The 288,358-nt window shown below is 35.8% G+C and overlaps 9 protein-coding genes and 4 long non-coding RNA genes across 32 annotated transcripts in view; 3 read left to right on the top strand and 10 right to left on the bottom strand.

The window, feature by feature from the left end:
- The window catches only part of LOC127841334 (sushi, von Willebrand factor type A, EGF and pentraxin domain-containing protein 1-like), a 78,920-nt gene extending 76,145 nt beyond the window's left edge, over positions 1 to 2,775 (bottom strand). For both annotated transcript variants that reach the window (XR_008030920.1, XM_052370064.1), the window contains exons 1-2: positions 2,699 to 2,775; positions 2,478 to 2,567 (exon numbers count right to left, since the gene is read on the bottom strand). Coding sequence is in view for 1 of the 2 variants with exons in the window: in XM_052370064.1 (XP_052226024.1) it covers positions 2,478 to 2,567; positions 2,699 to 2,704 (96 nt within the window). In the remaining variant the exon portion in view is untranslated. The remainder of the gene's footprint in view (positions 1 to 2,477; positions 2,568 to 2,698) is intronic.
- Positions 2,776 to 3,267: 492 nt separating this feature from the next.
- LOC127840626 (sushi, von Willebrand factor type A, EGF and pentraxin domain-containing protein 1-like) lies at positions 3,268 to 52,539 on the bottom strand. Its single transcript, XM_052369038.1, has 31 exons — positions 52,373 to 52,539; positions 51,873 to 52,041; positions 51,516 to 51,614; positions 51,024 to 51,150; positions 50,699 to 50,823; positions 50,320 to 50,502; positions 49,694 to 49,885; positions 49,117 to 49,371; positions 48,767 to 48,967; positions 48,304 to 48,495; positions 47,825 to 48,009; positions 47,292 to 47,586; positions 46,800 to 46,973; positions 46,369 to 46,530; positions 45,764 to 45,776; positions 45,274 to 45,443; positions 44,199 to 44,369; positions 43,772 to 44,002; positions 43,478 to 43,648; positions 42,911 to 43,114; positions 41,313 to 41,412; positions 40,766 to 40,985; positions 37,033 to 37,251; positions 36,217 to 36,327; positions 35,554 to 35,612; positions 24,079 to 24,215; positions 21,132 to 21,293; positions 11,995 to 12,162; positions 11,499 to 11,702; positions 11,117 to 11,272; positions 3,268 to 3,281 (listed from the first exon to the last, which is right to left on the bottom strand). The coding sequence occupies exons 1-31, from the start codon at positions 52,430 to 52,432 to the stop codon at positions 3,268 to 3,270; spliced, it is 4,929 nt and encodes a 1,642-aa protein (XP_052224998.1). The 5' UTR covers positions 52,433 to 52,539.
- On the bottom strand, positions 17,479 to 24,886 carry LOC127841345 (uncharacterized). 2 transcript variants are annotated; one of them, XR_008030930.1, is made up of 6 exons: positions 24,872 to 24,886; positions 24,504 to 24,716; positions 19,013 to 19,201; positions 18,197 to 18,688; positions 17,850 to 18,011; positions 17,479 to 17,616 (listed from the first exon to the last, which is right to left on the bottom strand). It is a non-coding gene; the product is annotated as an uncharacterized LOC127841345 (long non-coding RNA). The 2 variants fall into 2 exon arrangements; XR_008030929.1 differs by lacking the exons at positions 24,504 to 24,716; positions 24,872 to 24,886 and having other exon boundaries at positions 19,013 to 19,334.
- Positions 22,227 to 23,442, bottom strand: LOC127841349 (uncharacterized). Its single transcript, XR_008030935.1, has 3 exons — positions 23,155 to 23,442; positions 22,786 to 22,965; positions 22,227 to 22,377 (listed from the first exon to the last, which is right to left on the bottom strand). It is a non-coding gene; the product is annotated as an uncharacterized LOC127841349 (long non-coding RNA).
- A 1,705-nt stretch (positions 52,540 to 54,244) lies between the features above and the next one.
- On the bottom strand, positions 54,245 to 58,796 carry LOC127841339 (sushi, von Willebrand factor type A, EGF and pentraxin domain-containing protein 1-like). Its single transcript, XM_052370072.1, has 8 exons — positions 58,587 to 58,796; positions 58,231 to 58,353; positions 57,058 to 57,357; positions 56,649 to 56,828; positions 56,306 to 56,416; positions 55,547 to 55,792; positions 55,228 to 55,431; positions 54,245 to 55,096 (listed from the first exon to the last, which is right to left on the bottom strand). Exons 1-8 carry the CDS (start codon positions 58,645 to 58,647, stop codon positions 54,924 to 54,926), a joined length of 1,398 nt encoding a protein of 465 aa, XP_052226032.1. The 5' UTR covers positions 58,648 to 58,796; the 3' UTR covers positions 54,245 to 54,923.
- A 1,850-nt stretch (positions 58,797 to 60,646) lies between these two features.
- On the bottom strand, positions 60,647 to 63,974 carry LOC127841330 (uncharacterized). The gene is made up of 2 exons (XR_008030918.1): positions 63,829 to 63,974; positions 60,647 to 62,028 (listed from the first exon to the last, which is right to left on the bottom strand). It is a non-coding gene; the product is annotated as an uncharacterized LOC127841330 (long non-coding RNA).
- A 13,887-nt stretch (positions 63,975 to 77,861) lies between these two features.
- LOC127842539 (uncharacterized) lies at positions 77,862 to 95,512 on the bottom strand. Its single transcript, XM_052372075.1, has 9 exons — positions 95,467 to 95,512; positions 90,525 to 90,576; positions 83,921 to 84,090; positions 82,930 to 83,073; positions 82,091 to 82,182; positions 81,054 to 81,100; positions 80,374 to 80,637; positions 79,758 to 79,924; positions 77,862 to 79,120 (listed from the first exon to the last, which is right to left on the bottom strand). Exons 2-9 carry the CDS (start codon positions 90,574 to 90,576, stop codon positions 78,947 to 78,949), a joined length of 1,110 nt encoding a protein of 369 aa, XP_052228035.1. The 5' UTR covers positions 95,467 to 95,512; the 3' UTR covers positions 77,862 to 78,946.
- Positions 95,513 to 111,529: 16,017 nt separating this feature from the next.
- LOC127840625 (serine/arginine repetitive matrix protein 2-like) lies at positions 111,530 to 113,155 on the bottom strand. Its single transcript, XM_052369037.1, has one exon. The coding sequence runs from the start codon at positions 113,153 to 113,155 to the stop codon at positions 111,530 to 111,532; it is 1,626 nt and encodes a 541-aa protein (XP_052224997.1).
- A 5,278-nt stretch (positions 113,156 to 118,433) lies between these two features.
- Positions 118,434 to 154,573, top strand: LOC127842172 (pseudouridylate synthase 1 homolog). 4 transcript variants are annotated; one of them, XM_052371527.1, is made up of 17 exons: positions 118,434 to 118,561; positions 125,583 to 125,661; positions 127,828 to 127,884; positions 129,653 to 129,732; positions 130,542 to 130,635; positions 133,302 to 133,372; positions 135,557 to 135,624; positions 137,508 to 137,608; positions 139,699 to 139,805; positions 140,923 to 140,968; positions 141,364 to 141,457; positions 143,155 to 143,225; positions 143,479 to 143,523; positions 143,780 to 143,854; positions 146,557 to 146,627; positions 152,596 to 152,698; positions 154,156 to 154,573. In XM_052371527.1, exons 2-17 carry the CDS (start codon positions 125,599 to 125,601, stop codon positions 154,486 to 154,488), a joined length of 1,479 nt encoding a protein of 492 aa, XP_052227487.1. In that variant the 5' UTR covers positions 118,434 to 118,561; positions 125,583 to 125,598; the 3' UTR covers positions 154,489 to 154,573. The 4 variants fall into 4 exon arrangements, with proteins under 4 accessions (XP_052227487.1, XP_052227486.1, XP_052227490.1 ...); XM_052371526.1 differs by having other exon boundaries at positions 118,437 to 118,548; XM_052371530.1 differs by having other exon boundaries at positions 118,479 to 118,548; positions 130,490 to 130,635.
- Positions 154,574 to 157,945: 3,372 nt separating this feature from the next.
- LOC127841058 (cilia- and flagella-associated protein 43-like) lies at positions 157,946 to 254,118 on the top strand. Of its 15 annotated transcripts, none has more exons than XM_052369582.1 (43): positions 157,962 to 158,093; positions 162,049 to 162,081; positions 164,537 to 164,787; positions 167,544 to 167,637; positions 168,471 to 168,641; positions 169,471 to 169,509; positions 170,319 to 170,577; positions 172,326 to 172,449; positions 174,448 to 174,533; positions 175,081 to 175,212; positions 175,405 to 175,518; positions 175,925 to 176,005; positions 182,640 to 182,788; positions 183,665 to 183,768; positions 187,891 to 188,037; positions 190,356 to 190,549; positions 194,316 to 194,462; positions 196,055 to 196,182; positions 199,460 to 199,643; positions 199,992 to 200,096; positions 202,552 to 202,629; positions 203,328 to 203,453; positions 210,922 to 211,026; positions 213,197 to 213,313; positions 219,897 to 219,947; positions 220,297 to 220,347; positions 221,351 to 221,417; positions 233,946 to 233,993; positions 235,846 to 235,937; positions 236,729 to 236,935; positions 237,465 to 237,635; positions 239,686 to 239,814; positions 240,844 to 240,963; positions 242,455 to 242,562; positions 243,428 to 243,603; positions 247,390 to 247,609; positions 249,179 to 249,291; positions 249,777 to 249,936; positions 250,631 to 250,704; positions 251,340 to 251,430; positions 251,935 to 252,015; positions 253,152 to 253,305; positions 253,821 to 254,118. In XM_052369582.1, exons 1-43 carry the CDS (start codon positions 158,065 to 158,067, stop codon positions 253,988 to 253,990), a joined length of 5,280 nt encoding a protein of 1,759 aa, XP_052225542.1. In that variant the 5' UTR covers positions 157,962 to 158,064; the 3' UTR covers positions 253,991 to 254,118. The 15 variants fall into 15 exon arrangements, with proteins under 15 accessions (XP_052225544.1, XP_052225542.1, XP_052225543.1 ...); XM_052369583.1 differs by lacking the exon at positions 233,946 to 233,993 and adding an exon at positions 223,810 to 223,839; XM_052369586.1 differs by lacking the exon at positions 233,946 to 233,993 and adding an exon at positions 222,541 to 222,555.
- Positions 204,989 to 207,154, bottom strand: LOC127841059 (uncharacterized). Its single transcript, XR_008030693.1, has 3 exons — positions 206,562 to 207,154; positions 205,904 to 206,014; positions 204,989 to 205,284 (listed from the first exon to the last, which is right to left on the bottom strand). It is a non-coding gene; the product is annotated as an uncharacterized LOC127841059 (long non-coding RNA).
- A 19,939-nt stretch (positions 254,119 to 274,057) lies between the features above and the next one.
- Positions 274,058 to 279,659, bottom strand: LOC127842517 (uncharacterized). Its single transcript, XM_052372063.1, has 8 exons — positions 279,511 to 279,659; positions 279,172 to 279,195; positions 278,893 to 279,000; positions 277,673 to 277,770; positions 277,168 to 277,282; positions 276,355 to 276,528; positions 275,828 to 275,991; positions 274,058 to 274,354 (listed from the first exon to the last, which is right to left on the bottom strand). The coding sequence occupies exons 1-8, from the start codon at positions 279,578 to 279,580 to the stop codon at positions 274,256 to 274,258; spliced, it is 852 nt and encodes a 283-aa protein (XP_052228023.1). The 5' UTR covers positions 279,581 to 279,659; the 3' UTR covers positions 274,058 to 274,255.
- A 1,499-nt stretch (positions 279,660 to 281,158) lies between these two features.
- LOC127842516 (uncharacterized) lies at positions 281,159 to 287,399 on the top strand. The gene is made up of 8 exons (XM_052372062.1): positions 281,159 to 281,302; positions 282,312 to 282,335; positions 283,091 to 283,198; positions 283,324 to 283,421; positions 284,350 to 284,464; positions 285,157 to 285,330; positions 285,918 to 286,081; positions 287,090 to 287,399. Exons 1-8 carry the CDS (start codon positions 281,233 to 281,235, stop codon positions 287,186 to 287,188), a joined length of 852 nt encoding a protein of 283 aa, XP_052228022.1. The 5' UTR covers positions 281,159 to 281,232; the 3' UTR covers positions 287,189 to 287,399.
- Positions 287,400 to 288,358: the final 959 nt, after the last annotated feature.

Here is a 288,358-nt window from a genome sequence, read left to right as displayed (position 1 = left end):
TCGATGCGCTCATGTTACGGCAGTAGTTCGCTTTTGTATATACAAGTGTTTTCAAACATCAATTCAAACACATATGAAAATTTAACGCTACTATTTTAGAGTTTTGTTGACACAATTCATCTTAAAGAAAGTAGTCAGGAACGTTGAATCAATAACTTGTATAACTTAATATGATAGTTATCGTTATATCTTAAATAACACGGTGGTTAATTGCTAATATTGCCTTTCTTTTTTATTCTTTGCTTAAAATTCCCACGGACGAAAAAAGTGCTGTATCCCTACCATCGGTGCATTTTTTTGCAAGAATAAAGTACAAATTTGCGTATAAATTTTTAATAAAATAGGAAACTGCAATCGCAAGGTCATGATATTATGTAATTTTGAAAAAAATGACAATACCATTTTAAAATAAACGTAGTCATACAGCCAAAACATTATATGCTGTAGCAGTTAACGATAATTATTCAGTAATGTTTGCCCAAAATTGCATGCAAAATGTAAGAGTTACAAACAAAAGCGTTTAATGTCATATTATAAAAATAGCAAAATCTACTGTAGAGAAATGACGCTATTCCGATACAAAGATAATATAATTATCATGTAGCAATAAGAGATATTTATTCTGTAAAACGTTTGATGAAAATCGCATAGAAAATATGGGAGGACTTGCTTATAGTAGCTATATGAACTTTGAGAAAAGGGCATTAACTCCTCCAAAATAACATATAAAGCAACTATGACAATATATGATAAAGAACTCGAAGATAATGAAATCTGTAGAAGTTTGAAAATCTCACACAATATGTTGGGTGACATGCGGTAAAAAAAGTTCAGATAATATAATTTTAGACAAAAAAGTAAACAACTTAAAAAAATTAGGTCCTTTACACTCTTGGTTGTTGCAATTCTAACTAATTATTGTGTAAAACTTTGGAAATATTGCAGTAGGAGTTGCGCAAAAAGCGTTTTTACATATGATATTTAAAAAAATGTAAAAAATAGATAATTATTCTGAAAAGTGTGAAGAAAATCGTAAAAGGTAAAATAACTTAAACGAATGATTTTTAAAATGTAATTTTATACAAGAGGTCAACAAATAACAATGATAAAACCAATGCATTTCAAATAAAATTTGTTGATAACATGTGAAGATTACAAAGTTTTCTTTATAAAGTAACATTATCCGTATAGAGTGTTGGCTGATAAAAACGTACAGCTAAGATTATTGTTAACCTCTTAATTAAGGAGTATGATTTTACCTGACCCAGCATGAAAATCGAATTGGCAATTATGGCATTTCTAATAAAGAGGGATACTTTGACATTAAGCATAATTTTAGCTAGTTTACCAGCTGTAAGTATCAGATTTACAGGGTGCAGGATCACGTGACTTTGTTGGTTCACGATTGAACTTTCATGGATGTAAACAAACCGGCAAGTGGTGCTTTTTTAAATAACTTTAAAAAAATCTAAAGAATTTCGATAAATGCATACAATAAAGTTTCTTAATGCTGCGTATGGCAATGTGAAATACATCAGAATTACTTTATTTTATAAACCTGTGTTCTTTTCAAACATTTCTATGTGTACAGCATACATGTAACGGTTATGCAACGTGAAATTTGTGCACCGATTTCAGACGTATTAAAAGATTTATAATTAATTCTTATGATATCGCAAAAAAACTGTCTTTTATGAACTTAAGATTTTTTCAAATGTATTTCCATAACTTGAGACATTTGCAAAACATAAAGTTCTTCCCTGAAAACCCCGTTGATCCAGCACCCTGATTTAAGAACTGTGTAATTTAATTTAATTTTGAACGAATCCAAAAACAAACTGCCGCAGGTAAAGCAAAGGAATGTGTATTTCGACCTTGTATTTAAAATTTGAACATGAGCGTTCCAAACTCTGAAAGCCATTTTAGCAACAAACTTAAAGGAGGTCCGAACGTTTGAATTTATTGGACTAGTTCAATGATGTAACTCCAATTTGCTCAGTTGATAGCAACCATGTCGTGAATTACGCAGCAAAGCATACGGTGTGCTCGCATTAACAGAACAGGTGCCAGTTGACGTTTAATATCCACAAAATGGTCGGGAAACTGGTGATATTAAAACCTTAACTTTTCAAAAAATATATGTTACACATAAACTGTGTGCATACTTATCTTTTCCTACATGTTTGCATATTACTAGCCATTACAATTGTTAAAATGTTTTTGGTTTGTTTTCAGGTGTTGATATCATCTGTGTGCGCAAGCCGACTCGCATCCAGACCCACAAAGCCGAAGTCCGAGAAACCGCAGAGCACCCCCCCCCCCACCATTAACCTATTTATAGACGCAGCTTCCATATGTCACATTATATTTATTAGAATCCTTATGCAATTTTATATAAAATCCTCAACTTTTAAAACTACAAATCATTATGAGAAACATTTTTGTACCGCCTGCTAATCTTTGATTTGTAGGCTTACCTCTCGATCGTTGGTGGCACCGGCGTTAATTTGACTTTTTCCATCTGATAACAAAACGGAAGCGGCGATGAAGCATACGATCCAATGTTCCTATGTGTAAAAATTAAAGTACTACGCAGGGTTAAATCAACAAGTGTGTATTCCATATGCAAGGCAATCAAAATTTCAAATAACGAAAAACAAACACGGAAACAAACAAATCAAGAGAATCCTTAATTTACCATCATTCTTGTTTGCTTGGATGCTTAACGACTTAAATCTGAACAAATGATTGTGTTAGTAAATATTTATACCTTAACATAGATATAACGATCAATCGACCAATCGAAGGTTGGGTCTTATCAGTTATGAACTGTTCGTTTTATCCGTCTTTATATCTTTTTGTTATTCATGTGTGAGTATCATGTGAACAATGTTTCATATTACCGGTTTTACCGATCAACCAATATTTTTGGCAACTCTTGTTACCCTTGCACATTGCGTAACGACAGAAACAACAGTGGTAACACACAGCAATGCTGGCCCGGTAAATTTATTTCAAATTTTAAGTAGGTTTAATCAAATGCTTAGCAGCAAACGATTTAACAGTTTAACAAATGAACCTACAATCAATGTTCAGTATAATTAAATGTACAATTTGCACTACGTAAAAAATGGAAATAAAGTACTCAGTCATAGATAAAGTTTGTTTTGTAAACTATTTGAATATACAGTGAACATGTGATTCAACGAATAGTCGAGCGGGATACAGAATGTTCGTAATATCGCATCATTCGTATGATCGCATCTTTCATCTTTTAGATTCTGAAATATAGTTAACCACACGAGTAACCAGTCAGGTGTAACGGTAGAAAAACATCGTTGCATATTTCTTTTTAATTATTAAGTTTAAATGCATAGACCATGCATTCAATGAATATTTAATATAAACTTGTACTTCTTATTTCAATCAGTTTAAAACTACATGAATGCAATTTAAGTATGCATGTAAATAAGTAGGATTGTTTGTTTGCCACTGCTAGAACAATGAACTGTTATTGTTAAACAAATCCATGCTTTTAACAGGTGTGAAAATGTACTTGATAAAGTGCGGAAAAGTCATATTTTCGGCCTTTGGCCTTATTTCCAATAATGCCCCCATCCATCACACAAGTCCATTTTATGATTTGATAATCTTAACCCGGACATGGCTGCACGGTATTTGAAATGAATGTCTAATGACAAGTATTTCTCAATATTTAAAAGACTTTTAAAGTGCCCTTAGTGATATCATCTACTCGAATTTTCAACAGAGGAATACCATTCTAGCGTTCAGCAATTGATAACACGCTGTCTTAACATTCTAATTAAGTTATTTGTGTTTACGACATCTTGACTTATCCATATGAACCCAAAGCCGTATTTGTATAAGAGAGTTTTAACCTTGGTTACCCAACATTTTCTGCCTACATCGTCAAGCGATTTTAACATATCGTTACATTGTTTTGGGTATCCGTGTGACGGCATGGTTAATAAACTACACCAGTATCGAATACAATTGATAAAGTATGTCGTTCATTACGGTAATCTACCACAGTCCCCTAGAACCATACACGTGTTTGTGGTTTTTGCAATATGCAGTATATTTGTGCAATATTTGTTTTGAACAGCTTCAATAGAATCAACGTATTCATAGCCCCAAATTTGGGACGCATAACAAAGAAATGGCTTCAACATAGAGTCAATATTTTGAATGAGTCTGGAGTTGAAAACTTGCCAAAAGGTTTTTGAAATGTTTTGATCGAAAAAAGAGCTCTTTGAGCTTCTGATATTAATTTTGAGTGGACAGACGACCATGAGAGACTTGATGTTAGCAATATACCCAAATATTTATAAACGGAAGATACTTAGATTTCATTTCCGCGTATTTGCGAAGAGGACCGCCATTTCGAAAAACGGTTATTTCAGTTGTGTCCAAATTAATTTCCATACCGGATCATAACAAAATTGCTCAATAATATTGATTTGTTGCTGAAGTTTTGCATCAGTTTCAGCACATCCGGCTACATCGTCTGCATACATCAAACAAAGAATGTCTGGGATATCGTCAGTAATAAATATACCTGTGCTACACATGTTGCGTAAAAGGGCAGATAATTCATCAATGAAGAGATTGAAGATGGTCGAACTTGATTTGTCACCTTGACGCGTTCCGATGTTACACGGGAAAAAATCAGTGATATGATTTTGAACCTTGATACATGACTTAAGATTTGCATATAGAGCTCTAAGGATTCGAAGAAAAATACCATGCACGCCTATCTTCTCTAAAGAGATAAATAACTTGCTATGATTGATTTTATCAAATGCCTTACGAAAATCTACGTAGATGCAGTAGAAAGGACCACCTTTCTTAGAAAAGATATTTTTGTACCATTGCTTGAAAACAGAAAATATTATCGACAGTTGAATAGCCCTTTCGAAAACCAGATTGTGATTCGTCTATCTTGTTGTTATCTTCAGCCCAATTGTACAATCGATTATTTATAATGCCAGAAAATATTTTGTATAATGTGGTAGAAATAGATATACCTCTGTAATTGCCAGGAATGTTTGTCGGACCAGATTTGTAAATAGGAGTTATAACACTAGAACCCCAAGACAAAGGGATACTATCGGTTTCTAATATCTGATTAAATAGAAGTATCAAGATGGGAGATATGTCATCCTTGGTATATTTGTAAAATTCGTCTGGTATACCATCAATACCGCTAATTTTTCCAAAAGATAAGTTAGAAATAGACCTTTGAACCTCCTCAATTGTGATTGGTTCGTTTAAGACATTGGCTGTAGGATCAGCGATATTATGTGAATTACCAGTATATGGGTCTACATTATTAACATTTGCATCATACAAAAGTCTGGAAAAGTACTGATACCATTCAGACGGTAAAATACTATCATCTAAAGTCGCAATCATTTTACCTTTGTTTAAGAACTTTCCAAAAAGAGCAGGGATCGTTTCTACTGTCAAACAATAATTTTCTTTTGGCTTCCTGAAATTTATTAACAGAGGATTGGTAATACTTTTTGAAATCATTTCGCTTATCTGTATATGTCCGTAGGTCAAACGGGGAATTTGTTTCTCGAAATTTTTAATGCTTTATATTTTATCTGCTTAAGGGTATTACATATCGAACTCCACCACGTGGGCCAGGAAAAGGTGTGTTTACTAAAATGTTTGTCCAGCACACACTGAGCTGCGTTATAGTACAAAGAAGTTATATTTCAACTGCTGAATTTACATCCTGAGGAATGCTTTCTCGCAGTGAGTCATATATGGTTGGTAGCAAGTGTTTAAAAAATAAGTAAATTGTGTAATTTTATCCTGTTTCAAATTAAATCTTTGAATAGGTAAAAGATTCCCTGTCATTATATTATCAGGTGTTAGGTTAGGTAGTTGGTTAAGCTTAAGCAAACATGATATTGGGAAATGGTCTGATTCATCTCGATCGATCACACAATCCTTTATGTAATAAAATAAACCGGAAGACGCTAACATGGCGCCATCATTTGAGGTACAAGTAGAATTACCATCAATATCACTAGCAAATCGCCCATTTAGGAAGTGAACATCAAAAATACAAAATAGGTTGACTAAAGACTTGCCAAAATCATTTGCACGGAGGTTATATCTGCTATATTGAAACACTACACAAGATGTTCAATCGGGGATTGAATTGTGCAACAGCAAAGACCAAGAGGCACACGGGCGAGGATAAAAAGGTTAGTGTGTAGCAATTATTTTTTTCGGCATAGGTACTTAGATAAACAATAATGACTTAAGCTTAAGTTAAAAAAAAACGTTTCTCGAATCGATCATTTCTAGAATTTGTGCAACTCAGTGGATCAAACCTATTTGGGGTTGGAAAACCCGCGCTCTATATGTGCACCTGTGATAGTATATATGAAGATCAATGCTTGTTTAAAATAAATATCCTCCGGTTACCGATAATCGATAAGTTAATAAAACGAGTGACACTCGTTTATTCAGTAGCCACGTACATGATAATAATTTCAACTAGACAACACTTGTTTATTCAGAAGTAAAGCACATCATAATGTTTTCAACTCTAGTACACTTGTGTAATCAGTAGTAACGCACATGATACTGTTTTCACCTCGAGTACACATGATTATTCAGTAGTTACACACGTGATATGTTTTCAACTCGAGTACACTTGTTTGTTCAGTAGTGACTCACATGATAATGTTTTCAATTCAAATACACTTGTGTGTGGTTTTTCATTAGTAACGCACATGATATTTTTTTCAACTCGAGTACACTTATTTTTTGTTCAGTAGTAAGACGCATGATAATGTTTTCAACTCGACTACACCTCTTAAATCAGTAGTAACGCATAGCATAATGTATTCAACTCGACTAAACGTGGTTTTTTCAGTAGTAACGCACCTGATAATGTTTTTTTTAACTCGAGTACATTTGTTTGTTCAGAAGTAACGCATAGGATACTGTTTTCAACTCGAGTGCGCTTGTTTATTCAGTAGTAACGCACATGATGTTTTCAAATCGAGTACATTTGTTTGTTCAGAAGTAACGCATAGGATACTGTTTTCAACTCGAGTGCGCTTGTTTATTCAGTAGTAACGCACATGATGTTTTCAAATCGAGTAAACGTGTTTATTCAGTAGTAACGTACATGATAATGTTTCTCTCCTCGACTACAGTTGCTATGCAATGGTTTCGAACATCAAAATGTTTTCAACACAAGTACACTTATTTATTAAGTAGAAACGCACATCATACTGTTTACAACTCGAGTACACGTGTTTATTCAGTAGTAACGGGCATGAAGATGTTTTCAAATCGAGTACACTTGTTTATTCAGAAGCAACGGACATGATAATGTTTTCAACTCGAGTACACTTGTTTATTCAGTAGTAACGGACATAATGTTTTCAACTCGAGTATTGTTTATTCAGTAGTAACGCACATCACAATGTTTTTAATTCGAGTACACGTGTGTTTTCAACTCGACTGCACTTGTTTATTCAGTAGTTACGCACATGATACTGTTTTCAACTCGAGTACACTCGTTTATTCAGTAGTAACACACATGATAATGTTTTCAACTCGAGCACACGTGTTTAATCAATAATAATGTACATGATGATTTTTTTAAACTCGACAACACATGTTTATTCAGAGAAACGTACATGATAATGTTTCCAACAATATATAGTTTTAATAGACAGTACTTTGATCGAAATTATATAGTGTCTGTCTTGTTTAAAGATATTGTTTTATTTCATTATAAGGTAAATGATAATATATTTATTATATAAATATTTTATGTAATTTAAGGATTATTTAGTTTACCTGTTTCTTTGATTTGTTATTTTACCAGTCCCATTTTTTATCCACATTTCTAGCCTAAACATTCAATTCCTGTCAACATATCCCATCTTAATTTTGTGTGCTCATTATTTGATTTTGAATTTGTTAACGTAAGAGTTCATTTATTGCAACAAGGCATTAAATTTTCTTCAGTTGCTGTTTTTCTTTTAGTTTCAACGTGATATTGATGCCGTGATGCTTCAATCTTCAGTGGTCAAAACAAATTTCCTCATGACATCTTGGCTCAGTTCGTAACTGGGTCACGTAATTAAAAAAAAAACAAGGTTACTAGATCAACTTAGAGAAAAAAGTCAACTGTCTCGAAGTCGAATTGAAAGTCAAATCGTCATGAAACTTGGTCAGATCAATTGTTCTAACGATATCGGCTCGAAAGTGGTTCTTATTCGTTGAAAAAATATTATAAAAGGGGGCCGGGCAGTTTTTCTCAAATGGCTATAATGAAATATCATTAATACATAGGAAAAAACTGTACTGTAAGAGTTGTAACCAAACACGCAGTGTGATCTCCACTTTTATGCTTAGATGTGTGAATGGATGAAATCATTTTAAAATAAATATCGCATTCATAAGGCGACCAGTTCTCATAAGAAGCACTTACGATATCATAATTATGATATAATTAAATACAAAAATAATAGAACCTCGTCGCATAACAGTGCCTTTAATCGTTCTTTGCGACTTCATACAGAGTAGTGGTGTGTGTGAGTCAGACAATACTTTCTATTGCCTTACTAAAAGACATCGAAATATTCATCACAGTTGTAAAATCACCTCTCATTACAGTTAGTGAGTATTTTTGTTAGGGCCCAATTTTGGATTAAACTTGGATTAGACAGCCATGTCTTTGTTATCATCATGCTTAACTATTATGTAAAACTGCGTTTGTTTAAGCCTTGACGTTCTTGGTAGTTATTTGAATAAAGTACATTACATACCGTACGCAAAATAACCTGTAAAAGTTTAATTCATATCCGACTCAGTAATGTAATTAAATATTAAATTCCAATCTTTATCTTTCTATTTCATAAACGAAAAACAACAACTTTAACCGTTTATATTCGATTTATGCCATTCTTTTAACTAAATGTGTAAATAAATTCACGGCAGATAGTTCAACATAACAAAAGTTTGATGATGATAGTGCAATCGTAGGTGACAAATGCTATAAACATCGCACAATCGCATCATTTTTATCGTTCCATCGTCATATGACAAGCCAACAATCGAAGTGGACGTTTGATGGTTCGTTTGTAATTCTATGCGAACACTTGTCCTATCTTTGCTTCTTAAAAGCAACAACGTAAGTTTGAACAATGCATTGATTAATTGGTCAGCTGTTTGTTTTAAGTTGTGTTATGTGTTTCGGTCTGTGTTTATGTAAATGTGTTCCATACACGCAACAAGTTTTCAAATGCGAAGCAAACAGTCATAAAGATTAAAACGTATTAATCAAAGGGTTTGATAATACCTTTTTCAGTTAAAAACACACACACACACATTAAATACCATACAATGCTATGTTATATTTTCAAACCATAACCAAGATTTGACACATATGATCGTCCACAAACAAAATTAAACATTAGAAAATAGCAAGTTGGTATATAATAAAGCACACATTGTTATGTTCATCTTGAACATTGAATTCCATGTATCGAATTAAGGTTGTCGGTTAAAACAACAACACACACATCACATTTAACATTTCCTATACATATGTCATAATATTTCTATTAAACGTCTTGACTTGAATTCAAAACAACAAAGAAACCCCGAAATGATATAACGGATATCGAAATTGTATGTAGTGGATTCGATCCAGCAATTTCTACATTGGTTTTGATGAGCGACCGTTCTGAAATCTGCAAATCAGATGACAGCTGACCTCGCCGAATAGCGGTGTTCTGAAACACGTGTTATATTGGTGATACCTCAGTTCGTTCATATGTTCAAAAGCATTACGCTACATATCGTTTCTAATGGTGATTTAACGTTCTAAAACGCCTCAAAATCTCAATACAAATATTGAAATGTGAAATTGTGAAAAACATTTACAGTCTTATACAAGCGATAGCCTGTGATTCCTATGGGTCAAATCAATAAGTATAGATTTAATGTTATCAATCCGTTTTGTACCAAGCGTATTGTGTATTTCTTAATTTAAATAGAAAATAAACGTCATTTAAATATTTCTTCAAATATGTTATTATTAGTTATTATCCCCACGCTCCAAATTGGAGCGGCGGCATTATGTGGTTATCTCCGCCGTCTGTCCGTCCGTCCGTCCGTCCTGGCCACTATCTCCTTCTACACTATTGGCACTAGAACATTGAAGCTTAAACACATGGTAGCTATGAGCATATGTGCGACAGTGCACTATTTGCAATTTTGATCTGACTCCTGGATCAAAGGTTGCGGCGTGGGGATACGCGTCGGCCGCGCCATTTCTAGTTTTCCGTTGAAAACGGGCTTCACTATCCCTTTACTGACTAATACTTCAATTATGTATGTGAATCTTTCTAACCACATGGCTTTCAACGAATAGACCAAAAATGGCGGACAAAAGTAGCAGCAAAACCGTACCAGAAATACCAAATGCCATCGCCATTTTATTGGAAATTACCTAGATAATAAAAAAATAATGTCTTTATAATTAAATTATGTTGCACTTTTTTGGACCCTGAAATTACCATAAACATCAACACGGTTATCGAATTTTTATATGTCCACACAAATTGAAAATACTAACTGTCTGAAGAAGCAAAATGATGAATTAAAAAAAGCAAAACAGCGACATTACACTTTTTAGTTATAAACTTAATCAATTACATCCAATGAATGTAGAAGCATGAATTGGTAAAAAACAACAACAATACTTATAGTGAATATTTATAGGCGAAGCAAAGTTCTTGGTATCATTTTACATATAAATAAGTATGCGTTTCTACCAACCTTGAGAGTCTGCATGGACAACATATATAGTTGATTCATTCTTTAATGTTTCCTTTTTACCTCCATAGATTGTGTAGTCGTCTGCAAAACAAACGATTGAGTATTAAATATGTATTTACAAATTTTGGCAAGATATTTTATCGATGCACCGACTTTCAAGCAATAATTGATAAAAGGTGTATTGAACAAGTTTGCGAGAAACAAAAAAAAATCCAAAAACATTTTCAACATATGAGGCGAACATTGCCATTTATTAATGGTCGCATACTTTTGCAATCTGCCAATTTCACAGATCCTATTCCAAACGTCGTGTGCCCAGGGGGGCATTTCTTGCATTCTGTCTGTTCGGTTTCGTCCTGATAACCTCCCTCAGGACATAAGATGATTACTCCTCTGTCCGAATATGTTCCAACAGGACATTGAGCTTGCAACAATACATGCAAAAACATTATTGCATTGTGCGGGATAATTTTAAATCACAGCAAGATGTAACAATCGTGAACGGATCAGAGATTCTCTACAAAATAAAACTCCTCCATATAATTATGCTTTTAGAGGGTTTCTTTTTATTAGTGTAAGTGTAAATTACTAGTAATTTGCAATTTACGCTTCAATAAAAATATTATATTTCAATCAAAGATATAACTTACTGCAAACCATATCGAGTCTCACTGATCCTTTTGGGCAATTCATGGACGATATAACGCCTAGGCCCGAGGCACCGGGATTGACGTTGTATTCAATCCCGTCAAGAGTCACTTTGAAGAAATCGTGTGATTGGTTGACGATGTGCTGGGCAATTTTGTCGAGATCAAGGATATGTTCCACAAATGTATTTACGCTGTCGGTTGTTCCTGTTTTCTGATAACACTTATTAACAGTTTTGTTTATTTGGTCGTATGATATGAGTAAAATTTAGATTATTTGTTACATACAAACAAATACACGTTCAACATTTAGCAATATTTTAATATATTCACTTTTGAAGTTACATTAACGCTCACTACTGTAATAAATCCATCAACTTATACTAGTCTATAGGTATGTTTGTGATCAAACATAGGTGCAAGAAATAAAATGACACATAGAGTATGTATAATTTAACAATTTGGGGTGTACAGAATATTTAAGAAAACATTATCTTACTTTTGTATTGTTGAATACCGTCCTCGCTTTTTGGTTTCATTTCGATTTTTATGGTCACGCCATGAGGCGTCGAAGTATTACATTCCTCAGACCTCACATTTATCGTGCATGTATTCTCTCGCACACAACCTAGCTCTTTGATTTTCACCTCTACTTGATTCATCAGTGCATTTTATGTCGTAGTGGGTCACGAAACCGAGATCTGTATGCGAATGTGGTTCTACTTCTAAAAGTATTTAATTTAAAAATAATCACAAATTGTTTAACAGTATATTTCTATATTAGTTTTCGAATGTTTCTTTGTGATCAAAAGTATATTGATGGAGACTTTTTTAACACAATTACAGCTTGTTTCCCCAATATTTCTATTATAAGATTGTTCTAGTTATGTTTAAATAACATATTACTATACATAATATAGTAATAACAAAGGATATTTGTGTTCGATTGTACATTTTTGAAGAAACCCTATATTAATGTAATCGGTCAATACAATAAAATAAATACCGTCAAATATATTAGTTGCGCACTTCAAATAAAATTCTCCACATAACATGTGTCAGTCATCAATTCGCATAATTCAAATACAATTCTTTATAATATTTTGTGCTGGCATCAATACGCACGGGTAAAAGGTGTGTATGCGAAATGAAACAGCGGAAAAAAGGATTTAAAACGCGGCAGCGCTGTGAAATATGGGCGAAATCAATACTTAGTTATTAATCCCACTCAGTTTACATAAACATAACAAGGTTTCGTTGTATTGAAATATTTAAAAGTACCCAATTGCCAAACAAGCAACCAATGTAATGGGCATGACAGAAACACTTAAAAACACCAGTTGATAAAACATCAGTCGATATGTGAAACATTCCGTTTGTATGCTGAATGCAAGAACTGCAAACTGTCGATGTGCGAAGAATTCAAACCGTATTTGTCATAGGGGATAATTTATGGAACATTAGCTGTCATTGGACTAGGCACAATGAAAAATGGGATAATACATTATGTAAAATGTAACAAGTTTTGTAATGTATTGTAAAGTTGCTGCTGCTTACCTTTACAACCCATGTTGGGATGATTGTTTCAATTTTTGTTGTATGTTAAATATGCGTTGATATCAGGGTTGTGTAAAATGTTTCTGTTAAACATATTGTATTTATTGTACTTTGTTCCCTTATCTACCCTTCCGTGTTAGAGTGGTTTGCAGAGTGGTCGATCATTGATAAGAAATCTACGTGTCATTGTCCGGATGAACCGTTAATATACTTGATTTTATCTTTTATCAGCACAGAAAAGCCCCATGTATCGTTAATGTGGTGATTGTCACGTATGCCAACATATTCAATTAAAATGTAAACACTTGAATAATCGACCATTGATTCAAATGGATATTAATCACTAAAACTTCACTAAAAGATTTTCGAGGGGCTTGATTAAACAAAGATTGATTATCACAACTAGGCACTTCTTGCAGTATTTGTTTTTCGTCTTTTGATAACTCGCTGTTAAATGCCCCCGTCTCTATCTGAATGGTCTATGCGAAATGAAGTTCAATGATCAAGTTTTTGACATGATAAAGCATGTGTAGATTATAAGTTCATTTTTCAATAGGTGATTTTAAAATATGTTCACCCTATGGGGTATTTTTTCAGGTGCGTAATGCATTTATCCCGAGCGCAAATTGTCAAAGCCACTACTATTGGTCAATAATTACATTCATTATTTGTTTTCTTGACAACGAGTTCGAAATATTGCCAACTGATGAACTTATCAGAAGCAGTAGTAAAGTCATTTAAAACGTCTCTATTCAGATAGCATTATGGTATTAATCAAAATATACGATTTGCATGTCATCGGTAAATCAGATGTATTTTAGCAATATTTTACAAGAGTTTGTTTACATATTGGGACGGAACAAAAACGGTTAATTACCAGAGCATGACGGAAGGGTTGCCGTTGGATTTTTATCGGATTGATAATTCCAAAGATATCCTGTTGCCAGACCACACTCATATACCGGTAAATGTGGCATTGCAAAATACAGACCTTCAATAAATTGCACAAATGGTGAATGTAAATAGTCATAAATCATCCTTTTGGAACAAAGTAATAAAAAAAACATTTGGAGAATGGTTTTATGAGTACTTAGTGTATAATTAACTTGTGGGTTTCAATCTATGGGTTTCCATTATCACGGTTGTTAATGAGTTATTCCTTAAGTGAATGGTATGTATATAACATATCATATGTTGTGTCCTTTTACTATTATTGTATATGACATAATTGATAAGAATATTATATTTAAATATCAACATTTATCTGTAAAAACAAACCACTTCACAACACAAACGTAAATAAAACATACAGCAGTAATGTAAATATAACTTACCTTGCTCGCACGATATAGTGCAACGAAATATATCAACAGTATCATTGCATTGTACAATGCCTCCATGTGATCGCCGTAGTTGAATGCATTCTGTGCAGAAGTTCGGAGGAATCTGACACTGACGCCCGGTGTATCCATTGCTAAAACAAAGTTCCCTTAGCTTGAAAGATATATGTTATTGTGTGCTACATTTAATAAATGTGTTACCTTTACAATAAAGCCATTTTAACAACTGAACTCTGTATTTTTATTTTAAATAACAACTGACCTGCAACTACAGTGCAAATCTCCGAAGGTATTTACGCAGTCGTACGAACAACACGGATTGCTTATGCATTCGTCAATAGCTGAGGTCATTTATATGAATTAAAATTACAATCATTGCAATAAACGTCATCAAAGTTGAATAGAAACAAAACGATATAAAACCCATTAAAAGCTTTCTCGTATTAAACTATGAAAGATATATAAAATGTGATTAAAAAAAAATCCTTTAAAAAAAATCTCATTACTTAGAAAAAGTAAATGACCGTTCGTCGACAGTTTATTAAAATATGTTTATAAAAAGGATACAACTATGGCACACATACATTTAGAGATTTAATTTTAGGGAACCATGAACACAGCTTGTTAGAGTTGCAGTCCAATCAGGTTTTCACAAATTTTTATTTGCTTTTATTATGTAATGCGTTAAGAAATAAAGTTTTGCTATAGCATATACTACATATTAAGCGACTCACACAAATTGACATTCTCAAATTGTACTGACCGTCACACATCGATGGTATTATAACTCGGGCCCCTGTGGCCTTAACAAGTGCAGCAATGTTATATTCTGTCGTCACATTTGATACGCATGTTGTTGACCATCGCTTGATCTCTTCACGAGTTGAGCTTCGGAGGGCGATTTTCGTGTTGGACAACTAGACATTTTAATAATTATGAAAACAACAAGCAAGTGAATTGTACACACCGTTCGTTTTAAAAGTGTTTGCTTTGAAAGAATACCTTTCAAATCAAGTTAATATTATGTACTAAAAAGATGCAAATAAGAAACAACATACACTTTTTATGTCGGCGACGTAAAGGGAAGGTTACACAGTATTAATTTTGTGAATATAGTTTCAAGTTTCTTTTTTCAGTTTTGCCTTTTGGTCACACTATACTAAATAGTTTCCCTATATAATTAAATGTAAAAGCGACAACTTTAAGCCAAAATCAATGCAACAGTTTGCACATAGAGATCCCCATAAAGGCCAGTCTAAGCCGAATCGATTTATGCCATAAAAAAGATATGTCATGTTCAATGCAAGAAAGAACTTGACACAAATCAAAATCGACTGTTTTTGCAACTTTTTTTCGGCCTTTTCTTAGTGGAATGTAACCTTTTTCAGTGCAATGGTTTACTTTAGTCTTCAAGTTTATCATATTTCAGGGATTAAGTAGTGAACACCTATTCATGCCCTACCATTATCTCCGAAAGATAACACCCGAATAACAGTTAAAAGTGTAAAACATGCCTTCCTGTCAACTATGATATTTTTTAAATAGTACAGCCCTACATGAAACGGTTATGTAGTATATTGTAACCTTTTATGTTTTGCAGGGAGTTTGGAAAACTTTACATATTTATCACGGAATCTGGTTATTTGTTTCAGTTAAGTGACACATGATGTACGATGGACGATGATCGAATTGTAGAATCCTCACATTGAGTCTAATCCTCTTGAATCACATATCGCGTTTGTAAATACTGTCATAAATTTTACCTCCAGTAAAGTGAAATAAGTCCTTTGAAGTCACAATAGTACTTCTGGTAGGTAGGTTCGATGCATTTCTACATGCTTCATTGCCATTTATGAAGACCGCCGCAGTATTGTGATCAATACTCATGGCTAGATGGGTCCACGTCATCATTTTAACAGCGATGTCAGTTTGACAGATATGTCCACTAAAATAAGTGAAACAGAATTGTTCGAAATGCATTATGCGTGCGTAGAAGTATATTGCATTTCTCAATTCATATGTGTCTGCTAACAAACATAAAAACAAATTTGCTCTTGAATGTAACTAACAGTGCAACACAAAACGTGTATAATTTTAATGTGCAGGTATATGCTACCCCGAAAGCTTTTATTTTGTTATTTATGCCATTATCAACATGTTTCAAATAATTTTAAAGCATCAATTATTTTTCAGCGTTGAAACAATTAACGCATTGAAATAGTTATACAAATGTATTCTTTGAACTTGTAAAACAACCTTCTATACGCGTCATTATTCAGTGGATATATTTCACGAAGCCAACACCGTGTATTGATAAATACATATAGCAATACAATTTCTTTTACATCTCTGTAAGGCGTGTATTAATCTTACCCTTAAACGTGCAACGATAATGTTAGTGCAAAATCAAAAACAAGACTATTGGCACCAGACGAGGTGATCACAGAAAAGTGTTGCGACTGATTTATTCTGAGTAAAAGCCATGTTGATAAGCTAAGCTCACTAGCTGCAGCGTTGGTCTCGACCGTCAAAGCACTTGAAACCTGAACATAATAAGCTGAAAAGAAGTTTTAATAAACTTCAATCATTTTTATGTTAATAACTTCTTGCATGTATACTATTGTATTGCATATGCATTTGGTCACTTGCCTTAAATAAAAGCTTTGCGAATGATGACAATATTCTTTCCCTTATAATGTTTATGGGTTTCATTATTACAAGAGTAGCACCAATTTTTATCTGAAACTTATTATTTGTTGAATCTTGTTTACTATACTTTTATTTGAAGCTGTGATTTCGCGCGTAATAAAACTGTACATTTGCTGTATCTTACCATTGCAAGGAATTCACAACAGCAGCTTTAATAATTTGATGTAATATATAGTTATTTCCGAATAGTATAATTTATATCATTTAAGTAGATGAGTATGTTGTCATTTGTAACATACTGGAACAAAAGGTATTTGTATAAAAATAACTTACATTAACGAATGGAGTTATAATAAAGCGCATGTAAGTATTCATTTAAATTACTTTCGATTACCATTTAACGTAAATATTTGTCAATACTCACCGATACAACGTCGCCCCTTCTGCAATTGTACGTGTCCCAGATGGACATGCCAAGCATGTACTGGACATGGCAGAATCTTGGTAGGAGTCGCTAGGACATTGTGTACATGGCGACAATGCGGTAGAAGAATATTCATCGGGAGGACAATAGGCTGTGTTACAATAAAAATAGATAAAAATCAGTTCAAGTGAACACACTGAACACACACTTTAACGTTAAATGAAAATATATTATGTATTACAATAAACGTATTATTTATTATTCTAATACAATATATAAACATTAATTACAGTGATTTGACGTGAAGTTGTTTATATAAACTAGTTCGTTAAAAGATGTTTTTAGGAGCACTAAAATAATTACAAGGATTTTCTTTTCAAATACCTCTACACTGAGTTATGCTTGTAGACGCATTGGCGGTAGTGTTACTCACTGGCGGACATGTTTTACAGACAACGCTGTTCGGGATATTTTGATAAGTGCCAACGGGGCAGACTTCACATCGGTCTGTCATATTGGACATAAACTGACCGACAGGACAACCAACTAAAATATAAGGCCATACGTTAACATGAAAATTAAGACAATGACTTGTTTAATGACCAGATTAGTTTAATTTCTATTTGTATTACACTAACCACCATGCAATTATGAAAACATATAGATACGTACGACCCATGAAAATCGTATTAAAGTAATTAGAAACACATTTGTGCTACAAATCGACTGACCACACGTATTTTCCTTCGTGCGCGGCACCATTCCAGTTGGACATTGTATTGTTGGCAATCCGACTTTAAAAGAAACATCTTCCACCCGCAGCCCGGGAATATCGAATAAGCCATCCATTGGTGCTCTCCTAATATTTATTGAAATTCCAATTAATGTTTCCTCATATCTTTAAATAGCTTCCTGTTTTGTTTCGTCATTTACAATATTCAGGGGCAATATTATATCAATCTCAACAATATACGCTAAACGTTCCGGTCTAGGGTTAACATGGATATCTCGTTCCCTTTTCGACGAAGTTGGCCCACAAGAGACCCTTACATATTTTGCCTGGCAATCTGGGTTATTAAGGCAGTATTCAAAATATTTAGATGTGTTTAGGGCTTGAACGAAGTTTTCTTTTATTTCTAATAAATTTTCGGCTGACGAATTGCATTTGTCCGTATAATAGTAGAAGTCAGATGGAAGATGCATACTATGCGGATAGACTGTCGCTGGAAAGCAAAATAAGTCATTACACTGGCCAGTAGTAATGCAAACTATCAGACAAAATAAACACATAAATCATTCGTATGCGCGGTAATGGTATTTATGAGTTTAGAAAAAAATGAGTTATAAACATGTACATGTATTATTTAATCTAAATTTAAATAAGTCATGAACTATGAAACGTTGTTGTATATTTTGTCTGACATTATTAATGTGGTCTAATAAGAAATCAGTTATGACAACCTGTCAGTGAAGTATGTAAAACCTCGATACAAGACTGACAACAATTATGTTTTTCAACCTAATTTTAACATTGTTTTTTGTTTAACCATAACACTCTGGGATGTGATCATGCGGCCTCCATTTTCCATTTGATGTACCACACACAAATTGTCCATCGATGCTTGCAGGAACGTCATACCCTTTTTGGCACTGCATGATACACATCTGACCATAGGTCCATTGACTGTATGACATTGCACCGTTTCTGGGTTCTTGAAGTTTTGTGCAATTTGTTTCTGAAATCATTCTGAGCTAAATTTATGTGATTAAGAGCTATGGTATAACGTTACACAGATTATTCCAAGTCGTGAATATTAATCTTTATGTAACTTTAACAATAATTATTTTATAAGTTTGGGTTTTTTAATACAAAACAAGAATTTCCGATCATTACATTGTCTTACCGTAACTTTTCTTGGCCACGTGTTGTGACATCTGGAAGTTTGCAACTTATGGCTGAAATATTGGTATGTAACTTAATCGTATGCAAATAATGTGCATAAGTGTGCAAAACAAACAATGCACAAAGGCAACGTTAGAAGTTTGCACGACATACATGTTTGTCGGTATAAACGAGGTTAAATATAGAGTTTCGCATTGTTTATATTTGAAAGAAATGAGATTACATTGAACTTGTACAATAAACGAACAGCTTCCACCAACGTTAGTTGACGCATCAGTTATCGTATACGTCACTCGCGTTACACCGACATTAAAACGCTGCCCTGGTCGATATCCATGCATTACCAGTAAGGTAACATTCTCGTTGGAATTATCATTTCCCCTTGGTAAGTCCCAGAAAACTGCGGCGGTGTTGTTGCGTGAATCGATTGGGACTTGAATATTGGTTGGACACTCGCCCGTAGTAAAATTCGGCGGTTGCGTGTCTTTAAAAATACAGGATAATTAGCCTTAATATTAATCAAACATCTGAGCAAATAAAATGTATTGCATTCGATGCGCACTTGTATATCTTAATATTTTATGGAAGACATATTATTATAAGATTTTAATAATTACATCGATATGGCAAAATAAATCTATGTTGCTTACCTTTTGGCTTTCGGATAAACCACTCGAATAAACAATAACTAAATGATAACATTACTCTTAATATCTATTTTTTAAATATATCTATTTTTCTGAATGTCGGAAAGTAACACTTACCGACGCAAGTTGATGGTTCGCTGCACTGTCCATTACTGTTGCAACTTATGAGGCCTATTCCGCTTGCAGAATACCCAGGTGAACAAACAAGCTGGCAATAACTCTCAAAGACTGAATTTCCAGCAATGCACCGGACTTCACCATGTTTTACCCTGGGTGTTGGTCCACACTGGACAGCTGTATTGAGAGCAAGGAATAACCTTCAACCAATTTACGGCGTTGAGTATAAATGGTGTTGAAAGGTAACGAGCTATATCAAAAAGAACACAGTTATGAGAGAGAGAGAGAGAGAGAGAGAGAGAGAGAGAGAGTGAGAGAGAGAGAGAGAGAGAGAGAGAGAGAGAGAGAGAGAGAGAGAGAGAGAGAGAGAGAGAGAGAGAGAGAGAGAGAGAGAGAGAGAGAGAGAGAGAGAGAGAGAGAGAGAGAGAGAGAGAGAGAGAGAGAGAGAGAGAGAGAGAGAGAGAGAGAGAGAGAGAGCAGAAATACTAAAGACGGTAGGAAATGAAAAGAAGAAAAGAAATAATGTAATCCATTCATGTTTGAGATATTTATACACGCGTTCTTCGAAAATACCTGTTTTAGTGGTTTGCCGGTCATTGTTATTCGATTCGGTTATTTATAGTATCGGTAATCATTGCGCTTATGTTTAATACATGTTTAAACAATTCATGTTCTAAAAATGTGAATTTATTAATTTAACTAAATATCGTGTCTCATAATTGCGAAAACGACAATGACCGTAGTGGACATTTCGATTAAATAGGCATATCAAAACGAAACAACTATAAAGAAAATACATTTCATCAATTTAAGAAAACCATTAACACGTCGGTAATAAGAGTTGTAGTCAAATTAGGTTAATTTATTTGCAATGTTTTGTTTACTATTCCTTACATGTTTATTTGCTTTCATTATTAATGTGTTATGAAATACAATTTAAATATGACATACGCTACATTAGTGACCAATACAAGTTGGGCAATCTTAAATTGTACTGACCGTCACACATCGATGGTTTTAACACTCGGGCCCCTGTTGCCTTCACAAGTGCATCAATGTTGTATTCTGCCGTCACATATGATGCGCATGTTGTTGACCATTGCTTGATCTCTTCACGAGTTGAGCTTCGGAGGGCGATTTTCGTGTTGGACAACTGATCATCTAAGTAAAAACATCAAGAAATTTATTTATGAATTGTATTAATCAGACGTTTAGCAGTTTAAACATTAAAATTTGCAACAACATAAAATCACCAAGTCAACGAAAATGAGGTATGGTTACACACTATTTATTTCTGTGCATGTGCCTTTAATATTGTGCAGGGAATTACATATATTAAACACTGACGCATGATGTCCGAGGATCGAGTTGTAGAAGACATCACAGTGTTTTATTCTATTGAACCAAATATCGCGTTTTCAAATACTGTCATGAAATTTACCTCCAGCAAAGTGAAAGGAGTCCGTTGAAGTCACAATATTACTTCTGGTAGGTAGGTTCGACGCAATTCTACACGCTTCATTGCCGTTTATGAAGATCGCCACAGTGTTGTGGTAAATAACCTGGGCCAGGTGGGTCCACTTCATGGCTTTAACAGCGATGCCAGTTTGACAGATAGGTAGACTGAAATTAGTGAATGCAACTTTAACGAAACGCATTATACGTCCTTTAAATCATTCACTACATATTTGGCTGCTAGCATTCGCATGTCAACATTGGTTCTGAAAAGGAACTAACAAAGATACAAAACTACTTAATACTATTTTTATTTTTTACTGTGCAGGTATATGCAACCGCAACATCTTTTATTCTGTGATTCGTTACAAAATGTTCAAATAATTTTAGCATCAATTATTTGCATATTTATCACAACAAATAACGAATTGGAATATTGTCATTAATATTTATTCTGTGAGTTTGTAAAACAACTTTCCGTAAGAGTCATTTTTTAGTGGTTATATTACGCGTACCCACAAGCATGTATTGATACAGCGATATAATATATATATATATAAACTTCACATACATTTTTCTTTGCAAGTTTTGTATTAATCTTACCCTAAAACGTACAACGATAACGTCGGTGTGAAAACAAATACAAAGCTATGGGTACCAGACAAGGTGATCACGGAAAAGTGTTGCGACTGATTTATTCTGAGTAAAATCCATGTTGTTACGGTAAGCTCACTAGCTGTAGCGTTTGTCTCGACCGTTAAAGCACTTGAAACTTGAACATCATATTAAGCTGAAAATAAGTTTTAACAAGATTCAATTATTGTTTGTTTATGGTCTTTTGCAAATGTTATTTTTGTATTGTTTATGCATCATTCATACTATTTATGGAGTTTTATTCATACAAGACTAATTTTGATCTCAAACTTATATGTTAAATATGATAAACAATATGTAGCTGTGATTTATGACGAAAATAAATATACTTTTTTAATATTTACTGTTTCATAACAATTGAAGGAATTCACAACAACAGCTTAACACATTAAATATAATTGATCTGTATGTCATAATGTTATAATTTATATCATTTTACTTCGTGTGTATGTTTTCGTTTGTTTTAAAAGGGACATTTACATCTACGCATATATTTAAAAAAAAAAACGCATTACTGATTTCCATAGATTTCAAAATAATGTACCTCTGTGTTTATACAAACGTATACAACAAGATTTCGATGTCGCCCCTTCTGCAGGTGTACGTGTCCCAGATGGACATGCCAAGCATCCCCTGGACATTGCAGAATATTGGTAGGAGTTGCTGGGACATTTGGCACAAGGCGACAATCCGTTAGGAGAATATTCACCGGGAGGACAATAAGCTATGTTGAAAAACGTACATCAGAACATGTCCACCTTTGAACACACAATTTCGTATTTTCGCATGTTTACCTTTACATCAATATATAACAATTAAAGTGCGTTAGTTAAATTAAAAAATAAAGTTAATTTTGCAAAAAGATGTTTTTCTGTAACACTGCGATAATGGCAATCGTTTTCTTTCCTTATACCTTTACGTTGTGTGATGCCAGTCGACGCATTTGAAGTGGTATTACTGGCAGGCGGACAGGTTTTACAGACGACGCTGTTAGGAGTATTTTGATAACTGCCAGTGGGACATGAGGCACTTACATACCTTGCCTGGCAGTCTTGGTTATAACGACAGTATTCACAAAATCTTTATGTGTTTAGGGCCATAACGAAGTTTTCTTGTAGTTCTAACAAATCTTCGGCTGAAGAATTGCATTTGTCCGTGTAGTAGTAAAAGTCAGATGGAAGATGCATATGATGAGGATAGACTGTCGCTGAAATGCAAAATAGCTCATCAAATTAATTTGTCTGATACAATTGAACTGCACCGAACAGAACATATTCCGCATTTACCTGATTTATTTAATTTTGATAATGTTTCGGATCAAAACATGTATGTTAAAGAATGCATTGTATGAGTGTTTGCACTGTCAGGTAAATAACCTAAATACCCAGACAATTCAAACACCGATCTTATACAGAAAGAAATGCTATTCAATACCGGTAAATTATCATTCTTCAGGCCTCAACGGATTTTGCATACATTCGCGTATGAATGAAGTTTAAGTTTCAATGTAATTTTCGTTCAACGGCATATCGTTGACGTTCGCGCCGAACTATGGCGTCATTTCGCTATCGACCAGTTACAAGCAACGTTTTGACTACTCGCGTGAAATATTTACGACTTTTGTAAACCACGCTATCCGAGATTAACCCATTCGAGTTGAGCGTAAACTTGGAAATAATAAAATATTGCAAAGGAACATAGAAACATTTTTGTCTGATATGTTTTATGACGCTTAAAAACACATCGGTCATTACAACATTTAATTGGAGTATGGTTTATTAAATGGAAATCAACGTTATAATGTTTCGACCCTATGGTAACATTTATTGCGATTTACCATTACAGTCAGGAACATGATCGTTTGGCCTCCATTTTCCATCTGATTTCCCACATACGAATTCCCCGTAGATGCTTGCAGGAACGTCATACCCTTTCTGGCACTGCATGATACACATCTGTCCGTAGGTCCATGTACTGCAGGACATTGCACCATTTATGGGTTCTCGAAGTTGTGTGCAATTTGTTTGTGCAGTTTAATCATACTGAACTGATTCTATTGGGCTAAGAGCTATGAAATAACGTTTAACATATTTATCCATGCGATGAAGTTCAACACGTATGTAGCTTTAAAAAGAAAACTATTTAAATTTCGGGCTGGTCATAAACGCACTTAAATGATTGGGTCTTCATAACCATTGCCCAGATTTAAGTTTAAGTCAAATAAAGAAAGATAAATTAAGACATTAAAACAGGAAACTCAACCTTTGCAGATCGGATGCATGTCGTCTTGATTCCACAGCCAGTCAAGGTTATCGTTTCTATCTTTCAAACAGCGGATTTGAGTGGCTCCCTCTAGCAGATATCCGCCTATGCAGGACAGAGAGCACTGTGCACCGTACGTATAGAGGTTGGGACAATCGTACCGTAAATTTTCTTGGCCACGTGTTGTTATATATGGAGGTTTGCAACTTACGTCTGAAATGTTGATATGTAACGTTAACGAATGGAGTAATGAACATAAATGTGCAAAACACTTTTTAAAATATGGCTTAAATCTAAACAATGTTCAATATAGAGTTTCATGCTGTTTATATAATTTGAAAGAATTGAGACTTGTACAAGAAACATACAACTTCCACCGACGCTATTTGCCGTATCAGTTATTGTATACGTCAATCGCGTTACACCAACGTTAAAACGCTGTCCTGGCCTATATCCGTGCATTTCCATTATGGTAACATTCTCGTTGGCATTATCTGTTCCCTTTGGTATGTCCCAGAAAACTGCGGCGGTATTGTTGGGAGAATCGATCGGTACTTCGATATTGGCTGGACACTAGCCAGTGAAAAATGCGGCGGTTGCGTGTCTGAAAATATACAGGACAATAAAGGCCTTTATTATATTTGATAATCATAGCGACCAAACATACTATTAAGATTTAAGACGCACATGTGTACATACATGTTTTATGGTAGATAGATTATAATATTCTAATAATTCATTCGGAATGACAAAAAAGCGCTAACCTCCTGTTTTTCAGATATATTATTCATTCGAATAAACAATAAATCCATTATAACCATGATATGAATGATACAGTTTCTCTACTTTGCTCAATTAAGGAAATTACAACCTACCGACGCACGTTGATGGTTCGCTCCACTGCCCATTACTGTTACAACTCACAAGACTGATTCTGCTCGCAGAATATCCAGGTAAACACACGAGTTAGCAATAACTTCCATAGACCGAATTTCCAGCAATGCACCGGACTTCACCGTGTTCTACTCTTGGTGTTGGTCCACACTGAACAGCTGTATTGAAAAATATCGAATTTATTAAGGAACATCAATATATAAGCAAAACGTTCTTAGTTTCCACTAACATATTTAAAAAAAAATAGATTTATAGGGCAAACATATATTTTTGTTTACGTTTTCATACTCCACGACATAATAAATGCCGATTCCCATTCTGACAACAAGGATGTTAAATTACTTAAATCTTCCAAAACTTATTTAATGATTCCTTATTTAAACATTACTGACGCAAATATGATCAAATGTTGCAAAAATAATCGAAATTCAACAATAAAAACAAAGTTCTGTAAAGTTGCTGTAAACAAATAGATTGTTTAACGCCAAATCGACCACAGTACCACTACGAAGACGGGCGTTTAGCTGCCATGGCTTTCAGATACTTAAAAAGTTATGTTGTACATACGGTCACATCGAGGTTTAACTCCTGACCACGATCCTGATTCCGAGCAAACCAGTGACGCAGATTGCGATGCCAAATAGCCAAATTGTTCACAGGGTACTGTACACACGGAGCCAAGTGTGCCTGCTGAACCACAACTCAAATAGCCATTGATTAATGTGGGTGCGAAACCACATCGAATTACTAAAAAGAAAAACCGAAACTAGTAAAAATAGTAAGTCAAATTATTTTAGTTGAAATGATTTTGTAATTGGCTATATAAATATATAATGTTTCACACATTAATAAAATGCCGTTAGGCTGCGAATCAGTGTGTTCAATCACATCTAAACAGTGATGTACATATGATCAGCTGATTGGAAACCGGTTGTAATTTATTACTGAACTTTCACAGAGGTTCACCAACTGCCTATTATATTATGTTAACTACCGGTACATCACCGTGTGAAGTATCAATGCAGTACTTTCAAAACACTAAACTATTTAAAATCTAACTTTTAGACGAATATTGAACAAAAATGCAATTTTTATATAGATTAGATATTGACTTTTTTATTCAATGATCGTTTCTAAAAGCACTGAACTGTTAATTGCATTATTAATATCAAGCATATTGTATGCAACCATAACCCACATGAAAAACATACACGCACGCACGCATGCATGCACGCACACACGCACGCGCGCGCGCGCACGCACGTTAAAACACACACACAGCCCCATCCACTATTGCAGCGAGGATTTCATTTATATCTACCCCAAACTTCAAAATACAAGCTAGTCTGAACGGCGAGTCCTCCACTATCTGATGCAGAGAAGAAAATCGTGTGTCCACCCTCGGAAAATCATCCACCCGAGCGTACGTAGCTGGGTGAAACCGTTATTCTACAATAAAAACAAGATCTCCAAAATGTATTGTAAAATACGCAGATATCAGATTACCAGAAACGATATTCACAAATACAGAGTCATGCGCTTTATGAAATATACATAATTTGATATCGTTTTACGGCAAAAATCTTCTTTCATCGTTGTCATATATGGCTGGCTCCGTCCACGAGACCTCAGCAGATGTTTCCCCACTTTTTGCAACAATAGGAGAACTTTGTTCTAACACCCTGGGTATGCGTACATAAGGAGGATGGTTAGGTGGTGGGTTATCGTCTCCTCCCCCACCTTGGAAATAATTAAGTTTGTCTATGAACAATACATATTTATAGCATTTAAACATGCTTTATATATGCTATGGCTGGGGATAGTTGTAAACGTTCCATTCTTAATATATTGGTAATTTTACATGTTTCTAATCTAGCCATATATTCCTCAAAATATTGTGCGATTTAATATATAAAATCAAATCTTATTTTCACAAAACACTGGCAATCGATGTTATCTTCGAAAATGAACACAGTTGCCGTCATTCATTGTTTTAACTTAGTGAGCTATTATTGGAAATCGTCATTGTGACTACAAGATTTTTAAAAGCTTTAAAATCATGTGTTTGGCATCTAAAGGCTTAGAAATATTTTTCAATCAAGACGCTTTTATCTAGCTAGGTATGTAGCTTAGTAAGGTCAATGCACTTTGATTTTAATTATTGCTAGACATCCACTTAAAATAAATGAAACAATATCCTTTTTAGTTACTTTTGAAGCAATCTTTTATTTGTTTTATTATAATCGTATTGCAGAGTGTTAATCTCTATTTCCATTAAAAAATACCATTTGCAACTTTTATTTTCGTCACGACCATTGGCTCACAGTCTGACTCTATTACATTAACAAATAAAGGCGCTCCGTCCAAATGAACCTCCGTGGAACAGTTCTTGTTGATTATTACGACGTAGTGCCATTTGCCATCAATAATGCCAAGGTTGATAATGTTCTTTTGCTGCAAATACATTTTTATCGTGATAAATATCTAGATAATTAGCGATAGACAGCAAGACTGCAATTTAAAGACATTTAATAATTGAATGTTGTATCATTTATTGATGAGCGCATACTATCAGGAACGGACAACAAAAGTCCCTGTTTCTGTTATTTGGCTTTTAAATATGCTGCAACATGATTGTCATGTAAAACATGGAACATTCAGACGTTTTGAAATTATGTGTACACCGTTTCAAGCAATTCGGTCATCCTTCAACAGGTATAATTTTTTTGCTTTCCTTTGAACATCAATCAATCGCTTCAAATGAATAGTCATATTAAGCTCTTGTCTTATGCCTTGTATACAATGCTTACGGACAAGAATGTTTCTCCTTATAATGCTTTTGAACTTTCATTATTCCAATTTATTTGATAAACAAAAAAGCAACCATGACTCAAATGTAAATAAATATTGTTTATCTGAAATGTATATGCTATTAAGTACAACCACCTTAATATTGAATCGTCTTCTATACCCAACTGCATATCAGTGTCATTGTTGAGTAAAACAGTCTGAAAAGTATCATTGTTGTAATCGGCCAGGTCAGTTAGACGTATCCACATAGTCATAGTAAATTCTTTCAAGATCACTTCTGGGAAACTTTACGTAGCACTGGATGCATTATTACCATCGAACAACAGATCAAATTCTGAAATGTAACCAAATAAGGTTATGGTCAATGTAGTTCTACGTGGTGTTTATTTCTTTTTATAAATATTTTACAACTATTATTTCATATAATCATTCGTCAATAATGTTTGTAACATAAGATACATATGTCATAACTATATTTGATTTTTACCTGTATAAAAAAGCTTAAAAGCACACATAAAATTGTATCAACTTCTAAGTTCTATAACTCAATAAAATATTATATAGATACATATTACTTTTAGAATTCATTTAAGAAGCTTAATTTGACATAAATTTACGAGAGCAAGCTTCAATGCTTCTGGATCCAAAAGTCTGAGTTGTCATACCAGCCGAACATCGTGTGCAGTCGATCTGTCCAGGCTCAGACTGATAGAATCCAACATAACAAGGCGTACAAGGCAAGGTGGTAAGCCGTCTGAGTAAAACATGCCGACAGGACATGCGTCTATAGAAAATCAAAGCAGTCAAACAAAACTATCAAACCGCTTGTGCAAGAGTGTCGTCCCTTGCTATTCCTTAAGCTGCAACTTAGCTGTTAAATTATATATCTTGACGTAAATCCGATGGCCTACTTTAGAATAAACAAATTTTGCTTACTTATTATCAGTATTGCACATACAGAATCTTCGTGTAAATTTAAATCCTATTACATTTACAAAGAAATCTACAAAACAATCACGTTACGCATGATGGGTTATCTTTCACGTATAAAAATGCAAATGCCTTTGCATTGTGAACTGTCTTGAGTCCCACTATGTTCAGTTGTTTTGCCTTCAGGAAAACGTTTGCAATAAGACTGACGAGGATGATCCTGATAAAAACCCTTTTGGCACAACTGGCATTCTGAATTTTCATTAAGCTTAATTTCGTTGATATATGTTCCCGCCGGACATGCAACTAAAAAAGACATTTGAAGTGCACACTCAGCAAGTAATTTACTCTATTGTAGCTTAACGAATTATTAATATTATTGGTGAGTCACCTGATTCAAGTTGTAATGACTGATACAATTTTTTTATCATATATTGAGTTACTGATTATATCAATTTGCAGTGGGAATAACAATATAAAAAAAATTTGCTTTAGTTCCACAATTTACAATCTGATAGATATATAGATGGTGCGTTCCAAAAGAAAAAAAAATAATGCGATTATCAAACAACAAAAAACAAAACATTTATGAGGCTAAAATACGTTACCACATCCAAGCCCATCTTCCGAAACTACTGTTCCGATATCGCAATGGGTTTTAATGCCATCACCATCTATATTTATGGCATGCACCAAAATGTTTCCGAAAATTCTTTCAGCGTCGTTAGATACAAAGCGTTGAACATTCGATAATTTTGTCTGATATTGAAGACGGGCATCTTGGATATTGTCTGTTATTGTCGGTAGGTACAACTTTATTTTTACTGAAACGTGTGTTTTGTTTACATTCAACGGTATGCTATCTGCAGATCTCTTCCGACGGCCAACCTCTCCACAAGATATCTTTGAAACAACGTACAATTTACAATTTAATTTATTTTAATGGTTCACACTATAAAGATGACAACAACATTGTTTATTACGCTACTTTTCATACGTTAAGTAGATGTAAAACGATTTCATTTACAATTAACACCACTAGTTAAAGAAAGGGGCGTCCAAAGGGGCGTCAAATCCTCGCATGACGCGTTTATCCGGTAGAGAACGACAAAACTTGCTCACGATGCACAGATGGTCGATCTGGTTCTCCAATTACCGGTCTGGTGACACCCAAGTTGCTTTGTGTATCCTTTTTGTGATTTAAAACACTTATTTCGAGTTCCATATTATTTTTGGTGCACAGGTAGGTGAATCTCTTTTAAGCATTTCAAAATATAAATATGCTTTATCCCATTCCATGACATGAACGTCTTCCTTTCATCCCATGTGAGCCCACATGTGTTAACAAGTTGTAAAACATGATAATTTGCTTCTGTAAAACTAATGATTTTCGACCAGTCTACATGGCCTCTACCAGAAATGGATTTTGCTTTGTTTGTCAACAGGACTGATCAACGGTTTGAATAATAACATAATGCTTTTAAAATACATCAAAGAGATCAGATTGTTTTCATAAACAAGAAAATACATGGTGCGCATGTATTATCCTCTGTGCAAATGTATCGGGATAGCCTTAAGTCGCCGCATGTTCTGTCCTTCTGATCGGAAATATTCTTTGCAACTACAAGTAGGAATTTAACGAACCTGTACGGAAAAGCTTCATTTCCAAAAAACGAGACATGACATTTAATAGTAAGTTTCGTTTCATTGATTCGTCTGATAGATAAAGGACTGATGATTTTTTGCAATTAATCTATCATGCCGAATTCTTGATGTTTTGTGGAGATGAGGTGGGAGTGGGGGAGGGCCATTTTTTTTTTAAACAATTTTCCAGTTTGGTCTTAATTTTGGTCTTCATAAAGAGATAATCTGGATAATAAACATGGTAATGTAAATGTTTTCTTGATTAAATATTCCCAAAGTGTGCTTAATACAAACACATTATCCGACAGGTAATTTTCGACACACTATCTTTTATATAAGATATAAAAAGCTCAATAATAAACCGACACGTAATCGGTGCAATAGCTTTTGATCATAATAGGTAAACACACTAGGTCATTTACTTGGCATGATAAAAAAACCATATTTGGGTCAACTGACATGTTTCTTTATGCAATTGTAATTGATAATTTTGTATTAAATTTCAAATAAAGTTATCTTTGTCATCAAACGTTATTTCTGCAGAATGCAGAACATGTACTTGACCATTCGCCTCAATATTGGTTACTACACTGTAATTGCATTCAGTTTTAAATGTAACAGCAAGTAATAATTTTGTATCAATTACTTTGAGGTGTGTTATTTGTCTTAATGGGCGGGGTGGGGGTTCAGGTCAGATACAATGTCTGAACTCAGTCAGCCTATAAACGCTCTTTTTTAATAGATTCAGATGTAATACAAAAGGATTGGACATGCTACTTAAACATTTTCCATGATAGACAGTAAGCTTACAATACTAGAAATATTAAGAACACTTGTTTCCACTAAGCTTTTTAATGTATAACATATTATAATCGAACCAAACCCTTATCATCTGCTTTAAGATGTAAACATTTCTTAAAACAAAGGTCGCACATCTAACAGCAACGTACTCAGACGTACATCTGAATCTGCAAATGTCGCACTCGCTGCCTAATCATGTTAACATATGGCAGAATGTCCAATGTCTAGATTTAAGCATTAACGAATTAGAGACTGCAATGACTTGTGCCGTCTGTTTTTCTCTTAAATGCAATGGCTATCAGATTATTTAAATAACAATCATAATCTTTATCAAAATGAATATATTTCCATGACTCGTTAGCGTAATCAAACAATAATGTGCTCGAAATATTGTTGTGGTGACATGTTCGAAAACAATTTCATTACAAACCTAAAGAACATCATTGCAGGATCCCAGCATTATGTCGGTTATCTTGGTAGTACACTACATGTGTTTTCTTGTCATGCAGCGCCTTACGTGAACTTTTGTTTGCACTATAAACTTCGTCCTTCACAGAGAGTAACCTTTATCAGTGCGCTTTAAATTTAACAAGGCTTTAAATTTAAAAAGGCTTTTGATGTCAATGCAATCGAGGTGTTCTACGTTGTTTAAGAATGATTTGCGCACACAGTTAGACCTTGTCAGCAATTACGCAGTATATGATATCGTCGAAGTACAAGGTCGGCAGGTTAAGATAAGTTATCATTTAGAATACCTCTAATTAAAAAAATAGATTACGTCAGTGCTATACATATCAGACCTGGAGGCATGCACGTATATTCTTGTTATCGACTGTTATAATGCTTGAAAAACTAAAATATGTTTAAAGAGATTTGCTGGTATTGGTTGTTTTGTATGATAATTATTTGCTGCCAATTGACTCAAATGATCTCGAATGTTCATTGAAGCCGATCCTTGCTATTGCAAAATACATAATTATAATTAAACGTTATAAACCTATTTATCTGTTACATACGCATTTAATTAAATTCAATATTATATTAATATGGTGAGTAAATATGCATTATTTCGCTTGCATTTAAATAATAATAATGTTCTACATAAAAAGTCTAGCGTATGATACCGACTGAGGTAATGCAAATTAATATTAATATTTGTCTAAGGATATTAAATGGATATTTTCAAATACATCACTTTTAAACGTTTGGATGGAATATATGTATTGAATAGGTTTAGATAAAACACAATTTTCAATCATTCATGTTTTTAACGCGGTGTTCTAAATTCCGCTTTTTTTATGCAAGTCCGAAACACGGAAAAATTAGTATTTAAATAGTAATGCTTTAACCACTAATCATATAATAATCAATTGAATATATAATTCGAACTTTAAAAAAATAAAAGTATGCTTACTGCAAAATCATTATATTATGTATTTAATTACAAATGTATAATACTATTTAGTCAGACAGAGTGTGTTCAACTCAATACAATTTACCATACAGATGCTCTCGACGTAAACATCAAGATAAACAAATACACCAAATGTGATATTGTCACGTGCACGAAATGGTGACATTATTCTTCGTGCATTCATTCTCATTTTTTAAGCAAAGTGAATTAAATTGCGAATGCTTAAGGTCTGTAATGTACTGCAGTCGTACATCGTCATTCGAAAGGCTGCACTCTCTGAATGTTGGCATCTTCTTCGTCACAAAGGTTCCTATGATATAAATAGAGAATACTAGGTTAGCGTTGAATACAGAGAAGTTTATGTTGCGAGGCTTAGAACGCCGGAAGCGCGAGCCTTGGCGAGCGCTTTCGGTGTTCGAGCCGAGCAACATAAACTTCTCTGTATTCAACGCTAATCCTAGTTTTCTATTTATCCCATTTGATTTTTTCAACGTGACATTTAACATAAATAGATCTAAAAACCTTAACAATAATTTTAATTCAGTCATAAAAGCGCTTAAAATCTAACAAATGTAACCATGCGTAGTGATATACATGTATTTGTTCTGGTACGCAAAATAGTCTTTAAAAAATTCACACACAAACTGTAAAACAAGTAAAAATATCACCATATGCCTACATTCAATTTTACGCAGTGTGCGAATTTTAACACATTACGACCGCGAAAAGAAGATTTTACTTTACTATAATTCATTTTATTTTCGAAAGAAAATGATCAAAATCCAATATGGCGGCGATTGCTCCTGACAAAATGCTGTCGATGTCAACATACATGTACACCATCGACGACCTAGTTCTGGCTACCATAACTTTAAATGTCGCTTTTTATGATTTTTGACTGGCGCGACTTTGTACAGGTGTGTCAATACTAAATAAACTGTACGCTGAAGTTTCTTTAGCTATCGAAGACCTTGACAATTTTGACGAGTAAACAGACAATTGCAGCGACTGACACTTTATTTGACAAAATATACAGGGAAATACGTTTTCCGACTTCGGACGACGAATTTAAGGACGCGCAGAACGTGTTTTTTTATATAATATTATGGGTGTGCCGTGTGTGATCTGATGCATCAATGGCGTCCATGTTAAAATCATTTCCCCGAGAACAGGGAACGACAAAAGTACAAACAAAAATCAAAACACGTAAGAACTAGTATCTTACCTTTAATTATCCTTTAAAATCCATCTAATAATCCATTTAACTCAATAATTGACGATTTTGCATCTAGGGTCTTTAATAATTATTTTAGCATAGTTAAATAAAGACCCTTATGCCATTCTATCACTTTATTCAAATGAGTTTATGAACGCGATAAACTTTCTCATTCGTCACACGCTACGTCATGTACTCTACATTACTGCTGTTCAAATGAACCGGAGCAGTTTATCTAATAATAGCCGTTGGTAAACTCGGTTGCATTTGCAGATTTCTGCATACAAACATAATTATGTTTAAACTTGCACAATGTTTTATTTATCTATGGTAGATGCCCTTATTGTACGAGAAAATAATTTAATATATAAATACACAAAGAATGGAAAACATTCCAGTACACGACAGATAAATGAGTAGAAAATACCCGTGTACAAAATGGGACGATCCCAATTCCAGTGTGGTGCTATTTTTACCATCTGATACTTTACACAGCTCTATGCTTAACGTGAATTAAATAGGAAAGCAAACATAGCAGATTATTCATGAACTGTGCGATATGTGTATGGCTTGTTGTACATTTTTAATATTTAAGTTAAATGTCAAAAGTATATGCTTTGGTTATAAACAATGCATATTACACGAAATAAGGAAAATGTGATCAATTGACAATTCAGATGTCGACATACAGTACATGTAGAAAACATGTGAAATAAGTCGCGTTTATAATAAATCGTCAAAAAAATGGGGAAAATGAAGCAATAAGTTTGTCATTTTATGACGCCATCAATCAGCTGATTCATTATACGGATGGCGAAAAATTATGTCATATGACTAGATTTAAAGGTTGAAAGTTATAATTTTGAAGCTTAAGTTTTGTCGACTTTGTTTCTTATGAAAAATCATTCAGTGGTAAAGTAAATATAAATAAAAAAATAACAAAACAAAAATCGTGTAATTTTATATTTTATTTCAACATTTCTTTTGGTGAATATGTCATATATATTTTTTTTCTGCAAAATATGCACATTTTCTTCTAATGGGTGACATAATTCGATCAATGAACCAAACAATATCGACCTTATTTAAGCGCATATCGCATGACGTCATTTCAAAAGTAGTCCGTGCACGCGACAGGTATATTCCACAGTGTTGAATACAAGCAAGTATATTCCACAACGTGTTATACCGTCAATGTCGCGGTGAAAATGGGATAAACAAAGATACGTGCGGAAATGACTGAGGTAGTGATTTTAACCTCTACGAACAGCAAATACGTTAAATAAATAGTTCAACTTAACCCGCGTTTTAAACTTGTTATCTGCATTGTGATTGCTTACCCGCTTGAACACATTCCTGAACCTGTATAGCAGGTCGCCAGGACCCCGAAGATCCACAGCTGAATATCAGATTTGGCTTGTACAACGGAGGCAAGGAATAACCCTCAAGACAATATACCTTGCACACCTTGGCATAGTCTGTCTGCCATCCATTGCAAGCTGTAAGCCCATGACTCGGTACAGGTAGTTTTGGACACGGGCGGGCTTAATGAAAATAAAATACATAAATTTTAAAATTATCGATACTACATGTATGAAAAATAATTTATTAACACGTACCATAATTTATTTTTACTGATTGTCTTGTTGCCAACTTACGATGAATGGTTATTTGAAATGTGCACTCTGCCGACAAACCATTGGATGGCTTTACAGCTGTATACTGAATAGTATACACGCCCCAAGGGAATTCGTATGAACTTACTGGATAGTTCTTCGTCACTATGACGTGATTGCCTCTGGGGTCATGAAAGATGGGCACAGTCCAGCTCTGCATGCTTGTTTTATTTGAAACATGTATAAAACGATTCGCAGGGCATCCGTATACTACTGGAGGTTGTATATCTGTAAAAGCAAAAATATTACGTGTACGGTAAGAACATAGTGTGAGTGCGAACCAACAAGAATTGCTTTACCAAGTCAAAATGTACTTTTGACAATTACCGACTTCACAGTTTTTGCCTGTCCAAAATTGTGAACAAGAGCACGAATAACCTCCGTTTCGTCTAAAACATACTGCGCCGTTTTTGCATGTGCCGCTGCTGCAAACGTCATCTAAAAATATTGAACAACTATATACTAATTGAAAATAAATTTTGCTAAGTAACATTGTAACGTTATAAGCTCTTCAAGTAAAAGGATTTTTTTGTTGTTGTATATTTATTTGAATAAATTACGTAACATCGATATACATATATTTAATATGCGTATTAGAAATACGCTTGTAGATTATGCTCACTTACACTCACAACTGGGTAATTGTCCAGACCAGATCCCAGATTCTGTACATGCACGTATTGATAGCCAAGGATAATTTAGCCTGTAGCCACTGTCGCAAGAATATTCAATTGTGTTGTCATATGTGTAGTGATCCTAAAATCCTCCCGTGACTGATGGCACTTGGCGTTCCACAGGAGATTGCTATTATGAATAATTCAGGTTGTTTATAACCTATTCATTTGACAGATAATTAATCACGTACAAGAAAGTAGATCGAAAAATGTAACTAAAGAAAATCTTTTTATATATGCAGAAATATTGTTAAAATGCCATCGTTTACAGTTTTTTATTATTATTCATTTTAATAAATCAACGTTTCTCAAATTTCACCGACGTCTTTTGTCTAAAAATCGACATTTTAAGCTGTAATGAGATATTTATATCAACCTTAACAGCATTCCCCTATGGTCCCCCGTGGACATGGACACAATAATTGATGGTTGATAATTATACCGTCTGGTTCACCAATAAACACCATACCGGCACAGTTTTCGCATCGAGCATTACAAATCGTAACCTCAACGACATGGTGTGAATCCGGGCAGGCGTGTTCACTGAAGCATTCTGATCGAAGGTCGTGGTACAAGGCTCGTCTCCGCGTGTGAGTCCCTCCGTTGCCGCTAGAACAGGACACGGTACAAGCAGACCATGGCTGCCACTCTCCCCAGGAGCAGTGGCAATAGTTTGTGGTTTCTGCACCTTATATCAAAAGACAAACAAGCTACAACGTAGAATATAATTTATACGGACGTGCACAATAACTCAGTTATAGACAATTTAGTTATTTTATCATTATATAAACTGAACAACAATGCGATAGATATAACTTCTAGATAAAACTTCCGGTATGGTATTAATACATGTATGAGAAGTGAATACCGTATGGTGTGTTGTCGAAGAGAAAACGTTTGGGTCTTCGATGCAATACGGAGTTAATATGATCCTCTCCCGCATTCAACGTGTCTGCTAACAAATATTGCTAACGTCACATTCAGAATTACTATTATTGCAAGGATTTGAACATACTTATGAATACTATGCCAAACGAGTTATGAACAAATAATACAATACACGTGTTTTTAAACATATATTGCTGAAACATACACAAGTAGTAAGGGCATTCTCAATAAGAAAATTATTTTGCCTTAAAAATATACCTGTGAATGCAATCCATTTGTTGTTTTTGCAAGCAAACACTTTCGTGACGTTTTGGTACAAGATAAGACACTCTGTCTGAATCTCTTTGTACAATGTGTAAGTGTTCACCTCTAACTCCGGTTTAAAGTTGACACAACCAATAATTTCCCCCGGCAAACAGTTAAGTGAACAACCCTATAACATAAATAAGCACTTTCTTTACTTATTTGCAACCATATTAACACAACTGTTAACATAACACACATATCGCTTGCTAATAAACGAGTGCAACAGAAGCTTTTATTACAGTAAAATATGCAATTGTAAATTTACTGTGTGAAACTGGATTCAATACGTCTCGCGATGTAAAGACTTAATATGTGTCCACTTTGAAGAGAATCAAACAAAAACGATGGGATATATATGCAATACAGACTCTTATTGCCGATTATAATACAAGCTTAAATAGCCATGATGGCAGGTCATGTATGAAACGTGTTTTCATCAAATTAATGACTGGAACACATAAAATCTATGTGGGCAATATATAATTAATAGCAAAATATCAGTTTTTATATTAAGCTTTATTAGTATGTTATATATAAAAAAACATGTATTCATAGAATTATCAAAACTTTTCAGAGCGGAACAAATAAGTACTGTTAATTAATATTGACTATCAACATTTAGTATTATCATTGTAACCTTGAAAGATTTGTCTGCGGATCATTTAATTAGACGTGATGAAAAGTCCATATAAACTTACCGGGTCAGCATAGTTGTGTGTCACCACTGATGTTTCTGTCGTTATACGATGTGCCAAGTTAGCAAAAGTAGACAAAAGTATCAGTAGATTGGTAAAACCGGTAATATGAAACATTGTTCACTGGATACACAGAAATGGATAACATAAACAAATAACGAACGATTTAAATGAGCTGTCCATAACTGATAAGAACCAGCCAATTGAAGATCGCAATATTTGTCAAGGAAGACGCACGCTCCTTTGTCACGAGTTTAGTCGGTACCCATTTAGGCAAGCAAAAATGAAGGTAATTGAATGATTTACCTGATATGTATGTTTAGATAGAGATATTGCACTGTAAGCGTATGGATTGGTAGTTTGGAAGAACACCTAGCTTGGGACTACATTTTGGACCACTAGGATTACGGTCACTGTTGAAAAATAAATAAAGACTATTGCCTCAATAATATGAGTTTGAATAGAGGTATTGCACTGAAATGGTGTGCGTGTGTAGCTTGCAGGCAGAACTACATTGGGATCGCACCGTTGAGTAAAACAGTGCAAACCAGGTTTCGTGTCATAACCCTGTTTCTTATATGTTGATGACCTCCGTTTTTTCTCCCATTTTCGTTTGAAACCATGATTGCTTCGAATGAGGTTTATTGGCATTGTCCTATTGCTCAGAATATTGGTGCTTCACACATTGAATTTGAAATGTTATTATCGTGATGTTTATTCTTATCCTATGATTTCTGGCCCGTCTAATCCCAAATACACTTATCGTAAAAACAACATTAACGAAAGTTGTAAGAAATGTACTCGTAAGAACATTAAGCCAAATTACCATTTTTGAAAGAATATGTTCGTTAGTTAAAATTACCAATAGATAGAAGAGAAAGAAGATGAAAGAATACAAGGAGGAGTGGATTAAGGAGCAAAATATCAGCACTTACAAGGAGATGACCAAATGCAACCGAAAAAACCTACATCACCCTAAAGACACTCACGAATATTAAGGCCCAAGGCAAGTATTATGGCAGATGTTGACGGGAACCTCGTTTGCAAGTCCTTAAGAGGTGGATGAAATACTGCTGCGACCTATATAATTACCCGCTTCAACCTGGTCCCAGTTTCCTTCAGAACAATTCCAAACCGTATTAAAGGCAGAAGAATGAAGTGCGCAGTTTGAAGGCAGCACAATCTGCTGGAAGGAGATGAAGTTGAAGAAAAGAGTAGACCCAGTCTCTGGTCATCATTTTACCGAAAAAGGGCAACATCAGGCTGTGCGAGATCGATAGCACCGTTAGCCTCATCAGCCACCACAGCATAGTCACGTCACGCATTATCCTCAACCGAGTATAAATATAAGGCCTGATGGACGAGAAGGCTGGATTCAGAGATGGACAGACCACAGTAGAACAAATCTTCTACTGCAGTTATCATTGAGTATCACCTGCAAAACCAACGTAAGCTCTTCCACATCTTTATCGACTTTACGAAAGCGCTTGACTGCTTGATGAAGGGCTGGTGAAAGAGAGGCAGGAACTTTATGGAAACGCCAGCAGCGCAATTGTTTTCAATAGACAGATGGATGACTTCTTCTGAACATCAGAAAGCTTCGGTCGGAGATAACTAATTTTCTACATAGAGTAGGAGACCGACGATTGTATCCGGTAGTTGGCAGCATCAATTGTTGGCTCAAAAGAACCCCTTTTGGCGAGCACAAATCAAGTACAAAGGTCTTAACAGAATGTTAAGCTTAATTTGCATATTCAAACAACTTGGCAGAAGTTCAAAATCATAATTTAAGGCCAATGGTGAATTGAGACCCATTTTCAAATCTTTAATTGTTGGCTCAAAAGAACTCCTTCTGGCGATCACAAATCAAGAACAAAGGTCTTAACAGAATTGTTAGCTTAATTTGTATATTCAAAATACTTAGCAGAAGTTCAAGATCATAATTTAAGGCAAATTGTGAATTTAGACCCATTTTCAAAGTTTCACTTCTTTATACTGAAGAGTTTCGTATTTCATTGACAAGGGAACACTTTTTTGAATTATTATGGTTAAATTTATTTAGTAATACTTAATATAGACATTGTAGGCATAATTAAACATAACAACACATAACAAATTAAAAGATCTTCTTAGCAAATTAGCTTACTCTTGACATAGCCATAGAAAAAACATTACAAATTAACACTGTCACAACAGAATATTATTAATTTCCAAAAAAAATGTATTGTCTAACGCGTAAAATTATTGTAATGCAATAAAGTACAAGTCTATATATACAATTAGTAAAGTGCGTCACGGACTGAATACAATTTAAATTTTTGATTCTGAAAATCTGCATGGTCGTCGATCAACGCGTGGCGTCAAAAAACGGTACGGTGCATATTCTCTGGTTGGTTCAGTGCCCTGTTGTCTGGTAGACGAGTCCGCTTTGCGACCGGCGATTTGTTGTCTGATACCTGACCGGTTTCTTGCTTGCGTTTTGTTGTCTGGTGGACGGGGAAAGCGTCTGGTTGTCTGATTGACGTTAGCGCTCCTGATCCAGCATATTGTTTTTTGGTTGTGATAACAAAACATATGCGTACACTTACATATACATTAACATTTGTACAATTAAGCGAACACATGACTGTTTTCCAGTTGTTTTTTTAATTTGTGACTTCTTAACGAATGTATGAATGTATATTTATAATTGATGTTCTGGTCTGCCAGTGAAACTTTCTTTTTCTCAGTTTAATATCGTATATACTTAAATCGAGTATCGAAGTTAAATTGTTATAAAAATTCAATTGTCAAGTATTAATCGCTTAAAAACTTGCGTCTTATAAAACAATATGTTGAATTGAAATATACTAACGCTTACTCTTGCCTGTATTTCCTTTGTTTGGACTTGTAGCGCACGAAGCAACAAATGGCAACTACGATAAGAGCCAAAAGTCCGCATCCAACTCCGATTCCCGTCCCTGCAACGTCAGCGCGGATTTATATTGTACAGGATCATTTTACTAGTGTGATATATTTTAGAATTCTAGTGTCTGCGATATATATTATTCAGACATACACATTTGACAGAAATGACAAATATCAAATATATGTTAAACATTTTTTATTGAAAGAAAAATGTTTAACATCGCATAATTTAAAGCAGGAGCTATTTCTTATTATTTGTCTGTTACCTTTGCTATTATTTTATGGACAGTTAACTATCAATAGTTTATGCTTTCAAACGTCTTTTTATATACTTGAAACAAACAATATTCTGAAATTTGACTGCGAGGTTGATATTCAGATTTTATATTTAAACATTACAAGTGCTGCTGATGAGCTGTGTGATCTCCTTTTTGTACGTCGTTCGTCGTGCTTCGTCTGTCGTCAGTATTGAAAAGTCTAGGGGATGATTTAATGAATGCTGGTGATAACATTCCTCCGAAGATATCTGGCCCAAGGTACTACATTAAATACAAATCATCAACTAGTGAGCACTATTAATGTCACATTCAATGTAAAATTAACATGACACATGCTCCGATAATGGATCCGGTTAATCGAGAGAACGTGGCCGCGAAGGAACTTGTAAGTCATGCTTTTATGACCATATTTAAGCGGAGAAGGTATTTGTGGACAGTGGAGGTCACATTTTTTAAAGCGAGATTATACGATTTTTTATATGTGTTAAATTGTAATATATTGATAAAATATGTTACAATAACACAAAATATGCAAGACAAAATATACATTGAAGACGAATTTCATTAAATGCAGCAAAGACAAATAAGCGCCACGAGCTGATTGTGACGAAGATATTTCGTACATATTTTTCCTTCAATAACCGAAGCATTCGTCTGTTTAGTTAGTGTTCGTGTGTCGTTTGAATAGATATCGTTGCAGTAATTTAAAATGAACCGTAAAACTAAATTTTGATTAACATCGTACATGCATGATTTACATGCTGGCGATTTTGAGTGTACATACATTTTCGATTTCAGAATGAAATATCTGGCTTATTTTGCATTATTCGACACATGTTCTTCTTAACTTTTATTTTAATTTATATTGAAATATATGTTTAATAAGTTTTTTTACACATTTTATATACATTAAAAAATATTTGACAAAATCGTATAATATCGCTTTAATTATCATCATGAAAATTGCTCTGATCAAATTTTAAAATTCGTCCATATAAATTGTCGAAAGTTGTGTGATAGTTTTCCTTTAAGTTATTAAATAAAGATGCGCTGATTTTTGGAGAACAAGTCAAACATTAATGCACATATGAAATCAAATCTGAAGTTGGTTTTTTCCCTATACGCACAAATATCATGTATTGCAGTTTTAATTATATACATAAAAAAGTTGTTGTCTCTTTAGAGTTTGCTCTGTATAAACAAAAACCATTATATAATAATTAATAATATAATGATCATTTTTCATTTTGCCTGTTTTTATTACACATAATACCTGTGCATTTAGGCAGACTTCTTTGTGGATTTACTGACGTCTGATAATTCCATACATTCCCAGTATTTAGACCACACGTATAGACTTGCATTGGCGCAATATCAAAGTCGAATCCAGCGTCACAGAATATTGTGCAGTTTATGGTATCCGATGTGTTAATACACTCAACTGATCCGTTCAATGGAGCAAAAAACTCAGGACAAACTGAAATAAGTTTTAAACGCAAAACCAACTGACGCTTTTGTAAATAAAATTGTAGTATTTGAATTGAACGAACAGTGAGTGTTTGTTGCCGAACCAGAAGTTTTAGTCATATCCAAGGTAGACTTAAGCGGGGCAAATAGTAAGAAATTGTGACGTTTTTCTGATCATTTAATCCGACGAAATGGTGTTTCAGCGAATTATTGGCGCAAATAAATTTTGAAACACATGTTGTTGTAATCGAGGTCGAATTGCAAGGAAGAGACCGTTACCGCATTGATAATTTGAGTACATCTGCAGATCAACTGATCAATACTGGCTAAACATTTTTATTTGCTCCATACTTATATTTGGTTTCACATTAACCTGGGCATGCAAGTGGAGTGCAAGCAATGAAATCAACATCTGATCCAGGGCAATATTTGCCACCATTGTCAGGAAGAGGATTGTTACAAAGTCGTGTCCGGATCATGTGTCCTTCTCCGCAACTGGTTGAACATTCTGACCAGTTTCCCCATTTGTTCCATTGTCCATCAACTACAATTTATGACAATATTAAAGAACAAAGAACAGAGGACTCCGTCTGTGTTAGAACAAATCAGAAAGCAAAGAAATGCAAATTTTAATATAAAATATACACTTTTATTTTAAGAAAAATACCCATAAATATTTCACAAAATTCTCCTGTGTAGCTGTCCGCGCATCGGCAGGTGTAATTAGAAACACCATCTATGCACGTTGCTCCATTTAAGCAAACGTTTGTTTCGCAATCATCTATGTTGACGTCACACTGCTTGCCATTAAAACCACTATTGCACGTGCATATGAAATCGTGCAGCATGTCCTTACAGACTCCATGTATACAGGGCATTGAAAAGCATTCGTCAAGATCTAAAATAATATTATAATTTTACAACTAACTGCATGCAATTTTTAAATAGAAAATATTGTATTTTATTATATATATACAATTCGGTAATAGATTTGAAAGAGCACACACATGGCAAACAATATTGGATGAACTGATAACTTGATTTAATAAAGTAAATAAATACTGAGTCAAAATTAAACATAATTTCATTCAAACCATCGCATTGGCTGGGGATGGTTGTGAACGTTCCATCTAAAATAGCGGCATCAAACGCCTGCCAGTGAATAATGGTTCCTTCTTCTGAATTTAAACAACTTCGATTCATTTTCACGTTACGGATGCCATACCAAATATTCAACTGCGTTAAGGACACGCTTCGACCACCACCTGATATGTGAAGTTCATTATAGTACCGACATATTTAAAACTCAAATGTATTATGAAGGTATTGAAAAGATATGTTTCATAATGCTTATTCAGTGAGACGTTAAACCGATAGCAAGTCTTTGATTCATAAAAATTCAAATAGAATATGCGTACATATATGAATCACACAATAATGATGTCGTAATAGCATTGCTTTCTTGTTGGTCGTCAAACTGCAAAAGACGCTCTAAATTAAAAAAAAATTGCGTACATTTAAAAAAATAGTATTTACAAAAAATGTTTTAAATACAAAACACGTTATAATAAACGCTATATACAAGTAATTTAAATGTATAAAAATAGGAGGGACAAAAAAAGCCCTGTGTTCATTAAGGATGTAACTTAATAATTCCAAATAAAAGGTAAGTCCATCAAATCACTTGCCCGAAATTAGCATATTAGGTAACACGGAATTTGAGTCATATATCCGCTATTAACCATCGATTAATTACTAAATTCAAGAATAATAGTAAGTGTATGTGTACCAAGCGATATATGTCTTCGAATTATGTGCGATTTCATATTCATGTATATTATTAGATATTTTTCTCGAGAAAACTGTACACGACCGTACGTTAAATTGCCGTCATTCTCCTTTTGGTATAGTGAAACATTATAGGAAACCGCCAAGGTGCCTACATACTCTATACAACATTCAGATTATGTGTCTGGCCTATAAACGACTTAAAAATATCTTTCTTAGAATATGTGTTTATGAAGCTTAATATTTATAAAAATGATAGTTACTTTACTTTTGCTAAAATAAAGATTAATTAACCAATTTTAAGTTAGTTTTGTCGCAATCATTTTTTTGTTTATAGTCTTTGTACCGTCGAGTATTGGTCGTTATTGAAATTCGAATTACCATTTGTAACTCTTATTTTCGACACGGTCAGAGGTTCACAAGGTGACTCTGTTATATTAACAAATAAAGGTGCTCCATCCAGATGAAATTCCATGGAGCAGTTCTTGTTGAAAACAACAACCTGGTGCCATTTGCCATCGACAATGCCAAGTTTTGATATTTTTCTTTTGCTGAAAAAACATTATCATCGCGGTCAATATCTAAATAATTTAAGCATAGACGGTACTAAGATTGCCATTTAAATATAGCTCACATTTGAATGATGGATATTTTATCTGGGATTGCATACTATCGGATACTCCGAGGGAAAAAATGAAAGAACACCTTGTTTCTAGTCGTCAGCTTTTAAGTACGTTGCAAAATTAATGTCATGTAAAACATATTTTACAATTCTAAGTACTCAGTTCAATGGATTGTGATAACCCTTAAAACACATACTATAACTATATTTTCGTGATCATCATTTGTCTTAAATACAAGGCTAGCGTACACGAATTTCTCTCCTGATAATGTCGTTGGAATTTCATTATTTCTATATATTTACTTATAAAATACCTATCCATAATCACAAAGGTAAACAAATATCGTATCATGTTTATTAATATGCTATTACAAAAAAATAACCTGAATATTGAGTTCTCTTGTAGACCTGACTGCATACCAGTGTCATTGCCAAGTAAAACAATCTCAAACGTTTCAGTTTCGTCATCAGTTAGCTCACTTAAACGTATCCACATGGTCATCGTAAATTCGCTTCAGATCGCTTCTTTAAAACTAAGGAATACACTGGATGTATTGTCACCATCGAACATCAAATCAAATACTGAAATATTATTTTAAAAAAGGCTTATTGTAGATGTAGATCTACGTGATGATTATTTTTCATATATATTACATGTACACCAATTATCATACTTGCAATAATAATGGAACCATAATAGACATATTCATTGGATTTTAATCTGTATAGCATCTTCTTATAATAAAAATTTAAATAAAAAAATGAGTGCAGAAACTCAATATATAAATATACAAATAATTATATATTCAATTATCATTCCTATAAAATGGCGTTATATCACACTCATAATATACCAGAGCAATCTGCAATGCTTCCGGATCCAAAAGTCTTCGTTGTCATTCCAGCCGGACATCGAGTGCAATTGACCTGCCCATACTCCGACTGATAGAATCCAACATAACACGGAGAACAGGGTGGTAAGCCGTCTGAGGAAAACATGCCGACAGGACATGCGTCTATAGAAAATCAAAGCAGTCAAACAAAACAGCCAACTGGTTTATCATTCTTTGTTATTTTGTAAGGTGCAACATTATTTAATTATTTATATTGACGTCAATACGATGGCAAACGTTAGAATATAAACACCATTTTCAAAATAATTACCAAAAGTGCGCACATATTCTTTGTGTGAATTTCTATCCTATAACATGAAACAAAGAAAGGTAACAAAAATGCATGTCACGCATTTAAGGTTATCGTTCACGAATTTTACACGTTCACGTGCCTCTGCACTGGGCCCTGTCTTGAGTTCCGATGTGCTTTGTTGTTTTGGCTACAGGACAACGTTTGCAATTAGTTTGACGAGCTTGGTCTTGATAGAAACCCTTTTGGCACAGGTAGCAGTCTGAATTGTCACTATCCATTTTTTCGTAGAAATACGTTCCAGCCGGACATTCAACTGAAATAGAAATTCGAAGTGTACCTCGGCAAGTCGTTCACTATTGTGTAGTATAATTAGTTATTCATATAAGTGTTGCGTTACCTGACTCAAGTTGTGCTGATTTATGTATGTGTTTTATTATATATTTAGTCACTTTATCTTTCAGTTAAACTACATTTGAAATAGCAATAATAAACTATTATAATTAAATTATTGTATTTGCTTTCTTTACAATTTACAATCTGATAGATATATTTTCGTGCCTTGTCAAATAAAAAAATCATGCGAATATCAAATTACACAGAACAAAACATTGAGTAGGATATAAATCGTTACCACATCTTAGTCCATCTTCCGAAACTACTGTTCCGAGGTCGCAATGGGTTATAATTCCTTCACCTTCAACATTTATGTCATGCACCAAAATGTCTCCAAATATTCTCTCAGCGTCGTAAGATACAAAACGTTGAACATTCGACAATACTGTCTGGTATTGAATACGAGCATCTTGGATATCGTCTGTCATTGTCGGTAGGTACAACCTTATTTGTACTGAAACGTGTGTTTTGTTTACATACAACGGCATGCCATATGCGGATCTTCTTCGACGGTCAACCTCTCCACAGGATATCTTAAGAAGCAACATAATAATTTAATTTATTATATCGATCAGCACTAGGAAAGATAACAAGCACTATACTTTGCTTATTTCACTTTCACATTTACTTTTAACACTATTCACTATCTAGGCACACAAAGCTTTCGTATACAATCAACACCGCTAGTAAATAAATCTTTGTACACCATTAAGCAATTAATACTGTTTTCATTTTGCTTTTTAACCAATGAAATCGAAGTATTAAACCTACCTGCACGTTGTCAGGGTTACAGTCCGTATTGTCTGGGCAAACTTCCGGGTGGAAGAAAATACTGTGCTGCAGCTGGTAGATGAAATTCTCGGCTATCTGCCTTTGTGATTCCAAAGTTGAGCAATCACCATCGAAGGTCACAGCGGCGTTCACCACTGTGCTTTGTTGAATAGGTATGTGTATTGCTGAAAGTGGGTAGTTCGCTTCACTTTACACAATCAGTACTGAAATATTAAGCAATGCATGTATTTAAACGTTCCGCTGGAAACAAGCACGTGGTTTATGCTATTACCATACAGCGGAATGATTAAATCATTGGTTACAGATGCTAACATTGAATTAGGACGTTATATGTGCTTTGTTGCAATACAGTGCATGAAAAAATTCCTCGTTCGAAAAGATCTATGTTCATCATTTGGTGTAAAAGTGTTTGCTACCAACAACAGTTTACCATATCTGCCTTCTTCTTGGTACTATACCTTGACAAGCTTTGAACATAGGAGGTGGAATCCAGTTGCCAACATCGTCACAAACGTACAATCCATTTAGGTCAACATTTGGCATTTCCGTTCCGTTCTGACACTGTGCCTGACAGAACTCGCCACCCAGCCAGTTGTCGCACGCTATTGCCCCACTCTTAGGCGGCTCAAGTGGTGTGCATTGTAGTGTGTCTTTATTTCAATTCAGATAAGTATACAATTACAAGTATTATGATCAGACGTTAGTTTTGATACACCCCCAATACCTCATCGGATGCTCAGAATATTTTTAGTTTAAGTTCTTTAATGTAACATACAACGTGTTAATTACAATTGTACAGTTTATTTTAAGTTAAATTATATTACCTTTAGTTTTCATTCCTTGATTATGCATATTGTTTGTAAACAATTAAATGGTATTTTAATTTAAACCATATAAACGTTGTAAGGGATCGAATCATACTTTCGCAAATTGACTGTGTATCGTTTTTCCAGTTCCAAACTCCAAAAAGCCCATCCATGGTTTGTTCACATGAAACGCTGTCAATACCCAACAGTTTCTTTCCAGGCTCACATGATATGGCACACAATGCCCCGGTACGGGTGCCATCTGGGCAGGACACGCGCGTATAGGGAGTGGGGTATATCATGGGACACCGAATATCTGATAAAATTACAAACACATAAACTAAAACTAAATGAAAACGGATATGTTGTGTCTACACATATATAATAGTTATTCCAGCTTTGATTAATTGATATATGTTGGTCATCAAATAACTGTTAAACATTATTGAACATTTATATACTTACCCCGCACAATTACTGAAAATCCACATTCATTTCCGGTGTTGCCTGTCTGGTCACGAACACCATAGATAATGTCGTACTGGCCAGCCGATAACCTTGTGTCGGTCTTATGACCACGAACCAGGTACACGTGGACTGGTTCACCACTGTTGTCGGACGCTGTTGGCTCTATCCAGGTGACGAGAGATTTGTTGGAACTTCTTTCCGTTCCGTAGACTAAAGTACTCGGACATGTTTCGAACACTGGTGGTTCTACATCTGAGTAATGTTAATTATCAGTTAGATATGTTTATACATTTATTTGTGTATTCAAATTTCTCGGAAGTAATTTAATACTTAATATTCAGTGTATATTCAACATATTTGCAAATCCAATGAGCTTTTAATGCTTTTCAATCAACGGCAGCCACATTCAATGCAGATTGAACCATTCGTGTGACCTCAATGATTTTGTTGAAATACTATGTGAACATTATTTGACAATTTTATTATATTCTATAAACTGTCATAACTTGTTAAATACCCGGCTAATGCAGTTTACGTTACCTTTTTCGTAACACACGATAAAACAAAAACTTACCAACACATATGGGAGTTCCAACATGATGCCAGGTTTTATCTTCCGAGCAAATGAGAGTTTTTCCAACCAGTGGCGGCATATCATACCCGGGCTTCTCACATGTGTATTCACATATACTTCTGTAGGACTGACCATCGGTACAGCTTGGAAATCCAGCTCCATTGATGTTCGGCAGATGAGGGCACTGCCACGCTGTCATACGTATTGCAAATCGAGAACTATGAAACTACATAATATTGTTCAGGAGAGAAGATTTCGTTCTTTTTTAATTTTTTCATGACATAACATAAAATATAAACATAAAATTATTCAAATTGGGATCACCGCCTTTGAACGGTCATTGCAAAGCACTGTGGTTCAAACCGGTGTTATGGCTAGCCGAATCTAACACCTACGACAATATTAATTGAAAACGACACACGCTTATGTGGTCAGAAAATGAAAATCATAATCTAAATGCCATGCACCCGTTCCAAAATATATTGGCTATATTATAATAACGTCTTTGATATGTTGACATGTTTCGATAAAGTGATACATTATATAAATTTAAAGCATCAGTTTACTTCAGTTTAATGTCAATATAGTTTTGCATCTAGAAGTAAAATAAGCAAAATAACACGCACGAGAACATGCCGGTGTCGGGGCTGACCAGATTCCTTCACGTGTGCAGGTAAGTTGACTTTTACCAATAAGGTCAAAGCCACCATAGCAGCCATATTCGCAATTCGAACCAAGCAGGAGGACAGACCCAGAATTGCAACGAAAATAACCATTTTTAATGCCTGACGGTGTTTGGCATTTGACAACTAAAGAAACATTAAATCGAAATAAAATAACGGTTGAAAACCATAATTTTTAACTTTACTTTTTTATCATAGAATTTATAGTAAACTGCATATCGGAATATCACATCGACAATACAGCGACTGCTATTATCATGGACACTTTATGAACTTAAAAGTATGAACTGTATTACACAATAATAAATCATGTATATTATACCTTTGACATAAATCGGTATTACACATGTTGCCCAGTTCCCGACTTTATCCTTGGCTATGTATTTCACGGGCCATTCATCTTCGGTAAAATAACTTCCAGATGATTTGCCACTTATTTGGTTAGCTCTGTCTCAAACAAACGAAAAGATTCAAGATGAAATATGTAAAACTTTAACATGAAACCTATGTTTCCAGGCAACTGAATATCAACTTTTCTTTCTATATTATAATATTTAAATAACTGCATATGTGTGAATGAAAGAATACGTATTAACATTTTTTTTACATTTCCTTGTTACTATTAGCCACACATTTCTTCAACTCACATTAACCACCCATCTCTGTCGTCGAGAGCATAAGCAGGTTCCTTCCAAAAGACCCGCGCGTACGATTGCAATGGTTCTGCAAGCAATGGTTGAACTTCAGGGCATTTCAGAGACGGCGGGGAGTTATCTGCCATATTATGATGAATTTCAAACTGTGTTCAGCCCTCATAAGATAACAATAAAATTGTGTTCATTGTGTTTCAATTCTAAATAACTAGGCTTTAAACGTGTTTGGCACATTTAGTCAATAGGTTAGTAGGTAAGAGATGGTTGATAAATATTAAAATATTATATACGTGTATTCTGATGGATGAATGACCGTGTAAGTCATGCATTTCATCAAATTTAAAAGCCGTAGTGTATTGCACTGACAATTGTATATGCTATTGGTGATTTGTATTTACTTAACATCTGAAAATCGTTAAATACTTTATATTTTGTTTCTTTAGGTGGGGTTTCCTATTTCTCATACGTTTTTATTCGAGTACATACCTCTTGATCTGGAGCCGAAGAGAAACTTCCATAGATCACCAAGAAAACGTTTGTGTCTTGGAAGTAACATGGCGATTTTATGATCAGCTTTCAAGTTTCCTGCAAAAATGTACATGTAGTAATATACTTGTTTGTTGCCAGAAGTGCTGGTATTATGCAACATAATAAATTAATATTAAAATACTTGCTTGAAAATAAATTCAATACATTTAAGGGAAACATATCGGTGTTTGAAGGCCATTCGTGTTTTTAATTGAAAATAAGTATATCTATCTTATGTAAACATCGGTTTAATATTTAGTTTTAATCAAATGTGAATTTAAACAATTGTTAAAGAACACGCATAATTCAATCTACCTATTTTTCCAACCCACTGGTTGTTAATGCAAACATACACTTTCGAGATATTTTGGTACCTGACAGCACACTCTGTCTGAATCTGATCGTGTACCGATTGGTCGTTTGCTTCCGGTTCATGATTGAAACATCCAATAATTTGTCCAGGCAAATAGTCAAGCGGACAACTCTACAACATTGATGCGTGAGTTTAATTATTTTTCAACAACTTTAAAACAACAGCCCTTGAAATATAGAGGCGGCTTGCTAATAAATTATCAAAGAGAATGATAAATTAATTGTATATAAAGTAATGATATATAAAATGTTTCTTTACTAAGTTGTCTGCTTACTTCCGCAAGTAAAGATGAATGAATGCAATTTAAACATCGATGCGTACAGAAAAGTAATTATTTTAGTGAATGATAAGCAGTTAAACAAAAATGTTTTATCAAAAATTCGGTTTTACGATGAAAACGATTTAATGCATACATATCTTAGGCTATTAATTGTATACATACCGAACAAAATACCAACGGAAAGAACAAAATAAAATAAGATAATTGCAGACGCATCCCCATTTCAATTTAACTTAAATCCATTCAAAGATGATTAAATGCCGGATCTATAACTGATAACAAAAAAATCTGTTCATGCATTCTCATTCGCATAATCTATCGTACTTTCAATAATTTTTGGGTGAGCAAAGAGTCGTTCTTATCTTATCGACGAACGGTTAAATGGTTTAATCCAAATACACTTAATGGATATCTTTATTTGTTACCGTTGTCACCACGTTCACAAGGTTATAAAAATGATTTGTTTTGGGTTAACTGTTTCTCTCAGGCATTGTCTATCGGCTCACTCAGGAAATGCATTAATGTTTGTATCTTTGCTAAACTTAAAAATTATTAAAACGTTTAAGTACTTAACAGCATACTGTTCATATACGCAACAAAGCAATGATGTGTTTGCATTTATTATGCTCCCCGAAAATATATTTGGACACCAAATTGTCGCTGCTTTGTCTGCCCATCCGTCCGTCGATCTATCAATTCGTCATGTCATGTTCGAGCTATTTCCCAGCAACTAACGGCTATAATAAAAACAATATTACTGGGAAGTTTGGCTTCAATCGATCGTCCCTTAGTTGTATTAGGGGTTTTAAAATAAGGAATTAGAATAGTATTCAATTGTTTTGCTTTTCTCGGGTATGTAGTTAAAAATATAAACCTATAGTATATCTTTGCTTCAGCAAACTGTTTCGTTAACCATGAATCTTTGACATGATCAAACAAATATGCGCTCGATATCTTTTCATGGTCACAAATTGGTAGAAAATCCAGGACAATCAACAGCAAATTTTTGGAATCCCAGCATTATTTAGGTTATCTTGGCGTGCCAATACAGTAAAGTTATCAGTGTGCTCGTGCATTCTTTCGTTGCTTTTGGTGTCACTGCTATCGATGTAGCTATTGTAGATTGCTCGCGCATATAGTTCACCATGTCCTTTCAAGTTCTATCTAAACCTGTAAATTCGCATCCTTATTTTCACACATTGTTTCCTTTTAAGTGATCTGGATTTTTATTTTAGCAACGGAAACATAATGTTATGATAACAATTGATAACTTGTGAAATTTATATATAATGATTAACACACAATGGGCACCGGAATAGAAAATAGATATATACGGCCCACATCACGGCCCACATCAATGTTTACACCGACCACAATCTTCTACATGAATCAGATAGGCTTATTTTCTTCACTTGTATATCAAAGTCGTGAATGATTTGACATACAAATGGTTAAAGATCCATAAATTTAAAAAAAATCTTTTATGCATTGCATTTCGTTCTAATACGGTCTATTGCAGTTGATTTTCACTCTGGTTGCAACAATTTTAGATACATTTGACTTTGCAAGATGCATCAGCTAAAGAAATATATTCAACTTTTGAAAGTAAATCACCTGTTTAGACATGCGGGATTGATATTTTGAATATTTTACCTCTGTTAGGTATCTCCATTAAACCCATTATATTTAAAACTGTTTGATAAATCAAAAACTTTATCAGAGCTATCAATCGCCCGTCGTTTGTCGTTCGTCGTCAGTATTTGGATTGAAAAAACTCAAGAAAATACACGTTTCTCTTCATAAATCTTTATCTGAATATGTGTCTCATTGATATTCGGTTAAGTTCAAAACTACTTAATAATGTGGCTCCAAAATTGGGTATCTAGGTCAATTTTAAAAATAGAAACGGACACTCTTATATACTGCATTTATAATCCAGTCGTCCTGAAACGTGTACAAACATGTGTTATAATTATAAATAGCGTGGATGAATTCAAGGCTGGGTCACATGCGGTAAAAACAACTTACACGATGTAAATTTTAGAGCCTGTGAACAGGTGCTCAAGTCTTTATTGTCAAAATAACTACCATCTGTATCAACATGTCATATCAAATATCAAATATCTGTGAGTAGTGCTTGACACGTTTTGCCTGTCTTCTGTTAAATGTCTTCTATATTAATCATTTGGAATACTTTCTAAACGTTCAGATGGTATATAATTATTTGTATGGTTGGGGTTAACAAAATGTCACATTTGCTAATTGTTGTTTGTTTGTGAAACCTACGCGTGTTCCTTGTAACATAGTTCAGTATAATCGCAAGGTGCGCATATAACATAGTTACACATGTACACAGTTTAAAAAAGCTTGTTGAAACACTTTATGTGTTATTATTACCTGACATTCGTAGTTAAATAATGTATTCTGTTATCGAAGAGTTTTCATCTTAGAAAAATGTATGCAGATGTATGTTCCTAATAAGTGGTAGTGTTCTAACCGCATAACTTATATTGGCATTTTAGTCTATCGTTTGAAAGTCTTAAAACAATATTTTTTTTTTACTTACATCAAAATCATGAAATAATATATTAAATTACAACTGTGCCTTTCAAAATGATAGGTACAACAGTATGTGTTCAACATATAAGAATTTATAATACAAACATTTTTTTGTCGTGAACTTAACATGATATTTTAAAAAGTACCATACAAATTATGGTAACGTGCACGAAATGTTGACATTGTTCATCGTGCATTCTTCTTCATTGTTCACACAAAGTAAATTAAATTGCGAATGTTTAAGGTCTGTAATGTACTGTAGTCGTATATCGTCATTCGAAAGGCTGCACTCTCTAAATGTTGGCATCTTCTTCGTAACAAAGGTTCCTATGGTATAAACAAAGATACGTGCGGAAATCACTGAGGTGTTGAGTGTCTCTTCTACTGATAGCAGATAAGTTTAATAAATAGTTACATAAGCGCGTTTAAAACTTGTTAACTGCACTGTAATTGCTTACCCAATTGTATACATTCCTGAACCTGTGTAGCAGGTCGCCAGGACCCCGAAGATCCACAGCTGAATATCAGATTTGGCTTGTCCAGCGGAGGCAATGAATAACCCTCAAGACAATATACCTTGCACACCTTGGCATAGTCTGTCTGCCATCCGTTGCAAGCTGTAAGTCCATGTCTCGGTACAGGTAGTTTAGGACACGGATGGGATTAATACAAATTAAGCACATCACATTTCAAAATAATCGATATTACATGTATGAAAATTAATTTATTAACATACAAACAGTATGTATTTTACTTTTTTAAATTTTGACAACTTACGATGAATGGTTATTTGAAATGTGCACTCAGCCGACAAACCATTTGATGGCTTCACAGCTGTATACTGAACAGTATAAATGCCCCAAGGGAACTCGTAAGAACTGAATGGATAGTTCTTAGTCACCACGACGTTATTGCCTCGAGGATCGTGAAAGGTTGGTTCATGCCAGGTCTGAACGCTTGTTTTATTTGATACATGTATAAAACGATTTGCAGGGCATCCGGATACCACTGGGGGTTGTATATCTTAAAGAAACAAAATAACGCTCTTGTAAGCATATTGTATAGGGATATTTAAAATCCTGAAATGAAATTCTTGCTACCATCCACAAGTTATAATTTAAGTCAAGTTGCCGAATACAGCACATAATACTACATAAAACACAATATAACAGAGACAAATGATAAGAACTTTCGTCTTAACTTAGGAACGGCCAATGCAAAGAATTTGGCTTTTCATCCGGTTGATACCCATGCCAAACCTCGCATGAGAATAAATCATAAACCACAACGGTATAGATAAATAGGGAACACATATTAAAGCAATACTATAGAAATTAAAATAGCTTTGTTTACTCAAATATGACTAAACGACCAATTATTAAACAGAAACGGTATAAATATCATTTTCTGAAGCACGAAAATGAATTTTCATCATGGGCTTGCTTACAATTACTTCATATGCAACTTTCGCCCACAAGAACTAGCAAGGGTTGCAACTATAACTTTAAGGTACTTTAAGGTACTTTAGGCAATTACCGATTTCACAGTTTGTGCCTGCCCAGAATAGTCCACATGAGCAATAATATCCATCGTTTCGTTTAACACATGCAGCGCCATTTCTACAAGGGTTGATGCTGCAGGCGTAATCTATTAAACAAATTAAACAACTAATTGAACGTTACAAAACAGCATAAAGTGTATTGCTTGCAAACGATAACCTGTGTTAATTTGCCACACGAAAATACCATTAAACGTGATATGCCTTATTTGTAAATTGAAGTGATTGTTTTATGTGAAAGTATTTTATTAACGTGATTTAGTAAAATACCGTTTAAAACTGTAAGTTTTAATTATAATAATCCATGTTTTTATCACTTACACACACACTTTGGTAATCGCCCAGACCAGATTTCATATTCTGTACATATGCGAACTGATAGAGAACGGTCATTTAAGTTGTAGCCTCTGTCACAAGAGTATTGAATACTGTAACCATACGTGAAGAGGGATCCTGAAAAACTTCCGTGACTAATGGCACTTGGTGTTCCACAGGTTATTGCTGTCTCGAAAGATTTCAAGCAACTATTGTATATGGAGCATGGATACAGTCAATCGTTTAAAATCATATATTGGATAAACTGTTCTGGATACAGTCAATCGTTTAAAATCATATATTGGATAAACTGTTCTGGATACAGTGAATCGTTTAAAACCATATATTGGATAAACTGATATACGCGTATTACAAAATCATTTTGATAAATTGCACTGCGCTTATAATTATATACATTGACAGCATGCCCCAGGAGTACCAATAGTTCCCCGAGGACATGAACATGGTAACTGGCGGTAGATTTGTATATTTGGATAATTGCCACCAATCAATATAGTTCCGTCCGGGTAACACATTGAATTGCAGACAATACTCTGATTGTCAAGGTGTGAGTAAGAGCATGCATCTGCTCTAAAGCATTCTGATCGAGAGTCGTGGTACAAGGTTCGTCTCCGCGTTTGAATCCCTCCAATGCCAAGACAGGACGTAGTACAAGACGACCATGACTGCCACTGTCCCCATTTACAATGACACTCTTTAAACAACAATAAACTCCCAGTTAAAATGATAACCTTGCAATATATCAAAAACTCCCAGTTGCAATTATAATCTTGCAATAAACAAAAAAATCCAAATTGCAATGCCAACCTTTCAATTAACAGCAAACTCCCGGTTGCAATTTCAACTTTCTGTAAACAACAACGCCCATTTGCAATTACAGCCTTTAAATAAACAACAAACTCCTATTTGATATGACAACATTTTAATAAACAAAACACTCCCAATTGCAATAGCAATCTTTAAATAAACAGCAAAATCCCAGTTGCAATGACATCTTCTAAATAAACAACAAACTCCCATTTGCAATGACAATTTTTCAATAAGCAACAAACTCCCAATCAAATTACAATATTTAAATAAACAACAAACTCCCAGGTACAATGAAAGTCTTTAAATAAACAATAAACTCCTAATAGCAATTACAACCTCCAAATAAACAACAAACTCCCAGTTGCAGTGAAATTCTTTAATTAAACAACAATCTCCCAATTGCAACGACAACCTTTCAAAAAACAACAAACTCAGTTTCAATAACAAACTTTAAATAAACAACAAACTCCCAATTGCAATGACAACCATTCAATAAACACCAAACTCCCAATTACAATGGTAACTTTTCAATAAACAATACTTTCAATTAACACCAAACTCCCAGTTGCAATGACAATCTATTAATAAACACCAACCAAACTTTAAAACATTAAATGCTATAACACAATGTTTTTTAAATTACAATATGAACTACTCTATTGACATTGAATACAATTATTTTAAATGAACACAGCTAAATAGACAAATGCAAAAAATAATCCTGGTGAGGTATTTATAGTTGATGCGAAATGAATACCGTTTTGATCTAGTATTGGGCCGATGACGGAGATCGATTCGAAACTTCCACCATCGACAACAAAACGTTTGTGTTTTCGATTAAATCTAGAGTTTTCATGACCCATGCCAATATTCGAATTGTCTGCGAAGAAATAAGAATAATAATAAACGTTATTAAATACATATTTGTGCCTTAACAGCTGTGTATGTATTTGTCAATGTTTGCATTGCATAGAACATATTACAGCGAACTGCACCGGAAAATAGTAAAAATGGACGTGTTAAAGCATAACTAACATAAATTAATGGTTATATAGTGGTATACTTAATAAACTGTTCTTTAAGTATAAGTTCACAAGTTTCTTATACAAATACCTGTTCGCACAACCCATCGGTTGTTTTTGCAATAAAACACTTTCGAGATGTTTTGGTGCATGATAGCACACTCTGTCGGAAATCCATTGCGTACTGCTTTTTCGTTTACTTCTAATTTGATTCATGGTTGACACAACCATTTATTTCATCCGGTAAGTAGTCAAGCGAACAACTCTATAACATTCATAATGTTTTCCTTGTTCAGTTGAAGGATATCACATATAAAACAAAGCAGGCTTGCTAATAAACAAATGTTTTTTGCTGCGAAAGCTTTTAAAAATTGTTGTAAAAATGCATTTGTCAAAGTATTTAACTTACCTTTGTATGCAGAAAAATAAAACTGAATCACTAAACAATTGATTAACCTTTCAATAATGTTAGATTCATAAGCACTCCGTTGGTTATAACACTTTCCAAATAGTGACTTCTAAAGAATAAACATCCAAAAGCGCCGTTCTGATCTATAGCAATTGCTAAATAAATATATGTTTCTTGTTTAATGATTCCTAGTAATAATTGTTTTAATCAACGGAATTCGTAAAATTGAGGAATATGAGTACATAAATCATTATTTAATTCCTCCTATAAATTGTATCGATTTGATCTACAACTCGAAGAATAATCATGTAAGTAGCAAATCACTCTAATTTAAAAGCCTCAGTGCTCTGATGACAGGCTAACACATTTATGTTATTGAAAACCAATTATATCTTATAAAAGCCGGTGTAAAGACAATCCATTGTCAATACTTTTCACGGATATTTTTTGCTTTGTTAAACATTAAATAATCATTTTAAAATCAGAGATACTTACCAAATAATGGCGGCCATTATACAAAAATTCATCATTTTTTTATGATTTAACCACTTAACAGGGAGGGGGGGGGGGGGTAATGACGTGATAGTCAAAATGGCGACGTCCATGCCGAGACAGCCATTTTTCGCCGTTTTATACCCTTTATTACTTCTGTTTATTTTTAAATGACGCTCACTTTCCAGCTATATCAGTAAAACGGTGATTAGCGTTTATTTCGTATTTAAGTTCGCTTTATATCTCGACTTTACTAGGTGCAAATTTTCTTTGTGTAGCCCTAATTAGGTCATCCCGCTAAGAAATTTCGCACCGAGTAAAGTCGAGATATAGCGCGAATATTACTATGAAATAAAAGCAACTTCCTTCCTATAATGGCTGGAAAATGAGCGGATTAAGAAAAAATAAAACAAGTAATAAAGGGTATAAAATGACCAAAAATATCTGCCTTGGCATGGACGTCGCCATCTTTTTTGTCACGTGATTACCCCCTCTGACTTAAGAGTAAAAGAAACAAAATCAGCAACAACATCTGTATGATTGATATCACAAGCAAACAACTACAAAAGTCGCCATTGCATAAGCCGCTGTATATGTGTTGCCGAAAGTAAATGCGACAACACCCAATTTGGAATACAATTCCCACCGAGGAAATTTTATGGACACACCAATACCAATGTATACGATACATTCAAAAAGAGACGAACAATACTTTTATATAACGTTATACTAGTATGTAATGTAATTATTAACATATGCAGGCGAGAAACAATACAATCACGGGCTTCTACAAATACGGTTGCCGGTCATGTCCGATTTTAAAACATATTCAGGTAAAAAAAAACGATTGAATGAAAACACGATATAACACAAAAAATACGACCAGTCTACTTCGCTACTTTAAAGTACAAAATGAAATTTTGTGACGTATTCACACGTGACCATAGCTATATAAATACCGCACCTTGCACGAGGAAACTCATAGGTTTTAAAGTCAGAATTTATGTTGTCGTAAACTACTCAAACATTCAATATGGTTTTTAATCTACAAAAGGTGGGCACATAAGAACATAATTCTTCCATTCAAGGGTGGGTGCTTGTATATTTTCGGCCTCCGACCTTATTTCCAATAATGCCCCCCATCCATCACACAAGTGCTTGGATGGGGTGTCCATTATTTTCATAAGGCCTCCAGCCTCCAATATACAAGCATATTTAAAGACGACAACATAAATAGAACAGACAATTACTCAGTTTTATCAATTTTATGTGTCATAATGCATAATTCAATGAATGTCTACATAATTATGTAAACATATATACCGTATGCAACTAATACCACATATATATCAATATTACATCCATATTATCTATATTAATATAGCATATAAGGTTTGATATAAAAACGCAGTTTCAATCCGTTATAACAAACAATAATAATAAAACAAACCTGGCCATGAATAATGTAATACTGATCCAAGTACATTGCATCCACTTAGAAAATTCTGGAGCAATATAAATACCAGTTATAAATTAAGTATCCGAAAATAATAAGATATTACTTAGGTATCCAACCAGAACAGAAAATTAATGTCTGCAAGACAATACAGTTTCACTAAATAATGTACTATTTTGTTGATTAATGTCATCACCCATATCTCGTAAATAGAACTTCTTAGCAGTAACCATTATGCAGTTATCAAAATCTCAGAAGTTTTACATCCAACCATGGCAGCCGCCGAAACTGATGCCCCTCTATAAGAATGGGCTTTAAATGTGTTAACATTAATACCTGCCATAAATAAAACCTGTTTAAGCTATCTTGCTAATGTATTAGAAGAAACTGACTGATAAGTAAAATACAAAATGAAAAATTGAACATCTTTTCAAAGATACTTGGTTATTGACAAGTAAGTTTTCAATGTCCGAGCTGGACATAATTTTAGCTCTTCATAATCTTTTAACTTGAGAAAATAATTTGTCCTTGGTTTAGAAATCTTCAATTGATCGCCACAATTGAATGTTATATCATTATTTACAAACACACACTTATTAACACACAGAGATTTCAATGTCTGCACACGAGATTCCATACACAAAGTAATCACACTAGTAACTTGCAATTAACATTTTTAATGACAAGCCATTTAATGGCATCCATGTTCAAATTAAATATAATACTTTACTAAGATCCCATGTTGTTTGATACCTGGGTTTTGGAGGATTAATATTACACAAAACTTTCATAAATCTGTTAATAAGAATAAAGGACATATTGAATTTATAATCTAATATTTTTAATGTTTTTTAAATTACTGCTGTATGTGTGCAAATAACACTATACGATTTGTTCATGTTCTTTAAATACAAAAAATAAGACACAATCACTTTTCAGTTAGACGAACTGGATTACTTCGTCTAATATTACACCACAAACACCACTTTCTCCATGCACTGGAATACTGTTTTTAGTCCCAGTTCGCCAGCTGTTATAGATATGTTCAGCAACATCCTCTCAGGAAGGCCTTGACTTTTTGAGTTCTGTCCTGATACCTCAATCAGTTGTGATTCTTTCCCATTGGATTGAACGCCCAATTGTGTGGCAGTGTCAACAAGTCTCTGTCTTGGTATCCTGACAGTGAAACAGATTATACAATGTAATAACATTGGAAACCAGGTCTGGTTTGTCCAATATGGGCATGAAATAAGAGCTTTATAAACAGATACTATCTTCATTGATTTTTTTCAATATCGCTCCCATTAATCTAAAAGGAGGAAATATATATGGAATATATGTTGACCAGTGTAAACTTAAAACATCAGCACAAAGTGCATCGGGATCTGGTTTCTAAAAACATCAGCACAAAGTGCATTGGGATCTGGTTTCCATGAAACATAATGTTACAACTGAGAATTTAGTCTAGAAACAAATAAATCAACATTTGGTAAATATTTGTCTTTTAAACATCCATTCAGTAGTGTCTGAAACATTTCTGGACGAGAAATCAGCATGGATGTTTTCAACACCTGGTTAATTAAAGGCAGTTAAGAACAGCTTCCTTGCAATACACCATTCACAAATTTCTTTTGTCAAGGAATCCATTTTTACATTCTGCATTCATCCTAAATTATTTATGTAAGCAATTGCAACCATCGAGTCTGATTGAATATCAATGTAAATTTCGGATTTATCGACAGCTCAAGATTTCAATGCAAAGAAAATTGCAAGCAATTCCAAAACATTAATATGATAATTTGTTTCTTGCAATGACCATCTTGTCCATCTACCACCTGACCGTTTCCTTTCTTGTACACAATATGACCCATATCGTTGATTAGATGTATCTGATTGAATACTGAATACACAAAGAAATAGGTTTTTGCCTATAATCTCCTTTCCATTTTTTGTTTGGACATTATCCAACCACCATTTTATTTCATTGCAAGAATCTGAATTTAACATGATCATTGAATCGTAATATGGATTTGCATTCAAAACTTGTACCTTTTGCCTTTCCAAGTTCCTGTAATGCATTTGGGCTTCCATAATAGCAAAAATGCATTTAACAGCAAACCAATAAAAGATGCCAGTTCCCTAATTGGAACTTTGCTTTTTGCAAGTAACGTATGTGCAGACTGCTTTATTTTCTGTACTTTTTCATAAGGTAAAAATACCATAAATTTCATTTAATCTAGCATAAAACCAAAATATGTAATTCTTTGAACAGGAATTACGATGGATTTTTATTTGTTTATAACAAATTCCTCCGATTCTAATAACTCAATCATGGTTTCACCATCTTTTGCACATAAATGTTTTATCTGTATTCATGCCAATCGAGTCATCAATATAATATTAGCATCTGATACTCCTACTACGAAAAGAAGTGTATACTGGCTTCAATACTTTGGTGAATACAAATGGTGCTGACGAAAGCCGAATAGAAGGCAGACAAATGTACACAATTGGTCTCTCCATTCAAAATTGAGAAACTTTGAATATTCTTATACTTATGGCAATTGTCCAATAAGCAGATTGTAAATCCAGTATGGTAAACCAGTGAGTCATTTGGGTTGAATTAATTCAAGAACAAAATTCAAGGTTTCTTGTTTAAATTTCTTATAACATACAAACTCATTTAATTGTTTTAGATTTATGACTGGCCTAAACTTGCCATTTGGTTTTGGAACCAAAAATAAATTTAAAATGAATTCTCCATCCTCATATTCTGAACATTCAATCGCATGTTCATGTAACATTTTATTAATTTCTTGATCAACAAGACTTAAACCATTTTTTCCAGGTAATTTTGATTGTACTGGATTTGTTTCAAAATTAATATGATACCCTGGAACTGTTTATAACATCCATTTGTCCGATGTTATTTTTGCCCATTTATCAAAATGATATTAATCTTTCAGAATTGCTTACCTTTACATTAAATTTTGCACCTCTACTTTAGGGCTGAAGTTACTGTGCACGACGGAGACTTCTTTGCCGGTGTACTGGCATAATTATGCACGTGTCTGAACTGACCATACTGTTGTCTAGGCATTGTTGCTTGTCTGCCATACATGGGACCACTGCCATATACAATAAAATATAATTTTTATTTTAAGTTTGTGTATACATGACAATATAACATAAGCAATGTATAGCTATTTAGTTTACTGACATATGGAATTGAACCTGTCCAAAGGACAGTCAATGAATCAGATATCAGTTCCTTCATCTGTGGCAACTTTGAGATATAATTAGGCTTAACCAACTTTGCCTGGGACAAAATAGGGATCATGCCTGCAGTTACATAACCATTGTATGGTCTTGCCCTGAATGTGCCTCTGCCACGAGATACTCGCATTGGACCATAGGTACTAGCATGATTGGGTATCTGTTAGGAAAAAATAATTTGCCAACTTTTAACAGTAGTTTCAGTTTTTAACTCCTTTGTTATGTCATCACCGAAAAGGTAAGATGTGATAGGAGTGCTAATCTTGCATATGCTTGGAATATTTTGTTTTCAGAGAAGGCCTTAAGAGGTACCGGCGCCTTATGCTCATGATGTTTGTCATATCCGAATAATTTTCGTCCGAATCAGGTTCGTCTTCGCCACTTACTATGGCTTTCGACTGAACCGTCACACTCGGCTGAGCAGAATTAAACAATCCTAAAACATTTCTTAGTTTAATAACCGAATCCTCATTCAAATTGTCTAAATCTATCAAATTACCGGTTTTATTTTTTTTCTTTACTTTTCTGCTTTTATGTTTTCTTCGCAGATTTTTTCTTACCGGAAGAGGAAACGTTCGGATTACTATTATTAGGCTTTGTAACCTTGGAGGTTAACTTTTGGGGGCCCTAGACGGGGAACAATTGTCCGCCGATTTATGAGTAGGAATGTCCTCGGTTTCAAACCCAGAAAATTCTTCCTCATCAGATTAGAAAATAGATAGGACATCGTCCTTATCTCTTCTATCTTTTCTTGACATCGTTAAGCAATTTGTCAGTGAAAATGGCACGTGGTTACATGTAACAAACAACTAGAAATTTATGGCAACAAGTAGCCCGTGCACGTGCCGTAGTTTATCAAACTAAAATAATAAAATATTTTCCAAACGCTTTCTGTACGAGTTCGCAGTAAGCAGGCACTTTGTATATTTCAATAATGTTATTTACTTGGCACTGTTTTGTACATGCAGAATTTATCAAAGTTGCCAAAGATTCAGTTATTGGGTTGCCCTTATCGGGAGCTTTTAATTTCGGCAAATCCCAAGCACAGCTGTCAACTGAATCATCATCTTCATAATTATCATCAAATAAACAATTGCCAAATGTGTTAAAAGCCTATGAAATAAAACTCATTTCACAAAAATACACGTGGTCACTTACCAAAAAATGGACGACAGCGTCCTCGGATGTGTAGCTAGATAGGTCGCTAAAACGGAAGCGAGACAATTCACCCCCAAGACAATTCACCCCCAAAAGACAATTCACCCCCTAGACAATTCACCCCTGCTCCCTGGACAATTCACCCCCAGATATTTTGTTGTTGTTTTCTTTTGCTGTTTGTTTAGGATTTAGTAATTACGATTATCTGTTTTCTTAGGATAGTTATTTGTATTCTATTTATTTTTTATGAAGTTCTAATAAAAGCATATTAAGATGTTCTCAGAATGTCTTTTTTTCATAAAATTACTTGCAATTGAAACATAACTGTGCTTTTTATCTATTGATGTCTGTTTTTATTATAAACAATATCTTATTATTGTTTTTTTTCCCATTAAATAATCAATTATGTGATTTGTTTTATTTAAGATTGTTTTTATTCATTAAAACAGTTTATATTTGTTAAAAGTGTATACATAAATAATAATTGACCTTTTCGACATTATTTTAAGGGAGACAACTCTGAGTGGATTAAGTGAGGTCGGGGGGGGGGGTACTCGATCATCTACTGCAGTGCGTCTGCATAGAGTTCTGTGTTGATGCAATTATAATTTCCCAATAATTTGCAGATATAACTTATATGGTATGATTTTTTTTGTAATTTGTTATTAGCTTAGTATCTTTGATTTAATTGTAGTTCATGTTTATGCTTTATTTCGATTTTATTGTGTTTAAAGTAGCCAAAAGCGGGTGGGGTATGGAAAAATATATTATTTGTTAAGTTTGGGCAAATTAGAAGTTTGATTACCTTTGGTAAAATACTTTTCTTTGAAAAGAACAATTATTTTAAAACATATAACTATGCTGTCTTTAAATATTATTGAATGGTTTATTGTTATAACTTATAGAAACCTTTTTTTCAGGAACATCACAGTGTCAACAGAAGTCAGAAACTGGAATACTTTATCTCATTCTGCATGAAGCTCAAGAATTATACACCTGGAATGTTATTAACTCTTGCAATTAATATTATACATCACCACAGTTACATAACTATCTTCTTTGAAAAAAATAAAATAAAGATACTTCAGATGTGTGTCTACTTCATACCCTTACATTAAAAAATATCCTACACATTCAGAATTATAATAAAATGGATGGTGGTTTAAGTTGCTACACATCCAATGTTGTCATGTAGTCATTTAACATAACATGTGATGTGTTGACATGACTATTAACACTGCTAAGAAAACATTTACTTCGAATTAAATAAAGTGTCCCTGGTCAAATGTCCATTGGCTAAATATCCATATTGGTGAAACTTTCAGCAGTATCACAGTCATCCTTAACTGGTTGTTTGTTGGGCTATCCCCATTAACTACCCGTCATGGCAGATTTGTTCAAAACAAGACAAGTGTCAATGTTTGAAGAATTGTTATTGCTTTTACAGTCTTGACGCTAACCCCTAGCCCAACAGCCCGGGGCTAGTGAAATGTATTAAATTCGGGCTATTAAAATTTCCTGATTCATATAGTCGGGCTAGTGGGTATTTTAATCTGTTCTATTAGTGCATAAAGATTCAGGCTAGTTGTTCAAAAATGCTTAAGTGAAGACTGCTTGTATATCCTGGTTAGTCTGAGACATTCCAACAAGCAATAACTGTGACAGTCCAAATACTTGCTCATTAAAGTGTGTATAAAATTTACAGGAGCTTGTGTGTGTGTGTTTGGTACAAGCTCATCTCAAAAGCTGATTCACTATTTAGTTTTTAACCTAATAGAAGTAAAACCTTCCTGTAAAATGAATACTATCATTATAAAGATTTTGTTGTTGGGATGAAATATTATAAATTGTAATCCCTATGATTAACACAGAAACATGAACCCAACGCTAATTCCTGTTGATGTAGCAGAGCCAAAAGACCTGGAAGTATAGATGGTTAATGGATGATGTTCCTTATGAAAGTACTAGTAGGTACTAGTTGGTTTGTCTGTTTGATACATCTAATAGTATATTTAATTTTTTTCATTAATAATATGGGGTTAACTTAGTTATCCTGCTCAGTGGTTGAATCTTCAGGAAATGTTAACATAAGCATATACATTGTATTTGATACATGTATGTCGGTGACCCTCGACTGCAATTTGGGTTACAGACAGGGTAGCCTAAGGTGTAATTATTTCTAAGAGATGAACCCGAGTTGAGGCTTAAACTTACCAACCCATGAGCGAGTCAGAGATCAGCACTCTACCGGTTTAGCTGGCCGGGGTAAGCTGTCGGTCAAAAGCTATTCATAGCTTAAGTTATAATGTTTGTATACCATACCGACAATAAATAAATATTGATTTGATTTGATTTGGGGGACTTACTTTTGCTTAATAATGATCTTAAATAATATTATAGTTGTCAACAATATGATTTTTATGTATTTTAAAAACACAACAAGTTAGGCTTGCAACAGAACTAATATAAATATATGGATTATTATACAATTTACAAATCAAACATATTTAACTTAAATTAAGCTTGCAACAGAACTAATCAAAATATATAGATTATTAATTTATTATACAATTTACAAATCAAACATATTTAACAATAAAGTAGTCTTAGGTTTACTGAAATGTGCAAATACAAATTGGTTTTTATTTCTGAAAATTTAGAAAAATGAGCTAATATAAAAAAGGTTTAATTTTAATAAGTGGGTGTGTTTAAATTAACTTGCACTAAAAAATTATAATAGTCTGGAGTTGTTTTAATTTCTGACAGGTTTCTGCACACCGTACAGTAAGGTATGATCATGTTATTTTTGTCAGTAGTTAATTACGGCGCCGTTAATTACAATGGTACTGAACTATTATCGAGCAGATGGTCGTTGAACGTTATAATAAAAATAAAGATTGCTTTTATTAGTTACAAATCGGCAATTTATCGCTTTTATTTTATTTATAAAGTCAATATAGCGGATAGGTAAGGTGTGTATACTGTAGAGCGAATACTGGCAGAACCCCCCCCCCCCCGAACCCTTAATCTCGCGTTATCTCGCCAGTCTCGTTACGCGTGATTTAACAATGTCGAAATCGTGAATGGCATTGGATACATTATTTGGAAATACGCCAATGTTTTTTATTTGATAAGTTATGCAAGATTTCGAAATTTTCATAATATTACTATGTTTAATTTTAAATGGGAAATATAATAATAAAATATTTGTCACATAGTCAGTCAACAAAATAACAACACCTAAAAACAACCTTTTCACACCACTAAAGGTAACAATAAACAGATAATCTGTCAGGCATTCAGAGCTGATGAGGGTACTGATTATCTAGTGGTAGATAAGGCTATTACTGATTGGGGTTGCTTAGAGATAAGGCTGTATATGGAATGAGTTAACAAACTGTATGATTGAAGTGGACTTGAATTGAGTACAATTTGTGTAAAAAATACATTACATTTCAAAACATTTTTAGTAGGACCATACTAGCGGTATTATAGTGGATTTAATAAATCATGAAGTACTCCTGTATAAGTAGCATTTAAAAATTATAACAGAAAATGGTGTGAATTACTGGATTTGAAATGAATACTGATATTTGCAGACTAAAATATGTTTCAATACACAACATTACAAAACACAACTTCTATTACTAATCCTTCAATGAGAGAAAATTGAACAACTTAACGGATAATAAAAATATATTTTTTTTAAGAAACACCTATGTTTATAGGCAGTTAAATAAAAATAATAATCAAAATATCAGGTGAACAAAAATGGAATTTTTTGATACAGGTATTACCAGGTATTATGCCCAGCCCAGTTTAATTATTTGTCAATGTGTGTAACTGAAGTCTTTGTTTATAATAATAATATTTATATGTTTAAAAATAATAGTTTTTTTATAATAATTATTTGTTTAAAAATAATAATCAAAATATCAAGTGAACAAAAATAAAATTATTTAATACAGGTATTACCAGGTGTTATGCCCAGCCCAGCATAATTATTTGTCAATGTGTGTAACTGAAGTCTTTGTTTATCTGTTTTGACACTTTGATTAATCTGTTTTGACACTTTGATAAAGCCTCGCCAGGGGTGTGAATGCGTGATTGTAATACCCATTAATTGCACGCTCACAACCAGATTAAATTTCCTTTCTTTAATTAAGGTTTTCTTATCAATTGAACCATTTTATTTTATCAAATTAATTATCCTATCTAACATAAATAAATAAATAATTGTGATATTACGCGCAAAAGCCCGCGAAGCGGGCGTTGACCGTTCATACATATGGGAATTTAGACATAAAATTACATAAGAATACCACATATGGATACGTCTCAAAAATTTGCCACGCGACATATATTTTCGCGATGCTATTTATGACCTTGAACAAATCAAAAACACTTTGACATATGCTAAATCACATGTAAATACATACCTCAGGAAAAGTTATATCAATGACATCATAATAGTGTAGCGAATCGCACTAAATATTCTCGCATTATTTGTTTTTCTTCGCAACCGTTCCAGAATTAAGTCATTACTCAATTATCTCCCCTGAATGCTCTTCTTCAGTGGGTATAAGCCGAAGACTGGTTCACTACATATAGTGACAGTCTTTACCAAACACAATTTAGGTGAACATAACCCGTCTTTAATCTATTGCCGAATCTCAGATTTCTGTCGAATTTATTTGCTTTGATCTTTTCGATATCTTATTGTTCTTATTATCCTGACAAATCACAAACGCTTGTTAAAAAATTATTTGTTTTAAACATTATAGTTGGCATCTCTATTCTTCCAGTATTCTCGCGGTATTTCAATAACGACACCCTACTGTTTATTTGTCAGAATTTGTGACGCATTTTCCATTCGCTCTCAGAAAGAAGTTTTACGTGTGATCATGAGCAATATTCTGGTAAATTGTCGTTGTTATCCACCAGAAACACATTTATTCACAAAATTTAAAGATATTCCGATCTAACTTTTTAGTCTTTTAGCTTTAATTTTTAACGTATTTACACCTCGTCTGCTCGCACTTTACCGATTCCCGAAAGGTTATCACTATAATTAGTTTAGGCCTAAAACCACAAAATCCGATACCGTTGGATTTTCGTACCACAATCTTACGTAAAAAATCTTCCAGATTCGAAATCAACAAAAAACAAGACATTTATAAATTGTCTGCATTATTGATCAAATTTTAAGATATTTGATGGTTTTCCGTTTTTAGAAGCTGTTCTGCCAAGGCAAGAGCTGGGCATCATACAAGCCATTCTATCCAGCAAAACTGACAGTTTTGGTTTACAGAAATCAACAAACTTAAGGAGGGATTCCTGAACTATCAAAATTTCCAAGCTATACACACAGTTATTATCTTTGGTGATCTTTATTGGTTCTGTTTGTTTACTTGGATGGAACATGTGTGAACTTTTATAGAACTTTGAAAAGTCTATATATGTATATCTATAACAAAAAATCAGCTATGGTATAATAAGATCAGATGTGCAAACAATGTCAAAGGGTTGTTAAATTAACAATTTGAAGGCAATTATGCTGAAAAAAATATGAAAGTTCCAATGCAAATTTTGTCTGTATATATCGACAAGTGTCTGCCGATAATTGTCAAACTAGTTCTAGTAATACAAAACTTACCACAAGTATGTAAAAGCACTAAGTACCTGTGATCATTTTTAGTAAGATAGTGTAATTCTAAACAGTAGCAAATAGCTTGTTTAGTAAATGCATAATGCAATTAATATGATTTCCGTTATATTGTGTAATTAATAAATTGGTTGTTACTTGTTAATCCATGATAAATGTTTGATGGCTAGTACAAAACCAGCAATGTTAATTTTGTAAAAGGTAATACAATAACACCACTTTGTAATTTCATATACGTAAATATTCTTGAAATGTAGGTTGATGACAGTGTGTTAGTTTTACTTATTTTGTAGCTATTATTTAATGTGCAAATAAATGATGTGAAGTGTTTTGTATCTCCACACAATACCACATACCTTTTTATATATGTACTATGTTATGTGTTATTTGAATGTTTAAATAAAAAAATATGGATGATATAACATGATGCATTCTTATATTTGCATTCCAATTGTAACTATAGAGCTAAGTGTATGCAGTTTAGACTGTGATTTTAGAATTGCTACAAAATGGCTAGTTTTTTAGTGGCGACAAAATTTAAACTATTCAACAATAGTTTGCGAAAGAAAATTAGAAACCTGCAAGATATCTGTATTTATTAAATATTTTAATTGCGAAAAAAGTGTGTTGTTATGCTGTTACACATAATAATACATTGATAATAAATAAGAAGATAATTAGTGGCGTTAACGTTTCCCAACAGTAAAAATCGTTCTTCTGATGAAGTCAGTGATATACAGACGAAAGCTCCAGGTATGGCTCTCAATACGTAGTGTGTGTTATTTGACAGTCTTAAACTTATTGGATTAAAAAAAATCCTGTCGAATTTGTCAATCAAAATTGATTTGACACATCACATGATTTTGATTATGTTAAATCAGTGTACTGTATGCTAAATGCAACTGCTTTAGCAAGCTGTCAAGTTGAATTGAGACATTTGATGAAATAAACTGTTTCCTGGGTAGGGCCAATACTTAGTGTCTATATGACGTACCATGACGTCGAAAGTCTACAAGACCTACTAGGTAGAACGAGAAATGTACTTTGACGTACAATTTTCACCGACTCTTGAGTGTTAGCCAATCAGAAGACACCTTACGTCTGTTGCTTTTAGAGATATTTGACATTGAACATTATTATTATTATTATTTATACCGAATTATGCGACCATCGACCGCTTACTCATAGATATTGTGCGCATTTATTAAACATTATTATTATTATAATTTATACCAAATTATGCGACTATCGACCGCTAACTCATAGATATTGTGCGTATTTATTGACCTGGCGTGGCGGAATTAACCTCTGACTAATGCAAGTTATGGTTATCACAAAATACGACCAACGGGGAGGTTATAATACATTATTTATCCCGTTAATGCTTGGTAAATGTTTGGTTACAGTTGGGAATTTCCTACACAGTTATGCGCTGGACGGTCGTGATACTCCGCCCCGCATGATCAATAAATACTCACAATATGCTGAATAATTTTAATTTTAAAAAGGTAACAATTGAATCTTCTTCAAATTTGTATATAATCTATTTTAATGCATTAAATACTTGAAACTTCTATGTGTTGTTTTTTTTGCCATTCTGATATTTTTATTCATTTTGTCCACAATTAAAAAAGAGATTTTAAACATTTATTATGAATAAATCTGAAGGAAAAGCGGCTCAAGAGACTAGTGTTTTGATTGGCTGTTCATAAAATGTATACGTAGAAGTAAAAACATGTATGTCGAAGTACAAATTGTACTTTGACGTAAAAATATATACTTCGAAGTGGTTTTTATTTATGTCGACGTACAATTATTGTACTTCGACGTACATTTATCTTTTTAACTTGTAGGTCTTCTTGACTTACAACCCAAATGGTACGCCATAGTATGTCTTTAGGGTTATCTAAAGAATGCTCCCACTTAAGGGATCAATACAGAGACCTCCCAGTGACTAAGCCAGTAAGCAGACACCCCATCCACTATACCACAGACACCGAACCAGCTATAAATTCCTGTGGCTAGAAAACAAAAAATATATAAGATGCTAGATCTTTAAGCTTGGAACATGTAACTCGTTTAAAGATTGAATTTTTGGATGCATTACTTAATTATTGCAACAATTATAATATTTTGAACACAATCATGTCCATATATTTATTAAAAATACATGGTTATCATAAAAAAAACTTAAAAAGCTTTTGCCCGTAAATTAGGAAGCACCTATAATCATATTAATGTATAATTCTAAGAATTTAATGAAACTAATTAATCAACTTCAATATTTGACAAAGTACTAATAATGAAATATTAAAATAATAATATTATTTAAAACAAATGCACAAATATTATAAATACAAAAAACTTAATTAATTTCAATTTTATATGTTGTAACACATTTTATAGAAAAATACATTGGTTGAATTGCATTTGACAAAAAACACAATGTCATCTTTCATTTACATACTACATTTATTATTTTCACGTCAAAATTGTGTGCAAAGTCAAAATAATAACCCCAGAACATTTGCTCACAACTTATGTTCAAATATGACAAAAGCAAATGACCATAAAATCTCATATACAAATATGGGGGTGAATTGTCTTGGGGGTGAATTGTCTTTGGGGGTGAATTGTCCAAGGAAATCAAATTCTGGGGGTGAATTGTCCAGGGGGTGAATTGTCTTGGGGGTGAATTGTCTGACACCCGCTAAAACGACTATGAGTTTCCTGTTTTTGTTTTTGTTTTTTATCGAGTGCACCGGGATTGTTTCCCATATGGCCATCGCCCCCAGTTGGTTACGGGGGATAGTGCAAGATACAGGAGACACCCCGTTCCAGAGGTGACCCTGGGTCTTTTATTGCACGGTGTATAGCACCTAGTACACTGCACCTCGGTTTAACGTCTCATGCGAAAGACGAGTTAGTAGGTTAGGTGCAGCGGGGGATCGAACCAGCGATCTCTGGATTGTGAAGCCAGTGTGTTACCACTAGACCACGGATCCGCTACTATGAGTTTCCTCGTGCAAGGTGCGGTATGTATATAGCTGTGGTCATGTGTGAATACGTCACAATATTTTACTTTGTACTTTAAAGTAGCGAAATAGACTGGTCACTGGAGTGATATGCTTGTATATTGGAGGCTGGAGGCCTTATGAAAATAATTGAATATTGAACTCGGTAGACATAGTGGTATATTGAAAGAAAACCGTATATGTAGTTATTGTCTGCAAAATTTAAACACATTAGTTATTGATTGTAAATTTCATGCCTTTTTTAAATATCATAAATATGATGATATTAGAAATTCATATTTGTTTGTAGTATACACATGGTACTGATACTCAAGACTTCTATGTACTGATGTCATCTCAGGATGCTGATATTGTTAGGAAAGTCTCTCTTTATGTGTACCATTTAATGTTATTGATATCTCAGGAACATTGAAATTTGACACAACTCAAACTCTTACAGCTGTATTAATGATATGTAAATTTGGCCGGAGGCCTTTATTTGCAAATAAAGAATTCTGTTCTGTTCTAATGAGGATTTTGAAGATAGGTAACGTATAAAGACGCAAATTTCGCCTGGGGGTCTTGGATCAATCAGCCAGGTACTGGGAGAAGCAAACTAAGCCCTATACCACGAAGTGAGCGTGAGCACAAGAAACGCATTCGACGTGCTGAGTTGTGTGAGCGATATTCAACGTGCAAAGCAGTGTGAGCGACATTTACCAATTCGCTTAAAACTATGGAAGGCAATACATGCCAGCATAACATGGGGCCAACAAACATAGACATTATAGCCATTCTTGGCAAAATTGACTTAAACCTAAATGACGTGGACTCGCGATTAAAGACATTCGAAGGGGTAGAGAAGAAAATTGATAATTTGGATAAGGATCTCAAAAAACTATGGGCGCACATGGACACAATCACTAAGGATACCAGGACAAAGTTGACAGGGTGGAAAGTTAAAGTGACTCTGTAGGCGTTGATATTGAGGAAGCTAGAATAAAGATGTCAGACTTGGTTAAAAAGATAAAAACAAATTACGAGAAAACATGAACTACGTGCACTCCCAAAGCATGCGAAATAACTTAATATTCGGAAACATCTCTGAAGAACGAAATGAAACACAGATCAAATGTATACAACTAGTGAGAGACTTCATGTCGGAAAAACTCGAACTTACCAAGGAAGCGGTGGCTACTATGAAATTTGAAACGGCGCATAGGATGGGCCATAAAAGCAAAACCGGAAGAGGAACCACCGGAAACGGTGGCGAGGAGAGGAATCGAAGCATTGTATGCAAAGTTTCATTCTTCGGCGACAGAGAGCATGTTCGCAGAAGTAGACGGAATCTCAGGGGTACGCCATTCTATGTTACGGAACTATTCCCACCGGAAGTCGCGGCAAAAGACGGCGTTTCTTCTGAAGAGGAAAAGAGAAAAAGCAGGCGGGGAAACGGGCTGGGGTGTCGTACGACACTTTGTACACTGACAGCAGGCCAATAAAGGACGCGAAGGAGGGACCTGATGGACTTAAGTGTCTAGTCTGGAAACTGCAACGGATTTAGCGCAGCTTAGCGGGAGGATCCAGATTTCCTTGCAATTGTATCACAGTTTGACCTCATTATTTTTTTAGAATCGTTTTTTTCAATATATACACGCAATAACATAAGAAGTGGCATATATTCATGATACAATAATATTGCTTAAACTAGATAAATCGTTATTTTTATCACTAACGAAGATTATTGGTATATATATAGTGATTCGCCGATGGCCAACTTGATAGATACGGACCTCTTCGAAAGTCTCGGTAACGATATTAACCTTTAACCTTTTTCAATCGTTGTGCACAGTTATGTAAATTGGAGATTTTAACGCTAGAACAGCATGCAAAATTGATTGACTACAAGTTTTATAGCAGATGGGTATGTTTGATACCATATAGCACCTTAATAATGAAACGGATCCTGTTCGATAAATTGACCGCTGCCATTACGGTACTGAAGAATCTGGTAGACTACAGCGTTCAAATATCTATCAATAAACAAAGTTTGTCAGTGAACGGAGTTTCAACTCGACAAGAACATACCGTCATATTCGTATTATGTGGCCATTAAATATCAATAATAGGAAATCACACTTTTAAATGCTAATACCGGTAGTTCCTTTCAGATTTTAAGATTTCGAAATGTATGATATTCATATTACTTTAAATGTGTATTCGTTACTTTTTAGTTTAAAATGCATCAACTATAAATAATATGTTACAACTGACTAGGGTATCCTGGAATATGGTCTATTATTATCTGGTAAAAAGGAATTCTGACCGAGGCAGTAGGCACAGGCTAATCAGGAAAATACTTTCCGCAAAAACTGGGTTTGCGCTAAGTAGAGACTTCCTTAAAACGAAATATATATTGAAAGTGGAAAGTGTCGTCCCTTAGTAGGCTGTGCGGACTGCGCATGCCAATCTGGGGCGACATTTTACACACGTGAATTAAACTCTCGTTTCACACAGCGAGACTCAAAAATAAAATATGCTATTTCTGATACAGCAAATGGAGGCTGAGCTTAACAAGGCCCTGCAGGCCCTAGTAGACGGGGATAGGTTTACCAAGAACGAGTTCAGGACCTTTATACAGGTAAGGACCAGGGCCCCGATTCACTAAGCAATTTACTCAATGCATAAACTTAGGCACACCATTTTCAATACATTGTAAATAATTGATTTGAATCGAACTATGTTAAACTTAACGTTATCTAAAATACACTACCGGTACTTACATTCAAATAACCTATTTACTTTGAGTAAATATATACATTTTATTATTATTTTATTACTTATTAAGCGTGAAATTTACTATAACAATTACGCAATAACGCATGGAGCTTAGTAAAATGTGGCCAAGGTACCTCAATGTGCAAAGGACATGATTCACAAAACTTGTCTTAAATTTGTATGTATAATTTATATTGTAAATAATATATTTGTGTTGGATTACACCTAAATAAAAATATTGAAAATGATTTTTGATACTGCTATTTTAAAGTACCATTCTATACTGTTTGTTAAACGGAGTAGATCTTCTCACTGGGAATAATATGGGTGACCGCTATCAATAGTTCAAAACAGTGCATATTTCCCTTAAAACGTGATGATTACATATTGTCATTCATCCTCGTTTTATTATGAGGTCATTTCTTTCACTACCCATGTTTCAGTCACGTGGCGATGACCCGCTCACGGACGCCGAGGTGGACGAACTGTTCGCGGACATCGATACGGACGGCAACATGGACACGGTATTCAGACAGGAGCTGATTGCTCTATTCACGCAGGCCAACATGTAACATCAATCGTTTCTTGCTATCATCTTTGACATCTATATATGTAATAAATTCTAGAGAAAAGCAAGCTTTTTATCTTTACTGTCTTATGTGTGTGTGTATGATAAACATTAGTTAAAAGCTAATTTGTTATCGCAGTATTAAATAACGCAGACCTTTGAAAACTCCGTCGTGTGTGTTTTTAATATAAAATATTTCTCAATCATTCGACTTTATGTATGATATTTACGATATTTTTATTTATTAAATAATTTACGTGTTTGAACTAACGTAAGTAAGCACTCATTTCCGTATGTTACTTGTGATAATTAAAAATACCGCAATGTTGCCTAGGTATTTTTCTAAGGGAAATTTATGTTAGCGCACTAAGTAAAAACAACAGTTACGATCACTGAATTGCTTTTCCGGTGTTTGTTTCTTAGTGTTCCTAAAAGTCTGAATAGTATTTCAGATGAAGCTTAATTTATCTAATAAATTACACTGAAATGTCCGTGTTGGGTTTTGCTTGTGTTTATTTTGAAAAGACAAAGAAAGCGCCTGTACATCATGAGATCGTAGCTAGGATTCTTTTTGCAAATATTTCTGCAGTAAAAATCATAATTGATTGCACAAATGTGCTGTATGATATTTTAGTAAAATGAACAATAAATAATAATACAATCATTTGAATACATTCCCATCAGTGTACGTGCATATAAAAGCAAGATTTATATGGCAAAGTCTAGAAAAAAAACAGCAGCAACAACTATAACAACAATTTAAGCATTAGTTTTAACAAAGCCTGACAGAAACATGAATGTTTTCACTTGATGTATTGAAGACCACAAACGTACATTCTTCGAAATAATTTTTGTTTACTTTTATATTTGCACGATATGTATTTAAAAAGCGTGTAACATTTTTAAAAAATCCAACGGATAAAGACATTCAACGCAATCTTAACCCGATATAAGATTACATTAACAGTTGTTTCACAATTGACACAAACATGTTAAACAATACACGAAACCAATGCACAATACTTTATAAAGGATTCATAGCCAACCCTCTCTCCGAGGTATTGTTAGGTTTAAGATAAAATAAACACATTTTATTTCTCAAAGCTTTCCCAATTCATGTATCAAACTGAGATACTTTAACAATATTTACACATACTGGAATTGTTTAAAAGCACGGTAGACCACGAGAATAGCGCACACAAGTTTGAAGATATCATGATAAAATGTATACTCGAAAAAAAACTACAAATATATAGAACAATAGATATGTTTTCTTAATTAATATAAACTACTGTCGAACAGGTTGTCAGTGATTCACAGGCGTGTAGCCTATGTTCCAACGTCAAACAAATTCTCGCTGTTTAGACACGTCAAATTCCTGCTGGCATAAACTACTACGCGATGAAATTAAAATGTTAATTTTTATAGGTTAATGTTTTACTAATTAATTCTATTTTCTATATGTCTCAATTTACTGCAAGCAATTTTACGAAAAAAGTGTCCAGTTAGGTAGAAATGTGCACTTCTACAATTAATAAAAAAAAAAAAATTCTCAATCCTCCCTAATGTTACTTCTGACGGCAGTTGTAACCGTTAACCGATAGGGAAGGCAACCGCTCTGAGGAGTTGTGCAAGTCATTGCCGGAACGGCTGGCGGACGTTGTCTAGAAGCGTCCGGAACGCGTCCGCAAAGGTCTTCAGATCGAGGAGGAAGATGCCGCCGAGAATGATGACCAAGAACACCAGACCGACGACGCCGACCGCCTTCGCAGACGGCCGGTGGTTCTCTGCGCTGTTCAGCTTCCGCATCTGTAATATAATCAGCAAAGATTTGGAATAAATCTTTTAAAAAGCGTACCTTTTGGTCAAGCAGTCCCTACTATGCAACTATTAAGATTCTTTTTTGCATGAACTACTGAATTACAAAACATTAAAAATAAATCAAAGCGACAGTCACCGACTGATTTATTGGAAAGTCTGAAAGAAGGACAAATAAAAGAAGCTAAATACCATCTATGATGAAATTCACTAATAAGTGGCTGAAACAATTTATCGAGCGTAGTAAATAATTGCAAAGAGCAAACATTTAAGGTGTGCGTTGCTTTATGGATGTTATGATAATGTGAAGATAAACAGTTGCGCTTGACATTCGTTTTAATTCATATACAACGGTGAGTGTAATGCATCCGGACGTTGACTTACAAAAGATCGCACGACACCATTTGGTTACGAAAGAAGTTGTTATCACAGAAAAAGATTATTAATGATCAAATATTCATAAAATAAAGGGATTATGATAGACTCAATAGAAATTTTAGGACAACTGAAATTTACTTATAATAGAGATTTGTACTTCTCCCAAAATTACACCGTAACTTAAATGTGTCGTATGATGTTTACCCAGACGGGCTCTGGCTGCGTTAGAGATTGCATATACAAAACTTACCGTGGAACTTAACTTCTTCACCTCGACCTTGAGGTTCTCTTGGATCTTCTTAACAATTGCGTTCAGCTCTTCCTTCGTGTAATTTACGGGCTCTGCCACCCAGCTACAAGGACAGTAACAATCAGTGAAGCATGCCTCCTCCTGAGGCGGCTGCTGCTGCGATGTCACTGAAAATCGTTCATGAATCAAAGCTCTATAGGCATTGAAAGTGTGTTGCCGAGAAAAAAAGAACAAGCGACAGCCAAAGGGGTGGGGAGAGGAATCTACAAAAAGGACACATTTTGTAGTCAAAACTGAGCTAACAAGGCGCATGTAAGCCTGGCTTTGGGTAAAGGTGGAACATAATAGAAGGCTGAGTTTGACTTCCAGTTCATAAGGGTGTCACTATGTACATGTGCATTTCCAAGTGATATTTCAGTGTAAATAGATGTATCTGTATTTATCAACATAATATATTTACGATATTGATCAGAATGTGTAAAATAAGTGCTTGAGTATATTTGGTTAGTTGAATGAACATTATACCGTCAGGTCAATTCCAAACAGGACAAATCGAAAAAATACGGGATAAATCGATCAAAGTTAAGTGAAAGCGAATCATTATTTGCTTACTGACCGGTTGTGGTGTCTCCGGGGGAGGGAGTCAATGTGGTTGTCGACTGGGCGTTCGATGTATACGATAAGTTCGGCTTCTTTCCCGTCGGCACAGGTGTTTTTAGTCCCGGATGGGATTCGTCTGAGTCTGTTATCGTCGGTTCATTGGAATCAGTGAAGACATCCTCCGACGGACGTGAGGAATTGAACGTGACAATGCAATCCGGTGGAGCGGCCCAGCATTGTACAGTCGGCGACTCTATTGTGTTGTTATTGCTGTTCGACACTGAAAAATCCCGTTTTAGGTATTTATCACACGTTAAAATAATATTGTGTGGGGGATTTTTATATTGCAACTGCTCCTGGTTGACCCTGTATTCAACTTGATAACTTTTCTTTTTGCTAGTGCACTTTGTTATTTAAGTTAAATCAGATCCATTGAATTATTTTCAAATATTTATTCACAAGTGGTTTATTGAATGAAACATGTTTTTTCTGATATTACAATTTACGTTTTCCCCAACACAATTCTAGTACAAAACACACAATAATTGGCTGAATTTTTAATGTATACTACATTGAATGAATTGTTTGTATGTTTATAGAATATGAACTCTTGAATGGCCTTTAACTGAATATGTTTCCGCTTTAACTGGAAGTCCATGGCATGTCTGCCCAAATAATGCGTCCATACTTACTTACCAGTTTGGTTACAGTCTTCATTTACGGCACCGTCGACGTCTGAGTCTTCAACAAAAAAATTCAAAAGTTCAAACATGCAATGTATGTTTTGAGTTAACAGATCTGAACAGATAATTTATACAGACGTATCGTCTACAACACTTTATCGTTAAAGTTCACCATAAACACGTGCATGGATTTATGTATTACTATATAATAAAAGATGATATGTTTGATGCCTATTGCGAACATCCTACTGAATAAGGACATTTAACGACGATGCTTGTAATTTAAACATAGGCTAGGCGGAACATAACATACAAAAAAAATAAAGAACACTAGTTCATAAAAAGAGCGGCTTTGGCTAATGTTGACATCAAACTATTTTGAAAGAAAATACCCGATATGTATTGATAACTTACGGTTTTGATCGTTTCAAAACCCAATCACACTTAAAATATGCATATATACGTTTTGTAACGTGCATTTGGGCAACACGCTGCATTCACCGGTGCAAAATGATACAAAGACTTGTCAATCTTGTCTTATTTTACTGGCATGCTATTTGTACCAAATTAGTAATTAAAAATTAATCCATATTTTATGAATTTTACGGGGTTGATGTATTGTATTTGATATTGAATCGCGATGTCGGGCGAAGGGATCTGCTTGATGCATGCGTAATTCCGTTTAATCATGCTCATAATTTATATTACGTCTCAAGTATTTGAAAATGCTTATCCGTGCTGGTTAAAAATCGAGGCGAGTACAAAGCAATCAAACAATTTATTTTTGTGTATTTTATTTTTCAAACGGGCATGTAAATTTAGAGAAAATACTACCTGTAGTAAGGTACATTTTAATTATATTTGTGTGTGTGAATTTCTACCGGTATGTCTAACATATTTTTCTCAAGAACAATGAACATATACTCATCAAATATATTCCAATAATAGCAAAAACCATTAACATATTTCATAACTGTAAAAAGTTTTACTAGCCTTAACCTTCACTGCTTTAAAATTTGAAATCTCCTTTCCCCTGCATGCGACTTAACTAACGTGAATTTAGCCCCGCCTGTTGCCGAATACAGGGTCATTTTAGTTGGCTTCTCTGTTATTGTGCTCCAAGAAGAAGCTGTAGAATCTGACTGCAAGCGAAATTGATAAAGAACAAGACAGGCGTGCATTTATACGTTATTGTTTCCGCACGAGTGTGTGCGTGTTTGCAGCCACGGGACTGTTTACTGAAAGCTACTCGTTGTACTCCCGTCGGATTCCGAATGATTCCGGGTCAAAATACACTGCGTTCGTTGTATTGAGGGTTGAAGTAATTCATCGAAAGATTCAAGAAGTAAAATGATATAAATGAAGTAAAGATAAATGCAAACTACTAAATTGTTTTTCATGGCATTCATAATAGTACTCACTATGACCCTCAGTCTCATATAACGGAACACTCCGTGCAGATCAAAACAAACTTCGATATGCATCACACGAGACCCCCCACACACCATACAACGTTACGATTAATCCCCACACTATTTGTTATCAAACACATAAAACGTTACGATTAATCCCCACACTATTTGTTATCAAACACATAAAACGTTACGATTAATCCCCACACTATTTGTTATCAAACACATACAAAATTTAGCCGCACTCTGGGACAACCGGCCTCCATGCGTGTGCGTTAAGTATCGTCCCTTACCGCTTGTATTGATTTTTTAATTTAAAGGAAGTCTCTTGTGCATAAAAATCCAGTCTATACGGCCTGCACATTCTATTCTGAGACGATTCTTAACGCACATTCATTAAGCCCGGTTTCCCCGAGAACGGGTCGAATTTAATATGATTCTATTCGCTCAGTTGATCACCATGCCACATGTACATACCCGTGTAATGTTAATATAGTTCGGCTCGCTCAGCCTCTGTATTTGTATTTTAAGAAGGGGCCCGTTGTCCGATGCTTGTGTTATGTAAGTATCTTTGCACTGATTCATGTTACATGACGATACCATTATTTGCAACGGAGTCACCTGTAAGAACAAATCATAGGGATCCATCGGATTGTTGACTGATTGAAAAAAAGAGAAGCGAACGAGAATTAATTTCATAATAAAACAAAAGCTTTTTCACAGCCAAAGCAGCAGACAAGCATGGGGTAATGTTGGTTGTCGGAGTAAGAACAGGAACTCCTCACACAAATCACCCTGGCTTGGACACTTCTTAGTAATGACATGTTGCAGATCTTAGTTACAATTACTTCAGTAACCATAGTAACCACTGTTTTGGTAAGACGAACAACTTTAATAAAAGGCATATTAACTATATAGCCATCGATCAACAAACAAAGTTTCAACAACCTAACAAACGTACCGTTAATATTTGAATTCATGCAGGATCTACATTTCAGTTTTTATTTAATTCTGTTACTATTGCATCCACAATGTTGTCTCTTGATTTGAATATATTCGTAACACTATGCAGTGGTCAGATAATTTACTTAATAACATGTCTACCTTGTATAAGTGATTCCTGGTGAAGTAAGTTTTTTGCTAATATCACTAATTTTAGTAAATTGATTTGTACAAAAACACGAAAGTCAATTATCGGAATCACTTCTTTTCTCATTTCTTGAGACATTATGCTCAACTTGATGCTCACAAATGTTTGTTTTTAGTTTTGAGATCGACTCAAACCTTAGCTTGAGTGAGAATATGTACGTATACATATAGCTAGATATGTGCTTTCAGGATCGGGCTTTTTTTGCGTCCTTTACGGTGGGGCGTTTTGTTAGTTTTACATCGATACTGTTGATTTCTGTCTATAGGAAACATCAACGAATATCATGCAGAATAAAGATCATTGTTGTTTGAACGTTACCATGATAACAGTGTCCTCTGTGGACGACGCGCCTCTGTGAAGTTTTATGACGGCTACGCTGTGGTTGTTGAGAAGTTCAACGCTTACTGGCATTAAACTGGCACCCTGGATATTGACACATGTAGTACCACTGGAAGTCGCTTCTTTATTTGTTGTGTTCACGACCAGTTCTGAAAGCACAACTAAAACTTTCTTGCTTATTGCTTATTTGCACATTAATAACATTTAAAACATGAACTGTCAAAGAAAAGCGTTGTAACAACCCGTTGTGCAATAAACCCGTTTAGCAATAAATTTATTGCAAAACGGGTTGGAGTGTCTTATTGCAATTTGATTTTTTTTACAACAACCCGTTTTGCAATAAACCCGTTTTGAAATAAGATTATCGCACATTCATTTGCAATAATTTTATTGCAAAACGGGTTGGAGTGTCTTATTGCAATGTGAACATTTTATAACAACCCGTTTTGCAATAAAATCATCACTCTTGTATTAATTAATTCAAATGGATTGGAAGAGTTTAAAGGGAGTTTCAAGTGTTGGATTTAAATAAAATTGTTTTACAAAATAGACACAACTGTGAGTTTAGATTTAACATTAAAATGCATGGAAGGTGATGAATTTCAAGCTTTAATACGATAAAACAACACAGAGTGTGTATCGAAAGTGATTTCATACAATTTAGTATAAAAGTTAAGGCAACGCAAAAATGCAATGATTTATGGAAAAACTTGTTGAAATGTCTTATTGCAATGTGAATTTTGCAAAACGGGTTTATTGCAAAACGGGTTGTTATAAAATTTTCACATTGCAATAAGACATTCCAACCCGTTTTGCAATAAGACTATTGCATATAAATGTGCGATGATTTTATTGCAAAACAGGTTTATTGAAAAACAGGTTTATTTCAAAACGAGTTGTAAAAATTCAAATTGCAATAAGACACTCCAACCCGTTTTGCAATTAATTTATTGCAAAACGGGTTTATTGTACAACGGGTTGTTACAAAGCGTTTATGCTGTTTATGGCTCTAAAAAATAAATGTGGATCAGTGTATTTATGTGGTGATTTTAATAGAAGAGTAGGGCAAAAATGTGATTTTATCATCCATGACAAGTTTAACTGTATTGTTGACGATGTTGATTATAGCCCCGACTGTAGTACTAGACGGGCCTCATTGGATCATACAGTTAACAGTCACGGTGTTAAATTATTAGATTTGTGTAAAGCGACCGGTTTGCCTATTGTGATTGGGCGGCTAGCTAATACAAACCACCATACGTTTTTATCACATAACGGTTGTTCTGTAAGTGACTATTTACTGACATATGATCACGATATGTCACAGTTGAACAATTTTATATTGATGGTTTTAATGAATGGAGCAATCATGCACCATTGCGCTTTACCGTGTGTTGTAATAATGTTACTACTACTATACTTGACCGTGAAGAAATTAAGTTTAAGTGGGATGTCAATTTACGGGAGCATTTTCGCTCTGGTATTTATGATTATTAAGGAACTTTTAATGAAATTATACAAAAAACAGACTGTTCGAATAGAGAATCCGTAAATGCTATGCTTAATAAGTTTACGGATACAGTGAGAAGTATAGCAGATCCTTTGTTTGCCAAAAAATGTTATTTAAACAAGATGTTCGTTTCAGTACGTCACCTGTACATGAAAATAATTGGTTTGATCCAGTTTGTAACACAGCTCGCACTAGTTATTTGCATGCCTTTAGACTGTTCAATTTAGATACGTCGCAAGAAAATCGTATATTTTTATGTGAACGTAAAAAGCATTATAAAGGTATTATTCGGAAAAAGAAACACGCAAGATACAAAAAGAAAATGAATGAGATTGAGGATCTTAGAAGAAAAAAACGAGAGTTTTTGGAAACACTTTAGAACAAAAACTAAAAATAAATCTGAAAATATACCTTTAGATGCTTTTCGATACTTTTGTAAGAACTAAGGAGGAAATGTTTTTAATTGTGAAAATGATGAATCTGAGTTTTTTAATGAACATAATAATTTTGATTTGCCGAATAACGTTCATCCGGAGCTATTGTTAAAGCCGTTTAACTACTGAAGCGGAACAAAGCCCATGGACTTGATTATTTGTTGAATGAATACTTTATAGAATCTATTGACATTTTAGCTTTGCGTTTGAGTGATATGTTCAATAAGATAATAGACTATGGAGTTTTCCCCGAAGCGTGGACAGTCGGTATTAAAGGCTCCGAGTCAGATGTAAACAATTACAGAGGTATTACACTTGTAAGCTGTCTTTCTAAACTGTTTACCTCAGTTATTAATAAGAGAGTTGAAAATGTCTTCAATGAATATAACATTATTTCGGACGCCCAATTCGGATTTCGAAAAGGACGTTTTACTGTAGATGCAATATTTATACTTCAGTCATTAGTTCAGAAATATATGTTTGAAAATAAACGTCTGTATGTTATTTTTGTCGATATGTTGAAATGTTTTGATTCTATTTATAGAAACGGTATTTGGTTGAAAATGTTTAAATCGGGAATTCAGGGTAAAGTTTTACGAGTTGTTAGAGATATGTATAACAATGTTAAATCATGTGTTAAGTCATTTCCTTCATTTTCTGATTATTTCTCATACTCAATAGGCTTGCGTCAAGGGGAGGTAATGTCCCCTTTACTATTTTCTCTCTTTGTTGAGGACTTGGAACTTTATCTTTAAGATGATATTAATGCAGGCATAAATTTAGATGATGTTATGATTTTATTACTTTTGTTTGCTGACGACATGGCTATTATATGTAAAAATCCAACAGAAATTCAAAACCATTTAGACCATTTGCACTCTTACTGCAATAATTGGGGATTGCAAGTAACATTTCGAGTACCATACTTGGTATAATAAACGATGAAAACCCGGTTATTGATACTTCCGTATCAACTGATTTTGTGATTATTTTCATCAAATCTCCAGCATTATTTCTCGGGTTCGATGCAAAGACGAACGTTGTTCCCCATTCGTTTACTGGCGGAATTTGTTCGATCATAAACGAAGACTGGACGTGTTTAGTCCCAACAAACACGGCGATGTTCTTACTAGCGACGATTCGTGTTCCGCTGAGGTCTTGTGTAGATTCGATCCGAAGAACGTCCAGCTCGTTCAACGTCACTGGAACGCCGTCGACGTTTGCTGCTTTGGTATTACTGCACTTGAGCGTTTCGTTTATCCCCTCGGGAAGGTACACGGTAACGACAGTGTCGTTGTAAACGGGGGTGACGGCGAACTGACAGTAGCCTCCCATGCTGCAATACGTGCCGACGTAATACACCGTCCCGAGTTGTGCGTCCTCAATTGCAGCGTATCCTTCCTGCATCTCACCGTATGACTGGAGCACAATCGTCGGGTAGGTGTCAGTGTCGTTATCGACGGCGAATCTCAGGCCGCTCATGCTGATTCCCAGCAGAGGATTCAGGACAGATGCGCAATCTTTTACGTCGTATATGTTTGCTTGGAGGGGGGCATTTGAAACCAATGTACAGGATTGATCAACCAATGTGTAAGGTGTCGAAAGAGTCAGAGAGACATTTGTTGTACTGTCGTATGTCGCATTCAAATACAACAGTGCTGTACAGTACGTCTTCTTTGCGACTATATTCGGAAATAAATGGAGTCATTAAAGTATATTTTGAAAAGACCACAAGAGAAATAATGCAAACATATTGCTTAATAATTAACTAGTTGACCATTCATTTAAATTATTAAACACTGCAAACGTGTCATAAATGTGGCTTCAGTTTCTGTTGAAATGTTTTTACAATAAAAAAGATAATTTGCTCATTTGTCGTTTGTTTAAAGTCCGTAATAATTGACGGAATAGATCATTTACTAAATGAACTCTTAAACTGTGAAAAAGATTGAAATGATTAAAATGTCGAGATATGTATACATCATTGTGTTCTTCTTTGAAACATCGACAAATCAATTAAAAATTACCAGTAATCCCTTATAAAGAAACAAATAAAATCACAAAAATATCAGTGAAACTGATGGAGGCTGCCCGATGATGTGATTCACAAATGTATGGGTTAATTTAAACAAGTGAACATGACATTGAGCCAATTACTCTTTGAAAGATCAACCGACAAGAACATTGACATTGACCTTACATTTCAGCGGATATATGACAATATGTGCATGTCGAGCTTGTGTTAGCGGCTATGTGACAATATGTGCATGTCGAGCTTGTGTTAGCGGCTATGTGACAATATGTGCATGTCGAGCTTGTGTTAGCGGCTATGTGACAATATGTGCATGTCGAGCTTGTGTTGCATATAAGTTTCAAAATTTCCATGAGATTTGCTGTGTAATGGGTATCATGTATAGTGCATTAAATACATTAAATTCGAATGTTAAGCTGGATACAAGGTATTCGATCCAAAATGGATATCGAGCACAGAACAAATGCCCAGAAGTGTATATGGTATTCGAAAGTGAATATCAAGAAAGGAACGAATGACCAGCTCAATATTGGATATTAAAACTTAAGCGAAAATGAAACTATGTGGCAAAGGATGGAGATCAATTTCTTTAAAACTTAAACGAATATCGAGCCAAGGTCAAATACCCATCACCCTATTGGTTGTTCAACTTCAGCGAATATCGAGTCGAATACTTTGATGATTATTGCGTATTCGAACTTCAGCGAATATCGAGTCGAATACCTAGGTGGTTGTTGTGTATTTGAACTTCAGCGAATATCGAGTCGATACCTAGGTGATTATTATAAATTGAACTTCAGCGAATATCTAGTCGAATACCTACGTGACTATTATGTATTCGAACTGTAGCGAATATTGAGTCGAATACCCAGGTGATTATTGTGTATTCGAACTTCATCGAATATCGAGTCGAATACCTACGTGATTATTGTGCATTCGATCTTCAGAGAAATGTTTTGAAATACCCAGCTGGGTGAAGTATTGGGTAATCGAATGTTAGCGAATATCGAGTCAAGGTCGAATACAAAGCTTATTATTATATTGTATTCAAACGATTATGGATATTTAGCAGAGGGTATTTGCGAACTTTAGCGTATTTAGATTAATGAATACCAGCTAGTGTAAGGTATTCGAATTTAAGCGAATATCTAGACAGATTCGAACACAAATCTTGGTATTGGATATTCGATCTATAACACATACCGAGCCAAGGCCGAATACCTGTTTGGTATTGTGTGTTCAAACTAAAGCGAATATATAGCCAGGTGGGTATTGAGAATTCGATCTTAATGTAAATATTGAGCTAAGAAAGAATTCTAAGCTGGTTATTGGGTGTCTGAATTTTAGCGTATACATATCAAGGTCGAACTTATGCGAATATCTAGCCAAAGATGAATAACCTGCGGAGTATTGGGTTTGCGAAATTTTGCACACAAAAAACGATCCTATTAAGATTTTTTTTTAACACTATACCAGCTAAGTATACAACCTTCGCACTACATTTGTAATAGAACGAATATCAATACTATTCAAGAACTCTCTCGAACATCGCTAGTGCGGAATTGTCTGATACTATGCGCACGTCCACCCTATGAGATTATAGTAAAAATGTCATCAAATTCGGATCATTAGTATTAGCGATCATGTGTGGAAACGAATAACATGTATTATTAAAGGTGAAAAAACTCCCCGAAAACTCATTTGCGCGGAACGGAATGACAAAATACGCAAGTCCTCTCTAAAGGTATACTGCATGCAAAGTTTCATCAGAATCCGATCATTAGTTCCTGAGACCTTACACAATGTCAAATTACTACTGAAACCGCAATAACTCATTGTAAAATTATTAACGCGGAAAAAAACCTATACATAAACCCACCAAATAGAGATGCTGCATGTGAAGTGTCATTAAATTCGGATCATTAATATCCGAGATCAAATGCCGACAGAAAATATTATGCACATAACAAAAACTCCTTGAAACATTTACGGAGATAAACGCTCAACTCTATAGGACAAAATATGAAGTTTCATCAAATTCGGATCGTTAGTTGATGAGATCGCGCAAAGACAACAGAAATCCACGAAAAAGATCGGACGGAAGGACGGACACCAAGAAGGACGGAGACGATTATCGGGGAAATTCTTTTCAGACCCGCGCAAATTCTTTCCCATCATAATTAGATTTTGAGAGGACGGGCAAAGCGGTGAATACTAGCTTTTGGTAGCATTAACATAAAATCAATTTGTCGTACCCATTTGTTTAATGTTATATAATACATGACAATACGTTTTAAATTATTATCATTTAATGAATCATTTAGTGAAAACATTTAACGCGCAGTTATAAGAAATATAAACTTCATGACAGAATATAATAAAATATATACGACAATAACATTTCATGTTTAAATTGTTACAGTTTATCAAAAGCTCTAGGCATACTTGGTAGTCTTTGGAAGTTGTAAAGCAATACAAAAAAGATAGAGGGAGTTTTAAATTAAAACTGACCATTATGGATACGACATTAACAGAGCTTACTTTAAGTGTTCAACTGTTCATACCAAAGCGACAATACGAAAATAAATCTTCATAAAATATACATACCAGCACACTGTGTCAGAACGACCAGCACACTAATAAACAGAGGTCGCAACATCTGAAAAATGATGATTCAATATTAGCAAAATTATTAATAATGTTGTTCAGTACTAATCACATTTACAGTATTTTTATACAATTGTGTTCAGTATCGTTGTTATGTATTCACTTCACACGATTTAACAATCTTATTAGACTTGTGCTATTATTTGTGCTATGTCGTTATAATTAATAAAGTATTTTTTCGAAATTCTAATTTGTGCTATGAAAATGGAGTTAAGTATGCAATATACACGGTAAACACCGAATCAACTCAAACTGTCACACTCGTGCCTGACATATCCGCGAATGCTGCTTTGTTCGATGGCAGTGCTAATACTGTTTTACAAACGTGGTTTAACTAATAAAGTTTAAAAGGATAATATGTCAAGCATATCTTGTTGGTGTTAAAACGTGTAAAGTCAAAGACTATGTTAAGTACGAAAAATCACACAGGGCTATGACTGTTATCATTTCTCTTATGTTTACATATATTTAATGTAATTATTATTTTGATTTTATTTGTATGTGTACGGTTGCTGTTTTCGTTTTTGAAATAGTTTGTTTGCTGGATTTTTTTCTAACCAAATACACAAACAAATGTAACATTAAATGTAATTTATTTTAACTGAGAGTTTCTCAAGAGACCGCCGCTTTAGGTGTATATATACAATTGTGCATAAAATATTATTATATGTACTTAAGAGTATGTAAGCAGTAAACAAAAACAACTTTTTAGGTATAAGAGGTATGTCTGTGAATAAAATGTGTCATCTAGCTGGCAATAATCGTTATTGTAAGGCCATGAAACATTTTTTCTTGACATGCTCCTTGGGTTGGTCTTTACGCTCCCAAAGCGCGAAAGCATATAGTTGCTCATTTGTCTGTCCGTCCAAATAATTATTCTGATGGAATTGAGTGTTCAGGTGGTTTTCAAGGGTCTGAATCGAATGCCCCTGTACTCATTTCTGTCCTACACGATGTTGGTCATTCGGACCTTTCCACTTATCGTTTCCGTGACAGGTCTTATATACTAAGGATCCGAATATGATGAAACCTGGTATGAATTATTCCTATGAACATCTGCATCGTTGTTATTTGAATTATAATTTGCTTTCACGTGAGATTTCGGTAACTAAACATCAAAATTTGAAAACTAATATGGAACTTAGTCTTGACATGAACATAACGTTACATCATTCCGCTCCTTTGTCATGTCGATTTCATTGATCCGGTATGTTCATCTTTCAAAGAGTGTTGGGCGTAATTTCTTTCTTACCATGTTTTCCGTTAACCTATACATTGACAAAGCGTATACTCGCTGAGCATCCATCAGTTTCACTGATATTCTTTTGTTTTTTTTCTTCAAAGGTGTTTTTTATATAGTAAACAACGTTATTCAGCTCTAAATTAATTAAACTAAATACGAGCTATCAATGAGATTAACTAAGGTAATATGATTTAGGAATAATTTCCAATCTAAACTTACACAATATGATATTCTAGTATATTTTGTCCAATATTATTTTGTTAAGCTAATATATTTTAAATAAATAGAATAATGACAAACGGTCTAATAACTTTTATATTTAGTCATGCACTTTTAATGCGCGTTGCTTATTCGCGATACGAACTCCGAAGGGGAACATTCTTGATAAAATAAATAAAGTTATAAATGCTTTTGTATAGGATAATTAATCTAACAAAATATGAGTGATACATTCGCTCACAACCCGTGTCAGTCATTCTTTACCATAATATTAAATGTGCTATGGGCGTTTGATAGTCAATATTAATAAAAAAATTAATCTTAACGCGTTAAAAATGTGTTTCTGCAAGCCCGATCTTAATTTTTCGTAAACTATTAACTATTTCGTAAAATAAAGTTAAACAATAAAAAATTAGTGTTCCTTATGGCAATTGCCGAAATTTCAACGCCAGATGTGGTCTGGTAAAATAGATGTTTGTAGATACAAAATGCTCGTTTTTATTTGTTTTTTGCATATTTAAGTCGATTTTAATTTACCGCAACGATATCTATTCATACGACACATGAACACCATTTTAGTGTTCGTGTGTGGTATGAATAAATATATTCGCGGAAAATTAAAATGGAATTAATTGTGTCACAAATAAATAAAAACGAGCATTTTGTATCTACAAAAATCTATGTAATCATACCAAATCTAGAGTTGAAATTGTTGCTATTGCTATAAGGAACACTGATTGTTTAGGGTTAACTTTATTTTGCGAAATACTTTACGAATTTTTCGTTGATTTTGAGCGTTATAGAGGCTTTAATCATGTTTGATACATGATTTCGATCGCATTCGCTTAATTAATGTTTTCCTATAAAAACGACATGCTGCATAGATTCGGAAGTTGTCGGATCACCCTTATTACAGTGGGAAATACTAGTAACTCATGTAACGAAAATAAAAAAAAATCTTCACCAAAAAAACAAATGCCCAATTCACCCTACCTTGTTATTGGCGGTCTCTTTGAAATACATTGTGTTTTGTTTTTTTCAAAACTAGAACATGAAGAACAAATTCGCACAAACATGGGGACTGCTTCACTATTGCATAAGAAAAAAAAAGAATTGTTAAGTGATAAGTTTAAAGGTAGTCACACATCAAATAAGACACGCCAATCCATAGTGAGTAAAGTTCTATGCACGTGTTAATATTATCATAAAAATATTATAAAGCAATCAATAATACATGAAATGCGGGACGGTGAAGTTCTGGTGAAAATTATCGAACTATGTATTATTAATGAATGCGTAAATTATATAAAAATATTATACATCGCGTTATATATTCTTCCAATAAGCTCATTATTGACTTTGTCAAGTTAAATTAAACATTAAACAAAATTCAATTAAAATGGATTTGATGAGAAACAGAACATATTAACTTCAATGTAAACTATTTATGAAATGACATTAGGCAAATGTATATTAAAAGAATATAGAAATGTATGAAAATGTTGACAATTAGATAACTAAATATAGATCGTCAGAGTAAATAAATCTAAATTCTACCTCGGTTCAAAGAATGCAAGGAACAATATTAACATAACAATTCATAAATGCTTTAATATTGTTCATATCACGTTTAAAATATCTCAACAGTTTGAAGAATGACATTAAAATAATATATGTCAAATTAGACTATTTATGGAAGATTGCATGCAACCAAGCAAACGGAATTTACATATCGGTTCCAGAGAGGATAGTCAAATATATTATTATTATTAAATCGATTAATAGGAATTTTTATCATAGTTAATAGTACTGAACACATGATTACTTTATAGCAAATAATAAGACAAGAAAATACACATCGATTTAAGCGATTCATGTTAAGGTATATGTTATCTGACAAACATATTTACAGAAACATACAATACATAGTTCAATTTAAGCGCTCCAATAATCGATGAAATACACCTTATAAGCAAATCAATCTTTAAATTACAGAAAGGAAAAATTATTATTTAGAATTATTGTAATTATTATTTGAATTACTTACAAGGAAAGACGTGAAATTCAGCGGTATTCTAACGATTTATAAAATCTTTTTTGAAACTTTAACAATACAAGACTACGGACTGTTCAACGATTACACGATTTATTACGGATAAAATGACCAGCGAAAATGGGTCCTATTCCATTAATGTCATATGGGTCAAGTTTATGTCCAGAATACCTGCGCGTTTGCGGACACGGAAGTGCAGCCTGTTCTGGAGCTTCGCTTGCCGCATTGACATAAGACATTTTCTCATAATTTTGATAATAATCAAATATAATACATGGAAATGAACTCAAAACGGTGCTGATATTCCCGTGATCCATATAAAAATCTTTAATAACATCAAAACATTTTTTTGGGAGTGCAAACACATCCAGCCTATTTGGAATCAGTTAGCATCCTTTCTTGAACAACAACAACTAAACGTTAAAGTAACATTACCACTCAAAATCAACAAATTTCGTACAATATTTCGTAAAATAAAGCTAAATAATTAAAAATCATTGTTCCTTATGGCAATTGCCGAAATTTCAACGCCAGATGTGGTCTGATAAAATAGATGTTTGTGGATACAAAATGCTCGTTTTTATTATGGTTTTAACATGGTACTGTTTTAGTGTTCGTGTGTCGTATGAATAGATGGATTCGCCGGAAAATAGTATGGAATTTATTGTGTCCACAAATAAACGAGCATTTTGTATCTACAAAAATCTATGTAATCATACCACATCTAGCGTTGAAATTGTGGCTATTGCTATAAGGCACACTGATTGTTAAGGTTTTAATTTTATTTTACGAAATACTTTACGAAATTTTCGTTGACTTTGAGCGTTATAGAGACTTTCCTATATTTCTTAAGTGTAAGTTTCGGAATTTACTCACTAAAATCAATAGACGGTAATAATATCGTGAATTTTATTCTTATATTGATGAAATATTTTATCTTTAACATGAAGTGCAGAAAACAAATACCAAGTTTTAATTGTTTTATCCATAGTCTTAAACTAAAAATCCAGATTGAGAAAGAAATAGTCCTCAATAATGACACATTGCAAATCTTTGAACAGAAATGGAATCGAATTAAATTCTCATAATGCTTGTCCACTTATATACTATTCACTCTTATGTTAGTTTATCTTTTTTTTAGTATTTTTTCAATCTTATAAGATCATTGTTAATATATAACAAAACACATTCTGTTGTCACTGATAGAAATGGCACACACCAAGGTAAAACACTTTATCAGGCATAGTTTCTGTATACTTTGTATTGTTTGCAAATGTATGTATGTCTTCCATGTATGTATACAATATATCCTTAAAAATGAATAAAAACACAAACAAACAAACATCAAAACATGCCAAAGTTAATACCTTGAGGTGACAATTTTCACTACAGCTCCATCATGGACGCTTGACTCCAAAGCACGGATTGCATAGGATTGCATAGGATTGCAGCCTGGTAATCAGCGCCGTGTATTCTCATTAAATTGTAATAAGCATGCTACCGATTAAAAGGCTATAACAACTATGTTTGTTTCAAGTTGACCGATCTAAATCGAAAATATTCGAACACTTAGACCTTTTAAAGACGCAATAATTGTTATTTATTTAGCGCTGCGCTTGTTTTTCCGTGCGTACATTTTAAGGAATCGACTTCACGTTTAAAGCCAGGCAGATTTCGCTTTTACTTTTACAGCTGAATAATCTTATTTGAAAATAGATTGTAAGGACATCAACTTTGCCTGCGATACACCTTGGTAGAATTAAGACCATTTGCCTCTGACATTTAGTTGTATGCTGTGTTATCATGTTCCTTCCTACCCGTGTGTACGATATGTTTGTGCCAATTTACCAGAAACAAACATGCGCAAATTTATCAGAAACAAACATGTGTTTTGCCTAATAAAACGATGTTCTAGAAAATAGAATATTTTAAAATGCAACTTATGAATTATTAAATATAGAGTCTGTTTCCCCGTGGACCATAGCATTTATCAAACGTTATATTTCATCCTCAGGTTACGCATTGTCTGATCACTTGGCAACCTGATCAGTATGCGGGAAGCGTGGCTGACGAGCCTTTCAATAATTTACAATTAAATTGATAAATTATTGTCGGTTTAACAATTCTTAGAATACAAAACTTGTCATCGAAATAAACAATAGCGAATTCCGGAAATAAATGCATTCTGAAGTGTATTATGCATTTTCCATTTTCATTTAATTTAAACATCATTAGCATATCAAAGCGGCGTCTATTGTCGCTGCTGTAATTGCTAATTAACTGATGCAGATTACGATGAGTATGAATATGGAAATAATAATTATAACTTGTTAATGATGATAGCGATTCAAAAGTTATATATGATTGATTTTGTTGCTGCTATTGCTGTTTCTGATTTTACTGTTGCTTTTGTTATTGTTTGTTGTTGTTTGTTGTTTTTTGTTTTTTTGTATTTATTTTTTTGGGGGGGGACTGTTGCTTTTGTTATTGTTTGTTGTTGTTTGTTGTTTTTTGTTTTTTTTTATTTCTTTTTTTTTGGGGGGAGGGGGGTTGTATTAACATTGACACGAGACTTAATTAACATTTGAGCTGAGCATTATTAAAAAATAAACTCCTTTAAATAATGTATTCCTTTATGTGTTGTCATAACAGTTTAATTGTATGTTGTTTTATGAATCGCCTTTCACTTACATAGTGACTTTCACCACCAGGGGTTTAGTACGGCATAAGAAAACCAATCTGAGTGAATAAGACATTTATTTCAAAATGTCGTAAACTTTAACAAAAACAACTAAATATTCCTTCTACCTTGCTGGAAATCCCGCCTTATTACATGTAAACGCAAAAAAAACATACATGAAGGTACATAATAAAAGGCATACATAAAATCATACATGAGAAGGCAAGAAAACATGAAAGGCAAAATAAAGAGTATTCCTTCTACCCTGCTGGGCAAGCAAGAAATCCGCTTTATTACATGTAAACGCAAAAAAAACATACGTGAAGGTACATAATAAAAGGCATACATAAAATCATACATGAGAAGGCAAGAACACATGAAAGGCAAAATAAAGAAAATTATAACTGCATAAATCTGCATGACAATGTTAAAGGCCTAAGTCAAAAGCACACATAAAAGGCAACATGACGAGAAAACAAATTATATGTGTAGTATATATAAATATATAGCGGAGACGGAATGGAGGTATGATATTTTCCAAGCAACTTTCTGCTAACAGCGTTCTCTAAGACTGCGAGAAGAGCGCTTTCCTTTGTCTGCGAAAGGACGCTAGGCGCGGGTGACGCTAACTGTCACGTGACTCAGATCCCAGAGCCCGATTGGCTGACAAGCCCGATTGGCTGACCAGTTATGCAAAATTAGGCAACCTATTGGCACCATTCCCATCCGCCTCGCGTTATTACATAACTTAGAACCAAGTTCGATTCATAACACCTTTTATGTGTGCATAAAATTTCATTTATGAATCGCCTTTCACAAACATAGTGACTTTCACCACCAGGGGTTTAGTACGGAGTGACGAAGAAAACCAATCTGAGTGAAAAGGACATTTATTTCAAAATGTCGTAAACTTTAACAAATGACAAAACATAATTAAGATGCTGTTTTACAAGTTGTTGCAACCATGTGCACAACCAGGTATACACTCGAATGAAAATGAATTCCTTGGTGGAACAAAAGTAGACCCCTGCTTAATCACAGTGGGGTTTTTGTCCAACAAGGGCTTGAACATAAATAGCATAAATGAGATTCCTGCAGGTACAAAAATAGACCACTGCTTAATCACAGTGGGGCTTTTGTACAAGGGCATAAACAAAAACAACATATGAAAACTCCTGTTGGAACAAAAGTAGACCCCTGCTTAATCACAGTGGGGCTTTTGTCCAACAAGGGCTTGAGCATAAACAGCATATATGAAATTCCTGCAGGAACAAAAATAGAACCCTGCTTAATCACCGTGGGGCTTTTATACAACAAGGGCATAAACAAAAACTGCATATGAAAACTCATGTTGGAACAAAAGTAGACCCCTGCTTAATCACAGTGGGGCTTTTGTCCAACAGGGAAATGAACAAAACAGCATATGAATTTACAGTATGCCATCCGCTTCATTACAGTATGGCACTCATGAAACTCTATATACATGTAAAAGGATCGGCACACCATATGTCTTGGGCAGAATTCATGGAATCACAGAGCAATGCCTTAGACGGTCAATGGTTTAACTCTTATGTATTTTTTATACGCGTTGGAGCGCAAACGACCTAGTTGACGAATTTGAGAGTGAGTGACAAGTGTACTTGTTGCAATCCAAGTTTGCTGCCTTAACTGATTCCCTTACAATGGAGCGGAATTATGATGCTGTGATCGGAATACCGTCACGGTGGTGGAATAGAGGACCTTGATGACCTGTTGAATTGCTTAGATACTTTACTAAAGCTCTAACAAGACAAATATTTTGAGGTTGTTGCCTGCACAGGGGAATTTTTGCTGCACGTCCTGCGGAATGTTTAAAGAAACTTGTTTCGATTGTCACAGAAGAACTTTACCCCCGTCATGGTTTAACTGTAAACACTCTTTATGTAAGACGTTGTTGAAACCAGTCTTGGACAGCGAAACTTCTCCTGCACGAAACAGACCGAAAATGAAACTAAAATCATAGCTGAGTAAAGGACTACATAGTAGCGACTTTCGCAAATTCCGGGCAAAGTGGAAATCACCTGCTGAAGTTCATTTAGATGAAACGGACAGCGTTTATCTACACAGCTGCCTTAACGAAGGCCATATAGTAGCTTTTTAATAAGGAAAGAGTCAGCTGGGTTTGGGAGATTGCGAATGTTGTGGACATAGGCTATACCCGACAATAGATGTGATAGATGAAGCTTTAAGATTCCTAAGATTCAACGATGAAATAAATTGGGCCAGCCTTTCGGTTGGGACTGGTAGCAAAATATGGTTGTTATAATGAAGCTGGTGGAATGCCTGATAGTGCCTCTATGCATTCTTGTAGGAATTAAAAGTTGATGGTGCTATGAACCGATTTAGTTATGAGAGCACACTACAATTTAGTGGATTGAAATCAGATCTTCTGGTATGAGTGTGGGCTCTCTGTCCATTTCGGGTGCTAGCTGGAGGAACTTGGCTACCTGTAGACGAAAATGCAAGTCCGGTAAAACATTATTTACCCCTAGGACGTGTTCAGATTTAAACAAAATATTATTTTTCATACAAGAAAGTACCAATCTCCTAACAAGGGACATCACTGTTGGGACACGCGATGTTTGTTTATTGATTACTAGTATATGTTTGACAGCTGAATTGTCTGTATGAAGTATGATGCACTTGTTTCGAAGAATGGGACCCCGTATTTTTAAGGCCAAGACAATTGGAAATAACTCTTTAAAAGTAATTCCCTCTGATTGCAAGTTAGATGGCCATGAGCCGTTAAACCAATGCTGTGCATAAATAGCCCCATAACCAAAGAACCTGCTGCGTCTGTATGGAAGTGTAACGCAGGTGATTCGATCCAGCGTTTTTCCGAAAGTAAAGTTTTACCATTGAAGTAATCAGCAAATAATTTGCATGCTGTAATATCACGCCTATTTTCTTTGGTGAGAGTGATAAAGTGGTTTGGGTTGATAGATTTCTTTGTCAGATCAGTGAGTCTGCGCAGGAAACTACGACCTGGGAGTACGACTTGACAACAGAAGTTAAGGTAACCTATCAAAGATTGAAGTTTTTTCAAAGTTATAGTACGTTTAACCGAATGAAGGATGATTCTAAGCTTGTCTAATTTTTCTTGGGGAAGCCTTGCTTCCATTAAGTCAGTATCCAATTTTAAACCCATGAATATAATAACAGTTCTAGCCGACTCAGTTTTTTCTAATTTGATAGAAATGCCTACTTCAGCACAAAAGGACAGGAATTTAGTTAAGTTTTGTTGGCAAATGGGTGAAACTGGTGGGCCTAGAATGAGGAAACAATCTAATATGTGTTCCATTATGTAAATGCCCAAAAATATGTTACACGCAAAGTGAATGGCCGAGCTAAAACGCTCAAAGATAGCTGGCGCAGATGAACTACCCATAGTTAAACAAGTGGCGTAATAGTATTTGCCCTAAAATCTAAATCCTAACGAATTATAATCTTCTGGATTCACTGGTATTATTCGAAAGGCTGAGTCAATGTCAGTCTTCGCAAGAAATGACACACGACCTAATTGTAAAACCTTTTGTACAGCATCATCGAAAGATGCATATTTAACAGATGCCAAATTTCTGTCAATATATGTGTTGACTGAATTTCCGTCAGGATAACTGAGGTTCTGAATTAGTCTGTACTGACCAGGTTCTTTTTTATGGACGAAACCGATTGGACTCAAACGAAGATTTTGAAAGGGTCGATCTATGAAAGGACCTTTAATTATATTACGATCTAATTCCATTTGTAATTTGGAAGCAACGAGCGATGGGTTGTCACTGCATGATTTTAGATTCGGACATGTGTTCGTTTGAGGACCTGTGTAACCCAATTTGAAACCAGTTGTAAACCCATGTATTATGTATTGTGTCAGTGGATAACCTGTAAGGTACGGGGCTAATGTATCAATTTTAATTGGTGTTACCAGATTTTGTTTGACTGTTGGGTTTAGGGGGGTGGTTAGGGGGGTTTCTGAAAGTGGAGTTCTTGATTGAGAGGCCACAGTTGAAGGCTGTGTGTGGTCCACGACAGTACCCACAGACATGTGGCAACGAGCATTTGTGAGATCTATATCCTGAAAGCTTGTTGAAATGCCAACAGGTGTTTTCAAGGACCCTTTTTGACCGGGTTGCATTTCCAGCCTTTCCTGTGCGTGAGGAACGAAAGGGCTGGGGAGATACATGGTTTGATGGAAAGGTAACTGCCATTAACCAGAACACTGTACGGAGTCTATCCCAAGGCAAAGGAGACATTCCACGTGCCTTACGAAATTGATTTTCGTAAAAAACAAAACAGAAGCCAGGCTTGCGATGAGCTATGTCCCTTACAATTTCCATGTATTTCATAAGCTGCGGAGCTTGCAGAGGGAATTTATGTGTGTATACCGCAGTAAAACGAATGAAAGCAGATGACCACATTTCAATTGAAAGGATTTTCTTAGTTTTTACCGAAAGGTTGGATGGAGATTTGTGAGTCCTTTGATACTTGCAAAGAGAGTCAGAATCAGAACCAAATGGGGAAGGGAGTAGCAAGGACATGTCAACGAACTTATATGCCTATATTGACTTTTTCAAAGGCTCCTTAATCTGATCCAAAATAGGAGTGCTTATTGGTTCGACATATGGTGTGCCAATACCTGTCAGCAAGTTAGTGTGTGCAATGTCTGGGTCAAACGACTCGGGCTCTGTGTCGAATCCTATATCGTCGACCAAGAGTGGCCTCGGTGACTGGGTAGGGTGTATGTCGACTGTTGTAACCCTGGAACATACTTACAAGGAGCTCCTCTCTGAAACAGTGGTGGCATCGTCCGATTCGTCACCAGAACTGTCATGTACCAAGGACACAACGTTCCCACTTGACACTGCGTGTCTATGCAGTCTTTTTAATTTTTACCCAGTGGAACTAGCTTTTGCGCCAGGATCAACTACCGACGAAGCCGGGGAAGCTGTCTTTGTAGCCTGGTTCTTTTGGTGCGCCAACTGTAAGGCGGGAGAAGCCAACGTACGCGGCATTGATGATGGTGCTGCCCGTTTAGCTGGAAAAGACACATCGCAGCAAGAGCAGCTTGAAACAATTGCCGGCTTCCGTTTGCTCCGAGGCACCTGGAAGTTAATTAAAACTGCATGAATATACTGCCGTGATACCAAGTAAGGCATGCCTGTGGTCTGCACCGCTAACAAAAACCGCAGTTCTCATAAATAATAGCCACTGGCAAACAAATGGGGATATCTGCACCGCAGCTCCCCTAACTGATAGCCACAAGCAAACAAATTGGGGTATCTGCACCGCAGTTCCCATAAATAATAGCCGCTGGCAAACAAATGGAGATATCTGCGCCGCAGCTCCCCTAAATGAAAGCCACAAGCAAACAAATTGGGGTATCTGCACCGCAGTTCCCATAAATAATAGCCACTGGAAAACGAGTGGGGATATCTGCACCGCAGATCCCCTAAATGATAGCCACAAGCAAACAAATTGGGGTATCTGCACCGCAGCTCCCATAAATAATAGCCACTGGAAAACGAGTGGGGATATCTGCACCGCAGATCCCTTAAATGATAGCCAAAAGCAAACAAATTGGGGTATCTGCACCGCAGTTCCCATAAATAATAGCCACCGGCAAACAAATGGGGATATCTGCACCGCAGCTCCCCTAAATGATAGCCACAAGCAAACAAATTGGGGTATCTGCACCGCAGCTCCCATAAATAATAGCCACTGGCAAAAAATGGGGATATCTGCACCGCAGCTGCCCTAAATGATAGCCAAAAGCAAACAAATTAGAGTATCTGCACCGCAGTTCCCATAAATAATAGCCACTGGCAAACAAATGGGGATATCTGCACCGCAGATCCCCTAAATGATAGCCACAAGCAAACAAATTGGGGTATCTGCACCGCAGCTCCCAGAAATAATAGCCACTGGCAAACAAATGGGGATATTTGCACCGCAGCTCCCCTAAATGATTGCCACAAGCAAACAAATTGGGAAATCTGCACCGCAGTTCCCATAAATAATAGCCACTAGCCAACAAATGGGACATCTGCACCGCAGCTCCCCTAAATGATAGCTACAAGCAAACAAATTGGGGTATCTGCACCGCAGCTCCCATAAATAATAGCCACATAATAGCCACTGGCAACAAGTGGGGGTATCTGCACCGCAGCTCCCCTAATTGATAGCCGGTAACGCCAAGATTAATAAACAATGGCAAACAACGATAATAAAACAAGGGTCAAACCGTAACCTTATAACGGCAGGCAAAAAGTACTTAGCTTCTATTTGAGAGATTGCCGATGAGCAGCTATAATAGCGGCCCGGATATTCGACAGAAGCTTGAATTGCCCGTCAGCAGAAAGGTGGCAGCTATCTGACGCAAAATTGTTGTTCTTCGCTTCAGGAGACCAGAAACCCTTCATCCTCCATAGAGATGCCTTGTTGTGAAAGCGGGATTTTAGTGTTATGTCCAATGATGAATTTAACTTGTCCACTCTGGCATTGAACCCATGCAAATCCATTGGAAACCTAGTCCTGATTGTAGGTTCGCAACGATGAAGTACTTGGCAAACAATGACCTTTGCTACTTTAATGTTTGATATTGCCTCATTCACAATGCCACAAATATGTTCATCGAATGTTTCCACCGAAACGTCCACGTATAAATCGTTAGTCCCCACGAGCAGGACCAAAATCTCTGGAGAATAATTTGCAACGAATTCCATTTTCCCGATTAGTGACCTAGCTCGAGCTCCAGGAAACCCAGTGAACTGCCCCATTGTCCCGAGTTGTAGGCCCAGACGGTAATAAAGTCCATCTCTTGATCGAATGAAATCTTTCAAACGAGAAACAAACGAATGACCAAACAATTGCGCTTTTATGGACTAAAGTTAACCTAGTGGTAATATTACTACAACACTATAGAAACTGGCCCGGGATTGGGAAACAACCTACTCCTTAGAACACGTCTTGCTCGGTCTACTACTGGATCGTAAGAGAGCGTGAAAAGCAGTTTGTGAACCCCACTTCCGCAAGAGTGAGGGTAAAACCCGAACTTACTATGCCAGCCCGTACCGTACTGGATACGTCACAATACTCCCCCCAACTTTATGAAAAAAGGACCTTACCAAAACTGGGGGTTATATGCATGAGGGTGTCAGCAACTACAAGTCGCTCCACAAAGATGGTCCCTCTACCAGATGCGGGTTTCTCTCAAGTACTGTTCTTCACTACCTTAGTCCGTGGTCAGGATTTTCCCAATAAGAGCTATTAGCCCTACTTCTGGCCGTCTTCTTTGTCGCAAACTGCTTGGATTCTGTTGCTTTTCAGTCATGAGTCACAGACCCAATGACTTCTACTTTACTGGATTAGATTAGTACCCAGCGAGTTATAAAACCCAGCTGGAAACCAATAGATGAAGACCAACTGATGGATGGTTTTCTTGGAGAGGGCTTAATTCCTCACGCAGTAAGTACCCAGCGAGTCATAAACCCAGCGGGGATCCGCTAGATGGAACCAGTGAGCTAAAAGCCCGACTGACCTCTACTGGGACTGGTAAAGATGTTTTCCATTGGCCACGGAGATTTCCAACTCACGTTCCACAGTAGTTCCCCGAGGTGCTGCCACCGCCTCGACCACTGTGGAAATCTGGCTGGGTGACGATACTCTGGATCCAGGTGCTGGAAAATAAGGAGCATCCGTCTCCAGGAGAAGGCGACGATCTTCAACATTTTGTAGTGCCGTGATCTGGTCCGGAGAGAATGTCCTCACCTTGTTGATGAACCCAAGGTATGTCCGTGGAAACCTTTCTAGCCACCAATCCTGGACATACCTGTTGCCAGTGAAACAATGCAGATGTATCTGATGATGCGTTCGCACATACCTCTTCAGGACATGGAGAAGCAAGAGAAACGCTTCTGTACCGCAATCCCCCTCCATTCCACGGCAGTTAATCACTAGCACATGTCTATCTTCCAAGAACGGCAACATCTTCTCCAACATCTCGACTTGATATGCCCAGTATTTCATGGGCTCTGAGTGGTCAAGTCCAACCTCCCCAAAAGCCGCCACGCGAGGATTAGCTAGCATGTTCTGGAACCTTTCCACTGCCTGATTAACCCGAACAACGCTATAACGCGCATGACGTGGATGGATGCCACCCCAAACGGAGATGTATTGCGGCAGATCACGCAGGTGCTGATCCGTCGGGTAGGTTTCTGGGTCACAGTAGATAGAGACGCCCCCTACAAGGGATGTTCGCCTACTCTCCTCTACCGGAACTGCATCCATCATGTCCTTCATTTCCCCTTGTTGAAGCTGTAACCTGTGCAGTGTCCTGTCAAGGTGGAAATGGGCGTCAAACGCTTCAGGATACTTAGGCTGGATTGGTATGGCCTCAGCAACTTGCTGTGCATCCTCGGGGGCCTGGAAGTTTAGTACCCAATAGGCCCTCTCTTCCTCCGATAAACTAGCTGCAAGGAGTAACAATACCTTCCAATGCAGTAGCGCACCCACGGAGTTGCACGGTACCAATGTGACTTTCCGGAATAGGCTCATGAATGAATTTACAAAACTCCTTCATAGCTGCCTCCTGCCGCTCCGAGATTGATGTGTTGTCCAGTGTGCTCAGCATCTTCTGCACCACAACAAATGCCACCAACTCATCCTGCGTAACTGGTTTTCCCAAAAGCCATCTTCCAACCTGACTTAGTGCACTCCTCCTTCCTCTGAGTACTCGCTCATCAATAGGATCACGCGTTTCACTGAATATGGAAGGGATGTGCTAAATAAAGCATGAGCTTTCAAGTACTTCGCCTCTTCCATACAACCCGGCACCCAGCATGTCTTTTCCATCCCGCGATTCCTACGTTTCTTTTCCCCCACCCGGCGCTCTTCAGCCTTCTCTTTGGCGTGGGCAAGGAGATCGCTGGTCTTAACCCTTTTTGGCATAGAAATTACAAAATCTTTTCCTCCCTTTCCCGCCGGAAAATTCCTTTTCAGAATTCCCACTGGGTACTCCGGGTTCTTGATCTGTACCGTACGAGCAGGCTCCACATCACGACGACTACAAGTCTTCGGACGTGCGTCACCCACTGGACCCGATGAGGTCGATCCTCAGAAAAGCTATAAGCCCCTTCTGACCTTGCGCCTTTCTGGACAGCTGACCGTACATAATACTCCGGGTTCTTCATCGGTACACTACGAACGGGCACCCGCCCACTGGATCGAGACCGGTCCTCAAAAGAGCTAGAAGCCCCTTCTGAACTTGCACCTTTCTCTTTCTGGAAAATTGACAACCCTGAAACATCCAGGGTGGAGCTACAAGCCCTCACCGCTGATGTGTCTTGTAATTCAGAAGTGAGGTCCTTGGTTGGACAACCAGTCACAACCGTGCCGTCCACTTCCATGGGCTTGACCTCTGTAGTGAGATCCTTGGTCGGACTACAAGTCACCACCGTTTCCTCTTCCATGGGCTTGGCCTCTGTACTTGTGGGAGCTTTCCTTATTTCAGGAGTATGAGAGGAAGACTTCAGGAGTCGAGGCGACCTACGAGGACTTCCTGTACTGTTACTGTTAACTGGTGAGGCCAACAGCTTTTCCTCATCCACATCCTCGTAGTCCAGGACTTCATCCTCCCCTACTGCCTGCAACAAGTCTGATCCTGTTGGGTATCTGATGTCCCTCTGTCCCCTAGTTGGATCATAATCCTGTTGTTTGGGTGGAGGTGATGTTGGGAGCGTCCATACGTTAGAACTTATCCAATCTCGGTCGACCAGCTGGTACATCTCCAGTGATTATGCAGCTTCCTTCAGCCAAGCGGTGTTAGGCTTTACGTTCCGCCGTCCAGGCTTGTTTGACTGAGATTTCACCAGAGCTACCATCCGGCTGACCACTCCCAACATACACTCCACTTCCTGTCTGCCCCCACAATTAATTGGACACAATGCCAGTTTCTTGATGAACTCTCCTGTCGGCCTATACAACTGACCACGACTAAGGTAGTCTTCAGCTACCAACAGAAAATCTTTTAGTGGTTTTAGCTGATGCCTTATCTGCTGATTGAATCTGAAATAGAAGTTATAAATTAGCATCTTAACATTTTTGTTTACAGGCCCTGCACTTGTATATATCTATTTCAAGCGCCTCTGTCGCCGTTACATTGACACATGATCCATGATACCATTCCTCACAGAAATCACACTGAATCATGAATATACCGCTATACGGCTTCCTGCAAACACAGTACTCTTTATTATCCACTTCACTTTTTTGTTCTGGAGTTACGGATGCCTCTCTCCTTTTAATTTTGGCAATCCATTCTGGGAGACTCCGGTCCCTACATGGCATCATCCTATCGTGGTTTACTATCGATACAGAATTGCGCAACCGTACCTGATACAGGTAAGCCGACAACTTCTTAACGATAACAGCTGGGCCTTTCCAAGGAGAACACAACTTACGAGACTTGCCCTTCAGAGTTGCCGTATCTAAAAGATATATTACATCGCCTTCTGAATATGGGCGCTGTAAGATCCGTAGATCATAATAGTGATTCATGAGCTTCTGAGAAGTCTCCAAGGTGGACCTAGCTGACGCATGAGCTTCCTTCATTGTTTTAACCAAATCTGCCACGTAAGTTTCACAATCCTCATGTTTATCATGCACATTTGGAAACATGAGTTGTGCTGGGGTAGTAACTTCTCGGCCCAACATGAGCATATTTGGGGTAAAACCAGTACTCCGGTTAACCGAGGCTCTAATTGCTCCAGCTATCTGTTGCACATGCAGATCCCATTTCATCTGAGATTTCCCCAAAAAACACCTCACAGCGTTTATCAATGTCCTGTTAAAGCGTTCCACTTGTCCATTTGCAGAAGGCCTATAAGGTGTAGTTCTTGCCTTATGGATACGGAGTGCTTTACACAATGCTTCAAACAGTTTACTTTCGAAATTACGCCCCTGATCAGAGAACAACTGTAAAGGGAACCCGAATCGAGAGAAAAACTCGTCGACTGCTGCCCGTGCAGTTATTTCCGCTTTCTGTGAGGGTAGTGGTATGCATTCACCCATTTCGTGAATTGGTCTACCATCATCAGGCAGTGTTCATTTCCTCGCTCGGTCTTGGGTAATGAGCCAATGAAATCAATGTGCACTTTCTCCATCGGGGCTCCAGCCTGATACATAGTCATTGGAACCCTCCCGAAGTGTTTGTTCTTCTTATTCTTATTGCACACGGGACAAGTTAGCACAAAGGTTTCAGTACCTTTGGACAATCTTACCCAAAAGATCTTTTCCTTCAACTTTGCTTTAGTTCTAGCCACACCTTGATGACCTTTGCCCTTTAACAGCCTCTCGATGATAATGGTCAAATCTTTATCCTTGCTGTGCTCCACCTGTAGTTCTTCCAGGGTAAAACCCCAACATGTAGGTGTTTCTGCAGTACTTTCTTGCATCGCCTTTACATCACACACTTTGACGCACTGATCACTCACGTTGATGATATCAAAATCGGCATCACTCAATCCTAAATCCTCACTATGGACTTAAACATTGTCTTTGACTTGCGCACTGAAACTGGAACTTGCACTTGATACAGTTTCCACCAAAACCTTGTTCACCTGGTTATTTGCGAAATTTGACAAATTAACTGCATCATCCACATCTTCAGTAAAACCACCCCGTTGTTCATCCGCACGTTTGCAGTAATGACAACCCCCACATGGCAAGTGCTCCGGACGAATACCCGCTACGTAAAACGAACAGGGAACCAGATTATCAGGCCTTCGGGATAAACAGTCTGCATTACCGTGTTTCTTACCCGGCCGATGTTTAATAAACATGTGGTATTGGGAACACTCTTCAATCCATCTAGCCAACTGTCCTTGGGGATCCTTGAACTTCAGTAACCACGTCAGACTGGAATGATCTGTTCGCACTGTAAACATTTGCCCCAGCAAATAATACCGGAAATGTCTGGTAAATCTTACAAAGCTAAATAGTTCCTTTTTGGTTGTGTAATACTTTCGCTGTTCTGGGGTCAAAGACAGACTGCTATAAGCAATAACTCTTTCTTCCCCGTTTTGCAACTGGATAAGTTCAGCACCAATTGCCACGTCTGAAGCATCTGTATCCAAAATAAATGGATCTTTACTGTTTGGAAGGCTCAATACTGGTGGATGAGTAAGTGCCTTCTTTAATGCCTCAAAAGCCTCTTGTTCTTCCTCATACCACAGAAATTTATTCCTTCCTGTTAAATTGTATAAAGGCTGAGCCAATTGTGCAAAGTCCTTAACAAATGAACGATGATAACTAGCCAATCCAAGGAACCTTTCTACATCTTTAGATGAAACTGGAACGGGCCACTCAGCAACGATCTGTATATCTTTTAAAGCCATCTTAAGCTGGTTACTGGTAACTATCCGGCCCAAAAACTCCACTTTCCGTTGAAAGAGAATACATTTCCGGGGCTTCAACTCTAAACCGTGTTGTCTGAACCGACGTTAAGTGTCTACCAAGTTCCTCAAATGGCTATCAAAATCTTGACCTAGGACCAGGACATCATCCGTCTTCCATGTCAGCCCACGCAACACCAGGTTGATAACCCGGGAAAACGTGGCAGGAGAATTACTAATTCCAAAACCCATACGCACATGTTCAAACAACCCATATTTGGTCACAAACGCAGTCTTCTTTCGGTCTTCAGGATTGACCAGAACCTGCCAATAAGAGGAATTTGCATCCAATTTTGAAAACCACAGGTTTCCCGCTAGGGTGTCTAGGCAATCCTCAATCAACGGTAATGGAAATATATCTTTAACGTTCACCTCATTCAAGGCTCTGTAGTCGATACACCACCGGACCAAAACATCTCTTTTCCGTATGAGAACTGGCGATGACGCCCAATCAGAAACAGACTCTTGAATAACGCCTGCATCTAGCATTTTCTTAAATGCACTTCTTCCTCATTTACAAAACAAGCCGGTGTTCGTCTCATGCGCTGCTTAATTGGCTTTGCATCTCCGATATCGATTTTGTGGTCGATTCCCGTAAAAGTTTCTAAATCGAAATCATTTTGTGCAAAGACATCTTGATATTCCGATAAGCATGCATACATTTTCTGGCTTTGTTCTTCATTGAGGCATGTAATGGATGACTCATAAAGGCCTTTAAGATGTTCTGGAAGGCTAGTTTTAGATTTCCCATCTGTTTCTGGTGTTGGGAGCTGAGAACAAGATGTCTTCATCTCCCCTAACAGGTTCTCACTTACTGCGGAGACATTTAACCCTGAGTTACTATAAGAAACATCAGGTTCTTGTGACCCTTCAAGGTAACTAAATACCTCACAAGCCGTTGCAATCAATGTGTTTTTCCTCAATGTTGCAAAAGTCTCTTCAACATTGATGAAACACACCAATGGATCCCTGTTGGCTGCCATAACTGTCCTTGGCATCAGAACCTTTAGTGTCCCCAACGATTCGACAACGTAGTCACTGGGCATGGGTGCATCTAACTTACACGGCAAGCGTACCAACGAATAAGGTGGGACCACCATTCTCTTTTTCAACATCACTGTAGCCACCGTCGGCTTCCCTTCTTTAAAACTAGAGCTAACTGGTATTCTTTCCCCATCCAGTATCAACGTGTCTGAATGCATATCTTATAACACTCCAAGATGATGCAAAATATCATGCCCTAAAAGCATGTCATCGACGATTGGAGCCACATAAATCCTTTCTTTGAAGCAACGGCTGCCCAATTGCATCTTTAAAGGTGCTGTTATGAAACCTTTAAGAGCAATTTCTGCGTTAGCCATCTGCATTACTACATCTTGGACCTTTTTCGGAGCTTTCTTCAACTTATCATACATTCTTGAAGAAAGAATCGTAATTTCTGCCCCCGAATCCAACTTTGCATTCAGTAATAAATCACCAACCGTGATTTGCACTACAGAACAACCTGCCTGTACCCGGCATATCTTTATTGAGTCACTTGGCCCTCCGGAGCTTGTCCCCTGCTCAGTGAACTCCTTATCTTTTTCGTCATCACTTTGACTCAAACTTGACTGTACTTCCTGTTGACTCAATGGATCCTTCTGCATTTGCTCTTTCCGTGTAGGCAAGCCAAGGGCCCCGCCTACAGGAGTTTTTACTGAAACTGGCGGAGTATACTGTGAGCTATTCTGACTACTCCCCTCTTCTGCCTGTTTTGGTACTTCTAACATGTTAGGCGAGTCAAACACCCTACCGCATAAATCTGTAACAGCTGATTGATTCACTTGTGGTCCGTAGTTAACTGGTCGTTTAGGAACATCAACGCTCTTTATACTTTGTTGTTGTTTTTGCTGAGATATCATCTGTAGGGATTTCTTGAAAACCTTTGGCGAGTCACAGACCCTGCCCTGAGAAATCGCTCCTATCTCTCTCTTCCCAACCGACCTTTCTGGTAGACCATCAGTCTTCACTTTTGTGGGCTCGGACGTGTGGTCTTCCCGTCCAGCCCCTTGTCGTTTAAACGTTCGGGCTTATTTCATTTTTTCTTCAAATTCAAATTCCTGAAATTGTATACAATCTCTTTTCCGGTGACCCTTCCTTCCACAGAAAAAAACATGACCCCCATCTTTGTGGCTTCCTATCAGGCTGTGTCTCCTTTACCACGGATGAAGGCGGGGAAATGTGCATTTTCTTGGCGAATTCTTTCAAAGCTGATGCTATAAGCTATTCTGTCTTTGCTTCTGAAGATGCCTGCACAGCATTTACTGAAATTCCTTCTCGGCCCCGTCTGTTCTTTTTGCCATCTACCGCCAACGATATGTATTGGTGCTGTTTAACCAGGTTGAGAGCTTCTTCCATGCTTGAAGGATTTTCCAAACAAGCATGCTTGGCTGCCTCTCTGTCATTACAACCCTGGCAAAACCGGGAAATCGCTACAAACCGCATATGGTCTTCTGGAAGGTCCGCAAACGCTGGTGTGGCTAAAGTAAGCATACGGTCAGCCCAGTCTTCCAGCGACTCCTCCTGCTCTTGAACAGCCTGACGGAACTTAGCTTTCGATGTCTCACGAAGTTCCTTGGTACCGAAACGAGACTCCAACGACTTCATTAAACGACGAAATGAATATCGTTCATTTTCTGTTGTCGTTATAGTGAAGAAGTCAAGAGCCTTGCCCTCTAATCTCCACAACAGATAATCTTTGCATTCGTTTTCCGACCAATTCATCACCTTTTGGAAACTTTCAAACTTTCGCTTAAATGATAGCCAACTGGTTTTCCCATCATAACGCAACGCCTTCGGATGTTTCCGAGGATCAACCTGTCTTCGAGAGCTACATTTGTGAGAAGAACCATCGTAATCGTACTTTCGACTGTTCTTTGCCTTATCTTTATGTGACCTTGACCTCAATTCGGAGTCTGAGCTTGATGACCGACGTGAATGTGCCCTTCTTGTGTTCCATTTACTTTTCATCTGCACTGATGGACACCTACGTGGTCGTACACTTCCATCTGACTCGGAAATGGATGACGATCTATGCACATTTACTTTTCGACTTCTTGATTGTCGTCCGTTTGTCCTGTGTGTAATTGTCAACCGTTTTTTAAATGATGATATTGGAGAACTATAAGTCCTTCCATTATCTTTGCTTTCATCTCTTGTTGGTGACTTCCGGTGCCCTTCGTCGCTGTAAGTCTTAGACTTCCGACTACTATGTAAAGACCTTCTTTTATCTTCTGGTGACTGTGATCCACTGGAAGATGGTGATCTAAAAGACCTACCACCTGCAGTTGTTCTTTTCCTACTTCCGGTTGTCCGTTTCTGGTTCCGTGAAGATTCTCTTCTGTCTTCTGGTGACTTTGACCTACTGAAAGATGGTGATCTAGAAGACCTACCACCTGCAGTACTTTTACGTGCACTTCCGGTTGTCCGCTTCCGGTTGCGTGAAGAACCTCTTCTGTCCTCTGGTGACTTTGACCTACTGGATGATGGTGATCTAGAAGACCTACCACCTGCAGTAATTTTACTTGCACTTTCGGTTTTCCCCTTCCGGTGGCTTTTTGACTTTCTGCTGTCCTTTGATGAATATGACCTACTTGGGGATGGTGATCTAAAAGGTCTACCAGAACTTGAACTTGGTGTTGGGTACTGCCCAGCACCGTGAGAGCTAGCACACTTCCCCAATTTCCCACATTCATGGTCCGCTGACTCCACCTGACCAATTGGTTTCTGTGTCTTTGAGACCTGTAAACTTGTCCGAATCGGAGAAAATGAGCTGGTTCTTGAACTACCAGTACATGAACGCTGACCCTGGTCATCTTCAAACTTCACAGGACTGTAATGACGGACCATTGGTTTAGTCTGTGTCAACAAAACAGGCCATGATGCCCTACTGTACGGAGGGTTTGCCCACGAGGACATTATTGGGGCAGTCTTGGGATTTCGGAGAACAAAGGAACAAAGGAATTCGCACGAAACACTAAAATGCACACAAAGTCCGGCTGCCACCAATCACTAACCAACGCAAGCAAGAAAATCGTTGTTTTAAACAACCGATAACATAAACGTATACCTCGAATATTTCCACACACACCCACACACACAAAATTATATGTGTAATATATATAAATATATAGCGGAGGCGGAATGGTGGTATGATATTTTCCAAGCAACTTTTTGCTTACATTGTCTGCGAAAGGACGCTAGGCGCGGGTGACGCTAACTGTCACGTGACTCAGATCCCAGAGCCCGATTGGCTGACCAGCCCGATTTGCTGATCAGTTATGCAAAATTAAGCAACCTATTGGCACCATTCCCATCCGCCTCGCGTTATTACATAACTTAGAACCAAGTTCGATTCATAAAACCTTTTCATTTCATTTATTGCTCCAAGTCTTATATTGAAATGTAATGTGTTTGCTTTGCAGACGTGTGTTGATAGTACATTATGTCGCTACTGGAATTAATCGAGTCGCGTTCTGAGAAAACTGGGCATAATGCGTAAAGTGTCGTCCCAGATTAGCCTGTGCAGTCCGCAGGGACGATTCTTTCCGCATAAATTGGATCAAGTTGCTATCTTCAATATTGCAATAGTTATTGCCAATTTTAAAGTTTGACGCAAACAAACCAACAAACAAACCAACAGACAGGGCAAAAACAATATGTCCCCCAGTCTATATACTGGGGAACATATTGTTTTTGCCCTGTCTGTTGGTTTGTTTGTTAGAAAATGTGTATTAAAAATGTTGAGTTACAACATTTCCGATTTGAAGCGACGATGCAGAAATAGGTCACACTCTATAGCCTCATCTTTCAAATGCTGATGAAATTTATCAGAGTATTCTCTATATCAAGGTGTAGAATAAAATGCAACAAAAACAACAATAGACTCTTTGATAGCGATGCGCATTGTTCTATAAAATACTAAAGACCAGCTAAATTTTATGCATTACACATTTTGGTATCCTTAACCCATTTATGCCTAGCGTCTAGAAAAAAGGCCTTGGCAAACAGCGTAGACCCAGATGAGACGCCGCATGATGCGGCGTCTCATCAGGGTCTACGCTGTTTGCTTAAAGGAATTTCTGTAAGAAATAATCTAAATATAGAAATGAATATACTAGACATCCCTAATTTTTTTAATGAATTGACCCAATTAAGAAGGACGGGAGAGTCCACTAGGCATAAATGGGTTAATGTGGGAGCATAAACGTGACCCCGTTAATGCGTATAAAGTGGCCGCATAAACGGAATCATGCCACATTTTTGCGGCGACGCGCTTTTGCGGCGTTACATAGAATTATGCAGACCAGTTTGAAGAACCGTAGTGCGCTCACAAAAAGTTAAAATAAAAAGTGTATAAGGTGTAAACAGAATTCTATATTAGCCTTACCGATCGCCAAAATCGCCAATGGCGATTGAATTCCCTGAATGGAGATCAAACTTTAAAAACGGCATGATTTTAGCGATTCAGAATAAACAACGCAAAAAAAGTCTACATGTATATTTCCTTCCTCGTTTGCGTGTTTTGTTAAGAATAAAGTTCCGTATGTAGTCAAATGGCCGCTTGCAAATTTGATCCTAGCTTATTCGATGTGCAACGGATCAATCAAGTCGAGCTTATTTATGAAATGAGCGGAGGATTAGCTGGCTTGCAGATTTAAATTTGATGCTCGGATCAATCAAGCCCGACTCATTTTCTCGAGGATTTGATGGACCAAATCGACGGCTATGTTCGCGGTGGATTTTATGCAAATGATATGCTTTTTTCACTTGATATATGCACGTATAAAACAAGGCCATTATACACGAAGTTTCTGTAATTGCTTCCGAAGTTGAGATTTTGTAATGCATAATTTTGTTTTCCGTACGTATAATTAAGTAGAGATCAAAGTGGTTATAAAAGCTATATTGTTAAACTTAATGGATATAATATTTCTTTAAAGGGGATTTGATGACGTTCCTAAAATATGCAAAAGTAATATGTTTTCAATATCAGATGTGAGCTGTAATTTTCGTCCGAATTTAGTATAAGTTGTAGTACTAGTCGCTTTCAATATTGCATTATATAACTTTTGCATACTTTTGGAGAGTCATTATGACCCCTTTACTTTCCCCAATTTGTTGTTGTTCGCGCTAGCGGACAACTAATGTTAAGGGCAAGTTTTTCAAGTCAGTCTGCTCTTAACTACGCTGAGAACAATAACCACCGCATCTGCCTGTTTATACTTCATCACTGGTACACTGCAGACAGCGAGTGTGTGTATGTAATCAATAGTGTTTACGATATTGGCCAGTTTGTCATTCAAATATATGCGTATTGGGTGCGTTCAGGGAAAACGAGGCTTAATGCAAATAAGTGGTGTCCTGTGCACACTGATTAGCCTGTGCAGTGCGCACACGCTAATCAAGGACGACACTTTCTGATTTTATGATGTTTTTCGTTTAAAAAGAGTCTCTGGTACTGGGATGACAACTAATGCATATGCATTAAACCCAGTTTTCCCAAAATGAAGCTTAAATTATCTTTTCTATCCATGATTTGAAACAAAAAAGATAAAAGTGATAATTACTTCAAAGTACCCTCGCTGACAAGGCAAATAAACAAAATCACTTTTAAATCAAATAAACAACCAATGAGTTCTAAATTTTTACCTTGTGGCATTTTTAAGTAAACCTCTTAAAGGGACCATTTCACAATTTTTCATTAAATGCTTAATATTGATAAATATAAACATTGGATCTTAAAAGCTCCATTTAAAAAAAATGATACATTTAAAGAAACAAAAAAAGTTACCCTCAACTGGGCTCGAAACACTGACCCCTGGAATAAAAGTCTATCGTTTAAACCACTCGGCCATCCGTACTCATAGATGTATTTTATACTTTACAATCCTCGTAGTATGAAAAAATATAACGACAACAAAAGAACTCTCCAAATTATTAAATCGTTTAATTTTGTCAATTTACCAAAACGTGAAAAGGTTCCATTAATGTCTTCAGACTTGCAAATTGAATGAGTTCAGTACACTGTCAGATCTTACATCTTGAATAACTTACAGGTTTAGTGGTTGCCTGTTAGCCTTGGGCCAGTAGATTTAAGTCCGGGAAACTCAATTTTAAAAGTTGGTTACGGTTGGGCTAAAAACCAGGGCAACTAGCTTTTTCAAAGCTTGAAACAACTCAATCCAATTAAACATAGAATACAAATTGGCGAATGTGGATCAATTAGGCCTAGGAAATTATTCAATTCCGGCTCACAACAAGACATGAATCATTAAAAGCCTGTCATGTCGGCAAAATTGTTGCTCAATAATTATAAGAAAATAAATAAAATATTAGATACATATAGCACAACATGTACATGATTCTAGGCTTTTTATTTTTAAGAATGGCAACCCAAATTCTAAAGATGGTTGCCAGTGCAGCAACCAATCGAGAAAAAAGAGGCAAATTGTTGTTATTTTGTCTATGTTATCTCTATAATATAAATGTGAGGATAAACAGTGCACCCACATCTCGACCTGTGCTTTAAGACACACTCTTTATGAATTTGAATGGGTTGTGATCATTTCAAACTTGCGATAGCTTTAATTAACATAATTTTCAAAACTGAGCTGCGTCTAAGATTATGCAATAGCGAACAACTTCAGTGCCTTCAGCGCTTTGATTGGTAAACATAATTGGGCACCAGCAATCATAGAACTTATACTAATTATGGATGTTAACAATAGTTGTAATCTGATACTGTAAAACATTAATGTTGCATATTTTAGAAACCTAAGAGGATCATCTTTACATCGTTACCATTATATCGAATAAATAATGCTTTTATAGTCACTTTTATCATATCCGGGTTTTACTGGAAACACAGCTTATCATTTTAAAGAAGATAACATGTACACCAACTTCGGTCGCAATTAGCAGTAATAATATGCTATTCTCACAAGATATTTTTTCATATCTAGAAACGGTGGAGGAATACCATTTCAACGGTACCAAATAATGTATAATGGTCGGTTGGAAAAATGTTGCTTTTATAACCCCTTTTATATTTTCCGGGTTTTCCTAAAGGCATTGTTTTGTGTAAAAAAAATCATATCAATAGGCCGACTTTGGCCGCGATTCAAAGCCCGAATCTGATACCGACAAACGCTATTTTTACATCGTTAGAAACCTTAGAGGATCTTCTTTACAAAGGTAGTATTTTATTAATATCGAATTAATAATAATGTTTGTATAACCACTATAACCTTTTCCGGGTTTTCCTTTAGGCATTTTTGTGTGTAAAAAACCCGTAAAATAGGTCTCCTTTGACCGCGATTTACAGGCTGACTCTGACCCTACCATAGAATATTTACATTGTTAGAAACTTTGGAGGTTCTTGTTTACAACGGTACCATTATAATTAATATCAGACGAATAATAATGCATTTATAACTATTTTTACCTTGTCCGGGTTTTACCTAAAAAAAATCCGGGTTTTCCTGATATTTCCGGGTTTTATACCTCGCCCTTCATTTCAACAAAAAATGTCATAAAAGCGGACAGTGTCGTCCCTGATTAGCCTGTGCGGATTGCGACAATGCATTAAGCACAGTTTTCTCAGAACGCCCCCCCCCCGGGAAATACAACTCCCCCCCCCCCCAAACATTAAAATCAGAAGAAGCAATTAATGACCTTGTATGTTGACATGTGTTTTTTTCTGTGTCAAGAGATAGATCTACCTACCTTGTTAAAATATATTATATCAGATTTTTTTTCTTCAAAGTGATTGAAAATGTTGTTTGGTGTTATTTGATAGTGTTTGACTAGCGCGGACAACGACAACGAGCGAGGCATGGTATTGTAATGCGCATTGGGGGTTAGGTTTAGGGGTCGGGTTTGGGTTAGGGTGAACCAAAGACCTATAGAATACGTTATCTATAGGTCTTTGGGTGAACCTTAACCATTACCCTAACCCTAACCATAACCCAGGGTTATCTCCATTATACCATGCCTCGCTCGTTGTCGTTGTCCTCTTCCCGATTGACTATTTTAAGTCATTTATATATTTTTCCCAGTGGTGGGGGGGGGGGGGGCGTAGTAGAGGGGATGGGGGTAGTAGAGTGGGCCGGGGTAGTAGAGTGGGCCGGGTTAGTGACTAGGCCACGCGCTCAACACCTGTAGTGTAACCTATGAATATCCAAGATGGCTGCGCCCATGCCGATGCAGTGATTAAACGTTGCTGAAATTTAATAACTAAGGTAAATGTCAAAGGTAACTTCAATTTGTTCCGGTATCAATTCAAACACAGCAAAAACAAATTGATTAAAGTATGAAATTAATATTTTTACAACATGTACTGACACGGCAATCTAAGCTATTTTAAGACTAATTGTACTAAAATTCGGTAAATATTTTTCGGATAGTCAGTGGAACAGTTCCGGTCCACCTGTTGCATTTGCGCTGCAAATTTTCACAAATGCGTGAGACACCTTTCTCCTCTTCCGTGGGATGAAAGAAAACTCTCATATCTACAATATAAGTCGTATTTAAATAAAATCGAGCCCTTATTTTAATTAGGATGTAAATTACCCATGTAAACAAAGCTAAGATCTTAGCCAACCAAATCAAGTACTAACACTTAGGGTATTAGGGTATTTACAAATTTTTCTAAACAGTTTTACGAAATGAAATAAACTAAAACGTTACTGTTTTAAACTTTTTAAAAACGGTATCTCTAGTCTATGTCCGTTTTAAAAGCATCAAAGCTGATATGTTCTTATCAGCTTTAACCTTAAATCACTTCACCATGCATGATTAATCGAACATACTTTTATCTTTCTCACTTATTCACTTTTAACACTTTTATCTTGCACTGACTGCGCACCTGTCAATAATACCGGCAAGGGGAGTTGGACAGGATAGATAGATAGATAGATAGATAGATAGATAGATAGATAGATAGATAGATAGATAGATAGATGATAGATAGATTAGATTAGATTAGATTAGATAGATAGATAGATAGATAGATAGATAGATAGATAGATAGATAAGTGCCATCCCATATTCAAACTGAAAGTAGTAATTATTTCCGGAAGTTATATTCAGTGCATATCCCATTTGCTCAGTGACATCATATTAAAACTAATTGTTCTCGTCGTTTTCAAACTATTGGGTTAAACTTTTTCTACTTACATGCTGAAATACTTCATAACAAAGACGAATTAATATCGAACCCACAATTGTTCAATAAGGGTAAACTGGTTAATTTTTTTTATTGTTTTACTTAACAAGATGTACATCAAAACAAGTATCTGTTTATTCAATTAAAAATGAATGCCGATGAAGAAACCGCAGAAATTTCCTCTTGCACTTCGTGCAGACACGCGTCGAATGTTCAAGACCATTCGGGGCATATTCAGGGTTCGACACTAAGGCACGTCCGACAGACATTGTCTAGTAAGACCGGTGGTCGGGCTAGTAAAACTGCGGGCTAGCTTGTCCGATTGGTCGTACATAAAAAAATCTATACGGATTCATATAACTATAACTGAATGCTGTGAAAACCTTTATTTTTTAATGTGTAAAATTACTCTAGTATCCGTTATTCACATTAAAACAAAACTAGTGTATTTTAATAAACGCGGAGCATTCGCATGATTCATTGCTATTTTTAGACGCAAAGGAGAGCTTCCTGCAGAAATTGCTTGTTTCCATTGGTCAAGTTGTCATGAATATTAATGATTTTCTGCAGTGTCGTAAAACTGTAGAGCATCGAAAATCGGTATCGTCAATGTAAACATTTTCGCGTAGCAGACAAGAGAATGTAATTTAAAGAATGGCTTTGTTCAAGTTCAGATTTTCGTCCGACAAATCAGTTAATAAAAAAGAATCCGACGCTTAAACTGACACGAAACGTAAATATGAAGAAACACGAAAATGTCAATTTTATCCTAGATGGAAAATCGAGGCAGTTCCCATGGATTGAATTTGACGGAGTAAAGCAAAAAAAATGTTTTACTTTATTGTTTTACTCTATGCATCAAAAAAAAATCTGGTGTTCACTGATTATTTACTGATAAATCCTGATTAAACAGTTACATGACACAATTGTGTTCATTAACTATGTCATTTGTGGTCAAGTAGACATCAGGTTCGGGCTAGTACATTTTAAGAGGAGCTGGTCCGACGGTCTTGCGGTTAAAAAAGTTAATGTCGAACCCTGCATATTGCAAATGCAACAAATGGCGGGAAAATTTTCCCAAGCACTTCGTGCCGACACAAGTTAAATTATTTTATGTATATTCCGTACATGGTGTATTGCTATGTTTACGGTATTGTGATTAAGGGCCATCTGGCGCACATGATACAAACACAAGTCTTTCAGCAGCTTTTAATAAGCTTTGCAACAACGTTACTTAATGAACTTAAATGGATTCTGTTGATATTGACTTCATTTAAACGTGTAATGTTTTTGTAAACATTTTTAAGCAAAACACGAAAAAGCCACTGTTTAAACATGATACCCTTAACCAACACACATATCTTATTAACTCACCTGATTGCTCAGGTGAGCTTTTGTGACCGGTTTTTGTCCGTCGTCTGTCCGTCCGTCCACATTTGTTCGTAAACACTCTAGAAGCCAGATTTATTGTCCGATCTTCATGAAAATTGGTCAGAAGCTTCGTCCCAATGAAATCTCGGTCTAGTTCGAAACTGGGTCGTGCCGGGTCAAAATCTAGGTCACTAGGTCAAAAAAAAGAAAAACTTGTGAACACTGTAGAAGTCACTTTTCATGCCCAATCTTCATGTAACTTTGTCAAAATGTTTGTCTTAATGATATGTTGGTTGAGTTCAAAAGTGTTTCTGGTCTGTTGAAAAACATGGCTGCCAGTGGGCTGGGCAGTTTTCCTTATTTGGCTATAGAGATACCTTGTAAACACTCTAGAGGCCACATTTGTTTGTCCGATCTTCATGAAACTTGGTCAGAAGATTTGTCCCAATGATATCTCTATTGAGTTGGAAACTAGGTCATGCTAGGTCAAAAACTAGGTCACTAGGTCAAAAAAAAGAAAAACCTTGTAAACACTGTAGAAGTCACTTTTCATGCCCAATCTCCATGTAACTTTGTGGAAATGTTTGTCTTAATGATATGTTGGTTGAGTTCAAAAGTGGTTCTGGTCCGTTGAAAAACATGGTGGCCAGTGGGCGGGGCAGTTTTCCTTATTTGGCTATAGAGAAACCTTGTAAACGCACTAAAAGTCACAATTTTTGCCCAATCGTATGAATGTTGGACAAAACATTGGTTTTATTGATATCTCGGACGAGTTCGAAAATGGTCCAGATCGGTGAAAAACATGGCCGCCAGTGGGCGGGGCATTTTTCTCTATATGTATATAGTGAAAACATGTGAACACTCTAGAAGTCACATTTTGGCCCAATTTTCATGAAATTTGGTCAGAACATTTGTTTCCTTGATACAAGAGTTGAGTTAAAAAATGGATCCGGTCAGTTGAATAGCATGGCTGCCGGGGGGCTGTTTTCTTATATTTATATTGTAAAAAAAAGCTTGTGAACACACTAGAAGTCACATTATTAGCCCAATCATCATGAATCTTGGTGAAAAGATTGGTTTTATATATATCTCAGATGATTTCGCAAATGGTCCCGACATTTGGTTTGTAAACACTCTAGCATTCAAACTTCTCAAGCATTCTTTATGAAAGTTCCTGAAAGATCTCAGTCAAGTTTGATAATGAGCAAAATCGCATAATTAATGCCATAATTATTGCCCTTATATTGTCCAAATTTTCATTATATTATACAAAATCCTTGTAAACACTCTAGAGGTCACAATTTTGTTTCAGATTTTATTAATCTTGGTCAAAATATTTTTTTTTGTGTAAGCAAAGTTTGATGTTTGGTAAGGGGGGTCAACTCAAAATATAGGTCACCAGGTAAAGTCTTACAAAAACAAAAACACTCCATACGCCAGAGTTTTGGTTCAATAATGATGAAACTTGACCAGGATGTTTGTCTGGACAATATCTAGGTCAAGTTTGACGTTTGGTAAAGATTAAATGAACCGACTCCTCTCAGGTGAGCGAACTAGGGCCATCTTGGCCCTCTTGTTTATATAGATGTGTGCAATAGAGGGTGATCTCAAAGTAGTTTTTGACAGTTTGTGTACATAAAAGGTATAGAGAAATTGTTCCAGAATGTGGGGTTAACATTAACAACATGATAAAAGTAAGAATGCTACAGTTTTATTTCTAACAAGTCAACAGCCTGTTGACATAACACTTTCAATGCTGAATAATTGTTTCTTCAATCCAATCCATTGACACATTATCCAAATCTTAGAACACAGCATTGAAAGGCTAAATAAGCAATAGCAAAAAACAAACTTGTTTATCATGAACAAGACATAAAGGACCATCATTTATTATCATATATTTTGTAGAAAAATAACGTTTGGTGTAAATAATATGCACAAAACAGCAATACCTCTGCAAATGAATTAAGTGGTGCAAAAGAGATCATGATGTGAAATAAAATGTAAATAAAATTCTCCAAACAGCAGTTCCTCCTTAAAGCTTAACATCAGCTTCCATCTTGTTGCAGTTGACTTTCCAAAAGCCTTGTGACAAAAGGAGACATTACCGGTAATTGCTAGACACAATCCTTTTACCTCTTCATATACCCTAGACGCACTAGATAAAAGAAACATGCAAGAGATAAAACACTTAATATGTGCACACAAACAGTATGTAAGTCATACGCATGAGATTACTTCAAGCTATCAAGACAAATATAAATATAAACATGTTCTCTCTAGGCAACTGTTGAAATAGCTTGTTATGAGAAAACTCATGTATACAAATTGTTTAAACAGACAAAAAAAAACATTAAAAAACATACATAACTGTGTGGTTATGGATTAAGGTTCATGTTAATCTTTGTTATCCCCGCTATAGGCCGAGGGATATTGTTTTGGCGTTGTCCGTCTTTCCGTCCGTCCGGCTCTTTTGTGTTCGGAGCCATATCTTGGAAGTGCTTTGGCGGATTTCATTGAAACATGGTATGAGTATATATATATATATATGAATAAGAGGATGATGCACGCCTAATGGCATTGTACACCATCTGTTAATAACGGAGTTTTGGCCCTTTGTATCTTGAAAAAATGCTCACTTTTGTGTCCGGACCCATATCTTGGAAGTGCTTTGGCGGATTTCATTGAAACTTGGTATGAGTATATATATGGATAAGAGGATGATGCATGCCAGATGGCATTGTACACCATCTGTTAATAATGGAGAAACTATTGTGAATATATTTTATTACTTATATGTTCATATATAGACAGTGCACAACAAATTGAACAATGCAAATCTGCAAAGCATGCATGAATTTATGGTAATGTTTATACGGCCTCCAAGTTTTTACATCAAGTGAACAGGAAATGGTTAGCTAGTACCCTTTACAAAACTTTTTTTTTCCTTAAATGGTAGTAAAAGTCATATGGATGGCTGTAACAAATAAAATATGGATGAGTACACACAATAACACTAACCTTTTAGTATTTGTACCACAAAACAACAAAATAAATACCTCCAACTGTTCATTCTTAAAAAAGAAATGTACGACAATCACTTGGTCTGAAACCCAATTTTGGAACAAAAAGCTCTTGCTGACCAAGAGCTCAACCAATTTTTGTGAACATGCATTTGTTTGACGAAGAAATCATAACATTACATGACATTACAGACAAAAATAAAGTTTCTGAACGTACTCTCTCCGTACAAGCCTTACAATTTAGAAGTTTGCCAGCACTGGTTATGAGACGGGACTGGTTAACTGACTTTAGTAGCTCACATTACATTTCAGTGTATCTGCAGTCATACCAGCTGTATTAGTTATTAAGCCTCAAGATGCCCACCCCAATCCTATCCAACTTACCCCCTTTGATCAGTGCCCCAGATAAGCTGCGTATCTGCGTTTTTTACCCTATTAAAATGTTTAAAAACGCAAAGAAATACAATATAATGCGTATTGAAAACGCAACCAATTTGACTTTTACGCAAATTCGTCAAATGGGATGTGTACAATACAATGGCTCCGATCGGAAATGCTTTTCTCATTTTCGGTATTTTCTCTTTTGAAGTATTTTTGTAACGAGGCGTGTTTTCATTCAGCAAGCACCTGGATAATGAATAACAGTCAAAGTTATTAAAACACTCTGCGGACTAGATTTCATAGTTAAATAAAGCGTCTGACCAAATAATTTACGACGACATACATGCGTTTTCAATCTGACTTAATGTGTCGTTTTATAACTCAGTTCACCCTATTTCAAGAATGAAATCACCCTATTTTTCAAAATCATAGGGTGAAAACCCTATATCCTAAATAATTATCTGGGCCACTGTTTGATGGAAGGATTGTGTTGATATATATGTTTGTTTGTAAACACTTTTACAAAAAAGAAACACCTGTAGTTCTTTGAAATGCATAAACTGGGTGAATTTATACACATACATAATTATAATTTAAAAAAGATATAATTCTTTGGAACACATTCTTTTGGCATATTTTTAGACTTACTTTTACCAAAATGACATAGTTCATGGGAATACATAACTCTCTGTGAAAGACTGTGCTAAGTGCAAGCTAGAAGGAGGTCACTGTCCAGGCCATCAGAGGAAAAGCTGGATGGACAGTGTGAAAGATTGGATGTCCCACATGTTGGATGAATTATTAGCAGCCCGCAACAGACCTGAGGATTTCTGTGTCGTTGCTCCTCATTTCTCCGGAACTGTCAGACCGGTCAAGGGAATGATGTTGATGGTGGACTGTTTAAAAGCTTTAAACCAATTATATGAATTAATGTATATGGATTTAATCTCAACAAAGTTTAATTATAAGACTGAAATTATAAAACTTAAATTATAGCCCCAAAAAAACAATTGGATGTTCTGACTTTTTATTCTATATATTATATTAAACATAGGTAAATACATTAAAACATATAATAATAGCTGTTTTTCATGTGTTGTTTAAACAAGGTATAATCATCCTTGCCATATATTTATGGCAAACAATTATATTTTCTCTGATAATCTCTCACACTGACATTTTAGTTTTTCATTACCAAATAAGGCTAAGGGGAAGGAAATATACGGACACCTTGATAACTCCAGACCCTTTATTACTGCAGCAATTCCATTATCCAGGTGGGACCTCGGGTCCAAGAAGTTTTACAGTACATGATCAAATTGTTTATTTTCAGTGCTTACTCATAATCAATGTGGAGAAGAATCACAGAGTTTGTGAAGAGTACCATGTCATCAATTAAAATTGCCCAGCAGGTAATTTTGTGTGTAGACAAATACAATTTTCTTCATGGTGCAATTCTTTTATTAAAATATAATTATATTTTACTCCAAAATACCCATTGGCATCAACTTTTTAAAGTAATCTTGTGTGAAAAGAACAACTTAAATCTTGTGGATATTGTGTGTGTTTTATTTATGTCGAAGTCTATTTGTCATAAGCTTGATAGCTGTACTGCAACAATGGGTAAGTGTATATGTGTATGCTTATGTCAATGTCTTACATGTAGAAATTCGTCCCTAGCTGAAAGGCCAAGGTCACACACTAAGAGGTCAAAGGTCAACTTTGGAATTAATACAGCTTGTTGGGTCTTAAAAAACGCATCATTTTACCATTAAATTTACTTACCTCATCATACAATTTTGAAATCACTTGCCCCGAATGTTCAAGGCCACACTAAAAGGTCAATGTCATATTTTGATCCTGACTGCAACTTCATTATTCCTTGGTCCCTAGCTCAATTTAAATGTCACACTTAATTTAAGGCCAGTGGCTGTATATTAACATGATGAAGCTTGTCTAGACTCTGGAAGTTAATTTTTTATTTATCAGGCAATCACACATGAACCCTAACAATGATAATAGTTCTCGTCTTTTATGCCCCTCTTCTAAAAAGTAGGGGTATATTGTTTAGCTGAATGTCGGTCGATCTGTCTGTCGATAGAGCAGTCTGATCCATAATTCGTAAACGATTGACCGATTGGCTTGATACTTCACATGTGCATTGGCCTTGGACAGTCGATGACCCCAATTGAAATTGGGGTCACTAGGTCAAAGGTCAAGGTCAAGGTCACTATCACACTTCATGTGAAAATCGTTTCCGATCAATAAGTCGTCAACAAATTGACTGATTGGTTTGATACTTCACACGTGCATTGGCCTTGGACAGTAGATGACCCCTATTGAAATTGGGGTCGCTAGGTCAAAGGTCAAGATCACTAACACTAAGAGTGAAAATCATTTCTGATCAATAACTCGTCAACCAATTGACCGATTGGCTTGATACTTCACATTTGCATTGGCTTTGGACAGTAGTTGACCCCTATTGAAATTGGGGTCACTAGGTCGAAGATCACTTTCACACTAAGTGTGAAAATAATTTCTGATTAATAACTTGTCACCCAATTGACCAATTGGCATGATACTTCACATGTGTATTGGCCTTAGACAGTAGATTACCATTGTTGAAATTGGGGTCGCTTGGTCAAAGGTCAAGGTCACTGTTACACATTAAGAGTATAATAGTTTCCTATCAATAACTCGTCAACTGATTCACCGATTGGCTTTATACTTCAAATGTGCATTGGCCTTGGACAGTAGATGATCCCTATTGAAATTGGGGTCACTAGGTCAAAGGTCAAAGTCATTGTTACACACTAAATGTGAAATCATTTCCCATCAATAATGATAAACCGATTGGCTTCATACTTCCCATGTGCCTTAGCCTTGGGCAGTAGATGACCCCTATTGCAATTGGAGTCACAAGGTCAAAGGTCAAGGTCACTGTTACACACTAAATGTGAAAAAAAATCCAATCAATAACTCGTCAACTGATTCACCGATTGGCTTGATACTTCTCATGTGCATTGGCCTTGGAAGTAGATGACCCCTATTCAAATTGGGGTCACTAGGTCAAAAGTCATGGTCACTGGAACAACAAGTGGGAAAAGCGGTTCTTATCAATAACTCTTCAATGATTGGCTTGATATATCCCATTCGTATTGACCTTGGACAGTAGATGACCTCTTTTGTAATCTGGGTCACGAGGTCAAGGTCACAGTCACAATAAGTCTGAAGATGAAGATCAATAACTCGTCAACGAATTGTCCGATTGGCTTGATACTTCACATGTGCATTGGCCTTGGACAGAAGATGACCCCTATTGATATTGGGGTAACTAGTTTGAAGCCCTGTTTGGGGGGTATATGTCTTTGAGCGCGAAACATTTGTTATAACATTATCATTTAATGCATACCAAACATTCGCTTGTTAAACTGAAGTCTACTCTTGGTTCAAACAGCTTGAGAGTTTTACAATAAATTGATAAATTATAACATTTAATCATTAATTCTAATATTGAAATTGTCCATGTGATAATATGCTTTACTGTTTCTGAATACTCTAAATCTCTATATTTCCAGTTGCCGCCAAGTGCAGCCAAGGTGGGAGATAAGAGAGCTGCAGATGGAACAAGCAAGGCAAGTTACATGTCCAGTTACTGGACAGCCAGCTATGTTAGTAGAGCACATGTCACAAGACATGTCTGCAAATCAAAAGATTGTGGATTTGGTTCCAGGCTCAGTGTCATAACTTGTGCTGGGATTCAAGTCATGAAATTATTTATATGGCCATTCTTTTCCTATCGCTAATTCAAGTTGGGCAGTTATCGTTTTCTGGCATAGAAGAATGTGCACTTAGTGCTGGTAAAACATGTTTACCCAAGAAGTGTGCGTTGGTTAACAATTCTAACAAACAAACAAAAACATTTCAGATATAGCAAATATAATTACCAGTACTTGTATTAGAACGAAAGCCTTTCCAAATTAGAATAGCACAAAATGTGCTTAATTGTTGTGTACATGTACATGTATATAAAACAAAATTAAATATATAGTTGAAAACTGAAATAACAAAGGTATACCTTTATTTGATTTGAAGATTTGTAGATGTTTTAGTGTTTTTCCCAGGAGGGCAAAGGGGCATGGCGCATTACTTTCAAAAAGGGCATTTTAGCATGCAGTTTAGGCAAAAAGGGCAAAATCGTTCAGTGAATACCTGAATTAGGGAAATTTAATCGCATCAGAGGCAGTTGTGGAAAAAAAATAATATAAACAAGCACATTTAATGGTAATTGATGTACATGTATTTAACTTACTTTGTTTTATATTAATATATTTACCTTGCAATGTACATTTAAGTTTCATGCTGTTTCAATACACTGTACAGCACAACAAACATAATACAGCAATATATGCATGTGAATCTGATTATACACAGATGCACTAACATATAAATGAAACCATGTTTGTCTTATCCCATTTTCTTACGCTAATCTTGTCAGATGTTTAACATTGCGAGTAAACTGATTGCTAACAATATGCAAACACTCGTTTCCGTGACATACATCCACTGAGTAAATTACAAATAAATATGTTGTTGCTATCTAAAACATTTTTATGCATCGTTGATTATCACAGACTTTCATTATTTCCTTCTAAATGTATGATCTCCATCGTTAATTTGATTGTTTACGATGTTATTTGCCCTTTTTGCCAAGTAACAATTTCATTTTGTATATCCGCCATCTTGTTGAAATGATTTAAGCGACAGGTGCGCATAGAAAGGTTAAATCACCTGATACGCGATTCGCGTTTTGTTTACTTAGTATACGTCTCAGTAATTATTTCAATTATTAATAATCTTAAAGACGATAAGGATAAAGAATTAATGTGTTTGTGTTTTTAAATGTAAATATGCGTAAAAATATATGTTTTGATATAACTGAATTATGTATGAAATGCACAATTTCCACGAGGATAACATCGAGGTTTTCATCAAAAGTCTCCGAAGTAACAGTGCACTATTTTATCATGGAGGAGTACACATCACCGACCGATTAGTACTCTTGGTATAACATAGCCTCTGACATTATCGATTGATATTGACACGGGGCTATTAACGCATGACTTATTTACAACCGCGCAAATCTCCGCTGCCTTGGGACCATAATCTGATACTAGTCGGCTTAGAAGTTTGGTCAAGGGGCAATTAAGATGTTATCAATAAGGGCGGAAAACAGCGGCTGCTCATAAATGGGCAGGGCGGCGGCCTTTGGAAAGGGCAGCGTGGCGCTAAATGGCTTTGAAAGGGGGCAGCGTGGCGCACCAAAAAAGGGCATGGCGCCGCGCCATGCTAAAACGGCCTGGGAAAAACACTGTTTTCACTTAAATATTATTATGTTTTTAGAGTAACTTTGTGGAGGACAGGAAGAGAAAGGTTGCTGTGGTTATTGCATACAATGGAAAAGGCTATTACGGACTGCAAATGTATGTTTAAATAATACAAGCTTTATTTCCAGATGATTTTGCATGTATTTAAGCATAGGTGTATACATTTAAACTGTGATCAGTAATATTCTAAACATAGTTAGTTTCAACCTATTTAGGTTTAGGTACATTGAAAGCCTTGGGCTTAAATGAGTCTCGTTCTCAGTCTGCGCTTAATGCAGTCAGCACTGGCTATTCTGGGATGACACTTTCCGCTTTTTGGGGAATTTTATTTAAATAAAGTCTCATCTAAACAATAATCCAGTTTAAGCTGAAAGTATTGTTCCTGTGCACAGGCTAATCTTAGATAACACTTTATGCACATGGAGTAAGCCCAGTTTTCTCATAACGAGGCTTGTACGTTTCTCTTGAGTATGTTTCCTGAAAAGGACTAGTACTTGATGTATTTGAAAAGAGTCACAGTGTTTTTTGAAGCCATTGGCTAATTTGATAAATGTGCCTTGCTCATGTTGTGTGTCTAACCCTTTCTGGCACAGAAGCAAAGTGAAAATGGCTGTATGCAACTATCATAAAATCATGACTGCCTGTGAGCAGCAAACAGCATGTGAGCAGCAAACAGCATGTGAGCAGCAAACAGCATGTGAGCAGCAAACAGCATGTGAGCATCAAACAGACTGAAACCACAGCAGACTGCAAGTTACTCTCAGGCTGTTTTGGTTGTATGCTGGTTGCATGTACCCATTTTTAATTCATTACTGAGCAGTAAAGGTTTAGTGGACAGCCATTATTTTCTCAGTAACCCAGGTTTCCCGATGTAAAGGGTTGATAGACAGCCATTATTTTCTCAGTAACCCAGGTTTCCCCACGGTGGAGGGTGAGCTGGTGAGAGGTCTGCTGGAGGCGGGCGTTATACCCCAGGATCACCATGACAACATCTGGAAGGTACACACATAGTGTGGTACAAGTCTAAGTCTTTGGCTTCGAATTGACAAATATACTGTACAATATAAGAATTTGTCTCATGTTTGATAATGTACTGGGTTTATGAAGAAAAAATTGTCGCAAAATGCAAATTTTAATAGCAATTATTATTCATTGGCTAGTTTGGAAAAGCAAAGAATAGGCTGTTTAAATTGTTGTTTATTTGTATTTTTTCAACATATTGGCAGCACTCATCCAGTTTCACTTTCCATAAGCAACTGTAAACATTCATATCATTAAACAGTCAAGTAACAGTGGTCAGAAAACTTATTGTACTCTCACATTTTCATTGGCAAGAAAAGGAAATCTAAAGTGTTAAACCATTTCTAAATGAACATACTTTCCATGTGTTTTTTTTTTGCCCATGCTCTCAAATAAGCCAGCCAACATGGATAATTACAGGCTTGCTGATTCAAGTTTCTGCTTAATTATGTATCAAGCATTTAGCAGGGGTGTCAATTTTCCGGATTATTCCGGAAATCCGGATTTGAGCCGTCTGTTGATTTTGAGGTGAATGTAAATCCGATGAGTTTATTTAAGGCAGGTGGGGGTAGGGACAAAATTATTTTAGTGCGGAATCATTTCAGAACGAATATTGTTATAGCATCGTCGGCATTCCGGACATTTGCGCTTGGTACCGATTTTATTTATTGATTTCTGATTGGTAAGCGGCTGGCACTGACATGAGCAGTAACTGGCTAAGTAAAGCACTGCAATATCATATTTTAAAACAATATGTTAATCAAATTATATATTGACTGCGTATTTGCAAGGTTACTTGTTACTGGTTTTTATTTTGCTGCAGTCAAACGATATGCATATTTTATTTCATTTGCAAATGATGTATCGTGACATGTTTTCGGACAGTCGTTTTCGGATATGCTGGTTTTTCGATTTTAATTTAATTTCGAAGTTCTTAATATCATTTGTTTAGAATGACAAATACACCTGCGGTGTTACGGATGGTTTGGTTTATAAAATTGTGCATTGTACCCACCAGAAATTGCACCTAGAAAGACTATAAAAAAGAACAAAAAGCTAGGGCTTGTGGGGTTGGGCCCTCTCTTCCCTTTATCCTACGGCTTAATTTTCCGGATTTCAAATTTGGGGCAATTGACACCCCTGTTTAGCCTTTAAACTACAGTTTATCAAACTGCTGTGTTGATATCTACCTGATTCAAAAGTGCCTGACATTTTAATAGGTAAGGTCAGTAGAGTTTATAGCAGTTATTGTTTATATGATCAGACATATAACTTAAAATCAACAATAAGTCATCATTTTTATGTCCCCCACTATAGTAGTGGGGGACATATTGTTTTTGCCCTGTCTATTGGTCTGTTGGTTGGTTGGTCTGTTGGTTTGCGCCAACTTAAACATTTGCAATAACTTTTGCAATATTGAAGATAGCAACTTGATATTTGGCATGCATATGTATATCATGGAGCTGCACATTTTAAGTGGTGAAAGGTCAAGGTCAAGGTCATCCTTCAAGGTCAGAGGTCAAATATATGTGGCCGAAATCGCTCATTTTATGAGTACTTTTGCAATATTGAAGATAGCAACTTGATATTTGGCATGCATGTGTATCTCATGGAGCTGCACATTTTGAGTGGTCAAAGGTCAAGGTCATCCTTCATGGTCAAATATATGGGTCAAAATTGCTCATGTAATGTCACTTCTGCAATATTGAAGCTAGCAATTTTATATTTGACATGCATGTGTATCTCATGGAGCTGCACATTTTCAGTGGTGAAGGGTCAAGGTCATCCTTCAAGGTCAAACGTCATATACGGGGACATAGTGTTTCACAAACACATCTTGTTTATCGAATGAATCAGACTGCACAGGCTAATCTGGGTCACCATGTTGTAATTGATATGGTTTCCACATAGCGACCAGGAGGTCACGGGTTCGATACCCCACTGTGAAAGCGTTCTTTAGATCTCTCACAAAGACACCAAGTACATGTTCGAGACTCAGCAAATCGACTTGAGAGCGTTTAAATAAGCCTGAGGCTTTGTTGCAATTGAGCTTAAATAACTAAACTAATCTGGGAGGAAACTTTATGCACAAGCATTAAGCCCCATTTTCCCAGCGCGAGGCTCAACTATTATGAAGATATAACAGTTTCACTCTTGAAATAATTAATGTTTCATTTACTGTCTGTTGTTCTGTTCATATTTAATGAATATCTCAGTCACTGTCTGTTCTGTTCATATTTAATGGATATCTCATTCAATGTCTGTTGTTCTGTTCATATTTCATGAATATCTCATTCACTGTCTGTTGTTCTGTTCATATTTAATGAATATCGTAGTCACTGTCTGTTGTTCTGTTCATATTGAATGAATATCTCTGTCAATGTCTGTTGTTCTGTTCATATTTTATGAATATCTCATTCACTGTCTGTTGTTTTGTTCATATTTAATGAATATCTAATTCACTGACTGTTGTTCGGTTCAAATTTAATGAATATCTCATTATGTCTGTTGTTATGTTCATATTTAATGAATGTATCATTAACTGTTTGTTGTTCTGTTCATATTTAATGAATATTTCATTCACTGTCTGTTGTTCTGTTCACATTTAATGAATATCTTATTTACTGTCTGTTGTTCTGTTCCAGATGTCCTTTCAGAGAGCTGCCCGCACAGACAAGGGTGTGTCAGCAGCTGGAAATGTGTGTTCTCTAAAGATATGTAGATTTTATTTTATGCATAAAGGTGAAAGGTTTAGATTTGTTTGGTTTACAGTCTTATATTGATTATAGACCTTCAACCATTTTTTCTAATTACTGGATTACCATGTCAAAAATTCGTTGTCCGTTAAAAATGTGAAATTTTTTTTTTTTAATTACATCAGTCAGTAGCCATTTAAAGCCTTTAATCCTATAACTGCAGTAAGATTCATCAGATAAACAACCTATTGTATAACTGAGCTTTATAAAATTGCCATTTTAGAACACATTTATAAGATCAGTTTAAATGTGTCATGCAACAAAATGTTGATTTATAAAACATTGCTTTTTGTTATATGATAATGTCGATTACGTGATATTTAGGTTGGAATGATACCGTAGAAGAAATAGAATATAAAGAGAGTATTGGATACAGAAGAACTTTATCATGGTTTTCACGAAACATAAAAGAATTGGAACGCATTTAACTTATTTTTTTTATAAGGAACTTATTCTCATATTGACAAACAAACTGTTCTAGAAGTAATTGTCATGTTCATATTCCAAAGAAAATGTGTGTATTATAATGGAACAAGCTTTCATCAATAATTTACTGTAACAAAAACGTACATTACCAACATAGCATTTAATCTGAACTTGACTCAAAAGTCTTCTGCATGGGCAAGTGGTAGCACAATTGTTTTTGCTTCTACAGGTCCCAGGCCCAAACCTGAGGTTATGTGCCCTTTTTTTATTTTATATTATCCCTTGTTATTAGAATTATTTAAAACTGTTCCAAATAAGATTAAATAATTTTCAGCGAGGCTGTTTTCAGAGAAAACCCGAGCTATTGTCATAGCCAGCTCGTTGTCCGCCGTAGGCGTCGTGCTAAAACCTTAACATTGGCCATAATTTTTTAAATATTGAAGATAGCACCTTGATATTTGGCATGCATGTGTATCTCATAAAGCTGCACATTTTGAGTGGTGAACATCATCCTTCAAGGTCTAGGGTCGAAAAAACAAAGTCAAGGGAAGTAATAAGCTTTAAATGGACATAGTTATCTGACCTGCCCATGTATATATTTTTGTTAAATAAATCAAAGCGGCGCAGTAGGCATTGTGTTTCTGACAAACACATTGTGGTAAAAGGTCAAGGTCATCCTTTACGGTCTATGGTAAAAAATACAGATTAAATGGAAGTAATAAGCTTTAAAAAAGGAGAAAATTATTCAATATTGAACATAGCCACTTTATATATTTGGCATGCATGTGTATCTCATGGAGCTGCACATTTTGAGTGGTGAATCTACAGTCACAGTATAGTGGCTTTTAATTATTTGCTACTAAAAATAGAAATTTGTTACAGACAATTATTTTCAAGGGAAATAATTTACATAATTATTAATCTCATATTATATATTTCCTTACCAAGAATTGAAGTTCTTTTCACAGTTACTGTACAGATTTATTATTTTGATTATTTATAACCCAAATGATTGAGTTTTCAAAGTTTTTTTTATAAATCATATATAATTACTTCAAGAGTGAATTGCTTTGATGTTCATTACATACCTGTGGACTTATTTCCATAGATACATGATCAACTCTGGTTATGATCTCTTTTAAACCACAGGCCTTGGTTGTCAGTGATGTCTGACATGGTCATAATTGACTGTGAGACCCCCCCCCCCCCCCCCCCCGTTTGGATTGGACAAAATTCAAGGGAAGTAATAACCTTTAAAGGGAGATGATTTCTATACCTGCCATATGATAAATAGAAATTTTATTTCAATGCGGTGCAGTAGGGGGCATTGTGTTTCTGACAAACACATCTCTTGTTGGGTCACTAGGTCAAAGGTCAAGGTCACTGTGACTTATAAAAAAAAATCTGACAAGCTTTCGCAGCCAAGCGTGGCACCAGTTATGCAGTGCTCTTGTTATTAAATTATTTTCATGGCATTTTTTTTTTATACAAAAATCTTTGAACAAGTTCCTTTAACCCTGGTATTTTAAACTTCATTTTATTTAAAATTCTCCTAATATCCTCTAGTTATGAGTTTCTGTGCTTAAATTATAAATACATCTCAATAACATTTAATTAAATAAAATAAAAATGGGTGTTCTATTTAAAAACGCTTATATCATATAAATATTTTGTCACTATGCAACCCTTGCCTAATGTAATGCATTCTTTGTTTACATGTGTGTAAATGTTGAGAACCTGGTAGACAAAATCAACGAGAAACTTCCAGATCAAATACGTGTAATGGGTGAGTGCGGACATTTTCTGTCAATATTGCTAACATCTGTTTATAGATTTATGAAACTTTTCTTCTAATTGAGTGGTCTTATAGTGTTTATTATTTATTCCTGTTTCTCTTATAAAGTCACATACTTTTGTGTCACCAGTAATTTAAAAAGTTTTTGGTATTAGATAGATGAAACTTTGGAAACAATTTAACCATGCAAACTTGAGCACCTCAGTATTAAGGTTTGGATGTTCCCTTTTTAGCAAAAAACACATATCTTTCAAAATGTATTGCTGCTAGCAGCCTGAAACTTTACAAAGTCAACCATATCAAACATGTGAAATTGCCCACCTAAATACCCATGTTAATTTTTTTTCCAACACAAGTTCAGTTTTCAGGCAAAAGCAGGGTAATTGTGTCCTAAATATGGACACATTTTTAGCTCGCAATATTTTTGACGCTGAATGTTCATATCTTAAGAAAAAAGCAAGTCTTAGGTCATTTTTTCTCAGAGCAGGAATTCACTTAGTTCTTGTAGAAAAGTTGTTAGTTGTAACATCAGTTGTATAAATTTTGACATGTCACAAAATATTTTTGTAAAATACATATACAATATTACTTTGTTTTTATGATGTTCTGAAAACAAGTGTCCCCTCATATCACATAGAGGGAATCAGACAAAGATTTTGTTTTGAAAACAGAAACACAAGTTGCCTATATGGCTTCCTCAATTGAACTGTTGAATACAGAATGTTTTTCAGACATTGATGAGTATAAACAAACACTAAGAAAATTCAATAAAATTATAAATCATATCTAAACAGCAATACTTACAGTACAAGTTAGAAACTTTCATTTTTTAATGCTTGTAAATGAACTTCTCTGAAGCTTAGGAATTTCAGGGGGGGGTTAACCCTTTGCATGCTGGGAAATTTGTTGTCTGCTAAAATGTCGTCTGCTGAATTTCTAAAATTAGCATTTTCTTCGATTTTTATGTCCCCCACAATAGAAGTGAGGGACATATTGTTTTTGCCCTGTCTGTTGGTCTGTTGGTTGGTCTGTTGGTTGGTTTGCGCCAACTTTAACATTTTGCAATAACTTTTGCTATATTGAAGATAGCAACTTCATATTTGGCATGCATGTGCATCTCATGAAGCTGCACATTTTGAGTGGTGAAAGGTTTAGGTCAAGGTCATCCTTCAAGGTCAGAGGTCAAATATATGTGGCCAAAATCGCTCATTTTATGAATACTTTTGCAATATTGAAGATAGCAGCTTGATATTTGGCATGCATGTGTATCTCATGGAGCTGCACATTTTAAGTGGTGAAAGGTCAAGGTCATCCTTCAAGGTATGAGGTCAAATATATGTTGCCCAAATCGCTTATTTTATAAATACTTTTGCAATATTGAAGATAGCAACTTGATATTTGGCATGCATGTGCATCTCATGGAGCTGCACATTTTGAGTGGTGAAAGGTCAAGGTCATCCTTCAAGGTCAGAGGTCAAATATATGTGGCCCAAATCGCTTATTTTATTAATACTTTTGCAATATTGAAGATAGCAACTTGATATTTGGCATGCATGTGTATCTCATGGAGCTGCACATTTTGAGTGGTGAAAGGTCAAGGTCATCCTTCACAAGGTCAAGGTCATCCTTCAAAGTCAAACGTCATATAGGGGGACATTGTTTTTCACAAACACATCTTGTTTTTAAACAATACTATCAGAAAAGCAAACAGTTTGGATCCTGATGAGCCGCCACGTTCTGTGGCGTCTCATCTGGATCCAAACTGTTTGCAAAGGCCTTCAAAATTCGGTTCCAGCACTGAGAGAGTAAATTGTTGTTATCAGTTTTCTGTAGTGAGCTGTTAGACTTCAGGTGTGATTGTTTTGTTTTTTCAGATGTAATCAGAACAACCAAGGGATTCAATGCCAAGAATCACTGCTCTGGAAGGACTTACATCTATCTCATCCCTACGCTTGCTTTCTCATCTGTTGAAGAGGTGAATATCAATCAAAATTAGGGCCTTTTTCTTGCACTAGTTGTATGCTTTATACCGTTGCATCCCCTCGGAATGTTTCTTTTAAATCATACAGTTTTGGGAAATTCACTTTAAAAAATTGTAACCCAGTTTTGTTCATTCTCCTATATTTGAAAAAATAATCCTCAAATACCAAAAAATAATGGTATTTATACCCCAAAACAAAAGCCAAGGAACACATCTCCCAGCACTTAAATAGCTTTTAAGTGCAAAAATTTACACCAACTAAGTACTTATAGCCCTTTTTACCAAAGCATCCCACTGTTGGTGACATTCTGAGTGTAAAACTGAATTACAAGTCTGTGATATTCAGATATGATTAACTCTGGAAATGTTCTCTAGTCGGACATATTGTGAATGTTCTAGCAGTATAACTATCACATTGTTATGCCCCTGGTAGGGTGGCATATAGCAGTTGAACTGTCAGTCCATTTGTTTGTCTGTCTGTCTGTCTGTCTGTCTGTCTGTCTGTCTGTCTGTCTGTCTCTCTCTGTCTGTCTGTCTGTCTGTCTGTCTGTCTGTCTGTCTGTCTGTCTGTCTCTGTCTGTCTGTCTGTCGTGTGTCTGTCTGTCTGTCTGTCTGTCTGTCTGTCTGTCTGTCTGTCTGTCTGTCTGTCTGTCTGTCTGTCCAAGGGAAGTAATAAGCTTTAAAAAGGAGATAATTTCTTAACCTGCCAAATGATATATTGAAATTTTATTTTAAAGCGGTGCAATAGGGGGCATTGTGTTTCTGACAAACACATCTCTTGTTTTAATTTGTTATCATTGATTCCTTCCTTGTGGCAAATCACATCTTCCTTAGATGGTCATTATATGACATGTTTAGCTCAACTATGCATCTTACAGGTTTAGCTATACCACTCAACCATTTGGCAAACATTGCATACTGCTAGGCTTAAGGTTTTCATTTGTAAGTAACATGTACTGATCTGTACTTAACTGAAACTTCACACAAATTACCTCAGGGTACAGAGAAGGCCCATAACTCAGATCTCCACAATAGCTTAATTATGCCCCTTTAATATATTGTGTCACCTTGAAGTAAATCTATTTTCTATATATGAATCCTGGAGTCAATATATTTTCTGGAGGGTTGTCTTGAAGTAATAGTGTAGGTTATCTTTTTTCTAGACTATTGTCCTGGATTAATCTGTTTTCTATATAGTGACATAAAGCTTAACTTTATCTTAACTGTGACCCTGAAAAAAAAATATTTTCTGATCGTATTCTTTTTATGCTCGCCCAAAATTTATTTTTGGGGGAGCATATAGTCGCCGCTTTGTCTGTCCGTGCGTGTGTGCGTCTGTCCGTCCGTCTTGCACAATTTTTGTCCAGGCTATTTCTCAGCAACTAATGACCAAAATTCAATGAAACTTTATGGGAAGCTTCACTACCAAGAGGAGATGTGCATGTTATCAGCGGGTTCTGGTCGGATGATTTTTCTTAGAGTAATGGCCCTTTGAAATTTTCTATAAAAAAATTATTGTCCCCCCAACTACTGTGCCCTCAAGACGTTTCCTTTAATCTGAATATATCGTGCAATATTGTGACAAAAAAAACTTTGGGGAGCATCACCCGTCTCCGATGGTTTCTTGTTTCCTAAATGTGACCTTAAGCTTAATATATTTTCTGTACAGTTATCATGAATTGTATTTGTTTTCTTGACAGTGACCTTTTTGTTAATATATTTTATAGACAGTACTTATGGGGGTAATCTATTGTTTATAAAATGAAATTGCATAAAACCAGAACATCCTGCAAGTGACTTGCAGTTTGTTCAGGTTTTATGCTGTTTGCTGCTCATCAGTATCTTCGGGTTGGAAATGAGGCCTTTAAAACTTGAATATAGTTAGAAAGGTCTTTAATTTAACTTTCTAAGGGACTAAGTGTGTTAAAATATGTGGTCAAGGGTTAAATAAAAGTGAGTTTTTCCTTGATCTTGAATTAAATCAATTTTCTACACAGTGACCTTGAAAAAACCATTTTTTATACAGTGACCTTAAATAAAATTAATTTTCTAGTCAGTGACCATGAATAAAATCAATTTTCTAGACAGTAACATTGGAGTATCGCACGACATTGGACATCATAGAGAGAGTGAATGAAGTCCTACAGAAGTTTAAAGGGACCCACAATTTCCACAACTTTACATCGGGCATGTATGTACCTGAACTATTTACCAGATGTCATCATCACATCATGTATGTACCTGTACCAGCTTTAATCATCACATCATGAATGTACCTTTACCAGATTTCATCATCACATCATATATGTACCTGTACAAGATTTCATCATCACATCATGTATGTACCTGTACCAGATTTCATCATCACATCATATATGTAGCTGTACCAGCTTTAATCATCACATCATATATGTACCTTAACCAGATGTCATCATCACATCATATATGTAGCTGTACCAGCTTTAATCATCACATCATGAATGTACCTGTACCAGATTTCATCATCACATCATGTATGTACCTGTACAAGATTTCATCATCACATCATGTATGTACCTGTACCAGATTTCATCATCACATCATATATGCAGCTGTACCAGCTTTAATGATCACATCATATATGTATTTGTACCAGATTTCATCATCACATCATATATGTACCTGTACCAGATTTAATTATCACATCATGTATGTACCTGTACCAGATTTAATCATCACATCATGAATGTAGCTGTACCAGATTTTACGAATATCTTTGTTTGCATAGATGATTTTTTGTTTCATGTTTGTCATATTGATAATATGATGGAATCACTCGTTTGGTCAGTGTGGTGGTTTGTCAACAAAAATGTCATAATAACATCCTTTCACATTTCTCAATAAATTCATTTGAAACTGAAAAAATGTCATCACCATAAAGTGCAGATGTGCATTTTTTATTTTATTTTTGTCCTCTGTGATTCACATATTCCAGTGATGTGTGCGCTGATCAAGAGGGCAGGATATTAACCCATTTATGCCTAGTGGACCCTCCCATCCTTTTAAATTGGATCAATTTATTTCCAAAATTAGGGATGTATAGTATTTTTCTTTCTATATTTAGAATATTTTTTACAAAAATTCCTTTAAGCAAACAGCGCAGACCCTGATGAGACGCCTTATCATGCGACGTCTCATCTGGATCTACGCTGTTTGCCAAGGCCTTTTTTCTAGACGCTAGGCATAAATGGGTTAATCAGATTGGCAAAGCTCTAGTTATTAAATCATTCACAGCTACATATATTTATACTCTATATTTATATTTCAAGAAAGCCAGAGGATGGTTCAGCAAGAAGATACATTTGGAATTTTGAGGTATTTCTTTGTAGTAATTTTATACTTTGAATACAGCAGAACATTATTGCTTCAGTTTATTTAATTTAATTAAAAAAAATAATTGGGTGTACATGCAATATTTGTGTGTTAGACAATTGAAACTATTCAATATGAGTAGATTTATAGGTTCTGATATTCACTGATGAAAAAAGACATTTTAACCAAAGTGTGGACAAGTTCCCTGTGTTTTATTTCTTGTAAGTATAAAATAATATCTTAATATAAGTGCATTGGTTAACAGAGTGTAATTTGTGTAACCACCCATTTTGTGGACAACTCAAAAGTTGTTTATGGATCTGTGATCAAACAATTTGGTTTTATGGTAAAACTTCTTTTTCCCTTTTACTACCCAATGACTTTGCTTTGTTTTCCAGTGCGGGCTGCCATTTGTTCGGGACGGTGTGGAATTCTGCGTGCTGTCAGTGAGTGGACAGAGCTTCATGCTTCACCAGATAAGGAAAATGATTGGTACGTAGCAACCTGTCGGGGATCATCAGCTTAAAAAATGCTTTTATCCATGAAGAAAATGACGACCTAGGTAACTGTTATATATATATTTCTATGAGTCACTCTCTTGGAAAACTGGGGGGAACAAATACCTAAAAAGTGTTGACTGAGATTATCAAGGATGATATTTTTTGCTTTTATGGAATTTTTTGTTTAAAAGAAGCTTTTTTGAAACAAAATCCAGTCTATGCGTTAGTGTTGTAATAGATTAGCCTGTGCGGACTGAACAGGTTATTCTGGGACGACACTTAACACACATCCATCAACCCTTCGCGGACTGAACAGGTTATTCTGGGACGACACTTTAAGCGCATGCAACAAGCCTGCGTGGACTGAACAGGTTATTCTGGGACAACACTTATCACGCATGCAACAAGCCTGCGCGGACTGAACAGGTTATTCTGGGACAACACTTAACACGCATGCAACAAGCCTGCACGGACTGAACAGGTTATTCTGGGACGACACTTTACGCGCATGCATCAAGCCTGCGCGGACTGAACAGGTTATTCTGGGACAACACTTAACACGCATGCAACAAGCCTGCGTGGACTGAACAGGTTATTCTGGGACAACACTTTACGTGCATGCAACAAGCCTGCGCGGACTGAACAGGTTATTCTGGGACAACACTTATCACGCTTGCAACAAGCCTGCGCGGACTGAACAGGTTATTCTGGGACAACACTTATCACGCATGCAACAAGCCTGCGCCAACTGAACAGGTTATTCTGGGACAACACTTATCACGCATGCAACAAGCCTGCACGGACTGAACAGGTTATTCTGGGACAACACTTATCACGCATGCAACAAGCCTGCGCGGACTGAACAGGATATTTTGGGACGACACTTTACGCGCATGCAACAAGCCTGCGCGGACTGAACAGGTTATTCTGGGACGACACTTATCACGCATGCAACAAGCCTGTTTTCCCAGAGAGCTACTTGTATATATTTGGTAGGAAGCCACTTAAGCTATAACGATAAGGGAGTCTGTATTCACAAACATTAGAGTATTAATTTCAGGCTCTGACTCAAGGAAGGATCACAAAATACATGTTTTAAATCAGAATCCTTTGCTATAGAGTATTAAGAAAGTTTATCACCACAAGTTATTTATATTGCTCAAGAAAAAACCCTTCACAAATTTGTTTAATTTTAGGGTAAGATACAAGCATCCATATTTATGCCCCACATCTAAGAAGTAGAATTTTATTGCTTTGCACCTGGCCGTCAGTCGAATGGTCCGTCCTATTAACCATTTCATTTCCATACAATACTTATGTTTAAAAAAGCTTGTCCAACTAGTTGAATTAAGAGAAGTATAATGATTTTTATTTCTGCCTTATTTATAAACTGGGGTTGGGGGCATTGACATCATTTCAAGTCATGCTAGTTTTTTGTTTGGAGAGGATACATGTTTTGCTTTCATCTCTTGTTACAACTTAAGTGTGAACAGCAAAAAACACAATTCACTACAGTGTTCACTCTATTGACTTCATTAGCACAAATTTGGCATCAGCCTCTTTCCTGCCTGCATACTCATCTGTAATTAGAACTGTGCCCTTCAGAATAAAGTTCATTAAAAGTTAGAAAAAAATGTTTTTTACCTAATCCTACTGCCGTTGTACTGAATACACATTTTTCTGTCGCAGGTCTGACCATCGCTATAGTGCGTGGGTTTGCAGATATTGAATCCATTGACAACGCGTGGGAGAGCGAAAAGGTTTATGGTGTTGATATTTATTAAAACAGATTAGAAAAAAGGTGCTTTTCGTAACAATTCGGATATAGAGTCTTGCCATATTGATTGCAGACGTACTTTGTATTAGAATTTAAAAGAAATTTTTGGAAAGCAAGTGACTAGTTTCGTGCCTTTCACAGACCTCTAACTATTTTCTGGTAATTAATACTTTTATGTACTGTTCCTAGTTTAAAAACAACATTGAAGCTTACTTTACATTCATCTTGATTCACAGATGGACATTCCAAAGGCTCCGTCTTTGGGACTCATGCTGGACAAGGTGTGTGTATTCTAGTTTATTTGTTAATCTTAAAATATATGTCTCTTTTGTCTTAAACAGACGCACCCCTCAAGACAAAGTCAGATCTTTTTACAAGTCCATTCCATAATGAAAGTGCCCTTTTGCACATTGTTTCTATCTTAAGAGTTATAATAACATGCCTACAGACACTTCAAAATACCTAAGTAAATTCGTCTCAGTTTTAAAGACAAATGAGTAGTGATAGAAAATGCAATTGTGTACATTTTTGTTCCAGCTTCACTATAATCAATACAACGAAAAGTTCTGTAAAGATGGGTCACATGATAAGATAGACTTCTCTACTATAAAGGTAAGCTTCAATTACAAAAAAGCTTATAACAATGTCATGCTCACGCAACAAAATTGTTACTTTTTCATCAATTTTATTGAATTGTTGCTTGACTTCTTTACTATTAAATCTTGGCATCATTGAAGCCATTATCAATCCATATCAAAGTTTATGATGAAATAAAAAATATTTAAAGTCAATGTTATCGTTTGTTATGTAATACACAATTTTATTTTATACCTAGTGGTAAAATATGACCATTTCTGCAGTGAAATAACAGCAGTGAAAATAAACAAATTGTTATTTTCACCGGTGAAAAGAACACATTTTTGGAACTACTTTTTCTATGTTTAGATTATCATATCAAGAGTTACTTCAAGATTGATATATATTTGTATGAACATGAGTGAATTAAAAATGATTTTCCATCAAATCCAACAAATATTCTTTTTATTTTATGCTTTTTTCACTGATTATTTCCATTTTAAAAGAGTTTAACCCGTGAATATTGCTGGTATAATGACGTCATTTTGTGTATTGAAATGTATTGAGGCACGCCACGGGAGAAAGTGTTACTTTTCTTGAAAAAGGGGCATTGAAAAAATAGAAAATGTGTTCATGTCAGTGTAAGATTGTTTGTTATTTCACTCTTGATCAAAGAAAAATAATATTTTCCCTCGTGGCTGCACCACTCGTAAAAAATATTTTCCATAGAAAATATTTTTTTCACTTGTGTACTTCTATGATCACTCATGAAATAACAAATAATCTTACACTGACTTGAACAAATATCCTCTATATTCTGTCTGATATACCAAAAAAAGGTAAAATGAGTTCAATTTGAGGAATATCTATCAAATGATTGTAATGCCATATTGTTAGGACATTGTGAAATTAGTTTTAGCTCATCGCTGGGACCTCTGGGCTGGTATTACTAAAGAATCTCAGGGCAATCCTAAAGAAACTCTTTTAATTGCTGAAATTTCCTAAGTTTCTTCCTTATTTGTGTTTTTGTATTTTCACATTCATTTGTTTAAAGCAAGTATACAATACTAAAATTATCTTCATTCCCATATTGTATGATCAGACCATGTATTTTGTATAGAACTATTGATCTGAAATTAATTTTCTCTTAAGCATAACTTAAGATAAGATTTATGTTAAGCCCTCTGCGAATATGGGCCCTGGATTACATGCCTTATGCTAACCTGACTGGGCTTACAGGGCAAGCTGCCCTACCTCTTCTCTTTAGTAACGAAATTCTAACTTTGACATACATAATGTCTGTCTATTGATGGCATTTGTCCCACAAAGTTTTCCTAGGAAATACAGTACTCATACACAATGTTAAACTTTTCTTTATTTGATCCTAAGAATATTATATAATTCATGTAGAATTTATATTATCATTTCTGTTGATTGAAAATTGCTAAACGTATGCTTCTATTTTTACTTATTATACCATCATTATTACAACTTGTTACATATTCCGACTTGTGTCATTGTGGGTATGCATCACAGCTGTGACAAGCTCTCATTTTGTTTTTTAACCCTTTCCCCCATTAGAAGCAAAGTGAAAATGGCTTTTGCAACCTGCATAAAACCAGAACAGTCTGTTCAGGTTTTTTTACTGTTTGCTGCTCATCAGTATCTTAGGGTTGAAAATGAATCCTTTAAAACTTGTATTTAGTAAGAAAGTTTTAATTAAATATAACTTTCTATGGGACTTAAAATGTGTGATAATTCGTATCTAAGTGGTTAAGGGTTAAAATATGAGCCCTGCTCTGGGAAAACCAGGCTTAATGCATGTGCGTATTGTCCAACATTGGTGTGTGGCATCTGCACTGGCTAATAAGGGACTACACTTTCTGCGTAGAACACATTTTTGAACAGACTTAAAATTTAAATGAAACTTACATAAAGCGGTAAGTCTCCTCTCTGTTAAGCCTGTGCAGATATCAAAGGCTTATCTGGAACAATCCTTAAGGCCCATGCATTAAGCCTGTGCAGATATCAAAGGCTATCTGGAACAATCCTTTAGGCCCATGCATTAAGCCTGTGCAGATATCAAAGGCACATCTGGAACAATCCTTTAGGCCCATGCATTAAGCCTGTGCAGATATCAAAGGCTATCTGGAACAATCCTTTAGGCCCATGCATTAAGCCTGTGCAGATATCACAGGCACATCTGGAACAATCCTTAAGGCCCATGCATTATGCCTGTGCAGATATCAAAGGCTATCTGGAACAATCCTTTAGGCCCATGCATTAAGCCTGTGCAGATATCACAGGCTTATCTGGAACAATCCTTTAGGCCCATGCATTATGCCTGTGCAGATATCAAAGGCTTATCTGGAACAATCCTTTAGGCCCATGCATTAAGCCTGTGCAGATATCACAGGCTTATCTGGAACAATCCTTTAGGCCCATGCATTATGCCTGTGCAGATATCAAAGGCTTATCTGGAACAATCCTTTAGGCCCATGCATTAAGCCTGTGCAGATATCACAGGCTTATCTGGAACAATCCTTTAGGCCCATGCATTAAGCCTGTGCAGATATCAAAGGCTTATCTGGAACAATCCTTTAGGCCCATGCATTAAGCCCATTTTTCCCAGGGTGGTGCTCATATATTTTTGGGTTAGCATCTTGTCATGAACTTTATGAGCTTCTACCATATATGTGTACACTTCATTCCATATACTAGTGTGTTACTAACTGCAGGACAAACTGAAGATTTTCAAGGATGAACAGATATTCCCAAATATCATCAAGACAGAAATTGAAGAACACAGGTATACATTAACTCTTTCCCCCCATAAGAAACAAAGTGAAAATGGCTTTTGCAACCAGCATAAAACCAGAACAACCTGGGAGTAACTCGCAGTTTGTTCAGGTTTTATGCTGCTTGCTGCCCATCAGTATCTAAGGGTTGGAAGCCTTTAAAACTTGAATCTAGTTAGAAAGGTCTTTAATTAAATTTGAATTTCTAAGGGACTACAAATGCGTGAAAATACGTATCTAAGTGGTAAAGTGTTAAGATGACAGTTAATCATATCTTTCTTTATGAACCTAGAAATTTCTTTCTCTTTATGTTTAGTCCTGTAGTTAAAATGGTACTATATTCACAAAGTTTTTATGTCAAATAGAACCAGTAAATTTCAGAAATTAATTAGACTTGTGAATCCTCTTGCTTATCATTTCAAATTCATGTCACATTAAACTGTTTAAACAATATTATTTACTTAAGAATTGATATCATGCACTCCCTGAAACAAAATCATTTAATTTCACATTGTAAGTGCTTAATATGAGAAATTGTAACTACAATCAACAAAACACATTGTTATTAATAAGCAAGCCAACCTAGGATTAATTCTGACAATAGCCTATCATTGTTGATGTTTAACCAAAGTTTGGGAAAGACACATCCATTAATAAATGAAGATCAAGCTTTCTACACTGCTTTAACATTGTCTTATCTCTTTTCTTTTTATGTCCCCGGTAGGGTGGCATATAGCAGTTGAACTGTCCGTCAGTGTGTCAGTATGTGTGTATGTCAGTCTGTCCGTCCGTCCAAAAAAAAAAACTTTAACGTTGGCCATAACTTTTTAGCTCGACTATTATATATGAAATATATATAGTGGAGCTATCCTACTCACCCCGCGTTGCCGTTCCCGTGTCAGTTCGCTTGCAAATGTTAAAGTTTGCGTACTACCCCAAATATTTTCAATGTCCCTTGACATATTGCTTTCATATTTTGAATACTTGTTTACCATCATGACCCCAACCTATGAACAAGAGCAGACAACTGTATCAAGCATTTTGACAGAATTTTTTCCCCTTTTATACTTAGAATGTTTATATTATTGATAAATCTATGTTAAAGTTTGTGTACTACCCAGAATATTTCCTGTGTCCCTTGACATATTGCTTTCATATTTTGTATACTTGTTTACCATCATGACCCAAACCTATAAACAAGAGCAGACAACTGTATCAAGCATTTTGACAGAATTATTGCCTCTTTGATACTTAGAATATGCATATTATTGATAAATATATGTTAAAGTTTGTGTACTACCCCAAATATTTCCTGTGTCCCTTGACATATTGCTTTCATATTTTGCAAACTTGTTTACCAACATGACCCCAACCTATAAACAAGAGCAGACAACTGTATCAAGCATTTTGACAGAATTATTGCCCCTTTTATACTTAGAATATGCATATTATGGATAAATCTACCGGGTATGTTAAAGTTTGCGTACTACCCCAAATATTCCCTGTGTCCCTTGACATATTGCTTTTATTTTTTTGCATACTTGTTTACCATCATGATCCAACCTATAAACAATAGCAGACAACTTTATCAAGCATTTTGACAGAATTATTGCCCCTTTTATACTTAGAATATGCATATTATTGATAAATCTATGTTAAAGTTTGCGTACTACCCCAAATATTTCCTATATCCTTTGACATATTGCTTTCATATTTTGCATACTTGTTAACCATCATGACCCCAACCTACAAACAAGAGCAGACAAGTGTATCAAGCATTTTGACAGAATTATTGCCCCTTTTGTACTTAGATAATTAAACATTTTGCTTACATTGCCATAACTTCTTTATTTATGATCAGATTTTATTAATACTATGACAAAACAACACTTACCTGAAAACCACAATGGATTCCACCCAAACAATACCCCACACCCCAACCCAGAATCCCTGCACTCCCACCCCCCCCCCCCAAAAAAAATATTTTTTTTCCAATTTTTATTTTTTAAAGATCATCTAATAAATGACCACACCCCACATTATAGCCCCCTCTCAACCCCACCCCCCCCCCCACATTTTTTTTTATGCCCCCTTTTTCAAAGAAAAGGGGGCATATAGTGATCGGACTGTCCGTCTGTCTGTCTGTCTGTCTTTCCGTCACACTTTGCGTTTAGGTTTCGAAAAATGCTCATAACTTCTATGTCCCTTGAGATATAACCTTCATATTTGGTATGCATGTGCATATGGACAAGGCCTTTCCATATGCACAAATATTTTTACCTCCTTGACCTTGAACGTAGGGACCGCGTTTAGGTTTCGAAATCTGCCTTTAGGTTTCGAAAAATGCTCATAACTTCTATGTCCCTTGAGATATATCCTTCATATTTGGTATGCATGTGTATATGGACAAGGCCTTTCCATACGCATACAAAATTTTTCCCCTCTTACCTTGACCTTAAACTTAGGGTCCGCGTTTAGGTTTCGAAATCTGCGTTAAGGTTTCGAAAAATGCTCATAACTTCTATGTTCCTTGAGATATAACCTTCATATTTGGTATGCATGTGTATATGGACAAGGCCTTTCCATACGCAAACATATTTTTACCCCTGTGACCTTGACCTTGAACTTAGGGTCCGCATTTAGGTTTTGAAATCTGCGTTTAGGTTTCGAAAAATGCTCATAACTTCTATGTCCCTTGAGATATAACCTTCATATTTGGTATGCATGTGTATATGGACAAGGCCTTTCCATACGCACAAAAAGTTTGACCCCTGTGACCTTGACCTTGAAGTTAGGGTCCGCGTTTAGGTTTCGAAATCTGCTTTTAGGTTTTGAAAAATGCTCATAACTTCTATGTCTCTTGAGATATAACCTTCATATTTGGTATGCATGTGTATATGGACAAGGCCTTTCCATTCGCACAAAAATTTTGACCACTGTGACCTTGACCTTGAAGTTAGGGTCCACGTTAAGGTTTCAAAATCTGTGTTAAGGTTTCGAAAAAAGCTCATAACTTCTATCAAGCGTTTATAGGGGGCATAAATCATCCTATGGTGACAGCTCTTGTTTTTTAATTTTTGAAAGATTGTCTTATAAATGACCACACCCCACATTATACCTACCCCCCTCTTAATCCCCCCTACCCTGCCTACCCCCCTCCCCCCCCCCCCCCCATTTGGCATTCATGTGTATCTCCTGGAGCTGAACATTTTGAGTGGTGAAAGGTGAAGGTCATCCTTCAAGGTCAAATGTCTAATATATGGCGTCTAACGGTCCGTCCAAAAACTTTTAACATTGGCCATAACTAGAATGATCGGGGGTATATTGTTTTTGGCCTGTCTGTCTTTCTGTCTGTCATTCTGTCCCAAAACTTTAACCTTACAGTAAAGTTTTGCAATAACTTTTGAAATATTGAAAATAGCAACTTGATATTTGGCATGCATGTGTATCTCATGGAGCTGCACATTTTGAGTGGTGAAAGGTCAAGGTCATCCTTCAAGGTCAAAGGTCAAAATTTTTAAAATTTAATATATTAAATTTTTGCAATAACTTTTGAAATATTGAACATAGCAACTTGATATTTGGCATGCATGTGTATCTCATGGAGCTGCACATTTTGAGTGGTGAAAGGTCAAGGTCATCCTTCAAGGCCAAAGGTCAAAAATTAAAAAAATTAATATAGTAAAGTTTTGCAATAACTTTTGAAATATTGAACATAGCAACTTGATATTTGGCATGCATGTGTTTCTCATGGAGCTGCACATTTTGAGTGGTGAAAGGTCAAATCCATCCTTTAAGGTTAAAGGTCAAAAATTTAAAAAGTTAATATAGTAAAGTTTTGCAAAATTACTTTTGAAATATTGAACATAGCAACTTGATATTTGGCATGCATGTGTATCTAATGGAGCTGCACATTTTGAGTGGTGAAAGGTCAAGGTCATCCTTCAAGGTCAAAGGTCAAACAAATAATAAAAAATCGAAGCAGCGTTCTCATGAAGCTGCACATTTTGAGTGGTGGAAATTCAATGTCAAGGTCATCCTTCAAGGTCAAAGGTAAAAAATAATAATTCAAAGCGGCGTTCTCATGAAGCTGCACATTTTGAGTGGTGGAAGTTCAAGGTCAAGGTCAACCTTCAAGGTCAAAGGTAAAAAAAAAAGATTTTTTTCAAAGCGGCGTTCTCATGAAACTGCACATTTTGAGTGGTGGAAGTTCAAGGTCAAGGTCATCCTTCAAGGTCAAAGGTAAAAAAAATAATAATTATTATTTCAAAGCGGCGCAATAGGGGGCATTCTGACGAACACATCTCTTGTTTTTAGAATTGCATTAATTTTTAGCTCACCTGATTGCTCAAGTGAGCTTTTGTGATCGGTCTTTGTCTGTCGTCTGTCCATTCCATCCGTTGTATTGTATTTCTGACGAACACATCTCTTGTTTTATAATTATTTCAAACTATTCCAAATATTATAGTTTTGTTAGAAAATTAATTTAATGAAATTAAAAAAAAAAATCTTGTGAATCAGTTAACAACAGAATTTTTTCTGGATGTTATCATTTTTTTAATTTTCTTAATATGCCTTCCTTTATTCTGGGTCATGCAAATACAAATAGTTCTTTAAATTTACTATTTCTTATGTTAAAAATGTTTATTTATAATTGTAAAAGGCACAAAACTAGACCAACTCATAAGGGACCAAAATCATACCTGTCCTTGCACTGTCATGGACTTAACGAAATTAATTATTTTAGCTATTTGTGTGAAAACAAAGACTGTGAATATCTCGCTTCCAGTAGTTGTGATAAGAGACTTTAACAAATTCTTTAACAATAAAAATGTTGCTTATACTGTTATGTAAAAGCTATTTTTTGTAAAATGTATATAATTTGTTGTAATATGCACATATTACTTGCAAACTTTGTCTGGTGTGGAGTGGGATTCCCTCGACCCACTCACACCTATTGACGAGGAGAATAAAATATATCGAACGAAAAAAAAGAAAATCTGTGAACAAGGTTGTTTAAGAGATTATAAAGTGAATACCACTCCTTGACTGTGTGTGACTGAGGTACTTACGCATCTTACTAACGCACATAATTTCTCTGTATGGTTCTTCTTCACTTTATTATGCTCCCCCAAAATTTATTTCACCACTTCGTCTGTCCGTCCGTGTGTCCGTCCGTGCACAATTTTTGTCCGGGCTATTTCTCAGCAATTAATGACCGGAATTCAATGAAACTTTATGGGAAGAGGAGATGTGCATATTATCAGCGGGTTCTGGTCGGATGATTTTTCACAGAGTTATGGTCCTTTGAAATTTGTGAAATTTTCCATTAACTGTACATATAGTGCAATTCTTGTCCGGGCTATTTCTCAGGAACTAATGACCAGAATTCAATGAAACTTTATGGGAAGCTTCACTACCAAGAGGAGATGTGCATATTATCAGCGGGTTCTGGTCGGATGATTTTTCACAGAGTTATGGCCCTTTGAAATTTTCTATAAAAAAATTATTGTCCCCCCAACTACTGTGCCCTCAAGGCGTTTCCTTTTATCTGAATATATAGTGCAATATTGTGAAGAAAAAAAAACCTTTGGGGAGCATCACCCGTTTCCGACAGTTTCTTGTTTATTTAGTATATGTAAAAAAAGCCATTCTTGTTTTTTATTCGATCATGTATATTTGTACCCAACTTCTGACTGGGATAATGAAGTCAATATCAGTCGTGTTCTGAGAAAACTGGGCTTAATGCATGTGCGTAAAGTGTCATCCCAGATTAGCCTGTGCAGTCTGCACAGGCTAATCAGGGATGACACTTTCCGCCTCAACTGGATTTTTTGTGTAGAAGAGACTTCCTTTAAATGAAAAATACCATAACAGCGGAAAGTGTCGTCCCTGGTGGACTGCACAGGCTAATCTGGGATGACACTACGCACATGCATTAAGCCCTGTTTTCTCAGAATGCGTCTCATTTCATTGCAGCATGTTGCAATGGCTGTCCACCCTGCATCTACACACGTGTCTGGCAATAGACACCCGGCTGTGTACACGAAGGAAGTTCATGAAGAACCTTGAGGAAGACTGTGTATGATATACATTGTATTTGTCTTCCAGGGCCCGTATTCACCAACCTATTCTTAAACTCAACATTATTATAAGACTTAATAAAAATACCTGTGTGTGTATATGCAGGTTGAAAATGGTGCTTATAACATTAACACATTCTTTTAAATGAAGAATTCTATCATTAAAGATGTTAACTGCCATGCTACACTTCACTTTTAGTAGTTTTACAACATTACATTGTACAGTTATAAGAATATTTTTTCTTTGTAGACGAAAGTCTAAGAATCGGTTCGTGACTGTGTGCCTTGAAGTATTAAGAAACATTAGCTTGATGAAAATCATGCTTATTATTGCAGGCCATTTTTATTTATTAACCCTTTCCCTCCTACAAGTGATTTGAAATGGCTATGTGCAAACAGCATTAAACCAGAACAGCCTGCGAGTGAATCGCAGGCTGTTCAGGTTTTATGCTGTTTGCTGCTCACCAGTATCTAAGGGTTGGAAATGAAGCCTTTAAAACTTGAATCTAGTAAGGAAGGTCTTTAATTAAATCTAACTTTCTAAGGGACGATAAATGTGCCAAAATAGTATTTAAATGGTAAAGGGTTATGTTTCATGTACTTCATTATGTAGTTGTTGATATCACCTGTTATACTGCTGTTTCTTTTTACCTATAGTTCTGGTGTTATGTCACTGGAGATGGTTATTATGTTATTGCCAAGCAGCTACAAGATAAAAATGTCACACAATCACAAAGTTGTATCAATGACACCCATAAATCACCGAATTTAATGTACAGTTAATGTACCCGACACTTGTGTCATTTGGAATTAAAATTCCAAATTTAAGGATTGTACCTGTTTTGATTTTCCAGAATTGGATAGGAAACAAACCAAAGGGGTCTCTCTGAAAGGTCTAAATTCTGACTAAAATATAGCTGACTTAGGTCACAAGTATACTATAATAAAGTAGTGAAAACATGTTTTTAATATGATGGTATTGTGATCATACCTGCAAACATACAGTGTGGACGCTGAAAATGAGTGGCTGACTCTCTGACAAATATGGCCAGCAAAGCGTTATGTATGCACGGCCTATTTAAGTCTGTTATTTGTCTTTGATTTGAACCTTGCAGAGTGAAGACGGGGGTTGCTTTTTGTATTTTCCAAGAAAGTCAATTTTAGTTCAAGTGAATGCAGATCTTTGGTAGATATTGATACAATGCCTATTTCTCTGTAAGCATATAATGCTGAGGTCATCAAACTTTCCTTTTATTCTTCCCACATTCAATCTTATACAAAATACAGTGGGACCCACCAGTTTGTGGTGTTTTTGGTCATTCTTTTCATATTGTTATAAGAATACATTAAAGTTCCATTAAACAATGAATGGACAATTAAAAACTATGAGCTGTTTGAAGAAAAAAAATCAACATATTTACAGATTTAAAAAAAAATTGCTACATTTATTCTACAGAAAGGAGCACAGGCTGATGACACTTTTCAAGAGGGGATTGACACTGCAGCTTCCAAAGAGGTCGATCAATCTGCAACAGAACCTCTGGCTACCAAGGATACCACGGAAGGAGCATCTGATGAGGTGAAACGAGACACTTGTATCAGGACTTCTCCACCAACACACGAAGTGAATCCTGACGTTGCAAAGCTACTAGCTGAAAAAGGGTCCGTCAATGAGGATGTAAACCTTGATCCTGTTACTAATGGTGCAGACACTGTGAAAAATACAGTGGAGAAAAGTTCAGAGGAAGAACCAGAGATGAGAAAAAGACATGAAAATGTATTGCCTTAGTGATGTGCATGTTTTTATTTAGTTTTAAATATTCTGCTATTCTGCATAAATGGACATTAAAATGAATAAATCATTAAGGCAGTCACTGATTTATTGCAAATTACATAAATTTGTTGCACCACCTCAGCCTTTGTAACGGAATAAATGTTGTCACTTTTCATACAGCCGAGTCAATTGGCTGCATATCATGCAGTAGTTAATATTAAAGCGTTTCTATATGCTAGTATATGACAGGAATGATTTGTTTGCAGATGCATTTGATCTCATTTATTTGTTTTAAAATGCCTCAAATAATTATGTACTATGGTACTTTGTTGGTCTACTGGCTCAGCTGGTGGTTAGAAGGACTACAAATCCGAGGATTGCGAGTTTGACCCACGGTCCGGTAACATAACTGGTGTGTGGATAGGTCATGAATATATCTTCGTACCTCTGATTCAAGCAGAAGTTGGTTACTTGTGTGTGCCTGTGTGGGCACTTATAAATCCGCCATCCCTAGAACGTGAGATGATAAACGGACCGTCGTCATATGATTGAAAATGCTGTTGATAATGGCCAAAAATACAACAAAGCCTGACAATAAAAATCTAAGTTGTTTTATATTTCTATGTTTAAATTTGTTGAAGACACGCAGTATTTGTCTATATAAATTTCGGCGAATTTGGGATACTGTTGTTAAACAAACGAATCGCTGATTTGTTTTTTAACCTATGTGTCTACCGGTACTCTTATTCGAATAAGGTGATCTTTTTGACGGGATGACAAACTAGACTTGTGGCAAAAAGAATTTGCGTGCCCCCACATTACCCTGGCACATGCTGGCACAAACGCTTTTGGGCCACAAGTCCGATGATCTTCAAGAAATGTTCACATGCATACCCAGGTGCCGAAGTCCAAATACTGACGAATATGTTTTGAATTGTTTTTTCGTGCGCCAAAAGATATAAGTTAATTTAGATGTTATACTACTACACGCGCAATTGCTCAGTTAACCCATTTATGCCTAGCGTCTAGAAAAAAGGCCTTGGCAAACAGCGTAGACCCAGATGAGACGCCGCATCATGTGGCGTCTCATCTGGGTCTACGCTGTTTGCTTACAGGAATTCCTGTGAGAAATATTCTTAATATAGAAATAAATATACTAGATATCCATAATTTTGAAAATAAATTTATCCAATTTTGAAGGATGTGAGAGTCCACTAGGCATAAATGGGTAAATGTTGTTCACAGATGCTTCCAAAATACCAACATACACCATTACTCTAGCAGGTTTACTACCCGAGTGACGCATTACAAGTATTTTCCTCGGATTTAAGGACGGACAGGGCAAATCAACATTCCATCAATCCTCTCGCTCAATGCCAGAGCATGAACATGACATCAGCGCAGGAACCGCGTGCTCAGATGTGCACGCGTTCCTCGTGTTGTTGTGACTATCTTAACTCTTTCAGTGCTGGAACCGAATTTTGAAGGCCTTTGCAAACAGTTTGGATCCAGATGAGACGCCAAAGAACGTGGCGTCTCATCAGGATCCAAACTGTTTGCTCTTCTGATAGTATTCTATGAAAAAAAGTCGAAGAAAATGCTTATTTTAGAAATTCAGCAGACGACATTTTAGCAGACGACAAATTTCCCAGCATGCAAAGGGTTATTACGACTCACCCACAGCTTAAACCATTTCCTATATTATAAATTATAATTATTAACTGTGGTTGTTTCAATTGACATACAAGCTGTGGATTCACTCACTTTCTCGGCATTGCAGATTGTATCACCAACGCGAATATTTACCGATTTTTACAGCTTGTCAGGTGTACACTTTCTTCAGAAAATCAAGCAATATGTAAGGAGAGTTTAACATAATAAGTAATACAATAATTATGTTTTATCGCAAACACTTAACAATTCTGGCTATATTTACATCTGCATAGAGCGGGGGATTACTGTTCTTATCGTCTGAAATAGTGGGGTTCAAACCTCTTGGCGGCCACCATAGCCGGAGAGGAATGAAACGTACTGTAGCTGGGAACGCTCTTTACTGTCCTTATGTCTTTTAACTATCAAACTCTTCTTACTTATCTATTTTTTCTTCTCACGTAGGAGTCGCGTAAAAGTGAAGTTTGACTGCAGCGACGTACGATGCAGATGTAGAGAAATACACGCTCATACCAAGGTCAATATGATATTACTCTAAATGTCGCTCTGAATTAGTTAAGTGTACACTCCATAATAGCAAAGTTATGAAGGCAGTTCGAGATCAATGCAATACAGTACAAATTTTATTTAAAGTCGGTGCATATATGAAACAATATATATAAGCTATGTATAGCTATTTACCGACATATCATAACAACGTAACATGTAACAATTAAACAAGCATGTGCGAAATTCAATGAGAATAAATAAATAACTATTAAACATCAGAGTATCATATACTGAAATGAAAGATCTAAGGTAGGTTTAAAACAAATAAGTTAAATACATTGTACGATTAAAAAATATGTGTTGTACCTGCTGATCTTGACTTTAAAATGTCTAAAAGCTGCTATAAAACAGGTCTCTGTAAAAAAAGAATGAGGGTAAAAAACTGAAAAAGAAGTATGGGCACAAAAGTGCAACAGATACAAAATGGATTTAAGAAAACTACTATCCCCTCAGATCAGATCAGCAGCTGCCTCACAAAGCACATACAGAAATACATAGTGCAAATACACAGACTCACCTAAGATACATGTATAATGTGATTGTGTGTACATATCCTCAATAACACACGTGCAACAGGAGCAGAGCCTCCAGTCTTGGGATCATGAAGTCAGTCAGAGCATCTCCCCGGGCATCATGGAGACACCCTGGGATGCCGGGGGCGCTCCCCGCCCCCACATCTGACAAGATCTTTTCAGAGCTTGGGGTTTGGAGTGTCCCTGATCCCAATATGTCTTATGAAATGGAGTGTGTACTCAACCTTTCGGCATACCTGCAAGAGGGAGCGGGGACCCAGCCCATGCATTAAAATAAGAATAAAAGGCAAAATAAAAGACAAAGCATAAAACAAACAAGGGAGAATGAACTAATCTAGCAGATTTACATAGGATGTATAAATAAGCAATTAAAAAAACACACCCAGATACTGAAAATATAAACAGGGTGTATGAAATGTAACTAGGCATGGTCAGCACAAAAAGTACAGGTACAACTCTCCACTTCATGACTTTTTGTCATGCTTGTCAACAAACAGGTGGTCAAAGAGATCTTTCGTACAGAATATGTTGGTTCAGGAAATTTGTTTGTATAGGACCCTGGTTGGTTAAAACGCTCTTGCGTTGAATTCGAAACATTGAAAGTGTTATCGTCAATATACGCTCCGTGCATATAAAATCAAATTCAGGGCCGTGAGATATGGTGCAGATAAGCCTTTAATTCAGTAGCAATAATTACAACAATTATTATAAGTGCGCACCGCAGAAACGGGCTCACGCGGAATATCGCGTTATCTGCGCCATTAGCAACCAGCAAGTACCTTGCCTTTAGTGTTTTGATTATGAACAATTAATGGAATATTGGAGTTAAACAACAGTCATGGATCAAATTGGGACCCTAGAGTTATCGTACGTAATATTTCCGTACACACATTATATTATCCGTGTTGCAATTAACGTTAGAGTCATGTTTTAGTGCAAAAATCGTTACCAAAACACTGATATTTGTGGGTGGGGAAAGCTAAATTAATTGTTACTTTTTGCTTACTTGCGTTTCAGGCTAGATTGCACTTTACCGGTACGCATTTGTTAACCACTATCGACAAAGCGGGGGTTTGGGGGCAGTAGCCCCCGATACTAAGGAAATACATAGGATAAAAAGGATTATTAGGTGTTGCGTTAGCCGTTAGGTGCTGCGGTTAGGGTACGCTTTTCCATTCTTTTTTTACGTACCGGTAAAGTGCAATTACCCCGGGTTTCATAATAGAATACCATTTCATTTGGGTTTAAACAGTTATCAGGGCTTGAATTACTTTTTTTTTTCAACTCGCAAAAAATTGCTAGTTGTTAATATTTCAACTCGCATTTTTTATTTCCAACTCGCAATACAAGTTTTCATAATAATGCATCCTTTGGTTGATAAAAAGTGATTGGCGATGTTCACTAAGCACTGAAAGGATGGACCTATGTTTATTTTAACTAAAAACTTCAAAGCAACATTGTAACACAATTGAGTGTAAAGAGTATTTTTTTTTATATCAGTTATATCATCCAAAGTTAATGCCTCGGTCCATATGGGGCGACATCTGGCCTTTTGCTACTGTTGCCACTGATCCACCACCTATTCACAGCTCTGCGTGGCTGGAACCCCTCATTATCTCTGATAGAGATTCGCATTAATTGGTCCATCCTTTCAGTGCTTAGTGAACATCGCCAATCACTTTTTATCCTTTTCATAACAGAAAAGCATCTTTCACACTCAGCATTGCTGAGGGGGTAGAGACCAATCAGATGAATCGCAGAACATCTTACACACATTGCCGTCTTGGTCTCTCTCCGTGTTCAAAGTTATTTTTAGCTCGTCTTCCCATTTCTTAACTGTTTTGGCATTTCTTTTTATCTGGTTCGGCCTCGGCTTTTTTGTCTTCCACAGAGGAGACGGAGGAATTCGCCACAAAAAAGCTAGTTATTTTTTTAGTAGACGACATTTTTGAGTTTTTAAATCGTCTGCTAAACGTGTTCCGTCTATTTATAAGAATGAGGAATTAACGAAATGAGCTTCGTTTTAAAAAAAACTTCATACTGAATAACTATCGCCAATTTTCACTTAAGAAGGGAATAACATACTTTCAATTGCAATAATATAATTTTCAATGTTCTTTACTAACTATATCGGCAGAAAGATACAGTGCAGAGCGTAAATATATTTTAAAAAATATTTCGTAAAATTATTTCTGCTAGAACGGAAGTAACCGCTGAAATACATTATGCAAATTAGGGTAATTCCAATTTTCAGATCTATTTTTAGATCGAAACTAGACGGGGTTTAATTATTTTCGTACTTGGTCGGAAGACTTTCGATCGGCGAACAAATCTTGTATTTAATCCAAGATCTTTAAGCACCTTGTTTGTTTTTTCCCCAACTCGCAAAAAATGGCGAGTATCTAAATGTTGCACTCGCATTTTAGACGTGTTTTTTAAAATGTACTCGCAAATGGCCTGTTTGCGAGTGCTTAATTCGAGCCCTGAGTTATGTTAAAGTTAAAACTTATCCTTGTAATAGTATAACTGGGCCTTTTTTGTTTATATCTCCTGGAACAAAATTAACGCATATAGGGTTGTTCTAGTTGTGGTTTCCATAACTTTTTCAGAGCCTTTGAATTTGATATATATTTGCTGTGACACTCTGGGATTCCATATGCACCCCTTCATAAGCAGAACAACATTTCTCAACAGCTGATCAGTGAGCATCCCTACAAAGATGTCGTTCATGATCAATTAAGGAAAGCAATGAATAAACTTGAAAAACACATTAAATTTACCTGACAACCTATGGACATTATCTTTTGGATGCACCCTTGAAAAACACAACAATGTTTCAACTTATTTTTCTTGTTGACATTTTTATGTTGAAATTTGGAACAGTGTAAAATTAGAAAATCGTTATTGACTTAGGCTACATCACAAATAACATTGTGCAAAAGTTTTGTGTACTGCAACCTCACTGATGGGGACACTTTAATTTGGCAACATGTCCACAACTTTTCATGATGGTGGATAGAAAGAAAAACGAAATAAACTAGAAATGGGGAGGCAGAGGCCGACGCGTATCCCCACACCGCATGTTTGACCCAGGGGGCGCCCCAGAGTTGGTAATTGGGCCCTGCATAGTTGAGATTGACCGTATTGTCATAAGAGATGTTCATAATCAAATTGAAGTAAATCAGTGTAGAAATGAAGAAATTATGGTAAAAGGCAATTTTTGGTGGGCGTGGTCTATGTGGGCGGGCATGCCCCAGGGTTGGTAATGGGGCCATGCATAGTTGAGATTGACCGTATTGTCATAAGAGATGTTCAGTATCAATTTGAAGTAAATCGGTGTAGAAATGAAGAAGTTATAGTAAAAGGCAATTTTGGGTGGGCGTGGTCTATGTGGGCGGGCATGCCCCAGGGTTGGTAATGGGGCCATGCATAGTTGAGATTGACCGTATTGTCATAAGAATTGTTCAGTATCAATTTGAAGAAAATCTGTGTAAAATGAAGAAGTATTAGTAAAAGGCAATTTTGGGTGGGCGTGGTCTATGTAGGCGGGGTCGCCCCAGGGTTGGTTATGGGGCCATGCATACTTGAGATTGACCGTATTGTCATATTAAAAGATGTTCAGTATCAATTTGAAGTAAATTGGTGTAGAAATGAAGAAGTTAATGTAAAATAACATAAAAAAAATGAGTGAAAATATCTGACCCGGCCCCACCCCAACCTCCATAACTTTTGACCCAGGGGTCAGATCAAAATTCCAAATAGTGCAGGGTCGCACATATGCTCATAGCTACCAGATGTGTGTAAGTTTCAAGGTTCTAGTGCTTATAGTGTAGGAGGAGATAGTGGCCAGGACAGACGGACAGACAGACAGACACACAGACGGCGGAGAAATCCACAATATCCCCACGCTTTTCAAAAATAAAAGGAATTATTTTGTGCTTTAATGGTACCATTTTCATGGGTTTGTGGATTAGACAGGTAATCGTTGATTAATTGTTTTAGGTTCAGTGTACCTAAGCGCTTGCATTGGTGAACAAATTTTGAACCTTTGGAAAATAGATGGCGCATTGGAATTTTCAGCAATCCTTTTTGTTATAAAGCTGAGATTTGAATTATTGCAACTAAGATTTTCCATGACAAAACCTTATTCCTACTTTTTAATCATTGACATGTCATATATATCATGCCTAATAGTTATGTAGTAATGTTAGTAAAACAAAATACTTGGAGGGCATGCATGTGATTCATCACAAGGGCCTCGTTCTTAATGTAAACAAAATGATTGATACCAGGACAGTGTCACTAGATGAGCCAACCATACGATACATCATATACTGATTACCACATATTTGCAACCTTAAAATTAAATGCCAATATTTTATCATTACTACATGTAATAATTAACAGCAATAAAAAGCACCAACCTTTGCGGGTATCATGTCATGCAACAATTCCTGGTTACAGGTAAGGTAGAGCAATTTGCCCATACTAACTTATTGTTCACAGTTTAAATTGGTTCTGGTGCAAAGGAAAAATACAAGAAAGTCTAAGACAAAACAACAATAAAATGTTTACATCATTCTTCTCTGTGTAAGTTCATTTAAAATTAACTTATTTTCAATGCAATGTTGACAGCAGCATTTCTTCTGACCACGCTGACGGAGGAACAGTAGCTTAAATGGGTCAAATGCAGACATGGTCTTCCATTTCTTACACCATCACATTGTAGTGAAGATGAGTGATGTTGCACCAGAAGCCTCGTGTTCTATGAAAAAAATGCACATTAAGCAGTTGTTTTTATCATTAATTGATTAATCTTCAGAACTGAAAACATCATTACGAAGAAACGGGCCAGGTAGAGGTTCTTGGTTCGTTTAATTCAGATTTGTTTTCAAAGTTTATTGTTGTTTTTCTGTTTTACTTTATATCTTAGATTTTGATTTCCCATGTTTATGTGAGTTTATCTCTCATTCATTTATACTTCTGAGTGGGCGAGATCCTTACCTGCCACAATTTTACTAATGTTTCTGTCAGTGTGTTTTCTTATTTAAAACTGTTTAAGTGCCGTCAAAACTAAGTGTACCTGCTTAGGAACCATTCCTTTTGTAAAGTTCAGTAAACGAAAACCTTGTTTAGTTGTTTTCAGTTTGTTATGAAACTTGCAAATAACATCAAAGCTTGTTATTACAAAAAATGCAAAGTACATAATTAATTCTTTATTGTGCAATTCATTTTTATAGCATAAGCATTTAAAGACACAATTTTCTGTCATCGATTGTATTCTGTAGCAGTGCATATTGTCTAGCAGCTGTTTCAACTGGCATGACTGTTTTTGTTACAAAGCTTAGCCATTTGAGTGCTAGGCCTAATGCTCTTTTAATTGACTTAAATTTTAATGGTCTATTATGTAAATAAATGAAAGTTTGGATAGGAGTTGACATTCTATCAGAGGTACCCAAAAAAATCCCCAACAATGCTTTTAAAAGCACTACTGAAGGAAATAAACAATATTATTTGATATATGTCACACATGTACACCAATTAAGCATACTTTTTACAAAATGCAGTCTTAAACAGTCATTTACAGCTATAATCTGTTTCATTACAACAAGGTTTCATCCAATAAAATCCATTTAAAAAAAATATAATCTTGTGGTATTTTATGGTTGTGTCACAATGTTGTGTTTCATCTATCTTCAGGAACAGATCAGGGCCCTCATTTTGCAATTTTTACCGCCGAATATCGGCGGCTTCCCCCATTAAAAAAGTATACTTTTTTCCCCTATTTAAGCTAAAGTTTCCCCCCTCCAAATTTTATTTTATTTATTTTTACTTTTATACCTATGTTGCCAGTTGGTATTGTGCTACTAACCTTTGATTTAATGTATATTTATGTAAATCACATTAAAATATAGCAATTTTAGGTGTTGAATGGTTATAGAAAAAATCTTAAGTTCCCCTTTTCGCCCAAAACGACGCGAAATTCCCCCTCTAAGGGCCCCGGCCCCAATCCCCCAAAGTGTAGCAAGGGCCCTGCAGATGTGGGCTCTCTGTTTTAAAATCAAATAGAATTCTATGGGATTTAAACTTAGTTTTTAAACACAATGTTCTTTATTAATCATAAAAGTTATTTATAGATAAAATTACAATATTACAATAATGATTTTCTGAAATAAGAAGTATTACAAAATAAGTAAATTGTGTTGACAATTTGATGACATGTTCAACCTATAATAGAAAATAGCTCCAAAAACTCCCATCTTGTGATGAAGAAACCACAGTGGACTAATTGTACACATATTCTCATGGGTTTGCTTTAGCAAACATATCTTTCTAAGAAATTAATCCTTATAAAAAGAATGGATAATAACAAAAGAGAAACATGATCAAGATTTCACACATATTTGTATAAAAGTGGGCAATTGCATAATTTGTGATTATGAAGATTGAAAGTATTGCATAATTCTTGATCATGATGATAGAAAAATAACACTGACACTGTCTTGAAATTTTTATCTGTCATATGTTTGCTGAAAATCTGATAAAATCTGCCATACAAAAAATTAAACTTAAAATAATGAGTCGTGTTTTGAGAAAAGTGGGCATAATGCATGTGCGTAAATTGTTGTCCCAGATTAGCCTGTGCAGTCCATCTAAATTGGATTTTTGCTAAGAAGAGACTTCATTTAAACGAAAAATGTCATAAAAGCGGTAAGTATTGTCCCTGATTAGCCTGTGTGGACTGCACAGGCTAATTTGAAACGACACTACTCACATGCATTATGCCCAGTTTTCTCAGAACGCGACTCTTATCTTCAACGCAATTCACTGTGTGTCTCATTTTGTTATTCATGTTTTAACAAATAATTTACAAAGACATTGTATAAAAAACAGCTTTTATTTAGACATTCCCTTATCTTTGCATGTAGACATTGTTTTTAACTGATGCTATTTCATTTATAAGATTTTTTCAACATTCATTAAAGACATCCTTGTCTGATCTGTTTTTGGCAATAAATGTGTTTCTAAATATTGTGAAATTTTAACAAGATTAAAAAACACAGTTACGAATAAAAACATTGTTACAAAACTGATGAATATTGTATAAAAACCATTTTATACAATTATTTGCACTAATTTAATTTATAAAATCTTAATTCATATGAATTATATTATACCAATGTTTACTTTTCAGAATTTTAAAGTAGCAAAAGATCTGCCTCTGTTATATAAGCTGAAAAACACCTGCATTATGTTCATAGATTGATTTGCTGTATATGTCTTTGCCTATGAACCATTCTTTTTTTCAGGTGGGCTCAAGGTTACAACGGCAAAAAAGCCTGCTATATAGACAAGGACGTGATCTGTTACCTCTGTGGAAATAATGTAAAATTCATTGCCGAAGATGGTGCTGAAACGGTTTTCAATTTCCCTGGGGAAGGTGTCGGGCCCTTCGATGCTCATTCCCTCAGCCATTGCTTTGCAGTGGCCGAGCAGTGCCTCAATCCTAAGATTTACGTCTTTGTCTACCCAACATTCAGACAGACGTCTGTTCTGCAAGGTAAATGTTGGTCACTTTGTTAGTCTCATCAGAGGTCGTTTTAATGACTTTAAGGTCTGTTAAATGAGAAGGCATACGGACCCATCTACATTTTATGGCCTCATAATTGCATGAAAAAGGTATCTGATAATATTGTATAACTTGTCATCTGACTCTTTAGAGTAACAAATATAATATAATATTTTTTTTTAATTTGGAATTGAATACCTTATTTTTATATTCAACTGTAAATTGGAAATTTAGTCGAGTTTATATTTATTATTAAGCATAGTTATGTTAGTAAAACAAAATACTTGAAGGGCATGCCTGTGATGTCATCACAAGGGCCTAGTTTTTAATGGAAACAAAATGATTGATACCAGGACACACTAGATTTTACTAAGATATGCAGGAACCATACCATACATCATATGTATATACTGATTAGCGCATATTTGCAACCTTAACATTTAATGCCAATATTCTTATCATAACTACATGTTATTGGCGTCGCACTGAAGTGCGGCGACTAGTATGTTATACGTTTTTTTTTCGCTAATGGGAGGAGAACTTATTTTACGGATCAATGTATATATTTTTGTTGTAAGAATATCTTGCATAGTGGTGATTTTTTGTGTAAATTATTGTAAATAAGTACTGCATTTGTGCCTATTACATCAACTACAACATTTATTGCCAATAATGCAAAGCTAATTCTTTTAATTAATAAATGATCACAGGGACTGGGCAATAATAAAAGATCAGAGGGACTGGGCGAATACGCGAACCTGTGAAACTTTCTGGTTTTGTATAAAAACAAAACTTCTTTGTTCCACTATCATAGCAACCACCTAGTTACTAATAGAGGCGCTATAGAGCGCGAAGCGTGACACGTATTATTAACCAGGTTTTCCAAAGGAAAAAACTGGTTATAAGATTGGCAATGTCGGCGAGCTGGCGGGCTGGCTGGCGGGCGGAACAAGCTTGTCCGAGCCATAACTTTGTCGTTCATTGTCAGATTTTAAAATCATTTGGCACATTTGTTCACCATCATTAGAGGGTGTGTTGCGCGAAAGAATTACGTTGATATCTCCAAGGTCAAGGTCACAAGTTGAATTTGAATTTAAAAAATGGCCATAAATGAGCTTGTCTGGGCCATAACTTTGTTGTTCAATGTCAGATTTTAAAATCATTTGGCACATTTGTTCAACATTATTAGACGGTGTGTCGCGCGAAAGAATTACGTCAATATCTTTAAGGTCAAGGTCACAATTTGAGTTTGAAGGTAAAAAATGGCCATAAATGAGCTTGTCAGGGCCATTACTTTGTGATTCATTGTGATATTTTAAAATCATTTGGCACATTTGTTCACCATTATTGGACGGTGTTTCGGGCGAAAGAATTACGTCAATATCTCCAAGGTCAAGGTCGCCGCAACTAAAAAGATATTGATTTTGAAACAACTATGTAACTATAAACAATCAGTAACAATGCACATTTTGATTTTTAGTTGTCTCTCTTTATCAGACTTTTTTTCTAATTGAAACCAAGGTCAATTTTACACAAGGGGGTTAACAATACACATTTTGAATTGTCTCCCTTTATCAGACTTTTTTCAACTGAAAACCTGGTTTTGTGACAATTTTTTCCCTTGTTAATTGTAATAATGAGTCTTGATAAAGGAAGCAGCCGCTTATCAATGAGGAGAACCATCACAGCACCCCAGTCTCATTACTCTCAAGTCCTCCTACAGGTTTTTTTTTTTAGGAACCACATATAGAAGGCCTCAGGCCTGACCCGTATCTTGCTAGTGGTATGGACCCTTTGGTATGGACCTTTAACCCCGCTCACTATCGAGCGTTTAAACTTCCGGGTTTACATTTAAACCGACTATTAATAGCTTATTTATATCTTAGTTAGAAGGTGATTTTCAAGCGGTTCTGTAGTGTAGTGGTTACACGCTCGCTTCACATGTGAGAGGCCCAAGGTTTGAGCCCCAGTAGAATCAAATTATTTTATTTGTGTTCTATGTTAACTTTTTGTTTTGATGTAGACATTTTAGTTTAAATAAATATGCTGTTTCATTGTAACCATTTTTTGTTTTTATTATGCCCATGAAATATATGTGTAAGAGGGTGGGGGGGTTCGTAAACACATTAAAACTTTTACAGTGTTTTCATATCATTGAGTACTCAACCCCTATCGTAAATGAGCAACGTAAGAATAAGTTCAGAATCATCTCCCCTTGAAGTTGAGAAAAATATGAAATTACGCTTACAAGATGAAGCAGATTTTTTAAAACCTACACTGTTCTGTTCCATTAATGAAAACTGCACACGTATGCCAGTAAAAAAAAAAGGAAACCAATGTAAATAAAATACTATAAAATATTTGGGGGTTACAACACAAAATCATAGATAATGGTTATTTTGGGGTTATAACACAACATCATAGATAATAGTTATTTGCGGGTTATAACACAAAATCATAGATAATGGTTATTCCAGTATCTTTCCTATTTTGTTTAAAATACTCGGCCAATATATTAATATTTACAGTAGAAAAAAATTGTTCCATGTAACTTCATTGAGTGCCTTTTACACTGAAATTCTCGACGCCCTTTGATGCTTTGCATCAATACTTAATTTTAACTTGTAATTAATAGCAATAAAAAACACTAACATTTGTGGGTATGATGTCATGCAACAATTCCTGAAATTGAAAGTAACGATTTTTATGAACATATTAAAATAAACTGTATAATTGCATTTTTTCAGGTGGGGCCAAGCTTGAATACACAAAACTGTTTTTCTCCAGCAGTGACTACCTTTGCAGTTTGTCTGGAATTCCAGAATTTGACTTGACCTTATGGTGAGCAAATAACATATCGAAGCATTGATTGTTCGATGTTCAAAATCAACAGTTTTTTTTTTAATAATAGAAGGGATATTTAATCACAATAGATAAAGCATGTGTTGACATTGACGGGTATACTTTTGATGTTTAATGTTAAGGGTTTACTATTCCAAAGTGTTAATAAATGGCGTTGTTGGGAATTTGTACATGTTACGACGCTTTCGCGCTATTGCGCGGAACGTCACGTGACGTTAACGCCATATCTGTGAGTACGTTGTTTTGATACATTGAGATTTGAAATATTCAGAACTAGACACAACGCTTTCTTCCTTTTATACGATCACAAGACAGGCGTTATATGTAAACTTAAACGCCAATTAATGCTGCTCATAATGCATTCACTAGAGGCCTGTTAATAGCTTTCGATGTGAGATCCTGATATAATTTTTTACATGTGAAAAAGCAAAAGCTGCCTTGCAACAATTGTCTGAGAATCTAAAATATTAGATATACATGTACTACTGTAGATTCATATATATTTGTTCACACACACAAACTCTGGATTTATAAAATCTGAGATTTTTGTTTGATCTTAAATTCATAGATTTGTTTATATAATGTCTGATATAAGTCTTTATACTCATATGTGGTTGGATATTTCATTTAGTGGTTGAGGGGACCCACCTAAATCCACAATAGTTGGTGTCAAAAAAATAATATTGGTTTTACAGTATGTAATTTAAAAAGAGCGTAATTAAACTTCCATTTAAATTCAAAGTGATATTGAGATGACGTATAAGTATCAGAGATGTTTGTAATTCATTGTAAAATCTTTCAATGTTAACCAGGAATTACAACACGGGTTCAAAGTTGTGCACATATGCCCTGTCACGTGAGAACATTCCAACAAGTCTTTCGTTTAACCCCGGAAACTGGAGACAGATTTGCATCACCTCAGAAAAACATGTTACACTTTTGAATATAGAGCAGAGCAACACTTTATTCGTCATGCAACCTACGTAAGTCTTTGTTCTTTCTTTATAATTATATTTACTATATTTGGAATATTTTATTATTAAAAATGAGCAGTATGATAGTAAATGGTATGCTCATTTTTCTTATTTTGGGAAATTTGTGCTGTCATATTTCAGGGATTTTCATTTAGTCCTTACAAATGTTTTCTCACAAAAAGTACTCAACTGAAATGAATATTACTTTTAATTCTTTTCATCCTCTGCATTAACACACTTCATTATTTTTTTAATACTTACATATTGCATAACTTTAAAAAAATAACTTTAATCAGCAATTTTTTTCCCAATTGGGAAAATTACCCGTACCAGCCCAATTGAAAAAATGTGTGTGAAAAACATTGGGAAAATTCGCGTCACAAAGTCTTCATATTGGGAAATTGGTGTATTTGACTGTTTGCTCCCAAATACTTAAAGATTAATAACTAAGTGTTGTCAAGTTATCAATATTCTATTTACTTAGGTTCAAGCTATAGAGCTACCTAGGGAAACAAACTGTATGTTGCATTTTTTTACCGGTATAGTAAAAAATAATAGGGGGGAGTAATCCTTCAGTTCGGATTATTGTTTACAGCAATTGGGAAATTTGAAGTATGTAGTTTTTTTTTATTGGGAAAGTACCCTTTTTCGGTTCTGTATAAAGAAAGGAAAAAATTGCTGTTAATATTGCTTTGATATACATTAAAAATATTTATAATGGGTTTAATCTTGCTTTTATTGCCATTTTGGTAACCCAGACCATATTTGTCCTCTTAAGAAAATTTTGGATATTATTACACTTTATGTACAAAATCTATCTACATGAAACAATTTTCAGTATAATTCAATTTGGAGAGCGTCATTGGCCATATGATAGGTGAGAAAAACACATGGACAGTGGGTCAAAGTTGTTGTGTGTTCCTCTGTCTCATACAATTGCATGATGTTTATTTAAAGCACTTTGATCTTGTTACAATGTTTTGTTTGAAAGTTTTGCAAATGTTATTTGGCCTCTAGAGTGCACTTTAGTAGGATGGTACTAATTGAACCGTCAGGGTATAGTTCAACACTTAATATACAATTGTATACTGCTGCACACTATTTTGTGTTGTCTCAGATGTTGACTACATGTTTAATGAAATGCCAATTTGTAGAACAATTTTTTTTTTCTGCTTTTAAAACAAACAAAAAATAACTTTTTGACGTTTTAAATGAATGTACTGCATTGAGTTAGCAGAACATATTCAAATAGCAGATTTTCTTATTGAATCATAATGCTTGTTTCTCCATTTCTCTTTAGTCTTTTCTTAAAATACCTATTTGATATTAACTGAGTATCTAAAATTGTGTTTGATGACATGAAACAAGTTTTTTCCTCATTTTCACATTCTTTTTTCTCATAAACCGATTATTTAAGCCACATCCTGAGAAAATAGGGCTTGATGCATATGCGTAAAGTGTCGTCCCAGACTGCACAAGGTTATCAAGGACAAAGCTTTCCTCCTGAACTGGAATTTTTGCTTAGAAAAGACCTTCTTTAAATAAAAAATACCTTCAAAAAGCGGAAAGTGCTGTCCCTGATCAGCCTGTATGGAGTGCACATCTTAATCTGAGACAACACTTTATGCACATGCATTAGGCCCAGTTTTCCTATAGTGAGGCTCATTTGAACACATTTTCTGTCAGGAGGGTGAGACTTCCCCCAGCTGACCGTGATGCAGAGGAAATCACGGAAAATGAGAGAGACATTCCAACTCGAGCCTCCACTCGTATGACTCGTTACACAATAGACGTTCCAAAGGCGGCCAAGGCGGGTCTAGTGGGAGAGCTGGCAGAGAAACTCGATGAGATCCAGGACGAGACGGAGCGCGTGAAGCCGGTATCCCAGGTCTGGACACCCATTGGTGACTTGTACATAGGCTGTGCTGGCGGCCAGATTATCAAGGTAGGGTGGTGGATTTCATATTAAATTTTAATTAACATTACAAAAAATACACTTGGATATTAAATCATTTAAATGTATTGATAGTTTCAAATCAATTAAAACTGTTTTTATGCCCCTAGCAGGGTGGCATATAGCATTGGAACTGTCTGTCCGCCCGTCCGAAAACTTTAACATTGGCCATAACCTTTGCAATATTGAAGATAGCAACTTGATATTTGGCATGCATGTGTATCTCATGGAGCTGCACATTTTGAGTTGTGAAAGGTCAAGGTCATCCTTCAATGTCAAAGGTTAAAAAAAACAAATCCAAGGGAAGTAACAAGCTTTAAAGGGAGATAATTTAAAATTATTATTTGGCAGGTGCAGGTCATTTTTACAAGGGAAGTAATATTTTTTAAAGGGATATAATCAAAAACAAAAATAAATAAATAAAAGCGGTGCAGTAGGGGGCATTGTGTTTCTGACAAACACATCTCTTGTTTTCTGCTAATTTTATATTTTTGCAACTAAAAAATCCTCAAAATACATGGGTTTATGTCATACCATCTTTATAGGGACTTTAAATCTTTTGTTGATTTGCATATATTAGTGTGATACAAATGTGTAACAGCAAGAAATTGTGTGTACCTGGGGATTAGTTGTTATCGTGGTATGTTAATCTTTGCTTAAAGTTTATTAAGTTAGGAGTTAGATGTATGCAGAGAGAATGTAAAATGGCAATTTTTGCAGTATCTGCAAGTTGTTAACCAGGTTTTCCGAAGGAAAAAACTGGTTATTAGATTGGCGAATGCGGGCGGGCTGGCTGGCGGGCGGGCGGGCGGAACAAGCTTGTCCGGGCCATAACTATGTCGTTCATTGTCAGATTTTAAAATCATTTGGCACATTTGTTCACCATCATTGGACAGTGTGTCGCGCGAAATAATTACGTCGATATCTCCAAGGTCAAGGTCACACTTTGAGTTCAAAGGTCAAAAATGGCCATAAATGAGCTTGTCCTGGCCATAACTATGTCATTCATTGTGAGATTTTAAAATCATTTGGCACATTTGTTCACCATCATGAGACGGTGTGTCGCGCGAAATAATTACGTCGATATCTCCAAGGTCAAGGTCACACTTTGAGTTCAAAGGTCAAAAATGGCCATAAATGAGCTTGTCCTGGCCATAACTATGTCATTCATTGTGAGATTTTAAAATCATTTTGCACATTTGTTCACCATCATGGGACGGTGTGTCGCACGAAAAAATCACGTCAATATCTCCAATGTCAAGGTCGCCACGACTAAAAATAGATTTTTTTAAAAAACAAACTTACAAAGGGGGTTAATTTTGTTTGTTCATTTCAAAAGTTCAGTTTGAGTTTTCTCCCTTTATCAGATTTTTTTTCACAATGAAAACCTGGTTTTGTGACAATTTTGTCCCTTGTTTTACTTTTGTACTTGATTATAAATATTAGCAAGTACCATCACAGTATCCTGGTGGTAAGGTCATTTATTTGTGGAGCAGGAGGTCAGAGGTTAAAGCACTTTGTATGGCATTTTCTCACATGGCAGGTTTCCAACCCAGCAGCTTGTTTTCTTAATGGGCCCTGACTGCCTTAATGCTTAGCGCTTGGCATGATGGATTGGAATTGGGAGTAAATTATTAATAGTAAAAGTGTCTCATTAGTCAAAACTGTTTGGCCCTTGAAAGAGTGCACCTTTATAATAACTTTACTTTCCTGTTATATTTCCATATGATTATTTCCAGATTGATGGAGAGTCTCACCAGGGCAAGGTTATCTACTACCCTCCCAAGAAGGCTAGAGTCCCTGACTCCAGAATGTCCAGTGCTGGAATACATAGAGAGTCCATGGTGGACATACAGATGACAGGTACACAATGTAATCATCAGTACTGAATGAGATGCATTCTCCGTTTTCCCACTTGTAAGCTGTCAATCAAACTAATGGAACAATCTATCAGATATTGTTTATCACCACAACATGGTCTGACAAGGTAATGTTTTATGTATGGAAGCTTAGCGATCCTTTATTTGGGGTCTTATAAATTTAAGCTACAGTTGACAAAAACTTTGCAGAAATCTTTTGCAATGGTCATCTTACAAAAACCTGCATTGAAATTTATGAAATAATAACACTTTTCAAATAATTAATCATATAATTTATATTCTTTGTGATGCTCGTGCCACAGGTATTGGGCGCGTGGCCAAGTCACTTTAACACTATCAATATGTCATAAAACAACTTTTTTCATCCAAAAAAAAATCTAACAAATTCTGATATAATATATATATATTTATACAAGGTAGGTATCTCTTGACACAGGAAAATCACCTACATCAACATTTGTAAACCATTAAGTGCCTAAATGGCGATTTTTACAAAAGTAAAAGTATCGAAATACCCCAGCTTCTGAACATAATCCCCATTAGTACAATAAACAAATACGAGTTTATCAACTGACAACACAGATTTGTCTTTTTGTCCACCCCAAACACTAATATAATCGTTATGTTTGAATGTTTATGTCAATCGTGTATGATGATCCGTCCTTCACCTTACGCTATTTATACAACTTTTGGTTCCGCGCCTCAGAGTTACAGAAAACCTGACACCGAAAACCGTAAACGATATTGAGCGCCTAATCGACGTGGAGCTTGACTCGAAATTGCCGACAAACAATTCCCGATTTACAACGATTTTGACGTTATAACGCAAACAAAAGGACAAATCTGTGTTGTAAGTTGATAACTCGTATTTGTTTATTGTACGAATGCGGATTATGTTCGGTAGCTGGGGTATTTCGATACTTTTACTCTTGTAAAAATCAGCACTGAACGTTCGGTCAGATCGAAGCCGACCTAGCATTTCTACGAGTTTAAGAAGTTTTTCTTGTAGTTAATGTTGGCAAGTAGCCGTTCATGGTCATTTTTCGTCACGAGGCATTTTTCCCAACAAAATGGTACATAGTTTACGAAAATCGACCGCCATTTAGGCTCTTAATGGCTTAAAAATGCTGATATAGGTGATTTTCCTGTGTCAAGAGATACCTACCTTGTTTATATATATTATATCAGAATTTATTTTTTTTTTTTTTATGAAAAAAGTTGTTTTATGACATATAGTGTTAAAGTGACTTGGCCACGTGCCCAATACCTGTGGCTCGTGCAGTACTCTAAAGTTCATGCAAAGCATACATTCAAGTATATCTTCCATTCAAGCCCTTTTTTTTGCATTGTAAACATAAGTAATTATGTCTTACAAATTAAATAGTTTTATTGAAATCAACATCATTTTGTTTCATTGACCTGATGTCATTCATGCGTGCATTGATTTATTTCCAGTAAACTGGGGCTTGAAAGAACTGATATTAAACAGAAAAACATTTGAAAGATTTAAAGACTTTTACATTGAACATATAAGTTCTTATTGATAGCATGCACAACCGTTAAAAAAGACTTTACATTTTTGTTCTGCGATTTTTGTATTTTAGCTTGTTACTGAAACATATTTTGGAGAACCTGATGGACAATAGTTTGATAAGTACACAATCAAAGAATTGAGACACGTTTCGGGAAACTGGTTTTATGCATGTGTGTAAAGTTTTGTCCAGATTAGCCTGCGCAATCTGCACTGGCTAATCTTGTGTGTACAGTTTTGTCCAGATAAGCCTGTGCAATCTGCATTGGCTAATCTTGGACATCACTTTCTGCCTTGAAAATCCATTAAAGTGGAAAGTATTTCCATGATAAATCTTTGCATACTGCGCAGGCTTATCTGGGATGGCACTTTACTCACACGCGTTAAGCTCTGTTTTACCAGAACGCGGCTCAATTTAATGTTAATTGATTTTGGTTTAATGTATTTCAGCCGATGATGACCTGGATAAACTCATGGTGGAAGAAAGTGTAGACTGTATTGGCCTTCACAAGAGAGGATTGTATTGTGCTGGTCGGGTATGTAGTACAAAGTGTTTTAAATGTCAATATCCGAAATTTCCTTCAGTCATTATGATGTTTTAATTTGTTGTACTTTTTCTGTAGCGTATGGATCAAAGGCAGAGGAAATCCTTAATTTGTTTGTTTGTAGAAGGCATTTAGAAGTCTGATTGTACAACTGTTGTGTATGCTATTAGTTAGATGTAATAGTTTTGCGCTCAATCCTGTATTTTTTGTGAGTGTGAAACGTATAATGTTTTCGGCATAAGTATTTTGTATACATGCAAAAGAAAAAGATGCCTGACTTAACAACTAAGCAATTTTCTGGATCAATTACATAATAGCTCTGTTTAAATATTAAACCACAACGTTTTCGTATCACAGATGTGCACTTTAATAATTTATTCTTATTAATAAAAATTTCAAAAGTGTTGTGCACATTGGTTGCAAATTTAAAGAAAAACTTTAAAAAATGAACAGTAATAAAGAATGTAGTATCTTTTTGACTACATACGTACTTGTCAGATTATAATTTATGTTGTTATTTTGCATGGTTTGTACCCAGGACGGTGTGTTGCGACTGGTTGATGTGAAATCAAGGGATGTCAGTGTGCTAGAAGTGTGTAAAATTGGAGTACCAGTCACGTCTATGGCCTTCTCTGCAAGCTATCGCCACATGGTCCTTGGCTCAGAAGCGGTATGGAGTTTTAGTTTAAACTTATTGATTTTAGTAGGATCGAATTGATTTATAAAGATGCACTCTAGTTTGTCTTCTTTGTAGAACCAGTACTTTGTGTCTTTGCCCCCTTATTGTGAATCAAAACTAGTACCTTTCCATGGCATCAGGCAAGACACTTCATTTGTATGAGAACTTAACATGTGATTACAGGGCTCACTTCATCTGTACGAGCCTGGAACACCTGAGAGCCTGCGACTCCTCAAGAACCTCCATTATGGAGTGTTTGTTGCCATCTCCTGTCTCCCTGGAAATGAACATTGTGTGGTATGTAACCTTTTAACTCGTTCCCACTAAAAAGAAAAGTGAAAATTGCTTTTTTTACCAGCGTAAAACCAGAACAGCCTGTGAATAACGCACAGTCTGTTCAGGTTTAATGCTGTTTGCTGCTCATCAGTATCTAAGGGTTGAAAATAAGCCTCATAAACTTGAATATATGAAGAAAGGTCATACATTTAATTGGATTTTCTAAGGTATAACAAACCTAAAAATGCGTATATTAGTGGTAAAGGGTTTATTTTAAATTGTCAGTTGAACTTATATATTAGTATAAACAATATTTCTCACTTCTATTCTCAGAACACAGATATTGTTCTTGAAGAATTAGAGCTTACTTGTGGATTGCTGACATGTTTGCATGTAAAATAATCGTCATAGAATTGTCTGTTTACAGACGTGTAGAGAAAACGGTGAGATCCAGGTGTGGACGATTGATAAAGGACAACTGGTGTCATCCATTTCTGTAGATATGCCTGTGAGTACCATGATAAATAAGATGATTATTAAGCGTGTTTGGATAAAACAATTAGAATGCTCTAACAAGGGTTTGGAAAATGTTTGTACAAACAATATATAAATGCAACTGGTGATAAATTGTTTGTTTAGTAATTTAGTAATATACTCAAAATACTTAATTGAAGTAAAGGACAAGATAACGTTTTTATTTAATATTTATGCCCCCCTTCGAAGAAGAGGGGGTATATTGCTTTGCTCATGTCGGTCTGTCGGTCCGTCCACCAGGTGGTTGTCAGACGATAACTCAAGAACGCTTGGGCCTAGGATCATGAAACTTTATAGGTACATTGATCATGACTCGCAGATGACCCCTATTGATTTTGTGGTCACTAGGTCAAAGGTCATGGTCACGGTGACCCGAAATAGTAAAATGGTTTTTGAATGATAACTCAAGAACGCATACGCCTAGGATCATGAAACTTCATGGGTAGATTGATCATGACTTGCAGATGACCCCTATTGATTTTGAGGTCACTAGGTCAAAGGTCAAGGTCACGGTGACCCGAAATAGTAAAATGGTTTCTGGATGATAACTCGAGAATGCATATGCCTAGGATCATGAAACTTCATGTGTAGATTGATCATAAATCACAGATGACCCCTATTGATTTTGAGGTCACTAGGTCAAAGGTCAAGGTCACGGAGACCCAAAATAGTAAAATGGTTTTCGGATGATAACTCGAGAACACATACGCCTAGGATCATGAAACTTCATAGGTAGATTAATCATGACTTGCAGATGACCCCTATTGATTTTGAGGTCACAAGGTCAAAGGTCAAGGTCACGGTGACCTGAAATAGTAAAATGATTTTTGGATGATAACTCAAGTACGCTTTTGGCTAGGATCATGACACTTCATAGGCACATTGATCGTGACTCGCAGATGACCCCTATTGATTTTTAGGTCACTAGGTCAAAGGTCAAGGTCACAGTGACAAAAATCGTAAACACACAATAGCTTCCACTACAACGGACAGCCCATATGGGGGGCATGCATGTTTTACAAACAGCCCTTGTTAATTTTGATGCAGCCAATATAGGCTGATGATTGAAATAACAACTAATAAAAACATCCCAAATCAATTGCAGATTTTCTTATGGTTTATTTTTACTGTAAAACATTTTCAAATTGGACACTGATTATTTTACGACTGCAACAATTAAATAACAACACATTACTTAGTTAACTGGTTTGATAATACTATGTCAACATATTTTGCTTTCCAATACCGATGACATGAATATAAAACAACATATTATAAAGTATACAAAAACATATCTATTTAGTATAAAAAGTAATTAAAGTGTGGAATTGCATGGCCGCAGCGGTACAGAAAAAACAGCCAGTGGTAACCACTGTACCAGGGTTGGCTGTCATATGTGACCCGAATTGTCTTGAAAAATTATGTCTACCGGAGATGGATGAGCACCCATTAAATTACCAATGTGAAGTTATGCCATTAGCAGCAACACCGATGCCCAATTAAAAAATGTTTCAGGAGCCACAAACTAGGAAAACCATACACTTGACTGGGCTAAACCTAGTTCTACCAATCGCTAGACAGACACTATAACACACAATACCACTTATCGCTCCACCAGCGATTTTACGGAGTCCGACATTTACACACTTTATAACTAGGACAGCGATTAGACACTTTAAATCGAACAATTATACCACTAATCGCTCCACCAGCGATTTCACATTTTTAAAACACTTATAACTTGGACCAACACAATAATACCACTAATCACTCCACCAGCGATTTCACACTATTTAGGTCTGACATTTACACACTTAAACTTGGTCCATAATACTATTTATCGCTACACCAGCGATTTCACACTTTTACACACTCTATAACTATCGCTACACCAGCGATTTCACACTTTTTACACACTATAACTCGGACCAACGGTTACACACTTTTAAAAACGGACCTTCAAATATAAAGTTTTTTCCCTACGGTATTGATACTATGTTATAAACTTAAGGCTTTAATTTCTTTGACATACCCGGAAGGACCCGCTGATGGTACACAGTAGCGCAGAGTCCATTCGTGCAAATGAGTTAAGTCATTGTCTTTAAGGTTAGCCTTAAGAGATATATGTTTTAGAATAAGTAGGCATTTACCCAAAAGAAAAACGCTAATGTTACAAGTAACGCAGAATCCATTCGAACAAATGTGTTAAGTCAATGTCGTTAAGGTTAGCTTTAAGAGATATATGTTTTAAAATAAGTCGGCATGCCCAACTGACCCCGGAAAACAGAATTTTCCGCCACAATATCGGAATTAACCGGTACCGACACCAATTTAAATTTGCAAATTTTGCCGCGTGCAGAATGCCCCAACGATTGATGCACTTTCTTTTCCGGTCAATCCACCGCTCTGACTCGCCGACTCAAATTCAATCGAGGGAGAATGTCAATCCAAACCAAGAGGGAATAGGGAAGAGCAACCCGAATGTAATTAAGTTCACGTTTAACTTTGTTTCGTCATTTGGTGGAAGACATATTGCGAAGGTCATTACCCCCTAAATTGATGAAAATAATAGTTTTTTTTTCAAAAGCACGTTAGACTCAACTGAAGTCCGAAACTGGGCCCATGACATCCCGCGCATGCCCCACCAACCGATTGGTTTCGCTGCAGGGGTGCGAAGGGTAGTCTGAATGGCCCAAATGCCGGCCCAGTACGGGATCGAATCCCCGATAACCCAAATATCTGAAAAAATAAATTAAGAAACTTGCTTTGAAATAATGCTCTTGAAATCTATCGAATATGCGCGGTATACGCCCCCTACGATCATCGCCCCATCAGCTTGATGGCGGCTGGCGGGATACCCTCGGAGGCTAAGTCCGTGACTCTACCTATCCTGAAACTGTGAGTTTTAATATGATGATTATTTATCTTGCCGGACAACATACACTTTGATAAAACAGATACAAATTGGTTCCTATGACTTGGCGACCATCGAGGTGGCAAAAACACGGACCGATGCTTTTGGGTCGTACTGTGAGATAGTTAATGAGCGACCGGACGGGACACAATGCGGACTTGGGATCCTGTGGGATCCTGAGTGTAACCGGAGTACCGCGTTGATTCTCCAAGTGTGATAATTACGGCGTGTTTATCCCCCGTAATACTTATATTGGCGAATTGTAACTGACAACTGCTTGTTGCGGTTGAGACCAGTTCACTAACCCGGAAAAGACCGAAATATGCCAGCATAAACATGGCATTGAATAGAGCGTGTTCAAAGTCATTATAACACACCTTAGCTAACTGTGAGACAATAACCGCCAGCACTTTTCGTGTGATAGGCGCCCGGGTATCGACCGTGGTTCGCGACCGAGTACAGCCTTCAAGCATTTTCTTTACTACAAAAATGTTACTGATATCGTACCATCCCATATATATTTATGAATATAGGACAAGCCTGAAATGTAGGTCTTGATTGATTTAGGTGATAAACCCTTTTCGAAACAATAGGCTACAAATAGAACTACATGTTGATCCGCGGGCCAGTTGCTGATTAGACTATATGCATATCGAAAATTGTTGAACACGCTACAAGCAGAATGATACGAACGCCACAAATTTACCGACATACTACTGAACATTAACGACTGCTGTACGTCCAAGACATTCCACAGATGGTCTGGAATCGGTGTCGGCATGGGATCTGCTTCCGGAGCCAGCTCTCGAAATTTGTTTATCTGAAACCGAGATAACGCATCGCACAATAGGTTCCGAGATCCTGGTATGTGGCTTGCACGAACAATAACATTTATTTCCAAGCATCTTAAAGTGAGGGTTCGAACTAGATCCATGACCATATCAGACTTGGACATCAACTTGTTTAAGATATAAACCACCGCTTCATTGTCGCAATGAAACATTATCTTTTTATTTTTTAAATCCTCGCCCCAGACAAACAGTGCAACTACAATTGGGAATAATTCGAGAACAGTTATGTCACTAGTTACGCCCTTTTGCCGCCATAAATCCGGCCAGTAGCGTTACACCAGTGACCTTTAAAATAAATCCCAAAACCAAAACCAGACCCACCAGCACTATCTGTAAACAATTCAGTGTCAACATTGGATATCCAGTATCGGTCGTGGAAAACCGACACGCCGTTGTTATTGCGCAAAAATGTCAACCACATTTCGAGGTCTTGCCTAACAGCACGCATTATACTTATGAGGTGGAATGCTTTTGTTATGCCACAGGTGGTGTTAATTAATCTCCTACAAAACGGGCAGCCGACTGGGATCGCCCTGCAAATGAAGTTAAGAGACCCTATTAACGATTGCATTTGCTTCAGGTTAATTTTTTGTTTCTGCACAATGGAGGTAATTTTTTCTTGTAACACAACGATTTTTATTTTAGGAATCCACTTATTCCGCCAAATCTAATTCTTAGCCTAAAAGCACTATTATTTCCAGGGCCCCCTCTGTTTTCTCTGTGGCTAACGGCACGTTTAGCTTGTGCATGCAATTGATAAACGAATCCATCAGTTTGCGGCAACCTAGTTCAGATTTATCGCCTCCGAGAAAATCGTCTAAATAGTGTTGAAGCCTGCCCGATGACATTTTACTCATAACACAGAATTCAAGGAATGATGAAAACTGTTCAAATGTTTTGCAAGTGACTGAAGCTTCGAATGGTTATGCTTTTTCTACATAATACATGCCATTAAACTTTATGCCAAGTATTTTGAAATCTTCTCGCCGAACTGGAAGAAGGCGAAATGCATTCTTAAGATCCATTTTGAAAAGTTTACAGTGTCGCCCTTAATCTTGAACCATGTGAACCGCCTCATTGAAATTTGTGTACTGAGCTGAGGAGTATTTTTTATCAATGAAGTCATTAACCGAGTAACCCTCTGGAAAAGAAAGGTGGTGAAACATCCTAAAATCGCCTGGTGTCTTTTTTGGCACCAAGCCAATCGGGGAAACCATGAAATAGGAAAAGGTTGTTCGCTGAAAGGCCCCGCCATCCTTCCGCCAAAATCTCCTTATTTAGCTTATCTTGAATTATGTCTGCATTCGTGATTGCAGACTAAGTTTTTACTAAATCTATTGACTCTGGGGCCGTTATAATGCATTGAAAACCCATTTGTAAAACCATTTTAAAGGTCATTTCGATCTTTAAAATTGTAGGATGCTAAATATTCAAGTAATATTTTGATATTCACTGGCGATATTGCGAGATAAAGTAGGTCATGGTTACAAGGAAAAAACCCGTCAGGTTTAGAACCTATTTGGGGTGCCACGATTGCTCCCGCACCATTGGGGCCGTGACCGAAATCGATGCAATCCCCGTCCCCTTTGAAAACGGGGCGCCCCCGTGACGCTCATAGGGCGGGGTCGCAAAGGACAGTTAATGACCGGAGGTTCAGATCGGCATTCTGAACATGCATGTGTAAACCGACAGTAGGGCCACGTGCAGTGTCCCTCGTTATAAAAGTGACACGAGTAATTAGCTTTTGGCGTCCCCTGTCGCTCAGGGGCCCTTGTTAGCACGCATCGCCACCAAATATCATTATTGATCGTCACCAAAGACGTAGGGTGCAAGGCCTGGCGCAGACGAAACTGTTTGTAATACTCTCGCCATGCAAACCCCCCCTGACGTGATGCACACTCGCGAATTGTCCACATGTAATGCAAAATCTCTTGCACTTTCTTGGGTCGCGTGATTAAGTAGATAGACGCATAAATCAAGAAGGCGTCTGACCAACGTTCGATGTTTTGGATTTTATCCTTGCATTCCTTTGGGCGCTGTTCAAGTGTGCCCTGGGCCAAAAGTTGCAAAACACTACCGTTACAAAAAGCGGATAAATCAAAGGCACCTTTTAACAGTAAGGCCAAATAGACAAATTCGCCTCTCGCTATTTGTTGCTTTAATTAGGCTGTCACGTGCGCAGCCAAGTCATCAGTTGATAAGCGAGTTAACTCCTGACAATTGTACGTGGTTTGACCCTGATTAATAGACGAAGCAAGAGATTGAACTTGCGCATTTTCGATTACCGGGCAACTTAAAGTTGATGCGGATTCCCCGCTAACACCACACCCCTCAACGTTACGCGCATTTTTATTAGAAACAATTTGAGATGCCCGTAATATCCTTTCAAAATCTATAAAGCTGCTACCTGGGTCCGGTTGAAGGAACCCGGAATCTTCCTCCTGAGGCTCCTCCACAGTTTCCGTGTATGTCCTTTTACTTCCACGACCACGAGGCATTTTTAAGATGATTTGCGATTTAAATTAAACTTTGTTTTTTGTCGATGTGAACGTTCACACTGATAGTAAAAGAAGGAGATGACGTTTAATCACGTGATACGGAAATTGCGTAAGCTTATATTTATAGCTAATTCATTTGATTCGTACATAACGAAAACGACTGAAGTATTCCGTTATCGTATCCATAGGAACAATAAACTACAACAACAACGCTTGTTTCCGCGAAAATAAATATTATTCATTTATAGTCAGAAATTAATAAGTCTTATTGTAATTTTTTAAACTGGCTTTATCCACTTTTAATGACTCAATCTATAAATATTCACATTCACACAAATATTTCAGGCGTTCTCTATGGCGTGTAGCCCTATGCTGAACGTGTGTGCAGTGGGCACTGCAGGGGGATACATCTACTACCTTGACATGAACGATGTAGAGAATCCCCGACTTGTTGAGAGGGTACGAGTGTACGAGGGCACTGTAACCCATCTTGTGTAAGTCTTGCAGGTGTTTTTACTGTATTTTAAAATGTTTACTTAGATTGCATAATATTTCAGAGGTTCAAAAGTGCCCTGTTCTATACTAGGTGTAAATCTTCCATATGTTTTCAACTGTTTACTGAGGTGCCATAGTGATTCAGATCTATACAATGGTCCTGTAATGCTTTTTGTGTAAGTCTGGCTTGGGCTTTCACCTGTTTACTTTTAAGATTTGCACAGATTCTCCACAACCTCAAAAGGGACTGGCAGACACATTGTCTGATAGGGTTCTGCTCTTGTCAGACACATGGTCCATCTGTCAGATGCTTGTCCAATGTGAACTTCGCAATTTTTTTGTCAGCCATCTATTGTCAATAGGGGAAAAGTAATGCAAATGAGCCAAAGTCTGTGAAAAGGAGGTTTAATAAATGTGCGTAAAATGTCATGCAAGATTAGCCTGTGCAGTCGGCACAGGCTAATCAGGGACGACACTTTCCGTCTGATGTGGATTTTTGAAGAGATTTTCTGTAAACGAAAAATACCATAAAAGCGGAAAGTGTCATCCCAGTTAAGCCCCTGCTCAGTCTGCACAGGCTACTTTACGCACATTCATATAACCCCCTTTTCACAGAGCACGGCCCAAATAAAATATGCTAATGGGTCATCAAAATAGCACGTGCACCAGTACATAAGTGATACAGTGTCAACTATCACTTAGTGGGTCTGTCTCTTGGTCCTTGTCAAGGACCAATGACTGAAGGCAAATACCACATAAATTTTTAGTGTTAATACCAGTACTTATTGTCACTAGATGAAAGTGCAACTGAATCAAGGTAAGTATGTCTTGTTTGGATTTAATTAACTCCTCTGATGTTTTGATTCCTATTTTAGATACCAGGAAACTGGCATGTATCTGCTGTCTGTCTCAGAAGATGGTCATGTGTTTCTAATAGACGGTCGGGCGTCTAAGAACTTCAAACCCCTGGCACACACTGGTATAAATAATTACTTTTGGTTGTTGTAAAAACTGATATCTCTGCTTGTTCTAGGTTGGCGCTAAGGAAAAAAACTTAGTCGCCAAATCCAGGGGGGTCTGGGGGCATGCCATTAAACAGTTTTTGGTACATGTGGTATTTAGGTTAGAAACCACTAAAACAGCCCGCCGTCTCGGTAGTAATTGTACGACATTTATGAAATCCGAACATTACTTTTGTTCATTTTTTTGTTTTAGAAGAAATGCCTGAGAAATTACTTAGTCAGCATTAGACCGTCATTGCATGTCAAAAACGGTGAGACTCATAGGCGAAACCGTGAGACTTGACAGGTAGACGTTTCCGATTCTGCATTCACGTCTGCACTATTTTAGACATCCTCCGATCACGAACCTAACATTTGGTCATTTCCTGACTTTACATTATTCTGTCCGCTTTCTTTTCAAAAGAATTGTGTTAATTTCTGTGGCTTCGACTTTCCATTTTCGTTTGCAGCATCCATTTTTCGCGGAATCTGCAACTTACTTGCTAAATCGGTCTTTCAAGTCACATAGCGACCGTAAAGGGAAGTTACTCTTATCTACTTTTTAGCCAATCAAAATCGTTTTTCTTGGGAATTCAATTTCAATGCCATAACTCCGCCCATCTGATTAAATGACAATTCCATACTGGTGGAGTCGATAACGTTGAATCGTAACATCTATAGCATAGGTCATTACACGGCGCGCTTCAGTGATTCAGTTATCACCCAAATCCCCAAGTAACCCAAATGTTCGAAAAGTCTGGTCGTAGTGTAAAGCGTTACCAATTAAGACATAAGCCATGTGGATTATCAACCTAAGCGGTCGTCATTATCCCCTGGGGCCTTTCCGGTAAGGGTGTTATCTGTATAATCTTAGCGATGTTTCTGGCGATTTATGCGAATACCGATTATACGGCCTGAAAACAGGCATTTAGAGTTGTAAAGCATAGGGTCTATTTTTTTCAATCGCCAATTTCATGAAAATATTATTTTTAATCGCCAGCCAGGAATTGTAATCGCCAATGGCGATTTCGGCGATAGGTAACGCTAGCGTAGCTTGTTGTTGCTAATTTTAGTTTTTATAAGGGGTTTTCACTTTAAGTATATAATGAATTTAATGGATTGTTAGTTTAAACCTATTTATTATAGCTGGATTGCATCGAAAGCCTATGGCTTATATAAATGCTCTCGAGCGTTTCCTGGGCCTAGAACCAGTACTTGGTGTCTTGGGGGAAATCTAAAAATGCTCCCACGGTGGGGATCGAACCCGTGACCTCCCGGTCGCTAGGCGGACACCATATCCATTACACCATGGCGAGTTCAAAGATAAATTTATTTTGAGAGTTGGCTGAGAATACGTTTGGGGATAACGTTGATGCTGAATTACCATTTGCAATTCTCTTTAAGAATTTTTTTTTTGTCTTTTATTCAGTTTTACCTGATAATAGTTATAAATAAAGCTATTTGAAAAAAAAGGGGGAAATAATGTTGTTTTTTTTACATTTATATGCAATACATAATCCATATAGAAGATTAACCTGTTCTTTACAGAGACCATGCCTTCAGGTGATTATGTTATTTGTAAAGAATATTTGTCTTTGGTTGTTCTTCTTTTATCGTTAACAACAGAGTTGAAAATGTCTATGTCATGTCTAAGGACATGTCTTAATACTGATATCTCTTTTATAGGCTTAGTAAAACAATTAAACAGTATTAAAGTCTAAGTGTGTTGCTTTGATTAGAATGTGTATACTGACTTCTGCACCATGTGCCTATTTCTTCAACAGCTACAATCAAACTTCTTTAACTTGAGATCTGAATGTTCAGCAATAATTACATCCTGTATATAAAACAAATAAAATTTATAGGCAATACAATTATTAAGATGTGTTTAAATGTATACACCTATACTTAACAAAATGAATGAAATAAATCTTAGGGAATATCAACTTTGTTATGTACGCTTAGTCCTCCTATTGACATGTGTTGGCAACATATCAACTTAATCCGTTTGCAGCGATTACTAGGTGCGAGCGATTTACCACTGTCTGATAGTCTTGAAAGGAGGTGTCGCTAACCTCCTCATGATATGGAGGGAAAATTTAAATATCACATGGGAATAGGCACTGACTCATGTGCTTGAGTTATCAATTCTCACGTTAAAGAAGTTTTTTTCTTATTGTGGAATTCATGATTTTGCAGAGACTATAAGACTTGTTTGATCAACTGTAGGTATTTGATATTATGATGCTCGAGTTATAGAAGTTTTTCTGGTCTAAAATTTAATTTCTCAAATTAGTGTGTGTATTAAAATGTTTATTAAACTTGTTTTTGCACTTTAAGATTGTTGTTTGTCTCATTTTTGTTTTTGTAATGTGTTTCATTTTTCTGAGTTTCCTAAATGCTTACTTTTTTAATATTCTGCTTCTTTTGATTGTCTCACACTGTTGTTAAGTTAGCATGATAATAGGAACACTGGTTGAAGTCCTCTATATTGGAAGAATATCTCGGTGCTTTGCCTTTTATCTGTGTCTGTTCTCTTTCATAAACAGCTCATATAACTAGAGTTCTAAAACTACTGTACTGTTGCCTGTATTAATGATAGATGTACAAATAAGAAAATTGTTGGCACATGAGCTTTGAATTGCATTTGCAGATATTTGAGGTTTAAATCTTTGTCATTGGTTTATGCATAATATGCAGTAATTATTCAAACGTAGATGTTGACTTCTTAGAAGAAAATAAGCACTATATATGTTTCTACGTCAGATACAGAAGTTTAAAGGTCAACCCTCAAGCCATGGATTATGAGATGATTAATTATAAGAATTAAGTGTCTATGTAATAGATTATGTTGTTATTCTTTTATATAAAAAAAGCAAAACAACAAACAATTACCAATGTCAGCATGTGTTTTTGCAGTGTTTGATACTATTTGTTGTATTTGATTTTGGTATTCCAATACTCATCAATAGCAAACTTTCAATAATCCGAGTTTATGAAGCTTTGGCGATTTCATTTCACATATAAATGGCTCAGCACAGAACATGGTAAACTCTTTTCTGCATGCATGTAAAGTAGTCTATGATTGATATTTTGTGTTCTTACATAATTGTTTTGTTCAACAACTGGAAGTAAATGATGCTGTAACATAACAAATAAATTTTAACAATTACAATCATAGTAACATTACTTGTTGCTCATTGGGACATTTGGCTTGATGATAAATTAAAATTCTGTGTTGCTTGTCACCCCTTTAATGATATTCGTCTTCTTGATTTTAAACTTGATGTTGATATTGATCATGTTATTCATATTAACATGTCAGCCTCTTAGTAGATTGTAACCTTGTTGCTTTCATTGATCATCTTGGTTGGTCGTAACTTTCATTGTCATTTTCCCATCTAAGTTGATAAACCCCTTGTTAATGTTTTCATCCACAGTCAATTCATCTTCGTTATTTATATTTGTAACTCATAATAGTATCCTCTGACAGTCACACATCTTAATTGATTAAATACCTCTATTAAATGTCTTATCTTATTGTAATGTAAATACATAAGTTGCTTGTAACCTGAAGGGATGAGGTCATTAAGACATCTTTGTCAATTAAACCCCAAAATTTTTGTTCACAGTCAAACATATAAGTTGATTATATGATTGTTCTCAAACCGGCCAATGTACCATCATTTCATTGGCATTATCATAGCTGATCAAATTTCCCCTTGTTTTTCCTATTTAAACACCTTATTTGATTGACGATTGTAATTATCCGTTTTATGTCATTGTCTTATCTTAGTTGATTGACGATTGTAATCACCAGTGTTATGTAATTGACACATCATAGTTGATTGTAATTTCTTGTGTTCTTTTCATCAATGCACGGGCTCTTGGAAAACAAGGCTTTATGTGCAAATAGTATCATCCCCGATTAGCCTGCGCAGTGTGCTTTTCCAGCTTAAACCCAAAGTGTTGTCCCTGATGACCCTGTGCAGACTGCTCAGGCTAATTTGGGAAGACACTTAACTCATAAATATTAATCACCGTTTTCTCAGAGCACGGCTATTTAATTGTTTGTTACCTAAGAGTGTTTGTTTGCCTAGGTATGAAGGGTGAGGTGCAGTCCCTTTCGTCCTACACAGACTCTACCGGAGCAGTTCATGTTGTAGTCACCCACAACACGTCTGGCAATAAACGCAGCGGTGCGACACACATGACAACATTCTCTGTTACGGAGGAAACTATGAGAGGCAAGATTTTGGGTTGCTTGAATGAATTTCTTTATAGCCAAAAACAAATTAACTAAAATTTGTTAGTATTTTGCATCTGTATGTACTGGTCCTTTGTAGATAAATTACAATAAGAATTGAATTTGTATTTTTGGTTTTTCATGAATTACTTAAAAAATATATTTAAAGTAGGGATGCAAGAGGTTAACCGGTTAACCTACCGGACGACCAGTTAACCGGTTACATTTTCGGCAAAAGGTTAACCTTGAAAAATATATTTGATTATGTGTTTTTTTTCATCGAATAACTTGTACGTTTTTACTTTTTTCGCGTGACATACTGCCAAATTGCGCTGGCGACTAGTTAAAACAACATGCCGCACAGTCGACGGTAATAAATAACGTGTCAACAAACACAGCAATAAATCAATACCTTTATGATAACAAATAGGGGTACGTTTTGATAATTGACACCATTGTTTTGTTTGACTCGCGAAAATTTAACTAGCGAACTGCGGGAGTGGGGGCTATTAGCGAAGACGTAATTTCCACGTTTATCGAACTCGCGATAAAAAACAGTTTAGACAATGCACGGCTTTTTTTGATGTTTTGTTAACCAATATCCAACACTGATTGCTCGCTAAAATACCGTGTTTTATAAGAAACAATTTTCTGAATAAATGCATTCGTAGTTAAAATCTTGTCGAGTAAACGTCGTATTTGCTTCTGAGAAATTACTTTCATTATTGTAATTTACGTCACCAACGATGCCACCATTACCGTCCGAGGTATGGAAACACTTCAGAAAATCGGCAGACAAGAGCACTGCATCTTGTCTGTTATGCAGTGCAACAATTCAACTGCATTGCGGCACCTCAAATCTGCGAAATCATATAAAATTTAAGCATCCGTCCGTTGACAACAAAAAGGCCAGCCCGGATGTGTCAAAGCAACAGACGTTACACCAGGTTTTTGCCCCCCGTCCTTCGTCGAGCGAGACGATCAACCAGGCCCTTGCAAATTTCGTGGTCCAGGCATACGTGCCCATGATTTATTCTGCAGACAAAACTAGAAACTGTGAATAAAAAATTAACTCAGAATCTGAGTTTGTGTTCTTTATTTTACCCACATTTAAATGTAAAATGAACATTAAACGATAATAATTCGGCTACAGACGCTAAAATGCAAATATCAAAATAATTGAAAATATGCAATTATCCAATAAAGCGAGATGCGGATTCGTTGAAACACATGGCCCTCTTTACGTCAACCAGAAAGGGAAAAAACTTGTTAATATAAGGTCAATTTGAGCTTTAAAAATGGAAACATAATTAACAAAGAAACACACCTTTTTGTGAGCGATATGACGCGAACGTAATATAAGCGGCCCAATGAAAAATAAAATAATGACGCAAGCGATCTCAAATTAGAAATTACTTTCGTGTCTATAGAGCGGTTCGAGCGGTATGACATTTTTATATACTCTAACATTGAAACTACCTAAAGCATTTCGGTTAACCGGTTAATAACCGGTTACGGCAAAAGGTTAACCGGTTACTGATTTTTGTAACCTCTTGCATCCCTAATTTAAAGTGGTACATTTTATAACAATAATTTTGTGTAGATTTAATGTATTCTCTCTCTGTTTTGTGCTGCTTTCAATTGGAAGTTTCTTTCAAAGTGAGTACAGCTCTGATATTGTTTTTGGTGCAAATCCTGTGTAGTTTTACATGTACATGTTAACATAATCATCTGCACAATATTAACATACATGAAATGCCCTGTAAGTCAATGTTTTATTGATAAAATAAAGTAGTACAGGTACCTTTAATGCACATTTAATAATGTCATTGGCTACTGCATTTTAGGAAATTATTTGAAAGCGATATCATTTTCTCTTTAAGCTCAACAATAGTTTGTGTGCTCTGAAAAAATATAGCAAAACTAAAAGCGCTATTAGCCAATCAAAATTATGGTGGTATAAAAAAAATATCTTTGGCTTTTAAGCGCTCTGTAATGCTATGAGATACCTCATATTGAACATTCTTGAAATGAGCCTCTCTTTGGAAAACAGTGGTTACTACATGTGCATTAAGTATTGTCCCAGATTAGCCTGTGCAGTCCACACAGGCTAATGAGGGACAAAACTTTCTTCCTAAACTTGATTCTTGCTTAAAAATTACTTCCTTTTAAACACAGAATACCATACAAGTGGAAGGTATTGTCCCTGATTAGCCTGTGCAGAGTGCACAATCTATTCCTGTACGACACTGTACGCACATGCACTAAACCCCTTTCTGAGAGAGGGAGGTTGATGTACTTGTTTTCTCTCCCTTTCAGATCTGCGTTACAACTGTCATAGTCTGAAATATGATTTCAAAGACAAGTCGATCAGTAAGGTGTCCCTGAACATGGCCATACCGTCGTACGGTTCTGCTGTCACGGAGGGTGGCACGGTGTACACGCTGGCCCAGACCAACAAGAAGGTTCATCAGCACAAGCTGCCAAGGAAGGAGGACCTGCCCCCAGAGAAGGTCAGCATCATGGGTCCTTTGGTGATAATTTGAGCTCTGTTCTGGGAAAATGGGCCTTATTGCATGTGCTTAAAGTGTCTTCCCACATTGGCCTTTGAAGTTTGCAGTTAGAAACTGCACTTTCCATTTAAATGATATGTTACATTTAAAGGAAGTCTTTTATTGGCTTAAATGCAGAGACTAATTTGGCACAAAATGTTTTGCACATGCATTAAGCCTGGTTTTCCTGGAGCAAGACTTATATTATCAATGTGAGTGAATCATGGAGGACAGTGTTCTCTAAAACTCTTTTAATTTTGTTGTAGCCATTGTATTTTGAATATTTCTTTAGATATCCTTACCATTTTTCCATCTAAAGTTTATTTATGTATGATTGTATCTATAATATCCATAACTATAGGTTGACAATTGATGAAGTTATGGCTGTTCAAAGCGATGCACCCTGTTTTCGGAGCATTTTGAGTCGAATAGCTTGTTATATATATATATATATATATATATATATTATATATAATAGTGATTTTTTTTCAGAGAAGTTGACTTTTCATTATAATTTGGTTCATTTTCATTCAAAATGATGTTTTTACTAATTAATATCATAGACACGCGCTAACCACCTGTGGTTTGTATGGATACAAAATTCATCATTGGCATTTCAGATAAATGATAAGTGGCTTCATTTTTTTTTACTTTTAGAAGGACCCCAAGGTAATGCCAACAAGTATTGCCATGCTTAAATTATTGTGGATGTCTTAATGTGCTAACACGTGTACAGTTATTCAATTGATCTGCATACTGGGTAAACTGGGCTTATAATGCATGTGCCTAAATTGTCATATCACACTTTTTGTATTTATGACATTTTTATCAGGGACGACTCTCCTCTCCTAAACTGGATATTTATGCCCCCGGTAGGTTGGCATATAGCAGTTGAACTGTCCGTCAGTCCGTCTGTCTGTCTGTAAGTCTGTGCGTTCCTCCAAAAACTTTAAAATTGGCCATAACTTTTGCATTATTGAAGATAGCAACTTGATATTTGGCATGCATGTGTATCTCATGGAGCTGCACATTTTGAGTGGTGAAAGGTCAAGGTCATCGTTCAAGGTCAAAGGTAAAAAAAAATCAAAGCAGAGCATTAGGGGGCATTGTGTTTCTGACAAACACATCTCTTGTTGTTAAGAAGAGACACCCTTTCAATAAAAAAAATCCATAAAAGTGACATGTGTAGTACAGCCATATTAGACTGTGAGGACTGCACACAATCTGGTAGGACACTTTACACATTTGCATTAAGCCCAGTTTTCCCAGAACATGTCACATTTGAATATTGTCTTTCATCACTGTGGGTGTCTTAATTTACACATTGAATGTTACCTAAGCTTAACCATTATTGTGATAGAAATGCATGCCCTTATGTCACTGGTATAATGGTAATTGTTTTCACTAATCACATGTGAACCTATACATGTTCTAAAATTTAACAAAGGTATGCTCGCATGTACCTTTGATAAAAGTAAATGTTGTAACTAATCACATGTGTACATGTATATTGGTGATTGATATTTTAGGCATGCAAAAATATATGTAATTATTGTTCATTCATATATTCTGCCTTTGACTTAATCCGTCCTCATTATTTCTTGATCAGTTAAATAGAGCATAATTTCCTACTGAACACTTTAATTCCACAGTTGGTCCACCCAAGTGGCTGCCCATTTTCATTTAGGCAGCAACATATATTCTTCTCAAGATAATTATTAACTTAAATTAAACAACATTTTCAAAAAGATTTAAATGTAGATAATGTAAAAAATGTAGGATGATGTTAACTGTATCTGCTTCTTCATTTTGTAGCAACACTTCTTTAAATATTTCCTTTGTCATATGATCATTAGCTCGACTATTATATATATAGTGGAGCTATCCTACTCACCCTGGCGTCGACGTTAGCGTCTGCGTCTGCAATAGCGTTAGTGTGCAAATGTTAAAGTTTTCATACTACCCCAACTATTTTCAATGTCCCTTGACATATTGCTTTCATATTTTGCATACTTGTTTACCAACATGACCCCAACCTATAAACAAGAGCAGACAACTATATCAAGCATTTTGTCATAATTATTGCCCCTTTTATACTAAGAATATGCATATTATTGATAAATCTATGTTGAAGTTTGCGTACTACCCAAAATATTCCCTATATCCTTTGACATATTGCTTTTATATGTTGCAAACTTGTTTACCAACATGACCCCAACCTATAAACAAGAGCAGACCACTGTATCAAGCATTTGGACATAATTATGGCCCCTTTTACACTTAGATAATTGAACATTTTGCTTAAATTGCCATAACTTCTTTATTTATGATCACATTTTATTATTACTTTGACAAAACAACACTTACCCTTATACCACAATGGATTCCACCCAAACAATACCCCACGCCCCTACCCAGAATCCCCCCCCCAAACCTCCCCCCCCCCCAATTTTTTTTTAAACATCATCTAATAAATTACCACACCCCACATTATACCCCCCTCTCACCCCCACCCCCCTACCCCCCCCCAACCCCCCCCCCCACCCCCCCCCCAACCCCACCCATTTTTTTTTTAAACATCATCTAATAAATTACCACACCCCACATTATACCCCCCTCTCACCCCCCCCCCCCTACCCCCCCAAAAAAATTTTTTTTTTAAATTAATTTGTTTTTTCCTTTTTTTATTTTTGAAAGATGGTCTAATAAATTATTGAACATGAACAATTTCCCCATGATGGCTTACGTTATACTGTCAAGCACTCGAATAGTCAAGCGGGCTGTTCTCTTACAGTTCTTGTTTTGATAACCTATCAATATTTAACTTATCTCTTTTTTTTGATGCCGCCATGGTCCACTGTAACATTTACAAATTAAAAATTAACAATATACTTTCTTTCAATTAATTATAATGACATACTTTTACTATGCAGGTATTTTGAACACTTATATTATTTTAGTACGCTGTATTGTTATGAAATGTGTATGATTGAACTTAACAATTTATAGATCAGTTTTAGTTTGGTACTAATTTACTAAAAGGAAGTGTGTGTTTTTCCTGTTCACGTGTTGTTTTTCGGCTCTAACTCCCATAACAAATGTTTGTGAGAGATATATTTTTTTTTTAAACACACAATGCAGGGGTATTTGATCATGAGCATATAAAAATGCAATTAAAAAATGAGATGTGTTTCAGTGAAACAGATGTCATTTACTTTTTGTTTTTCTTAATGCTCTTTAAATCAATACAGTTCGAGAACCCAATTCATGAATTATTTATAAGTGAGAAACAACTCATAAGCCATTTGTAATTCTCCCAACATAACATTTTGCACCTCAAACAAGTATGTGCTTCTGGTTTATGAAGAGTAAATAATTTGCGAGAGTGTATTTAATAGCCTTTAATGGCTCATTTACTGAAAAAGACTTTTGAGTGTTTAATTGAGCCTGGCTCTGGTCAAACTGGGCTAAATGCATGTGTATTTAGTGTTGTTCCAGATAAGCCTGTATAGTTGCACATGCTAATCAGGGATGACTCTTTCTGCCTAAATTTGAATTTGAGGCCTTTGAGGCCTCCTAAAAAAAAAAAAAAGTGGATATAGTCATCACTGATTAGCCTGTGTGGACTGCGCAGGCTAATCTGGGAAACACTTATGGCACATGAAGTCCATTTTTCTCAAAACAAGTCTTATATAAACAAACCAACCATGATCTGTATGAATGATAGGAGCTGGAGAAGATCCGGATGGAGCCGGATGCAGAGTTTCCGGGTCATCAGCTGCCCGGAGGTCAAGTGCTGCTCTCCCCGCACCACAAGTGGCTCGCTACATACGGGACTGATGGAACACTCATGCTGCGCACCATTGGACAAATGGTAGGTGTTTAAATTAATTTTGTTTGTCAGAAAAAATGGAAAATGACATGCAGATGTTGCATTACTCAGGTAAACAACATCATTACAGGATTATTGCTTTCTAAATGCAGATGTTCTATAACTGTAGCTATTATTATTACAGCAGTGCATATTTCCCATCAGTAAATTAAAATGTTTTTTGAAGCCTCCCAATGTCACAGTTCTGTTAGTAGACTTTATTATGCCCCCGGTAGGGTGGCATATAGCAGTTGAGCTGCCCGTCAGTCAGTATGTCAGTGTGTATGTCAGTCCGTCCGAAAAAAAAACGTTGGCCATAACTTTTGCATTATTGGAGATAGAAACTTGATATTTGGCTTGCATGTGTATCTCATGAAGCTGCACATTTTGAGTGGTGGAAGTTCAAGGTCAAGGTCATCATTCAAGGTCAAAGGTCACAAACAAAAACAAAATTATTTCAAAGCGGTGCAATAGGGGGCATTGTGTTTCTGACGAACACATCTCTTGTTTATAGAATTGCATTAATTTTTAGCTCAGCTGATTGCTCAGGTGAGCTTTTGTGATCGGTCTTTGTCTGGCATCTGTCCATCCCTCCGTCGTCCACATTTGGTTTGTAAACACTCTAGAGGCCACATTTCTTGTCCGATCTTAATCAAATTTGGTAAGGAGATTTGTCCCAATGATATGTCGATCGAGTTTTAAACTGGGTCATGCTGGGTCAAAAACTAGGTCACTAGGTCCAAAAAAAGAAAAACCTTGTAAACACTGTAGAAGTCACATTTCATGCCCAATCTGTATGTAACTTTGTCAAAATGTTTGTCTTAATGATATGTTGGTTGAGTTCAAAAGTGGTTCCAGTCCATTGAAAAACATGACCGCCAGTGAGCGGGGCAGTTTTCCTTATTTGGCTATAGAGATACCTTGTAAACACTCTAGAGGCCACATTTTTTGTCCGATCTTCATGAAACTTGGTCAGAAGATTTTTCCAAATGATACCTCAATTGAGTTTGAAACTGGATCATGCTGGGTCAAAAACTAGGTCACTAGGTCACAAACACTGTAGCAGTCACATTTCATGCCCAATCTTCATGTAACTTTGTCAACATGTTTGTCTTGATGATATGTTGGTTGAGTTCAAAAGTGGTTCCGGTCCGTTGAAAAACATGGCCATCAGTGGGCGGGGCAGTATTCTTTATTTGGCTATAGAAAAACCTTGTAAACACTCTAGAGGCCACATTTCTAAGTCCAAATCTTACAAAAACCTTGTAAACACAATGTCATGTAGAATTAGCATTACTTGCAAATGTTTGCATCGCAAAAAAAACCATCCAAATGGACAGTACTCAATCAGAATTAATCATATGCTTACACTGCAAAAGTAAACAGAAGAGAACCAATCAAATACACTCTGAATTAGATACTGAATTTTCAACTACCGGTAAGCAAGGAACAAGGCCTTGTAAAGAAAGGTGAGCGAACTAGGGCCATCTTGGCCCTCTTGTTTTTATTTACTTAGCAAATTTATATAAACTTATTGTTTTTTTTAATGATCGTCAATGCTGGTTTACTGTAATGGTAATTTATCCTACCTGCAGGACAAGACGGTGAGCGTGACCCCCCATGACTACAGGATTGGTGGGGTCAAGGTTGTGGCCTTTGCTGAGGACAGTCAGAACATCTTCACCACAGGCTATGATGGGGTGCTCACCTGCTACACTTGGAAGTAAGTGACACTAGTTTAATTAAGTCCTATTTATTAACCAGTAATTGTTGTCTTTTTTGGAGACCTAAAGAACGCTCCCACAGTGGAGATCAAACCCAAGATGACCCGGTTGCTATACCTAGGCTGACACCATATCCACTACACAATGGCAACCTTGGTGAAATTGTAGTACCCATATTTTATCGGGATGGTATGAATATCTAATATCAGAACTCAGTGAAAACTTTTTTACGATAATTTATTATACATATGATCTAAATCAATGGGTTTATTTATTGTCATTCAAACTATGGTGACATCAGATCATTTGTCTATATGCAAAAAAAGATAAGAGATAAATTAGTAAATAAAAAGAAGCATCAACAACATAATAAATACTGAAATAAATACCTCCCAAAAAATGAAAAAATAAAAAATCCACAAAATTATATCAAATTAAAAACATCAATTTCAACCTCGTTCACTCTACCGATAACTATATTCATTGTTTAGTAAACCATCCTCAGAGAGAAGGTAGGTAGCAGGCTTGTAGCTTATGCAAATTAATACCCAAGGGTCAAGTGTGAAACTGCTTTATCTGCTTCACATTTCAACATCAGATACAATAGTTTCACACATGTCCTTTGTAATGCTGCGCATTTTTGAACATTTAAGTCCCAGTCCACAAACCATTGAAGTAAAACAAACTTTGCAGAAACTGATTTAGATGAATATATTACCCGACGAAAATAACTAAAAGGCATTGACATTAGTTGGCTGTTGAAGAATTAGCGAGTATTAATTTCATAGTCTCAATACATGTAAAACATGCGATGCCTTTGGACTAAATTGCCTTAGTACAGTAACATACATAAAGAAACATAATAACATGTTTTTCTAGCAATTTTTTTTTAATTTTCCTCAAAATTAAAGTCTGTTTCTTTCATAGGAACTGTTGATATTTTAGAAAGCATTGATTCATGGACTGGGGCTTTAACACTTACAGTTGAAATGCTTATAACATTTTGTATATTGTAAATATTAAAATATATATTAACATATTTTCATTTACTTAATTTTAATAAGAGCTTAACATGACATCTTAAACTGCATGATGATTTCTTCATTCTTTACTTATTTCTTTTTTTATTGTTTTGAATTTATTAGCATTTTTTTAGAATTATAAAAATGATTACTGTTGGCAAGAAATCAAATTTGTGCTGATAACAAATCAACCTGAAATATACTGCTAACATGTTTTTGAGTTATTTTATGATTATCCCAATAACTTAAAAATAAAGAATAAAGAATATTTGTCCTAATAAGTTTTTATCATCCCTCAACTTTTCCATGTTAAATTTCCATCCTGCATAAGGTCATGAGTTGGACATCCAGATCTAGCTATTATTCCTCACAAGTGAAAACTGGTATCATTTCCGGTATTTTTAAGCTTTTATCCAGTTTCAAGGTATTATTATGAATATATAAGCGCTTTAATTAGATACTGTTGGAAGTTATTTTCCAATGACTGTCTGTACCGCCTGTTTGATGAAAATACTGTTCTTACTACCAATCAGCTTTGTGCTTACCATTTGAGGCAAGGCCTGACCATTCTGGGCTAGGGTTGACCACTTGAGGCAAGGTCTGACCATTCATGGCTAGGGTTGACCATTTGAGGCAAAGCCTGACCATTCTGGGCTAGAGTTGACCAATTGAGGCAATGCCTGCCCGTTCTGCGCAATGGTTGATCATTCTGGGCTAGGGTTGACCATTTGGGGCTACCCTGACCATTCTGGGCAAGGGTTGACCATTTGAGGCAAGGCCTGACCATTCTGGGCAAGGGTTGACCATTCTGGGCTAGAGTTGATTATTTGAGGCAAGGCCTGACCATTCTGGGCAAGGGTTTATCATTTTGTGCTAGGGTTAACCATTTGAGCAAGCCCTGACCAGTTTGTGCTAGGGTTGACCGTTTGAGACAAGGCCTGACCATTCTGCGCTAGAGTTGACCATTTTAGGCAAGGCCTGACCATTCTGGACTAGAGTTGACCATTTGAGGCAAGGCCTGACCATTCTGGGCTAGAGTTGACCGTTTGAGGAAGGGCTTACTATTTTGGTCTAGGGTTGGACATTTAAGGCAAGGCCTGACCATTTTAAGCTAGGTTTGACCATTTGAGGCAAGGCCTGACCATTTTGGGCTAGGGTTGACCATTTGAGGGAAGGTCTAGCCATGTTTGGCTAGGTTGGACCATTTGAGGCAAGGCTTGACCATTCTGGGCTAGGGTTGACCATTTGAGGCAAGGCTGACCACTCTGGGCTAGGGTTGACCATTTGAGGCAAGGCCTAACCATTCTGGGCTAGGGTTGACCATTAGAGGCAAGGCCTTACCATTCTGGGATAGGGTTGACCATTTGAGGCAAGGCCTAACCATTCTGGGCTAGGGTTGACCATTTGAGGCAAGGCCTAACCATTCTGGGCTAGGGTTGACCATTTGAGGCAAGGCCTAACCATTCTGGGCTAGGGTTGACCATTTGAGGCAAGGACTTACCATTCTTGGCTATGGTTGACCATTTGAGGCAATGCCTTACCATTTCGGGCAAGGGGTTTACCATTTGAGGCAAGGCCTGACCATTCTGGGCTAGGGTTGACCATTTGAGGCAAGGCCTTACCATTCTTGGCTATGGTTGACCATTTTAGGCAATGCCTTACCATTCTGGGCTATGGTTGACAATTTGAGGCAATGCCTTACCATTCTTGGCTATGGTTGACCTTTTGAGGCAATGACTTACTATTCTGGGCTTTGGTTGACCATTTGAGGCAATGCCTTACCATTCTGGGCTATGGTTGACCATTTGAGGCAAGGCCTGACTATTATGGGCAAGGGCAAGTCATACATACAGTCTGCATAAGGTATTACTTAGTGATTAATAGTTATTGATTTTTTCCTAAACATTATTATACCAACACAAACAAAATTTAAACAGGGGTATATTCAAGTCACTCTGTTGGTCAGATAGTTGGAAGGTCATTCAGCCTCAAATGCAACATTTTTTTGATCAAATCACTTCCACATTTCTCAGGCAAGTACATTTAAACTTTAAATATGTCATCACTATAAAGTTCAGATGTGAAAGTTACTTTTACTTTTCAAATGTTCCACAAAATCCCTAGTTTCATGCCCTCGAACATAGCTTATGAAGCAGTGGTGTGGTGTGAAAAAGCTCTAGTTTTGATAGAATGCATCCAGGCATATATCCAGAATATTTTACATCAGTGGTCACCATATTCTTACTTATGGTAGCTACACGCCGACCGGGCTGGGCAAGGCCAAGTCTGCGATGGAGGCAGCGAGAGCCAAGAAGTCTAAGCTGATGACGTCACAGATGGAGGAGAATGAGCACATCGTCGGCATGCAGGAGTGGACCCCAGATCGGGAATCTCGCCCGATGTCTGAGAGACCTGTGACCACTAATAGGGAGGCAAAGGTGAGTCCCAGCCTTAAAATTAAAAAATAAAGTTCTCTTAGGATTTATTTTCTTGTTTGAAATTACATGGTATGAATGAGAAAAATGATAAGGGTGAGCAAATGTTGTTAAAAGCTAAGTTTTAACAAAAAACAAGCGTCTAAAAAAGTTACACAATATTTATAAACCTGGGTATACATTATAGCATGTTGGTATGAAATTCATAATTGGGGCCAAACATGATGTCTGGGGGACCCATTGCCTCAAATAGGGAAGCTACAAAATTTAACATCAACTATCATTAACTTTTGGTCAAAATGTGGAACATATGGGTCCTGATGTATAATGTTTCTTGAAAATGTATTTCAGGAGAAAATGAAGCGAGATGAGGCGTTAGAGAGAGATGAAATCTATCAGACCCCCACCCCAACCCCTGAAGATAATTCTACTTGGCTGCAAAATCAAGAACTTGAGGTTTGTACAAAATTATGGTTTTAAAAAGCTTTATTTAACTTTAAATGAGTCTTGTTCTTGGAAAACTGGGCTAAATGCATGTGTGTAAAGTGTTTTCCCAGATCCCAGATAAGCCTCTGCAGTCTGCACAGGCTAATCAGGGATGTCACCTTGTGTCTAAACTGGACTATTGCGACTTACTTTATAAACACATGGTTCCATACAAACATGTTTTACCTGATTACCCTGTGCTGACCTAAAAGGCTATTCAGGGACCATACTTTACATACATGCATTTAACCTCGCTTTACCAGAGCAAAGCTCATATGAGTCGTGTTCTGAGAAAACTAGGCATAATGCATGTGCGTAAAGTGTCGTCCCAGATTAGCCTGTGCAGTCTGCACAGGCTAATCAGGGACGACACAACATTTTTATGACTCTTCTTAGCAAAAATCCAATTTAGGCAGAAAGTGTCTTCCCTGATTAGCCTGTGCGGACTGCACTGGCTAATCTGGGACAACACTTTACGCACATGAACTATGCCTAGTTTTCTCAGAGCGCGACACATATATATTACAATTAAGAAATTTGAGCAGTATTCCAACAAACTTAATGCAGACATAGAAATAATATAAGTCCAGATATATTATAATGAGATAAAAAATTGTTACTAACGATCTTAAATGACACAGGACAAACCATAAACAACAAGCTTTACAAAAATTATGGTTGAGATCTCTGTCTTGTAATGATCAATGAAAAACGTTTAATGGTTAAAACAGTTTCCATTGTAGTCTAATTCCACGCCTAGCCCAGATAACATAATAATCAAGCAGCTTTATGTAAGAGTGAAAATAGTTTGTGTGCACAGTATTTACATTTGTTTGCATGTCCTGAAAAAATTACATAAATGGGTTACTTTATCATCAGCATATTCTTTGGTCTGATAGAAATATCTTTGTATGTCTTTGAAACAATTTGTATTTGCATATATAAATAATTGAAAGAGTTTAACTTCAAAAGGCGGGGCTATTTATCCAATAGCGCCCAGACAGTTGTTGTTATAAAGGTGTTGCTTATTAACTTGAGTATGTTTCTTAGGTAAAGCCAGTACTATGCCTTTTTTTGGCTAATCAGTGCTACAAGTCTTTTTTGGTGATTGAACAAACAGTAAAAATACACTGTAAAGACAAACACTTTACGAGTTATGCAGAATTTAATTAAAACCTATTGTTTGAGCTCCATTGCTTGAAAAGTATTTTTTATTATATAGCTATGCTCTGTTGTTTTTTGAGTTAGCATTTGTTTCCTATACTTGCAATGTAAACTTTTCTTCAATAACATGAATTGGCCTAAACATTAATGTGTGATAAAATGTGTTATAAAAACAATGATCTTCAAAGCATAATTCTTAAATATTTAGGAATCATTATATTTTATACATATATTTGCTTCTGTTTAGAATGCAAATAATTTATCAAAAGAATTCTTTGAGCTTGTAAGTATAATATGTGATATTGTGAATATTGTAATTGTAACATACATATGAGTTGTTTTGGGAACGTATGTTTATTGTAATTCTATAGTAAAACATAGTAAAACACAAATACAAGTTCTTTGATGATGTTTAACTATAAATTTTGCTATCCAAGAAGCCATTGCACATAAGACACTTGTAAACGTCAAAGTAAATTGCAAGACATCATGCTTGAGTGTATTATAGTAAAATGCTATGATTAAGATTATGTTTTAAAATAAATAGCAACAGTAGCATCATATAAAAAAATGTACACAAACAATCATGATTAATTGATAAAGAAAATATATGAGAAAAATAGTGGTTTTGATTGGCAATCAGTGCTTTTTATGTCCAACACCACTATAGTGGGGGACATATTGTTTTTGCCCTGTCTGTTGGTTGGTTGGTTGGTTGGTTTGTCTGTTTGTTTGCTCCAACTTTAACATTTTGCCATATTGCAATATTGAAGATAGCAACGTGATATTTGGCATGCATGTGTATCTCATGGAGTTGCACATTTTGAGTGGTGAAAGATGAAGGTCATCCTTCAAGGTAAAATGTCATATATATAGCTTCAAAGCGGCGCAAAAGGAGACATAGTGTTTCTGACAAACACATATCTTGTTTATTACTGTTCAGTCTGTCTACACAAATGTTTGAAAATCTGGACCAATGAGCATGGATGTTCTATTGAACATAGATATTAATTGCTTGTCTGTTTGAGATTAAAGTAAGCCCCGTTCTGGGAAAATTTGGCCTAACTCATGTCTGTAAACTAAAGTGTTGTCAGGGAGACACTTTCCCCCTCAAATGGATTTTTTGTTTAAAAGATACTTTTTATAAAATGAAAAAGCCATCAAAGCAGTATCGTTCATGATAAGCCTGTGTACACTTAAAGATTGAGCCTAAACGATTTTATAGGGACAGTATGCAAATGAGGTTGTTGTTGTTTTCTAGGCATTCAAGGAAGAGGACAAACAGTATGCAGAGATCAAGAAGAATCTTCGGGTGTCCATCAGAGACATGAGACGCACTGTAAGCATTTTTTCTCTTCGCAATGATGTCACATTTCATTACAACTAATTGCTTATGTTTGCTTAAACTGTCAATATATGCATGCATAAGGTAAAACTTTCAGTGAAAATATTTTAATAATTAGCAACACAATTAAATTACTATAATTTTCGTATAGGATTGTAAAGAAAGTATTTCTGCAGAATTGCGGCCCTTGGTCTGTTTTTCTGCAATAAAGTATACAGTTCTAATATGTGCATGTTTAAGTCAATTTCTATATGCTATGCAGATTTTGCTCGTACTTTCACAGCTAAAAATGGAGTTTACCTTAATGGGCAGAATTTGGACTGCGATTACTTTTTACCCTTTGTCTTTTTGTCTGCTGTAGAATAACAAGTGGATTTGTCTGTGTCCAAACATGCGTTGTGGATCAGTGTCTGTGACACATTTCTAGTTGATTCTAAGTCATAAGTATTATTTTGATTACTGATTTATATTTTCTTTTCTACTGTGAACCTTAAAAAGGACTGTTACAGTGCCTACAAATATTTAAAGAAACATAGTTAAACACATTATTAAAATGAGTCTTTTGAAGTAAAGTTAAAAGCATCCTTTTATCAATGTTTAAAAACAAAAGACAAAAAAATAATTGAAATGTGTTCAGCAATGGTATTCTCAAAGTTTTGTTGATAAACTTTCCATTTTATTTCCTATTACAGCTGCAGAGCATGTTGCATAGCAACGCCACTCTGCCAGAGCTGGAGAGATTGAATCGTCACGAGTTTGACCTTGACATTGAGGAGCAGATGCGTCTACAGGGGGAGGCAGACCAGGAAGTGGAACGAGTAAGATTTGATAAGTCAATAAAAATTTGATCAGTTTTAATTGGACAATCAAACTTTGATCAGTGTTACACTTTTGAATGGATGCAATTTTATTGGTCGGTGAAAATATTATTAATGTTAAACATTTGAAAGGGTGCAAATCAAAAGGTTGTTAAAAACAATATTACTTTTGAATGGGAACAATTTATTATACCCCCACAAACGAAGTTTAGGGGGTATATAGGAGTGAACTTGTCTGTCCGTCGGTCTGTCTGTAGGTCGGTATTAAGTGTCCGCTCTCTAATTCTAGTAGTTTTCATCCGATCTTCACCAAACTTGGTCAGAAGTTGTATCTAGATGATCTTAAGGCCAAGTTCGAACATGGGCCTTGCCGGGTAAAAAACTAGTTCATGGGGTCACTTAGTGCGTTTTAAACATTCAGCATGTCCGCTCTCTAATTCAAGTAGTTTTCATCCGATCTTCACCAAACTTGGTCAGAAGTTTTATCAAGATTATCTTAAGGCCAAGTTCGAACATGGGCCTTGCCGGGTCAAAAACTAGGTCACGGGGTCACTTAGTGCGTTTTTTAACATTCAGCATGACCCGGGTGTACTTTGTCCAGGGTTTTCCATGGAAATCCATGGAAAATATGAGGCTGGAGTATTCGGACTAAGTTTCCAGTCTTTTCCAGCGTCAATATTTAAAAAAAAAGGGTGGAAAATTGTCCATGGTATGTGGAAATAGCCTGGAATAGTTTCCATGGTTTTCCAGGCTCCCTGGAATAATTACCATGGAACAATTTCCAGGGTTTTCCAGCCAGCATGGAATAAATACCGTCCGAATACTCCATGTAATCTGGAAAACCATGGAAAACCATGGATTTTTTTCCAGGGTTTTCCAGATTACATGGAGTATTCGGACGGTATTTTTTCCATGCTGGCTGGAAAACCCTGGAAAATGTTCCAGGTTTTTTCTTTGTTTAATATTCCATGGATGCCTGGTATAACATGGAAAATTGTCCAGCGTTTACCATGGTCACTGAATAGAAAAAGAAATTTCTGGTCTAAAAACAATATTCATGTATTAAATGAATACAATACTCACAGCTTAAATAAATCATAATTTAAGGTTAGATTAAAACAAAACAAAAAATCAACATAATGCCTTAGTTTCTTCGATGTATTATTTTGTTCACAATTCATCAAAATATAACATCAGATTACAAATTGTGTTACATTTATTTAACAAATTATTCAGATCAAACAAGTGTTGTTTAATACATGCTTACAAAGCCTCTAGGTCAATTATCATAAATCAGGCCCTTACATAACAGAACAGGCGCTGCTTTAAAAGTTAAAAAGAATAATGCAACCTTAACAACATGTATTCAAAGTAACAAAATACAAGCAAGTCAAGTAATATACAGTAACAATTCACGAACCCTGTACAAACGATATACAAGAAACAAAATGAAAAATTTAAGTTATTTTAGCTACTTCATGTTTGTCACAATATATGTAGCTGCCCATGAGCACAAGGACACTATTTTTCTCAGCTACTTTCACTTTAATGCAATTTAGGTGCTCAATTTCATTAAAATACTTTTATATAATTTTATTGTTCAAAGAAATTCAGAACATAATGCATGTACATGTATTACTTTCCAAGTGACAGTTTAAAATATAATTGCAAGTCTAAAACTTGTGAAGGCAGCTTAGTAAATTATAAGTACCCAGGTGGGATAAAATTACAGTTTTTAAAAACTTTTTTGTTAATTAGCTGGGCTTCAGTAGGTGGTGGATCTTTTATAGAACTTGTACTGCTGTTATACTGTACGGCTCCTGCATGATCTCTGAAAGAAAAACAAAGCAAACAATATTACAAGAAAGTCATAAGTTTTTTACATTCATCTGTAAAAGTAAATGTGCAGCAATCATATGATTGAATATCTATACTTCAATGCTCATTCATATTTTAATCTATTTTAGATATTTCATATCACTGCTCAATTCGGTACATCTGGCTTTTTTGTATTTGAGCGAACATTTACGATCCTAAGTAGTTAGCAATTATTTCTTTTCCATTTACTGAAATTTATTCTCTTAAAGTTTGCAAGCGGGCTTTGATCTACTTAAAAACAGGCAACCACACAGGAAAACTGAGACTTTCAAGTGAATAAATTGGTGATTTAACTTATATTTTTATATGACTCTCTTTTATTTTGAAATTTATATTGTTGTTTTCTTAAATGCCCCAAAACGGGGTACACTAGCATGTATCTGGAAACTCAAACATATATAGGAATTTTATATTCAGATATTGCTATATGAAAGATATGCTAATTTGCTAATTCATATAAAAATAACCTGTAATTGAAACTAGACCAAAATATTGGATACCAAAAAGACAAAATACTTTCAGGTGGTTAACACTAAATTACTTATATGAGCCCGGGGCATAACAATATTTACCATGAATTTGTGGCCATGTTAGTCCTCTTGGTAAATGCGCCAAAAGAGCCGCTTTGCTGTCTTGGGTTATTTCCCTGCCAAACTCTGCAGTATCTTCCATCAACTGGTCAGCTACAGTTAAAGCACATAATGAAAATGTATATAGAAAATAATTCAAGTATTGTTTTAAATATTTAGTAAAATTGTCTTTAAATAATAACTTACAATGAAGTTAATACATCACAAAGCATAGCATAACAAAATGTGTAGGTATGATTAGTACAAATTTATTATTGCTATAATTAGAATGATGTGTAATTCTATTGATATGAAAATGCACAGTGAAACCTAAAAAACAATGCTATTGGTTTAATTAATTTATTTATAAACATTAACAGCATTAATGAGCATCATTACACAGCACATAACTCCCTTAGCCTCAGTTCCCTAGCCATGCATTATAAACTTCCAATACTACATTCAAGCTTATTAATATCTCCACATAGGACTTCCTTTATCAAGCTGCAAACTGCACTTAGTGAAAATGTGTGTGACAGCTGCTTTTAAACTTCTATATTTGCCATACTTTTACCTAAAATGTCACATAAAAAAGGTCTACAATGATGACATAAGAAGAATAAATTTAAAGGAATATTTAGAAATAATGAAAAGCACAAACCTTCAGTTGTTGTTCTATTCCTAGACAGACTTCTGAAACACTTGTATGCATCACTTTTTAACAACATTTCATGTCACTTTCCAAATGATATCCATACATTATTATTTTAAGAAATTCTTGTTAATGGAAAAACTCATTAACTCTACTGTTTGTGAACATTACATTAACTTCATTTTAACAACAAGTTTAACCTGCAATTTTTCTACAATACGCCAGAATTTCAATCTAACAGGTAAACTTTCTGTATTTGAACTCAGCCAATCAGAAAAGGCTGTGATATTTTATAACCAATAGATTAGCAGCAGACATATCTGACTCACACACAGGTTTATCAGATAGTTTGTTAATTGCAAACCTGGACTGTAGTTAAATATTGAGTGTGTATACACCTTGAACAGGGTTAAAGAATTTAAACTTGTAGACATAGCTTTGAAAGTTACTACTATTACTTCTACTACTAGTACTACTACTACTACTACTACTTCTGCAAAACTACTACTACTATTACAACAGCCACAACAACAACAACAACAACTACTACTACTACTACTACTACTACTACTACTACTACTACTACTACTACTACTACTACTACTGCTACTTCTACTTATACTACTACTACTACTACTTCTACTACTACTACTATTACTACTACTACTACTGCTGCTACTACTGCTACTACTACTACTACTGCTTCAACTACTACTAGTGCTTCAACTACTACTACTGCTACTGCTGCTGCTACTGCTGCTGCTGCTACTACTCCTGCTGCTGCTGTTGCTACTACTACTACAACTCCTGCTGCAGCGACTTCTACTACTACTACTGCTGCTGCTGCTGCTGCTGCTGTTACTACTACTACTACTACTACTACTACTACTACTACTACTACTACTACTACTACTACTACTACTACTACTAGTACTTCAACTACTATTGCTACTACTACTGCTACTACTACTGCTACTGATGCTGCTGATGCTGCTACTACTGCTGCTGCTGCTACTTCTACTACTACTACTTCTACTACTACTACTTCTACTACTACTGCTGCTGCTGCTGCTAATGCTACTTCCTTAACTACTACTACTACTGCTGCTACTAGTATTGTTATTATTATTTATACTACTATTGCTACCGTTACTGCTACTATTCCTGTAAATGCTAAAACAACAACACAATAATAACTGCTACTACTGCTACTGTCACTTAAATTTGCACCAATAGTATAATTATCAGTAGTTTAACTGCTTATACAACTTATACAACAACCACTTTTACTTCTACTCCTACAACATATTCTAATGCCAGCCTCAGCATTACTACTTCTACCACTACTACTACTACTATAACTACTACTATTTCTGCCCAAACTATGCACATTGTTTTATGTTTTATTCATATGTTGTGTAAATTGTTGAACTCTGATTTACTTTGAATAAAATGTGTTGCATTTTTATAAATTATTTTCTCCTCTTATAAAGTCTAAGTTTTTTCCAGGGTCAGCTGAAAATGTTAGAGTCTTTTCCATGCTTAAAAAATTCTATGTTCCACTTTCCATGCTATCTGGAAATATTTTCCATGGTTATCCAGCCTAAATCCAGCGTTTTCCATTCCTTTTCCATGCTTTTCCATCCAAGGCTGGAAAATGCTTGGAAAAAAAGTCCACGTTTCATGGACATTTCTAGAACAAAACCCTGGAAAACCCTGGAAACTGTTTCAAATTCCAGGGATTTCCATGGAATTCCATGTTATACCATGGATTTCCAGCCTAAGTTCCATGATTACCCTGGACAATGTACACCCGGGGGTGTCCTCTCTCTTATTCAAGTAGTTTTCATCCGATCTTCACCAAACTTGGTCAGAAGTTTTATCTAGATGATCTGAAGGCCAAGTTAGAACATGGGCCATGCCAGATCAAAAACTAGGTCACAGGGTCACTTAGTACATTTTACACATTGAGCATGATGTCCGCTTTCTATTTCAAGTAGTTTAAATCCGATCTTCACCACACTTGGTCAGAAGTTGTAAATAGATGATGTGTAGGTCAAGTTCCAACATGGGCCATGCCGGGTCAAAAACTAGGTCACGGGGTCACTTTATTTGTTTTAAACCTCACCATGTTGTCCGCTCTCTAATTCAAGTAGTTATATCCAATCTTCACAAAAATTGGTCAGATGTTGTATCTTGATAATGTCTAGAGCAAGTTTGAATATGGGTCATGCTGGGTCAAAAACAAGGTCACGGGTTCACTTAGTGCGTTTTAAACATCACAATGTTGTCCGCTCTCTAATTCAAGTACCGTAAATCTACGAATATAAAACGCACTTTTTTACCTGCCGATTTTTTCTTCAAGTAGGGGGTGCGTATAATATACAAGTTTAGAGCAGAACAAAAATTTTCCTGTGCAAATTTTCAACTTAATCGCTGTTATTCGCTTCACGGCAGCCATTTTGAACTACACCATTACATCAAAGGGGTGCAACAGGGCTCGCGCTGTCGTTCGCCATTTGAGTCATTTGCGAAAATATTGAGAATTTGGCTCAATAAAAATCTTATTTGTGAAAATGCGAAAATCTAATAAAATTTCATTTAAAACATCCGCCATTTATATCGGACTGGTTTTCTATATTTGTCTCTTTGTTTTAATGAAAGTGTTCGCAATTCGAACAGTAAACGAAACCCGGTCTGTACCCGATTAAGAGACATCGCTTGACCTTATTGTTATTGAAGTGCGCATGGTAGCTGGCCAATCAACATTGAGCTCGCTTACACATGAAATGACGTTGTCAAATGAAACATGAGAACGGGAGGAGCTATCGGATAATATTGGGTCATCCATGCGCAGACACTGTATACTTTGAATACACAGTTAATATCGTCGTCTGCCTACAAAATAGCGACTGGACGCTAAGTCGTATAAAGAGATTAGCAAATGAAAAAAACAACAACTAACAATACCCGTAAATAAATATTTCTTAGCTGACCACTATTTATCTTTCTACCACATATTTACCATATCTGAAGTAAAGAGTGGTAATTAAATAATTAGTTTTATGATGCTAATAGAGTCTATTACACCTGTCTGCCGATTGCCGAATTAAATTGAAATGTGATAATTAATTAATTTGTTTTTTACTCCCAAACTATCCTTAATATGACAGCAGCGTATTTTAATTAACTAGATCATGAAAAACACGAGCGGTTAAATTGTATTTTAAATTGTTTGTAATTGTTTAAAAAATAAAAAGTAATTCATCTAGACAACTATAAAAACGGAAGTAACCTTTTGTCTTCTTATTACTTTATTATTATTATAATTATTATCGTCCCAAATATTGTCAAATTGAATTAAATGTGAAAACAAAAAACAGCGTCTCTGCTTCTTTCTTTTTTAATTATAATTGCTTGACCCGGATGTCAGCAAGGGGCCCGTGTGTTATCGGTAACAATCAATGGTAATATAAACAATAGATAGAGATATTTATTATGCAACTGTCATAATAACAGCACTATAACACATCCTGATCAATATACCGGGGTAACAGATAGTTGACAACACCAAATTGATTTGCTATTTTCACAGCACAAAAATATATTGACACATTTTTTCGGAAATGGCCGATTTCGGACACTGATTTTTTTAGTGCGTATTTTACTCAGATTTTCAATTTTTACCGATAAATTTTGACCAAACTCGTGGGGTGCGTATTATGCACGAGGGCGTATTATATTCGTAGATTTACGGTAGTTTTCATTCAATCTTCACCAAACTTGGTCAGAAGTTGTATCTAGATGATGTCTAGGTCAAGTTTGCATATGGGTCATGCCGGGTCAAAAACTAGGTCACGGGGTATCTTAGTGCGTTTTAAACCTCACCATGTTGTCCGCTCTCTAATTCAAGAAGTTTTCATCCAATCTTCATCAAACTTGGTCACAAGTTTTATCTTAATGATCTCTAGGACAAGTTTAAACATGGGCCATTCCGGGCCAAAAACTAGGTATGGGGTCACTTAGTGCGTTTTTTAATATTCAGCATGGTGTCCTCTCTCTAATTCAAGGAGATCCAATCTTCACCAAACTGGGTCAGAAGTTTTATGGAGATGATCTTAAGGCCAAGTTAGAACATGGGCCTTTCTGGGTCAAAAACTAGGTCAAGGGGTTACTGAGTGCGTTTTAAAAATTGAGCATGGTGTCCGCTGTTTTTGTGAAGACGACATGCAAAATATTATAAGTCAATGCCGCATGTGGGGGTATTCGTCACGTCTGTGACAAAGCTCTAGTTTGGTTTGAGAAATATAGGATTAAAATGTTTGAGCTTGTTTGATTTAATTTTCTAATCAAAGCAATTTACTTTCAGGTTCGAGAAGAGATTGAGTTTGAGAACCTGGCCAAGATGTACCTGCGAGAGATGATCAAACGAGAGTGCTGGGACGAAATGGTCGTCAAAGGCCGTGCTGTACAGGTAAGGCTGCTAATAGTTCTATTATAATACGAGCCTTGTTCTGGGAAAGCTGGGCTTAATGCATGTGCGTAATGTGTCATCCCAGATTAGCCTGTCCAGTCCGCACAAGCAAATCATGAGCAACACTTTCTGCTTTTATTTAATTTTTTGTTTTAAAGAACTTTCTTCTAAACAAAGATCAGGTTTAGATAGAAGAGGTCGTCCCTGGTTAGCATTTGCAGACTGTGAAACTTAACCTTAATGCATTAAATCCAGTTTTGCCAGAACAGGGCTCCATTAATGTTTACCCTTTCCCACTTAGAATTGTATTTTGACGTGTTTGTAGGCCCAAAAAAAGTTACATTTTATTGAAGACCTTTCTTACTAGATTCAAATTTTAAAGGCTTCATTTCCAACCCTTAAATACTGATGAGCAGCAAACAGCATAAAACTTGAACAGATTGTGAGTTACATGCAGGCTGTTCTGGTTTTATGCTGGTTTCAAAAGCCATTTTTACTTTGCTTCGTATGGGGATAAGGGTTCAATCCAGCTTTCCCAGAACAAGGCTCCATTAATGTTAAGAAGAAGCTACAGTTCTACAATGAATCCTCGAAATTGAAGTTTTTATTGCAGTAAAACAATCATTAAGGCTCAGTCTTGATTATGCTGGAACAAGGTTGTTTAGGTTATACAGTAGATTTCGCTTAATTGAATGAATATTCAATTATCCGGAGAATTCAATTATACAGAATCAGTTTATTTCCAATGTTATCACTGTTCATCCGAATTACCGATGATGTTTGTAAATACGCTTCTACGTATACACACGCGCATTTCCATTTAATAAATAAATAATGTCTTTTCTTCTGGTAAGTAGGTATTATTATCGTGTTTTTTACCTTTTTCAAAGCTATATTGTTAAATATATTGTGAAATAAACTTGTTTTGTTCAATAAACGCATAGAAAAGCGCAGATAGTCGTTTGTAATTCATTATACGGTGCATTGAAAATAATCCACTCGTTATATTCACTCACCGGTTACATTAAATACTACATTGTGTACATTGGCACTGACGAGTATACTGACGAGAAACACGTACAAACAATTTAAAACATATTTTGTTGTTCTTGTTTATTTATGGATACATGCACATTATAATCATTCAGCATATAAACATAACCATACGGCATATAAACATAAACATTCTTCGAGAACAGGCCCAGACACTGGGATGTCTTTTGACCTTGCATTTGTGAACCAGGTTGAAAGCGCTGCTTCCACATCAGCTGCTTTCCCGGACCGATGGCATTTTCGTTCCGGGTTAGCATTAGACTCATATTCCTCCATTATGTTGTGCGTTTTTGTTTGTTCGACATCATGTTTACATATGATTTACTGTGACACAGTCATGCAGGTTTATATACACGAACTGAGAATATAGTGTCACATTCCATCACCTTTTGCAAAGTGTCGAGCAAGACACGTCAACAGTTAGTTTTCGGCAACACACTCTTTTAATTGTTTCTAAGTGACAACAAACTGTTGAAATGTTGTACTCGACAGTTTGCATTCGAAAGTTTGCGCCTGACTGCACACCTGAGTGTTTGCATTGTACTGGCTCGCATACTACACCTGTTAGTCACGTGACGCTTGACAGAAGCTGCATACATGCATGGTGTGAAATGAAAACAAAGGCAGTCAATTGAGCGCGTCTGTCAAAATGGAGATTTATGACATTCTTTGCTGGATTATAGTGTGAAATAGAAAATTGGCTATTCAATTAACCGAATTACGCCATATTTCCTATCAGAATATGTGGAGTTTTTACAAGGGGAAGAGATGCAAATGGTTTGGTGTTTTCAATTTCTATTCAATTAACCGAATTATTCGATTATCCGATATTCAATTAAGTGGAATCTACTGTATTATGCCTTAAAGAATATTTTGCTTACATAAGATTAATATGCATTGTCTTTTGAAATGGTTTTAAGTTTGATTAAGAACATGGCAGCAATATAACAAAATTAATCTTTCTTGTTCAAGTACAATAAATAGTTCATACTATCATAGTCAATTATAATAGTTTTCTAAGGATCTTCACAGAATATACTAATTGTTTTCAAAAACATGTATAGGTGTAGTTTCAATATTTTGAGTATCCTCGTATGTTAAGTATTTTCTTTTCCAGGCATTTAATTCAAATCTTGAAGTGAGCAATTTCCCGATGCGTGAGAGGCACAAACAATTCCTCAAAATGCTTGAGACTGTGAAAAAGCGCAGAGCTATTGAAATTGCAGAGTCAAAGGTCAGTGTAATGTTTTTGTTGTCAAAATATTTTTCTTAAGTATTTTGTTTTTAATGGTGTAATATTTTAGCATATTTTCTTTTTTATGTTGATTGTTCTATTATTGTTGTATTTTGTGTATATGTTAGGGCAATTTTAAATTTATTGTGGTAAAAGTGTTTCTCTCTGTTTTAAATGTATTGCACAGTTCATTTAGTATTGAGATGCACATAGTTGTGTTATTTTAGGTGATTACAGGGTTATTTACATGCACTTTAGAGGTAAAGGATTTTATATATGTACTCCATATACATATGCATCAATGCTTATATTCATGAAACTATTATAAGAATTAAAATAAAAAGGCCTTATGAATCAAAAATACTTCTTCCTTTGCAAATTAGTCATTTACCAATATTACAACAGACCTGAGCCCTATCTTATCAAAGATCTCATGAACAATATAAGTTACAACTGTCTTGAGCATTTTCACAAATAGACGTTTATGATCAATAATGATTTATGATTACGTTCCTTGAAAAAAAGAACATCAGATAGATTGAAAGGAAATCATTAGACTCACTGGAAAAATGCACTGAAACCATAGAGATTCAAGGTCATAACAGTTTTACTAAAATTGTATCGTAAATTAAACTTGGCTTACCTTGTTTAATAAAACAGTCTCCATAGTCAACAATATTGAATGTTTTGTGTCGAAAGATCAATCAGTTTAAGTCAGCTCTGAATCAAAAACAAATGGATGGTAAATGTGCCGATTGGCCGTTTGGTACTCAAATACACGTTCTGTTGTTGACAAGGGTTGTAACTTTATGAATAATCGACAGGCGTTAGAAGACAAACCATTGCCTGTGGTTGCCAAGAAAAAGAAGGTAGTAGTATAAGTCTGACACTCTGATACTCGTAGATTGACGCGCTTTGTGGAAACAATAATGAGGGTTCAAGCGTGAAACTGTAGCATGATTTCTATGTTTTGCATTATTATTACAGTTTCATGCTAAACCCTAAAAATGCTTTTCTTTTTTAACAGACATTCCTTCTTAATAAGCAAATTGAACAGTAGAGCATAGCCGTGCAATTTTACTTTTTTTTCTTTGGTAATTGTAAATCATATTACATTCAAAATCTGTCTGCAAAGACTAATTCTCGATTGTTTTCACTACTAAATTGATTTGTATTTAACCCTTTACCACTTAGATACGTATTTTGACATATATGTAGACCCATAGAAAGTTAAATTTAATAAAAGTCCTATGTTACTAAATTCAAGTTTTAAAGTCTTCATGTCCAACCCCAAGATACTGATAAGCAGCAAACAGCATAAATTCCAAACAGACTGCGAGTTACTTGCAGGCTGTTCTGGTTTTATGCTGGTTTCCAAAGCCATTTTCACTTTGCTTTAATGTCGGAAAGGGTTAAAATATTGCTTATTAAAAACAGCTGGTTTAACTCGTTTTCTTTTAAACTGTTTAATGCTGCCTTTGCTATTCATTTTGTTGTTTTGACAGTCAGTTAGAGCTGGCAACTTTTAGAGTAGTTTCCTTCTTTTGTAGGATGCTACTAAAACATGTGGCATGTGTAATTGTGTGTTTTCTGTTGAATCTTCAATTTCATAATTGTAACCTCCTGTTTTATAGCGAATGACTTCTATCAAATGACTTCTATCCAACCCATTCTGTGGTGTCTGTGTAGCTTGAAAACTAAAAATTAGCTTTTTACTAAAATATTTTGTATTAAATTTTTAAATAAATTTTGTGAAACTGCAGATTTTCATCTGGTCCACTTTTTGCTACTTTTTGTTATTACTTTATAACAAGTAGAAACGACTTGAGTTATAGATTCCCATAAAATGCTTGAGCAAACAGATGAAAGTACTAGCTCAGTCTTGTTTTAACTTGTACAAACAGAATTGTTTACGTCATACACTGATGTACTGCCTAATACAAGCATGGGCACTTTTCATTAATTGATTACCTCATATGTCGCTTGTACAAGCATGGGCACTATTCATTAATTGATTGCCTCATAAGTCCCTTGTACAACCATGGGCATTATTCCTTAATCAATTGCCTCATATGTCGCTTGTACAATCATGGGCACTATTCCTTAATTGATTGCCTCATATGTCGCTTGTATAAGCATGTGCACTATTCATTAATTGATTGCCTCATAAGTTCCTTGTACAACCATGGGCACTATTCATTTCTTGATTACCTCATATGTCGATTGTACAAGCATGGGCACTATTCATTAATTGATTACCTAATAAGTCCTTTGTACAAGCATGGGCACTATTAATTAATTGATTGCCTCATAAGTCCCTTGTACAACCATGGGCACTATTCATTAATTGATTACCTTATATGTCGCTTGTACAAGGATGGGCACTATTCATTAATAAGTCCCTTGTACAAGCATGGGCACTACTCATTAATTGATTGCCTCATAAGTCCCTTGTACAAGCATGGGCACTATTTATTAATTGATTTCCTAATACGTCCCTTGTACAATCATGGGCACTTTTCATTAATTGATTGCCTAATATGTCCCTTATACAAGTATGGGCACTATTCATTAATTGATTGCCTCATATGTCCCTTGTACAAGCATGGGCACTATTCATTAATTGATCGCCCCATATGTCCCTTGTACAAGTATGGGCACTATTCATTAATTGATTGCCTCATATGTCCCTTGTACAAGTATAGGTACTATTCATTAATTGATTGCCTAATACGTCCCTTGTACAATCATGGGCACTTCATTAATTGATTGCCTCATATGTCCCTTGTACAAGCATGGGCACTTTTCATTAATTGATTGCCTCATATGTCCCTTGTACAAGCATGGGCACTATTCATTAATTGATTGCCTCATATGTCTTTTGTACAAGCATGGGCACTTCATCAATTGATTGCCTCATATGTCCCCTGTACAAGCATGGGCACTTTTCATTAATTGATTGCCTCATAAGTCCCTTGTACAAGCATGGGCACTATTCATCAATTGATTGCCTCATAAGTCCCTTGTACAAGCATGGGCACTATTCATTAATTGATTGCCTCATATGTCCCTTGTACAAGTATAGGTACTATTCAGTAATTGATTGCCCAATATGAACCTTGTACAAGCATGGGCACTTCATTAATTGATTGCCTCATATGTCCCTTGTACAAGTATGGGCACTATTCATTAATTGATTGCCCAATATGTACCTTGTACAAGCATGGGCACTTCATTAATTGATTGCCTCATATGTCCCTTGTACAAGCATGGGCACTATTCATTAATTGATTGCCCCATATGTCCCTTGTACAAGCATGGGCACTTCATTAATTGATTGCCTCATATGTCCCTTGTACAAGCATGGGCACTTTTCATTAATTGATTGCCTCATATGTCCCTTGTACAAGCATGGGCACTTTTCATTAATTGATTGCCTCATATGTCCCTTGTACAAGCATGGGCATTACTCATTAATTGATTGCCTCATATGTCCCTTGTACAAGCATGGGCACTTCATTAATTGATTGCCTCATATGTCCCTTGTACAAGCATGGGTACTATTCATTAATTGATTGTCCCATATGTTCCTTGTACAAGCATGGGCACTTCATTAATTGATTGCCTCATATGTCGCTTGAACAAGCATGGGCACTATTCATCAATTGATTGCCTAATAAGTCCCTTGTACAAGCATGGGCACTATTCATTTAATGATTGCCCCATATGTTCCTTGTACAAGCATGGGTACTATTCATCAATTGATTGCCTCATATGTCCCTTGTACAAGCATGGGCACTTCATTAATTGATTGCCTCATAAGTTCCTTGTACAATCATGGGCACTATTCATCAATTGATTGCCTCATAAGTCCCTTGTACAAGCATGGGCACTATTCATCAATTGATAGCCTCATAAGTCTCTTGTACAAGCATGGGCACTATTCATTAATTGATTGCCTCATATGTCCCTTGTACAAGTATAGGTACTATTCAGTAATTGATTGCCCAATATGTACCTTGTACAAGCATGGGCACTTCATTAATTGATTGCCTCATATGTCCCTTGTACAAGTATGGGCACTATTCATTAATTGATTGCCTCATAAGTCCCTTGTACAAGCATGGGCTTTACTCATTAATTAATTCCTCATATGTCGCTTGTACAATCATGGGCACTATTCATCAATTGATTGCCTCATATGTCCCTTGTACAAGCATGGGCACTTTTCATTAATTGATTGCCTCATAAGTCCCTTGTACAAGCATGGGCTTTACTCATTAATTGATTTCCTCATATGTCGCTTGTACAAGCATGGGTACTATTCATCAATTGATTGCCTCATATGTCCCTTGTACAAGCATGGGCACTATTCATTAATTGATTGCCTCATAAGTCCCTTGTACAAGCATGGGCTTTACTTATTAACTGATTTCCTCATATGTCACTTGTACAACCATGGGCACTATTCATCAATTGATTGCCTCATAGGTCCCTTGTACAAGCATGGGCACTATTCATTAATTGATTGCCTGATAAGTCCCTTGCACAAGCATGGGCTTTACTCATTAATTGATTTCCTTATATGTCGCTTTTACAATCATCGGCACTATTCATCCATTGATTGCCTCATATGTCTCGTAAACAAGCATGGGATTTACTCATTAATTGATTTCCTCATGTGTCACTTGTACAATCATGGGCAATATTCATCAATGGATTGCCTCATATGTCTCATCAGTGATTTTTTTTGCTCAAATTTACAGCCGAATTTCGGCTGCTTCCCAATCGCAAAAATACACGTTTTTTCCCAAAATTTCCCAAAAAAAGCCCAACTTCCAAAAAAAAAAAAAAAAAAAAATTTTTTTTTTTTTTTTTTAGAAAGAAGTCTTATATAACTTAATTATGATTTCTTAAATCTAGGTCTCAACTTTACTTTTTAAACATCTTACAAAATATATAACTTGAATTTAGTCATTTTTGTCCATAAATCATTCCCAAACTTGCCACTTTTATTGATTAAAAAAAACAATTTGACCAGACTCCTTTTCTACAAAACTACCTGAACATGCACTTAAAAACAATATCACTTCTGTTACTTATAATCCTATTTATAATGCTTAATTTTTCCCAATTTCATGGTTTATCGCGCTATTTTTCCCAATTTCACGGTTTATCGCGCTAATTTTCCCAATTCAAAAGGCACAGGCTGTAACAAATTAAAGCAAAAAAAATCACTGCTCATGTACGAGCATGGGCTTTACTCATTAATTGATTTCCTCATATGTCCCTTGTACAAGCATGGGTACTATTCATCAATTGATTGCCTCATAAGTCCTTTGTACAAGCATGGGCACTATTCATTAATTGATTATCCCATATGACCCTTGTACAAGCATGGGTACTATTTATCAATTGATTGCCTCATAAGTCCCTTGTACAAGCATGGGCACTATTCATCAATTGATTGCCTCATAAGTCCCTTGTACAAGTATGAGCACTATTCATTAATTGATTGCCTCATATGTCCCTTGTTTAAGCAAGGGCATTACTCAATAATTGATTTCCTCATATGTCCCTTGTGTAACCATGGGCATTACTCATTAATTGATTTCCTCATATGTCGCTTGTACATGTATGGGCATTGCTCATTAATTGATTTACTCCTATGTTGCTTGTACAAGTATGGGTGCTATTCATTTAAGGGGCCTTTTCACAGATTTTGGCATGTATTGAAGCTTGTCATTAAATGCTTTATATTGATAGATTTAAACATTGGACCTAAAAATCTCCAGTAAAAAAACAAGAATACAATTTTAAAAAAGGAAAAAAAGTAACCCTCAACAGGGCTTGAACCACTAACCCCTGGAGTCCTGGAGTAAAAAGTCTCCAGCTTAGACCATTTGCCCATCAGTGCTCATGCTATGAGCGGATGTATTTTTTACCTATATAAGCAATCTTCGTAGATTCCCAAAATATAACAACAACAACAAAACTTTCCAAATTTTTAAATCGTTTTGCGTTGCAATGCTTAATAATATTCAGGTTTTTAAATCGTCAAAAGATGCATATAATGGATATTTTAGAGCATGGTACATGTTCAGTATTACTATTTTCTCACAAATATCATAACTAAAACAAAAATATGCGAATCTGAAACAACTTTTTTTAATTTTGTCAATTTACCAAAACATGAAAAGGCCCCTTTAATTGATTGCCTCATATGTCACTTGTACAAGCAGAATTGACTTATCTCACAGCTTCATACATAGCTTGTACTATTGGGGGACTTTACTGTGGGATGAAATATAATACAATCAACATTGTTATAAATAATGACTCAGCCTTATATTGCTTGTACAAGCAGATTAAACTGCTGTGTCAGACCATATAATTACTTGTGCAAACAATTATTACTAAAGCATCAGACAATATTATTGCTTGTACAAGCAAGAATGTCACATTTGTTTTGAGTAACCAGTCTGGCTTGTACAAAGAAGTAAAAGTAAATTTTGTAGCTAGATAACCAGTCTATTTTTGTCTTGTGTGTGCTAACTGTGTGGCTTTGCTAAATTTCTTGTAGGCGAGAACAGAAATATTAGAATTACCGCAGAAGGCTGCTCCCACCACAGCCGTAAGTAACCAGTCCATTCCTGCACTGGCATTCCCTTGTTAAACATTTGTTTGGGCACTTTCATGTATAACTTTTGTTAGTATTTAAATTCTTGGTTGTGAAAACATTATGCAACTGTGATTTTTGGAGCTTGTCTTATAACTGTTTTAATAAGTATTTAATAGGTTAGTTGAAAATTAAAATTTAGATCTTATCTATAAATACTGACCAAAAGAATGCTGTTTTTCGTGCAACAGCATTAAGTCTTATAAAGAAAATACCACAATGTCCTTTCATCTGTTATATTTTATTTCTTGTATACTTATTGAAAAAAGCTAAGACTCATTAAAAAAACTATTTATTATTTTAGTTATTTCTTAGTATGTTACAACAACAACGATATGGATATGGCTATGGATTTGTAAGAAGTTAAATCAGTTCATGTTTGTTTATATGAATATTTTGACATTTTATTAGCTCGGCGTTTTCGGAGAAAACCCGAGGTATTGTCATAGCCAGCTTGTCATCCGACATCCGCCTTCGCGTCATGCTAAAACCTTAACATTTTGTTAAGGTTTTGAACATTGCCTCTAAAATCAAATTGCTTCCACCTACAACTTTGAAACTTCAGATGTAGATGCACCTTGATGAGTTCTACACGCCACACCCATTTTTGGGTCACGAGGTCAAAGGTCAAGGTCACTGTGACCTTTAAAAAAAAAAAATCTGACATGTTTTCATTTATTCAAAACTGCACCCGTAGCTGAGCGTGGCACCCTTTATGCGGTGCTCTTGTTGTTCATATTTTTCTTATATTTCCATTTATTGAAAAATTAAATGAACATTTGTTGTTGTTGTTGTTCTTGTTTGTCTTTAGACATTAAAAATATGTCATGGTCATTCTTGACATGTTTTTAAAGTTATAGACCTTTCCAAAGTCTCATTTTAAAAGACTATTCACCATAAAGTCCACGCTAAACTGCTCACCCATATATCTGTGTAATATTATATTTAATCTTATTAAAATTATTCCCTTGCATCCCTCTAATGTCTAATGCCGCCTTCAATTGTAACCTTTACATCAGTACAGCGTGTAACCTATACATACGTGTAAGCATCACTTGAAACTTACATGTAACTAGTTGAGTTGGGCACTGGGAAAATTGGGTTTAATGTATGTGTGTAAAGGGTTGTCCAGATTAGTCTGTACTGTCTGCACAGGCTAATCAGGGAGGACACTTTCTAACATAACTGTAATTTTACTAAAAAGAGACATAATTGAAATTAATTGAAAAAGCAATAAATAAAGGTGGAAAGTGTCATCCCTGATTAGCCTGTGTAGACTGCACAGGCTAATCTGGAATGGCACTTTACAGACATGCATGAAACCCCATTTTCCTAGATCATTTGTATGTATCCTACAGGATGAGGAGGGTGGCGAGGGGGAGGATGACGATGGCAGAGAGCAACCATCCACAACAGGCAGTCTCGGTATGTGGACGTTACCCATGATGCATTGCACTTGTGCACAGATCTGAGCATGCATGGAATGTGGTGGCAGCGAGGTGTTCAATCAAAATTTCTTGCAATTCTGTCAACTGAAATATGAATAATGTTTAAATTAAAATAGCACACATTTATTTTGTCTGAAATTTATTAATTCTTGAAGTGATATCAATGTACCAACCATGTCACCTAACTAATCAAGTGGACTGTAGCAGCCATCAGGTTCCTGTGTGGTCATGATCTAAGCCAAAGGTTGTTTCAAATGTAAAAAGTGCATCTTGATATTTAGTGATCATTGTCGGTTGTTTTAATTGTGTTAATGTTTTATTTGTTTTGCTTATGTTCTTGCAGTGTTACTTATATGCGTAGCTGATTTTTTTACCATGTACTCAGAATGAAAACCAGAATGTATAATTTGATGCTTTTTTCAGCTTGAATGTGATATAATGAATACAAATTTCTTGCTACCAATTATGCAGCATTGATATCTTTTTTGCATTAAATTCAGATGCAAATGTTTCTCTTTAAAGAATTGCATATAAATCGAATATATTGAACATATAACTCATTTAATGATGATTGTATCCATCATGGTAGCAAGATAATGTGCCATGTTTTTCTGAGACTGGACCGGTTGGCTCAGTTGGCATATTGTTGGACTTTCAAATTCAAGGATTGCAGTTTTGATCCCCAGCCTGAACACATAACATATGTGGCGGTAAATTGGTCATGAAATCCTTTCTATAGTAAGTCTCCCCTTACCTCTAATCCAAGTGGGGCAGTTGTGGGTTACTGGCATAAGTATGTGCACTTGGTTATGATAATCCAGCTAACCAGGAAAGTGTAGAAAATATGACAGTGATAGGACTGAAATGGCGCTGAAAATGGTGATGAATCTAACCAAGATGGAAGAAAAATCCTTGTATAATTGTAAAAATAAGTGTGTGTTGAAAAAATCTATTTACACATAATTGTTTACAGCAGGGTTTCTACTAGTATAGCATTAAAGTTTGTTTTTTAGCAGTTTGTTTTTAGCACACAAGTACACATATCCATCTTATCTTAATTGTCCTTTACTTATTTTACATGTGCATTTCATTATTATTAGCTGCAGACCTTGTCGGTAATTAATTCAGGAAACAGATTTTTGTAACATCTAGCATTAACTTTTTATCACAAGTTATATGTACAAGTTTTGTCACAATTGATCCTTCATTAACTCTCATTACTTCACTCTATCTTCTTCTTAACTGAATAATTGTATTTATTAAAATGTATGCTTCACACATTAGTTTTGCCCATAATACACTCTGATTGTTGTTTTTGTTGTCCCCTACTGGTTTCACCGGAGGGGACTTAAGGTTTGCACTCTGTGCGTCTGACTGTCTGTGAGTCTGTCTTCTGTCTGTCACACTTTTCTGGATCCTGTGATATCTTTAAAGTTCTTAATATTTTTTCATGAAACTTGAAACATGGATAGATGGCAATATGGACATTATGCACATCATTTCATTTTGTTCCTACGTCAAAAATTCTGGTTGCTATGGCAACAAATAGACTAGAAATACTGCTGAAAATGGTGGTTTTCTGGATCCTGCGATAACTTTAAAAGTTCTTAATATTTTTTCATGAAACTTGAAACATGGATAGATGGCAATATGGTCATTATGCATGTCATTTCATTTTGTTCATACGTCAAAAATTCTGGCTGCTATGGCAACAAATAGACTAGAAATACTGCTGAATGGTGGTTTTCTGGATCCTGCGATAACTTTAAAAGTTCTTAATATTTTTTCATGAAACATGGATAGATGGCAATATGGACATTATGCACGTCATTTCATTTTGTTCCTACATCAAAAAATCTGGTTGCTATGGCAACACATTAAAAAAAATATTCTGACAATGGTGGAATTTCTGACAATGGTGGAGCTGGTAGGGGACATTTATTGCTTGGCAATAGTCTTGTTTCTTTGTTACTTCATAATTGTATGTATTGACATAGATCTATATGTTTCCCATTTTTGTTTTACCCATAATGCACTCTTACTGTTTTAATTGTTTTGTGTTTAATTCCCTGTTTACCAAAATTTAACAAATGCAATAATGTGATCGTTTCTCTATTATTTGTGTACCAGTATATGAGTTTATTATGAATCACCCTGCAGGGTTCAGCATAATCATTCAGCATATCCAGCTTGGGGTCAATGTGTTGTGTTCCATTTTCATTTATGTGTTTGCATTTATTCTTTTTACGTTAACGATTTTCCAGTAATGCATGCTGTATAAGTTGACCATACATTTTTTATTACCATATTTTTATCTCCACAATATTGTCTTACCTTCTCATTTGTTATTTGATTGTTGTGTTATCCAGGCTATCTGATATCTGTTGAAGATATTTTGGGTATGAAAACCAGATGTATTATATTCAACCCCATATATTATTTAAAACATAGAGCATTGCCCTGGTGTATATGAGCTTTCTGGCTTCTATGGTGGTGGGAAATGGCTTTTGTCTCCACAAAGCTCTAGAAATCATTTAAGATTTATTTTATAATATATAATAAAAATGAGTTTTTATATTTAAGATAATACAATTATTTCAAATTTATCATTTTGTATTGATCATTAAAAAACAAGTACCCATGTATAGGATTAAGACCATTGTAAATAAAAAGACATACACAAGAATGACGATGATGTTAAAAAAGTTATTCTGATTCTAACATGAGCTCACAATTTTATATGTTTTTAGTAAAATTCAAACTGTAATTTCCTGTTTCAGCCAAAACTTTGCACCAATGTTAACCATCATAATATGATGTCATCTGTGTAACAACAGGCTCATTATCTAAGAGTTCAAGGTCACAGTTAGAGGAAAGAGGTCAGAATTGGCCATTACAGCTTAACAATTCTAGTCGAAGCCTTTACTTTGCCATGCATTGATAGATTTTAAAATACATGGGCAAAAAGGTCAACCATCTAAGACAATATGTGTAACACTTATCTATCTGCCTAAAAGGTCAAGGTCAAACTTTGAGTTAAAAGGTCAACAACTTGTCCATGCAGGCTGTAATAACTTTGTCATTGTGCTATTTTCCAGTAACTTACCTTAAGTGACTATTTTTAAATGACTTACCACTAGTGTCTTCCATGTGGAGATGGCATTTTGTGTGTCAATTCTGTAACCTGCCTGACAGGTCAAGGTCACAACTAAAGGTCAAAGTGGGCTTTAAAGCAGTTTGTTCTGGGATGAAAGGTCAAGGTCATCCTTCAAGGTCAAAGGTCAAATATATGGGGGGACGTAGTGTTTCACAAACACATCTTGTTATAATTTTAAATTTTATATAACTTACCACAAATGACAACAATTAAGAGATTAAGTGTGGCATGCATCACCTGCCTCAGTACATCAAAGGTTTATGTCCCAGTTAGAGGTCAAATTGACCTTTATCAGCTTGTTTTGTGCTAAAGCTGAGTTTTTAGGCAAAAGTCGATTGTGGTGGAATCTGTGCCCTATGGACATTCAAAAATACCTGTAAATATTAATATTTTACTCCAAAATTTAGTTATTTTATGTGCCTGTCAAAATCTATTCATTTCTCTAAATACAAAATTAAGGTGTTTGATACCAGCATAAATCAATATGTTACTTCCAGACCAAAATCTAATTGTTGATAGTACCTGTCAAATTCAATATATTATTTCCAGTCCAAGAGTAGTTGATAAAATGAAGTTATAAAACAATACATTACTCAAAGTCAAAAATTTAGTTGATGAGTTGAAGTACAGGAAGAAATCAATATATTACTCCGCAGCCAATATTTAGTTGTTGATAGTTCAAGTATAAATCATTTTATTACTACCAGTCCATGAGTAAGTTGATGATAAAAGTGTACATGAGAAAATCAATACACTACTCTCAGTCCAAAATTTCTTTAATGATGGAACCTGCAATTATAAATATTACTCCCAGTCCAAAATCTGGTTGTAGAAAATACCTGTCAAAATCAAGAAATTATTCACAGCCCGAAATTAAGTTGATGATAGTACAGTTATAAATTAATACATAACTCCCAGTTCAAAATGTAGTTGTTGATATTCCCTGTACAAATTAATAAAGACCCTCCATTTATCCCGGTCCAAAATTTAGGACCTTTAAAAATCAATAGATAACTTCTATTTTTAAATTAAGTTGGTGATAGTACTTGTAGAAAGCAATATATTTTTCCCATTTCCAAATTAAGTTAGTGATAGTACTAGTAGCATCAATATATTACTCCATTGCTTAATTAACTCAGTGATCTGATTAGCTTTTGAGATGGACATTTTATTTTTAAAGTAGTTGTTCTAAAAATATTTCGAAAAGAAGATAATGAATCTCAGACCTAATTGACAACTATTAATGTCTTTGACTGAATTATTTAAAAAATGAAATTAGAATTAATTACCGTAAAAATACATGATTAATGTTGTGGTATTGGTTGAAAAAAATAGAGGTGAAATTGTTTGTTGAAATAAAAGCCCAGTTGGTTCAAAGGTTTTAATTGGAATTGAATGTAAGATAATATGTTGAATATCTAAAAAGATATTGGAAGATTTTATTTGCAGATTTTCCAATGAGTAATTAATTATTTGCAGTTTAATATATTGATGTATTGGTTGTTACAACAGAGGTTTGATGAATATTGTTTACACTTCAATATTAAAGGGGCCTTTTCACAGGTTTTGGCATGTTTTCAATTTTGTCATTAAATGCTTTATATTGATAAATGTAAACATTGGATCTAAGAAGCTCCAGTAAAAAAAATCAAGAATAACATTTAAAAAAAAAAAAAAAAAAAAAAGGAAACCTCAGCAGGGCTGGAACCACTGACCCCTGGAGTCAAAACGCAACCAAATAGACCGCTCGGCCATCCTGCCAAGTATGTGTAACAGACGTATTTTATACTTCATAAAAGCAATCTATGTAGTTTCACAAAATATAACGACAACAACAGAACTTTCCAATTTTTTCAAACGTTTCGCGTTGCAACGCTTTATAATTTTCAGGTTTTTAAATCGTTGAAAGATGCATATTAATAAATGGCTATATTAGAGCATGGTAAATGTTCAGTATTACTGTTTCCCCACAAATATCATAACTAAAATGAAAATTTGCGAATCTGGAACAACTTTTTTCAATTTTGTCAATTTACCAATGCGTGAAAAGGCCCCTTTAAGGCCTTTCTGTTTTAATGGTTAATTTTACAAAAAATCCTTTTTTTTATTCTGCTGCTCCTGCTCAATCAAATAAATCAGAATAAATTGTAAGGATTGCTTTTAGAATAATTAAAAGCATTACTGTTTGAAGCAAAGTAATTGATTTGGTACCAATTGGACTGGACGTTATTTAGGCACTTTGTACTGACTGGTTTTTGTGTATGGAAAACAATACCTACAATAAAACCATGCAATTCCATACAAACAGTATAGCAATTCTGACATTATTGTTACAAATCTCTGCAGTGATGCAATTGATAATTTTAGGCCCCCAAACCTTTGTATTCCATGTTTTTATCACTACACTGTATATACATGTACCTCTTATGGACAGTCCATCGTAAATACTTAATGAATAAGGTCAAATTTAACTCTTGAATATAAACTATAGTGTTTTATTTTATTTTTCATTTAATTGCATATATTATTAAAGAAAACGAAACACAATAATCAATTTGCATGAACATTTAATATCAGTGTTTCAAGTTGTATGGATATATGAAATGCTTACTTTATTCTGCAAAATGTTCTTGCTGAATTTTCACACATTATTATACACACACAAAAAATGCACTTAATGTTCACATGGATGATGAAAACACGCATGAAATAAATTTGGGTATCGAAAATAAACAATAACCTGTGATTTGCCTATCATGGTCATCATCAGTTAAGAATGATACATGAATATAAACAGATGTCTTAAAATAATTGTATCAATAATGCACGCTAGATATCTAAATTTTGAATCGGACACAGATTTTATGGGAATATTCATGAAGACCAGGTTACATGTATACATAAATATATGAATATTTGGTATAATACTTAAATTTGAGCTCCACGCAAGACTATTGTAACTCACTTTTTGAAAATTTTACAGGAGAAGCAAAAAACATTTTATTATGCCCCCCTTCGAAGAAGAGGGGGTATATTGCTTTGCTCATGTCGGTCTGTCGGTTGGTCGGTCCGTCCACCAGGTGGTTGTCAGACGATAACTCAAGAACGCTTGGGCATAGGATCATGAAACTTCATAGGTACATTGATCATGACTTGCAGATGACCCCTATTGATTTTGTGGTCACTAGGTCAAAGGTCAAGGTCACGGTGACCTGAAATAGTAAAATGGTTTTTTGAATGATAACTCAAGAACGCATACGCCTAGGATCATGAAACTTCATGGGTAGATTGATCATGACTTGCAGATGACCCCTATTGATTTTGAGGTCACTAGGTCAAAGGTCAAGGTCACGGTGACCCGAAATAGTAAAATGGTTTTCGGATGATAACTCAAGAACGCATACGCCTAGGATCATGAAACTTCATAGGTAGATTGATCATGACTTGCAGATGACCCCTATTGATTTTGAGGTCACAAGGTCAAAGGTCAAGGTCACGGTGACCCGAAATAGTAAAATGGTTTTCGGATGATAACTCAAGAACGCATACGCCTAGGATCATGACACTTCATAGGTACATTGATCGTGACCCGCAGATGACCCCTATTGATTTTCAGGTCACTAGGTCAAAGGTCAAGGTCACAGTGACAAAAAACTATTCACACAATGACTGCCACTACAACGGACAGCCCATATGGGGGGCATGCATGTTTTACAAACAGCCCTTGTTTTTCTTAATACTTTTGTTAAAGACAGGAGTTCCTGATTGTGAGTACAAAATAACAATCTATTAAATATGGAATAGTAAAATCAAAATTAACTTTCATGGTATTTTATATTTTGAACTTTGTTTGAGTTACGATACTTTTGCAGGGAAAATGCTAAATTTTTGGGTGGGTTTTCCACGGAAAAGTATCGTAACTTGAGTTACGATACTTTTCCGTGCATTTTGAGTTAAGATACTTTTCCGTGCAATATACCATACAAATGGAAGGAATATTTAGTTGCAAAACTATCGTATTTTTTGTTGTTGAAGTTTTCAGCTGCTATAAATTAAAAAGATTTATCTGCTTTAATTTTAGCAACTTGTATAATCATTTCTATAATGGCCAGACTTACAGTAAGTTAAGGAAGATCTAAACAGAAACTGTTAATATTTTGACACTTATATTCAATAACTCTTGAACAGTATGAAACATTTATTCCAACAACATTGATTTTAACTAAAAAATTGATACAAGTCAAGAAATAATGGGAAAATATTGGGAATTTATCAGTAATTACATGTTCAGCTCTCTTTTAGTTGGTGTTGTTCTAAAATACTTGTAATAGTATTAATTTATTTTGCATACGTATTTCTAAAAGATAATAATCTTTATATGTTCACAGAAATCTATAACAAAAATGGGATGTATTTTAAAATATATAGTGATAATGATTTAAACTAAAATCCAGAATCATTATTCAATAATGTGCAATATTGTCAAGGCTATTATCATAATTATTTGATGGTTATAATGATAATGCTTATAATCTGACTAATATTTTAGAATGATATGGAGAAAATATCCTTTTGAAATCCTTTTAAGTAAAAATTTATTCCCATGCTATTCACCCACTTATATTATGGTTTACAAACATCAACAGTACTGCACTATTTCCAGTATGAAAAAACAATCTTACATTTCTTATTGTTATAACTTGCTTACAAGTTTCGATATAAATAGAACTAAATTTTGATGGATTGGAATTAGTGAAATCCAAAGTGACAGCGTTATAATAAATTACAAGAGACTGTAATTTAATCAATTACAAATATCAAAATTATAAAATGGCCAGTTTACACCTGTATATGAAGAGACTGTTACTCTACTCATGAGGCAGAAGTAGAAAAAATCAATGGTGCACCATTTCAAGAAGGTTGTCTGCACAAAGACCTTATGATGTCTCTTATTTTTATAGGAATCAAATCATCCCTCAATAAGAATATTGTGCTGGGTCTTGGTATGTCTCTATATTGTGTAAAGGCACATAGATTTACAGTATATTCCCCACCGTCATAACACAACTGATACTTTAATTGATTTGGATATGGTTTTAAATTAAAATCAATCTACCTTTTCCCGCTCTGTTGTGCCAGTGAAAAACAAATGTATTCTATAAACATGCCTTACAGTCATAGAAGTTATCTAAGGAAGTCTATAAAACTTTACTATTCCCTAGACAACATGCCACACCATTTCCTAGACTATCAAACTATTTTGTCTTCTTGTCTTAGCATTCCTTAGACTACTGATCTCAACCTGACTATTCCCTACAAAAATGACTTCAACATCACTATTCCCTTGACAAGCTGCCTCACTATTCCTTACAATTAACTGACCTCAACTTCACTATTTCCTAGACAACTAACCTCAACTTCACTATTCCATAGACAACTGACCTCAACTTCACTATTCCATAGACAACTGACCTCGGCTTCACTATTCTATACACTAGAATCCTCACTTTTGCGTCACTTTTGACCTCAACTTCATTATTCCATAGACAACTGACCTCAACTTCACTATTCCCCATACAACTAATCTCAACTTTACTATTCTATAGACAACTGACCTCAACTTCACTATTCCATAGACAACTGACCTCAACTTCACTATTCCCTATACAACTGATCTAAAACTTCACTGTTCCCTAGACAACTGGCCTCAACTCACTATTCCATAGACAACTGTCCTTAACTTCACTATTCCCTATACAACTGGCGTCAACTTCACTATTCCATAGACAACTGACCACAACTTCACTATTCCCTATTTAACTGACCTAAAACTTCACTGTTCCCTAGACAACTGACCTCAACTTCACTATTCCCTAGACAACTGACCTCAACTTCACTATTCCCTAGACAATTGACCTTAGATTCCTGACAACTGACCTCAAGTTCACTATTCTAAAAACTAATAGCCTTACTTTCGCTTGACTTTTGACCTCAACTTCACTATTCTGTAGACAATTTGCCTTACCATTCCATTGACTATCAACCTTAACTTCACTATTCTTTTAAATAGCTACCTTAATATTCCTTATTCTAATGACCTCAACTTCACTATTCCCTAGACTTCTTGCCTTACCATTCCCTAGGCTACCAACCTAAACTTTGCTATTATTGTCCCTATCTACATGTACCTAAATTTTCCCTATTACCAACTTCTATTCCTTTATGCATCAAACTACCGAAATTTTAGGAAAAAGAAAATGCGTTTGTCTAAGTTTTCTAGGTCTGAATCCTTAATTAATGAATGAATAATAAAGTATGTTTCTTCAAGGCCGTATATTTCACCGAAACACCTGAAATGTCAGGTACAAAGTAACATGGATTTTGTGTCAAACAAAGTTTGCGGGTATATTCACCCTCGCTGATGTCATAGTTATAGCTTTGTAAATGGCAACTTAAAACAAACTATGTACTCTGTAAATCAATAAAGCTTTTGGGCCCACAAGGGATAATTGATTAATCTAAAGTCTGATAGTCCAGTTAATACACAATGACCTTCCATACATTTTCAGTACTATTATGCATTTGGTTTACACATCAGGCACCTTTTGTCAGAAATCACAAGTTGATTTCAATCTAGAAAAGTGAGAATTTTCAATGTAAAAGGCTTAGATAGAATAATTACATGATTCACCAATATGTTAATACTAATTTTAATTTATAATATATATTTTTATGTCCCCCACTATAGTACTTTAACATTTGCAATAACTTTTGCAATATTGAAGATAGCAACTTGATATTTGGCATGCATATGTATCTCATGGAGCTGCACATTTTGAGTGGTGAAAGGTCAAGGTCAAGGTCATCCTTCAAGGTCAAAGGTCAAATATATGGGTCAAAATCGCTCATTTAATGTACACTTGCAGTATTTCAATATTCAAGATAGCAGCTTGATGTTTGGCATGCATGTGTATCTCATGGAGCTGCACATTTTGAGTGGTGAAAGGTCAAGGTCATCCTTCAAGGTCAGATGTCAAATATATGTGGCCAAAATTGCTCATTTTATGAGTACTTTTGCAATATTGAAGATAGCAACTTGATATTGGCATGCATGTGTATCTCATGGAGCTGCACATTTTGAGTGGTGAAAGGTCAAGGTCAAGGTCATCCTTCAAGGTCAGAGGTCAAATATATGTGGCCCAAATCGCTTATTTTATGAATACTTTTGCAAAATTGAAGATAGCAACTTGATATTTGGCATGCATGTGTATCTCATGGAGCTGCACATTTTGAGTGGTGAAAGGTCAAGGTCAAGGTCATCCTTCAAGGTCAAATATATGGGTCAAAATTGCTCATGTAATGTCACTTCTGCAACATTGAAGCTAGCAATTTTATATTTGAAATTCATGTGTATCTCATGGAGCTGCACATTTTGAGTGGTGAAGGGTCAAGGTCAAGGTCATCCTTCAAGGTCAAACATCATATAGGGGTCAAGGTCATCCTTCAAGGTCAAACATCATATAGGGGGACATTGTGTTTGACAAACACATCTTGTTTAATTGATAACATGTTATAAATGTTATTAAAATACTAGTATTAAAAAAGTGATTATTTTTCAAAATAGTCAAAGCATTACATGCATTCATGAAAACAAGAAATTATAAAATTATGATGTAGAGCCTTTATATTAATTTATTTTTATAGTTGAAAAAAAAATCATCTTTAAAATCAAATAGTACTGGTAATAATTTATATTGCAGATGCTTTTCCTTACAATTCTCTGCATCCTTTAATCGCCATACATTTCAATGAGTGCAAACATAGTTAACAATCTTGTCGGAGTTGTATGACAGTGTTGGCCTATCAACATAATACATTGTTTTAGGGTCTTTATGTCGCATTTGCCTTGTCTTTTAATGCGGATTTTAAATTGCAAATGAATATTTTTTTATTGAATACCTTTCTTTAAAGACCTAAAAACATTTGTTTGTAAACTGGCAATAAAACAAAATTATGCTTCGATGTTGACATATCTGCAACAGTGCTCCAGCTAGGATTTGAAAAGGGCAGGTTGGCTTTTTTGTCAAAAGGGCACTTTAGACACGCAGTATTTTGTCAAAAGGGCAATTTCGACGCGCAGTATTTTGTGAAAAGGGCACGTTCGAGCGCTCGGGTGTTTCTGGAATGCTTTCTGTTGCATGTTAATTTATATGTTATTTATAATTGTTAGAATATATTATTCCCATTAATATTAAACCATTCAATCAAATATAATGTCTACAATGAGGATTAAATTAATACAATGAATAATCATATGTAAAAAAAAAAAAAAAAAAAAAAAAATTCTTGGGGGGGGGGGCAGGGGGGGGGGGCAGGCGGAGGTTCGGGAGGGCAGGGCGGAGGTTCGGGAGGGCAGGGTGCGGCGCCCTTCGATTTAGGCCTAGCTGGAGCACTGTGTAATATAACCATAATTTACACGAAGCTCAAACCCCTTACCGACACATTTACTTGTATGAGTTGCAAAACTATAAATGTGTCTACATTTGTATGTGTTGAATGAACAAATCTATAGAAAAATTAGGGATTTCCAAATTGCTATATCCTTTATTCTATTATACTACAAAACAAAGATTGTCAAACAGTTTTTCAGATCCTAATTAAACTCTCCTTGAAGACAATACAGAAAGTTTTTGATTTTGCTTACCGGTAAAAGGTATTTGTTAAAAATGGGAAAATTTCAATTGGGCCTACTGGGGTAAATCTCTCCAACATTGTAATGGCTCTTGGTAAAACTCAATTTAATAAGGAGAAAACCCGAGTAAGACATCTAGGCCAAAAAAATAAATATTACCAACAATAATGATGGATGTAGATTGCAATGATCGTTCTGAACAGAAAACAGAAAAAAATCAACAGAAGGATATAAAATGCACTTTGTTGACTTATGTGGAAAATATTTACTATAACCATGCTGAAAATAAAATAAAAAAATTCCAAGTACTAAGTTTTAACATATTGCAATGTAAAACATGCCCCTGAGAACTCAAGTTACGATAGTTTTGCATGAAATAATTTTCATGATGTAATGCATTTTTGTATGCAAGACTATCGTAACTCTAGTTACGATAGTCTTGCAGGGAAAATATTGCTATTTTTGAGTTATGATATTTCTGCGCTATAATCATTTCAACTGTTAAGATTGGAAATATAGTGCTAGTAATTTTGCAGTATAATTATGTATATCATTAAAATACTAAGGAAAATACCAAAAAGTCATTTTATGAAAAAAGTTGAGTTACGATAGTTTTGCGTGGAGCCCACGTAGTTAAAGGATTGTTTTGTGAACAGGAATGCGAAACACGGTTTCTGGAAAATTTCAAGTGGAATGTTTAACGGGTATGTGTATGCTACATGTTAACTTTTCAGACAATTTTACCAGTTATTTTGTCATGTGTTCTTACTTCAGTATTGCCATATTTATGTTATTCGTTGTTTTGAAATGCCTATTTCATTAAATGTGACATTTTCTATTAGATGAATATTTTGGTCAGCTAATATAAAATAAAACACATGCATGCATTTTCCGTTACAGTTATTTCTAATGGTTTGTTTATCTATGGATAGTTTGTGTAATGTTCATTTGAATATCATAGCAATGGCAATTAACAGTTAATTACAGTTTACTTGCTTGTGCACCAATAAAACACAACATTAAACACAGTATCAGCAAGAGTCGATACATAAAATTGGCTAAAAAAAAACAGATTCAATGTGGGCCACAGTTTAAAAAAAACAAGCCTGAATGCTGACTTAGTAAAAACTTAATCTAATATTGTTAGGAACAATATAAACCAATGGTGATATTTTGTCTTTCTGAGAGGAAAAAAAATCCTTTCTCTTACGATCTTGTGGTGACTTGATGGTAAAACAAACAATAAAATATAAGCATCCGCATGTTTAAAATGCATGTACCATTTTTAGTTTGTGGGCAAAATCATACATCTTATTTTACCATTCAAGCTGGGATTTCAAATCTTAATGCAGTAACCTCCAGGCATCATTTTAAATTTCATTTCCTTGGGAATAGTTTCCTCTGAAGTATATTGATAAGTACATATTCATTGGGATTCAATTGAGCCGCGTTCTGAGAAAACTGGGCTTAATGCATGTGCGTTAAGTGATGTTCCAGATTAGCCTGTGCAGTCTGCACAGGCTAATCATGGATGACACTTTTCTCTTTTATGGTATTTTTAGTTTCAAGGAAGTCCCTCCTTGCCGAAAATCAAGTTAAGGCAGAAAGTGTCGTCCCTGATTAGCCTGTGGGGACTGCACATGCTAATCTGGGACGACACTTTACGCACATGCATTTATCCCAGTTTTCTCAGAACAAGACACAATTGATACTGTAGATGAAGATGGTTTTGGTTAAATTTACTGTTTTTCCCATAGAAGTAATGCTTTTTGGTAACTTCTGTATAGAAAAGCCCAGACTCAGTACCTATATCACCTGCATGAATAGACTTGTCTTGTAGACATTATGTAATATATCTTGATTGGAACTCAGGCATATTCTTTAAAGTATTTTAAAGTATGTCCTGCAATTATATAGTGCTTTATATTATTATTTACTTTTGTATTTTTATGAAGTTAGTCCATATTCAAAGAATATTAAAAGTTGTGTACGTAACCTTGGTTTGTACTCACAATTAATGGTATTCTTATTTACAAGCAACTCCTTTGTTGCCTAAACATTTTAGTGAAAAATGTAATAGTAAGAAATCATGCGAGCAATTTCTTTATTGTTCTTTTTACTTTCACAAGTGTTATAGTTATTGCATACTTTGTTTCATGTTGATACCTTAAAGATAAGGAAACAATTTTCTCATATAGTTCTTGACCCAAAAAAGTTAATATTTTTAACTAATATATTTATTAAATAAGCAATTTTCATAGTACCACCTCATGCATTGATAAATATGAGTGTCCATATAGGAAAACAGGGATTAATGCATGTGCATTAAGTGTTGTCCCAGATTAGCCTGTGTAGTCAGCTCAGGCTTATCACGGAGGACACTTTCTGCTTTTATGGAATTTATGTTTCAAAGGAAGCCTCTTTTTTTAGCACAAATCCAGTTAAAGCATGGGCTGCACAGGTTTATGTGGGATGACACTTTACGCACATGTATGCATTTTACCCTGTTTTCCTATATCGAGGCTCATATACAAGGTAAGGTTTGAATGTTGACAGGGGCACAGTATGGTGGGGGTAGTGACCTCTTCTACAGCCAGTTTGAGCTGCACGCCCGGGAGCAGAAGGTCAACCAGATTGTGCTACTTGAGGTACAGTTTCCTTGCGTGATGATCACCAGAGTGTAAAATCCAACCCTGTTATCTCTTTGCTGCTCAAAAATCGCATTTTGGCTGATTGGTAGTGCCTTAGATAATCAAACAAAATTAAATAATTTTCTAAATAGATTCAAATATTAAGGTTTCTTATCCAACCCTTACATATTGAAGAGCAGCAAACAGCATACCTGAACAGACTGCCAGTTTCTCACAGTCTGTTCTGGATTTTACTTTTATGCTGGTAGCATATTTCTATTTTCACTCAATGCTTCTAAGCAAGAATGGGTTATGCTGTCAAACTCACAATAGTTTTCAACAGATCATAAACAACTGATGATCAGCCATATCAGCCCTAAATCAAACAAATCAGAATAATGGCAGAATATTATTAGCTCACATGAGCACCACAAGGGTCATTGGTTTGATATATATGGTGTATAACAGTATATTGTTTTCCTCTTCTGTCCACATTTTTCTGTGTCATGCATAGTAAAAAAACTCATTAAAAAAACACAAGTATTAGACAAATATCACAAAATTTACACATAACAGGTTAGCTTTTACTTGTCTCAGGTAAGCATCCTAGGACCATTAGGCTCTCTTGTAGCATTACATGATGGAGAAAAAATTTAAGCAAATTTATATTAAACTTAGTAAAAGAGGAAACCTTGTTAGACATTTACCACTGCTTGACATACAGACTGATTCTCATTTTGAAATATGCAATAACGACAACTCAATTAAAAATCTCTTTTTTAGACAATATTTGTGTCACGCCATTACAGGATGCCATATTCCGGGTCAAGCAGGTGTTTAACAAGGAATTTGATGAACTCTTCATCAAGAAAGAGCAGGAGATAGGGAAGATCGCGGAGAAGAACAAACGCATCAAGAAGATAATTGCTGACCTTGAATTCGTTGAGGATGTCATCGAACCGTCCCTGACAATTGCAGAGAAACCTGAGATGATGTTAACTGTAAATGATGATGAGGTATGTGCGGTGTGTGATGGAAGTAAAATTCTTTTTAGACGATTGCTGCAACAATTTGTTATTTAAAGGTTAAGTTTAAGGGCTTATAGTGAAAATGTTGTTTCTGGTAATGAAATATGAGGCAGTAAAAACGGTTTTCAAGCAAAACTTAAAAATATAAATTAATAAAATATTGTTAGATATGAGCTTTGATTTTTGTTTGGTTGATTAATTTAAATCAAAGATTAAGATGATATTGGAAAATATTTGGTTTACGCAAAAGCAGAAGGAGTGTCATTAGTATGTGATCAAAATTTCACCTCCGTTCATATGTCATTTAATGAGCCTATTTCTGGGAAAACTGGATTTATAGCCTGTGTGTAAAGTGTAGCCCCAGATTAGTCTGTGCAGTCTGCACAGGCTAATCAGGGACAACTTTTTCCGCTTTTATGGAATTTTTTTGTTTGTAAGAAGTGTCTTCTGAACTAAAACTGGAAAGACTACTCTGGGACACTTTACGGACAAATGGTTTCTTTTTTCAATATTTTAGGTCAAAGTGGAGAAGTTCTACACGCCTGAGCAGCGTAAGATAATGGAGAAGAAGCAGAAGGAAGAAGAAGAAAGGCGCGCACGTGAGCGAGGTGATAACGCACGTGAGAGGGCGCTCAACGAGATGATGGGTGGAGTGCTGGAGGTCAAGAAAGAAGACGAGTTGAAGAAGGTAGGGTATGGAGTTGGATGTCAGGTTTATGGTGGGATGTTTACATACTTGTACATTTTCAGCAGGTTCCCCAACCCCAACTCTCCCATGAGCTGTCTCTTAACTCTCAGCACACTATGCGTCCATTGCATTCTTGCTGTAGTCTGGTTGGGATTAAAACCTGTGACCTCACCTTGTTTTGTTGCTCATGTTGAAAATGTGGGTTTCATGTCAAGTATTATTTGTCTTGAAGGCTTACTCAAGGCTTTTTAATTAGTAGATCTTTTTTCGGTGTAGCTGTCTAAGCCAGCTTATCACCTTACCTTACCTTTGTAAGTGTCCAATAAAATTCAAATAAAATTTCCCACGGCTAGATACGAATGAATACACTTCATTTATTCCCTAAGCTGATTTGAGCATAATACCTCAGACCATTGGAAACATTACCGCGTCTTTGTAGTATAGCGTGTAACAATGTTTTACTGCGTGTTCAGCATGAAACAATTTTATCTCTAATGAAAAGGCTCGATGGATAGAACAGTTTTACACTCAACTCTTGACATCAATACAGTTTTGTGTGCCCCTTTATATTATGAGGATTGTCAGCGCCAGAGCGTTTTTACTTAAAGGTTATGTTCTCATATTGAATAATTACAACCATATTGCTGCCTGTGAACTACTATATTTTAGTACATAAAAGTATCCTTTTTTCTTATCCTGATATTTGTTTTGGCCAAACCATTTTTAATTTATTTTCTAAATTGAACATTATACATGTAAAAGTATAAAGCTTTAAACAAGCCGTCGTTCCAGCAGTGGATTTGTGACCTCACTTTAATGCATTGCATTCCAACCCACAAGGTATCAGGTCAGTTCGCGGCCAGTAAACGGATTGTTATATAATATAGGCACTATCACGTTAACTAGGTGAACTTGAATTGTATTTAGACCAGAAATATGTTAAATGAAGATATTCGGCTATATAACTATGGTAGGTCAATCGTAGATTCTTAATGCGTTTTCAATCAATATTATTTTTTATTAATTAAACAAGCGTTATTCCACCTTTTTGACCAATTTGTTAAGCATGAGCGCGATGATTCCCGATACTGTTAAAAATCGAATCAAATAGCAATGCCCGACACACCACTTAAACAGGTTTGTTCGAAGAGCGCGCTTATAAATATTTAAAATATGTACTGATACTTTGCGTGTGGCCGGTTGACTTATATGTTATAATTTCACTTCCATTCTTCTTTTAATTTTCTGTTTTGTATCTATAGATATATAATATGTAATAATGTAAAATACGCCGCAAAACTCCGCGTAACATCCCGTTCTCAGTGTGATGCAGCTGAGAACTGCATGGCAAACAACATTCGCTATCTTAGATCTCATTCATTAAACTCTTTACCTTTCATAAACTCCAACCACAATCAACGCCATATATCTTTTTAAAAAGATATTTCTTGTTAGATTTTAGATGCAAGCTATATGATGCAGCTATCAATTATAGCATCAAGGCCAAGCTACCTGGAATTGTTTTATCTAAGATAAATAAAATGTAACAATAAATTTATAATACATCTGACAATTTGTGCAGGCCCATTTCTAAATTTCCTAGTCCGGAGCTTACTGTCAATTGCAAATTTCGATACCTTGCTGTAAGTGTTTTTGTGATATTAATGTAGTGGATTTCAAAACATAAATTGTTTCATTGGATATTTTTTTAGATACATTTAAACAAAAATTTCAGTCTACCAAAACATATCATTTCTAATATGTGTTATTTAACACTTTTCCAATCAAATGCAAAGTGAAAATGGATATGCAACTAGTATGAAACCAGAATAGTTTGCAAGTTACTCAAGTAACTGGTAGGCTATTCATGTTTTATGCTGTAGCTGCTTATCAGTATCTTATAGTTGGAAATAAAAGCTTTAACATCTGAATCTAGTAAGAAAGGTCTTGAATTTTTTATGTGACTAAAATATGTCCAAGTGTGTATCAAAGTGGTAACGGGTAAAGTTAGCATTTTTTGACATGCCTACATGTGGTCATACATTTCCAGGACATCCCCAGACCGTCTTTCATCACCACCAAGGCCGAGGCTGAATGGAGTGAAGACGAACAGAAGATCGCTAAAGATTATGAGAGGAGAGTGAAAGAACTGCAGGAAGAGAGGGAGAAATACAGAAAGGTAAGCACCGTAGCCTCATGAGCCTTGTTCTGGGAAAACTGAGCTTAAGCCATGGGCCTAAATTGTGGCCCAAGATGGACTGCAAAGGCTTATCAGGAATGACACTTTCCGCTTTTAGGGAATTGAATGGTAAAGGAAGTCACTTCTTCACAAAATTCAGTTAACTCTTTCAGTGCTGGAACCAAATTTTGAAGGCATTTGCAAACAGTTTGGATCCAGATGAGACGCCACAGAACATGGCGTCTCATCAGGATCCAAACTGTTTGCTATTCTGATAGTATTCTTTGAAAAAAATCGAAGAAAATGCTTATTTTAGAAATTCAGCAGACGACATTTTAGCAGACAACAAATTTCCCAGCATGCAAAGGGTTAAGTCAGAAAGTGTTGCTGGTGATAAGCTTGTGCGCCTTACACAGGCTAATATTGGACATTACTTTACCCAAATGGATTAAACCTAATTTTTCTGTAAGGAGACTTTTATGTTTGCTCTTGCTTGTACACACACTGAATACATTAGTATTCTGAATTTGGTTCCAACTCTCTGCACACGTGAGTTGATGGTCGCCATATGGAGAAGGTGTTGTTTCCTCTACATATTACAATTGATTATCTTCTGAAAAGGTTGTGTTTTAAATAAGTCTTGGAATGGTACTACTGAATATAAGGATTAGGTAGAAGTGAATTAAACAAAAATAAAGATGACAAAAATAAATATATAACAAAATAAAACAATATAAACTATTTTATTTATGAATAAATGTTATTATGTCACTATTTGGTCATATTAAGATAAAAATTTATTATTGGTAGTTCAGGGATAAATATTAGAAAGTGCTCACTAAGCCAATGGCATCAACAATTTATGATAAATACAAAATATTCTGTACAAGAATTATGGAAATAACAAGGTTGGGAAATCATGACCAGAAAGTTAATTTCAATTTGGAGTATGAACAATACCTGTGTTTACATGATAACATACACAATTACTGCAGTACGAGTCATTCTCATGTCTCCTCTATACCCCAGCAACTGGAGACAGAGCTGCGCAAGAACCAGAGCATTATCCAAGAGGGTATGGCCGCCTTCGATGAAATGCTGAACACAGTCTTCATGAAGAAGATCAAGGTCATGATGGTCATCTACCAGGTACATGCTCAGGAAAATAGGCCATGATCTTTGTCATATTAGGACTTTTTATTCTGCAAAAAAATGGTCATGATATTCATTTGCCGGGTACATGCTGAGGAAAATACACTTTGTTTGTCTTCAGGAAAATTTGGGACACTATTAGTCCCCCACTGGTTTCACCGGAGGGGACTTTGGTCTGTCTGTCTGTCTGTCTGTCTGTCTGTCTGTCTGTCTGTCTGTCTGTCTGTCTGTCTGTCTGTCTGTCTGTCTGTCTGTCTGCTGTCTGTCTTTCTGTCTGTCTGTCTGTCTGTCTGTCTGTCTGTCTGTCTCTCTGTCTCTCTGTCTCTCTGTCTGTCGGTCGGTCGGTCGGTCGGTCTGTCTCTGTCTGTCTGTCTGTCTGTCTGTCTGTCTGTCTGTCTGTCTGTCTGTCTGTCTGTCTGTCTGTCTGTCTGTCTGTCTTCTGTCTGTCTGTCTGTCTGTCTGTCTGTCTGTCTGTCTGTCTGTCTGTCTGTCTGTCACTATTCTGGATCCTGCGATAACTTTTCTGAATATTTTTTCATGAAACTTGAAACATGGATAGATGGCAATATGAACATTTTGCACGTCATTTCATTTTGTTCCTACGTCAAAAATTCTGGTTGCTGTGGCAACAAATAGACCAGAAATACTGCTGAAAATGATGGTTTTCTGGATCCTGTGATAACTTTAAAAGTTCTTCATATTTTTCATGAAACTTGAAACATGGATAGATGGCAATATGGACATTATGCACGTCATTTCATTTTGTTCCTACGTGAACAATTCTGGTTGCTATAGTAACAAATAAAAAATTCAAAAAATTCTGACAATTGTGAAATTTCTGACAATGGTGGAGCCAGAAGGGGACATATATTGCTTGGCAATAATCTTTAGAATAAAATCCTGTTTTATTTGTCTTTAAATATTTTGTAAATCTTGGTTTGCAAGCTTTAGGAAAACCTGCTTGCTTTTAAAGAAAATAAAAAATTGTCTCAATGCTTCTAAAGCCTTCTATGATTAAATCGACACTACAGCCTGAACGACTTCACTTAGTAGGCTTTTTATGTGTTTAACTGAATGCACAAATATGTTGAAAATTGCTTGGATTTAAATGTTAAAACACATCCTTCTGGTTCTTGTTTCTAAAAATCCTTTCACAATTGCATAACTCTAACTAGTTAGGACACTAAAATGACCCTAGCTAGTTCAGTTGGTAGAGCTTGTGACTGTCAGTCAGGTGTACATGAGTGTATGTGAGCTGGAATCACATACTACTTGTGTAGGCATTGGTTGAAAAATAGTCTCAATGCTCAGTCTCAATCAAGAAGGTCAGTTACTGGAATCAGTAAGTAGAACAACTTAAACTGTTTAAGATTTTCAGGAAAAGTTTGAGTATGTTATCAGCTTGCCATGATAAGACTGAAAAATATAGGTGACAATAATAAGCACAAGCATGCTAAATAAACACATTTGTTTTAACTATTGTTTTAGGAGGAATTGAAAATTCTGCGCCTGCGCTACTCTCTCCTTATTGAAGAGGAACTAGAAACAAGAGAGAACGAACTGAATAGGCTTCTAGAGCACAAGACTGCCATGAAGGTAAGCATTGCCACGTTACCATTGTACCTTATTATAAAGCTACTCTGTGATTTCTTTACTTGAACAAATAAATGTAGGCCATGGCAGCCAAAACACTAATCTGCATAAAGCATAGCAAGGAAATATACTGTTAATGCAACATGAAATTAAATCAGTAATGTAAACAAGTATTATATTAAACATGCAAACCCTTCGTATATTTAAAACACTTGACCAGAATTCTCCCTGAATACCCAGACACATGTAGCACAGCCTTTGTTTGACAGGAAGAAAATTGTGTATCGATACCGTAACATGAATGCAACATTAAAATAATCTTATCAAATCTGCAAACAAGTCCCTTTAAAATGCACAAGATTAACATAAAATGCAATTCCAACGTGCAATTTCCTTTGATTTCTCAAACAAAGGCAAAGTAAAAAATACGGACATAAATACAATGTAAAAATTATCAGGTATGCAAAAACGTTATCACAATCAGACTATGAGCATTTAATGCTGATCTAATTGGGATTTTCCCATAATTCATAGACAAAGGCTGTCCAGATGATGATCAACACAACAATTTAAAATTCTGCTTATATATCCCTTGATGTTCCCATCGTGTCAAAACCGCATTTTACCATAATTCCCAGAATAAGGCAGTCCAGACGATGATTAACAAGGAAAGAGAGGACAATTTAACACAAAAAATTCTCATCACATTTTATGCTGATCAAACCTGAAAATATTTCATTTAAATGTCAGGCGTAGGCTGCCCAAAGGCTGATGGAAACCAACAAGAGTGTGAGTGTCTTCTATGACACGAATGACACAAAAAATTCACATGGCATTACATATAATGAAAATTATTGATAATTCCCAGGCTAAGGCAGCCCAAACATTGATGGAGACAAACAAGAGTGTGAGTGCCTACCGAGACACGTACGACATATACCTGGCGGAGGACAAGGTGATGGACAAACAGTTCAAGAAGGAGTTCCAGGATGTCTCTGCCCTGCAGCAGGACCAGCTCTACAGGTTCTTCAAGAAGAGGCCCAGGTATGTGTGTTTGCATGTGTGTGTAGATGTAAACTGAGGACCTAAACACAGGAAACTGGGGACTCTATAGGTTCTTCAGTAAGAGGCCCAGTTATTTGTGTGTGTGTGTTCAGCAGGACCAGCTCTACAGGTTCTTCAAGAAGTGGCCCAGGTACATGTATGTGTGTGTGCTTGTGTGTGTATTTGTAAACTGAGGACTTAAACACAAGAAACTGAGGACTCTATAGATTCTTCAATAAGAGGCCCAGTTATGTGTGTGTGTGTGTTCAGCAGGACCAGCTTTATAGGTTCTTTAAGAAGAGGCCAAGGTATGTGTGTGTGTGTTTGGGATATTATGACCCAGTATAGAATGCAGAACTTTGGAAACTGAGGACCCAGAATTGTTTTTTCATGTGACACAAGACCTGGTTCTTCAACAAGAAGAGGCTAAGTTATGTGTGCATACTTGCCTGCGTTTGTATGTGTGAAGATAATGGGGGTGGGGTGGCAGTAGTTTCTGTTAATGTTTGTGGGTTTGTTTGTGGTTATGAGTGGGTAGCTTGTTAATATGTTTATTTAGGTGTATATTTAGGTATAAAGTGGTTGTAGATTTTGTTGCGGGGCTGGGGGAGGGGATGTATGCTCATTAGTGGTTGGCATGCCTGGATGGGTAGCAAGAGCATGTGGAAGGGCGTGTATCTGTTTGTTAGTGGTCACTTGTTAAATTTAAATAAAGTTAAAAATACCGTTTTTAAGTTACCTTTGTATTTTTTGTGATGAGTTATAAAGGTTCTTCAAATTTGAGTTTTACAATTAAAGTATTTAAAGCTGTGTGATGAATGTCCCTTTAACTAGGAAGATCAAAGACTCATGGAAAGCTCAGTAGGTTCACCATGAAAAGGCACAGGTATGATTGTGGCTGATTGCAAAAAAATGTAAATACCTGGAGATGGTTCTACTAAATATTGTACACAAAAATCAAACCTAATAATTGTTTAAGAAGTGCATAGTTCTGACATTTTTTAACAAATTATTGAAGTAATTATATTCATTTCCTTGTAATCTTTTTTACATTCTTTATTGGAGGAACATATTGGTCATAAACATCTATTTGCTGTAAAGTAAATTTATGTTTGTAATTATTTTTGTTGTTGATATTTAATAAGACAAGCCTTTTTTCCAAAACAGTTGACCTACATTATTGGCACCTTCTTTATAAAAAGACACTGTAATACCTGTGATTAATTGTTCCCTCTTAGTTTCACTGTGGCAGTTTTCAAAGCTGCTGGTGTGATTCAGAAGTGAAAATAAATTTATTCTTTAAATGCACAGTGTGTAATTAATATATTTTTGCCCAGCTGTTTTTGATTTGTGGCCTTTCTATTATAGAATTTTGCCACTCTGTTGTTGTTTGGGGTTTAGAGTCTTTCACCCACTGTGCCCTTATTATGAGCCGATTTCTTTTCGGCTGCTCTGATAAGATGCTGTACATAATAATCCAGTTAAATTTGACATTGTGGCTGCATTTGTAGGCGAATGATGTTGCAGAGGTTTCAAGGTCACTCAGCGTTCTCTGTATTTCATCACAGAGATGATAATGTAATACTCAGGTACCATACCGTGTAGTCCCAGTAAACTGTTGTCACTTCACACAACATGAACCATTTGTCACGTTTGTTTTGAAGAATGATCTTTTAGCTCACATGAGCATTAAGTGCTTGCTGTGAGTAAATGTGGTCAATCTGTGTTCGTCTGCATCTGGGAAGTATAGTCTGTCGTCAATTTTTAGCTTGTAATCTTGTCTAAAGGCAACATTTTTCATCCAATTTTCATGAACTTAATTAAGTCTTAATATTTTAGTTACAATATCTTGACAATTAATTCTCAATTAGTCAGAATATTTTTAGTTACAATATCTTGACTGAAGTCAAATCTGAGTCACATATGTCCAAAAACTAAGCCACCAGGTCAAATCTTAGGAATTCCTATTACCAATCTAGGAGCAATATTTATGATTCAATCTTGTTGAAAGTAGCTCAAAATATCTATCTCTATATTATCTATGCAGCATTCAAATCTGGGTCATGTGGATCAAAATGTATGTCACCAGGTCTAATCTTAGAAAGTCTAATCTTAGAAAAACCTTGTTACAGTTCTTGAAGCCACATTTATTACTCAGTCTCCTTAATATTTTGTCACAATCTATATTTTGACAAAATCTAGGCCATGTTAGAATCAGGGTCAGGTGGGGTAAAAAATTAGATCTTTAGGTGAAGTCTTTACAAATTGTTGTATCTTGAACTCTGATGAGTGATTCAAGGCCATCAAGGTGTTCTTGCATACACTAATTGTCTAAACACCATGGCACAAAGAATTCAGGTATGACATAGTTTGTTTGCAAATTATTTGAATTATATTATTTAAATTAAGCTTTCAATTTAATGATTTAATTAAAAACTTAAAGCTGATCTTTGATTTAAGAAAATGAATCACCATGAAATTAGGATTTATTGCCTTTCAAATAGTTGTCAGTTAGGCATGTCACATTTTATTTTTTCTGTTCCAATATAACACAATTTTTCTTTTGTCAGTAAAGCATGGTTTCACAACCTTCTGGGCTGTAAAGTTATTGTTAATTGTAACGCAAGAATCATTATTATGACTCTATACAAAATTTTCATTATTTAAATTTGATTACCAGTATTGTTTTATTTTATGTTTGGAATGCAGCCTTATCGGTCCCTCAGAATTGCTTGTAGTTTCTGCCCACTCATTTTTTCGAACAGAAAACAGGTAGTAGAGTTGTGTTGTATGTTTACGGGTTATATATTTTACTATTTTGTTCTGATGGGTAAAATTGTTGTGACACTGTTAAATATGCCTACTTTTTGATAATGTTGACTGGTATTTTCGAAATTATTGTATGTTGTCCTGATGTATAAAATTGTTGTTTTGGCTGAATGTGTTAACCTATCAGTAATCTTTGTATTGTATTATGAATTGTTTATAATCTGATGGTTTGGATGGGAAGTATTGTTGTATTTCAGATGTATGTAATTTTATCGATCATGTATGTCTGTATGTCAGGAGGTGGGATATGGGTCACAAGTGTTACAAGCTCTAGTTATAATTTGGTTTTAAATTTCACAAACCCTTGCATTGTTATGGACCCAAGTTGCTTTTCATTTATCTCCATTAACAAGTAAAGACCAAGGTATACTAAACTGTACATAGGTCCAACTATTTGGAGTTCTCTGTTTTCATTGTTTTCTATTTTGACAGTGTAAGAATAAGTTTTTGTATTTTGTCAGAATAATGTTAACCTAAGCAGGCATCAATAACAAAGTTGCATATTTTAATTAAAAAATGTTTACAACACAAGTTGCTATTAGCACAATTTAATAAATTGGTATAAAGGATTAAAAATAAACACCTAGTAAACCAACTATAAGGACCTAGAGTTTTTAGTGAGTATTTAGGGGAGGAAACTGACATAGGTCTTCTATTGAAGACTGTATGTATGTAGTGAATAGGATGTCTGCCCTCCACAAGTGAGGTCATGGGTTTGAGCCCACCTCATTAAGCATTCTAAACATATTTCCAAAACTCTGGTCCTTCCCAGGCAATGGATTCTAAAGTATTAAATGCTATGGAACTTCAAACTTATTAAACAGTTTAAAAGTAACATACCCGGTTATTTGAATTTAAATTGAAAATCACACAAACATACCAATAAAGCAGTCAAACAAAGCATTACAGCTGACGTTTAAAAATATGTATAAACATAACACTACGTGCAAATTTAAGGGCATTGAAGATCACACGAGCGGAGGGAGATGCCTCAACATTGCCCAACCCTTTCGCGGACCGTCCATCCACTGCACGACAGAATGCGCAGGCTGACCAGTACATGGCCAATCAAATGGCGGACCTGGACAAGTTGTCCAACTGTCCGGAGGGGGTTGAGCCACTTGTCTGGGATAGGCTGTGTAGATACCGCATGGAGAAAGTGAAAAGTGAAAACAAGGTAAAAGCTTTGTTATTCCTTTACCCCTCAGATATGTATTCATTTCCAACCTTAAGATGCTGATGAGCAGCAAGCAGCATTAAACCTGAACAGACTGCAAGTCACTCTCAGGCTGTTCTGGCTGTTTATTGTTTGCATACAGCCATTTCCACTTGTTCTGAGAGGGAAAGGGTTATAACATCCCATAGAGAGATTATATTGGAGTCATCGCCTAAATTGGCAAGTGTATTTGTAGAGCCATTTAAGTAAATAAAATGTAACAAGTTTATGTAGCACACAACTTCCGCTTTTATAAAGCAATAGCATATATTCTTTAAATATGTCATTGCTATGAAATAGAGATGTGCAGGACAATTTTTCATCCTTTATGATACATACATTCTTGATTACTTGCTCTTGAATATAGCTGACAAAGCAGTATGTCATGTTTGTGTCAAAGTTCTACTTTTTATATTGGGTCACTTGACAGGACGTATTTTCGGAACACCCTTGGCATGTGGATCTTGTATAGGAAACTTCTGATGCAAATTATTTTTCAAAAATCAATGACACAACACTTATAGCTGAAAAACAACAACAACAAAGTTTGCAGTTGTGTATTGGATATGGTGTCTGCCTAGCGACTGGTTGGTCACTGGTTTAATCCCTACTCTGGAATGGTTATAAAGAAACTTAAGTACTTTTTCTACAAATAGGAAACAGACTACAAATGTGTCTTGTTCTGAGAAAACTGGGCTTAATTCATGTGCGTAGTGTCGTCCCAGATTAGCCTGTGCAGTCCGCACAGGCTAATCAGGGACGACACTTTCCGCTTTAATGGTATTTTTAGTTTCAAGGAAGTCCCTCCTTACCGAAAATCAAGTTTAGGCGGAAAGTGTCATCCCTGATTAGCCTGTGAACACTGCACAGGCTAATCTGGGACAACACTCTACGCACATGAATTGAGCCCAGTTTTCTCAGAACAAGACGCAAATCATCTCAGTAAGCCTTAGGCTTTGGCTGCAGTCCTTCTGTAATTCATGCATCTAAACTTAATTTAACTCAAACATAACAAAAACTTATACAGTTATTACTCTAAGTTTTCGGACACTTAAAAATAATTATTAGTTTTCGTGTCTGAAAATTTAGATACGGAAAATATTCAAAAATTACAGGTCTCGGAAAATTTAGAGACAAAAACTAAATGTCCAAAAATTACAATTATATTGAAATAAAAGCAATAAATGAATGCACAATAGTGTTTCTACTTTCAAATAAAAACAACTTCACAGCTTTGCTTACTCTTGCCTGAAATGATACATAACAAAAAGTAAAAACATATTGCTCCCTGTTGGGTGAAGCGCTTGTTTTCTACCGGTATACATGGTTACCGGTAACCCAATTACACATATGCTATGGTATGCGTCTTCCTTAATCCCTTTGTAAAACCCCATTTTCAAAGTAATTATGCTATTCAGTATGGCTTATATTAAGACATTTAAAATTTTACTTCTCAATAGAACAATAATAAAAGTTAATCATGTACACAAAACTTGCCATCATTTGTATATTTTCAATGGCTGCTTTCAGGTGAAGGTCAGTGCACAAATCTTAGCAGAGATGACCTCATTCTATCAAAAACGCCAAGAGCAAGAGGAACAGTATAAAAAGGATATAGACAACATACAGGACCAGCTATCAAGGTAGGCCTCTCTTCCCATTTCCTTTTTAGTGTATACTTATGGCCCACACACTCACATATTGTTAAACAATTGTCATGCAATTACCGGAAGCAATCTCAAAAACAAGTTTTTAAGGTTTGATCATATGCTTAAATGATGTTTTTTGCACATGAAAATGGACAAATTAACCACGAAAATAGTGTGAAGATTTCCTTAATATGCCCCAGGCTTTCTATATGGGCCTCGTTCTTGAAAATCTGGGTTTTATGCATTCACATTAATTGTCATCCCAGATTTATCTGTGAAACAGGGACGACACTGTCAGCTTTTATGGATTGTTTTTTTTAAACAAAGATTATTCTAAAAGAAAAAACAATGAAGCCAAAAAATGTCATCCCTGATTACCCTGCTTACTGCGCAGGCTGATCAATAATGACACTTGAGGCCCAAGCATTTAGCCCAGATTTCTCAGGACAAGGCTTATATTGTCAAACTGCTTCATCCAGATTACGGGAGGATCGAAACCGGTTTAACCTGAACCTGGAGGTTCAATTGCTGCTCAAGCAGGGCCAGGTGGAGGTGGATGCAGGCTCGTTCATTCAGGAGTACAAGGACAGCGCACTCATTCACCGCAGCGTGGTCGAGGAACTCAACAATAACATACAGGTACATAGAGTTACTTTATCTTAAATGTGAGCTTAACCTGAAGAAGGAACATTTGTTTCTATAGAGGATCTAAACAGCATCATACAGATAGACACAATTATTTAATCTAAACCCTTACTGTTCAAAAACGCATTTTGACCCATTTGCAGTTCTCTTAGAAAATCAAATTAAATTAAAAACTTTTCTTACAAGATTCAAGTTTAGAGTGCTTATTTCCATCATTAAGATACTGATGAGCAGCAAACAGCATTAAACCTGAACAGACTGCGTGTAACTCGCACGCTGTTCTAGTTTTATGCTGTATGCACAGAGCCATTTACTGTTAGGTACAACAACAACCAAATTGCAATTGTCTTTCCGCTTTCTGGCTTTTTTGATGCTTCTGGATCACAGTATTGTATTTTTAGAGCAGTATGGCAACTTGCACATTCTAGCTTTAAGGAAACTTGTTGGTTACAGTTCAAGATAGCACACACGGGTAACAATGCCTTATAGCACACCATTTCATTGTTCAATATTCCTTGTTTCTCTTTTCTTTTAAGCAATGTTTTTGCAATGTGATCATTAACATCTCCAGAGGCCCTAACTTTTTGGCTACACGTTCAGACAAGACCACATTTTTCAGGCAGCTGATCAAGTGAAAATAGGAACACAAAAAAGGTGTATCTAGTTAATGTATGTCATCTTTTCTTAGCAACTGGGTGAGAGCAAGATCGCCAGCATGGTGGAAAGCAAAGACTTCAGGAAGGGAATCATCCAGCTGGAATGGTGGGTGTACCTTGTGTTCGTAGCTAGGTCAAAGGTCTCATACATTTACTTACAATGAGCAAAAAAAATAATTGTACACATCTTACAATAGATGACCCTGAGAACTGTTGATAAAACGGCCCCACAAAGTTTCTCACACCTATATTGAATATGTTACTTAGATTAAAGTGCATGTCAATAGTTTGTATGGCTTGTAAAGTAATAAGTTTTAACCATATTTTAGCCATAGCATACTTACTACTCTAGTGTAAAGGCAGTCACTGATCCATATTTAAGCATTTGGATTTTTTAGTTTCCTTATTCACACATTCATTGGTAGATTTAAACATGCCTTTTGTAATTTTTAAATGTGACAAAAATTATTAATTTAATATGTTTAAATGAATGTTTATAAATGTTAAGGCAAATATTAATTATGTATGAATATTTCTTCTTTGAAGTTAGGAAAATTTAAAGAGTTTTAGCTGATTAACAAAGTTGTAACAATTGATATAGTAATTTAGAGCAGAACTGACTTGTAATTATGTTAGCATTACCAGTAGCCAAAACAGCCAATGGATACTGAAATCTCTAATTGACTTCTAAACCCTCAGAATTGTTGGCGCCAATCTATCAATGGTATGTGTGTTTTGCAGGGAGCATAAGAAGATGTTGATGCAGGTTGAGGATCTACAGAACAAGATGAAGGACGTTCAGTTCATCAAGGTCACAAGAGAAATACAGCTGGTATGTATGTGCTTTCAAACAGACTGAATTTTCATTTACTGGAATACTTTACTGATTTGTCTACTAGCCTTACTTAGATTGACTATATAACACCCATATAGGTGGGCCAGTTATCAGAGGGAAAATTGTGCCCTGGTAGCAATTACGTGTTCCTGTAGAAAAGTCTGTGTTCCTGTACAAATGCCTTATCAATAGTTTTCTGCTTGCTAGAAACTGCATTCTGATGTGCAGATCTGGGACCACTTTCAGGAAATGAAAAAGTTTCAGAGGTTTAAGGCTTATTTCTTTTAGCAACTTTTTTAATCATTTGACTTTCGGGGGAGGGACGTCTTGGCTCCTTTGAGAAAAAATCCCATGTATTTGTGTCTGTTAATTGCAAAAATAAAATCAACTTCAAAACTTTCTCTTGTAAATAGGCAACACAAAGAGGAAGTAAACACAATAGATAGGTTTTGGTTTATAATGCTTATAAATGCAAATGTCGCTTCATTTTTTGTATTTCAGTTCCTGAATGCCCCGGACTATGAGGGTCGCAAACAGGGTGAAGTTGGCAAGCTGGAGCAGACTATTCTCCAACAGAAACAGGTACACATGTCCTCAATTAACTCATTTGTTTCAATTGGCACCAGACATCTTTTAATCTGTTTCATTAAATTTCAGTTAACCATATAGATCTGTTGTTATATACATCATAGGCCCTTAAACACCTAGTGACAAAAGGAGCAACTCATTTTGTCACTAGGTTTTCAAATGTCACCTTCTGCAAGACGCAAACATTTGCCTGTAGGCAACATAGAGTTAAAAGCAAGATGGGCCAGACTCATTTATACTTATATAGTCCAGATTTCTATAATTTTCTTAAGTCTGTTTGAACCGGATTTTCTTAACTTCACTATTTTTATGTGTCCCAGTCTATACTGGGGGACATATTGTTTTTGCCCTGTCTGTTTATTGGTTTGCGTCAAACTTTAACATTGGCCATAACTTTTGCAATATTGAAGATAGCAACTTGATATTTGGCATGCATGTGTATCTCGTGGAGCTGCACATTTTTCCTTCCAGGTCAAAGGTAAAAAATATGGGGGAGACATAGTGTTTCACAAACACATCTTGTTGAAATTGCAAATGAAGTTTGCAAAATTTGAAATATTGCAAGGTTTCTAAATAAATTTTAAGTGAAATTAACAACATAAAAACTAGTGTGTCCTCCACCATCAATTTAAAAACAGTATGACACATAAAAAATACGCATCTTATTCAATTGCAGGATTAAGAATATTTTGTAAATAAGGACAAAATATTTGATTGTTTTGTATATGTAAAGGCTTTTGTGTGAAACCGATGAAATGGACTCAATATTTTATGATTAAATACATAACGTCAACCCACAACCCTTGGTTTTTACAAGAGATAATAAATAGTTGGCTAACATGTATTGCAATTAGGTTTGGCTGGTTAGCTTGGACAATAACTACAATGACAAAGACTAGAACAAAACCACACATTTTTAACATGAGTTTCCAATTCATCAGTGTTCAATGTAAAAAATATCATTTCTGATCATCAAAGTAAACAATTTTTACCAATGATAAGATTTCATTGCATGTGCAATAAGGGGATGGGTTAATTTTGCAGACTGTGTTTCATTTTTTATTTGTCATTGCTTCATGTTAAGTGAAGATGCAATGATACTAAAACATGACAGCTGTTGTGTGTTACAGATCCATGAGAAGAATCTCTCGGAGCGTAAGAAGGCGTTAAAGGAACTGGAGCGCACGATCAAACAGAAAGAGAACGATAATGAGCAGCTCCTTAAACAGCTGGAGGACCTCAATGTCTCAGTGCACGAGCGAAAACACATCGAGCAGGTCAACGGTAAGGATGTTTTGTCACATTATTTACATTACGTGTTATTATATATATATGTTAAGCACAGATTATATATATGAACCATTCTCTGGGATCTTTTTGAACCTTAGGTACACATGAGCTGCGTTTTGGGAAAACGTGGCTTATTGCATGTGCGTAAAGCGTCATCCCAGATTAGCCTGTGCAGACTGCACAGGCTTATCAGGACAACACTTTCAGCTTTCATGAACATGTTTAATTAAAGTATTTCTCATCTTTATGAAATCAAGTCTTAGACAGAAATGTCTTATTGATAAAGCTTTAGTAATTTTTTAACATCAATAAAATTGCATCAGACAATAAATCTAAATTTACTCTACCTTTATGGAAAAAGCTTTATTATTAGGCTCATGTGCGGAAAAGTGCTCAATCTCAGGATCTTCATTATTAATCGATGAATTTTAAGAGAATATAATTACTATATAATGAGAACTGAAAAACGTCATTAAAGTTTTATCATTCAATTAATACCTTACCTTCAGCTGACAAGCAAAAGGACTCAGGTGCAGAGAAGCGCTATCAGGAGATCGTTCAGCGGCGCAAGCTCGTGGACCTGGCCAAGGCGCAGGCTCAGGAAGTGGCGGTGCTGCGCGCAGAGGTGGAGAGGCTGAGGATGCGTACATTCCCGGCTCTCGTGCAGGTGGAGCACTAGGGATTGAACTTTTGACCCCTTGTTCTTTTCTGGAGGGAAACTTGTTTAAGGATAATGTGGATAATTTTGAAGCTTTTTCATTTGATTATGTTGATGAAAATAGAAATTAAAGGGATACATGTATAGTGCTTTATGGCTGGTTTACTTGAAAAGTTACTGTTATTTCTAAATAGTTTCTGTGGCCCTTTGAAGTACTTAAAAAGCTTATATGGAGACGTTTAATCACTCAGAACATAAATATATTTGTGGAATATATTTTGTGCTAAAGTTAGCTTGTAGTGTCTGCCAAAAGTTATACCTGGTGACTTAAATGTCAAATATAGCATGAAGAATGCAGGAAAATCCGGTGGTGTCTATAGCTAATTTTGGTTTCAATTCTTGATCAGACCAACATTTATTTGACATCCATCATAAATGTTTGCGGTTGAAGATTTGAAATCTTTTTAGAATAGTTTCAGTTATTGTAACATACACTTTGGTATTTCTTGACTGATGATTGGCACTTTTTATAATTGAGAGGTGTTATTAAAACAAACAACAAATTTGCATTTTCAAAATGGATTTATCTTGGAAAATATACAATAGTGATTGCTCTTTCCCTATTGTAATTAAAATACATTGTTGTTTCATTGTTAAATGTGATCCATATACATGTATTATGTTGAAATCAATCTTTGTGCATTATGTTTCAAATTTTCACTGCATTTTAATTGTAGTATGTTTTATTCTGTGATATTTGTTGCAGTATTGTGATAACTTATTTAGCCGTCCAATTCTATTCCCATTGATCTTGTTACAAATGATATTTTGGCGTAACAAGAAACAATACTTTTAAGTTACAAAATTGAAAGACTTCTCATAAATTATCCATTTACTATGTTTATAAATCCTTATTGCCTGTATGAAAACTTGGACTAAAGTAATAAAAAACGTTTTCAATGTCTAAATTATCTTGTTTCTAGTAAATGATTATGCATATATAATGTATGTTTATTGTACAAAATATTATATATGACTGATTGTTGTACTAAATAAAAATTATTTATGAAAAAGAGAAAACTAAAATATTTTGTTAATTTGTTTTATTATCCTCATTAACAAGAGCATCGTAAATAGATGACGTAACTTATAGTAGCATTCATAAATAAGCTCACTTATATATATTAGAATACATAAATAAGTGAGCTCATAATAGCATTCATAAATAAGCTAACTTATATCCCTTGTCAAAAAATAACCCACTTTCATACCAAAACACACTTAAACCAACATAAAACTGTGTTTTTTCTGAGTTTTTCTTAGCGGAAGTTGGTTTTTGCTAATAAAAGTGAGTTTTATGTGCGCTAAACTGTGCTTAACTGAGTTTAAAGTTGGTTATTTTAAGAAGATGTGTGTTTAAGCGAGTTTTTTTCAGTAAGAAGTCGGTTTTTTGTGTGTCAAAAGTGAGCCTTTTTATTTATGAGTTGGTTTATGTGTGTTTAAGTGTGTCTTTTTGTTTTATAAGCGAGTCTTTTACAACAGAAGTTGGTCTTTTTTTAAACAGAAGTGGGTTTAAGCGAGTTTAACTTGGTCTTTTTGTAAATAAGTTGAGAGCTGCAACGAGGCTTAAAGACTCACTTTAACACACTTTTCAACAAGTTGGTCTTTTGTTTATTAATATAACTCATCAATGAAACAATAATTCTTCAACTGGGTCTTTGTTTGATGTTTATAGCCATAAATAAAACAAGTCAATTGTAAAGGGGCTTTTTTTACAGCTTGTTTGCCATTGTCCCTATTGTACATTTGTGTGCTCCCCATAATTTTTAGGGAATATTGGATGAAAATGGCTCTTTCAGAACATCACAGGTTCACAGATGGACAACAAGTATCACTGACAAAAACTAACAATGGTCAAGCTTAGTTTTATACATGAAAATGAAAGAGTTTGTGTTTCACTTTGAATTTTTTCTTTATGTTTGTTTTTATTATAAACAATATCTTATGATTGTTTTATGTCTTAATTTTTTATTTTTTTTTAAACAATCTCATATGATTGTTTATATTTGTTTAAAACAGTATTTACTTGTAAAATCTGCATATTTAAATAATTATGGTATTGGAAACATTATTTTGGAAATAATCTATTTATTTTTGTACATAAGTTATGCAAGATTTTGATATTTGCATATGATACCATCATATCCATTTTCTTAATTTGGAATAAAATAATAAAATGCCAAACATTACCTGTGTTACATAAACTGTCAACAAAATAACAAGACAATACCTTAAAACACCCTTATTTCACACCACTAACAATAAACAGATAACAATCTGTCAGGCATTCAGAGCTAAACAGGGTACTGATTATCTAGGGGTAGATAAGGCTACTGATGGGGTCCTAGAGATAAGGCTGTGTGGAATAAGATATAAGGCTTTTGATTGGCTATTGCACTGAGGAAGTTATCTTTTTGAAAACAACAACTTTTGAAAAACAAGCTGGTGTCAGCAACTGAATATTGAGCTAAATTTAATTCAGCAACATTAATATAAAGAAGTGAAAGACTTATAATGGTAGTGTAAAATGTCTTGAAATTCTGTCAGCATGAAGTATTGTGTGATGAAAACAATGTGTTTTTTACTGCAAGTGGAAATCAATAATAAGTTGGTTGGAAAGGAGGTTGAACTGCCTGTTGTTGTTTTTGGAATACTGAAGAACAGTTTTAACAGGTTTGTATTGTCATTTCTTCACCCCTTTTTTTATTTAGTTTATTGAATTAATTATGATCATTATCATATTTATGTATTGTCACTGGGAAATGTAAATGGATAAGTTATTGTATTGCAATTTAAAGGATAAACAACACATTTTGAAGCAAAAATAGATAAACTTACACATGAAAAAGTGTAAATGTTGTGTACAGTGAATAATTATGGTTGTGTTTCATGGTTATTGTCATCTAAAATTTTATTTATATCTATTTCTGGTTATTACTGAACGGATTTCTTTCCCTCTTACTTAATTAGAACTTATATATTTTAATTTTGAAGGTTAAACTCTTGCCACAAGGCAAAATTGACATCATTGGGAAGATCCTTTGGAAAGAATGTGCATCATCGCCTGCCTGATGTATGGACTTTTAAACCTGGTTTTTACCCTGCACAAGCTGGCAAACTTGAGGGGAACAAGAGTGGGAAAACCTCGCCCTGTCCTTGACCAAGAAAGCTCGATTTGTTGAGAGGTAAACTATACAGGTTATTGCATTTACAATGCCACCAGACCACACAGCCAAATGAGACCACGCATCTTGGTACATTTTCAAACTGCATTTTCTACCAAACGCAATTTCTTTTAATAATTGATGAAAAGTGCTAAGTCACATGTGATCACGGGATTAAAATTTCAAAAATAAACAAACAAAAACAACAAGCAAATAACTTAAATTTATTATTATTAAAGCAACAAGATTACCATAACAGCAATATGTCATAGTTAAGTGGAACAAAAACATAACCAATCAACATGCCTTGCCCTTTTGAAAGTGATATGGTATTAATCCTTTGCAGATCAACTGGCATAAGAGATGCTCAAGAGGAGAAGGACACAAGCAGCATCAATGGAACAACTACATGTCGCTCCAGCGCCCGCTTTCCAGGTCTCTACCAGCTGCTTTCCAGGTCCCTCCACCCGCCAAGATCAGGTCTAGGTCCCTGCACTGGCTGCTTTCCAGGTCCCCTAGCGGTCAAGGTCTCTCCAGTAGCTGCTGTGCAGGTCCCAACACCGTATGCCGTCAAGGTCCCTCCTTAAGCTGAAATCCAGGTTCCTCATTCCACTGCGGTTCAGGTACCTCCAACAGCTGAGATCCAGGTCTCTGCAGCAGCTGCGGTCTAAATACTCCACCCGCAGTGGTCCATTGCGGTCAAACTTTTGCTTTAAAATCTTCCATAAATGTCTATTATTTTATAATGTATTGTAAAAATAATCTGTTAGTATTAATTTGCGGTGTACTATTTTTGTCATATAAACATAATTTTCGTACACATTGTGTTTTTTTCCCTTTTAACCACATTGGGCTTATAATGAACTGTTGTAATTGCTTCACAAAAACCATTTTTCTAGAACATATCAGTCCAAATTTTTTTTTTCACACTGCAAAATCCCACAAAAGGCTCAAAAAAAAACTACTTTCTTAAAAAAAACTCACTAAATCACTGTTAAAACCCACAAAAATCAACTTACCCAAACCCACAAATTGCTTTTGTTTTTTTCACAGATAAAATACTGTTAATAACTAGGTTTAAAGCGAGTTAAAAGCATGTTTTCACTGTGAAAAAAACTAACAAAGGCTTGCTTTCAGCTCACTTTTCGCTCACTTAAAAACCGTGTTTAGCCTGCTTATAGCTCACATAAAAAACACACTTTTTACCCACTTAAAACCAACTCCACAGACAGAAGTTGGTCTAAGCATGTTTAAAAAACCTCAAAAAACCAACTTGTAGATAATCATACTCACTTTAAACCCACTTAAGATGGTTAAAAAACCCACTATGTTGGTTTAAAGCGAGTTAAACCAAGATTTAACTCAGAAAAAACCAAGTCGGTAAGCTAAAAAACCCAGTCGGTAAGCTAAAAGCGTGTCTGAAAAACCCGCTTTTAGCACAGTGCAAATACCACAGAGTTAAACACAGATGCCTGAAAAAACTCACTTTAAACCCACTTAAGACGGTTAAAAAAACCACTATGTTGGCTTTAAGCGAGTTAAACCAAGATTCAACTCAGATAAAACCAAGTCGGTAAGCAAAAAGTGTGTTTAAAAGACTCGCTTTTAGCTCGGTGCCAATACCGCAGGGTTAAACCCAGTTTAAAACTGGGTTATAACCGGATTTTGCTCACTTTTTTGACAAGGGTATATAGCATTCATAAGTGAGCTCACTTAAAGTAACATTCAATAATAAGCTCACTCGTGTAGCATTCATAAATAAGCTCACTTATATTAGCATTCATTAATAAGCTCACTTATAATAGCATTCATAAATAAGCTCACTTATTTATCATTCATAAGATTGCTCACTTACAGTAGCATTCAATAATAAGCTCACTTATTTTAGCATTCATTAATAAGCTCACTTAAAGCAGCATTCATAAATACGTTAAATGATTCTAGCTTTCATAAATAAGCTCACTTATAGCAGCATTCATAATTAAGCTCACTTATCATAGCATTCATAAATAAGCTCACTTATAGTAGCATTTATAAATACGTTAACTGATTCTAGCATTCATAAATAAGCTCACTTATAGTAGCATTCATAAATAAGCTCACTTATCGTAGCATTCATAAATAAGCTCACTTATATTAGCAGTCATAAATAAGCTCACTTATAGTAGCATTCATAAATAAGTTAAATGATAGTAGCATTCATAAATAAGCTCTCTTATTGTAGCATTCATAAATAAGCTCACTTATAGTAACATTCATAAATAAGCTCATTTATAGAAGCATTCATAGATAAACGTACTTATAGTAGTATTCATAGATAACCACTCTAACAGTAGCACACAGATAAGCTAACTTATATGTAGCTGAGTTCACACATATGAGTTCACATAGAGCATTATTGATTTATAAGTCCACGTTAAGCAGTTTTAATAGATAAGCATGCTAAGTGCAGCAGTCATGTATCATATCCCATACAGCAGTTTTCATAGGAGATCTTAGAGCTGCATTCATATATGTGGTCATGAAGAACAATTTTCACAGTTAAGCTCACTTAGTGTAAGGTTCATATATGAGCACATTTGATAATACGGGCATTGGCCTTTTATACGTATCTGTTTTTATATACCTATAAATCTGATTGAATATTTACTTACCAAACACATTTAAGGTAATGTCTTGTTAAAACATAGATTTTACATCATGTATAGCTTATTCATCGTGGTTTGACGAAAGCAGATACATCGAAAATATTGGTAGAACATACGCGGCTATAGTTTCGTCATGAGTTTAAAAAAATACGACTTATAGTTTATCAGTTTATTAAAGGGTATCTTGTCTTGTTTCCGGAAAGACCTGGAAACAAACACAGGAAGAATAACAAAATGGTTGCAATACTTATTCTAGCTGAGAAAAACATATTTGAAAATATTCAGTACATTTCGTCACAAAATAATAGCGTCAGCAGTGGCGTAGCCAGACCCAAATTTTAGCCGAGGCAGTTTATTAGGTCATTCAAGGGGTCCGGGCATGCCCCCCCCCCCGTATTTGTTTTACACCTAGAACGTCTCTGGGGCGTTTTTAAGGTCATTTAAACCACATTTTATACTTAAATTATCGGAATCATGGACGCTACATAATACATTAAACCAAAAGCGTTTTCAATCATAAGCACATATAAAAAGGATCATTGATGGAAGTTATATGAAAAAAACAACAGGACCCTCTGGGGTTCGAACCAAGGCAGTGAAAATATAATACTGGTCAATGGATCCAGAGTCGGACATGTTACCGATTGCGTCACATGGACATATTGATAATCATGAGGAGTACAAAATATTTAACTTAAATCAGTAAAGTTTCTTGCCATTTTTTTTCAATTTTCTTGTGTAAATTTTTATTTAGCAATGCGTCATCATTTTCTATCCGTTCTATCATCAACTACATTGACTATTAAAAAGAAGACTTGAACTTCTTAGAAAAAGTTGAATACGCGGGATATCATAATTTGAAAATTCTAATGTAAACAAACATTCTTTCTACTTGAAACGGTCCCGGATTTAACTCGACGCCGGCCATAAAGAGGAGAATACCAATAAAGCCGAAAACGCCAACCACCCGAAGTGTGTCTAAGTCTAAAATAGAGACAGACCTTGCCGTAAAACACCCTATTCTTGCTCGGTACGTTTCGATGCCCACAATGATTTTAGCATCGAAGCGTACAGTGCGACACTTTGTTTAATATACGGATTTTCCAAATCATTTTGATGAGCCAATTTGGCATCAATTGAAGTTATTTAATAAAAAATTTTTATCTGCCTCAACATGAACCAAGTGTACTTAATGATAATATTTGTTTGTGAATATCATAGCGCCTACAATTTATTAAATTGCATCAATTTCTTATAAAGATTTTATCCTTTAAAATATTGTTTTCTTTTTTTCCTTGTAATCTCAACATTGTTCTGCAAATTTTAGCCGAGGCAACTGCCTCGGCGTGCCTCAGCGTGGCTACGACGCTGAGATCTGGAAGGATTTTAGTTTATGCTTTTGTTTTAGTATTTTATTATGAAAAGTAGTATCATGTTCTTTTATATCGTGAAATCCTATCGGTAATTGACATGCGTCTTGTATTGTGAGACAAAAAAAACGAAATATTAGTATCCATGATAAAAGGGAAATCGTTTAATTATCTAGCCACACATGTGTGACGTATGAAAGCCAGAGCTACCGACAATTGTCAGTTTGCTATAAATAAGACAGTGTGACTTCAATTTTATATCGGAATATATGTTGGTTTGATGTTCCATTTACAAGACGCATTATTATTTTTTTAAGATCCGCGTTATGCGAAAATGGGTCTTATGCAATATGCTGCCAGCGTGGCTCCAGCGCAGCCTGTGCATCCGCGCAGTCTTGTCAGAATATGCATACTGAATAGGCTACTCGGGAGATATCACGATACATTTCGTGCTTTTTTTTATAGCGGATAGCGTAGCCCCTGACCAGACTGCGTAAGTGCGCAGGCTGGGCTTAAGCTACGCTTTCCGCATATGCCATAAGACCCATTTTCGCATGACACGAATGTAACCGTGTTATTTGAATGTGTGCAAATAAAACTGCGTTTTAATTAAATATCAACATACCATATGGTTCGATGACGAAGAAATAAATTCATGATAAACCATATGATGTGATCTCACGTAGTAAAATTTGTTTGTATCTACGAACACTGTTATGTGGTTAAATATTCGTGAACTTCATAACAAACATTTCATGCGGTGGATATGCGACTATTTAGTGAAAAAATTGGACAGCAATACTAAAACCTTTGTTTTTAATTTAATAAATTAGAAACGTCAACTTTCTACCTTTATTTCAAAGTCAGGATATACGCCGAATGTCTTTTTTTAAAGATATTTCTTGTTTTCTTTTCTGGCAGTATATTCGGGGTTGTTTACAGCTAACTACATAATTCACAACAACCGACTGACGTACGGTGCAGCATGTCAACCGCATCATTCGCAGATCCACTTCTTTATATATATATATATATATATATATATATATATATATATATATATATATATATATATATATATATATATATATATATATATATATATATATATATATATATATATATATCAATCTTTATAACAGTATAAATGTACCGATGTGAATGTGAGGGTCGTCGCGCATGCAGGAATATTGCCAATGATATTCACTAAAAGATGAATAGGGTTTACCGCCGCACGTAAAATAAGGGCCTTTGGATGACTGTACCGGTTGCCGTCCAATACCTTGACGATAATATGTGTATCCCGGAAAGAGAACTTTTTGGGAAAACACACTAATCTGCAGGTACAAATAAAGCTGATCCTTTATGATCCTTTTTAAGTTACACACCGTGTGAATTGTTATTATTTAAAGTAAGCTATCTTTGTTTAATTGGTTGATATAATGTACCAGCGTTGTTTGTACCCGGGTGATAAGTGGGGTTTCTAAACTCTTGCTTTACATGTATCAGTCTATTGAACATTACTTAGTGCCTTTCGTTGCATAATTTGTCGCCACGATCTTATTCGAAAGAACCTACGTCCGATCAAGTAAAAAAATACCATCGACGATCTGACAGTGTGCGGCCAAACTAAAAAATCTATATCACTAGGTGTGTGTTAACGTTTAAAGGATTCGTAAAACTTCGACTGGTGCCATCCAAATATCATTCAGCGATTCTTTTTATATAATAATTATACGTTGCATACGCTTTCAAGCCTAGGGTTAGCTCATAGGACTACAGTTAATGCAGACTTAAAATCACAAAATGTGTAAAATATTCTTTTTTCAATTATACATTATCAGTTCGACGCAATGCTTCAGTTGTGTGAATAAGCTGATTATTGCTGTATTCAATACAATTACAGTGCCCATCTTTGCACAACTACTTTTTTAAGCTAGTGGCACGTTACACCTTTCTGAGATGTGATCAGGTGGTTTATCAAGGTGTGAAACTTTATAGGGTTGATCAATGGTTGTTGGGATATTGAAATGAATGGATGTGCAGTTCGCCTGATTAGGTAAATATAAATGTCTATTACTTATTTGCGTATGCTTTGCAATTGGACAGAGCTTGTAAGTGTGATTAGTGTTAAAAATATTGGTTGAGGAAAATGAAAAACAATACACATGTACAAACGAAAAAATAGTTTGTTGACTAAAATACCGCTAAAAGTATTGAAAACAATGAGTATATCACCGAATTAAAGCAGAACATAAACACACATTTATATGTTTGCTGTTTTCCACATGGAAGCCATTTAACAATGCACGTGTGCGCCCAAATGTGTATGAATACTTTTACGGAATCCACTCCTTTTGAACTTTCAAAACTGACAGTTTTTATCGTAAATAAAAGGTTGTCACGCTGCAACTAATTTGGAAAAAATAAATCACATTGTGATTTGGAACACTTTAAAACTTTAATCAATAGATTTCGACAAAGCATATTGTCGACATGTCCTTTGTCTGTATTTAATATACACAATGGGTGTCATCTCTAACATCTTTTTCGAACAGCTGTCCGTTTATTTGGATACAGACAGTAACACGCGATGGGATCGGATACACCACGACCAACTGCTGGAGGTCACAGTAAAAAGACCGAAGTATGGATCGTTGAAATGTCATCTCTGCCACTCATGTAAATACAAAGATAAGTGATAACATATATTTTTGAAATTGACGTTAGACAGGTATTATTAAAGAGACAATTGTGATGTGCGATTGTCGTTGAGTTCCTATGGTAAGCAGTACTGCTGTTGGTACGCAGAAAGACAACACTGTCCATTCGACTTGATTTCTAGAGCTAGGACGTTTTAATGTTGTTGACGCTCTGTCTGTGTGTCTGTCTGCTCAAACTCTGGCAAGGCTCCTCAGTTTTACTGCGAGGGACACACTTTTTTGCCCGCTAGCGTAAACACTGACGCGGGTCGACGGTGCTGGTACAGCGAGTCCGAGTCGTCCGAGTAAGCGTAAGCAGTGTTAAAACGCCTAAGCTCTAAAATTCAAGTCTACTCGATAGCGTTTTCGTTCTGTTTTTCAACAGCAATACGGTTAACTAAAGGCAGTAACTAAGGTCTTACATCACCTTATCCTTTTTTTTCAGTGCAGATGTTTAACGTTAACTCTGACATTTTCTTGCAAATGGACGTATTCTAATTTACCTACCGGTATATATGCTAATACGTGTTTATTTTATTTATCTGTTATCGCCCCTTAATATCATTGTTGGTTAAAATGATACTAAAGTGTATATTTTCAATTAAGTAATGTTTTATTTATTTTCATTTCAGTTACTAGTTCGTGTCAGATGGGACTCTTTCACGATTCGGTTCCGCTGCTGGAGAAGGATGGCGCATCGTTTACGGATGCCATGAAGATTCTTCAATTTAGCCGGTGGTGCTGGTGGTGATGATGGTGGTGGTTATGGTTGTGATGGTGGTGGTGATGATGGTGGTGTTGATGGTGGTGGTGATATTGAAGGTGATGGTGGTGGTGATGGTGGTGGTTTGGTGACTGTGGTTGTGATGGTGATGCTGATGGTGGTGGTCGTGGTTATTATGGTGCTGATGGTGGTGGCGATGGTGGTAGTGGTTGTGGAAATGATGATGTTGCTAGTGTTGGTAGTAATGGTGTTGGTGATGATGTTGGTGGTGAAGGTGGTTGTGAAGGTGATGGTTGTGGTGGTGACGGTGATGATGGTGTTTGTAATGATCAACGCGGAAAAAATCAGTCTCCACTAGGTCGCTTCCGGGGGATAACTTTTGATTATCCGAAAGGTTTCCACAAAAGTTCATGCCCACTCGCCGTGGATAAAGCGCACTATATGCTAAATAGGCTGTACGTAAGCCCCCCCCCCCCCCCTGACGCTGACCCTCATTTAAATCTAGGGAAGAAACTATGTCAGCCCGACAAGCAGCCGACGGGAGATCAGCGTGCACAAGTCGCTTCCAGGGGATAACTCTTATATGTCCGAAACGGGCCCATAAAGGTGCATATCCACTCGCCGTATATATAGCGCGTAAAACGCTTTATAGGCTGTATCTACGTCCCCCTGAAGCCCACTCTAAATAAAACCCTGGGTCAAAACTAGGTCAGCCCGAAAGGTAGTCAACTGGGGATCAGCGTGCACTAGGTCAATACCGGTGATAACTCGTTTGTGTCTGAAAGGGGCCCTTACAGGTGCATACCCACTCGCCGTAGATATAGCGCATAATATGCTAAATAGGCTGTCAATACGTCCCCCGGACACCAACCCTTATTATAACACGGGCCGAAATAAGGTCAGCCCGATAGGCAGCTGACCGGAGATCTGCATTCATTAGGTCAATTCCGGGGGAAAACTCTTGTTTGTTCGAAAAAAACACTTATAGATGCATACCCACTCGTCGTCGATGTATCGCATAATGCGCTAAATAGGCTGTATGTACGTCCCCCTGATGAAGACCCTTATTAAAAACCCAAGCCGAAACTAGGTCAGCCCGACACGCAGCCAACTGGAGATATGCTTGCAATAGGTCGCTACCGGGGGATAACTCTTGTGTGTTCGAAGGGGGCCCTTAAAAGTGCATACCCACTCGCCTTGGTTAAAGCGCATAATACAATAAATAGGCTGCATGAACATCCCTCTGACGCTGACCCTAATTAAACCCTTGAACCGAAAGAAGGTCAGTCCGACAGGCAACCGACGGGAGATCAGCGCAAACTAGGTCGATTGCGGTGGATACCTATTGTTTGTCCGAAAGGGGCCCTTAAAAATACATAGCCACTCGTCGTCGATCTATCGCATACTACGCTTAATAGGCTGTATCAACGCGTCCCTGACGCCGACCGTAATTAAAAACCCGCGCCGAAACTAGGTCAGCCCGACACGCTGCCGGCGGGAGATATGATTGCAATAGGTCGATGCCGGGGGATAACTCTTGTTTGTTCGAAGAGGGTCCTTAAAGGTGCATACCAACTCGTCGTCGATATATCGCATAATACGCTTAAAAGGCTTCATGTACGCCCCCCTGATGCCGATCATAATTAAAACTCCGAGCCGAAAGAAGGTAATCACGACAGGCAGCCGCCGGGAGATCAGCGTGCACTATGTCTCTTCCTCTTGTTTTCCAAAAGGGGCCCTTAAAGTTGCATATCGACTTGCCGTATATATTGCGTAAGCTGCGCTTAATAGGCTTGATGAACGACAACCCTGACGACAACCCTAACTAAAACCCTGGGCCGAAACTAGAACAGCCCGACAGGCAGCCGAAGGAAGGTCAGCGTGCGCTATGTCACTTCCTTGGGATAACTCTTGTTTGTTCGAAAGGGGCACTTAACAGTTCATACAAACTGGTTGTGTAAATAATGCAAATGGCTTGCTAAATACACTTCAACACCGTTATTTCTAACACCGATAATCCGAAGTCACCGTTATTTCGAAGTATTTTTCCGGTCCCGATTTAGGTTCTTCTTTGTTTAATGTAAAATTTCATTGTTAATCCGAACTTTGTTAAACCGAAAAAATTCGTTAATTCGAAGTGATTCTGTCGGTCCCAACACTATAATTCGCACCAAATCATCAATCTTTAATCCGAAGTCAAAGCTGCAAAACGCTGAGCATAATTTCACACCTTTGTCGTCTGAGCGTGGTGCGTCAAAAGCTGATAATTACACCTCTGTCGTCTGCGCGTATCGTGTTAATTTTATAATGTCGTCAAAAGCCGATAATTACTATTTATGAAGTTTGCATTCTTTAGTAACAAATAAACGTGTCACGTTAGGTCTGACTAAATGTTGTCCAAGGAAATTCATCTTATATAAACTCTACCTTCTGCGAGTAAAACACGGGCGGAGTGAGTTCTTCCATGTCCTTGACAAATAGGAGAAATATGTTACACGCGTCCAGTTTAGTGCTGTTCAGAGAGACATCGCGTCTTATTTACAAAAAAATGTTAATCCTTTTCCGAAAATGTATTCATCTGTATTTACGTCATGTATAAAAATTTGTGCTATTCGTTATATTTTATATGGTCTGGTACTTTGTGCTATTCGTTATATTTTATATGTTCTGATAATTAGTGCATATTCATTATATTTAATATGTTCTGTACTTAAAGAAAACATAAAAAGAAGACCAAGAATCGTCTTATTCTTTCGTTTGTTACAAGTAGAAATCTATTGCAATCTGACAAAAAAAATAAACATTTATTAATAGTAGCGTGTACCCGAACCATGCGAATTCCACAACGTTTTATTATTACAGAATCAAAGAAGTCGTCTGTAAAATGTTTATTTCGAATTATCGTTAATCCGAAGTTTTTTTAACGGTCCCGACGACTTCGAAATAACGGTGTTGAAGTGTAGGCTTACACTTAATAATAGGATGAATGGTTCAACCTATTCAATAAGATTGCTAAAAAGCAAAATAGACTGCATGGGCTGAATGGGTTTTTAAATAGCCTAAATAGGATGTTTGTTTCAACCTATTTAATACACTTGTTGAAAGGCTGCAAAATAAGCTTGATATGCTAAATAGGATGTATTTTATAACAGACATGTACTAAACTTGCTTTCGTCGCTTAATAGGCGAAAACTACTGGTACATATGCTTTTAGGATTTATATTTTTTTAAAATGTACCAAACCTCCTGAAAAGGCTGAAAAGGCTGCTAAATAAACTTAATATGCTAATTATCATGTATTTTCCAACCTCTGTACTGAACGTGTTAAATATACTAATTAGGCTAAAAGGGTGCTAAAAGGACTAAATAGGATTCATGATTCAACCTATGTACTAAACTTGCTAAAAAGGCTAGCATCACACACGTCGTAAAAGTTTATAAATACGTGTTGAAAGCGGTTATATCTCTTTGGATATCTATTTATTAACATAAATTTGTGTACAGTTATATTAACATAAAAAAATGTATTATTATTTTCAAGATTTCAGTAGAATATCGATCATTCAGCCATGTGCATCACCGTGCAAATGACCATTTAATCAGTTAGTTATTAATATTATTTGGAACAGATTGTTAAGAATTAATCACGATTCTTTTTCTTTGCGAAAATTGTACACTTAACCGTATCAGAATTAGCGTACTTTTACCTATCGGTATTTGATTTGCAGCGTGGCTACGACGCTGAAATTGAAATAATAATATCTGCCTCAACACGAACCTATTGTACTCAATGATATTATATGTTTGTGAATATGAGTGCCTGAAATTCATTCAAATGCCTCAATTTCTTATATAGATTTTATTCTTTGACATTAATTTTCCTTTTTTTTTCTTTGTAATCTCAACATGGCTCTGCAAATTTTAGCCGAGACAACTGCCTCGGTGTGCCTCAGCGTGGCTACGACGCTGGTCAGTTGTTTGTTTTTCTCAAGGTATGTATTTAAAGGCATTTGTCGAAGCGTTTATGTTCCCAACAAACATGCCAACATCGGCCCGATATTGGCTGGATGACAAGTACCGTAGATGTTTAAGCACTATTCGTATCACTTATTATAAAATAAGTGGGTTAAAACATGTGTAAACTAAAACAGACATTGGATGTTGCCCTAAGGTGATGTTATTTGGTATGATTCATCATTTGCGACAACAACCATGTTGCTCTCTGGAAAGTTTAAGTCAAATTGGACACTTGAATACTTGAATGTGTTGCATACATAGTCTAAATATGGAGAACGTGATAGTAGATGTGTGATTTAAGGCCTATTTAACTATCGAGGATTATGGGATTGTTAAATAAATTTGCTTAATCAAAACAAAACGACCGATCATTTAATAAGCGCATATATGAAACAGCACAATAATGCGTCAACATTCATGCGCACGAATACAAGTAGTTCATTTACTATGCGACGGGAATATTTGGCAAGCATCCTCACAACAATTTAAACAGAACGTGCACTTTTTAAACCAAATTATACCACTAGCTCAAGTCTAGCATCACTTGAAAGGCTCAAGAGTGATGACGTGCAATGCTCCGGGTTTGTTAGTCAATATTAGGCAAAACTTTATTATCTCTACATGTACACCGTTTGCTAGTTTCTTATAATTTTCGCTCTCGCACACAAAAATAGTGTTACGTACGGTGGCATAGAGGTGACATTCACTCCTCTTTTTTAAAATTGCACTCCTCTTTTTTCTATCTCGTTGCCACGACTTAGTAACTCGTGGCCACGAGATAGAAAAACGAGGAGTGCAAAACTAATTAAAAGAGGAGTGCAGTTTAAAAAAGAGCGGTGCAGTAAATAAAGGAAGGCTGCATTACACAAAAGAGGAGAGAATTTCGAGATCACGAGATCCCAACTTAGTTAACTCGTGGCAACGAGTTAGATAGCCAATCAAATACTATCTTGTTCCCTCAAATTAATCAGCCAATGAAAACGTCATAAAGGCAAGGCTCTGATATAACATAACATACTTCTATTAGTAATACTATTACTACTACTACTACTACTAATGCTGTTGTTGTTCCTGCTTCTGCTGCTACTACTACTACTACTATTACTACTACTACTACTACTACTACTACTACTACTGCTACTACTATTACTACTACTACTACTACTACCTATACTACTACTACTACTACTACTACTACTACTACTACTACTACTACATCTATTACTACTACTACTGCTACTTATACTACTACTTCTACTACTACTTCTACTACTACTACTACTACTACTACTACTACTTTTTTTACTACTACTACTACAACTACTACGACTACCACTTCGACGATGACGGACGACCAACGGACGACCGACCGATGGACGAAGACCAACATACAACCGAGGGACGACTGATGGACGACCAACGGACGACCGATGTTTTGACGTGGGACGACTGACTAGCGACCGACGGACGACGCCGGATGGACGACCGGAGGACGGACGAAAGACGACCGACGGACGAAGCCGGATGGACAACCGACGGACGACCGACGTACCACGACCGGAGGACGGACGATAGACGACCGGAGGACGGACGAGGGACGACCGACATACGACCGACGGACAACGCCGGATGGACGACCGATGGACGACGCATGTCGCACCTGGACCTATGATTCCTTGGCTCAAGTTCCGTCTCGGACCACAGGTGGTTAGCGTGTGGCTATGATATTAATTAGTGAAAACATCATTTTGAATGATAAATAATCATATTATAACGAAAAATTAACTTTTTTGAAAAAAAATATTTCATTATCAAATATATATATAACAAGGTATGCAACTCAAAATCAGCCCAAAACGGGGTGCATCGCTTTGAACAGCCATATCTTCATCAATTGTGCAGCGATTTTCACGATCTCGGTCTTATTCAACGCAGAAATGAATTTCCTTTCTGGAATTGTATATGTCTTGCAATATTTTTACAAATGCTGGGTCAACTTTTAAGAAATAACACGATACACAACTCGCATGACCCAGTTGACAGTGATCATGCTGTCTTTAAGACTGAAATCTTCACGGAGTAAAGGGCAACTTCCCTACAAAGTTCATGTAGTTCGATACCATAATTCAATAAAACGTATGAAAAAACATTATGACCGTTATTGTCGTTACATTCTGCATCAAGACTAACTGTCCAGCGCCGTTTGAAACCTTTGTTTACATACATTTCAACTGACATTTTAAACATACGAGTGATTTCATTGGTCCAATCCGGAGGTGTGTCTTTACAACTGGAGATTTCATTCATAAAGAATGCATGATCACTGTATTTACTCCGCTTATGACCCCAAGTGCAACAGCCCAATCGTAAACAGCCCTAATTTGGGTCAAATGACATCTGGCAGTTATGTTTTGCAATACAGAGAGCTTTTGATGGTCAATTGTCAAAATTCTGGCAGACGACTAACTTGGTCGGATGTGCTTAAAGGTTGCGCATGCGCAATTAATTTCCTTCTATATTACAACAAATAGTTGAAGTTCGATATCAATTTTTACCATGATCAAGCGCATACCCACTATATCATCATACATCATTGAAAAGATAAATGCATAATCTTTTGAAAAAAATGCATGTCATTAAATTCTATGTGTGCTAACTCAAAATATTTACCTTAGAATAGACAAACCGGTTTTTACAGCTGTGCAGACAACCATTTTGGGCTCAAATAGTATGACCTACTTTCAAAGCCGGGAACCATCAACACAAAAAGTAGAGCACAAAAATGACTCATTTTCTTATTGCTTACAAATATACCTTCAAGTTGACACCAAAACTAGCCATTTGCAATGTATTTCACAAATCCTATGTAGCATGCACTCAACAATGTGTGCTAAGTATCAAACTGACTGCATGTAACCCTAAAAACAGGAGTTACGGTTTGGGGTTATGTGACCTAGTTCCTTATTCGAATAAGAAACTGGTCCTTATTCCTTATTCAAGCTTAACATATTTGATATAGGGTTTTAAAGAAAAATAATGCATACAATTCTTAAGTAAATCAAAACAAAATAACTCGAATACATTTACTTTATGTATTACGTTGCATGTTCATGATTGTTCCTCACGCTTGCATAGGATTTCTTGTTTAAACCGAACCGATATTTTCTAATTCGAATACCAACTTCACATCCACAAAATCTAAAGCACATAACATTATTTAATATGTATGTGATATAAAAATGCAATCTTGTACATTTCAACATGTCTGTTTTTATTTATAATCCAGTTCCTTTTTCGCGACTGAATAAGGAAAAAGAAACCAGTTCCTTATTCCTTATTCAAGTCGAATAAGGAACTGGCATTTTCTTACTTAAACATCAAAGAAATTGATCCAAATTTAACCACATATAAATGAACATCATTATATATAGGCTCATTTTACAGTTGTATTTTTAATTACTAATTGCAATACATGTCTACTTAGTTTTAAGTAATGATAATCAAGTTCCTTATTCAGTTTGAATAAGGAATAAGGAACTGGTTCCTTATTCCTTATTCAAATCGGATTAGAAACTGGCATGTTCTTTCTATAAATTATAAATTAAAATGAACCAACGAGACGAATAAATCAACGAAAATTATTGTAAATGAAGGAAGGGTATAAAAATATTAATTGCAGTTCATTTCTACTTTGTTGTATTTAATTATAACATAGTTCCTTATTCTATTATATTTTAAACATGTTTAGTTTTCAGCTATCATATTGTCTTGACCAAAGTTCAGGGTCAGATAAGACTTCAAGAACTGTACCTGAGATATTAATAACAAAATCTTACACTAAACATCGCCAATAATAACGAATATAAAGCTGTGCTATTCTACAATGATCCGCATTTAATTATCCGAAAGTATGGCCTCTGAATAAGGAATTGGGCGTTTAGTTAGTTTCTTATTCGGAAGCCTGTATTTCGGACAATAACTTTCGGATATGTTATACTTGATATGTTTCTTGACAGTCGTGGCGACGCACGATATATTTAACACGATATATCACCTTTTTTGCTACCTACCCAAGGGCGATATATTGTGTTAAATATAGCGTGCGTCGCCGCGACTGTCAAGAAAAAGATCAAGTATCGCCACGACTGTCAAGAAAAATATCGTGCGTCGCCGCGACTGTCAAGAAAAAGATCAAGTATCGCTTCATGTGTCTAGTGTCGCCCTTGGTGAAAGAAGCGCGAGATTATAGATGGCACTATCCGGGTTCTGTAGCAAACGGTATAAAACTACTTTAATTTTATTGTTAAATCTGTTTATGATTTGTCCCAACTGCTTAGGAATTTCAAATATTTAATGTAAGTTATGTTCATCATTCCATAGCACAACTATTTAAAATACAATATTGAATATCTAATTTGGAGCTGATAAAACTTAGTTGTAGTAACGTCCGGAATAAATAAAGAACGATCGACGTGTTGTTAAATATCTGTTGCAGTGAATAAGATTAAGATTTGAATATACTTTTCTTGCATTTTATCTGTGTAAGTAAACTAATATTTAATAAGAGCACAAAATACAACATCAACAGTTAATTTAAAATCATTAAGGCCACAACGTTCTTGTAAACGCTGGCCTATTAATCTTACTTCAGTTCGATTTTATTTCCGTTGAACGACTTGTTGCTGACGTTCGCGACAATCTATGACCTCATTTTGCTTTTGACAAATGAAAACAACGAAGTTAAGCGCTAAATGTAGACGTTATTTGACAACCTATTTACCAAAATGTAGTACGGTCATTTCTAGTTATGTTTTACTTTGCATGCATATATCATCTTTTCAAAAAGAATTGACGTCACTGCCTTTGATGGTTTAGAGGCAACACAATTGGATAAACTTTAAATCGTGATACATCGACTATCTGTGGAATCCTCCGCAAGATAGATCTCGTGACCAATGGCAGCCATCTTTGCTTGAAGTACTACTTTACTACCCAAAACGTAAGTCGTCTATTGTTAAAAGGATGTAGAAGAAGCGCGTCAAACTAAAGCCATACATTCTGGAGACATTTTGATGAAAAGAGAGCTTAAAAATTCATTTGTTGTGCACTTTGACCAAACTAAACACATAGTTAACAAATTGGTTTATGCATTAAATTAAGTGTCTGCTGATCTCAAGTGAAAAAGTATGTAGCTGGTTCATCGTGTAGTGGGAAAACAGGTCACGTGGGCAAATTATCAAATCAGAACGCAGCGTTGACGTGCGGATAAAAGAAGTTACAATTATTGTAAAGTAATATCAGGACACAACATATGTAAGCATTCAAGAGCCATGTATGGAATCAATATTTTAACCGTTTTATTCGATAGAAGAAAATATAGTTTTAGCAACAACAGTAGTACAGTAAGGTGCATTTTATTTATTGACTGATGCATAATGTGAACTTATTTACATAACCAAAAGTTAGGTAAAAACACGAAATAATCCCCGCTGTGTTCAATTGTGTACACACTTTGTAAAAGGTCATATTTGTTCTTCCGGAAACCCACAAGCTGCTCACTGGATTGGACACTTTCCGTCACGTGATAACGTCGTCGGCTAGCTAGCAGTTGTCGGCCGTGGCGCTGCTCGTTAGGTATATGTGCAGCGTGGTTATCGTCCCCATACTATTCATACACGTGGGAACCTCCTTCATGAAGCTCTGTCAATCAGGCATGCATAAACGTCAATACCATAACCTCTATCTTGTATGCGTGTACTTGCATTAAAGTATGTAAGTCATGCGTTTGAACTAATAAATACCACATCCTCTGTAAGAATACCACAATCTTTGCATTCAGTCATTCACACACATCAATACCACATGTAAGAACACCACAATCTCTGTCAATCATGCCGGTAAATACAGCTATATCACATCCCTGTCAGCCATGCATGCACACAAATGAACATCACACGCTCTGTTTATCATGCCTGTACACAAAGAAACATCACAAGCTCTGTCAATCATGGACGTACACAAATGAAAACCACAAGATCTTGCAATCGTGCATGTACGCAAATTGACATCACAAACTCTGTCAGTCATGCATGCACACAAATAAACATCATACGCTCTGTCAATCATGCATGTACGCAAATGTACATTACAAGTTGTGTCAATCACGCATGTGCACAAATGAACATCACAAGCTCTGCCAATCACGCACGTACACAAATGAACATCACAAGTTCTGTTAATCATATATGTGCATAAATAAACATCACACGTTGTGCCAATCACGCACGGACACAAATAAACATTACAAGTTATGTTAATCATATATGTGCATAAATGATCATTACAAGCTCTGTCAATCACGCACGTACACAAATGAACATCACAAGTTCTGTTAATCATATATGTGCATAAATGAACATCACACGTTCTGTTAATCTTTTATAATCACACATGGATATTTAAATTTCTGTTAATTACTCATGTACTCCAGTAAACATCACATTGACATGTCAAGCATGCATGTACACACACGAACAACGCGAGCTCTGTACAGCATGCATGTACACAAAAACATCATAACATCTGCCAATAATGCATGTACACGAATTAACGTCACAATCTATGTGAATCATGCGAGCATACCTATGAATATTACAAGCCATGTATGTCATACATTCATACAAACTCATGAATACCACAAGCTATGTCATTCACAAATACATAAATACAAGTATAACGTTCAACAGACAGAGAGGTTCATATCTCGAGTGCACACTCCCACAGGGCAGCGCGCACATTCTCTGCAAGCCCTGAATGAAGATTTAAAATGTTCGCTCGCGAGATACACGCTGCCGATTGCGACCTAATACAACTGAATATTCTTTGTTCCGTTAAGCAAATACATACATATATTTTAATGCGCTCAGTAATAACCAAAAACTTAAACAGATGCGACGGCAGCCGAAAATAATCAACTCATTGGCAAATGAAAGAAGGGAAACACAAGCACACGCGCACAATATAATTAATGCAACGCCAGTACAAAGTTTCAGTATACCGGTAAATCTACTTATTTACTCCTTAATTCTAAGTAATATACGTTCACATGACCTATGCTCAATAAATAAACATATTTAACAAATCTGTATATTTATAGAGAAATATTTTTCTCACTGCATATACGTTCTGGCCCGGATGTTCCAGACGCTTGGATGACTGGATGTTCATCATAAACGCCCAACCGAAACCGTTTAGAACGCCGCCATTGTAGAGCAGGAACATCGGGTAAAAGTTTTCACACGACATGTCCTTGTGGATATTATACCAGAAATGTACTCCTAAAATAACACAATAAAGGTTGTCATATAATTAATATAATATATAATATTATTTATTTAATATATTAATTAAATAATTAATATAATATAATTAATTAATAATGTCATTATTAAAACAAACACCGATTGTACGATTGACACGCATCACTAGTGCAAATGATGCATGTAGCAAATAACATGCAACTGGGGTAATGCAATTGCGTACTACACAACAAATACATTAAACAAACTGCACGACGTTATGAGCAATAGGGTTACGATCAGGTTTTGGAAAACTGCACTTGAATGACTTATTCTGGCAGGTTCCAGAGATGTAAAGATTTCACATTGAAACCCCGAAATACCATGCCAGGGGGGGCATACCCATGGTAGCGAAGCACTTTCCCTCGGTCCACCGACTAACGCGGGCAGCCTCAATGGTCATGGGGATGGCCCTTGAGTCCGTCAGCGGGTTCGTTCCGTTCTGGATCCACAGACCACTCCCCGTGCCCTGCGTCCGGAACTCCGTCTCGGTACGTCCGGTACTGCAGATCTTATCTGGCATGTACATGCGTCGTTGCAATACATTTTTTCATTATTAAACTAGACTTGAAAAACACCATTCGCTTATCCAATGGTAGTTTCATTCAGGTGATAATAATTGATATGGCATGTTTGGAAAGGATTTTACAAGAATCGTTTTTGTAGGCCTAACCCCATATAAGTGAGTTTTCCAAAATGTTGCGCCTTCCGGAAAAGCGTATACATTATTTATAGTGCGAGTGTATTTTGCGCTCGATGGTTGGTCGAATATAAGGTTTGTTTCGGCAGTTAAGTATATTAGTTATGGTAAAATGTATGTACGCACAGGACAAACGACCGGAAGTAACGTGGACTTCATATATTCTAGGGCTACGCATTTTTCTTACAATTCCGTTAGTGTGGCATAGTAAGAGTAAACCATTACAGTTTTAAACAGTACTGAAACGAGAACGTGATTCGAATCAACAGAGTCTTGTTATGCTTCACATTTTCATTTTACAACTTTCCGAGTGTTTTGCCATTAGCGCTATAGACCAAAACGTTCTTAAACAAAAACAAACGGAGCGATTAACGTACAATATGCTTGGTAGCGGTAAAAAATCCAAATATACACAGCATCTTGTTAAAATGAAGGGCACACAGGAACACGTGTACCTGTCGGAACAAAGTAGGCTGTGATGTAGAAGCGGGTCCCATGTGCCACCATTGGGTGGCTCACCAGGGGAGGGAACGGGAAGTGGTTCGGGTTGGGGCTGTAATTCTTCTCGATCTACAACACAATTATATGATACAACTTAAATTAATTGCCTCGTTTAAGCAGGAGAAATACAATCCACTTTAATTTCACATTATTTTCAGTACTCAAATGCAATGTCAGCTAATGCCCCTATGCTGTATGTTCCGAAGGATATCTATAAATGGCTCTAACAAACATTAAGATAGCAGGTTATTCTCATCAGTACTGGCTTAAGATATTATATTTTATCGGCGTACTTTCTTCAAAATCTATGCAGTCTTACCCCTGCCCGTATGCCCGCTATGTAGCCGTGACGTCATACAGAAGGATCAGACTGTAACCAATATTTAGATCTAAGCCGGAGTAGCACGCGATATTAAATTGTATAGGGCGAACATTATGCACAATCTAAACCGGTCTTACCCCTGCCTGTATGCCCGCTATGTAACCATGGACGTCAAACAACAGGATCACACCCAGGTCTCCGTCCTTCCAGAACCTCTCGCCGAGGAATGGGCCGTCTGAAACATGCCATGTACGCAAGTAATACATCTGAGTTGCATTTAAAAGAAAACTTTTGAAACTGAACATATAAATTCCACTATTTACAGCGACTCGTGTATATTAGCCTTCCTGAACTTAGTGTATCATCGATTCAGTGTACAATAAATTATTTATATCGATATTGGATCGAAAGCTTGAGAAATATTGAAACGATCTATGTTCCGTTACCTGGGTAGAATCAGAACTTAATGTATTTTGGAGATAATCGAATGACCGCTCCCTAGTTGGGATTAAAACTTGAACCAATGACCTTCCGGTCGCTAGGCGGACACATATCCGCTATGCCACGGCAATTTATTTAATACTTTTTTTAATTAATGCTTTTCTTGAAGTCCGCCGCTGAATAATTTAACATTTATTGTGCTTGTAGTAATTGAATATAATAAATACGCATGCATTACCTTGTTTTGACCGATTTCCAACAGAATTGGTTTCACACAATGTGCAAAGAGTATTTTTTATGTTTTTATTAAATAGTTATATCAGAATAAGTTAAGATTGTCCTAAGAGGCTTTACTTATGTGGCCCTTGTGGAGATCTATCAGTAATATCTATTAAAGGGATCTTTTCACGCTTTGGTAAATTGACAAAATTGAAAAAAGTTGTTTCAGATTCGTAAGTTTTCGTTTTAGTTATGATATTTGTGAGGAAACAGTAATACTGAACATTAACCATGCTCTAATATAGCCATTATATACATCTTTTGACGATTTTAAAACCTAAAAATTATAAAGCGTTGCAACGCGAAACGATTGAATAATTTGGAGAGTTCTGTTTTTGTCGTTAAATTTTGTGAAACTACGAAGATTGCTTATATATCGTATAAAATACGTCAAGAATGTGTACTCGGCGGAATAGCTCAGTAGGCTAAAGCGTTTTTACTTCAGGACTCTGGCAGGACTCCAGGGGTCACTGGTTCGAAACCTGCTCCGGGTAATGTTCTTTTCCTTTTTTAAAATTTTTTTCTTGATTTTTTACTGGAGCTTTTACGATCCAATGTTTACATTTATCAATATAAAGCATTTAATGAATAAGTTTAAAAAAATGCCAAAATCTGTGAAAAGGCCCCTTTAAGTTACTTTGACAGGTGGTGCCAGTGTCCATCTTGACCCATCCGTGACTGGTCGCTTCCGGTATGGTTCTGGGTACACCCTGGAACATGGTCAAGGGATTGATGCTCCATGTCACTGAAACCAGGGAGGTTTAACAACACAATAATAAAGATATAAATAAGCATGTTCAATACCAAATCATGATTAATTATCCGTGATACAGTGGCTACACTCAGTTGGTTCATTTCCGAGCATTTGTGTCTTTATAATTTAAGTCTTACAAATTCACAAAGCTGTCACACATACCTTTTAAACCATCCCAGTGAGACTCTAAAATATAACAAAAAAGGTTATTCACGAACTTCATACGAAAAGTACGGGTAACGTATCTAAAAACTAATCTTATATGAAATTTTAATTAATGAAATGGCTGACGAAGGTATCATAAAACGTAGGCGGTAATAAACAAATGTACGGTTGTCTACAAAAACATAACATACTGTAAAAATATTACCAATGCTATATTTATCGATATAAATTGCTCTATCATTGCAACCACTAACAATAATTAAATACAACGGCAACACACTGTTGATGTAATAAATAAGCAATACTACTACTATATTTTGAAACGAAGTTACTCACGATTTCTCCCTAATATGAAGGCCTGGCAGGCGGCACACGACAACACGAGAAGCGCGATGTTTCCTAACATGATTCCGACACAGCGACAGATCTTGTGACTCGAGCAGCTATATAGCCAGCCATGGTGTCATTAAATAGACCGTTGTAGAAGTAGGGTATTGGCCTTCACAGATATCGGAGTTCGCAATGAGCGCTCGAAAACAACCGATAAAAAAGCATTGGCGACAAAGAAATGCGCGGCGTGCGACACAATTACTTCCTAAAGCATACATCTTGCAAAAGAAAAATGCATGATCATATTGAGGTAGACAATATTTGCCAAGATACCGATATTCCAACTCTATTCCAGACAGGTAACCGTACTGATGTTACTGAACTTCGTACCGAATTTCTCCTACGCCTATCAACGTGTTGTATCCGTCATCGGGAAATAAAAACTTTGATACGAGTATTACTTTACCTATAGATAACCAACACGCTTTTCACAAAATCTTATTGACCCTACAAAATGTTCATCAAGATATTAACCCTTTCCCATTAAGAAGCAAAGTGAAAATTGCTATGTGCAAACAGCATAAAACCTGAACAGCCTGCAAGTAACTCGCAGTCTGTTCAGGTTTTATGCTGTTTGCTGCTCATCAGTATCAAAGCTTTGGAGATGAAGCCTTAAAAACTTGTATCTAGTAAGAAATATCTTTAATTAAATATAACTTTCTAAGGGACTACAAATGCGTTAAAATACGTATCTAAGTGGTAAAGGGTTAAAAACCCGCATTATACAGATTGCGTGTTACCTGGCAAACATGTTTACCAAAAAAATAGCCCTAAACAATGATACACTTCATATATTTGAACAAAAATCAAAACACATTAAACTTTCATAAACAAGTCCAGTATGCTTTCTACCCATTTTATGCAACTCATCCTTATTCATACTTATTCTGTTGTTTTCCTTTCTTAAAAATCACCTATCACAGACAACCAAAGAAAAATAGATTTTTAACATTTTTTTAATCAAAAGGAAATCACAAGGTCAAAAAAGTACATATTAGCATATTTTGTATAACATGTTTGAACATTATTGCTGCTACATGGTATCACTTTGTTTTATGATCATATACATGTATTCATTGTATTTCTTATATTGAATTAAAAAAAACAACAAATATTGATTTTACCCATACCGTCCCGAAGAGTCTATTTTCACCCACGATGTGAACAAATAGCTCTAACACAGATTATTTATGTTGAAGCTCAAACCATAGAAAATTCGAAAGAAAGATGCTCTGTTTCAGTCAGAGCTAATATTTTCAACTTGGTTTCGTTAGCAATTTTGATTTTGCGTATCGCAATAGAGAAAATGTAAACGCTTAGCTATTGGCGTGTGACATAGTGTGGTTTACTAATTAAATTGTCCTTTATCATAACAGTAATTTTTAACATAATCCATAGATGGACAATTCTCTTGCATTAAAAAGTACCATACGTCGAGCATTTTTTCGTAGCCAACGCTTTCTAATCGGCTGAGTTCGAGCATTCATGCCAACGTCGGTATCCGTGATGGATAATAACCTTCTTTTACGATAAAATAGAACATTACGTTTTAACTCGATATCTGTGAAGACCAATACATGTACCCTACTTCTAGAACAGTCTATTTAATGACACCACGGCTGGCTATATAGCTGCTCGAGTCACTAGATCTGTCGCTGTGTCGGAATCATGTTGGGAAAGATCGCGCTTCTCGTGTTGTCGTGTGCCGCCTGCCAGGCCTTCATATTAGGGAGAAATCGTGAGTTACTTCGTTGCGAGACTGTTTTTATTTGTTAGTTGTTGCTTTTATACATTTTATATATAAGTAATTGCGAGACTGTTTTTATGTGTTAGTTGTTGCTTTTATACATTTTATATATAAGTAATATGATCGTATTGGGGCCTGGGATAGGTCTTTAAAGCGATGTTCAACCAGATTGCTATAAATCTCGAAAAATAGAAGAGTTCTAAAATACCGTGTGTGTTTTAACAATTATTAGTTTATATCGTAAAAAATACCACAACTGGTATATGACATTACTTGGAAAATGGTGTTATCATATTTTCAGTATATTCGGTAATAAAATTTTACTGAGTATGTCTTTCAGGTTATTTGGAGAGTTCTGTTGTTGTCGTTATATTTTGCGATACTACGAGGATTGCTTATATAAAGTATAAAATACAATGCTCATTGAATAAGCATTGATGGCCGAATCGTCTAAATGGGATTTTTTTACTCCAGGACTCCAGGGGTCAGTGGTTCGAGCCCTATTCAGGGTTACTGTTTTTTAATATCAATATATAGCATTTAATGATGGTTTTTTATAACTTTTCTTTTTTTTGTCAATCTGGTTGACTGTCCGTTTCAATCCTTTTATCCCCTACTGTTGATTAAAGCAGGGCAGTTTTCAGATACTGGCATACGTATGTTCACTAAGTACGGGGAAAGTAGCTCTCCAATGAAAAGTGTGAGTGGTTTACTAATCGCCGTGATGACTAAAATAATGTTGAAAACGGCGAAAAATGTAACTTTACAAGCAACCAAATAATTGGTTACAATTTATTTATTGTAGATAAATATGTGTTTTTTTTTCGATATCAGTAAATTATTGTGTAAAGTTATTAAACACGCGTGTCAACGTAACCGTTGATTTGAATTTTTGATGTTGATTTACAGTGAATACCGGTAGTTCTAATTTTCTTCTAATTGCGATAAATTATCCGTCTTTGTATATAAAGTTCTTCAACCGCTGTCTTTTATCTTTCAGAATCGCACTGGGATGGATTAAAAGGTATGTAGTACAGCTTCGAACAACTTGGATACTTTAATTTTAAGGGATAAAACAAACACGAATTTGAGTTCTATTGCAACAATTCATACTATCTATGTCTGGTAGTCTGTTTTATTGCGACATATTTTGGGATTAAATTTCGCCCCACCGGGAGAAATATAGGTTTTGCGGGAAGCATATAGTGATTGGCCATCACTTCCGCAAAACACTACATTGCTTCGATACTTGCAAAGAATGACCGTATCCAATTGTATCACCGTACTTAATTTTGACCTTGACCCGATTCAAATTTAATATTCATAGCAGAATCCTCTTGAAATTATTAAAGGGACATTTTCACGTTTTGGTAAATTGACAAAATAAAAAGAATGTTTCAGATTCGCATTTTTTGTTGTAGTTAAGATATTTGTGAGGAAACAATAATACTGAACATTTTTATGCGTTAAAATATCCATTATATACATTTTGTGACACAACGAGGATTGCTTATTTAAAGTATAAAATACAGCACTAATTGTATGAGCACGGATGGCAGAGTGGTCTAAGCATTAGACTTTTACTCAAGCGGTCAGTGGCTCCAGCCGAGTTGAGGGTCTCTTTTCTTTCTTTAATTTTATTCTGTTTTTTTTTACTGATGCTTTTTAGATCCAACGTTTACATTTATCAATATTAAGAATTTAATGTCAAACTTCAATACATGCCAAAATCTGTGAAAAGGTCCCTTTAAGAGTGGTCTTCAAATTTTCTTTTTCCAGTGACATGGGGGATCAACCCGTTCAGCTCGTTCCAGGGTGTTCCCAGAACAAAAGCGGAAGCGACCAGTGACGGATGGGTCAAGATGGACACCGGCACCGCCTGTCAAAGTAAACTCACTGATGCAACTGATAGATCTCTGCATACATTTGACATTTTATATTCAGCTTCAAACGGCCAATGATATCCCAATTTATTACACGTTATAAACGTCAGATTTATTGGCGTGTTTCAGACGGCCCATTTCTTGGCGAGAGGTTCTGGAAGGACAGTGACCTAGGTGTGATCCTTCTATACGACGTCAATGGTTACATAGCCGGCATCCAAGCTGGGGTATGGCTGTTTAGATGGTGACGTGCTAGCGGGAAATTTCGCCCCCGAAAATATCAAATACTGTAAAGTCAAGTCTATTTGTCGGCATAACATTTCCTGTTTTTATGACTTTTTCATGGACTTGCATTTGAGGATTTCTGATTTTGGAAAAAAATGTGGAGTTTGCGTCAGTCATTGTCCGATGTGTTTGTGTTAAATTCGTGGACGGTTAACCCATTTATGCTTAATGGACTCTCCCGTCCTTCTAAATTGGATCGATTTTTTTTCCAAAATTAGGGATGTCTTGTATATTTATTTCTATATTTATAATATTTCTTACAGAAATCCCTTTAAGCAAACAGCGTAGACCCTGATAAGACGCCGAATCATGCGGCGTCTCATCAGGGTCTTCGCTGTTTGCCAAGGTACTCAAGAAATGAAAAAACGTTACGTTATGGTCCCGCGATTAAGTATGATTTAACTGTCTCTCGTGAGTATTTATAATGTAAGGAGAGCGATGGGTGATCGTGATGTGTGACGTCAATGCGTACATGTCAGGTATCCAGACCGACGTAAAAAAACTGAATAATCTTCAATCTCAATGTTGGTTACAGAAACAAAACAAAGACTTGATCAAGAGTTGGACATCGTCTCAAATACACACACATACTATCTTAAATTGTACATGTTTAACATACAAAAATGTTACGAAGAAAATTTGAAACACAATATTATTCGAAACACAAAACAAAAATGTACAGATTTGATCGCAACTAAAATATTTATGCAAAAGTAAGAAACGAAGACTGAGTGCCCTGCTTCGCATTCGAACAGCCGGTGCTTATTAAAAACAATTGTACGCAGAGCTGAAATAAACCTCTTGACTTATTAATGTCGCCTACTTTCACGAGGCAGTAATTCTGAGTAAGATTATCTGATTTTGCTTTAGATCGAGAAGAACTACAGCCCCAACCCGAACCACTACCCGTTCCCTCCCCTGGTGAGCCACCCAATGGTGGCGAATGGGGCCCGATTCTTCATCACAGCGTACTTTGTTCCGACAGGTACACGTGTTCCTGTGTGCCTTTCATTTTAATAATTACTTTAGAGTATATATTCTTTACCTCTTCTAAAAAATGTGTATGTTCGTCGCTCTATTTGTTACGAATAAAGGCAGTGTGTCGCCACTATGCCGCGACTGTGCTGCTTATGGCATGGCACTTAGAGCGTGTTGCTGGGAATTGTATTATTTAAAAATAAACAAATATCTATTTACATTATTTTGGCGATCATAACATGCTCTCGATATAAGACCGTTAAAAGGTTGCTTATTTTACTCTAGATAACCCAAATTTGCGCTATTCGAAGAGGTATGCGATCTCCAAGACTTGTATCCATTTTATTTACCGATTTTCATCTCTAACCAAAATTTACCCTAAAACTATATTTCAAGTTGATCCACTTTCGTGCACGGTATAGAAAATGCAATCATCTATTTTATACAAAATTCTTTAAAACAATCATATCCCAGAATGTGCTAGATTTTGAAAAGGCCCCTTATCTGGAAGAGGAGGGGGGTGTCAAATAAACTTAATCAATAAAAATCCTTTCAAAATCACGTCGACAAATCGTTATTGTATGATTGAAACTACCAATGAAGCATAAAATCGGTCAGCATCGTTTGTACCTGGGAAAATCTTGCTTTTTCCAAAGTCTCTTGCAGTGTATGTCTACAAACCATACGTCTTTACACCAGATAAGATCTGCAGTACCGGACGTACCGAGACGGAGTTCCGGACGCAGGGCACGGGGACCGGTCTGTGGATCCAAAACGGCACAAACCCGCTAACGGACTCAGAGGCAATCCCGATGACCATTGAGGCTGCCCGAGCTAGTCGGTGGACCGAGGGAAAGTGCTTCATTTCAATGGGTATGTTATATGCTCAGTAGATTCTCAATTATTTATCAAGTGCGCAGGCATTTCTAACATATGACCATAGCTCCAGACGACCAGCTGGTTCCATCACAAGACCCCTGGCTATATCCTCGTGAAGAAGACTGCACCTCGGTTTAACTTCTCCTGCGGAAGACTAAGTCGGTAAGGATTGAAGTGGATACCGGTGTGTAACAAAATGACCATGGGTTCGCTTAGCTCTCATTAGGATGACGGTTTTAACCTGGGGGAATTAAGATTAGCCATTGCCGACCCTGTCGGCAGATTTTTGTCTCGCGTAAAATATTGCTGCAAAATGATATTTTAATTTTAATTTTGATATAAAAGTATTGAAGTATTGATCATGTGTAGAATATTTTCTATAAAACCAGAGTTATGGCCCTTTGAAGAAAAATACAATTAATTTCTGTCGCCCGAAATTTTAATAGTATATCTGCTACAGGGATGAAACTTTACAAATATAATCCTTAATCATCACGTGAAGTTGCGCGCCTTTTTTGCAGCAAGACTACAATAACGGAAATACTTCTAGATATTACAATATCCAGTATGTTTCTTAACAGGAGATCATTTCTGGTATAATTTACACAAGGACATGTCGTGTGATAACCTTTACCCGATGTTCCTACTCTACAATGACAATGTCCTCAACGGTTTTGGATGGGCGTTTGCAATGAACATCCAGTCATCCAAGCGTCTGGAACATCCGGGCCAGAGCGTGTACGGGGTGAGATTATGATTTTACATTTTAAACATGTATATAAATAACAAATTCGTAAAAATACGATTTGTGATTTTAATTCATGTTGTGTTCACAACAACGACAATGAATTTAGAATCACCAAACGGTGTATTCGTACATAAACATACGGTGGTTGATTTCAGTCACATCCTTCTGTGGTGTTGGCGGGTTAGAACAGGCGCCGAAACGACAAATAGACTCACCAAAACGTTCAATATACAATTTTGCCATAATTTTTATGCTGTTCCAACACGTCAGAACGACAAATCAGAGGCTTCATAGCGATATGTTTGTACTAATTATTTATTTAAGGTGTCAGGTTTGCCTTTTTGTCATTCTGGGCAAGCAGGCCAAACCAGCCAAATTGACAGAACGAAAAAGCAGAAATCGGCCACCACTTAACTTGTTCTGAACTAAACAAAAAATCAACTTTTCCGTTGTGTTATTGTGCTTGTTAGTATATGTGAATTTGCTAACCTTGAAACATGCCCGTTCTATTGTTCGTGGCTAAGCGGATCTGAATAGATTTCAAGACGATTTAAAATAAACCAACAAAAAAATTATTAGAATGTTGTGGGTGACATTCATCACTACCGACTTGATGTAGAATCGTTTGTTTATTAAAGCTCTTCTTTTGTAAGAAAAATCAAACAACATAACTTTAAAATTCTGCTACCAGCGCGGAAGTTCGTACTGTGCAGACGATTGTCATATGTGTACATGCATGATCGACATGACTTGTTTTATTCATTTGCATGTATGCGTGATTACAGAGTAAGTTGTATTAATTTGCATGCATTCATGATTGACAGGGCTTCTGGTTGTTCTAACGGGCGATGTGGTATTTATGTATATGCATGTATTGTTGACAAGGCTTGTGTTATTCTGACAGAGGATGTGGTATTGATGTATATACATGTATTGTTGACAGAGCTTGTGGTATTCTGACAGAGGATATGGTATTGTTTACGTCTATGCATGCCTGATTGACAGAGCTTCATGAAGGAGGTTCCCACTTGTCTGAGCAGTTTGGGGACGCTTACCACGCTGCACATCTACCTCACGAGCAGCGCCTACGGCGACACGTGTTAGCTGAGCGACCCCGTGACCACGAGACGAGGGCGTTTCCCGTCCACGTGACAATCTTGAGGGTTTCCGGTGGACCGAGCAACAAATTTCGCGTTTTACAATGTGTGCAAAACATCTGACACCGTTGCAATAACTAATTTAGTTTCCGTAAACCTTTGGGATGAACATTCGTTCAGTAGTAAATCCGAGTAAAAAAATAAACTGAAATGTAGTATTGCTGTTGTTGTTGTTGTTAACCATAAATTCTTATTTATTGATGACAAATAATATTATTTCCATATATGTAACTTAATGTTGATTTTGTGTATAGGCACTTACTTTTACGTGCAATATTACGGGGTCGATTATGACGACATTCCGCGTCTTGTACTTTTCGACCTTAATAATCAGAGCAAGCATACTTACAAAATCGAAATGTGGACTGATTGGCTAAGAAATTATGGCTTCAAAATCCCAACCATAACTGTACGTTCCGTCCAAGTATGTGCTGTTGTTCTATGCATGATGTTACCTGTTTACAGAGTATACGGAAATAAGTCCTCGCCCGATTACATTCATTAACGCCTTATGTTTTTTTGCCCAACTTCCAGTCATGTTAGGTGAGTGATTAGTCTTTAGAGTCGATAAACAAAATTATAACTCAAAGGACGATGCTCTTGTTTCTTGAGATTATTACCGAACGAATATTTATCATACCACCGCATTGATATCTGCCTGATATAACGTTGCCTGATAAGTTTTATTTTATATCATGGTCAACAGGAAGTTCTTATATCAGTCAATATTTGGAGTTACGGGGGATTTGCAATAAAGTCAACAATTTCTATCAACATGAATTAGGCTCAACAAAACAAACAAGTTGTTACCAAGAACGTAAATATTTTATTCTTGTTTAAAGTCATAAATCACAACAAAGTTTATTTAAAAAAAATTACCACAGCTCGCACTACAAAAGTGAAATGACTTCATCAATGGGACAATACATCTTAAATATCGATATAGTAATTGCACTCGCAAGTGTTGCACAGACAGTCAAGATAAAATGAAAACTGTATGCTAATCCTCGACTATTTAAACAAGTGATTTAACAAATTATGTCACCATCATCAAAATGTCAATTTCAATACACATCTCCGAAATGGCGTTTCCAAACTATTCGGTGAAGTGTGTTCT

The sequence above is a fragment of the Dreissena polymorpha genome, chromosome 8 (assembly GCF_020536995.1).
Source record: "Dreissena polymorpha isolate Duluth1 chromosome 8, UMN_Dpol_1.0, whole genome shotgun sequence".
NCBI classification, from domain to species: Eukaryota; Metazoa; Mollusca; class Bivalvia; order Myida; family Dreissenidae; genus Dreissena; species Dreissena polymorpha.
This window is presented reverse-complemented; position numbering and strand designations above follow the sequence as displayed.

Coding starts and splice junctions, on each gene's coding strand:
- LOC127842516 (XM_052372062.1), top strand. CDS start 281,233: ATGTTGGGAAAGATCGCGCTTCTCGTGTTGTCGTGTGCCGCCTGCCAG. Junction 281,303..282,311: donor CTTCATATTAGGGAGAAATC/GTGAGTTACTTC, acceptor TTTATCTTTCAG/AATCGCACTGGGATGGATTA. Junction 282,336..283,090: donor GCACTGGGATGGATTAAAAG/GTATGTAGTACA, acceptor TTCTTTTTCCAG/TGACATGGGGGATCAACCCG.
- LOC127841339 (XM_052370072.1), bottom strand. CDS start 58,647: ATGCACCAAAACATCTCGAAAGTGTTTTATTGCAAAAACAACCGATGG. Junction 58,354..58,586: donor CCGATGGGTTGTGCGAACAG/GTATTTGTATAA, acceptor ATTTCTTCGCAG/ACAATTCGAATATTGGCATG. Junction 55,432..55,546: donor ATTTCAAATAACCATTCATC/GTAAGTTGTCAA, acceptor ATTTGTATTAAT/CCCATCCGTGTCCTAAACTA.
- LOC127840625 (XM_052369037.1), bottom strand. CDS start 113,155: ATGGTCCGTCATTACAGTCCTGTGAAGTTTGAAGATGACCAGGGTCAG.
- LOC127842517 (XM_052372063.1), bottom strand. CDS start 279,580: ATGTTAGGAAACATCGCGCTTCTCGTGTTGTCGTGTGCCGCCTGCCAG. Junction 277,283..277,672: donor TAGCGGGCATACAGGCAGGG/GTAAGACCGGTT, acceptor ATTGTGTTGTAG/ATCGAGAAGAATTACAGCCC. Junction 276,529..277,167: donor AGCCTACTTTGTTCCGACAG/GTACACGTGTTC, acceptor TGTACATGCCAG/ATAAGATCTGCAGTACCGGA.
- LOC127841058 (XM_052369582.1), top strand. CDS start 158,065: ATGGATCAAATTGGGACCCTAGAGTTATC. Junction 169,510..170,318: donor CGTCATTGGCCATATGATAG/GTGAGAAAAACA, acceptor ATTTTCTGTCAG/GAGGGTGAGACTTCCCCCAG. Junction 237,636..239,685: donor AAGAAGACGAGTTGAAGAAG/GTAGGGTATGGA, acceptor ATACATTTCCAG/GACATCCCCAGACCGTCTTT.
- LOC127842172 (XM_052371527.1), top strand. CDS start 125,599: ATGTGGAGAAGAATCACAGAGTTTGTGAAGAGTACCATGTCATCAATT. Junction 139,806..140,922: donor CACAACTTTACATCGGGCAT/GTATGTACCTGA, acceptor TTATATTTCAAG/AAAGCCAGAGGATGGTTCAG. Junction 143,855..146,556: donor TAGACTTCTCTACTATAAAG/GTAAGCTTCAAT, acceptor TACTAACTGCAG/GACAAACTGAAGATTTTCAA.
- LOC127842539 (XM_052372075.1), bottom strand. CDS start 90,576: ATGTTGCGACCTCTGTTTATTAGTGTGCTGGTCGTTCTGACACAGTGT. Junction 83,074..83,920: donor CAGAGGACACTGTTATCATG/GTAACGTTCAAA, acceptor TTGTTCTTACAG/GTGACTCCGTTGCAAATAAT. Junction 81,101..82,090: donor GGCGGGGCTAAATTCACGTT/AGTTAAGTCGCA, acceptor TTTTTTTGTTGA/AGACTCAGACGTCGACGGTG.
- LOC127840626 (XM_052369038.1), bottom strand. CDS start 52,432: ATGGGGATGCGTCTGCAATTATCTTATTTTATTTTGTTCTTTCCGTTG. Junction 52,042..52,372: donor TTCCGTTGGTATTTTGTTCG/GTATGTATACAA, acceptor TCAATGTTGTAG/AGTTGTCCGCTTGACTATTT. Junction 11,703..11,994: donor CGGTATTCAACAATACAAAA/GTAAGATAATGT, acceptor ATCAGAAAACAG/GAACAACCGACAGCGTAAAT.